Here is a 285079-nt window from a genome sequence, read left to right as displayed (position 1 = left end):
ACTGTTGAATACTTACCATGAATTACACAGTCCCTTAAACAACCAGCTCCTGTAAAACTGTGTACCAGTATCTGAAGTGGACTGCTAATCTGATCAAACCTCTGAATCCACTGTTAGAGATGACAGAATTGTTATTTAGATACTGTATTAGCAATAAATCTAATCATAATCATTGACATAATCACTGTGTCCTACTTCTCACACCTGGCTGAGAGCCTTCCCTTGACTACTCTGTCATGGTGTGTTACAGAATGTTCAGTAATTACATTCCTGTCAGAGAAACTGCCAGTGCAACTCTTCCTTTCCATCTACTGGTATCAATCATCCAGATTAACTTTAAATGCCATTAAAAGTAATTTCAAGTGATTGCAGCATATACTGAACTGGATTTCTTGGACTCAGGTAAACCTGCAATTTGCTCATTTCAACCTGAATCACTGTCCAGGATCTCCAAGACATGAACAATTTCAATACCCCCAGTTCAGACATTCCCAGTAAATGAGACTGATTCAGAGAGAACATCTTTTCTGGAAGTGGAACAATCATCTCCTAATGGCAGGGAAAGTTTAGCACATTAGAGGGCAAGATGATAAAAAAAGTAGTTTCCATTCATGCCACTCTAAGACTGGAAGATCTCCTTTTACCACAAGAGCAAATGAGTTTCGAAGAAGGAGGCCGTTCTAAAAAAGACCCAAGCCAGAGATCAATCACTTGTTTTAACTACACTCACTGTCTGGTTTAGGAAAATCCACACAAGACTATTTTTCTTTTGAAGGACAATTTAAACTAAACTGCTGCAGCCTTAGGGACATTGTCACACATCAGATGCTGCCACACCTGTGCTGGTCAGCTGAACAAATCCTAAACAGAGGTAACCACACCTACAAAGCCAGAAGGAATAAATGCATTCCAGAACAACTGTTCTTTGTTTTATTGAATGGTTGAAGCAGGACTATAATCCAGGTATACTTAGATCAAGTGTTGGTCCACTCTTATCATCAAAAAGAACTTTTAATAATAATAACATCAACACAAATGGAAGGAACATGAAGCATCATAACAGGAACTCTCAACTGTATGTGACATTAGACCATGACCAGACTGGTGCTACTTCAGGATTTGCAGACTGCACTGTACAGACCAGCCACACCAGTGTTAGTCACCTCCCAACCACTGAAGTCCTGGGGAAAGGATCCTTCTGTGTACAGCTCACCTCTGAGCCATCAACATGAGATCAAAATGCCATTTATGCTATTACAGTCCTAGGCTGATAGAAGTACTTCTATATTTAGTATTTTACTGAAGAATATTTACTATCCTCTCTGAAGTTACATATAATCATTATAAATATTTACATCAAACATTTACAGCTGGTTCATAATATACAACACAACAATTTAGCTATAATTTTTGATCTTCCAGTGCAAAAGTTTCAAACAATATGTTGCTATCATAATTTCAGTTTATCTGGTTTGCACAAGCAGAGGCAGTACAGGGCATTTCAAAAACTCATGTTACAAGATTAAAAAAATGGAATGATGTCACTTTAATGACTATTACTCCAGGGAGTGTTGTTTTGGTTTTTTTAACAAGCAGATTTCAATTTCTAAATTCCATCTGGTGCTACTACTAACATTTAAAATAGTCTTGAAAGAGGGAAAAAATACTTAGAAATAAATACACCTTTAAAAAACTCCCACAATTAACCATGTCAGAACATTTGTTTTCCACACAGGCTAAAGGACACCACGCTCTTCATCATCTTCCTGCGCTGAAATACGGTGCAGTTCAATCCATTCTTATCTTCTGATTTGTCATCCTATAAATAATGCTGTCATAGCCAGGATCCATGTTCCAGAGGTTGTAGGAGATAACTATCACAGCTAAAGCAAGACCTATCATCATCCACAGAACAATGTTGAAGATTACAGAGTAGTCGTAGTTATATGGATAGGCAAGGTTATATGGATTTTCATTTTTACTCTGCAATAAAGAAAATATTTATTAATTTAAAGTGAGCTTGCACACCAAGCATCTTGACTCCATCCAAAGTCTGAGCAAGCTAAATAAGAGAGATGCACTTTTGTCTAGACAAATCTGATGCAAGGGCACAGAATGCAAAAACGTGATTAGGTGAGTGGCATCAGTGGAATCCAAAAGAAGAATGTGACAGGAAAATGAAATCCAAAGTCCTGAACCTGGGGCAGAACAACCCAGGTGACAGCACAGGCTGGGCACTGAGCAGCTGGGCAGCTGCAGAGAGGGACTGGAGCTCCTGGAGGACAAGGGGAATAGGAGGCAGCAGTGCCTCTGGAATGACACAGGACCAAGGAAAAGATGTTTTCCTACAGCTGGGAGGACTTGCCTGCACTGGGGAGAGTGCAACACAGAAAGGCAAGTTCTTACAAGGCATAAGGGAAAGAGTTTTCACCATGAAAGTGGTTAATGCTTTGGAGCAAGAGAGGCTGTGGGACTTCCAGGGATGGACTTTCCAAGAACTTGGCCGGACAAGAACCTGAACAACTTGATCTAGCTTCTAAATTAGTCCTGCTTTGAGCAGTAGGTTGGACTGGATGACCTCCAGAGGCCTCCTCAGGTGAAGTTACTGAATGACAAAGTGAAGAGCAAGACAAGTAACTAAGCTGCACCCACACCTAAGCCATAGTATTTTAGTCCTTAAAAAGGAGTTAATCTCAGGTGAACTGATACACTTTGGATCACTTTTAATAAATGAGATGTAGAAAAATGTGGCTCTACTACCTGTGAAGCCTGGAGAATTGAGCGAGTCTTCCTTGAGAGGGGAGAGTTAAACTCCTTCACAGCCACCACTTCTACTACTGCATTCCCACCATACAGATTAAACATCTCATCTGCAAACTGGAAAAGAAAAGGTGGTTTAATTCAAAGCCTAGACTGTAGCCAGGAATTAAGCAGAGTTTTGTTAGCAAGACGTAGTAAAATAAAAGATGTCAGCTTCAGGAATAATTATGGAAATCTATAAAAGTTTATACTATTTTAGAATTTCACTAAGTGTCAGACTTCCCCTGGTTTCCAAGGCCCTTCCAAACCCCCAGTCACTGTTCAGCAGACTGTGGCTTATGCCTGCTTTCTGGCCTCAAACTTACTCTGTTATCTCTTTCACAAAAGGCCCATCCCCACATCATTCCTAATTGTGTGTCTGTCAGTTCCAACAAAATATTCAGGTTCTCAAACTCCCACTGGGAAACTATGAACCTGAATATTTTAATCAAATGCTAAAATGTCTAATATTTAAATATATTTGCTTAAGGTCAAAGAGGCCAAAGAGCAATGCTTAGAGAAGACAAGCACTTGGCTTAACAAATTGATGGTTTTGAATTTTTCATCACACTTTGGAAGCTCTCAAAAGTGACTGATCTTAATAAAAATTTAACTAATGATTATGTAATGAAGAATTACTTTCTTGAGCACACTGATGGATGAACAGCAGTTATTTTAAAGTCTTAGAAATTTACATTTACATAGCTTTGTGGGCAAGGGTAAACTAACCACTGAATCTTGGGATAATGATATTTCCTGATTTCCAAGAGCCTCTTTTTGTGAGACATTCTGGTGCTTTCAAATGCAAGGTGTTTGTTTAAGAAATACAAACATATCAAGTCCTATTGATACAAGGTTTCAATACACCCCTACTCCTTTATTCAAAATATCTAAACACATTGTAGAGAGGCAAATTGTAACATTCAATTTTATAACTAAACAACAGCATTTTAAAAACCAAACAAAATCAAGCATTAGGCAAACCAACACTAATGAAGTTACTTTCTTTGTAGTTAAAATAAAAATTATTTGCTTAGTATTACCATGAGTTTTGTTCATTAGGTAGACAATATACCTTTTGCAAAGAGTCTACAAGAATTTGAGAAGCATCCTTGAACTGCTGAGAGTCTTCCCCATATCGTTTCCCAATCTCTTCCAAACCAGAGAGTTCCAGGGAATAAAGGTCTGGAGAGTGATCTTTGGCTAAGTGCTTGTGTCGAGACAGCTTGGGCACAACATTGAGGGCAGAAAGAAATTAACTCATACACAGGTTACTTTAAAAACACATTGCACAAAGTCAATTTACTTGGACTAATCCTGTCTCACTTTTTACAGTCATATTCCATCATCAGGAAATGGAATTCTTGCCAACTTAACTAGAAGATGTCCATAATTGTTTCTTTTTTTAACTCTACAGCAGAAAGCAGATGATCATTATATAGCATCTGTTCCTAACATGAAGTTATATCAACATAATAGAGAGCTGTACTAAAAAGAAATAGAATACTTATTGACATCAGAATCTTTGTTCTGTAATTGCCATGAAAATAAAACTCAGAGAAAACAAAAATACATAACTACAAGACTTAGATGCTAGCAATTTCTTGTTCGAAGCTGGCCCTTGCAAAGTTCAGTAGGTTGCAACTTCTACCTTGTGTTGTCCATGCACAAAAGTAGTTTATTAAGAAGTATCATCCAATATTCAGAAAATCCAACTAATACAATCCAAATTATCTCAAAGGAGAGTAGTGACATTCTTGCATTTCTGCAGGTGAGAAGATGCAGCACTGATATTTGCCTGCACAAGACAACAGCCTCTGAAAACAAAGAATTTAATCCCATCTTCCCAACTACTTAAACTGCAGCATTTCTAGCCTGCAAAACAAAACCAAGTTGTTCTACCTCATTTTCTCAAGAGCACCATTGCTCTCCACTAGCCCTTTACCTAATATGAATTTTTGAGTTTCTTCACAATTTTTTCACTTCAGTAGTTAAGAGCTGCAGCTTAAAGGACACACATAAAAAACCAAACCAAAATGAAACAAAAAGACCCACACACCACTGACCCACTAAAACAAACCCTAAAACAGAGCAACAAGACAGCAGCTTCTTAGTAAAAAGATCCTCAGAATTAAAAGCTCACCCCTCCACTGGAGCATTTCTACCACCATCACTATTCATGGCAACAAAGTCACTCCAGTCATTTCAGACAAAGTGATATTCTGAAGTAAAATGGTGGACGGGGCAAAGAACATGTTCTTAACTACCACTATACTTCTCTTAGACACCAAAAAAAGCCCCAGCAAATTCTTCATTGAGTATTTCAGAATTGCCCCCCTTCTGACCAAACATAACATAGAAGAAAACCACAGGTGATTAAGGTTCTCATTCACAATTGCAGTGATGGGGCTGGTACAAATAGAATGCATTATTTCAGCTGATGGAACCAGCTGATGACACACTAGAATCATGTATCACTGGTTGCCATGTATCCGGCTATGGCTTCTATACTTTAAAGATCTCTGAAGTTTGTAACACAAGACAGGTGAAAATGTTTCAAAACACCTTACCAGGTTTGCAATATCATGTAGGACTTGAAGTTCTGACAGAAAAAGCAAGTCAACCTGAGGGAAGAGGCAGAGACAAGTATTTCCTTTGATGAAACCCAAGTTAGGGAAGCCTTGTTTTGTTGCAAATATTTTATAACAGTTGTCCGCTACAACATCAGAACATGCTAGAAGGAAATAACTCTTTCAATAAAGTTACTTAGAAAAAAATGTTTGAACTTAGTTAATTCAGTTAGGAAAAAATTAGGAGTGGGCTCCTAGGCAAAGAAAAGGGGAAGAAAAAGCAGGAAAGGAGAAAAGCACAAGCTAACTAAGAATATTAGAAAAAAAAGCCCATAGAAGTTCCCACTGATGAGTGTGCTTTACCTCGTTGTTCCTGCTGAGTGAGTTGAGAGGGAGGGAGCTGAGGATGGAGCTGTCCTGGAAGAGGCGGTTGCGCAGCTGGCGCAGGGTGACAGAGAGATCCTCAAACACGGCGTTGGCCTTGCCCACCATGTACACCCTCTGCAGGAACAGCCATGGTTACTGACAGCACAGCCTCCTGCTCAGTTCCTCCAGCCACACACTAACAACCAACCACCCTTGCAATCTCCAGTCCAGAATTTCATGTGATCAATTTGGTTTGCTCCAGCCACACAAATGGAAAGAGCATTCCCTATTTGGGACACGTGGAACCAGGAGTGAAGCAATACTCACCTCCTCACTGGGGGCCAGCTGCAGCACCACGGGCGTCTCCTCAGAAAACAGAGTATGGATGGCATTTGCAACACTGTCCAGACTGAAAGGAACAGCCTGGAAGACAAAGTCAGACTTCTGGGTTAAACAGGGGCCACTGATCCTAATTAAGAAAGAAAAATAAAGGGATGCACATTTCCAAAGTGATAATAAGTAATAAGAACCCATGTGCAAAACAAAACATCACCTGTGTATCTATGAACAGACATTTTATTTAAGTGGCAGATACAATATACACTGAAGAACTCCAAGGGACCATGACTGTGAACTAAGAGGATTATTTAGGCTTAGAGTATAGCCTTGTTTATCAGTAAAACAAGACCAACAAATATAGAACAATGCAAAAGGGAAACAATCTCACTGCAAATGGAAAGTTATGAACCACAAAAAACTGATGGGTGAAAATATACCAGCAGAAAGACCAACTGCTGAAACAGAAAAAGACACTTATAAAAAAACCTACTAAAATAGAAGAAATGCTAGCACAGTATAGTGCCATTACTGGCACACTAATAGAACTGTTAGTTTTCTAAACACTTAGTTGTGGGTTTTATTAAAAAAGACACAGAATGGCACAGTATAGTTCCATTACTGGCACACTAATAGAACTGTTAGTTTTTTAAACACTTAATTGTGGGTTTTATTAAAAAAAGACACAGAATGGCACATTTCCATTCACTACAAGTATCCTATGACAGAAGAGGCAACAGCATAGATTTAAACCCAGAAAATTTTAACACAAGAACAGAGTTTTTTACTCCAAGGGTGGTCAAATACTGGCAGAGGTAGCCCAGAGGTCATGGAGTCTCCATTTGTGGAGATGCTCATGTCCTGACTGAACTCAGTGCTGTCAGCCTGCTCTGGCTGATCCTGCTTGATCAGGCTGAGATGAGCTCCAGAGCTCCCTTCCAACCTAATGGATTCTCTGTTGCTGTAAGAAGCCTGAGAAGCCTTAGCAAAAATAGACAGTGATAGGTAAATGTAATGTGTGTTGTTTTCTTTTGATTCAATATAATGGGATGGAGTTTCTAAAGTGCTGTATTTCACAGTCAAGTACTTGAGGAAAACTCAAAAGACCACTTATAGAGCAATACAGTACATCAAAAAATCAACTCCATATAAAATGTTATCACACACTCAGCTGAAGCAAAAAGCTTAACAATTCTGATTTTAAAATATTAAGTTACCATGGGAAGAAGTGGATTGGTACAAACATTAAAATTAGCTGTCTTTCAAGCAGAGCATGTTGAACTGAACTCAACACAGGAAGCTCTGAGTGGTCTCAAGGGCCTTGTACCTTATACAGAATCCTGACCAGGTTATTGATCCAGGAGTTATGGGGATATGCAAACTTCAAGTGAAGCAGGAAATAAGTGAACATCAGGGACTACAGCAGAGAATCATGTACTTGTCATTAGACCACAGGAGTCCCAGGAATCAGGTGACAGTTCCAAACGTGGATACTCACATTCTCAATGGGGTAAGAAAACCCTTTCACAGGCAACTTGTCCACGCCCTTCACGGTCACCAGCACAGTGGCTTGGGGCCGGTGAAACAGATCACCCACGCCCAGCCCAGGCCAGGGGAGGTCCTAGCACAAAATAACAAAAAAAGTTGTATTTCACAGGCAAAGAGAAGAGTTCTTCCCAATTTTAAAGCAAAACAACTTATTATCCTGTTAATGCCTCTGTGCAGGACAGCCTATTGGAAATTTCATGGGGAAGTAAGTTAATACTACACTGCTTTCATTTTGAGTAACGCCTCCAGTCAACCATGAAGGAACTGTTAGTTTAAAAGCTGCCAGTAACTTCATAGCAAGGTCTACCCTAAGAAAACATTATATACAATGGATACATGAGGAATTATTTCCCATAATTAAATTATAAATACTTTAGTCTGTATTTAGTAAGTGAAGGCTGAACTTAATATTTCTTGTAGCTTACTACAATTACAAATCAGTCAGAGCATAATGGAGGCTACTGACTGGTTACTGGTTTATTCAGGCACAAAATGCAAATGCAGCTGTCTGGAATAAAGGCAAACAGATTTCCCAGATTTCCCCGTTTGTGTAAATGATGTAACTGCCTTTTTTTTTTTTTTTTTGAAAGTCAAGTTAATTGCATTTTAGAAAAATGTCATTGACATTATGATTTGTATCACCTCACAGAAACAATGGAAAAACCCTTTAAAGCATCATCAAGGACAAAAATGGGGTTTAGTTTTGTTTTCCTTTAACAAGGGAAGAATATTGAATGACTCTTTCTGAGAATTCCCAATGTAATGCACTAAGAATTACAAATTCTCTGGCCTTGCTGCACTGTCAGTTTATGTTCCTGGACTACAGCTTTGATGTGAGCAGCAAAAGAAGTGTCTGGGCTTTGCAGTATTCTCCTCACCAGGGCTGGAAGCTGCACACAGTGACCTCTGCCTTAGGGATAGCTTTCAGGAACTCTCAGTTCCAGGGCTGAACTGAATAATCATTCAAACACTTCCTTCCCTGCCTGCTTCTAGGATTTGAATTAATAGTAACAGAAATGTTTCTAAAGGATGCTACAGACCCATTGCAACAATTGAATCCCAAGCTGTGGCAAAGGCACTGAGTGAGTACTGGAACACTTTCTTACATGATACCCATGACTTATCCCTGGATGACCAGGATGCCAAATGGACAGAACAGGCCAAACTCCACTGTTTTTCTGGGTGTCTTTATATGCAACATACACAATGCCATTCAATATATTGGTTTTTCCAGATAAAATAATCAACATTTACTCCTTAGTCATACTACTAATACAAGTTTGTTACTAGTTTGTTGACAAAAAAAAGCAGAATTAATTGACAGCAATGTATTTTCAAATTCTAAAATACAGGCTAAGCAGCCTTGCATTCAAACCAGCCTTATCAAACCTCCTTCTTAGCTGATGTATGGAAGAAATGAGAGCTGGCTGCACTCTCCAGCACTGTAAGAATCCCTCAGGCTGCAGATTTCAGTATCTGGCTGCACACAGACACTGCCAAAGATATCTGGCTATTACACATTTATCTGCTGCTTCAACAGCCACTCATCATCTGCTGAAGCCCAGCAAAAAAATTCAGTAGGCAAGATGGAATCAATCCAAGTGCTCCTGTTCATGTGCCCCACTTTAAACATTGCTAAAGTTATATCTGAATACTTAATGTGGAGAAATACTACCACAAATCATGTTTCCAAGGCTTTGGATTATTTCCTAAGTAACCAACATGTTCTAAAGAGTTAGAACTCAGCAGACAACTTGCTGACCTGACAAAAAACCTGCCTTGCCAAGCCATTTCTCAGTCTTCAGATTACTCAGGAGCAGAGCCCTACAGAGAGCTTGTGTGCAAGAAGTGACAGTGGTCCCACAGATTATCAGTTTGTGACCATGGATGGGGGGATACAGCACACAGCTACATCTTAGAGGAACTGAGGAGCAGCCTCTGCAGGCTTCCTTTTACAGCTGGTGACTCAAATTAGCCAGCTAGCACAGCTTCTGGCCGCTCACATGACCCACACAGCTCTGTCCTGGAAGCCACCTCTGTCAAGTCATGCATCCTTCAAGACAAAGAGGGCAGTATTTTATGTATTCCAGCACATGACAGAAGTGTCATGAGTGAGCAGGTCTGTAGCTTAGAGGCATTTCCCAATCAAGACCTGGAACATACTTCTTCAACAGAAAAGCCCATGGTGAGTGCAGCAACGTCTGGGATCCGCTCGCCCGGGATCGGCCAACTCCCGTCTCGGAAAGCAACTGACTGGGGGGATCGTAAGATGCTGAACTCACCCCCACACACACCTAAAAACAGACAGAAAGAGCTGTCAGAGCTCCTGCAATAACAGGGAAAAGACCATATTTGAGCTTTTATTCCTTCTTCCTCCCTCCCATGCCTATCAGTTTATGGAAAGCCAGGAATGAGAATTCAACATTTTAATGCTCTGGAATACAAAAGAAGGTTTCTATACAGCAATGACTAAGAATGAAGAGATCCATATTAACAAAAGCAGGACAATTATTGCAACAACAGCACAGCTACAAGCAGTCTCACAGTTCAGACCTGGTAAAGTGAACTCTCAATGGAGCCAGGCAGACTCCAAAATCCTGTTAAGTTCACAAAGCACCAACACAGCTCTGTTTGCTTCCAGGACTGCTTGGCACAACACCTCTGTTCATGCAGGCAACAGCCAGAGCCACTGAGCCCACAGCCAGGAAGTCAGTGGAATTTGTCAGTGCTGGCTTAAACCAGGCAGAGCCAGGACAACCTGGCTCCTGCAGAATAGCTCTGGTGTCCCTGCTCTGCCTCCTCCACCTCATGACACTGTGAGATGTTTGTCTTCCCTGGATGCAGCTGAACCTGAGCTGATTGTGTGGAGCCACAATCTGCAACACTGGGTTTTTGCTCCTCTGGGATCCTCCTTCACTTTCTTCCCCATTACCTTGAAAAGCAAAGTTGACTAAAAGCATATTTCTAAACAGTTTTGTGATGACAGTAATTTACTGCATAATAAAGTCAGAAAGGACTCCACAGAAATAAAAGAAGGGCTTGTTTCAACCTGGCTTCCTATCTTAAAGTCACTTAGGCACAGCTGCAATACTGTGTACACCAAAATTTATCTAAATCAATTTTGAAACTTGTTTGGGGTATATAAGCAGTAACATGCACAATGCAAAATTTCAGGCATATGCTCCCCAATGAGCAATCTGAGTAGGCTGCCACCAGAAAACTGATTGATACAAGAAAATCAAGTAATAGAGTAATAACTATTTGCAGGCCTGTATGTTCAACTTCTAATTATACAATGAATTTGACTGCATACCTCAAAATTACATGAATAAGGTAACTGAAAAAAATAGAAGTATTTACTCATATGATCACTGAAAATTGGTTACCAATCCAAGCAGTGATATACAACAGTTTTCCAGGGCATCTGCAAATCTAAAGGCTATCTATTTACACAAACAGTGCAACAGTAAAGTGATGTGTTGAGCAGCTAAAAATTTCCCTAATATTAATTTAACTAATGTGACCTTGAAGATGCTGTTCCAAAGCCTGGCTCATGATCATGCATACAGATGTTGACAGTAAATCTGAGCTATGTTATGATAAACACACCAAAGGACAAAGTTCTGAGGTGCAGGCTGGGGAGGGGGGCAAAAGGAAGGAAAGAGGCCAAGCTCAGTGATATTCATGGAGCAGATTCAAGAATTTATTTAAATTGATGTGTTCCTTAGGCGGTCTGCTACCAATTTTAATGGTGGATCAACTCACATTTTGAAGGGCAGAAATGTTTCCAGACCAATTTCTTTAAGTAAGAATTTACAAAATGCTTACAAATCCATAGGATTTCACATGGTGCTCTCCACAGGGCTGTTACACAGTCACATTATTTAGGGCAAACTGGCTTACCTAGGGCAGGATTGCTCAGATGGATGGAATCAGAGCATTAACCCTTCACAACTGAATTTCCCTCACTGGACGTGTACAAGATTACAACGAGTAAAACTAAATTTGAAGTTGGGAACATCAGCACATTCCCTCCAATTGCCTATGGAATAGTAAACTTAATTCCTATCCTTCCAAAGCTGTACTTCAGGATCTCAAAAGCCTTTGTGAATGTTTAGGAACATTGAATGGGAAATATTTACAGGGCCTGGAAGTGCCATCATGAGCCTGACTCACAGCAGGTAACAGAGAGGCTACAGTGACCACAAAAACAGCTCAGTAAAATGTGAAAATTCATGCAAAATAACAAAATTATGTGTGTCTATCACAGAATCATCAGAGCTGGAAGAGACCTATAAGACTATCAAGTACCACCATCAACCCAGCAGTGCCACAGTGACCCCTAAACCACTAAACCAGACCACCCAGTGCCAGGTCCAGAAGCCTCTTAAACACCTCCGGGGTTGGTGAGCCCATCACCTCCCTGGGCAACCTATTCCAATGGCTCACCCTGGCAGTGAAAAAATGTCTCTAATCTCTGATCCGAATCCCTCTGTCTCAGCTTATAGAACATTTATTAGAATATTAATTTAAACTGTACACAGTATAAATTAATTTAATAAAGTAACATACTACACATAATAATACATAGGCTTGATAAAAATAAACAATATATTATTTAAATTTATCTTATAATTTTGTGATATAATTATAAAAATAATTTTCTATAACGAATTTACACAATAAAATTAGAGAAACTTATAATTTAATATAAACCAGCCCTGGGATTGAAAGGGACAGGATGAAAGGGTTCGAGCACCGTCTCTGGAGGTCGATGGGGGTGGGGGCAGGAGCTAGAGCACGGTGACAGCCCCCCGATGCCACCCCTCGGACCTGAACCTGGCACCCAGACACAGAGAGCCGCCCTCACCTTCCCCCCTCACCTTTCCCCTCCCCAGCACCGCGGCGCGGCCCCTTTCCCGCAATCTCCCCTGCAGCGGCCAGGCGGCCCTGCCCGCTCCCCGCGGCGCTCCCCCGCGCCGGGCCGTCCCCGCTCACCCACCGGCCACACAGGCCGCAGCCACCAGCGCTGCCAGCCCCAGGGCCCGGCTGGCTCCGCCGCGCCGCCCCATGTCCGCCATCAGCCGCCGACGGGCTGCGCCGCGGACAGACACCTGAACGCCCCGCCCACCACCTGACGGACAGCCCCCGCAGCCAATCGGCTAGAGGTATTCAAGATGGATGGGCGGGACTTGGCAGAGCTGTCCAATCGCCGGCGCAGCGCCGTCCTTGTCGCAGTTCTGAGCAGTCAGCTGTCCAGATGGGGCGGAGTCTTTGTTTGAGTGGCGTTCCCCCTTGACCAATCAAATGGCGAGAGATCCTGCACCATTTTCCTCCCCGCTCTGTAAACCCAGAGGGAGCGGTGAGGAGGCGGAGCCAACTGGCAGCCGATTCAGCCAATCGGAACGCGAGGGTAAGGGGGCTTGCTCCGCCCAAGCTCGTCAGGCTGACATCGGCGGGGCGGGACAAAGTTATGATTGACAGTCGAATGCACAATTCAGAGAGCAAAGCGCCGGCTCCACCCTCCCGGCCTCCGGGTAGAGAGGGCAGCCTTGGGTGTGGGGCCGTGAGGGGCTCCTTAGGGCCCTGTCGTCCTCGTCCTTCTCCTTATCTATGCCCCTATCTAATTTAGATAATATATTGTATATTTTTATAATGCATGTGTATAATTATGTGTAGTACGTTACTTTGTTAAACCGCTAGTGGTTTCTTCCTTAAATTTTGATGAGAACATCCTCAGTAACAAATTCAGTAACTGGCGCAGCCATGCTCATCTATCTCCCTTCAGCTGTCAGTGTCAGTGACAGGAACAGGCAGGTTGTGCACTTTGGTCGGTGTATGTTTAATATTCCTGTAATATGCCACGATCATCACAATCGGGAGGCGGTCCTGCTCCTCAGCCCTGGTGGGGATCACCTGGAGTGCTGTGTCCAGTCCTGGGCTCAGCAGGACAGGACAGACATGGAGCTCCTGGAGTGGGTCCAGTGGAGGGTGACAAAGGTGACTCACCTTTGTCACTCACGGAGGACAGGCTGAGGGAGCTGGGCCTGTCCAGCCTGGAGAAGAGAGGGCAGAGAGAGCCCTCATCCCTGTCAGTGTTTGCAGGGAGGGTCAGGGCATGGACCAGGCTCTGCTCCGTGGGGCCCAGCGATGGGGCAGGAACTGATGCCCAGAAGTTCCACCTGAGCATGAGGAAGAATTTCCTTCCTGTGCACTGGAACTGATTGTCCAGAGAAGGGTTGGAGTCTTCCCTCACTGGATCTATTCCAGAACCATCTGGACACAATCCTGTGCCATGTGCTGTGGGATGACCCTGCTTGAGCAGGGAAGTGGGACCAGATGACCCATGGTGGTCCTTTCCAGCCTGATCCATTCTGTGGTTCTGTGAAGTTGCGAGTATTTTGGGGGGTTTTTGTACATTTTTAGGCTCCAGGACCTTGCTGAAGCTCTCTGCAAGAAAAGGCAGACAAAACCAGGCTTTGAGGGTGAATTACCATGTAGGATGGGAGGTTAAGGCCTTCCAGTGCATTGGAAGTAAAACTGTGTTATGAGCACTTCAAATTAATACTCACTCATTCCTATCGTGCATCACAAAAAACCAGCACCACATAATAGCTTTTATAAAATAAATGCAAATAAATGCTTGAGATTATCTGATTCAAAATAGTTGTTTTCTGGTGTGCTTTTTTGTCCTGGATTCCTTGGGAAGCAATGTGTGTGAGTTCACAGGAAATCCAGCAGTGCCAGGGAAATTTTTATCTGCTTTGCTGGGAGACAGCATCTGTGTCACATCCACGTGGTAATAATGTATTTATGTGCAGAGCATGCCAGGGATCACTACCCATACAACTATTTGGCCAGAGCTGTTCTGCTGTGTATTTAGAAATTCCAGCCAACTATAGAAAGACTTTGAAAATGTGCCTGAGCAAAATTTCTGTACTGGGAAAAAAAAGGTTGTCTGGAAGAATGAGTGAGTGGGCACAGGAATGCAGGTAGTAAAATGAATGTGTGTTTACAGCAAACAGTATTTAAGAGAGTAAAGTTATATCCTTGCCACTGCCACATGATAGTATGTGACAATGGGCAAATCACTTAAACTCAGCTTTTCATAGGTGGCAATAACAATCCCCCCCTTGTCTGTGAGTTGTTTTGCATAAATTAGGAGGAGCTCCTGCTCCTCCTGCTACCAGGTGGAAACTACACTTTGAATATGAAAATCTGCCAGATGCATAGGGTACTCTAAAACTCAGCGGCCGAGCGAGTTTTGAGCACTTCAGATTAATACCCACGCATTTCTTACTCTGTATTGCGTGTCACAAAACCTGCACTACATAATAGCTTTTGTGAAATAAATGCAAAAAAAGGTTTGTGAGATTACCTGAATACTATGGCAAAGATATGATCAAAATAGTTGTTTCCTGATGGGCTTTTCTGCTTTCAGAACGGGATTAGAAAAACACATGGGAGAGAAGACCTGGATCAGTGAACAACAGAGAAATTGAATGATTGCTTTTCTGTGAGCCCAGCTGGTTTGTGTGGTGAGCAAGGCATGATGATTTTGAAAAGATAGTATTCTGTATTGTAAACTGATAATGCTACCACAACATGTAAGCCCATGGGTCCTGGATTAAGGTTATGTGGGTTACCTTATTTTTGGCATTTGCTGTCCCTTGAGCACTTGACTTTGCAAGTGTAGAGTGCCATTTACTGTGTATATTTTAGCATAATTTCACAAAGTTTTGCCTGTTTAGGAAAACATGGTTCCTGCACCTCGTAGTCTGAAGTACAGAGGAACTGCAGGTATGCTTTTCCTCCCCCTTACCCTGCCTTCCCTTCAGATTGTATCTACACCCAAAATGTGCATAGAAATAAGGCAAGAAGAGTGACTCAAAACAGTAAATTTCTGAAACTACTAGAGGACATTGGGTGGATGTGGTTGTATCTTAGATGGGAAGGTAGTGGGAACCACCAAACAGGAAAAGGATCATATGAGGGAGAAACTTTCTTCATCTAAATTACGGATTTCTTACAAATGTGATGTGGAAAAGAAGGTGCCAGAGTGAATAAGACTGTTTTAAAAAAGTTATTTCTCTTATAACTGTTACTCTCTCTGTGTTTCATATCTGTGCATGTTAGCAATCATTTCAACTTTTTAAATTAATCTCTTGACACTGTTTTCCATAAAGCATTCACTCTGAAAATCATACCATAACAAAAGAGTATCATGTTATTTTTTTCACATTTGCAGAAGGAATTGTATTTTTGAGATGTTAGTATTCACAGTCTCATTTTCTTGTTCTGAACTTGTGGTGCTAGGAATACTATAATGTAATTCTAGAAATAGACGAGAAATCAGAGTTCTGTATTTGAAGAGTCTTATATTCCTTCTCTGCTTCTCAAATTGCTGTTCTTCTTGAAATCACAATGCAAACATGGTTTCTGAAGAATTCTCTATCTTATGTTTTGCTGTTCTCATCTTGGTTTCTTCTTTGGGAAAATAATAAATAGAAGCAATAAATTTTATTATGAAACAGTCAAGTCTCACAAACTCTGTACTGGTTTCTAGTGCCCACTGGGTATATCTGTATGTCAGTGAAGCCCAATATAAGAGAATAATACCATCACTTTGTAGGCTGGCAGAGTTCTAGCTATTTTCTAGGCTTAATTTAGATCCCAGCTGTGCTTTGGAGAGAGTGAGTTTTGTAATCCTGTAAGCAATACTTGTGACAAAATCTTCATGCAGTAAAATTATTCTATTAAACTGATTTCATTTTGAGCTTCTGCTCAGGGCAAGTGAAAAATTGAGACAACATGCACATTAGGTCAGAAATCATTTTTATAAAGCCATTTAATGCTAGCAGCAGTCACAAAATCAACGTGCCAGCTGTAGGCAACATACCAGCATTCCCTGGCTGTTTTAGGAGTGTGCTGTGCAGAAATGTCTTCAGCAGGAATTGCTCACGAGGCACTTGGATGCTGCCTTTGCCTCCAGCCCTGTCTGTACCAACAGTGTTATGGGTGAAATGATGGTAGAAGAGGAAATATGAGGAGCAGGCTGAGTCAAAGAGCCCACCATTGGTCTAAACTGGACTGCTGTGTGATCACTGGATTTCATTGTGCTACTACTAAATCTAGGCTGGTTGCTAGCAAAGTAAATGTCTCAAGCATCATTTCCAAAATGATGCTTGAACTGGAAAATATTTTTCTGGCTGCTGTGATGACCAAGCCAGTTGTATCCTACTGGAAAGAATGAAATCCCAGTGCCAGGTGCCAGTTGGAGTTACCAGCTCCAGAAGCACACAGGGTGAGCAATGCCCCTTTTGATACTAGGATTTACAGTCTCAAAGGAAATTTATACACAGAGGTTAAGCAAAGGATTCTAAAATAAAATTGAGCAGACAAAACTCTTTTTTCTGTTATGTTTTCTGACCTTGACATATTGGTTGAATGTGAATAAACAGTACAGGTAGTTGGGCAACCCCTGTTCTGGTGTGGTGGGGAAATGGGACAAGGGGACTGTGTTGGGCAGTTAGTTTGGGGGCTGCTGATATTCTGGGAGGTGAGAGATGAGACAGTTGAGCCCAACTTGGTGATTTATACTGGGTGCAGTTTGTAAAGATCTCATGTGAAAAGTTGTTGGTCCTTGCTGCTGAATTGCTTTGTGATCTCCTCATTCCATCCCTGTTTGCACACTCCATCTATTTAAGCAGAAACAGTTGTTTTTGTAAATGTGGATACCAAGGCTAAGTAAGTCAAAGACAGCTCAAATAATTTCTAAAGGACTCAAAAACAATCCTCAAAAACCAATAAAAACCCACACTAAACCTGTTCTTACTGAGCCAAATCTTAGGCTGTGTCAGAGCGGCTTTCCTGAGGACTCAAAAAGTAAGCAAAATGTGAGTTCTGCCCTCTCTAAAAGACAGATATGTCTTCTATATTTTTTTGATTTTTGAAAGGAGAAGTGCCTTTCTCTTTTACTTCTGTCAGTCAGTAGCTGTCTTAAAGAGGATTGCCAGTTTTCTCTCTGTAGAGCCGAGCTACAGTTAAAGCCTCTAAACATGCACAAGAAGCCCATTTTAGGGTTCTTTTTGCTAGGTTCTATATGCACATCATATAAAGAAAACTGTGTCTCTTTTTGTGTATCAGTACAAATGTCATGAGGTCAAAATTGTGATCTTCTGGACAGCTCCAGTAGACTTTTGGCATTTTCTAGCAGTTCTCAGCATGACCTTGTTTGTGACTTTGCCTGCACCTATGGGGTCACGGGAGATGGGAGTCCCCCTGTACACATGTTTTGTCATAGGCAGCCCTAGTCCTGCAGAGTTTGCAGTGGCTGGACCAGAGTGTTGAGGAGGTGACTGATTCACCTGGGGTCCTACAGCAGGTCAGTGGGAAAACAAAGAGAACCTTTCCTCTGTGACCTATACTTCAGCCTGTACTGCCCTCTCAGCCACTCTCTGCCTTCAGTGATCACAGCCAATTTTTAGAAATTTATTTTACATTTTGTTCTAGAATACAACACTGCAGTGTGCTGAGAATGTAATGTTGATGTAACAGGACTGAGGAAGATGGTCATCTGTAATTCACTTAATTTTAGTGGTTTCAAAGTCACGTTAAACACTTTTTTTTTTTTTTGTTAAGTCTGCTTAATCAAAACACATTTTAATGTATTTTAATGTCATTAAAGATAGGGGATGAGTGTAGTTTTAGGGGTAATTGATCTAATTAAAGGTATGCAACTTCTCTGTGTTGACATTGTAGCGCTAATGAGGAACGATATGTGTGAGAAAAAGCTCCTGAAACTGCGGAGAGAAATCCTCATGTGTGTGATGTGTACGAACGGTAGTTGATTCGTGTGTTTCCTCTTCCTTCGCCTTTTCCCGGTGATTTTGGAGTGAGGGCTGGCTCGGCCGCCCGGGCAGGTGGGAACGCGCATCCCAAACCTGGGCGCTTTGGCACCATCGCGTGGTGTAAGCTGCGGCTGCAGCCTCGCTGCGTTTGTGTCGCGTCCGTGGATTTAAAGGAACTTTTGTGAGCACTTAATCTGCTGTCCCCTCCACAAGTGCCCGTCCTATCCCACTACCCACCCTGTTGGTTTCTCTGGGTTTGGATTGAAGGCACTTGAGACAGTAGTTCATGTTCAGGCTCAAGTGTTTATTATTTCTTATCAGTAAAACAGTCTCACAACCATGAGTTTAGCAGCTCTTCATTAGAAGGCACAAAATGGCCAGCAATCTTTTGTTCCAAGGTCTTTCAAGACTAAACTATCCAATGAAGAACTGACACCTGGATTATTTTCCTTTTAACCCAATAACTGATCCCAAAGAGCTGCAATGGGGACTTTTCTGCCCAATTACAAAATGCCACCCAAACCCATGACGAAGAAGAAAGAAGAAGCATGGAGAAAAAACCCAGGATACCCTGTGCTCTCCATCTTGCTTCCATCCACAACATACTAAAAACCCCAAAACCTCAATTTCTCACCAAGTGAAACACCTACACTACTCTCTATAATCTATTTCACACTTTTGTGGATTCTAGTCTATCTTGAAGTCCAGGAAACTTTCTCCATGGATGAGGGTCAAAGTCAGTGCTCCCCTGGGGGGTCAGGACACCCCAGAGCAGACAGAGAAATATTCCTGGTGCCCTGGCTTTCCACACCAATCTTTCTGGGAAACAGTGGCTAAGAGCATGCACGGAGTGGGTGATAAAAATTGAGCCAGAAGATAAAGGGCTAATGTGTATGTCTCAAACACTGATAGCCAGATGGCTGTGGAGCCAAGGGTTGTTGGTAATAGCAGACAAGAACTCGGTGAGAAAGAATAGGATGGGGCTGGAGAAGGGGCCCTGCAGAAGTAGGGCAGCACTTTTCTGGACAAATGCCCTTGTTCTGGCTCCTGGAGATAAGCCCAACACAGTGCAAGCACAGCAATGAGGTTGAGAAGTGGGTGTGGACTGTAGGGGGGATTGAGACCACTGAAGATCCCAAAACCTCTGACTCATTTCCAGGAAGGTCTGTAGGAATGGGCAGCAATAATTAATTTGCGCGGAAAGCTAGAAACTTCTCTTCAGGGCAGAGAAAGCTTACCTATAAGTAGGTATCCCCCCAAAGCCCAGTGCACTTGCTCTGCACCTGCACCCAGGACCCTGGATGTCACAGCTAGATCAACACTGGAGCAAGGACTGGTGATCTCTTGTCCTCTCTTTTCTTTCTCTCTCTCCCTCTCCCTCTTTAATTCATCTCTCTTTCTCTCTTCCCTTTCACCTTATCCCTTAATCAAAAACCCACTGCTTGTACTAGGAGGTCTGGGACTAACACAACAATTTCCATGCCAAGTGTGTAGTTTGCTAAAATGACTTTGTAACCTTTTGCAGGTACCCTATGACTTACATCATTCCATTCGACCACATGCATCTACAAATCTTGTGTGTTCCCTCCCCTTTAAGGGAGGAACATCATGACAAGGAACCTCTAATTTTTGGTGGCAGCTGGGAAAACTGGAATTTGCTGTTTCCTTCCACATCAACATAAAATTTAGATCATTCTATCGCACTTATTTGAGCTTACATGGTTTCATAAGAGGTAAGAAGGCAATTCCTACAATTTACTAGCTTATTATGTGGGAACTTGCCTTCAGTAGTGCCAGGCTACATCTTACAGACAATCTGCAAAACCTTATAAGCTGCACTGTGAGGAGATTAGCACACTTTAGCTGACAACACTTGAGGTATCTCTGTTCCTAATTCTTGTTAAAGACTGAAGCTGGTACCTTAGTCATCCAAAAATTAAAAGAAGAGCAGGAGCATTATCTCCTCTCTGGATGCAAGAGCAATACCAAGATTATCCCTTCTCTGGCACAACTGCTTAATATTAACATCAAAACCCAGCTTGAACCTGTAGGTGTAGGCCTGTCAGCCACTTGTCACACAGTAAGTGGGGGAGTGACTCTCCAGCAGGTCAGAAACTCAGCAATAACTACCTGTGTCTGTACTCAAACACAGCTGTGACAGCAGGGCAGGGCTTTGGCTTCATTTCAGTGAAGGGTAGAGCTAATTTACTCTTTCTCCATAGCTATTAGGTTTAAGAGTTGGCTTCTGAAATTTGCCTTCATCACTTCTCCAACTGAGAAGGACAAAGGTGGTCTTTTACACTTTTGGTTAATGAGCCCTCTCCACTGTGACCTTTTGTGTTTTGCAGCCCCACAAACCTAATATCCTGTTGTGACTACTCAGCCTTTCTGGAAATGCACTTCTTCTTCCAGTTTGAGAAGATTTAGGATGTGTTGAGAAAGAGAGAGAATTAAATTTTACATTCTTCCCCCTATGGTTGAAGAGATTTAATTGAAGTTCACCCAGGGGAGAAGTCACTGCCAGCAGATAAACACCTTAGCTTGCTGTTTCTTCTAAAATGGTTAACAATGGAGTAGTTAAGACTTAAAATATAATTTGTTGCCATTAAGCTTTTATGTTATCTTCATCCTGAGCTCAATAGAAGCTCCTGTTGAAGGGTCCAGGTGCTTTAGATATGTTCTGTATTCTGAAGGTAATCATTGCAACCATTAGTGTGAAGATTGCCGAGCTAAGCTGATAGCGTCTTGCTTTTGAGAGGGGTGGTGGTGTCTGTGTACTCCCACAACTTTGGTTATCCCCCAGACCTCTGTATTGCATGGGCTGTGGTCTCCTCTCAGCTTACTGAAAAAAAGCTGAGGCTGAGAGTCACTGCTTGGTGATGACAGCTCTGTGAGCCAGGTCGTGGTGTGGCTGTAGGAACTTTGATGTAGTGAGGCAGGAGCTGCTGGCTGGAGGTGAAACTGCTTCAGCACTGGTACAGATTCATACCTGAATTAAGTGATGATGTATCCATGGCTTTAAGCCAGATTTTCTTCTCTGTGCCCTTGAAATTAGACTTCCAAATGAGACTGCCAAATACAAACATACTGACCGTTCTCCTGTTAATCACACTTTCTGTAGTGGCAGTGCCAGTTCCTCTCAAACACAGTTGTGCTGTCTCCTGGGTCTCATTTGTTACTGATACTTGCTGTGGGAGGACTTTACATGCATGAGAGCTGAAGGGATGGCATTATAATAGTTACCATCTGTAAAGGCCAGTGAGGGAACTTCAGGGAGATAGGAGGATGTTTTTGGTAATATACCACATGAGAAAACGACTCTTTTCCCATTGCATTCTTCCTGATGGAATTTGAAACCAAACTGTAGCTGCATACATCTTTGGAAGGCTGCAGCATTTCAGTTGCAAGCTACAGAAAGGCTTTTTCTTTGTCTCATTTAAAAAAATTTTTAAGTATGTTTTTGGTGCTTGCTTTGGGTACTTTCCCTAGTGGTCTCTCAAACTGATTATAGACTTGCTCAGCTGATTTCCATCTCAGGGTTTTCTGTCTGTCATTGGGTTACTGGAGAGCTGTTGTCAGATTTAAAACAACCATTGTAAGGGTCCCCTGTGTTTAAAAAAAAAAAAATCTGTTCATAAAGTGAAAGAAAGAAGCTGCTCAAAGGGTCTCTGAGCTGTGGGTGAGGAAACAGCCTGAGCAATGGAAAATGCAGGGCTTTGTCTGAGCAGTTGTGTTAAAGGGCTCTCCAAACCAGCATGGACTTGGGATAAGACAGATGACCTCAGTGGGGTTGAATGGAGTTTACCTTTCAGTGGCTTGAAATGAAATACAAAGGTGATGCATGAAATGTATTGTTCTCATAAGCTCTATGAAATGTCAAACAAAAAAGTCTTTCATATAATGGCACGACTGAAGTTGAGAATCATGCAGGAAGGAATAGAGCATTGAAGTAAACAATTTGGTTTCTGAAACTATTGGAATGGAAAAGAAAATGTTGTAACCTGGTATACTGAGGGAAGGAATTAGAAAAGAAAACAACCAGAAAAACCATACAACCTACTTGGTGTGTGGGTAAAAGATACTTTAGATTGACCTGTCTGATTGAATTTTGCTTTTTCTATTTCTGAAAAAAAACAAACAAATACAAACAAAATTAAAAACTGCATTAAGACCTAGGAAAACAAGAACCTGGCTGATAGAAAGTTACTTTTTTGGGAATCCTGCTCCTATTTTTATGCATACTTATCCTGGATCTGAGACTCTGTTGTACATTTGCAGAATTCAGTGTCTTTTTTATTTCCTTGAATCTCTATACCATCCTTACTTGGAGCACATTAAAAATATCCACCTCTTTATAAACTATTTGAAGTACAAATGAAAACCAAAGAGCTGCTCCATCCAGTAGAGATAGGGTAGAAATGTCATCAGCAATGCTAAGTCATGAAAGACCCTTGCAGCATTTCCCTGAAGCTTCTTTCCTTCTCACTCCTCCTTGCCCCAGCCAGTCAGCTTTGACTAAGAATCAGAAAAAGCACTGTATCTTGACATTGAACAAGAAACTTTGTTCAATTAAAGGTTGCCTCCAAAACTACACTGTCTCTTTCTCTGAAAGGCTTCTGCCAAGAACATTCTCGTGTCAATAAACACAACATTCCAGCATAGTGATGCTGCAGTGACAATGCATGGCACTCTTCTGAATCTGGCTCTTAGAAAGGGACATTGTAGTGGGAATAAATCCTAGTACTTGTCCCAAACACAAGAGCTCATAAAATTCTTGCTCTGATGTCTTAGGTTAATGCTCTGGAACACTGCAGTGATTTTTAAAAGCTGTTGTGGTGTTAGTTAATCTGCAAATTACTTGTTCTGAGATGGCATTTTTGTAAAACTTGTGTAATAAAAATTAAATAATGATAATGTTTTTTAAAGGAGAGGTATTAAAAGTGGCTTATTCTGCAGACCAAAGTAATAATATGTTGGGCAGCATCAAAGCATTAAACAAGATGGTTTGCATCATTAACACTAAATGAAATGGCTTAACAAGTCAATAAATGATGAGAATAAACCCAAGTTATCACACAATACAGTGTTTTAAAGTGCCAGAAACAAATTTTCTGAAGCAAATAATTTTCCAATAAAACTAGGTGGAATTTAAAGGAACATGTTTTTCTGATTGTTGAATGCATGATCAGTTAAATACTATTTTGCATATTCAGTGTACTGTGTGTATGGTCTCCATAACATCCTAGTGAAGCAGAAAGGAAGAGGGATTTTGTAAATCAGGCAAATAAAGAAATTACATCAGGAAGACCAGAAAAAAATTTGCCTCTTTCTGAAATCCATATGGTGGTTAAGTCTTTAAGTGCTGTTTTTCCTTTATTTTCTGTGTCTGCAGAAAGGCTTTACATTCTGCATTTCATAAAGAAAGCTATGAGCAGAACAGTGCTTGTTAAAGTGGGGGGCATTTTGGAATCTTTAGTGTTCCACTATGGAAATTTTACAATTTGCAGTCTTGTCTGGGGCAAGGATGGGAGATATTTGCTGTTGGCTGGTTGTGACCTTTAGCTGAATTTTGTGCTGTGGGATTCTTTTGATTTTTAGGTAATGAAAATGGTAATGGGGCTAGAAGGTGTCTTTGACCCCCAGCAAGGAAAAGCCCATCCCTGGGCTGACAGGAGGCTGGTCAGATTAACATTCTTCTCATTTCTGCTTCTTATCTGCATGTGTAGCTACAGTCCTGGGAGCTAAATATTTTTCACATCCAAAATTTATTGGTCTGGAAGATAATTTTCCCTCTGCTGCTAAAGAGTACAGGATGGCACAGATGAACCTGAGAGATTTTATCAGTCATTACTGCAGAACCTGCACACAGTGTTCTCAGACACTGAGAATATATCTCACTGTACCAATTCTGTCCTTTTGACATTCTTGTGCTTTTAAAACAAACCCTTGACATATGTGAAGCTCAACCAAATTCAGCCATGGCCGTGCCAGGCCTTTTCCAATGACTTTAGTAGGTTATATTTAGGATTTGACTGCTATATACCATTTTCTTTCCAAACTCTGATCAAGAAAAACCCTTGTATAATTATGAGCATCTGTTAAAGTCCATGGTGTAACCACAACATCTTCTTCAGAAGCAGGAGAGTGGGGAATAATTCTTTTTTTTTTTACGAATGTAATTTTCTGAGGGGGGAAAAAAATATTTTGGCCCACTCCTAGAAGAGAAAAATGAGAATAGATTTGGTATGGTGATTTCTTGGATCAAGTTAGAAATAACTTCATGCAAAGAAGTACCTGAAAAGACTCTTGGGAATTTTGTGGATTATACTTGCCTGGGGTTCTTTTTTGTTTTGTTTTTAACTTTACATTAAGTACCTATGTAATGTTTTGCTGAACTGGTGCTCCCATCAGATGTTTCTCTCACAGCACATTACATTGAAAGGAATTTTGGGATAAACCCCTCATAATTCCCAAAACTCCCCCAAGCCCTGTTCTTACATGATTTGACTGTTTTTGATTGTTCATCGTTTCCTTTTCACAGCAAACCCCACCCTCCTTTACTGATGGCCAGACAATGCTCCAGAGTCCTTTCCCCTGACAGAAACAGGACTTGGAAAATAATGAGTGAAAATTCTGCTCTCCCTCTAGCTGCTATGGAGTGGGGAATGAGCTGCACCAGTTCTCTACTGGGAGGTGACTTTATCAGAAACCCAGTACCATTGGGGAGACTTTGGAGTTATTTCTCTTGCTGCTGAGGGAATCCCTGTGGTGGAGGTGACTTTCTTTTCAGAGAAGTTCCAGCAGAAATTGCCTGTTTCTTATGGACGAGTGCAGACCATAAATGTTTTTTCTTCCTAGTCCCTTTCTCTGAACTGTCATCATGATGCCAAGCACTTTTTCCCTCTTCACTTATAAGCTGAGGCTTCAGTCTTTCTCTGAGGGGCCAAAGAACAGCAGAGATGGATTTGGGCAAGGCTGGGGGCTTGTGCTAGATGCTACTTGCAGCAGAGTGAAATGATGATTCTCTAAGGTTACAGATGCAAGCAGCAAAGTTTCAAATTAATAGAGAGGGCTAAAAGCAAAATTAAAGCTAATATGAAAAATAAAGCTTCAGAAAAGAGTGTCACACATGAAATTTGGCCATTGATTGTGTTTTAGTATTTTATTTGATGTTTTCTCAAAGATATATCAGAGACTACCAACCCCTACAGCTATGGTATTTTTTTTTTTCTGATTGCATCTGATTACAGGGGGAGCTTTGAGTCAGGTCCTAAAGGTTTGAACCTGCTCTTGCTTGTCTTTTAAAAAATGATGGATCAGTTGTCAAGATGAAGAACAAAACAACTGGGACTTCTGGAGATCCCTTTGCATCCTGAGTTAATCTAGCAGAGGTGCTCAGCTCCTGCTGGTGCCTGCCCATTGTGGTCAATGCTTTCATTGCAGTGTCTGCACTCTCTTCATATTTTGGTGATTTGTTGAGTGCAGTTGAGCTTGATTTTGTAAATGCTTTTAGGATCTTGGAGCATTGTTGGACAGCCTTCAACAGCATGTATGTGACAGCATGAGCATCTGGAGGGTTTGTGTGCAGATAAAGCATCTGCGATGTTGGGAAATCACTGCAGTGTTTTTGCCAAGCTGAAGTTGAAATGTCCATGTCTAATTGAATGGCAGATTTTGAATCACAAACTCAAACTTTCTGTGCTACAAACACACACATGGATCTTATGGCAGAAAGAATAGTTTCCAAATCAACACAGGGAAATTATGCAGCTAACTCCCTAACACAATTAGAGAATACTAAAGGCAAGTGAAAACAAAAGTCATTTTTAAAGCTAACAAAATAATCACAGGTTGAGGTTTTCCATAGCTTTATAAAATGAAGCCAAGGATCATTTCAGTGCCAGGTAAAAGTTTCAGTCCATAAAGAGCAGCTGTGTTGTGCTACTTTGCACAAAACAAATAAGCCAGTAAAGTTTTACAGGACATGGTTACAGACTCAACATGCCTAACAGAGGAGCTCTACTAAAGAAAAAAAAATATCTATTTTCTTTCCTAAAAGAACTTGTGTGTTTCCATGCTTTCGGGAAGATGATTTAAGGTGGATGTCTTCTTGGTTATGCTGTGAGTTCAATGATCTGAGAGACAATCTAAGACTGGAGAGACTGCAACTGCCTGTCAGCTGATGGATGAAGGTGATGTAATTAAATTCAAGTCATCATAATGTGGAAAGAGTTTCATTGAGATAAATAGTGTCTGCATACCTCAGCCTTGTGGACTGTTGATTATACATCCCCTAAAGTTCTAATCCAAGCCCTTGTTCTAACTGAAGCTCTGTGGAGTGACTGAAAAGGCAATCATACTTTAAAATTAAACACCCTTGGTGAATTAGCAATGGTTTGCCCATAAATCATCCATATGAGCTTTCTGCAAAATTCCTGGCCCTTTCCAGCTTCTGTCCACAAAATATTGAAGTTTGAGCCTGCTTGGTAGAAACGGGGAAGAATTGCTGGAACTGCACTTACAATCTGAGTTTGCTCTAACTTCAGCATTTGCAGTACTCCTGCATTTAGGATGGAAAAATGGGGAAACTCCAAGGTCTGTCTGGCTCTTGTGAGTGCTGAACAACAGTCAGGGCTCATTCTCAAGCTCCTCATTGTTCTTGGGCTGGGCAGTCTGGCAGTGGGGAGTTCTCAACACGCCAAGGGAAATTAAGTTGAAGATGGAGAAACCCCACTCTCTTGGCACTTAACTGGCTCCAGACCCTCTCCAGTTCTCACAAGGTCAAGCACTCTGTGATGAGAGAGGCTGGGCAAGGGCCAGCATCATCCGAGAATCAGCACAGGCTTACTAACATCCCATCCTATCCCTTCTCCTGGGCCTAACATATCTTGGAACAGGGAGAAGCCTGGCCTCCTCCTCAGAAAGCTCATGTCACTTCTTCCATGTCCTGGGTTGGCTGAGTCCCTCCCAAGTGAGCAGGCAGGTCAGCTTTGCTCACTGTGAGCCATTTTCTCTGGGTTTCTCAGAGAGAGACTGTGTTTCAGCTGAATTCAAAGCAGCTGGATAGTCAGGAAAAAACATTTCTTCTTGTCCCTTGTGTCTGTCTAGATCTGGCAGTCAGTGTTTTAGCACATTATTATCTTTTAATTCCCATAGTTATTGGGCATTGTCCAATTCATAGAATGTAGACTTATTTGGATCTGGGGTAAATATGGTGAAAATGTGAAGAAAGACAGCTGAGGGGAAAGGTTCTCATTTTTCCTGAACTGTAGGTGGTTGTTTCAGGTTTGGAATAAGGGTTTCAGTTGATTCTTTTGTTATCCAAGTGTTGTGGGGGGAAAAAGGAGGTGTTTTGGGCACTTTCACTGAATTTATTTTATTGCAATTAATGTAAACTTTTAAAGTTATTGAGAAATAAACAAGGTATCGAGATATATCAATACTTTTAAAGGTATCGAGACATAAACAAGATTTAAACTGGGGGAAAATACCACTTCCCTGTGTAAAAGCTCTCCTTCCCTGCCCCATCTCCCTCACTGCATACCACACTTCAGCTCCTTGATGGGACAATGGACAGCACAGAAGAAGGTGGTCACTGTGTGGTTTTTCCTTTTCTTTCACTGCTCCTTGTTCCCTACTCAAATAGGGAAGAACCTTCCACTGAAGTTCCTAAATGGGCCACAGTCCCCACAGAGCTGTGCCTGCTCCTGAGACTCCTCACCCCTGCTCCAGCCTTTCCTTTTCCTCTGTCCCTGCTTTGCTGTGGATCAGTCTCCTCTTGTTTCTCCTTTTTCTCCAGCGTCTCCCCTGCTCTGGTGTCTCTCTTGCCCCTGCTTGTTCCATGCCAGCCCTGGCATCTGTCTTTCTTTGGCATCTCTTCTTGTTTAGTGGCTGCCACCTTTCTTAAATATGTTTTTGCAGAGGCACCATATGTTCCTCTCACTGGTTTGCTCTTGGGGCATCAGTGAGTCCGTGTTGGCTGTTGCAAATCCAGCTGGAAATGTCCCTGACCAGCACAGGGCAACCCCTCCTCCCCCACACAGGTCACCCTGCAGCCTCTTCTCCTGCCAAAACCTTACAGTTATGCCCAATATAGTGAATTATTCCAATTATATCTGTATTTAATGTGCATTACACAGGTCTCTGTGAGCTCATTAATTCTCTTGTCTTCATGTGCATCTGGCTATGGTGCTCAGCACCTCTCAGAGTTGAGCCGTGAGTGAAAATTACAATTGTAGCAATTCTAATAATTTATTTTGCATGTACACATACTAACATACTTTATTTTCTGGCAAAGAAAACTGGGAAGTATCCATAAATAAGAGCAAATAAATTAGGATATGTAAAGCAGTTTAACACAAATGTGAGTATTTTTGAGGTTTGGGGAAGCATGGCTAATTTTCAACATTAATTTTTTGCAATCCTCTAACTTCTGCATCTGTTCAGGAATTTCAGAGGCAAAGAGCATCACTGACATTTCTAATTTAAACAACAATAAGAAATGTATCAGATGAATATATGTTATTACACACATATGAAAGACCACTTTATGAGATGGAACTCTGGGTTATTTAATCAAATCAGACTTGAATCTCTATGTTGAACACAAGCCAAATTACTAGGTCCATATATAAACAAATACCTCAACTATTTCCGGGTGGTGAGGTACCTTGATGCCAGACATTCATTTAGCAAACCTTGTGACCTGCTCTTGTCTCCAGTGGCTGAAAGTCTGTTTGTAACTTCCAGTGATCCTCTCTGGTGTGCTCTTTTCTCCCAGCCACTTTATGTTTGCAGTCTGGGGCATGGCTGTACATGACAAGGAAAAACAAGTTCGTGAGACCTTAATGAAGGCAAAAAGTCATAAGCTATGTGTGTGCCCCACATGCTCTTTATTTTACAGCTCTATATTTCAAAGCTTTTATCTTTTATTGTTCCAAAGTGGGTATAAAAGTTAGACCTGCAGAAGGGCATAAGCCACCACAAGGCACTTTAGGTGATTAAGTCTGATATTTAGAGCCTCAGCCAGAAACTTACTGAAATGAGATCGTGTTACCACTGCACCACTCCTGCACATGGCACTGGTGGTCACCTCACTGTCCCTGTCTGTGTGGGCAGCCAGGGGACAGCAGGCACCCCAGGCAGTCACCAAACCACTGTTCTCTTCCCTGGACATCACCCTTGGAAGAACCAACTTGATAATGCTGTAACTCTTGAGTTACCTGGCACTAGCTCACAGCATTATCTATGCCACAGAAGAGTGGAGTTCAGTAGCTGCAGAATTCCTGAATATTATCACCTGAGCAGTCTAAATCCTCAAATCATTTACCTTATAAAGATAATATAATATACATGTATGAATACCTGGGAGGTTTAAACTCCTATAGATTAAAACTCCTGTGTCCCTGCTTGTTGAAGAGGGGTTGGTTTACCTTTAAAGGTACTTTCCAACCCAAACCATTCTTTGAGTATGTGATTTCATATCTGCTGTGGTGGAGACAGTTGCATGCAAAGCTAGCACAGCTCTATTGTCCCAAAATAGCCCTATCCATGCTGTTACTTATTTTAGGAACACATATGGCCTCTCTTTCTTTAGCATCTCATCATCTCACAGTCCCTGTGAGACTTCTTTGCTATTGTCTCCCATTTTGCACATGGGGGATTGAGACACTAAGATGGGGTGACTTAAAATAGTGTGAGGCACTTAGCATTCCCAAGGAGGAGTTCTGCAGATAATACAAGTACTGCTCTCATGCCTGTGGTAGGATAAGGAATGGATCCTGGCCTTCCCAAGTCTCAGCTCGCTGCTTAATTGCTTGACCACACTTTCCTGTGACAAGCCATTCTTTCATTTTAAACATACATTATGGCTAGCTAGAAGACACCTTCTGAGAGATCTTCATCTGTAGGAACAAAATCAGCTTTAACAGATGTATTGCAGGAAAAGCATCCTAGTTAATTCCAGTGTAGAGAGTAATAGACCCTTCCTGACTAAGAAGTAATAGGGAAATCTCTCCTCCCCACTCCACATACATTTGCAGATGAATCCATAGAAACATTTTAACTCCAGATGAAAATCCTTGATCCCATCTTGGGCCTCCCATCTTCAGCCTTGCAGTAGAGTGTCAGCTCCAAAAATGGTGTTCTGCCTCAGGCAATCTGACTTGGGGAGCTATTGACCTAATGAAGTACAGGACCAGCCAGAATTTCTGACCTCTGCTTCCCCTTCCTTCGAGGTCCAAGGGGCCCCTGAGCTCTTGCAGAGCTCTCTGCCCCCGTGTCCCGTTCATTTCCTAGCAGGACAGCTGCAGAGCACTCCGTGGAGCAGGACCCCTGTGCCTGCACTTTCCTGTTAGCTTTCTATGAGAAAAGTACAGCTTTGGTTGGCAAGTGCTGGCCAGGGGCCTGGTGCTCCCAATTCCCTCCCTCTGTGCACGAGGGATCTGACCTGCAGCCACATTCTCACATTCCCCAGGAAAGGGAGGGCTACTGGCCTGGGAGAAAACACTGGCCACAGACCTGGCTTTCATAGATGTCTTTTCTAGGAGAGAAAATCACTTGCAGCCAGGTCAGTCTTATTTTGAATTAAAAATAAGATCTAGAAAGCACAGACTTACGTATTTACAAAGAGTCTCAACTAGAATCCTCTGGATATGTGTAGCACTCCCATCTCTGTATCAGAAAGCACTTTGTAAAGCATTGAATTAATTAAGCCTAAGAAACACTCCAGGGATACAGAAGTATTATTACCCATATTTTAAAGATGAGGAAATGGAGACAGTAAGTGGATAAGGGACTGGTGTGTGAATGCAGGCTGAGTCACTTGTAAACTCAGAAATTAAACTTAAATTCAAGTTTTCATATCCTTTCCCTCTTGCAACTAGAATTGGCTAGAAAATGGCAGTTTTCACCAATGAAAACATACACCACTTTCTATTATAAATAAATTAAATTAGAACATTTTATGGACTGGAATATACCTAAAATTTCCTGTTACAGTCTCCACAAAGATCATTCAGTTCTTTGATGCCCATAAATCTGAAGTGCATGTTCTTGTCTAGGCTGTGACAAGAGAGTTAAGCTACAGCTTCCCCTGGTTCTAAATAATAGCACCATGTTTCTCATAATAAAAGCAAACCAGATAAAAGTTTATGTAGGTCTGGGAAATTCAATTAACACCTGTCAGGGGTGAATATAAGAACAATGGATGCTTATTTCCTCTTATACCTTCAATTTCTAACTTGCTTCCCAAGAGGTACCTTCTCCTAATGACTTTCCTTGCTCCTGTTTCAAGAATTACACTTAGCTCTTTTTGGCTTGCTCATCATTGCTCATAGTAAAAATCCCCAGGGGCATATTAATTAAAGATAGAAAATAGAAGTAAGTTTCCAGTTATCCCAGTTGGGAGGTTCTGGAAAAGTGTCCCAGGAAGAGTGGTGGTGGCAAATGATTTTGTTTAATATTAGACTATGCTTGGTAATTTTTATGGAAGAGATTTTGTGATGTAGTTTTTATGATAAAGAACCTCAAATTCAATGGCCCATGAGATCTTTTCTACTCCAATGATGTTAACAGAAAATGTTGTTGGTAAAGCAGGACTTGGGAGAGGAGTTAACCCCTTTTCTCAGATCAGGGTTTTTTCAGGTGTTTTGAGGTGTGGTGGTGAGCAGCTGCTCTCGTCTGTAGAGAAGACAGATGCATCTAAACCATGGGAACCAAGGTCAAGTCCTGAATTCTGGCTCTGAGTTTCCTGGCACTGCCTTGACTAAGTGTGGAGGGCAGATAGGTAAGCTCCCCTCCCTCCCTGAGCCCTGCCTGAGTCCTGGCTTCCATGAGCAGTGGGGCAGGGACTCATTCATGGTGGTCTCCAAGAGGTTCCTTGGGAGCAGCTGTGGAATCACAGCTGTGTGATGGTTTGGTGCATGAGGAATAAGAAAATACCATTTTTGCACAGTCTCTGTGCACAATTTTTTAGAGAACACCACTCAGATTAACACTCAGGGCATGAGGAATGTGTGTGTTGGTGAAGTTATGTTCAGTATTCAAAAGCAAAACTTAAACAGAACAGTGTAAGGACCATTGATGTTTGAATTTTCAAATCCCCCTTTTTTAGAATTTTTAGATCCCCCTTTTCATTTTGCTAATTAATTTATGTCCTTCTGCTAATGTGTACATAGAAATAAACCACATATCAAAATAAAGATTAGGAGATTATTACCTGTTTTAACATAAGTGCTGAAAGTACTAATTTCAGCTAAAACACTGCTACTCTTCTCACCTTCATTACCTTTGTTCGTTTGACTTAGCCTAATGTTAGAATAAAGTTGATCCATGCATGTGACATCATTCTATACTCAGATTTTTACTGCTCTAAAATTAATTTCAATTTAAGGTTGGAAAAAAGCTTTTTAGTGTCATCTTTAACTGTGGAAGTATTTCATTCGTGTTGAACTAGATATCTCAATTAGAAGAGAAAGCATTGCCAAATGAGTTGGATTGTGGGCTAGACCCAACCTGTAAAATATGGATTTGAATCCAGATTTTAAATGCTAGAAAGAGTCCCATTCCTGTCTTCATACAAAATCTATTAATTTGTGGCTTTTAGAGGAAAAAAAAAAAATGCTGCTTCTTGTGAAAGCTATCAGAGTCTGACCCAAGTGGTCAGGCTTCAGAATTTGATCCAACATGTTAGAAAAATAGATTCTGTGCAAAATGCAATACCAGGTTTAAATGTACCAAAGGTTTGAAAGTTTTTGTGTAATGTTTGGGGTTTGAATCTAACCCTATGGGTCCATTAGTAAATGGCTTAACTTTACAGTTTCAGGACCATCTGTGTTGTGGTGAAGGGTAGCTAAAGGCAAAAAATGACCTGTATTAATCTAAAGTTCAAAGCCTGAAATCCACAAGCAGGGGAGAGGAAAGATGTCATTTTCTCCATGGTAACATGGATGTGTACGCACCTTTTCATCTATGAAACAGAGAATGGCTTTAAATGCTTTGGAGAATCCTCCCTACTTTGGGAACATCAGGGCTTTCTTTCTGGAACAGTGGGCACAGATCTCTTGATTGAACCATCTTCCACCATTTTTCATTGTTAACCCTTCATAGCTTCCATTCATGTTGGGGGTGTAGAAGCATTTCCCTCTGAGTCACTGGACACTTTTTTCCCAGCTGGCTGCTTATGTAACTGAATGCTCCAAAAGTAAATATGATTTCTCTGGCTAGCTGACCTTTCCCTGAGCGAGATCACAGGAGGGGCCATGCTGTTACTCTGCATGCTGAAGCTCAGTGAAATATCCTTTTATCAAATGATGAGGACAGGATCATCAACAATTCATTTTATTTTGCAAATAATTCTGTCTCTTCTGTGTGACTTTCTCTGAAACTAAATCAATTGTTGATGTTCAACTTGGCAATTTGCACATGAAAAGCAATAAAGACTTATTCGTAAATTTGGATGCAAAGTTTATGTTATGTATATACTGTGTAGTGAAACAAACATCACAGTTCTTTATGTACTCTGTTTTCTTTTGTTCTGTAAGGTCCTGAGCCCCAGTACTGCGTGCTAAAGAAACCCAGTAGTTTGTAAGCACTGTGTTTATTTACACTGGGTAAGCCTGTTGGTGCTTTTGCAGTTACTTGGAGTTATGTTGTGTTTCTGAAAACCAGTGCATCTGTAGCTCACATACATACATAGCAGCTCACCTACATCAGGCAGACTGGCAAGAGCAAGGTCTTCCTTTCAGGCTATCTGATGTCTTTTTTGCTCAAATAACCCTGCAGTCTACTGGAATGCAAGCTTGGCTGGCATTTGTGCTCATTCCCAGGAGAGGAGATGCTATCACAACGTTGTTTCCAGCAGCATTAGTTGGCAATGCTGCCTTGTAATCTCCTCCCTGCAGCTCAGGCTCCCTTTCATTCAGCCCTACCACGTTCCTTCTTGAAAATCCCAGTTGTGCTGCTCTTGATTCCTTATTTTCAGTGAGCTGGAGTGAAGCTGCTGGCCAGGGGAAGCCTGTGCTGCTGGAGTCAGGGTCCAGAGACCAAACATCCCAGCAGTGCCATCGAGTAATGACAAGAGGCTTGGCATGGATGCTGCCTTGGATTATTCCTCATTTATGCCAAATCTGTTCCAAGAGATGGCTGGCTCCCCCAGCACTCTCTGGGAGCCAGCCACTTGGAGAGTGGCTCCAATAAAACCATATCATCCCTTTTGAAGGGAATATTCCAGTTCATTGGCTTTTTGGTTTGAGAATTCAGCTGTTACTTCTGGATCCTCTGCCTTCAAAGAGCTATGGGAGATAGGCTGGTACATCACATATAGAGGCAAAAAAGGGGGCATTCATATTCTTCAGCTGTAAGTCTTTTAATAAACCACCATCACGTGTTTTCATATTACTTTGACGGTTTTGTCCTATTTTCTGCTTCTTATGCATGTAGCTAGGTGCCAAAGACCCAGAAAAAACACTTCATTTATATCAAATCTGATCCTCCCATGTGCTGAGCTCTTATTAGTTCACAGGCATTTTTCCAATATCACCAAAAGAGATTAATGTAGGAATATTAATCCGAGCAACTATCAACATAATATCCAAGGTCGTAATAATGAAGACACTACAGGTGAAGCAGGTAGTAATTTTTTAAGTAATTGAACTCACCTGACACTTCCCACTATAGCTTTTTTTTTCAGACCTTTTACCAAACTTTAATTATAGGAGTTATGATTTTCCATTCCACATAACCTAAGTTGATTCTAAGTTTTTTGGGGGGTTTCTTTTGTTTTTTTTTTTTTGGTTTTTTTTGTTTTTTTGTTTTTTTTTGGTTTTTTTTTTTTGTGAGAGGGAGACAGGGGTGATGAGGTTTCAGATAAGACAGCCATTTCTCAAAATCAGGCTCGCTGATTTTGAGAAAAAAACTTCATTTTTTTCTATGTCAAATAAGAACTTCAGCAGGAACATGGTATTAAATTGAGAAGGTGCTTCCTGTGGCAAGTTGGACTTCTTTTATTTTGCTGTAACAAAGAGTCACATTTGGTCAACTTAAGAGCATATAAATATTTTGTATTTTGGATCTGAGGTGTTCTGGATTGTAAAAGGACATGCAAACTTGAATTTTTCATGTAAAATATTCAGTGAGATCGCTTTGCTTTTTCTATGGCTTGGGTAAATAAAATGCTTTTTCTGCTTCCTGGAAACATGGGCCTCCAGTGTCCAGAGGATAAAACAGATAAGAAAGACAGAAGAATTTAGAATATGGAGATGTAAAATTTTTAACTTATATAAACATTAATACTTTAAATCTGTGTTTCAATGTATGCCCCATCAAATTAGTGGTAGATCTGAAAAAATAATCCCAAAGATGGTATTGTGGTGAATTACAGTTTATCAAATACCTGGGAAGGAAATGTCCAGGAGATCCAGCACTGACTGATCAATTAGAAAGATGACTGCAGCTGAGTGTTTTAAGGGCTATCTGGAGAGAAAGGAAAAGGGAAGAGCAGGGGTCATTAAAAGTCTTTACACTTTAGTTGCTTCCTTTTCAAATAGAAATAAAACCCCAGGTTGCATCAGGCTTGCCTTTGTCCCATCTGTGCCACACTAAAGAGAATTTTGTGGCACTCCTCTCGGGGCACTGTAGCCAAAAAGAGATTTATTTCTGAATATATGCTGTTTCACTGCTTCTTCTACTGCTTTCTATCTGCTGGCAATAACATTTCTAAAATAGAGCTCTGTGTCTTCAGCTGCTACAGGTGGGACTGGTTCTTCACCATGAGAGAAGTTCCTGCAGAGGCCAGGAGCTGCTTCTTCAGCTGCTGCCCAGCATCTTCCACATGCAGCACACCAGAGTTCATGCACTGCCATCCAGCTGAAATCTGCCTAATGGCTCAATCTGTGCCTGCACATCTCTGGCAGAGCTGAAAAAGCCTCTTTGCAAATGTGCTGTGTGAGTTTGTTTACTTGGCACAGCACAGGGCCACACAGAGACGCCCACGGTGGTTTCCAGTGGGGCTGGTTGGACCAGGTGGAGCTTTGCAGGAGTGCAGCTCTGCTGCCCTTTCTCCCACAGGACATTGGTGCCTGGATTAGTAGGAAAAGGAGCTTTGAAAGACTCATGAGCTCCTGCAGAGCTGGGAAGTGCAAGGGGTACCTCTGCCTGTCAAAAAGTGTGGGTCTCTCCCAGCAGGCTTGATCCATGGGGGAAAAAGGAAAGTGCTTCCCACCAAAGTCCTGTGCAGAGAGAGGCACTTTTTGTTCCTGCTGAGCATTCCAGGAGTGCCCAAAGGATAGAAGCCATTGAGGCAGGGAGAGTTGGGTGTCCATGGGGAGCTGTGCAGGCTGTCAGTGCATCCCCTGGCCACCTTCAGCACGCCCTCCTCCTCCTCCTTGGCTGGCAGGTGGGTGTTCGCCAATCCCTCCTGGAATCTGGAAGGATGCTGGGCTGGGTTTCACACGGATGGAGAGCGGCCTAAGTGGGATTTCAGCACAAGGCCGCTCATCAGCACATCAGACATTGCAGTGGGGTGGGCTGGGTGATAATCTGCCTATTAGACTCCTGCAGCCTCTCACTGTGCTGTCTGAGGCAACTTGTAGACAAGATCCCCATTTCACATGGAGTTTACTCTCTTTTATTGTGGGAAAGAGTTGGTTTTCTGGCAGTCAAATGCAGTCTGACATTTTCACTTCCTCTTTTACTGATTTATTTGCAAGAAGAGATCATTCTGGCTTCCAGAGCTGAAGGATACAGCAACAGAGAAAGTTTGAGTTGCACTCTCCCTGCTTTTCAGCCTAAAAGTTAAAAGCGAGCTATAGGCCTTTTAAATGAAACAGAGACTGCTGTACGGTTGAAAACAGAAGCTGATTTAGAGGGTTGCTTCCTCAGATAATGAACTGCTCCCGTGTAGATGTCTGTCCCTGATACCTGAAGATGGGACTCAAAAATCGCACGTATTGGAAACTTGGAGAGGTAAAAATAATGCTTCTCCTGGATTCCATAATCACAAATGGTGTTTTCAGTGCATTGTGGATTTTTGTTTTCAGTGTTTTAAGAATTGATTTGTTCATAATATTTTGTATCTCTTAAGCTATTACCCCTCCTTTAATTGCCCACGCATTGCTCTCCGGAAAACAGGAGAATGTAAAAGTCAGCGTGTGCTGTGTAGAGAAGTGTTAACTGAGTGTTAATGAGCTGCCATGTCGGCTCCGAGCCATCTCTGGAAGCCAGCGCAGTAAAACAGAATTTAAAGGCTATCAAGTCCATTTCATGGCTGCGAGTTCTGAGCATGTTTTGCAGGGAAGGGGATGTCCTTGTTATCTGGATGCCAGTTAAACGCTGCTAGCTTAATGCGTGCCCGAGAGAAGCTGCTTTTCTGTGTCTGGAGCGATTCTGTTACCGAGCACACCTCAGCTAGGCACTGCTCCTCATCTGCACCACGTCTGCAAACTGGAGAATAGCAAAAGCTTTTGCTTCAAGAGGAGGCAGCGGGAAGTGCAGAGACCACTGGGTGCTTGATGTGGATCAGCTACAGAGCACAAGGAGAGGATGGCTGGCATGTGGTGCTGGCTAACAGCCTTCAAACACATCTAGAAAGCTCTTTTGTCTCAGTGTGGAAGACACATCTCTTCAACTAAAAGTGAACCGTGGAAATTCTGGAAACGATGATGGTGGAATTGCAAAGAAGCCCCATTTACAAGCAGGGTCCCCTGCCCATTATGCTGCTGACGGCCCGTTCACAACACGGCCATTCTGCAAAGCACCGTGGAAGGCAACCGTGTCTGTATTCTTGTGAATATCTTTTCTCTTCACTCCTTTATTAAAGTGGGAGAGGTGATGGTAGTAACTTCACCAGACAGTAGAAAAATAATGTAGTGAAAGGCAGTAACAGAAAGGAAGACAAACAAGTTGCTGTTCCTGGCAGCAGGAATTGGGTAGTCGTTTAGCAGGATGGCAGTAATTGCCCTTGAATCTCTTTTCAATACCTGCTCTTCCTCTTTTTTTACAGTGCTCACCTAAGATATTGACAAACATGCTTGAAGGACCTACACAGGGTGAAATTGTCCCTCTTACACTGCATGAGTTAAAAAATATTAAGTTCTTCCTCTCTCTGGGGAAGAACTCATCATCCTTGAGGAAGACTAAGCAAAATACAGACACTTGGTGAAACTGATGTAGAGCTCTCAAATCTCAGTTTTGTTGTGGGCATCACTCGTAACAGCATCATGGCATTCAGTGAGCTGTGGGTCACATATTCAGTCTGCTACAACCCATAATATCCGTTCAGGTAAGGAAAGGTCGTGTGAAGGTGTCTGAGTAAGCTGAGTAAGCATCTCTGCCAGCCTGTGTCCAGAAATGGTCCTGCCTGGCTGAGAGCTGAAGAGTGTTTGCTTGGACTCAGCTGCGTGGAAATACAACCGTGTTGGTTCTCTCTGTTACAATACATGTTACCTATCCATCATAACACCTCAGGTCTTTAGCATCCTGGGGTTTGGTGTCCAGTGCTGTTGAACAGGGCTCTTCAAGTGCCTGGGGAAGCTGGAGGAAATTGTGTTTGGAAGTTGGAAGGATCAAGAGCTGAGCTGTATCATGTGTGAGTTGACTTCTCCAAACCACTCTGAGTAAGCAGACGTGGGATGTCTGCCTAGGCTCCATGACTCTCTGAACAGCCTTCCTGGCTCAGTGCCTAATTTAGTTGGCAAATTTTATTTAAGAGGCAACTTGCCTCTTAGCATGCTTTTGCTGCTACACTGCTAGCAGGAATACTATCACAAATTTTTACCTCTCTTCTGTGAAGTAGTTAAGCACAAATGTATCTGACATTGAATATTTAAGCTTAACTTTGGTGCCTATTCAGACCTTGTTATTAAGATTTTTGCATTGTTTTTTTTTTTTTTTTTCCCACTTTCTTGCTGTATATCCATCAAGAAAATAATTTGGAGTCAAACACTTCCAAGTAAAGGGAGCTTTGGAAAAAGGGTTGCAAAATCTGAGATGTAAAATCCTACATAAATACAATTACTGAAATTCATCTTTTCCATAGGGAATGGATATGGTGCTTTACCAATCTGGGTCGAGAAAACAACACCCTTTATGAAATCTTTCCAGAAAATGAAGAATTAATCTTCCTTTCCCCTTTTAAGGAAAAAAAAGTAATTCCAGCCTGAAGAACCAGTCATTAATTCTGTGTCAATCAGAGATTTCCTACAGAAAACAATGATTGAAGATTGCTTGTACACACACTGAAGAAATTGGTATCATCTGGAGGACAGTAAATGAAAAATATTTATCTGCCTTTTGGCCCTTTGGGCTATGATTTTTCCTTACCATCAAACTATAATTCTCAAATGATTTAAGAACATAAGGCAGTTAAGAGTATGATTCAGGAATATATTTAAGTACCTGTATGCACTTTACTGAAAACAGCTGGATATGATTTCAAGGAGTGGTTTTATACCTGTCCATGGACACAGTACTGAATTAGGGCCTCAGGCTCATTTACATAGGACAGTCAACTTAATTAGTACAAATTCACTTAAATTAGAAATTGAAAAATGGATTAAGCTCTATACAAAGCTGAATTAAGACTGCTTTAATTTTGAAAAGTCTTTACAGGGTTAAATGCACTTTAACTAATCTGCTTTAAATTAAGCCCTTAGTTAATTTGGATTAATTTTCCTGAATATCTTTGGGAATACCAGCTTAGAGTTAGGATCCAGTCCTGCAAATACTCACAGAAATACCTCATATTTTAGGAATTATTGCAATAGTAGAAGTTAAGAATGTGCATAATGTTAGGTATGCAGCAAGGTCAACACAAGCCTAGAGGGCTTGTCTGGAATCAGCAAAGAATATATAGTCAGATTACTTGTTTCTTAACTGCTTGAACACATGTACAAATTCTTGAGCTCACAGCCTGTTTGGTATTATCTCCAATCTCACTGTAAATGGGCCTGGAAAGCTATACTGGAGTATTTGCTGCATGCCAATTTTGTATTTCCTTCTGATGCTCTGATGTTTGTGATAACAGAACAGTTCCTTTCCACATCCTTACTGGTGATGAGTTTAAGTAATTTTAGAAAGAAACAGCCAACCTTTTGACCATGTTCTTGATGTGATTGATGTATTCTTGGCCTGTTTGCTGTTTGATGGAAAGGATGATGTCTGCTTCCATTCAAGTCAAATACGAAGTATTCCTATTGAAAATGTTGCAACAGAAGGATTCCCATGAATAATTTTTGGTCCAGAACTCATCAGTAAGGAGCTGATGGCAAAGAATTTGTTGCTAGTTAGTTTTGCTTTGAACATTAACATCATGTTTTCATGTTTAGGCTTAAAAGGATTATAAATTCTACAGTCAGGTGTGCTAGGTAAAAAATTCTTTCCTCTTTCCAACAGGTGACAGAGGAGTCCAGTAAATTGATGTTTTTCTAGAGCAGCAGGAAGCTTCTCTTCCCTTTTCCTCCTGAAGGAACACTAGGGAGCATGAGGACTCATCCTCTGCACCCAGCTGAAGACCCCCTTGCCTTGAAAGGGAAGAATGTGTACCTGTTCTTGGAAGTCCATCTCCCTGACTTTCAGGTTTGGGCTTGCCAATGTTGTCCCTATGTTCCTCACATATGCTGGGAAAATGGGAAGCTCACAGTAATCTTTAGGAGTTAACTTTTCCTGCTCTTCAGGTGGCAGAGCTGCTGCAGTAACCTCAAGGCAAGAGAGTTTGCCATCCCGTGCTTTTGTGGCAAAGCACATTCAAGAATATGATATTCTGAATAGAAATAATTCCATACCTGTGCTTGGGCACAGTACTGAATTAGGGCCTCAGGCTCATTGACTTAGGACATTCAACTTAATTATTCCAAATTCACTTAAATTAAAAATTGAAAAATGGATTAGGCTTTGTACAAAGCTGGGAAAGATGGGAAAGCATGTCATGCTCCTGGCTGAGCTTGGGGGCACCCTCGAGGGTGACTCCTCCCAGGGAGGAGCGTGGAACACTCCAGGACTTGCAGCCTGGGGGTTTCCTGCAGGTCCTGGCAGGAAACTCTTGATGCTGTCTCAGTTTGCAGGCAGTGTTACAGGTTTTAGGTTGTCCTTGCAGTGAAAAGGATAGAAGCACCATTAAAAGCTACATGGAGATGCCAGAGCACAGTTGCATAGGAACGATTTTCACAGCTATGGGACTGCAGCATGGATATTTATAACACTCATTCCAGTGAAATTGTAGCTGGCTTTGTATCAGAAATTGTATCAGTGAAGCTGTCTGGAGTTTTAAAGTCCTGTTCTGGCTGACAAATGCAGTGCAACGCTGGCTCCCCAGCCCTTGATGCACTTGATGTGCATCTCCTGTGCAGGAGGGGCTGTCTCTGCATCCTGCCATCCCTTTTGGTTGTCTGGGCAGCTCTTTGCTTTTCTGCCTGCAGATTTGGTGAGTTTGGCACAGTATGGACAATCCAGAGGTCATGTGCAGAGAAACACACCCAGGGCAGCCAGGAGCAAAGGGAAGAGGAGAGAAGGAAAAGGCACCACCATCTGTTTGAGGGAAAAGAGAGGAGGATCAGTGGTACCTCGCTGCCTAGCAAGAGATGAGATTTGGCTCTGGTTGGTGGTTGTGTGACTGCCAATGCCTCACCAACTGTAACAGGAAGGATCTTTCCTCTGCTTTTGCAATGAAGAAACCTGCTCTCAATCCTGTGAAGTTCAGTAATTTCTCTCTGGGATGAGGAGGGAAGGAGGAGAGCAGAAAGAAGTTGCAGTGGCTGGTATGGTCTAACTCTTGAGTATCAGCATCACCAGCATCTCCTTCTGTAACTGCTCACAGCTGCAGAAGCAAGCAACCCTAATGATTACTTCTAATACCCGACAGATCACAGACCTACCCAAGTATGCACAAGGTCCATAATAATTTTATAGGAAGATATTGGCAGGAAAAGTACTATGGGATGTTTCAATTTATGCTATCCTGACAGAAAACATATATTTGTATATGTAGCTCTGCTGCAGACTGATAAACAGCACATGTTGTTTCCAAGTGAAGGTTTTCAGGGTAGGCAACAAGATCTGAAGTTCTTCTTTGAGAGTCTATATTGATAAGCCACTTAATGCTGAAAAAATATGGAGTGATATCCCACTTACAAGTGATAGTAAGGAGATTATAATGTTTCTGAATTTCTAAAGCCTACCAAATTCCCACCCCACAACCTTGTAGGCCATATGTATTTAACTTGGCTTACTTAAATGGATTCACAGAAGCCTACAATTTGCTACATAACTTCCTTTATAAAACCTGAAATGCTCACACACTTTTTTTTTCCTTTGCTCTCTAAGTGAGAAACAGTTTTACTCTTGTGGATTTGGAAGGCTTTTTATGAAATTGATGATATAGGAGAAAAGATTATTTTTATAAAGCCAGGGTCCCTTGTGTTGCTGTGGTTTTGATTAGTGTATGAGCTTTGAGACAGACTTCATGGTGAGTGACTTGTTTAAATGCTACTTAGTTTTTAATATTTCATTTGTTGCCTTTAGAGAAAGTGAGATGTCCATAGGAGCTACGATTAACATTCTTTACTGCGTTCCCAAAGGTTTACTTCTGTAAGAGAGATTATTGATTGTGACTCTTTGAAGGAGAATTGGCCAAAAATAATCCTTCTTGACAGGATTTCTTCTTGGGATAGGACATGAGAGGGGCCAGTTTAACAAAAATAACAAACACAGTCACAAATGAAACAGAATTTGTTTCAATCTCACGAAGGAATTCTGTGGTTTTGCTAGTTCTAATAATACATCACCTTGCTGTGCAAAGTCTGCCTCTCACCACAGGGTGGTAGGGGAAAAGCTGCTTTTTTCATACCAGGAGCCTTTTACATCAGCAAATACACAATATTATGTTCCTCAAGAATTAGTGCTTTGTTAGGTTGACAGAGGAAAGAGGGGAATTAAAGTTCTCTGTCTAGGAACAAGGTCTACTTTGATGAATCACAAATTGTGGTAGATTGGCAGAATTGGCCTGTGAGGCAGAGGCACAATGTTCAGAGCATTCAATTCATTTTCATATGTCATTATGTGCACTGGAGATTGTCTTGAGGGATCTGTTCAAGGCAGACAGAGTTCTTCCTTCAAAAGTACACAATAAAATGTGGCAGGTTGGAGAGGGTTGTGGTTTTTTCTTCAAAAGACTCAGAGAGGACTGGCAGAATGGTGAGCAAAGTCAAATCCCTTGAGACAAAAGGAGACACAGCTTCCTAATTTCTTAACATGATGCACATTTCTGAAACAGCAAAATCAGGAGAGGCTGTGGAATTAAAACTCCTACCTCTGGGTCCAAGAGGTCCTGCTGGTCCTGAGCTAGGTTAGCACCATTATAATGATTTCTTTAGACTTACAAATACTGCCTCAGATACTAATCTTTCTCCCCCTACCCTTTTCAGTTATCTGCAATAAATAGCACAGGAAAAGTGCTGCAGATCTTGGGCTATTTTAAGCTTTTTGTGACACCCACAGGGAGGAAGAGAGGAGGAAATCCAGGCAAATGTGGAGGTGTAGTTTCCTCAAGATGAGTTTCTGTTGCTTCTGTGAGAATCAAACACTGCTGTGAATAGAGGGACAACCCAAAATATCAGTTCTGTGCCCTGAAAAGGCTTGGGCTCTGCATTGGACTCCAGGATCCTACATAGAGGTCAACTTGGGCACCAGGGGAGCTGTGCTGCAGGAACCTCTGCTTTCTCAGAGCAGATCACAAGAGATGCCAATAACAGTGGCAAACCATTGGTTACAGGCTCTGAGCTTCACCATTTTCAAAGATTGCCCTCCCAGTGCAAAAGCCTCTGAGTGAAAAAGCTGTTCTGTGTGGGTTCCTCATGCTGTCCTTCCCATGCAAGGATGGGTTTCTAGGAATTTGCTGAACCTTATGAAGAAATCCCTAATTCAGAAAGCTTGAGAGATAAAATGTGGAGCATCTTCTTCATAAGCCCTTATTTATTAGGGGGACTGTACACTGTTAGTCTATTGCTGTCCTACCTATTGCAGGCTCTGCTAAAGCAGGTTTTGTGATTAAAAACAATTTTTCTGGGCACATTTGTTTTAGGTAAGAAACTGTCCAGTGAACATCACTGGGTAGTTGTGATAGAAATGAGTCACTCCCACATATTCAGTAAGTGCAGTGATTTCCAAACCCAGGCTTGCAGGGTTTTTTTAAAAGTAGCTATTTGCCTCCTGTTTGCACTGAGTTTGGTTAATGTTCACTCTCCTTTGACATAGGAGCACAACAGAGGGAAGCAGATGCTGTGCATGTATCTGAGGCCTTTTTATCCCAGGTACACCAAAGAGAAACAAATCATTACTGTTCAAAAGGACAGATCACTTCCAGCAAAGGCTTCAGCATGCCATCATGTCTCTGCTCTTGCCCAAAAGTACTTGCTTCACCTGCCCTCACATAACCCCTTTCTAAGTTGTTTCATGAAATCTTGGATCTTATTTCTTTCTGATTCTTCACTATTACCCTCACTCATTCCCTCAGTAACTCCCAGTGCTTTTCATCCAATCCCTGTTGTTTATTTTGGATAAATAACATCCAGTTATTCTGCTCACAGAGCTCTGTTCCATTTAACCTTTTCTTTCTCCATTATAGCTTCTCTCTTTTATGCTTTAAATTGCTCCCTGAATCCTGTGGAAAAGTCTGTTGCAGGGAGGAAAAGGAATACTTTGTTCACCAAATCTGGGCTGTGGTGGGCAGGATGTAAGGGTTTAAAACTAGCAGCAGAAACTTCCTCCTAGCCTCATGCTAAGAGGTCAGGACAGAAAGAATTAGAGAAAATTACTTAGGGAGGTAGATCTTAAAAAATAGAATAATAATTAAGAAAAAAAAAAAGACAGAAATTTTGAGTCCTGGTCCAAGTATAGATCTCTTATGGTCTTCTCTTCAGCCCTGTTTTCTGTAAATCCATAATTCATCCAGAAATCCTTTTCAACTTCTTCTCACCTGCTGTGAATTCTTTTTTTGCACTTTCCCCCAATACTCTGTGGCCTGTTCAGTGTATCTTTTGTGGCATTGACTGTATCTATATAGTCATATGGATTTATTATTATAAATCCTTGCATGAGACTAACGCTTGCAATACAAAGCTTTTATATCCGTGAGCAGCAGATCTTTGATTGATCAAGAAAATAGCAAGATATGTTACAGAAAGAAGAAAATCTGTCATTTGGTAGAGATATTTCTAGGTTTTTTTATAAAATATTTGAGTCTTCCCATCACTGGCAATAAAATTCTAATCTACTTGTCTGTTAAAAAAAACATTTTAAAAAGACCAAATTAGCAAGATCCTTTTTTAACTTCTACTGACAGAACCCTTTACATACATTTTCCTTGAAATTTATTGCTTCAACATTTCTCGTACTCTGAAGTCTTCACCTAAAGCTACTTAAGAGTATTTATGATTAAAATAATACTAGAATTACACTGAAGTATTGAAGAGGCAAGCAATGAGTATTTTATATGCATATATGCAATTTTGAAATTGTTATATGAACAGACTATATGACAATACAGCATAATGATGCATTGTATAGCAGTTATTAAATGTACTATATTTTGCTGTGTTATTTTATTACATTTACAGAACAGTTGTGTAAGAGTGATAATTCCTATTTAATCCTTGAATCTTGTTCCTGTCATGACTTATGCTTGGTATAAATATAATCCTTACTCCACTGAAAATAAGAATTTTTGGTCAGTTTTATTCAGGTATTTAAAATCTATTTCCACTTGAACTCAGGTTGAAAACTGAACTGAAATTAATTTTTCAGTGGGACAGAATGCCCTAAAAAATTCCAATTTGAGGTCTTTAATTTCAAAGTCCTCTTAAAAAGTTTGGATATTCCTGGTCTGAAATGCTTGTCTTGCCCTTGTTGAAGGAAGAGGACCTGTTGCCACTTAGTTCTCTGTGACATTAATCTCAGCCTGCCTGGCAAGCTGTGGGACCCCATGGGACATGTGTTGAGAAGCTGAAGTTCTCTGTTCACCCCTTGGCTCTGGGCAGGACAGCCTGGGCCTCTTGCAGTGCCTTGGATTGGGATGCAGTGAAAAACCAACAGCACATCTCACATTGCCATGGGGAAAGTGTAGCCTGGCCAGCTGTGACTCTGTGGTGTGTGCTGGCCTGGCTGGGTCAGGGAAGCATTCTTGGTTAAAAATTACTATTTTTGGTTTGCTTTGTTTTGTTGCATTGGTTATTTTTAACTCAAACCAGCTCTTCAGTCTGCTGCACATCACCCCATGAAGAGCTGTTCTGGCACAGACAAGGCACAGCCTGGTGTGGCACAGGGAACAGCAAAGGGAGGGAGCTGCCTGCACTGGCACCAGGATGGAGGGAATGGTCACCAGACTCTGGCAATGGTTCCCTTTCTCCCAGCAGGCTGTTTGCAGAATAGGTAGGGGGGATGAAGGGAGGCTAACTTGAACTTGTGTTTGAACAAAGGCTGGAGTGCTGAAAGTTGAGGATAAAGAAATAAATGACAACTTCTGGCTCATGCCTAATCCCATCCCACATCTTGAATGGACTTTGGAGCTAAGAGATGATGTGGTGGTGGTCTTTGATTGCATTTTTACATTCCTGACACCTTGCAGGACACATTCCCTGTCACCAAGTAAGAGGGTGGCACACCCACAGTGTCAGTGGGCTTCCCAGTCCCACGGTAGGTGTGGTGAGATCAGTGTTCCCTTGAAGTCAGTGGGCTGAACAAAGTGCATGAGAGCAGCACAAACCATTGCAGAGTGGTGTTTCTCTCATCTTGCTTTCCTTTGGCTTCTCAGTATTGGCCAGCTGCTGTGGAGTCGAGATGACGTTTGCAGCAGAGGGATCTGGAGAAGGAGGCTGTGCTCCTGGTCTTTGCCTGTGTTCTTCCCAAAGGGTGGGAAGCACAGAAGGAGAAAAGCTTCCCAGAGAAGCAGCAACAAGGAATTGCCTTAGAAAAGCCAAGTCTGAAGTCTGGAAGTTTAGTAAATATTTGCTTTTGTACCTTGAGGCCAGCGATGTTTAAAATGTGAAAATGTTTTTCTTACCCCGAGGCCAAAGGAGTTTGTGCTTTGATTTAAACATTCATTCTGGTTTGTATTTAAGCCACCACAAAGTAAACTATCACCCAAGCAGGGCTCTCAAAAACACTCATTGTGCATCCACCCTCTGGCTTCTATTTTATCACAAGTGATGAAGGATTGGAATTTAATAAGGGATAAGCTGTGGAGCTGGCCCAGAGGGTTAGCACAGCCAGCTGGGCTCCAGTGTCTGCAAAGGACTTTCACCCAGCAGGTTTCTCTGAGCTTTGGAAATTCTGCATCACTGTGCAGCAGTCAAGGAGCTGCACAGATGAGCTCCCTAGGGAGCCTCCCCCAGACCCTCTCAGCCAAGGCAGGTTGCTATTGAGAGAAAGCTCTGGGAAAAAGAAATCTTTTCCAGCCAAATGGATCCCATCAAATAGGAACATGTTTGGCCATTCTACTGGGTCCTCCTGCAAACCTGAATTGTGAGAAGATCCATTCCTCATGCACAGTCCATCTGCCTTTCTGAGGAGCTCCAGAGCAGTAAGCATGGGCTGCAGCCTTTGGTTTGCATTTATTGACCTTAAAGAAATCCCTTTGACTTCAGTTGTGATGTCAGATGAGTGCTGAGTGCTAATTTCAAACCCCTCTGTGAAAGTAGCTCTGCATTGCTGACAGCAGCCTTGTCTAATAGTTACAGTAGTCCCTGTGTGTCAAAACTGAAGTGTTTTATAGGTCACCTATCACCTGTAACTGTGGGACTGAGTCTCTTCCTCTGTTACAGCATGGCAATCTGGAAAATGGGTAATGTTTTGTTACCTCAGGAATGGTTTTGCAGGACTGATAAAATGTCTGCAAAATCTTTAAAAAGAAAGATTGCTCTTTAAAAAAAAAATTATTAAGCTGTTTATCTATTATTCCAGTTCTTTATACACTGAAAAAAAAAAAAGGAAAATGAAAAAACCTTTATCACTTTTCTACCATAGTCCTCAAAGCTTCAGTGTAAAAGCATGTCTCTTACATTAACAGGAGGAAGTAGAAAGCAAGGAAAATAATTGTACAGTGGTGAAGACTTTCACCATCACCAGACTGAGATTAAGCACTATCCTGGGTAGTGCTGGTGTTGTATCCCTTTTAAATCCATGCCACTGAGAAATTACAGCTGGTCTCATACCAATTCAAAATGGGTGCAGATGAACCCTTGACATTTTTGTTTTAAATCTGTAGTAATACATTTTTCAATCTAAATGATTGCTGGCTTCTTGAATTGGATTTGAGAGTGACTGTACTGGATAGAAAAGCCAGTACTGAGCTTGCTTAGACCACTGCTGAGGATTTGTTTGGGAACCACCATAAGACAAGGTGCTTTTACAAGGCAGGAGATGCAGGTGTGGGATCCAGCCACACAGAGCATTCAGGCTGAGCACTCAAAGCACCTGGGCAAATGAGGAGTTATTCCTGAGCACTGCACCAGCTGTAGGCATGTTGCTGTCTGCTGGATTTGGAGGCTGCCAAGGAAGCCAGGAGAGAACAAAATGCTGTTCTCTGGTGTCAGCTGACTAGGAACAGAAGAAAATGGAAAGGCACAGGTTACACTACCTTACTTCAGCAGTGACAGTTTTCAGTCTTTATGGAAATGCTTTATGCACTGTCATTTTGCAGATCTCTCTGGCTGCCTGTGCCCATGGCCATACTTTTCTTTTATGGTGTATTGTTCTGCTTCCCTTCTATTTTTTTTTCTTGCTGTCCTGCAGCAATTCTAATGTGTGCTGTCTCATGATTTGAAGGTTACATCTGCTGCCCATGAAATTTTGGGATCGCAGAATCTGTACTACACTAAAAGATGAATTTGGAAGGTAACTGACCAACAGATTGATTGTTTAACAGTGTTCAAAAGCTACACACACCATTTTAGGCCAATGTTAAAATAGCCAAGTACCACTGGCTGTGGCTTTCCTTAGGCTCAGTCACTTATTTTAGTGCAGTTCAGAGGTACACCCAGTCTTCTGCTGCTGATAACCCAGAGGTTCTGAATGTAAAGACGTCACTGCAATCTCAAATACCAGCACATATTTATAGCATCTGTCTCAGCAGAGTTTCCTTTCTTCCCTACAATTATTTGAAGGCTGTAAGCCAACTCCAACACCCACAGAGAACTAATTTAAATCAAGATTTAAATCACCAAGTAGGAAATCTTGGTTTTAATAATACATTTGATCTCTTTTTGCAGTAGTAAGTTATGCTAGATATTTTTTTGAAATAAAAGTTAGCTTTCATGGGTTGGTAGCCATTAGAACACCCAAAGGGGGCCTACAAAAAAGCTGGAGAGTGGCTTTTTACCTTTTTACCTATCCTTTACCAAGGATAAAGTGTAGGGATAGGACAAGGAGAAATGGCTTTAAACTGCAAGAGGGTAGATTTAGATCAGATAATAGGAAGAATGAGAAGTTATTTCACTGTGAAAGTGGAGAGGCACTGGAACAGGGAGAAGCTGAGGATGCTCCATCCCTGGAAGTGTTCAAGGCCAGATTGGATCAAAGGAGTGACCTGGTCTAGTGGAAGGTGTCCCTGTCCAGGGTGGGGATGTTGGAACTGGGTGGTCTGTCCCTTCCAACCCAAACCATTCTGAGATTCTGTGAATAGTAACAAAAGATAGCACAGTGAGGTCTTTTTTCTTGTTAACCAAAAGTATTTCTCTATGAATATTTATTATGTTGATAAATTAATGATCACTTTATCATATTCTTAATTTTGTCATATTTTTAATTGGAAAATGAAGCATGGTTCATTTTTTTCTAGATTTTTCCCCTTGTTTTTATGAATCTATAATTGAATGAAAACTAGAATTCAATAAAAAATCCCCAAATAGCTTAATATTCCCTTTGTTAACCAAATAAAATATATTAAGTGATATAAGAAAATAAAAACCTACATTCTTTTTTAGCTTAAAAGCAACTAACTGGTTTGTTACTATGAATAATTAAGTTATCAGTCACTGAAGTAAGTCAGAGCAAAGAAATTGCAGAGCTTATTGTACTCATTTTTATTCATAGATTGGAGAGGGGGAAAAAAAGTCTTTTTAAAAAAAATTCTCTATGGATTCACAACAAGAAATTAACTTGTTAAATAGAACTGGTGGAATAAAATTAAATTAGTAAATATTTTGTATGTTCAAGGAGGCTACTGCTTCCAAATCTGCTTCCAAATTTTCGATTTCAGCAAATTTTTGTCCTAGGGAATCCACCTAATTCACCTGACTAAAACCTACCCAGTACACCTGACAGGAACTTCAGCAGTAACAGTATGTTATTTTAAGAAATTATACCATTTTAGACCTTGCTATGAATTGTTTTAATTTCACATTTCATTTAAGTAAGATTTAAGTTTTTATTTCATGTAAAATTGTTTCATTTTTAAATGGCTGTGGTTTATTTTGTCCACTTTGTCAACTACGAGGGTGTGGAAACCCAGGGCACTGGGAATATTTCTCTGTCTGCTCTGGGGTGTCCTGACCCCCAGGAGAGCACTGACTTTGACCCTCATCCATGGAGAAACTTTCCTAAACTCCAGAATAGACTGGAATCCACTAAGGTGTGAAGTAGATTGTAGAGAGCAGTGTAGGTGTGTCACTTGGTGAGAAATTGAGGTTTTGGGAATTTTAGTATGTTGTGGATGGAAGCAAGATGGAGGGCACAGGGTGTTGTCCTGGGTTTCTTCTTCACCTTCTTCTTCCTCCTTCTCCATGGGTTTGGGTGGCATTTTGTAATTGGGCAGAAAAGTCCCCATGGCAGCTCTTTGGGATCAGTTATTGGGGTAAAAGGGAAAATAATCCAGGTGTCAGTTCTTCATTGGATAATTTAGTCTTGAAAGACCTTGGAACAAGAGATTGTTGGCCATTTTGTGCCAGCTAATGAAAAGCTGCCAAACTCACAGTAGTGAGACTGTTTTACTGATAAGAAATAATAAACACCTGAGCCTGAACATGAACTGCTGTCTCAAGTGCCTTCAATCCTGACCCAGAGAAACCCACAGCTGGGACCCCCACACCAGGGCATGTAGAAAAGGCAGTGGCTTGTGTTCTGCACAGCCCCACTAATTCAACTTGTGCAGGTTGTGAATTGGCACAAATTGTGTGCTCTGAAACCCAGCAGACTGCATGAAGATGACATGGAAACCTCATTCTCCAGATGGAGGAGGGTATTTTGGGCTCCTGCTCTGGCCAGGAATTCCCCAGGCTGAGAAACATCCATGTCTGGCAGGAGCAGCATGTGGCATCATCCCTGCTCAAGATCTGGTTTTTCCTCTGTGTAAGGTAGAAGGAAGGGGGTAGAGGTGAGAGCAGCAAATAACAGCTGAGGCATAGGGCATTTCTCAGGGAATTAATGGTCAGCTTGGCTTAGTGGTCTCCCAGTTTGCTTTGGGCCATCAAATCTTCCCAGCTCCTGGTTTATCCCCAGGAATGCCCTGTTCTCAGTTCTCATTGTGGGGAGTGTGAATCAACAACATTCTGCATCTGCTCAATGTACTGAAGACAAGAATGGAAGGTGGTAAATTTCACTTGATTGTGAAAATCTGCCATATTTTCATCCAGAAACCTTTTGTTCTTCCTCTTACCACTGATCAATTGTGCTGAAAAAGAATTCCTCATCCATAAAGTGATGCCAGAGGATACAGACAAAATGCCTCATCCCTTCACTCCAAGGTCTTTTCACTTTAATTTTTCCTCCCCCAGAAGCCCATTTGCAGGTTGTTTTACACCTGGGTGGATTTTAGAATATGGCCAGTGCTTCACCTTAACTAAAAGGAAGTCATTTGGCAGGTAGCTGAGTGTTGTGTTGTAGACAGGGGTTGCTGAGCAAGAGTCCCACTCACAACATCTGCTTTGCTGCTGGACAGGCACAGAAGTTTAAAAGTGAGAGCAGAAAACCCTTTTGACATAAAAGGAAGATGAGGAGTGATGGGCCCCTCTGAACAAGTGTCTTTGCTGCAGGAATATATGTAATCTGAATATATAATCAAGACTGAGTTTTTTGTAGAGCAACTCATATACAGGTAAAAGGACAATATCTCTTGGTTTGGGGTAACACTGGGGTATTTTGGCTCTTCACCTGTCATTTATTTAACACAATTTTGAGCTGTATATTGTGGGTGTTAGACCCAACACACCCTGAGCTCCACTGTAAAATGCAGTCCCTCTTGCCTGAGGTAAGTTGAATTCAAAATTTTATATGTGAGTATTCTAATTTTGGCATGCACAGATTCCACATATAGCTGATCATAGTATGAAATTCCATGATGTTGCTATGGAAGAGCTCTGATTTGTTCTAGCCATGCACACTGCGAAAATCAATTTTTTCCCTCATAGGTTCTAGATGGAGCTGTACCCATGTTTGTGTGGATGAGTCCCAGTCAGTTCTGTGCGTTTGCTCAGGGACTATTTTTTCTTGGGGATGGTGTGGGCAGGCATCCCCCTCACCCCTGAGCCAAATACCTCCAAAGAGCAGAGCAGCAGAGCTGACTCTCTCCCAGACTGACTGGTTTGGTCTGAATGCGTGTCAAAGAGCTCAGGGGAGGCTGGAAATGCACAGATGGGTGCTGGAAAACTGCTCTGAACCACCTCCAAAGTCCCATGCTGGGGTAGAAGACTGAGTGATACAAAGACCTGCTAAGTAAAAGCAAAAGGCAGACACCATGTCTGCCTCCTTTTGAAAAGGAGTTGAAATATTTGTTCTTCCTTGTTTCCAGCACACTGGGAATGCTTGCCTGGTGTTGTTCTCTCTCGGCCAGTTGCTCTCCTGTCTGAGCAGACAAGCCTCAGATCAATTTTCTTCTTTTTTTTTTTTTTACTCAGTTTGTGGGCTGATCCAGGAGAACAGCATGGCTCTGTGTCTTTTTTGGCAGAGGTTCCAAGCCAGGCTCTGACAGCCTGGGTCTGGCTCACTGTTGGGTGCTGTGTGCTGCAGACAGATCCTAAACCAAAGTGTTCCCTGTCCAGTGCTGCTTCTGCAGAGGGGCTGCAGGCCAGCAGGGAATGTGGCAATGCTGCTCCTCAGGAGCTGCCTGCACGTTATTACCAGCACCATGATTCAGTCTCCCTCCTCTAGCAGCCCTAAGCACTCTTGTGGGTTTCAAAAGCCTCATATGACTTCTCTGATACTTGAGAAGTTGGGGAAGGAGAAAAGTGAAGCCAGAGAAGTTACATGTGTGGGAGGGAAGTTGAATTCTCATGAAAGAGACTTGGACATACATCTTCAGAGAATTTTTCTCAGATAGCAGCAGCTTTGACAGAAGTCCAGGATCCCCTGAACTGAAGTAGACACACTACTGTGGAAGAGGCCATGCATGACACACATCTGTCACCATGTTTTTACACAGAGTGTTCATACAAAGCAGAGTCTAAGAAAACTGGAAGTTTAGTACTGGTCTGTGCTCAGAATTTTCTGCAAGCACAAGGATATGTTATTCATCACCCTGCTGAGAGTCCAGGAGTACCTTTCTACATTTTTTGATATCGCACTTCCTCAGTTGGCCCAGATACAGAGGAAATTATATTGTTGTGAAAGAAAACTTTTCACTTTAAAAACAAAGCCAGCACCAATGTCCTCAGCAGTTTCCACATGCTCAACATTAGCTTCACCTTGTGTTTTGTGAAACTTGCTGTTGTGCTGGCAACATGAACAATGATCATTTATGTTTGCCTTTGGATCTCATGTAGATTAAACAGCAAAGCCCAAATCAAGAGAGAAATGGTTTCTTCTTCTGTATTTCACTATGCTTTTTAGTGATTGTCTAAGAAATAACAAGTCCTCTTTACCTTTTTCTTTTGAGGTTTGAACTTCTCCCTCTGTTTCTGTCATCTTGTGGGGGTCCCAGCTGTTGGTTTCTCTGGGTTTGGATTGAAGGCACTTGAGACAGCAGTTCATGTTTGGACTCAGGTGTTTATTATTTCTTATCAGTAAAACAGTCTCACTACTGTGAGTTTGGCAGCTTTTCATTAGAAGGCACAAAATGGCCAACAATCTCTTGTTCCAAGGTCTTTCAAGACTGAACTATCCAATGAAGAACTGACACCTGGATTATTTCATCTTTTACCCCAATAACTGATCCCAAAGAGCTGCCATGGGGACTTTTCTGCCCAATTACAAAATGCCACCCAAACCTATGGAGAAGGAGGAAGAAGAAGGTGAAGAAGAAACCCAGGACCACACCCTGTGCCCTCCATTTTGCTTCTATCCACAACATACTAAAAACCCCAAAACCTCAATTTCTCACCAAGTGACACACCTACACTGCTCTCTATAACCTATTTCTCACTTTTGTGAAATCTAGCCTATCGTGAAGTCCAGGACACTTTCTCCATGAGTGAGGGTCAAAGTCAGTGCTCTCCTGGGGGTCAGGGCACCCCAGAGCAAACAGAGAAATATTCCCAGTGCCCTGGGTTTCCACATCATCTCTCACATGTAAATGCACCAGGCTCTGTTGTTCTGGAAAGGAAGAACATTCTGTGTGTGCTACCCTAATGAATCCATGTGAACTGCCTGCTCTGCATTTGCCACAGGAGAGTCCCTGGGGGCAAGTGTGGAGCTGTGGTGCTGGCCAGGGCTTGACCTGTAAGTAGGGAAGGAGCTGGAACACTCAATGGCCAACAAACACAGGTTTTCTTGTCCCTGTCTCTTGCAAGGCAGCACAGAGGGGAGTTGGGGGATCCAGGATGCAAAGGGAAAAGCTGGGATCTGCAGCTGGATTCCAGTGGGCATTTGGCAAGGTTCCCTCCCTGGCTCCCTGGACAGGCCATGGAAGTACAGGTGCATTCTCCCTTTTTCAAGGCCACCTTTTCTCTTAGGTGCAGGTGAAAGTAGGGCTGTGTGTTTTTCCAGTGCTGTTACTCTGGGTAGGAGCATTTTCCCTCTGTCCATGAGTGTCCTGTGCTGGCATTTGCTCCATGGAATAACTGTGAAATCCACAGCATTTCTGCAGGCTCATCCAGTCCACCTTTTCTGCAGTTTTTCTGCAATTATATGGCTTCAGTTGTTAAAAGTGTGTGATGTATGTGTTTTGAGGAGGCAATTCCAGGACAAATCACAGAAGAAAGGCCCTGACTGTTAGCAGTTCTTGGAGTTTACCACTTTTCACCTCTGCTCCCTTGTATAAAAACAAAGCTTTAGATTTTCTTTCATATCAGAACATAAGAGTACTTTCATTTTTAAACAATAAATTATTTAAAATTTCTCTGCAGACAGCATTTTGAATACTTTAATAAAATATAATTTTTCCTCTGCAAGTCTCAAATCAAAAGCTGTTCCTTCCCCCTGTATTCCAGAGCTCTACATTTAAAATAAGAATGAACATGTTGAATTTGAAGAATTGTGGAGCTGAATTTTACTACAAGGCTTAGACTAACATATACATGATTTTAATATCTGGAAATGTGTGGTTTTCTTTTATCAGTTATGTAATGGTCTGCTATTAGCTATTTTATTCCTGTGCTAGACTGGGATACATTTATGAAATTCCTTAAGGTGAACTGAAAAAAAGAAAATGCAATGGACTAAAATGTTATGGTTATGTGCCACAAACAGCAAATTAGTACACAGAATTGAGAGTTTTAAAACCCCCACACTATTTAGGGACACATTGAGGGGGTATTGCTGTTGGATTAAAAATGTGTGCTCATTGCCCCAACTTTGCTGTCAGGCTCACAACACCCTCTAAACACGTGCTCTCAGATCCTCAGATTTTCAGCAGAAACTCTTTCATGTGAAAGGGAAAAAAAAAAAAAAAGTCAAGGAGACAGATTTTGGTTTCTGTTTATTTTTTTTAAGCTACAAAAAGATGGTTCTATAGAAGCCATATGAGTTTTATTCCTACACAGTCCCCTCCCGAGCATCGTCTGGGCTAGAGACAAAGGGCTGTGTTGCTTAGCAACCCCCCTAAAGCTCATCAACACAGCCTTGGTATTAATATTTATCCCCCCCCTTGCTTAAAAAAAAAAAAGCCTTACTCTGGAATTTGAAATGGGATCTGTCCTCCCTCTCTTTTGTGCAATTAAAGCAATACTGCTCACTTTTCCCAATAATGTTACTAGCTAAACCAAACAATTTCTGCCAGGAGGGCCAAATTCAGCTCTTGGGTGACTGACTGGAATGAAAGTTACATCAGGGATGAATTTCTAGTCAGTGTTTTGTAGTTTCCTTTAGATCACTGAAATCTCTAATTTCCATCTTCCCACCTATTTTTTTCTGAGTCCTCTCTTTCCATGCCTGTACCGAGGGGCTCCCTCTTGGCTGCATCCTCCTCACTGCCTCCAGCAGCTCTGGTGTCCTCAGTGGGGCACTGGCAGGGCTGGAGGGGGTTTCCTGCAGCCTCTGGGGGCACCCAGGCACCAGGACAGGTGCTGAACAAATACCAGGGTGAAAAAAAATCCAGGGAACAGAACAGAAAGCTCAGCTACCCACACTGGGACTAACCAGGACCTGGCTGCTCCTTGGCAAAATGATTCTCTGCACCAGCAAGAGCCCTGTGCACAGCACCAGTCCCTTTACAGCCCATTTTTGAGAATTTCAGTGGAATGTAATTAGCACACAGACTAGAGAAAATGTCTCTGGAGGGAGCAAAGCAAATTATTCAATATTGCCCCCAAACAGGGAAATATTCAGAATAGGCTCTGGCTTTCTGTTTGTGTTAAATGGCCATGAGATCTGGGGATATTCACTTTTCTGCCCTTCAGCCTTTCCAGAGAAGCACCACCAGAAATACAGATCTGAGTCTACAGTCCAGGCAGTGCATTGTCATCATATAAACTTGTCATGGTATCAGAACACTGTGGTTACACTGGGATTTGGTGTGAAAGTAGAAGCAGGATGGAAAGAAGACATCTGGAGCTACAACTTATTATGCTGAGAGTGCTGAGAAAAGGGCACATAAGTGCCTAAAATAGGGCTTGGTGCTTAAAGTTTTGGTCACATTTTCTATCTCCAAAATCCTGGCCACAAAATGTGATGCTCTGCAAGGCACAGGTTCTTTCTGGAGTAAGCTGGGGTGTATGAGGCTGCTGGGAAAGACACTGAAGGATGAGGAAAGAACTGTAATTCTGGAAGCAATTTCTTTTCAAAATCATTTTCCTTTGGGGGCAGAAAGGAAATTATTTTAAGGTCAGGAGCAGATGTGTATGGAAAACTAATTGCAAATGTGATAAAGAAGGAGAAGTGCAGGGTCCTTCAAACAGAAGCAGCAACTCTGTAAACAGCAATATTGACTTCAGGCTCCAGCAGTGTCTTAATACTATATACATTCTTTTTTTTTCATAACTTCTACCTCTCCTGTCATGCCAAGCAATAATAAGAACTGTTTACTAATATCAGGGAGACAGGAGACCACAAAGACTTCTGCTTGTTAGGCTGCTCTGGAATGGAGAGAACATCTTACAGATGCTTCACTGCCAGTTCCAGTCTGCTCTTCCAGGCTGTGAGTATGGACCATACCTCAGGCCCACACTTGCCCTGGAAGGTCACACCAAGACTTGTCATGTGGACTTTTCTGGGCCTGTAAACTCAGTGCAGGGCTCTTTAGAACAACGTTAATTCCACTTGGCCAGATCCTCAGCTGGAGCCAGCCAATACACCCATTGCTTTCATCATCACTCTCTGTGACAGCCAGGAATCATCAGTTCTTTATATCTTAAAAAAAAAAAAAAAAATCTTTCATAGAAGTCCTGAAATCTGAAAACTTTTTACTTTTGATTGGATTAACCTTCATTCAAAAGAAAATCAGCTTTCAGCCTCTATAAACCAGATCTCCTTTTGATTCCACTCATTTTTCACTGGTTTTGCCCTTGTGAATCTCCTTTAGGATTAGGAGATTTACACTGATATAAGAACAAGAAGATACAGGGCCATTAAGTGGTCCTGGCATTTAGAGCCAAAAGGTGTGTGCGAGTCCAGGTGCAGGTAGATCTCAGCACAGGGGGTAGAAATACAGGAGAGGAGAGAAGGGGAGTGGGGCAGATGTGAGCAAACTGAGTGGGAGCTGTGCAAGAGGCTCAGCCACTTGGAGAGCAGTAGAAGCATCTCCTCTTTTTCCAGCTGTTGATGATTCAGGCTCACCTTTGCTCTCACATCACTCAGCTCTAAGCAGACACCATCTTTTGGATCCAGTGGTGGCAGTGAGCAAGTACTCTTTAGCACCTTGCTGGAAGACTTTAAACCCTTTCTTGACAGGTTGGACAGGAAAACAGCTTTTGTGAACTTCCCCTGTTTTACTTTGGGCAATGAAACTCAGCCCAGTTGTGCCTGACCTTTACTACACACAGAAGAGGCTGGCTGGTTGTTGCTGTAGATGCTCTGTTAGTGCTGCCTTTATGCCAAATCAGCTACAGCATCTTGAGAAGATCCAGAGCAGCACTTCCAAGGGTAACTGGTGTAATTGGCTTTGTCCTGCTGAGTTTAGCTCTTTAAATGACACTTTAGGAGAGCAGCTGTTTCTCATTTACTTCCTCCTCTCTCTCTCTCTCTCTTTTTTTTTTTTTTTTTTTTTTTTTTTTTTTTTTTTTTTTTTTTTTTTTTTTCTGACAGGAGTTAGTACTGCTGCTCATCCTGATTCCTGATCTCCTGAGAAGATTCTCATCTTCTCTGTGACAGGAGCTCCTTTTGTGCACTGGACATTTACTTCTGAACTATTTTAATTTAAAACAGTGCTGGTGAAAAGCAGGGGTAATAGCTCTGTGAGCCTGCCTTTAGTGCAAAAGACTGGATCAAGCCTGAGCTGGGAAAGAGCAAATTTCCTTACCTTTTGTTGGTCTCTCTCAAAACCACCTGAGGCAGCAAGAACTTGTTCATTCTTCTTTAAGTCCAACTGGAACACTGCATTTTCCACTGGGACCAGTAAGGTCCATGTTTCCATGTTGCCAGATTGGCTGGATTCAGTGACCACCAGTCAGGACATCTGGGCTCCCAGTAACCCGGGAAGAGATCCTATCTGACCACCACGTGCTGCTCATTTTCACCTCATCTGGCCACCCAAGGGCTGAAAGGTTTTGTGTTTGCAAACCTTTCCCTCTCATGGTGATCTCCCTTCCTCAGCACTTGCACATCCAGCAGGTTTTGAGTTAGGCAAAATCCTCAGCTTTGGTTTCCTTTGGTTTTGAGCTTCTAAAATCACTTGTGCCAAGTAGAAGAGGGTTTTTTTTTGTCCCAAAGAAACAATACTTACCATGTGTAAAATGCTTTTCACCTGTCTAACAAACCTTTCTAACAAACTCAGTTAACTAATTAATCCTTGCAATATCCCTGGAAGGAAAGCAAACATTATCTCACTTTTACACACAGGGAAACCAAGGCAGAAAGGTGAATTGCTCAAGGCTGGTGAAAGATTTAGTGCTGCAGTCAGTTTTATAAACACAGGGGGTTTCTGGCTCCTGGTCCTGCAAGCAGGCAATGAGACCAAGTCTCCAGAGGATAAACCAGGCTAGAAGGCACAACCTTCCCCTTGCAGCAGTGGTGCTGCTCTGGGGTCTGCAGAGGCTGAGGCTCACAGCTAGGGAGAGGTGAGGGAAGGGCAAGCACTGTTCTGGATTGAGCCCCATCCCTTTCTAACTGTGCCCCACCACTGTCCCAAAGACAAAACAAGCTGCATGACACGTAGAGCAAATGGAGCTGCAGAATGCTGCAAGAGCTCAAAGGAGTTTTGGGTCAGCTGTGGCAAACCAGAGTAATTTGGATGCAGTGTGGAAGACATCTCCTGCATCTCCTGCAAATGAGCCCCCGTGTGATGGAGATGTGATTTGCTGTGCCTGTCATCAGGGGGAATAAACAAGAATATTCATCTGCCTATCTTTTATGAGTATTCCATCTCAGGAAAGGCTGTGAGCAACTTTCCTGGTAAGTATTTTGTGCTCACTCTGCTTAAAACAGTTCCACTTGTTCCAGAATTACACTGGGTGAGGGAGCAGCCTTATCACAGCACTAGACAAGTTCTGGAATCACTGACAATGTTCTGAACAGAGAATCTGATCCAACTTCAGAACTGCTCAAGCTTTCTGCTGCTGTCTCGAGCACAGGGTCGGCCAAAAATATCTGTCTCTGGACCAGCTGAGAGAGGAAAATTAGAACATCTGGGCAGCAAGGAAACTTTGCTGTGTTGTTAGCCAGCACTGTCAAAGGCACTGCTCTAGGGAAGGTTGTACCTTTCCAGAGCTTCAGCCTTGCTATTAATATTGAGCATTCCTGCTCTTTCTGAGACAAAGAATTGGTGACTGAGGAATCAACACTACCCCTCCAAACTCACCAAAATGTTTTCATAACTACTGTGTCTATGCTTTAAAACAAAACAAAAACAGCTCCAAAAATATGGCAAGTGAGTGCCAATAATTTTTATTTCTGCACTGAAGCAAATTCTTCTGAGCATTTTGTGAGAGAAGGACAAGAGAGGACAATCCATCAGTGCAGAGTACATCAACATATTAAAAAAATGCAAGTAGTGGGGAAAGCTTTTAATTTGAATGATATCAGTGCCCACAAGCATGACAATAATTAAAGGTCTGCCAGCATGGCTATTATACATTCTGGTTTAGTGCATTTAATATCTCAGCTGCTTCAAATCACATCAGCCTGATGGCTGGCAAGCATGTTTCCACTCTGGATGCAAATCAAACTCTCACACACCATTCTGAAGCCTCACTTTAAAGGTAGGACTTTTTTTGCATCAGGACAGGCTGTCCTTGGTCCTTGCAGCTCTGTAATGCTGGTACTCTTCCACTGCCTGAGAAAAGGGAGAATAAATTATTCTCCTTACAGCTAGACTGAAGTGTTGTCATATATACCCTACTTCAGGGCAATTTTTCCAGCTCTCAGAACTCTCTTTCTCCCCTGGCAGGTGTGTGTGCTGTGATCTGTCAGGGGTGCTCCCTCCCTTTTGGATTGTAGGGAGGGTAAAGGAGGGGCTGTGGTCCCTTCCCTCCTCTGCAGCCCTGGGCTGGTGCCTGGCAGGGCAGATTGTGCTCCACAGCTTGCTGTGGGTGGGCTGACAGCCAGGCTGCAGCCAGCTCTGATGGGGCAGGAGAGCAACCCAGGGGTTTCATTGATCTCCTGGTGCTTCTGTGCTGAGTTATTCCTGCAGAGCCCCAGGAGCTCCTCAGGAAGCAGCACTGGCACAGCCCCAGGGTGGATGAGAGCAGATGATGGCTTTTGCAAACAGCCATTTCCAACACTCCCAAAAACAAGGCAACAACTTATTTTATTTTCATTTGGAGGGGAGATAAAAATTAAAACACAACAAAGAGAGAGCCTAGCAAGCAATGTAGCTTGCATCACCGTGAATACTCCACTTCCATGTGCCCCACTCCCTTTCCCTCTGCCTGCCTTCCCTTTCAGCCCATAACCTCAGGAGGGCAGGAGCTGTCTCTCACTGGGTGTTTATGCAGATCTGAGCACAACGGGGCCTTGATCCTCCCTGGCTCCCTCTGATGCTACTGCAGCACAGCCGAGGAGGAGGTTTTAGACAGAGATGGCTGCAAGCTTCAGCTTGTAAGAGATTGAAAGTGCCCCGGAGGTCAGGGGGGAGGTGACACATCCTGAGACCTTGGGAACATTAAGGAGTGGAACAATTAGCTGGCTGGAGGTTGGCAAGGAGAGTGCTGGATCTGAAGCCACCAAGCAAAAGTGTGACCTTGTTAGGATTAAAAAATGGAGAGCTCAAGGGGGTACAGAAGGGAGAGTGGGAGGTCAAATGAAGGATACAGACAGGCAGATACAAAGGTTAAAAAATCCAATGGCAGTTTTCTTTGCCAGTTTCACATCTGCTGTTGTACTGACTTGGTCTCTTGGAAATCACATTGGAGCAGTTTTTTCTCTTAACAGACATGGTAAATGGTGGTGCATGTACTTCTAGACCATTGTAAATGCAGGGTAAAGTACAAAAGCATTTCAGGGAAATGTGATTTGCAGTGGAGCAGGAGAGAATGCACTGCAGATTCGTATCACGGCAGTTGAGGTGCAAAACTCCTCTCTTTTAGGGGTCAAATATTTCATAAGCTATGCTGATTTGACCACTCAGGGCAGTTTTGTTTGGAGGATGCTGTCCTGTGTGGATTCACTCTGCTTGGAGGAGGTGTGAATTCATACTGCAGCCTCTCCCTTCAGCGGGGACTGCTCCTTTGCATACACATTTTGGAGGCTGATTAGTCCTAAAGCCTTCTATACCCTACCAAATTGTTCAAAAGCTATTGGGAATAGGTGTCCACCTTAGCAATTTAGTGTTCTGGGGGGTTCTTGGTATAAATTCTCCTTCTGTCCTTACTTTGAATCTTGCAGTTTCACTCAAGCATCCATCTGATCCCAGCTGTGACCAGCTCAGGCCATTTCCCACCTGCTGGAACCAAGGCTGGAGTCCTGAGGTGCCACCCAGGGTGCTGCACTCACAGAGCAGACAGAGCTGCCAGCTGCTGGTGCTCTGAATTTGTGTGAGGGGCTGCGCCACAGGCTGCCCAGGCTTCACGGCTGGGAGAGGTGTGCTGTGAGCCTGTGGGTTTGGAACTGTGATGGAAGCCAAGTGAAGCAGCCTTAATCCCAGCTGGTTATGCCAATATGTTCACAGGGCATTTGAAATCAGGTAAGCTTTGTCTCCAGAAGACACAAACCCACACCAGCCCTGATCAAGTGCTGTTGGCTGGATTTAGTCATCAGCTATAATGAGTAGCTTGAAACAGCATCAGTTTTAGGGACCTGGTTTTAATTTTAATAAGAGTTTTGTTTTATGCTATCCACGTAATCATTACTTTAAATATTGCTGCCTGCCATTAATTGGTGACTGAGCTGCCTGCCTGGCCACCTCCTGCCAGTGCAGAGTGTGACACAGCCCTGGCTCCCTGCAGGACACCCAGCCAAACACAGCCTGAGAGGAGGCACATTTTACTGAGATCTGTACTCTGGAAGGAAACCAGACCAAACCCTTTCATTTGTGTTGTGCCCCTCATCCACAGAATCCTGTCTCGGGTTCTGAGTTGTTGAAATGGCTCCCGAGGTGTTGGAAAGTCTTTTTCCCAGACCCGAGATGGAAGAAGGAGTCAGGATTCCTTGGCTCTGGTTTTCAAAGTTGTTTATTTTCTGTTATCTATCACATTCTCTCTCTGACCTGCTGAGGTCTGTCCAGCAGGTCAGTCCGTGGCACACTGACCGCCCCTGGGGTGGTGTTATCTTTTTATACTAAAAGCTACGTGTACTTTATTTACAATAATTTCCCAATACCATCACCTTTGTTAGACAGTGTGTTCCTACTCTAAACCAATCCAGAAGTGCCACCATCACACAGAAGATGGAGGACAAGAAGAAGAAGAAAGGACACACCCAGATTCCTCCATCTTGCCTCTTGAACCCTCATTCTAAAAACCCCAAAATTCTACATTTTCACCCTGTGATAAATTCACTGACATTCTATTCAAACTCTTGTGGCTTGTAACTCCTCACACAGAGTTGGTAACTTCTTCCATGGGTTAAAGTGGAAGGCACAGGTGGTTTTGACTCCATGCCAAGGTCTCCAAGCCCCCTGCCAGGGTCTCAAGTCCTCCAGGGCAGCCAGAGGAATGTCCTGGGTTCTGACAATCCTGCTAGCCCAGCCTGGGCACTATTTGCAGTTACCACTGCTCTCCAGTGTCCTGGCCCAGACTCAGGATTATTCCTGCTCCTTTCCATCCCTTACTTACATCCATTGTGCTGGGAGCTGCCAGCACTGGAGGTGCCCTGAGCCTGCTTTCCATGTGTTCCACTCCTTTCCCACATTGTCCAGCTCTGATGGGAGCTCCTTTCCCCCTGCACCACCCATGGCCTGTGGGATCACACCAGATTGCCAGTTAATATCTGCAGAGAGACAAGTGTGAAACCTTATTTGGGAAAATGCCTCCAGAACCAGCATCTGGATCAGAGCACCTGGAAGAAGCAGTCTAGGAAAAACCCTCAAGCACAGGGGATGCTGGGCACCAAGCTGGCCTGGCACCAGCAGGATGATGCTGACACTCTCCATCAGTGTCTCACAACCTCAGCCACATCACTTGGGTGCTCTGGGCCACCAGAGGAGTCAGTGACCTCCAAAATTCCCCTCCACCCAGAGTTAGTCCAGAAGACTTGGGAAGGGTGCTGAGGAGGCTGGCTCAGGCTGTGTGTGGGAGGCAGTGGGTAAGGGAGGGGCTGGGGAGGAGCTGGAGTGGGAAGACAGATGGCCTGGGAAGGGATTCATCCCAAAAGGAAGGATGTACCAGAGCAGCCTGGGAGGGGGCCACAGCAGCAAGAGCAGTAGTGCAGGTTTTTTGCCAGAGAATAAAAGAAGGAGTTAGATTGATGTGCAGATATCACTGCTGGCAGATATGGTTCCCAGGGAGTTCCCAGAAGCACTATTAATAAATGACAATTTTTATGATACACTTTGCACTTCTGAGCCATTCTGATTCTCACTGCTTGCTTCAGTTTTGAAGAAACACCACCCCTAGAGTGCCACTTGGGCACCCATCTTTCTAATACACAAATTCACCCTCGTCTCCTTGTGTCTGCAGGTCACCTGGTCATTTTGGGGATAACTTCCATATCTTTAACATTTGTTCCTTGCATTTGCTTACACCCAGAGACGGGCTGCTAGAGGCTTGGGACAGCTGAAATGGGCAGAATCTGCTGGTTCCTGGGTGGTATGGGGATTTTTATACTCCCTTTAGGCATTAAATAGGGAAAAAAAAAAAATACCAAAAAAAACCAGGCCAGGCTAAACCAGCTCCACCCTTGTCTGGTCTGTGTCTCCCCACTGAACATCAAAGCTCCCCAGTGGCTTCCCATTCTGCAGGATAAAAAGTGACAGATTCACATGGACATCTTTGGAATAGAACACTTTTCCTTCACAGTTCATTTTTACTTTTGGAGTTGGTGATACCCAAATTTGATGTTTAGGAGCAGCAGGATGTGAAAGGATCAGTGTAGCCAGAGGTTCTTCTCCTGGGAAATGTCTGAGGAGCTGCCAAAAAAATTAAATCTAAAGCTCAGTAACTCTTACCTGAATGCTGGCCTTGAAGTCACATTAGGACACCACATTTGTGAGCTATATGCTTGTGATCCCAGAGTAACTTCCATTATTTCAGATGTAATGGTGAAGCCAAAGGGCAGCACAGCAGGGGAACAGGAAATTGATCCACTCTTCTGGACATATCCCCCTGTATCCCAGAACCTATGGGCATGGTCCAGATACTGCAGTGATAAATGCTTTGGAGATGTTTATAAGTTAGATGAGATTTGTGCTGTTCAGGGCAGAGTGGTGAATTCTGGAGCTCTGTTCCTTTAGAGTTTATGATTTGCACTGAGTTTACTGACCAGGACTTTTCTTTTCTCTTTTCTTTTCTTTTCTTTTCTTTTCTTTTCTTTTCTTTTCTTTTCTTTTCTTTTCTTTTCTTTTCTTTTCTTTTCTTTTCTTTTCTTTTCTTTTCTTTTCTTTTCTTTTCTTTTCGTCTCTTTTTGTCTCTTTTCGTCTCTTTTCGTCTCTTTTCGTCTCTTTTCTTTTCGTCTCTTTCTTTTTCTTTTTTCTTCCCTTCCCTTCCCTTCCCTTCCCTTCCCTTCCCAAACCTTCCCAAACCTTCCCAAACCTTCCCAAACCTTCCCAAACCTTCCCAAACCTTCCCAAACCTTCCCTTCCCAAACCTTCCCAAACCTTCCCTTCCCAAACCTTCCCAAACCTTCCCTTCCCAAACCTTCCCTTCCCAAACCTTCCCTTCCCAAACCTTCCCAAACCTTCCCTTCCCAAACCTTCCCTTCCCTTCCCAGAATTTTGCTCCAACAATTTGCTCTGAAAGCAAGTAGCCTTAAGAGTTTAACAGATCAAAATTTGTTTCATTTCTTAAATCCTTTTATTTATTTCTCTAGGTCACTAAGTAAAAATTCAGATCATCTAGAGTCACTTCCCTATCAGACAGGCATATTCAAATATTTAATGCCCAAGTTAAAGTACTCAAGCACTGTCTTTACATCAGGCTCCTGAGGCCTAGTCCTGCATAATCTGCATCTCCTTTTCAGAGCAATGCTTGGAAAAATCACCCCAGCATTTCTGTTCCCTTTATTGTTTATCTTATGGGTTAGATTAATGGCACCCTGTCAGTTATTTTGCCAAACTGAACCATCAGTTCAGAACTCCAAAACAGGCATGTGAAAAATGTCCACTAGTGTTTTCTATCTAAGATTAGGTTCTACCCTATCATCCAGGGTTAATTTAGGACCATTAATTATGTGTGAGTTGGCCATAAGTTTTCAGGCATGTATTATTTTATTACCTGATCACATAATTAAAATGTCACTTATCAAGGGACAAATTCTAATGAAGTTAAAAGCACCCTGATGACATATTATTATTTGACCTGTTATATAAGAGGATTATTTCTTGCCTGTTACTGATTGAGTTTCTTTGACAGCATGAAAATCACTGGTTTTCAATCAGCTTTTTCCTCAGAGAGGGGCCTGTACTACATCCTTCTTATTCCTTCCAAGAGCCCCTTTCACTGAGGTACACTGGGCTCCACTGGTTTTATACTCTGAGCTCATCAGCTTGTCCAGCTGCCAAAGAAGGGTGAAAGCTGTTGATCTGTGATAAAATGTGTGCAAAGAGGGTCAGGAGAAGGAGGTTATAATTGCAATGGTATCTGCTGAAGGTCACTCAAATTGAGCTCAGTCCAGCTGGAAGTGGAGGAACTGACTTAGAATACAAGAGAAAAATGTAAATTTCAACAAAGCAATGGCTAGGAAGGTGACAAAATAACCCATAACATTATTCTAAAGTATGTAAATACCACTGGAAGGAGGTGAATCTTGGGTGGGGCAAGATGTTAGTGAAGATTAACAAAGAGGAACTAGAAAAACACTGGTTTACTAGAAGTTGCTTCCTGCTGCTGCCACTGAGGGGGCAGATGAGTGGGGCTGGCTGGGAAGGGCTTTGTTGCTGCTCAGGTGCTCACAGGCTGGATGGATCATTGCCATTCCAGGTTCTGAAGCCTGACAAGCAGTTTTATCCAGGTACATGCTCAAAGTGCTCATTGGGAGTTACTGAAACAAGAACCCAATAAGATTTGCCGGGGTTTCACCAATATTGGTGACACTGAAGGAGGGTAGGCTTGGAGGAGGCATTAGGAAGAAATTTTTGACTGTGAGGGTGGTGAGGCACTGGCACAGGCTGCCCAGAGAAGCTGTGGATGCCCCATCCCTGGAAGGGTTCAGGTTGGATGGGGCTCTGAGCAACCTGGGCTAGGGGAAGGTGTCCCTTCCCTTGGCAGGGGGCTGGAACTGGGCGATCTTTAATCTCCCTTCCAACCCAAACCATTCTGTGATTCTGTGACTAAAGAAGGAAGGAAGGAAGCTGCAGTGGACAGACAGTGGAGTAGATTATCTCATTCTTTCTCCATCCCAGGTGATCATGTGGAGAGCAGGCAGGCTGTGCTGTGTAGTCTCCAAACCATGAAGGTGTGCATTAAACCAATGTGGCCACTGTAGAATGGAACAATACAGCAGCCCTAAGAGAGAGAACACGTGAAATGCTGCTGCTGCTTCCTTCAGTCTCATGGAAGTGGTGGGCTGTTTCTCAGGCCACCCTCCTACCCAGACTGGAGACACAACCTCTCTGAGAGGTGCAGGGATAACCGTGGTACTTGCCCCAACACCAGTGGTTCCAGAGTTTTGTTTCTTTAGTAGATGGAGCCTGGCAGTGACAAAAGTCATTTGCAGTGCAATAAGTACCTCTGTGTCCATCTGGCTTACTGACACCAGCATAAATTCAGAAATTTTCTGTGTTTTCTCTGGATCAGAGCTCAGCTAGGGGTGAGCACTGCCTTGGTCTGAACTGTGCTGCATCTTGCAGGAAAAGCTCTGACCACAAGATACCCAGCCCCTGTATGATTCAACCCCCCAGCTCCCTGAGAGTGTCAGGCTGTTTGCCTCCCATTCTTTCCATCCTCTGCTCTGAGTCCTTCCAGCCTCAGTGGAGTGGCACCCATGAGGCAAGCCCTGCTGTGGTGTCTCACTGCCAGATTAAATGTTAAATGGATGGTATGGAGGAGCAGTGAGGAGCAGGAATGCACTGCTACAGGATGCTCTGGTAACTCCAGGGGTCCAGGCTGCATTCAGCTTGAATCAGAACTTTGTTCCATACCTGGAGTGCCAGGACACTCAGGGTAGCCCCTTGCCTGCTGCTGCCAGCAGCATCCCTGCAGCCTCCAAGATCTGCTGGCTCTCAGGCACAGGTATGAAATCCCTTTGTGTGTCTGCCTGCACACAAAGGTTTGGTGGGGCTGCATCTGGCCACCAGCCAGGCTTCCCCTCTGCTTACCAGCCCCACTCTGACCTCACCTAGCTTCTACATCTCCTCTGCTCGCACAATATGGCAAAATTTGGATGCTGTTATCCACAGTAATGCAAAGTTTGACAAAGGCCTCACCCTGTGTTCCAGTGCCTTTCAGAGCCCTGAGACCTATATTGCACAAAAAGGAGCAAGGGCAGGGAACCACCTACAGCCACTTATTAGACGTTATCGATTTCTTTCCATTGTGAAAAGCACTCCCTTTTTCAAAAAGCCACCTTCCACCCCCTCCCCTGCAGCTATTGATTCCATAGACCAAAACAATAATGTGCACCTTGCTGCAGTGAACTTATGAATGTCTAATTTTGAACATGAAAATGTCACAGTCCTGCACTCATGGGCAGGGCTTTGAACTGAGATGTGTATCCTGTCTCTTCATCTGTGGTTTCCTGCAGGGGAACATTTACTCCCTCCAAAATTCACTATTAATTTAAGCATTGTTAATGATTCCCAGCCTCTCACTGGCAGAGAGAGGAGGATGCAATTGTCCATTTTGGCTCCCAGGAGGTCCTTGAATGGCTGTGACAAGCACCAATAATAGGACTTAGATAAAAAGAGAAGTTGCTAACTTTGTCCCAATGTATCATAGTTATAATTTCCTTGAAAGATGAAAGGATTGTTAAACTGCCTGGGAATACAAAGCAACTCTCCTCAGATTGAACTGAATCATCTTTGCCCATTTCAGCTGTATTGTTCCTTTTCTTATCTGTGCATTGTGGAGCCCTAATGTTTCTTGCAAGTAGCTTACTCTGAAACCCTTCCCCACAGATGCAGGTTTGTAGGGGATGTAGGTGCACTGAGAACCTGATCCCTGGAAATATTTAGATGCAGAAGGATGTAGAGATGCCCAGGGACAGTTTTCTCAAATTCTTAAAGTTTTAAATCCTCCTGGACTATGCTTTTCCATATAAGAATATCAAACTGCCAGTAAGATTCTGACCACAGTTCTGCTCATAGCTCCCCATTTTATAAGTAATTTCTGTAATATTATGTTCTCAATGCACATTATTGGATAAGTCTGGACTTTGACCTATTTAAAATCCTAAGATTCCTATAAGAAAACCAACTCATCCAAATTACAGTACTTCACTGTATGACCACTATATTTCTTTAAGATTACCATAAAGATTGATTCTGCTGGATATAAAAACATCTGTTTATGGGTAGGGAGAAATATCCCCATAACAACTTCAACAATTCTTATTTTATAATGACTAGGAACTTTTATTAGGCAAATAAGAGACATTTTGGATTCACTGCTACTTTCTATTTTAAGCTTCAGACAAAGGCTTGGCAGCTTTCAACCACTCAGGATGTAGCACTAGAGGATGCTGACAAGGGAAATTGCCAGTGTAGGAAATTATTTGTCCCCCGGGAGGGGAAGCCAAGGGAAAAAAGTTTACATTTTGGGTCTTTGCAATTGTAGAGTGAGGAAAGACTTGCACTAGGGTAAAGAAATTGAATGAGTCCTTAAAAGAAACTGGCTAAAGGCTCTTCCTTGGGTAAAAATCTGTAGCCTGTGCACATCAGAATTAAGAACCTAAGAAACTGTCAGGCAAGAGCTTGGAAAAAGCAGGAGAAAATAGGATAAGAAAATGACAATGCAGGAGAATAGTTTGGTTTAACTGTTGAGGAAGTAAAATGTGGGAGGCATTTCTGGGATAAGAAGCAAATTAAGTCAGAGAAATTCACTATGATGTGAGTTTGAAGCCCGTAATAGTTTTTGTGTTCCCATGAAAGACACCTGATCAGAGCAAACTGCTGTAGCCTGTCTTACTTCATGGATAATTTCTTTGTATTTAATTGCTTGTTTCACTCCTTGAAGACACTTTCTTCCCCTGGTATTTGTATGGGGTTGTCACTGTGTTAAAAAGTTGTACAGATTTCCAAAAGGAGGCTGTGTGTGCACATGCACGCTGTGTTTATGGGTAAGGCACACTTATCTAAATTAATTGTGTTATTATGCAGACTTAATTCAAAATACATTAGAGGAAGACATTATTCAACAACTAATAGATGTTATACCATCACCATATTCTAATGGGCTGATTAGCAATTTTATTGTGTTCAATTTGCAGTGTGGCAATTCCATGTCAGGTGGAAGAGCTATCAAAATGAGAAACTGCATTAAAATTAAAAACCAATAGTCCAAGTTTCAGCCTGGTGGAATGAGGAAGTGTGGTTACCCATGAGTCTGCCCTGGATACCCAGTAAAAACAAGCTATGGAAATCCTTGGATAAAGGTGAAGAAATTAGGTGTTTCTACTATTTCATACACAAAACCAGTAAATATGTCACTGGGGTTTTAGAGTTTCTTCTTTTGATCCTCTCATGAGAATAACACCAAAGAGTCATGACCCTGCACACTTCTTTTAGGAGGAGCTTTTGTCCTGCATTTGAAAACTTTTTGATTTGTCTGCTGCCTTCTGAAACACAGGGATGGAAGCAATAGTTTATTGTCCTTTGCCTCTCATTTTTCACCTATAAAACAGACACCTCTTAACTCACTGTCAAAAAAATGTAAGCTGGGAAAAGTATGAGGATTTTTCATGCATCCTGCTCAGTCCTTCACAGAGCCTGGGAAAGGCTCCTGCCTGGAAGCCAGCAGTAATTCTGAAGGGAATGAGTAACACTACTTTTCCACACCCAGATGAGAGAGAGAATCCTCTTCCCTCCTGAACCACGTCAGGGCCCCTGGTGGTGCTGTGGCTCCTCTGTGAGGAGGAGGTTGCCCAAGGGGCCCCCTGTTCCCAGCTCCTCCCAGTTTGCTTCCACACTGTTTGCACTGAGGCAGCTGATTGTGAAGCTGCATTTTGGCAGCCCGTGCCACTGAGCTGATCCCATTAGAAATAGCCCCCCCACCTAAGAACGAGGCAAGATGGATTTGCAGCAGGTGCAGACACTGCTGCCATCCTCAGCCCTTCTCTCTCTCTGGTGGAGCACTGGTTCTTCGTTTCTCTTCTGCTTTTGTTAAGGTTGAGATTGAAGTGCTCGAGATGATATTTTGTGTTCAGTCTCAGGTGTTTATTTCTTGTCTATATCACAGTCTTATAAGGTGTGAGTCCTGCAGTATTTCACTAACAAGGTATAAAATGGTTCACTATTTTTCTCTACAAGATTTTTTAAGGCTGAACTATTTAATTAAGAAATGATACTTAAATTATTTTTACTTTTAACTTAATAACTAACCACTCGTGTCCTGCAATGCAGACTTTTCTGTTTAATTATAAAATACTACTTGAACTCTTGAAGAGGAAGGTGAAGAAGGACTAGCTCCTGCTTTAAAACTTCTATCTTGCTTTATATATACTGCTATATTCTAAAACTTTAAACTCTAAGTTTTCTATCATGTGATATTACACACTTCTAATTAACTACACACTTATAATCTCAGTTCTATTATTTAATTTTGGACGCCTTCTCTATGGCCTCAGATCAAACGTAGTGTTCTCCTGGGGGTCACAGTTTGTCAGCACAGAAAGTCTAGAATTCTCAGCATCTGGTACTCCAGAAGTGGAGCATCTTGTTCCCTTAGCACAGGCACTGGCAACTTGCTATGGCACTGCCAGCCCCAGGGTGCTAAGGCAACCCAAAAATTACCAGCAGTTTAAATTAGTGCTTGAGCTGTAAACTCAGGTGTGACTTTGCTGTCAGTTCAGCTGGACCAGTGACTGATGGACTAAAGAGAGTGCCCCTTCTCCCAGCCAGGAGCTCCTGCCACCCATGGGGTGGGACAGGGTGCCTTGCTGAGCTGGTGGAAGATCTTTTTCTCCTTTTGCTTCCAGCTCCATCATCATCCAGCTCCCATTCCCTGTGGGTTGCAGGGATTGCAGCAAATGTGGGGAGGCACTGGGAAATCACAGCTGGACTGGAGGAAGGCAGGGCCATCCCTTTGGGAGGGAATGTGAGCTTAGGTCAGTTTAATCCATTTTGTCTTGAGAAAGCTTTGGAGAGGACCACCAGCCCACTCATTGAGTTCTGAGTGATGGTGACTGCCAGCCAAAGGCCATGGCAGACAGATGGGACAAGGACTGCCTCAGTCCTGGCCATTAAACCCACCAGAAGGGATAAGACAACTCCCAGGAATACACATGAGCAGCCAAAAGGTTGGGGGGGTTGCTTGTGTCACTGAATTTTTTTTTTACTGTTTATTTTTACAAATGCATACACTTTGGGGATTTTATCTTGTAAAGGCAGTGGAGGAACATCCCACCTGAGATGGCTGTGACTTCTAGGGATGAAAAACTTTTGGAACCCTGCCTGGCTGAGTCCTGCTGAGCTGGGCTCCCTGCAGCAGGCTGAAGGCAGTGTGAAATGCTGCCCAGTGCAAGGGACACTGCTTTACAACCCCTCAGCAAACTGCAGTGGAGGGTGCAGTGCTGTGAAGCATTGGGTGTCCTGTTCTTGGGAAAGCCTCAGGTAGAGAGGGACGTGACACATCTGAGCACACTCACACACTTTTGTTACAGTCCTATTTCTGCAAAAATGATGAACAGACTAAAGCAAAAGCCTCAACAAACTGAGGACAAATTCTGTGAGCCAAAGTATGCTGAAGATCATGTGATATCTTTTTAAATCTTGTTTGGAACTAAAATATTCTGTTGAGTTGGGTTTTTTCTCCCCTCCCAACAGAAAACATGGTCTATTGTTACTTAAATAGCATATATTTCTGTAATAGCCTTTTAATGCAGAGCTGTTTTTCTTTAGGGCCTTGAATATATGCAAATGAAAATGAAGAAAAGAGCTGAAGTAGAAAGGAAGCACAGTAGTCTGGAAAAAACAGAGGGGCAAGTGACTGCAAAGATCAATGGGCAGAGCAAGCTTATTAGGCTTTTAGGGGAGGAAGGGGGGTTATTAAATACCTCATGTCTCCTCCTATGTGAATTAGCTGCCTTATTGCAGAGGCTCTGCAGAAGTCAGAATGTGTGAAGGAAGCAGCCTCCACTGAGATAAGTGATACAAATCAGAACGTTTCCATTCCCTCAGCTGTGATGCCATTCCAAAAGCACTGTTTAAATATGAATGGCATCCTGTTTATGTGTGTATTAGCAATATGTATGTCCATAAAGACCTGCAGAAATGCAAATATTTCTCTGCACACAAGTGTCTCCCACTGAGGCTGCCTGGAAAAGTAGCATCGGGACACAAATTGGTAACAATAAGTGCAGCTGAAGCCAATAATGGGGTAAAATACATATGCATGTGTGAGGAGTGTAAAACCTTGGCTCTGAACCATGTGCCTCTCAGAGCCTGGTGATACCAATTCCCCAGTGCCTCTGCCCCTGTGTCCTCAGTCGCAGGTGTGACCAGCGGATCCCTCCTTCTGCTTCCAACACCTTGGATGAGTGTCCATTTCACATGGCAGAGGCTGCCAGAGCAGATGGGCTAGAAACAGCTCCTGTTGCACAGGTTTAAGCAAATATAGCAATTATGCTGAAATTTGCTTGAAATGAAGATGCTGCTGAAACCCAGGAAAGGATGCACAAACAGAAAGGCTGCAGTGCAGTAATGAGTGGAGAGGTCCTGGCTGATCAATGAATACATCAGTGCAGCCCAGTTCACAGCAATATCCTGTTTAAAAGCCCAGGCTTTCAAGGAAGAGTTCAAGGAGAGAGAATTCCCAGTATGGAAGTCTACAGGTTTATGTGTTTGGTTATTTCTGCCACGTGGGAGGGTCATGGAAGGTCCCTGTAGTTAGGGTGGTTTTTTTCCAGCTCATCAGCTGTTTTAGTCTACTGTCCTTAGCTGTGCTGGAAATTCTGACTAGATAGATTTTGTTCCAGCCAAGAGCTTGCCAAAGCATTATTTGTGAACACTCATTCAGAGAAAACCTTAAGATTTGCCTCTAGTTGTTTTTCATCAGCATTTGCACCAGTGATACCACTGTGCAACCTGCCAGAGCGTTGGTGGAGAGCACAAGCCTTGCCAGGGTTCATGTGAAAGTGTCTGCTGGCAAGTTCACAGGGGAATTTTTTCCTGTCCCCCAATCTCTTTTTACTGGTTTTGCCATGGAAAGGGTAGAAACTGATCCTCAGAGAACATGCACGGTAGGGGATTTCTTCATATCGCATACCTCTGACTTCTCACCACCCCCTCCCAGGCTGCAGCAGATGACTCTTCCTGTGCCTTCATGCCAAGCTTCTACCAAAGTTCACACAGCCTTCAGAAAGCAGGCTGGAAACAGGTCATTAGACCACTTTGATAACAGTGAGAAGTGTCGTGCTTTTTTGGCTTAGCTGAGAACAGTTAACCAAGAGAATCTTCTGAGTGACATTTCTCTGGAGAACTCCCTGAAATCAATTATCTTCTAAGCATGGGTAATCTCAGCCAGGAGGCTGAGCCTCTGAGAAGCCAGGAGCTTTTCTTACAAAGAGAAAAATTAAACTATTTGCAGTAAAAATTCCGACACTTACAAGCCAAACTAGTTACAGAGGATACAGGTGCATCACTTTGTAATTAGTCTGTGTCTGTGTCAGTTTGCTTGGTCTATGTACAGCAGACCATCTTCTCACCCACAGTGAGGAATCTTTGGGGTTTTGCAGTGACAGGAATATTTTTGCTGCAACTTTTGTTGTTTACACCTGAAATTTTAATGAAATGGAAGCTTGGGGGAGGGGGGAAGGCTTGGGTTTTTTTCCCTTAAGCATTATCTTACTACCTTGATTCAGAAAACTTCCAAATTGTGCATATCTCCTGAAGACAGAATTAATAATCATCTGATCTGTCATGGGGAATTGACTGTCACTTTGACAAATGAGATATTAAACTCTGCCAGGCTGGAGAGCTGAGAGGGTTTGGGGTTTTAGCAGGTGCTGAGTGCTATTTTTGCTTCCTTCCCCAGTGTTTCTCAACCCAGCCTCCAAAATGTCCAACCCATGTAGCTGACTGGGAGTTTTGCTCAAGAACAGCAGGATCTGAAATGCTGCAGGCCAACACTAACTAAAATTCAGAGGCGTGACCAGCTCTAAAAGGGGCCAGATATTACAGCTAAGATGCTGCACTGTAAACAGAGAGACAGATAGGGCTACCTTTACCCTGGAAAATATTTTCTTTATTCCCATACCTGTATGTTTAATAACCCTGCTGTATCCTATATCTTATACATTATGCAGTAGTTTGTCTATATGGTGTTTCTCTTTGTGTGGAAAGAGTCAGCCCCTAGCAATTTACAGTAAACATGAATGTCCAGGGAAAAACTCCCTGAGAGGGGCTTGAAGGGTGCAATAATGCTGGGAGCACTTATCCTCTCTGTTACCTCAGACTGTGCTTAGGTGCTTTCCTCCTTGCCTAAGTACATTGATATATTTGTGGCAAAGCAGTAACAGGAATGTGCAGGATTGTGGGGTGCCTGATACCACAGAGGTACCTGGGATGGGGTCAGAGGGCAGGGTCCAACACATTTCACCAAGCACTGTGAGCCCCAAGCAGAGCAGAATGTGTCACTGCTCTGAGTCAGATCCTTTCCCAGTGTCTTGGTTTGTACAGACAGGTGCCTGCTAAGGAAGGCAGGAGCCTCCCCTGAAATGGAGAATGTAAACCCCCTCTCTCTGAATTGTTATAAATTTTAAATTAAGGGGCTCTCAGGCAAAAAAAATATGGGAGCCGGAAATAATAGTTCTTTAATAGGGAAGAAAAATAAAAGGATAAAATAAACATTGCAGTAAACTAAAACAACACTGACAGAGTCAGAACCCAACCTGACACCCTGTGGGTCAGGGTGCTGGTAGCAGTCCCATTGGAATTGTGGCTGCAGCCCTCCTGGAGTGTCAGGGATGGTTCTGTTGGAGCAGGGATCCTGTAGAAGGGTGTATTCTTCCTCTGAAGATCCAATGGAAGAGGCAGCTGCTCCTCTGGGAAGTCCAGTGGAGAAGCCATGCTGGTGTTCCAGAATCTCCAGATTCTATCCAGGTAGGAATGCTTGGCTCCTCCCTCTGGGCTCACATCTCCCAGTGGGATGCTGTAGTTCTTATCAGCCATGCAGGGACATTCAATAGCCTGTTATCAGCAGATGTCTCCCCAGAGGGAGGAGTGGTTGTGGAAGAGATGAGGCAAACTGCCCACTGAACAGAAGACAACTGCCATGCAGGTGGCAAATAGAACACATCTTGCCTTGCAACCCGGGACACCCAGGCTGACTCCTCTCATCCTTGCACTTGTCTTTGGCCCATGGAGCCAGTTTCAGTGCTGGCCAAACCCTGTATCCCTAAGGATGCTCCCCTGCTCTGAACACCTGCATCACCAGCTCTCTCTGCTCTCTCACATGCTGAGACATCGCCTTTGGTGGCAGCAACAACAGCATTTTCTGTCCCCAAGCTTTGAACATCCGCCAAGGACCAGAACTGCGGCACCCTGCCAGTGTGTGAAACTGGGAAGCTGGAGGTGTCCAAGGTTCACAGGCTGGGAAAGCAGCTGTACTCACACCCAAAGCTGAGCCCGCTGGTGAGGCAGAAGCTGAGCTACTGGCTCACTGCTGTGGGGCCAGGAGTCTGCACTTGTCTGTTCTGACATCCAGCCTCGAGCAGGTCACTGCCCTTTGGGATGCCCTGAGCCTGCTTGGCCAGGTGCTGCTGAATCAGGAGAGAGCCACCTCCCAAACTGCTGCTAAAGCCTCTCAAACTCACTGCTGTCCTGCCCAAAACCTCATTGCCCAGCAGCCTGGCTGCACTTTTGGCCAGGAGCACAGCAGGTTACAGCTGCTATGAGTCTGTCTCCAAACATGCACAGGAGTCAAGCAAAGCACCCACTAATAAAGCCCTGCTCTGAGGTTACCTTCACTTTTTTTTTTTTTTTTTTAATTTCCCTAACTACCTCACTGATTTTCTAGCATTTTTGGATGTCTTTTTCCAATTAAAACAAGCTTATATTCTTTGGGTCACTGAGCAAGATAGATTTCAGTGTCCCCTTGGAAAATTGGGCTTTTACACACTTTTCCTCAAGTTTTGGTCACAGATGGGATTTGGCTTCTTCTTTATTAACCAGCAGGTGTGTCTGGTGGGGCACCACAACCCTCTAGGTAGTGCTGCTGTGGGTGTAAGCTGTGGCTGGATTGTTGCTGCATTGGCCTGGAATTCTCTGAAAGAAAGTGAACTCTCTTGCTCCTCTCTTTCACTGCAAATTTTTATCCCAACTTGAGATAAGGCTCAAAGTCTGAAAGCTGAAATGATTTAATTACAGCTGTATAGGCAGCAAATGAGAGTGTGTTCTCAGTCACAACCCCTGCAGTTGAGATAATAGGAGAAATTCCATTATACCCTCCTTTTCTGTCTCAGGACAATCTGAATAAAATCTTTCACTCTATTAGAATGGCTGTAATTAAATCAGTGCAGTGCTCAGGATTTTAGGTACACCCCAAGTTGAGGGGCAGCCTCTGCAGAGAGCATTCCTGCCTCTGAAAGCTGCTATCATCAGACTAAAAAATCCTTCTGAAAACCAAAATTGTCAGTATACAATATACACTGGTATATTGCTCTTCATGAAGAACCCACATGAAATACTGAATCTTATTGGCCCCTGAAAAATGGCTATTATACATAGGCTGAAATCAAACCACAACTTCAGACAAAATGTGATGACTTTAAATAGTCAATCCAGCTGTCAAACATCTGCTAAATATGCAATGATTAAGGAAAAAAGTGTTTGTTTACATTTGTCTGAATACCTCTGCTTTCTCTGTTGCATGTGTCACGTTTTGAAGAAATTCCAACTCAGCTATTAATTTACCCCCTCAAATTTTAAGCTCACAGCTGTTTTCTGGTGGCTACAAGCTTCTGTGGAATGGTCTTTATTCAGCTTTCAGCTTTCCAGTGGGGTAAGAGTTAAGGAGGTAGGATCAGTCATGTTGGATGGGCTGTGAGGACCTGACAGAGTGAATGGCATCCCTCCCTGTAGGAGGAACTGATGGTCTTTAAGGTTCCTCCTAACCCAGACCATTCTGTGATTAATTCTGTGATTCCACAATTCCATAATTCTGTGGCTCTGTGATTCTGTGACTCTGTGATTCCACTACTATGATTCTCTGATTCTGTGACCTGTGGATGTGTTTTGAGGACCTGACAGAGTGAATGGCATCCCTCCCTGTAGGAGGAACTGATGGTCTTTAAGGTCCCTCCTAACCCAGGCCATTCTGTGATTAATTCTGTTATTCTGTGAATCTATGATTCCACAATTCTGTGATTCTGTGGCTCTGTGACTCTCTGATTCCACTGCTATGATTCTCTGATTCTATGACCTGTGCATGTGCTGGTCTCTCAGGTACCAGCCTGCACACCTGCCATGGTGATCCAGCACCCTCAGGGAGTTCCTCAGGACTGGGCTCTGCCTTGTTTGCATGTTGGTTTTACACTAAATGTGGAGAAAAGGGGAAGAGTCATGGGTTGGTGAGGGCTGCTGCTGTTGCTGGTTCTGCCCTGCCATGGACAATCTGCCTGCTCCTAACCTGATTAGTTTCTTATTCCAACACAGAATATTGGTACTGGGACTGGAACATGGCCATGATAACTTTATTTTTTTTCATTAAACTAAACAAATTAGTCTCAAAAGATGCATTGTGAGCCAAAAGGGGCATTACCATTTTTTTGCCAATTTTCTTATTGCTACTGTAAAAGTATGAGGAGATGCATAATGGGGATGTGGTTTAAAACCATGCCAGCAGAAGAATTGAGATGTTGTCCAAAATTAACAAATCCAAGTGTTATTTCTCCCAGAGGTTAGATGGTATAATTTTTAATTTTTTCCATCATATTTAGGTAGCTTTTTCCATAAACTCTGCAGGCAAGGAAACTTTTGAATAATTTTAGCCATTATTAAATTCAATTTTAAAGACACTTATCCAAGCATGGCTAGCACATACAGCAGGGTGAGGTTTATGCACTTTTATTGGACAGGTAGGAGGTGGTGTTTATTTTTCCTGGATTACAAGGAGTCTGGGTTTCAGGACATGTCCACAAACACCATTGTTCCTGGGGACAGTCAGCTGTGCATGTCCATGGATTTAGCATCCTCAGAGGCTGTTGCAGCCTGCAGAGAAAACACTGGAGGTTCCATCAAGATTAGGGACCAAGCCATGTGGCACCAAAACTATCTAAAGAAAGGAGCAAAGGAAAATGAGAATAAACACCTTGCTAAAGCTGTTCTCACATGTGAGGAAACAGATGATGATGCATGATGCACCTGTGCTGTTCACAGCTCTGTTTTCATTTAAAGTTTTCAGTCAGGTAGGTGGAGCAGTTTCTCCATCCTTCCAATAAAAAAAAAAAAAAAAAAAGGTTAATCTCAAACTTTATTGCATCTCCAGCCTCAAAATGCTGCCTTGTGTCAGCATGTGAATGACCAGAGCATTACTTCTTGTCACAGTGCCAGAAGGGCGGGAGGATGGTAAATTGAAGTTTGGTTTGTGATTGCCACGATGTTTTCCCCTCTGCTTACCCTGTGTTGACAATGGGTGTTTATGTCAGGTGAAAAGAGTCTGCAGATACGTCAGCATCTCACTTTTCTCTGTCCACCCAAATGCGTTGGCAAGTCAATTCATGAAAGCTAAATTATAAGCAGCACACCAGAGATGGGAAAGTCTTTATTGGATGAAACAGGCAGTGCAGGGCACGGCTCTGCCTGAGAACTTATCTGATGCCAGGCTGACAATATTCCTGCCCGCCGGAAATTACAAGTCTTTGAAAGGGGTATGTAGTGAAACAGGTGAAAAAGGCAGCACAAAAGACATCCTGTCTGCTCCAGAGTTATCACAGGTAGCTGCACCACACCATGTGACAACTGTGGAGGAAAGCCACCCGGAGCTGGAGGTATGCCAGCCTCCAGGACAGATCACAGAGGGAATCTGATCACAGTGCTGTGTCTGCTCTGGGGGGGTGTGACAAATCACAAAACAGGCGTGCAGGGTGACACCAGCACAATTAGTTTTCAAAACTCTCAGCGGTCACAGGGTGTACATACACAATTTTATCCAATTAACTAAAATTATTTTTGTGCATTGCGTGCCAGGGGTGTTTCTACAGCTCTGAGGGTGAAGACTGGAATGATCACTCTGGTTCAGCAGACTATTAGGGTTTGAAGCCCTGATTTAACAAGGCACTTCAACACAAGCATAAATTTAAACATTTGAGGAGTCCTGTTGTTGACAGTAGAACTACTTAGGTGCTTCAAGCTGAATAACTGCTCAAATGTTTTTCTGAACATGACAATGTTGAGCAAAGCAGCACAGATCTGGAGCTTTTACACCTCATGTCAGGCAGAGCAAACACCACTAATGAACACCAAGTCCCTGTCAAAAGGGTACCCTGCTCCTCCAGGGAAAAGGAAATTTTGAAGTGGTGCTGCTGTGTGGGAGCAAAGTCAGATCTGACTGTAATTCACTGCACATTTTTCCTTCCTGCAGAGACTGCCTCCCATCTCTTCTTTGGTAGCAGCTTTTTAGTAGAAACAAAACCCAAAAAAGTCACTCATAAACTAAGATCAAATTCTTTCAATTCTTGTGCAACTTCATTCAAATTACAGGCCACTGTGTGTTTGATCCCACTTAAGAGTTGGACTCATGATCCTATCCCTTCCACCTCAAAATATTCTGTGATTCTTGGGCTTCTGTGATTCTTAGGACATGTCCAAGATGGATTGATCCGCTGAGGAACCTTGGAGGCTGCAAAATCCAATGACAATTCATTTTTTGTTTCAACAGATTGAGTAGGAAGCCAGGGAGGGGCAGGGGTGGAACATTTCCATGGCTGATATTGCATCCATGAATCCAGCCCTTTGTTCAGCTGGGGGCTGCATGCTGACAAATGTGCTGCTTCCTGAAAGCCGTAACATCTTTGTCCTGTGTCCAGGTGCGGGAAGTAGGATCAGACTGGGGCAGCCTGTTTCAAAAAAGGGCTTGAGGGGTTTTTTTTTTAATCATTTTGAGATTAAGAAAGCAACCCAAAATCTCAAGACATGCATAAGATCAAAAGATCTCCAGCTCAAGAAAATGTTGGAGCCTCTTTTCATCCCCCAGCGAGCTATCTTTCTCCCCCACTGAAGCCTGCTTCAATCAGCTATTATCTATCCTTTTCCACAGACACTGCCTTGTTTATTCTTCCTGAAATCTTCATGAGCATCAGGTCTTCTGCAAGCCTCAGATGAGGTAGTTGTGTGTGTATTGAGATATGGTGTCAGCCTTCTCCTTGGCTGGACACGGGGCTGGTTCCGTGACACTCAGTTCGTCAGGAATGGTAATACCCTGAGTGCTGAGCTCTCACATATTGTCACTTTAGATCATTTCACCCTTGGATTGCCTCAAGACACAAGATAACACCCAGTCAGCCTCTCAGTTTCATGCAGCAGTTCCCAGTTTCAAAATCAATAGGAGGTAAGGGGAGGGTAGCTGTGTCCCATGGGATTTGACAGCTTGGTATTGAAGCACAGCACACACCTCTTAGCAAGAAATTGTGCTACTTGCCTTGAAATAAACTTTTTTTTTTTTTTTTTAATGTAGTGGTAGAGCTCAAAAATTTAAGGAAAAATACCTAGTGGGTGTTCTTTTAGAGAACAAAAGATTCTTTGAGGGTATTTTAAACAAGAATGGAGGAGCTTGGAAACAAAATACTGGATCACAAGTCTTAGACATGAGCTTAGACACTGCTCACAAAACTACTGAGGAAAGGCCGTTCTTGTCTCTCCACCTTGGTCTGATCATCCTCCCTGCAGAAAGCCACTTGTCTGACTTTCCTCCTGATTCAAACCTCATGAGCACTGCCCACAGCATTCTAGCAGGGTACCCAGCTGAGGTTTGAGATCTCCAGCACTTGGACCAACAAGTGTCTTCATTACTGCTTTTAAAGTCCTTTTTTAAATCTTTTCTCCTGTTATAATGGATGTTCAGGTGTTTTTTTCTGCTGAGTGCCATAGCTGTGCCAGGACATGAGAGCACAATTCTCTGGACCTCTTGGTGCCAGAGCTGCACCTGGCAGGGACTGACCAGATCCTGGTTATAATTTTTATTCCTAAATAAGCAGACAAAACTTGTAATATACCAAGTGTGTCATGCTCTGGAATTGTACTTTATCTGTTGAGCCATGATGGACCAAAGACTACTCCATGAAAAATAACAAGATGGTTTGGATATGTCAAAATTTCAACATTCCCTCTTTTTTTTTTTTTTTTTTTTTTTAATTAGGTCATAACTATTTCTCAAATTCAACTTGAAATGGAAAAAGATTTCCTTTGATCTGAAATTTCATTCCCCTTGAAATACACTTTTTTCTTTTCTTTTTTTTTTTTTTATCAGAAAGACAACAGGCCTCCAGAGAAGCAGCTAATAAGTTTTTACAGCTGTGGCTATTAAAGGACACAGCCACAGCCCAAGTAGGACCCAGCCCACAGTGAAGCCAGCACAAAGGCACTGAATTAAATGGGCCTTAGACAAGCATGGAGGTCTCTGCAGACAGCATATAACTGGATATCAGAAATAATATTTAACCAAGGTGAATCATTGCAAAAGATAAAAATCACACTCCTGCTTTGCCACCTAGCTGCTGGCCAGCCTTGGAGGATCAGACTCTGTTGTCAGAAAGCACTGGGCTGTAACTCCACTGCTCATCCAGGACACTGGTTATTCACCTGGGAAGGGACAGATGGGAATAGTTTCTTATCTTGCTGAGCAAGATTCTTCACAACAATGTCTGTGGTGAGTCTCAGCAGTCTTTGGGAGCACATGGGGTATCACTGTTCTGGTCTTAGGAGGATGAATGTTGGAGCAAAGGGGCCATTGTCTCCATCAGACCCAGCCTGTGCAGTGCCCTGTTCCACTCCTGTCCCAGCTCTGCTGTCAAGGGGCCATCTCCAGAGAAGAGCTGAACTTGCAGCATCCCTGGAAATCACAGAACCACAGAATGGATCAGTTGGGAGGGATCATCAGGGGTCATCTGGTCCCACCTCCCTTCTCAGGCAGGGCCATCCCTGAGCACACAGCACAGGATTGCGTCCAGATGTGCCTGGAGTATCTCCAGTGAGGGAGGTTCCACAGCCTCTCTGGACAATCAGTTCCAGTGCTTGATCACTGCACAGTGAAGGAATTCTTCCTCATGTTCAGGTGGAACTTCTGGCCATCAGTTCCTGCCCATTCCTCCTGCCCCATCGCTGGGCCCCATGGAGCAGAGCCTGGTCCATGCCCTGACCTCCGTGCACACACTGACAGACAGGGATGAGGGCCCCTCTCTGATATCTCCAGGCTGGACAGGCCCAGCTCCCTCAGCCTGTCCTCACTGAGATGCTTCAGTCCCCCCATCATCTTTGTCACCCTCCACTGGACCCAGTCCAGGAGCTCCATGTCTGTCCTGTCCTGCTGAGCCCAGAGCTGGACACAGCACTCCAGGTGATCCCCACCAGGGCTGAGCAGAGTGGCAGCATCCCCTCCCTGACCTGCTGGCAGTACTCTTCCTAATGCACCCCAGGATCCCATTGATCCTCTTGGCCCCAGGGACACGGTGCTGGCTCGGGGACAGCTCATTGTCCACCAGGACCCCCAGGTCCTTCTCCCCAGAGCTGCTTCCCAGCAGGTCAGTTCCAGCCTGTCCTGGTGCCTGGGATTGTTCTTCCCCAGTGCAGGACCCTGCATTTGCCCTTGCTGGATTTCAGGAGGTTCTCTGCCCATCTCTCCATCCTGTTGAGCTCCTTCCCAGGGCTGCAGGGCTCTCTGGGGTCCTGGCCCCTCCTCCCAGCCTTGTGTCACCAGAGAACTCACTGAGGAGGCATCTGCCCTCAGCCAAGTCCAGGGGCCCTCATCCCTGTCTGTCAGTGTTTGCAGGGAGGGTCAGGGCATGGACCAGGCTCTGCTCCGTGGGGCCCAGCAATGGGGCAGGAGGAATGGGCAGGAACTGATGCCCAGAAGTTCCACCTGAACATGAGGAAGAATTCCTTCACTGTGCAGTGACCAAGCACTGGAACTGATTGTCCAGAGAGGCTGTGGAGCCTCCCTCACTGGAGATATTCCAGACACATCTGGACACAATCCTGTGCTGTGTGCGCTGGGATGGCCCTGCCTGAGAAGGGAGGTGACACCAGTTTCTCTTCCCTCAGCCACCAACACCATCGCCCCATCACAGAAAGCCACCCAATTAGTCGGACATTATCATGCTCCCAGTGAAGCCCTGCTGGCTGTCCCAGTCCCCTCCTTACCTTCCACGTGTCTTAGCATTGTTTCCAGCAGGATCTGCTCCATGATCTTTCCAAGCACAGGGGTGACTCTGACTGCTCTGCATCACTTATTTTCCCTTCAGGAAGGTTGCCAAGACATCTTACTCCCACACAGCCATTGTCATTTCACTGGTCTTGAGCATGTCCGTTTCTGAGGTACAGTAAGAGTTAAATGTTGGAATTTCAGGACGGGACAGCTGCAGTGGGGGAGGATGCTCTGCTATGCAGGCACTTGCCATTAGATGTCTCCAGCCCCCTGGCCTTGGAAACAGAGGAGCCAAGCGTGACAATCGGTGGTAGCAGAAGGTGTAATTGGAAAGCTGGTCATTTATCCTCCTAGTTAGCAAGCAAGGGCTGGTGTGAGGTGTCCATTTGCTTGGGAAGGAGCTCTTGAACTGCAAACTAAACTTCTAAATCAAAGTTCTCTTTGACCTCTGGTGGACCTGGACTTTCTGAATGAAGCAGTCCAGTGCCCTGGTGGAAACAGAGAGTGGTGGAGCACATTCTGAGGTCAGAATGCTCTGCAAATTATGAACAGCAGCCTACAGAATTTGCTTCTCAATGGATGAGAAGGCTGCAGTTGTTTTTCTCCATTTAGTTTACTTATTTAAACAACACAATGGATTTTCCTTGTGTAATTAACAGGGATTTTTCAAAATAATAAATCTTCCACTTTCAAAAATACTTACCAAGCCAAGTAAAGCTAAGCAAAGCCAGCGTTATCTTAGTTTGGACTGGAACAGGATTTCAATATGGATCAGTTTGCTATTTCCATTTTCTATATGAGTAAAACAGCCCAGAGCAAAGTGAAATGACTTGCAATGGACACTGTGCAAGTTAATGGCAGAGTTGGATGCTCAGTCTGGTCAGTCTCTCTCTAATATTTCCAGGCAGCTGATCACAGAAGAGAATGACAAATGTCTTTGTGGTGGGCTCACTGAAAGTAATTAAGAATGGCAACACATGTTAAGATGAATTAAGATCTCAAAGGCAGCAACACAGATAGGAAAAACTGCAAAGCAGTGATTATATTTACTGTGATCACTTAGAGAAAACTCCTCTGAGCAGAAAGGTTTTGGTGAATTTGCCTCATGAACTTGCCTCAGGTGCTCAGCAAAACCTTGAGGGCCCAAAGCTGACTGGAAGAGTCAGAACAGCAGAACTAGACCAGCAGCAGACACTGGACGGGCTCCACCACCTCACACCACAAGTCTGTTTCCCCAAGAATGCCTGAAATGAGAGGTCTGGGAGTGGGAATAAGCCCATGGCAAAGGTCTGCTCTTTCCAGAAGGCTCTCCTGCTGCTCTGGCTGTGCCCAGGCAAAGGGAATTCTCACACCTGGACATTCATACTATGATGAGTCTGTACCATTTGCTTGGGCACCCCAGCCCAGCACAGAAGAGCCACAGGCACCAGCAACCCCCCTAAGGGCAGGTCCCTCATGGGCAGGCTCAGGCCAGTCCTGCTGTGTTTGGCTGCATCAGACTTTAATCACCAGCCATGAACAGCTGAAAGGCCACATAAATAAAGAAGATCTTCAAATTTTTCTGATAGTTACTGAACTTCTTTTAAAAAAAGTCAACAAAGACGAAGGAAGCAAATGCTAAATGTTTGAGATTTATGGTCTACATGATGACCTTCCTTTGAAAGAGTGTCAGTGTCATTCCCCTTGCTGGCTGAGTGCACACACACTGCCTCTGCAACAACCCCCAACCATTTCTTTCTAGTTTCACTTTTTCTCCACCCTGATTTATAAGAATGTGTCCTGTCCTCCTGTCTCAAGGAACACGTTGGACTTTTCAGTAAACATACACAATGCAGTTCCTTTTTTCCCAAGAGCCAAAAGGAAAAGGCTCCTCCAGACAAGATAAACAACCCACCCACCCATTCCCTCAAGCAAACACATCAGGGAAAAGATGACCAGCTTTGTGTTGTGCCCTGGAGGTTTCCAGCCTGATGTCTCCTGCAGTAGGGGGCTCTGTCAGGGCGGGCTGTCTCTTGAGAGTGCCCTGCCATGGGCCATCCCAGGCTGGGTCTGGGACTCTCAGACCCCCTCACCACGGAGACAGATGTTTTCCACCAGGGCAGTATAATGCCTGAAGAGCCAGGCATTACAGGCTGCTCTCCATGGCCTGCAGGAGCTGATCCTGTTCCTGTTGCACTGGTGTCAGGTGGTTTCTCTGGCTGATGGCTGAAACGTCTTTTAGACTAATAGCATGGCATGGTTTGGATTTAAAGAAAAAAAAATCCATTGACCTAGGGACCTTGAAACTTGTCAAATTTGTCTTACAACCTGACCCCAGGACCACTAAAGTCAGTTTAAAGTCCCCCTTTGATTCCACCAAACTTTAGATTGGCCCTTGGCAAATATTTCAATTAACCTTTGCCAGGTTCCATGTTTGTAATGAAATCTAAATTCATGTTAGTTTTGTGCAGCTCCCATTTCTATAACAAATGTTCTCCACTGCCTTGTTTCCAATAAAGAGATATCCTCAGGCCCTACAGCCTTAGATAAGAGATAAATCAGTGGCCACGTGGGACCTGTGTTTAGAAGGATGCCAGAGCAATGTCAGAAACCAGGTGGCTGTTTATCAGAAGATCCCAAAACCACTTTTCACCTCAGTCTGCTTATCCCTTTACCTCTGTAGAGGTACAGTCCTGTTATTGGAGTGCAGCACTGGCCTCACTGACCTGGTTACCTGAGGAGGGGGGAAAGAATTGCATGGAAGTAAGAAATGCCTCCAAGGCCAAAAACCAAGCAATGAGACACTCATCCAGGCTCAGACAGAGAAACAAGAGAACACAGGAGAACCGGGTGCCACCAGTCAAGGGGTAGAAGACAACTGTCTACATGGCAGCTCTTGAGCTGCAGAAAATGTGAGGTCATTCACACCAGCACAGACCTCTCTCATCTTCCACGAGGATGCAGAGATCTCAAATTATCCCACATTTGCCACCTCGCAAATCATCAGGGACAGTTGCCATGGATCAGCAGACACCTGATAACTTGTTACCCAGCAGTGAGTTCTTCATGTGTTCAAACTCGTGATCTCCATTGAGACTGAAAGGTGCTCTGCAATGTTTTGGAGTGTGCCAAGCTTTCTGTCTAGCACTCAAATGCTGTTTACCTCTCTTTGATGCCCCTTTATTGCTATTTATTTCTTAGAATACCTTCAAAATTGCAGCTCCTGCCATTTTTTTATTAACTGGAATTTCTTGTTATTCGCCTGCTGAGTGGAGTGATTATTTCAGAATACCCTTGGTGCTTGCCCCTCTCCTCACTGCAGCTTAAGGACTATCTTTTTGGAGGCTACTTTCTTTCTGGGATGGCTGTGTTTGGTGGTACCTCTGAGAGGGAATAAATTACTTCCAGATGGGCTGTGAAAACTGGTCCTTCAAAACACCAATATTAATCAGGCTCCAGCACTTGTCTTTTGTATTGCGGCTGCTTTCTCCCTCATCCCACCAGAACCAAGAGAGCTTAAATTAGCTTTCAAGGACACAAGTCCTACATCATTTTCACTTCCATTCAATTTTGTTTGCTTTCTGAACAGTGTTGGCTCAATAGCACCCTGGTATTCCCATCCAGTGCTTTCTCAAGATCAGTCTGCAGAGCACATCTTCTGATGACAACTTGGATTTTCGATTTGTCATCCACAAAGGGCTGTGATATGAAAGTAGTAACAAGCTTTGGTGCCTTCTAGAATAAAACCTTGCACAGGCAGAAGCCACAGGATGTGCCAGAGCAGAAAGGCAGGCTGGATAGTAGGGAGCATATGGGAGACCTGGAAAAATGGATTTGGAGCAAATGTAGCTTCCACGGCAACCAGAAGCAGTGTCAGGTCCTTGGGGTATGTTCTGCCAGGGAACCCTCTGATGATGATGAAGCTCAGATCTCACTGTCACAGAAGAGTTTCCTGAGGGCTGGAACAGTGTGGCACTTCAGTTGCCATCCTCACCCTTCTGCTTTGGAGTGCCATTTCAGTCCTGTGTGCCATGTTCAGCGTGGGTTTCCACAGAAGTAATTGTACATGCTAATAGTAAATGCCTCATGTTCTGCAGAGGGATGACTGAACACACTGAAATTCCTTGCTGAGGTGCAGTTTGGGTGCCTTTCTTTACCTGGCAGTCAACTGGTAAACTAGCACTGATATCAGCTGAACAAAAATTCTTTCCACTCAGAATTTAAAACCCCACCTCTTGAGGAGTGTGACAAATGTGGACTAAAAAGCCATCTTAGCTAGTAACACACTGCAAAAGATGGATTTAAGAAAAATATTATACTCTTTACCAACCCCAAGATAATTGTGTTGTGTTAGAGAATTCCTTTCAAGGAAAAAATTGGCTTGATGTAAGGCAAATCCTTATGTCTGACTCAGGGTGGTTAAAATAACAACAACAAAGCCCCTGTAAAGCAAGAACTGAAATAGAAGGACAAACAGGAGCAAAGGGCCAAAGCAAATGCAAAACATACAGAGCCTTGGAAAGTAGAAGAAAGCAGAAAAAGCCTATAAATACTTATGTCAATAAAACAAGCCACTGGTCCTCATTTAATTAGCAATTTTTATTAACAGTGGTTTGTTGACTTGTGCAGTGTTTACCTAGGGCCCACATAAAAAGCATTGCAGGAGACAGTGGCATTTTAATCCCCCTATTCCCAGTGTGGAAATGGAAGTGCTAAACTGGTCATTTGTGTCCATCAATAGATCAGGGGCAGAGAGATCACCAATCTTTGTATTTTCCTCGGGAGTCAGGACACAGGGGGGTACAGCCACGGGCCCAGCTGAGCTGCAGCTTGCAGAGAGGCAAGAGGTAAAACAACTTTGACAGATGTCATTTCATCTGTTGCACACGAATTCATAAGACCACAGCCAGCGAAACAACTGCTGGTTCCCAGATCCATCTCTTCCTGCCAGTGGTGCAGCAGGATACAAGCCCGAGGTCACATATTTTGTTTCCAATCTTTGAACTCAAAACCCGTTAATTATAAAGTCCTGTCTATATTTAAAATCTGGAATTCCATTCCAGCAAAGCAAATCTGCTGGAGATTTTAGGCTGGAGGTAAGGGGCCAGGACCCACCTCACCTGGTTTATTTACCAGTGTGCTGAGTAGTAGAGTGATATCTCTCTCTCTCTCTGTTGGCAAAACAGGAAACATGATCATTTATTTCAGCAGGTCCTTTCTAGAATTCAGAAAACATTGCTCTCTGCCCTATTTCTGCTCCCCTTAATCTAAGGTCAGGCAGGGGCTGAGCCACATCCAGAACTGTCTTTAAAGGTCAAAAAGAAGTGTTAGATGAGGCTGCTAAGAGTGACCCCGAGGGATCAGTGCACTGCTGGGGCTTGCTGGTCCCTCTCCACTCTTGCTAAGAGTGCTGTGCCTGCCCAAAAAAAGTCTGTGTTGCCAGGGACTCCCTGGTCACAGGGAGCTTGTGACACTGGCCATGGGTACAGGGCTTCCCCTCCATCCTCTCTGCCCCAGGTGAGCTGTGTAGGAGGTCAGCCAAAGCCACGTGTCCGGATGGTGTGGGAAGGGAGCAGGATGTTGTTTGCAGGGCTGGCCTGCACCCAGCAGTGGATCATCCCCGTTGCTGCTGCATCCTCAGCTGTGTGGACTGGAGGAATTAGTGCAGGGAAGGCTGGGGTGGCAGGAATGCAGCCTGGCTGGGCTACCTGCAACCCCTCATTAGTCAGACATTTCCAAGCCAGACGCCGGTGACTAAGTGGGTGTGGACTGAAATGCTCTTCCTGGTGAATGGGCTGGGCTCCAAGGGGCTGCCACGTGTCTGGGACAGCAGCCAGTCCCCTGCCTGGTGTGGGACAGCCCACTGGCAGGTCTGCTGGCACCTCACAGGGGGTTCTTGTGCCTGCCACATCCCAGCTCTCCTCCCATCACCCTCAGCATGCCGAGGTCTGTCTGTCCAGCCAAATCCAGCAAGGTTCCCTTGACACCTGCCTGCCCACCTGTGGCTCCTGGCTTTGCCCCAGGCTCACAGGTGGCACAGCCCTGGGATCCAAGGCTCTGGAGCCACCAGCACGGTTGTGCCTTCAGCCAGCCCAGAGCAGGCATCCATCCTTCACAGGGGCACCCCGTGCCTGATGCTGACATCTTTCCACTACCTCAAATAACACAGCTCTCACAGCTCAGCCCACTGCACTGGGCAATGAAAACAACTTTTTTTTCCATCTGACGGTTTCCTCAAGAATGAAGGAGACTGAGCTGTCCCTGGCTGCAGAAGCCAGAGTCAGAATTTCTGACTTGCTGCTGGGGCTGGGCTGGGTGTGAGGCATACCTGGTGGCTGATGGCATTAATGACCTTTACCTCCAGGAGCAGGGAGAGCAGGGATAACTCAGAAGAGGCTTTAATGGGTCGCCATAAATATAATGGGAGACTTGTAATCACATAATTATCTGTCTAATGCATCCATCCGTTGTACACACACTTCATTGATTACACACAAACACACACACACACGTAAGATAGATCTGCAATATGTATATATATATTTGTAAAATGCCTGACAGACAAATCATCCACGGATTGGAAGATTTATCCCACTTGTCACAGCTGTTCAGGCTGCTGTTTCCATTACAGCTATTCTTTTCCAGCTTGCCTAACTTTTTTCAATGTGGCACTTTTATGCTGGCATTTAAACGTTGTGTTTCAGCAGAGTCCAAAAGGAAAAATAGGAAGAGACCTCATTTGACCACTTTTACATTCACTGAAAATGAAAAATTACTTTTCTCACGTTATTGTGATAATAACAAACTCCTGTGCTCTGTCTGACTGATGATGAGACAATTTACCTGGCCGGCATTGTGATTCTCTCAGCAAAATAAAGCAAGAAACTTCTGTAACTCTCCCTGGTCCCAGCTGCCTCAGGGGAAAGGAAAGGGAAAAAAAGCAAATAAGACTATTTCCTTCCAAGGGAAGGAAAGAAAATGTATGCAAAAGAAAGAAACCTTTATGTCTGGTTTATTAGCACTATGTGTAAATATTCTCCAAGCTTGAAGCCTTTTCCTTCCTTCTTTTCAATAAGAAAGGTGGGTAGGGATTTTGTCTCCTTCCATGAGAAGACTTGAGCTGTTTCATTGTGGGTGGGGATGCCATTGCCCTGCTAACCCCCTGCTGCAATGCAGCATTGCCAGACAAACAGGAGAGCTGTGAGGGGTTGTGAGGACAGCGTGACACTAAGCTGAAAGTTTGAGACAGCACAGTTTCTAAAGGTTCATCTGTATATAAAAGGAAATAAACACTGATTTGGGTGATTACCAGTGTTACCAACACTGACAGAAAGATGTGGAAGTAGGGGTGCAAAGAGTTCCTCTCCCCCAGTGTGTGAGCTGGGCTGCTCTCTGTGCTGCCTTGAGCAGGAGCTGGAGCTCAGAGGGATGCTCAGCCTGCTCTGGAGAGCTTTAGGTCCAAAAGTTGTGCATGGGAAAAAACTGCAGGTGAGCCCATGGCCAAGATAACATTGTCTTAGAGCCTTAACTCTCACATTTCCCTCTCCTGTAGCCAAAAGCCAGAATTGCCAGGACAATAGCTGCAAGGCAGGAGATGTTGAGCCAAAGTTTGCTGAGGCTGAGCAAATATTTCTAACTTTGGGATCACTGTGTGTGTGTGTCCTGTGCTTTGCAATCCTCCCTGTGCAGCTGTGGCCAGTTGCTGATGAAGACAAGACAAGGGGTTAGAACAGAACAGAATAGAATATATAATTGAATATATTTCAATTGGAAGGGACCTGCAATGATGGTCTAGCCCAACTGCCTGACCAATTCAGATGGATCTCTGATATGACCTGTCACAGCAGGTCTTATTTTCTGACATGATATCTGTCAAATCTGGTTCCTCTCTGTTCAGGTATATTCCAGTATGCAAGGTGCCTGCCCAGTCCTTTTTAAACTACCTTGGAAAGGTGTGAAATTCCCCAAACTCCTCTGGGAAAAACAAGGTGATGTTACTGCTGCTGCCCCATGTACCAGGCAGTGCCTCCAGGACCAAGCTGGTGGCTGGCATCAGGAGGTTGGTCTTGCCATGAGGCTGCAGATGCTGAAAGCCAGGCTGAGGAAGAGGAGATCTGGGGGCTTTGAAGGCAGCATGGCATCAGTGCAGAAGGTTTGTGAGAGCTGAGGGTGGACAGATAGTGAGTTTGGGCTTTACTGTTGATTGCGAGCTGTTAGAGGATTGCCCTGATAAGAAAGAGGTTTCTGGTAAGCAGGAACAGATTGGATTTTTTATTTTTTTAAATAATTGGGCTTTCCTGACTTGAGCACATGTATCAATCTTTCCATGGTGTAAATTAGTCTTAGCTGGTGATTTAGACCTGCCAAAGGTCCCGTGCTGAAACAGTGCAGCCGAGGTGCAGCGATCACACAGCTCAGTGTGGCTGGATGGGATGGAACAGCTGCGTGGTCCTGGGGCTGGGATGGGCTGGAACAGCAGGGAGGAGGGCCAGCACTGGTCCCAGCAGGGCTTCTGCCCCTCCCGTGACACTGCTGTGTGTCTCTGGCATAAGAGCAGCATCATAAGGGAGGGTGCCACAGAGCTCCCAAACTGTGACCCTCTTCTGAAAGGGTGTCCCCTCCCCACCTGAGCTGTGGGCCATCAATCAGCCCTGCCAGCCCAGCCACACGCCCTGGCAGCTCCTGCGGGCTCCATCCGCTGGGGATGGGGCAGGGAGAGCCGGGGGTACCCCCGGGTGAGAGCCGGGACGTGCAGGAGCCTGATGCCAGCAGCCCCCCCTCCCTGGCTGTGGGATCTGGGAGTGCCCAGCAGCTTGCCTGGCATGCCCCGGTGCTGGCCACGTAGATAATCCCAGGGCAGGAGCCGTGCTTGAACTGCATGTGAACCGTAAATCCCCGCTCGGAAAGCCGAGGGCAGTTCCCGCTGGCGCGCCTGCTGCGGCCGCGCAGCCCGGCCCCGGCGCTGCCGCCCAGAGCAGCCGGCTCATTTAAATTGCTTTAGAAATGGGCCAAAGAACTCTGGCTCCAGCCTTCATCTGAGTAATAAATACACAATAAAGCAGCCTCGGTGGCGGAGGGAGGCCAAACAATCAACACTTCCAAAACGGGGAGGATGCTCTTGCTGAAAAGAGGTCGTCTTTTGTAATGTTTTAGCCCTTTTCTGCCCCTTTTAAGGATTTCTCCCGAAGGAGACGGAGTAGAGGCTATGTTTAGCCAGCTGTATGCCCAGATGGTCACAACACTTACGAACAACATCCCCTAGGAATAATTGTATTAAGTCTTCTTTGGATTTTATACTCTTGAGGGTTTTTTCGGTTTTTGGGTTTGGGTTAAAAAAAAAAAATTCTCTTGAATTAATGGTTTGGCACTTCTGCATTTGATTACTGTATTAAGAAACCAGCCAGTGCCTGACAGGCTTTTGTAACCAGCTCCAAATACAAGACATCACACAGAACTATGACTTCTTAATGAAAAGCTGGAAAGTGTATAATTGAGGCTGAGGTAGGGTGTGCTGACATGGCAGAAAGGATGTTTGAACCCTGCTATACCAGTATGCCCACATGGATTTAATTCCATACTCACCAGCCAGGTGAGGAGCTCCTCACACAGGGACAAGAAGAGCCATTGAAGAGTTTCCATCCTCCTGTTAAGCAGAGCACAAGGGAATGAATGTGTGCTCTATTTGGCTTGCAAATTTTACATCACCTATTGCATTTCCACTCACTTCTCTTTTTGGGGAGAGAGAAAGGAAAGCAACCAGAGAAGAGAAAGCAACCAAAGAAAAGAAAGCAACAAACAAGAGAGATCAATGAAGCATGGCAGAGCACTCTGCTGCACACACACTTTGCACCCACCTTGGGAGAAGGCAGGGAAGGGTACGGAGAGTGAGGGAATTAATGAAGGCAAAGCCACACTGTTCAGTTAAGGAATGTGCTGAGGGATGAGAGTGGTGGTGGGAACTAGCTAAAAACTTTCCAGGGAGACCATTTGGAAGGGTAGGTAAGTTTTAAAAGATGGCATGCACTTTCCTGGTGCATCCCAGTGGATCGTGAAGTGCTTGGCAGGAAAAAAAGCACTGCCCTCCTGTTAGCAAACTCCTGTCTGATAACACCCATTTTACAGACAGGGACACTGAGGCACAGAGAGGTTATTGCAAGGAGAAATTCACTTCTATTAGGGAAAGACAGATAACACCTGTAATTGCAGAGATCTGACCATAATAGCCAGGAGGCCCTTGCCCAAAAACTTACATTTCTATTTATTATTGCAGTGTTGGAAAAGCCATGAATAGAGACACAAAAAGGATCTGCAAAACATCCACCCCACACCAGGATCACCAAGAATTCTCTGCAACCCATCACAAACCATCATCAATGACCTGCAGCCATAAGTGTTATATTCAGTAAAAAGCAGCTGAAAAGGGCATGACTGGTGGTCTGGGTCCTTGTGATAGCAGGGAATGTATAAAATTGCTAAAACAGATGTGAACACTGCCTATTGCTCCAGTGAGATCTTGGACACCAAAGATGTCCTGCATGTAGTGCATGGGAAATTAGATCTGTGCTTCCCTGAAGCCATAGCAGCCTACAAAACATCACACCACAGGCAAAACCAGCTGTTCCTGGCCCAGGAGACCCCAGCAAAAGACAGCTGTCTGGTGTCAGAGGAACGGGAGCCTCGCTCTCTGCCTCATGTTTGGTAGCTGAACTCTGAGAAGCGGCTGCTGCAGGAGTGCCCAGGCTTGGCGTGAGCATGCCTCAGTCCCGAGAGGCTGCTCTGGCAGCTGGGAACAGCAAGACTGCAGCAGCAGCCTGTCAGTCCCTGCCATGGCCCTTGTTGGGATGCTGTGGGGGAGTTTGGCAGATGTGATTCCTGCACAGCCACTCCATTCCTCAAGACCCTGGTGGAATGGCTTTGCTGCCTCTCTCTGTTCCTGCACCCCTGCAGGCAGCTACAGCAAACCTCATAACTGAGGCTGCTGGCATTATCCTCCCACCACACACAGGATTCCTGTCTCTAAAACAGAGCAGGGATGAGATTAGCATCTTCTCCCTCTCTTGCTATGCCAGCTTTTGACAGACAGAGGGATGGGGGAGTAGAAAACGGGGTAAAGATAGAGCTGTGTGTTTTGATAGGAGTTGTCATTACCCTGATAGCAGTGAGGTTATGTGGGGACACAGTGGCTCTGACTTGCTGCATGCCACTGGCTGGAGGAAAGGGTGGCAGAGGAGCTCAGCATGGGGTGAAGGGGCTTTCCCTTAGCACAGACCATGGACTGCATGGGGACAACAAACCTCTGCCTCTGCTGGCACCATAAACATGAAATGCTCAAACCCCTGGAGACTCAGGTCACACGATTCATCCTACTGAATCCCACCGCCTGCAGGACCAGGCACAAACTTTAAGCCTGTTTAATGTATCATTCAGGAATGAAGCAGGTCACTTTTACTTGTCTTTTAGAAGACATGTTTTCATTGTATATGCTCCAAGTAGAGGCTGAAGATCCAGAAGCTATGGCCATGGAGTTTTGGCGTTCCCTCTCATCAGTTTGGTTAATTGCTCGTTTCATTTACTAGCTGGGTTTTTAACTTTCCTATGGATCACTTGGCTCTTGAAATTCCGTAAGCGCTGAAAGTCAGCAAATTTTGGGAAGTGTTCTCTGGAGGAAAGTCCTGGAACTTTTACAACAGGCATAATTTTCATTTGTGCAGGTTTAGTGCTCTCACAGAATAAATAAGCATTAACTATCCCACAACTGCGCCAAAATGCAGTCAGTTTGTGGCCTGCTGTGTGCTGCACTAGGAGCCTGAGCATTTTACTTTGCAGGCTAAATGCCTCTGTGAACAGAAATTGGGATCATTACTCAGGAGATACTTTCCAGATGAAACCTCACTCAAAAATAGCTATGCCTGAATTTAATACCTGTAATACCAAGACACTGGTATTTGCATTTAAACACTGACTTCAGTGTGAGGGAACTCATGTGGGAGAAAGGTGTATTTTTAACTAACCCTTCTAGCCACTGGGTGCCACTAGTGACTTGTTGGGTTGAGGGAAGGAAGAGCAGCTATCCTGAAACTTTAGGGGAGCAGCCCACACGTAAATCCTCACAATACATTAATACATAGGAAGTTGACCTTCAACTGATTCAATTTCCTTAAGAAGCATCCACCCTGTGTGTCTCTGATTTCCCTCTGTTCTAATTCCCCATGGCTGTATTTCAGTGCCAGGGTATCATTCAGGGTGCTGGGTCAGAGGCTGTGTGACCAGCTCTTGGAAAGCCTGATGAAGCAAGCTAAGCATTGAAGTTTATGCTTACATTTATGACAACTGAGCAGAGCCTTTGCAATCAGTGAAACTGCTCACGTCCTTACAGACAAGCACATATTTGACTGGATTAGTGCAAGAACTGACTGGAACTGAAGGCATGGCCAGCAAAGAAGCCCAGTGAGCTACTGCTCTTGCTGCTGGTTATCCTCTCCAAATTCATCCTTTGCAATGCAGATGCAATTCCAGACTCTCACATACGATACATATAATGACTGCTATTAGTTCTTAGCAGGGGGCAGGATCAGACCCCTGGGTTTAATGGTCTGCTTTCCATCTCTGTAATCCCCATCCCATCTCTCATTCTGCTTTTCACTTCAAAATTATTTTGCCTGCCTCGCCCTCCTCCATTCTTATTGTTTTGATGCTCCCTGCCACGATTTCTCCCAAGGCAGGATGGTGAGGCAGCTCATCTGCAACAGTCCATTTCCACAAATTGGCACATACAGGTGGAAATATGTACATGAGTTTATTCTACACCTGAAAACATACAGGGCAAAATAAACCCCTGGAATCTAGTTGAACACTGTACCTACAGAGAGAGCTCCGCTGTTTTATTATCTGATTTAAACCAGAGTGAATCAAGCTCTCTGTAGGGACAAGCCTTAACGAACCCGTAATTTGCACTTGTACACAAAACCCTACAAACCAGGCTGAAATAGAAACTGGGCCCTCAAATATAAAATCCAACAGAAGAACAGGTTTCTGGGGCCAATGAGCTTCTGTGTGTCAGCTGCCTCAGAGCAACAGCCTGGTGGCAAATGCCCTAAGCCAGTGGTACCTGCAGTGGGCATACCCTGTGTCTCCAGTGCGAGAGCAGGCACACCAGCACTGTATTGCCCTGGCTGATGTGCTGTAGATCACAATAAGAATGCCCACAGACCCCAGCTCACCTTCTTCTTTCTTTCCTCCAGTTCCAGGGCCATCCAAGTCCGGAGATGGCTCTGCTTGCCCTCCCTGTGGTCGCCCTGCCCTCGCTGCTGCTGCTCCCACGCTCCCCTCTGTATGTCACTCACACGTCTCTCCCCACTTAGAGCTGTCTTCTGCTTCCTGCTGCCAAGAACTGTCTCTATTTGAGACTCCATTTCCAACCCATGATTACCAGGAGCCTTCCTCTCATCTCATCTCGTGTCTCTTCAGCTCTTTCTCACTCTTCACTTCTTCATCTGCATTTTATTTTGGTCTGTGAGCGCGTGCTCTGGGGCAGGGAAGCCCCACACTCACTGCACTGCAGGGATGATGTGACAGCATGATCCTCACCGTGCAGAAGTGACCTGGAAAAAGAGGCACCTCATCATCTGAAGGCAGAACGGACAGTGTTGTGATGAATTTTTAACTGTTATCCCTGATTCCATGGTTGGGAATACTCCCATGCCTTCGAGATCAAGAGTGTGGGAGAAGAGGAGCAGAAGTGTCACACAGCTGCCTCGAGTCCCAGATGATCCACCCTGCTCTGGGCCACCTCCTAGCACGGGCTGGGGACCAGGCTTGGAGCAGCTGGGTGTGTCAGGCTGCAGAGGAGCACATTGATGGGAAGCTGTGAGTGCAGACAGGCTGCACAGCAGAGCGAAAAGGTTCCAGCCCAAGTTTCATTTTCCAGTAGCTGTACTGGGTAAAGAGGGCCAGGACACAGATGGGTAATGTGCACTGCTGAGGCCAAGTTCATGGACTGTGTTCAACTGCTCATACTCTCTGGGACTCTCTTTTTAATTAATAAAGATTTTTCTCCTTCAGACATTTTAAAAATTACTCAGATGGTTCCTTCGAGCTGCAGGTTTCACACGAGAGAAGGGTTGCAAGAAATCTCCATTTAATTAAATAAACATCTCTTTGAACAATGACCCTTCCCCAAAGCAGGAACCTCCTTGCCATCATTAGAGCCCCACATAAACTGTAGCAGTTAGCAGTCTGCTTCGGGATTACAGTGCTCCTAGCAAGAGAAATTGCTCCTGAGATCATTTAACCTCCCTGGGGAGATGACAGGAAGGAATTAATCTTCCGCTGCTAATCCGCCCTGTGCTGCTGGATCAAAAATTGGCATCGATGGGGGTGCCTGCACAGGGGAGCCTGCGGTGGCATTTACCATCCCTCCCACCTCCTCCTCCAACGCTGCTGAGGAAACAGGGGGCAGCTATTTCAGGAAGTCTGCGTAACGTACTATTAAACCATTTGTGCTGGCTGTGAAGGAGATTTGGTTTCTGGCACTCCCGTCCAGTCCTAACTGTGTCAGCAAGGTGAACGCTACAGAAGGGATTTCACTTTAGTCCCAGGAATCAGGCTGCTTGTGGGTTTTGTCACTACTTGACATCTATTTTATTTTATATCAATTTGGTTTATATTATCATTGTTATTATATTTGTTAGTGATTTATATGGATTATTCACCAGTGCCCAGGTACACCAGGTTTTATCCCCCAGAGCACTTGTAGGAAATAGAATGTGCTGGTGTGATCCTCTGCCCATGACAGCCTTTGTGTCAAAAGCAGTTCTGCCTAGAATGGAAACCTCCATTTTTATTTGTTTTTATTTGTTTTTTATTTTCCTGGTGAGTAAAACGGACCCAAGAAACAATTCAATATGTTTGTGAGCAGTCTGCGAGCAGAGAAGGGGTTCAGGTTTACAGAATTCAGGTGGGGCCAGTCCTGGAACAGGGACAATTCCTTGGGATACAGCACCCAGCCACACAGCGAGAATAGCAAGTAGTAAACGCCCTTAGCAACTGGCTTCTGGAAAAAAATTAATTTGCTAAAGAGCATCGGCACTAAGTCGCCTTGGAAGTTGTAAATCACAAGGCTGTACAAAGGGAAACCTGCTCCTGCACAGCCTGTGAGCAGAGACAGACTATTACCATGGATTCAACTATTCCTAACTAATAAGAACTTAATAGGAGTTCAGAAAATGCTAGGCTCATCCAAATCAAAGACCGAGCTCCTGCTGATGTTGGCAGAGGCAGGATGGGACCCAATGGGCAGATTTTTCACAGTAGAGGACAACAGCTTCCTTCTCCACAGCATTCAGGTTTTTAGCCCAGGACCAGCTGCCCCTTACAGACCTTGTGCTCCCACAGCTCCCACCTCAGCAGGCAGCAGGACCAAGGAGATCCAGCAGGATGCCCAGCTCAGGCCCTGGCACAGAAGGTGCTGTGGATAGAAAAGCCAAGCCCAGAGCAAGACAAAGCTGCAGGGAGGGCTCTCAGGAAGGCTCTCACCAGCTGGAGGAAGAGAGCAGCTCCTCAGGCTCTCAGGAAGGCTCTCACCAGCTGGGTGGTGTAGGAGCAAAGTCAGACCCTTCTATGGCTAAAACCAACCCTGACACAAGATCTTTTCTCCCCGACTGATCCAAACACTTGCAAAAGACAGGTTTTCTTTTCACTAGCAGCACACCACCAAATGGGATTTGCAACAAGGAGGTGTGAGGGATAACAGCCCATCCCTCATACCCAACAGAGCCTGCAGGCTTCTTTTGCTGCTTTCAAGTTTCCTGTGCATTAATCCCCACAATAACACACGATTACCAGAAAAACCTTAGGAAATAGGGGGCAGGGGGATATGGACACTTTTCAGAGAGAAAGGTATAAAAGGAAGCAAAAAACAATCACAGTGGAAAAACATAGGTTGTTTGCTCTTCCATTTTTCTGTCAAATGGTGATTAGAAGAGAAAATGTTCTTTCTGTACCAGTCAGAAAGGGAAGAAACATGTTCCATTTCTCTCAAAAAAAAAAAAAAAAAAAAAAAAAAAAAAAATTCCAGTGAAATAAGAGTGATGCTATTTCTCTAACTCAGAGAAGCAAAGCAGTCTCCAGGAGTCTGTGAAGGTGCCCTTGCAGTTATTGTGTTAAACACTGAAAAAAGCTTGTTTCCCAAACATGTAGGGTGGCACAGATGACTCCAGCAAGCTGCTTGTCAGTTCTTGGGTATCCCCAGCTACCCAAACCTGCCTCCTCCAGTGTCTCTAGCCTGCAATTTTGGAAAGTTTTCTGAAGGTTTGGAGAGTTTTTCTGAAACTTCTCCCCCATCTCTCTGACAATCACAAAATCACTAGGATAGAAAGGACCTTCAAGATCATCCAGTCCAACCCAGCCCAAACACCTCAACTAAACCCTGGCACTGAGTGCCACACACAATCTTTATTTAAACACATCCAGGGATGGTGACTCCACCACCTCCCCTGGCAGGCCATTCCAGAACTTTATCACCCTATCTGTAAGAAAACTTTTCCTGATGTCCAACCTATATTTCCCTTGGCACAGTTTAAGACTGTGTCTTCTGGTTCTGTCAGTGCTGCCTGGAGAAAGATCCCAACCCCACCTGAGCACAGCCACCTTTCAGGGAGTTGTAGAGAGGGATAAGGTCACCCCTGAGTCTCCTTTTCTCCAGGCTGAACACCCCCAGCTCCCTCAGGGGTTCCTCACAGAGTTTGTGTTCCCAGCCCCTCTCCAGCCTTGCTGCCTCCTCTGGATGTGCCCCAGCTTCCCAATGTCCTTCCCAAACTGAGGGGCCAGAACTGGACACAGCACTCCAGGTGTGCCCTCAGCAGTGCCCAGTGCAGGGGCAGAATGAGCTCCCTGCTCCTGCTGGCCACACTGTTCCTGATCCAGGCCAGGAGCCATTGGCCTTCTTGGCCACCAGGGCACTCTGCTGGCTCATGGCCAGTGGCTGTTGACCAGTACCCTCAGGTCCCTTTCTGCCTGGGCATTGTCCAGCCACACCATCCCCAGCCTGTAACATTGCAGGGGTTATTGTGGCCAAAATGCAGGACTTGGCACTTGGGCTTATTAAACTTCATCTTGTTAGACTCTGCTGATCCATCCAACCATTCCAAGTCCCTCTGCAGAGCCCTCCTACCTTCCAGAAGATGGACACATGCTCCCAGCTCAGTGCCATCTGCAAATTTACTAATGAAAGACCCAATGCCCTCATCCATGTCATCAATAAAAACATTGAACAGAACTGGCCCCAGCACAGACCACTGGGATGGCATTAAGCCTCAGCAGTGCTTGTCCTGGTGTGTCTTGCTCTGGCTGTACCCTCCAGATGTTGGTACTGGAGGAAACCAAGGTTCCCTCTGAATAAATCTTTTGACTTCTCTGCTCCACAATAGGAAGCTACAGGTAGGAAATGGGATATACAGAAATGCATTTGTGGATAACACAGATTTTTATGTTCTTTATTTCTGGTCTGGGATCATGGGCTATTGTATTCCTGAACAAATGATAGCTCAGATGACACAAACACAGGTTTCAGCTCACCTAACAAGTATGTTTCTAGTTCATCTCTTTCCCTCAGCATTTCTGCATTGTGATGCCTCTTTTTTTGTACAATGAACGTTTTCATTTAAACCAAAAATAATGTTTGGATGTGTTTAGGATAAACCTATTCTGCATTTTGTTTAGAGGAGAGCACATTTACCAATGCCAAGGCAAGTCCAAGCAGCCTCCTAATTCAGGAGCTGGGGGTAACAAGCTCTACAAAACTGGAGCATGTCACTGAATTTGTGGCATAGGCACAGACTGGAGCTGCCTGATCAATGTGCAGCCACGAACGGGGCAGAACTCACAAATGGCCATGTCACCCCTGTGGGCTCTGGCACCACAGGTCAGCAAGTCCCAGTGCCCAGCCATGGCCTGTATTGGTTTGTGGGTGCTGATGACATGCACCAAGCACAGTATGGTCTCATCTAATACCATGTCACACAAGGAGTCACTCAGGCTGGTGGCTGTAAAAGTCCTTTATCCCACCTGGCCCTTTGACAGACCATTCGTGTTCCCCATCTAACACAACATGGTTAAAAACAAGCAACCCAGTACAAAACATAAGCAGCTGCAGCAGAATATATATTTCATTTTTACATTAAAAACTACTTACAGTGATAGATGACAGCATGGAACAATCCAGAAACCAGCTGCCTAGATTATGCATTATATCAATATTTATTTTAATTCTAAAGAACAATAGTCTAGGGACTTTTACTAAAATAGACACTGCAAATAGTATCCTGATGGATTATTCTTCATTCCAAAGTAACTTTACTTGGACATCTCTGAATTCTGTTTGTCACTTGTTCTCTGTCAGTTTTTCAGCATGCTGAAAAAAGAAATGATAGAATAAAAATAGAGCTAACTGTGTAACTGAGGTGAGAATAATCTTCCCTGGCAATACAATGCAATTGGTCTCCGATTGTAATTACTGCCTTTCTCATGCTCTAACAATAGGTCTGAAATGGTGTTTTGGGGATACAGGGCTTCCCTTCACAGAGCCATTGCCGTGTGATTCCCTCTGTCGAGTGGCCGTGCTTCTTCCCTGCCCCCCTTAAACCTTTCCCAGGACCAAACAGCCTCAGCAAATACCACACACGTGCAGCAGGCTGTGATGTGCAGAAGGAATCAGCTCAGCACATAACCTGAGCTGAGGCTCTGCCAGCACTGCCAATGGCACAAACTCAGCTGGGAGCAGAGGGAGCCAGTGCTGGGCAGGGGGAGCAGCCAGAGCCCCCTGAGCACAGGAGCTTGGGCTGCCTCTGCAGTGACCTGGGGTAGCAGTTCCTTGAGGCCACTTCTTTCACAACAGACAGGGACTCAACATTCAGAAGCCTCAAAGACCATAAATAAGGACATTTTGCTGTATCACTAATCTACAAGATTTTTCTGCTGCTCTTCCCTTGCAGAGCCAGAGGTGAAGCAGCATAGGAAACACAATTCAGGGGTTATCAAAAAGGAACACGGACAATTTTCGCTCCTTGAAAATGTGTTTATGTTTTTGTGTCATCTTCAATGCATAATTGCTCTTTTTGGTGGGCAGCATGACTAAAATGCAGCATTCATGTCTATTAGAAATTGGAAACAGCAAGCTATTTCTTTGGTGCAGCCCTGTTTATTTGCAAGCAATTGGTACGTAGAATGCAGGAGGAATCAAACAAGAGGAAACAATTTCTATTCCTCCAGTTTCAACTTTGTTTCTGGAAGCACTTTAACCCCAGAACTCTCTCTGAGCATTTTCTCAGTCCTGCTAAAAGTGGTGCTATGATTACTGCTTGCATGCTGTCCATGTGATTTCTCTTATGTATCATACATAAATGCAACATCTTCTACTCATTTCCATAGCCACCTATTTCAGTTTAATCAATCTCTTAAATGAAAGGTGGTGGTCGCACACTTCATTTCCCATATAACTGTATTAGCCAGGTTAATGATGATATTTAAAACCCAGTACTTTGTTGAGGATATTCAAATAAATTATAATTCCTTTGTTATGGCTATTACTGCAATGATCCAGAATCACAGAATCATAAAGTCACAGAATCATAAAGTCACAGAATCATAAAGTCACAGAATCACGGAATGGGTCAGGTTGGAAGGGACCACCATGGGTCATCTGGTCCAACCTCCCTGCTCAAGCACTGGGAGCACACGGCACAGGATTGTGTCCAGATGGTTCTGGAATAGATCCAGTGAAGGAGACTCCAACCCTCCTCTGGACAATCAGTTCCAGTGCTCAGTCACTGAGCAGGAAAGAAATTCTTCCTCGTGTTCAGGTGGAACTTCCTGGCCATCAGTTTCTGTCCACTGCCTCTTGTTCCAGTGCTGGGCACAAGAGAGCAGAGCCTTCTCAGCCCTCCCTGCAGACACTGACAGGGATGAGGGCTCTCTCTGCCCTCTCTTCTCCAGGCTGGACAGGCCCAGCTCCCTCAGCCTGTCCTCAGTGAGATGCTCCAGTCCCTCCATCACCTTTGGCACCCTCCACTGGACCCACTCCAGTGTCTCCTCTGTCCTGAGGAGCCCAGAGCTGGACACAGCACTCCAGGTGATCCTCACAGGGCTGAGCAGAGGGGCACTGCTGGCAGTGCTCTTCGTAATGGACCCAAATCGTTCAGCCAAAATCCTTTTGGGACACAATTTCAGCGAGAAGCAGCCACTGCTGTTTGCTTTATGCAGTCTGTGCTCCCCTCTCGTCTGCAGGATGGCTCCTGTGCACAGAGCAGTGCCAACACCCTGCTCCTTGCTGAGGTCTGCACCCTGACACTGCCTCTCCACGGGGAGCTGGGCAGGACAAGGTTGTCATCTCCTTCCCCAGCACCAGAGGAGGCAGGACCCACAGAGACAGGGGCTGCATTTCCAGGAGATCCCGAGTGCCTCTCTTGTAGGGTCTGACTCTGAGGCAGATCCCTGTGGTAGGACACAATTTTGTCTTGGGCAGCTTGCAGCAGGCCCAGAGCAAGCTCAGCCCCAGTACAAAAGCTTTTATCATCTTCAGACTGCTGGCTCCAGGAATGAGCATTTCTAAAAGTCTTGAGTTGAAAAGTTGTCTAATCTCCTAGCAAATCTAAGAAAATCAATCCCACCTCAGAAACAAGTTTACTAAAATGTTATGATGCTTTTATTATTGACATTAAACCACAGCCAAATTTTACTGGGAGGTGCTCAGTGGTGACAAGGCTTTTTCTGCCCTTGCATTATTTAAAGGTTAAAAGTAGAAGGGTATATCACTTAAGTTATAGAACAATTTATATATGTATGTAAAGATAATGATCCTTCAAATAGTGAACCCTGAAAAGGGCTGCGTGGGTGTAGCCTAAGGAACGACATAAACATCAACCAATTATTTTTACATTTTCTCTTTCTTGGTGTAAGCTTCAGCAGCTGGGTCCCATATGAATATGTCATGACAGATGACAGTGATATGAGCAGATGAACCCCAAGGCAACCCACTACCCTGTCACGGAGAGGGCAGAGCTGGGTCCCCTCAATATGCATAGGCTGTGTCACTGACAGCAATTTACTGTTGTGGTCAGGCATCTGGGGTCTATCCTTCCCCAAGAAGCAGGTTTTGAAATATTTTTAGGCATGAATACCATTAAAGTTTGTCTTCAGTAAGAATCACTGACAAAGGAGAGCCCAATCTTCCACAACCTGCTGAAATTTTCCCTTTCTCATCTGGCATTTAAAACCATGCTTAACTAAGCCCTGCCAGCTGCTTTACCTGCCTTACCTAGCAACATTAAGCTGAAAAGATTGGAAAAGAGGTTACTGGGATATTTGTGATAAATGTTTACATTTTACAATTAGTTTAGACCTGTGTTTTTTTCTGGCTGTATCCATGTGGTTCAAAACACTGAAAATGGAGGCAAATGTGCAGTTTCTTCTTTTAGAGGTGAGGTTTCCAGCATCAGAAGGGTGCAAAAGGAGTGGGCAATCCATTACCTTCATTAGGAACTGTATAAACAAAGCAGCCACCCTGTGATGCTGACAACACAGAGCCTGTTCCTCAAAAGGTTGGATCAGTTCCTCTTCTGGCTTGCACCACAAAAAAAAGCACAGTGACTACCACAGACTGTGTTTGACAGTGCAGAGCAAGGGCTGAATCTTGGTCCTGGTGTTTCTGTATGTGAGGAATTCAAGAGCCTCATTTAAATATTAAATCTTTCCTTTTCCATACCCCGTTTTCAGTCACTTTCTCCATTTCAAATACCTTCTCTGCTCTCAAGCAGTGACCAAAAGCTTTCCATGGTATTTTGAAGGGATGCCAGTGATTTCTTATGGCAGGGATTCATACTAGGGGAAGCTGGTTTGCATCCCACTAAAATAAACTGTGCTCAATCGAGTAAAAGGGGGGATGTTAGTGCTAAGGTCACAGTTAAAGCCAGTCTGGAATTTGCAGCCAAAAGAGGAATCAAATCCCTCTGTATCAAACTTCCCTGGCTGAGTTTAATCTCCAGGTTTTAGAGACTAGATCTTGCATAAGGCACAGAGGGCTTAACATTCTTTTCTGGCATATCAACTAATTTCTAAATTATGTTCATTTTCTTTCTCATTTACTTCTAAATAATTGTAAATACCAGACTTTACAGATGGAAGATGTGATGGCACCTCAAGGTTTCTGTTGTTTTGTACCCAGGGAATTTCAGGCACCACAAATCATTCCTCCTGCCCTGGCTGGCAGGTCCAAATTATGCTGAGTTTAGCCAAAAGGAGTGCTTGGGTTTGCCAGTAAAGTGAGTTTAAAAGCCTTCCACCTCTTGCACTGCTCACCTGATAATAGAAACTACGGAGGTGGATTTTCAAGGTAGCAGGAGAGTGAGATGTGTGGGATACACGTGCTGTGCACATGATGTGACGAGCAAGTGACAGCACTGGGTGTAAGTGCTTAAGCCCCACTAAGCCCCAAGTGCTCCAGTGCCTCTGCAGGAGAGGAGGAATGGCCTAAGCCTGGCTCTGGGCCCTGAGCTTCTGCACCAGGTCAGCAGCACTTGCAGCTGTCCTTGCAGAAGTCTCACCCACGTCACCTTCTACTCTCCTGCTCTCAGCCCATGCCAAAGAAGCTGCACCTTTGTGCTGGTGTGTGCCAGCCCTGACTGCCCCACAGAGCTGAGGCAAGAGCAAGGGGCTGGGGTTAAGGGCTGCTGGGCTTTTACCCCTCCAGGAGCCCAGCCCTGGTCCTGCTCCCTCAGTCTCTCCCTGGAATACAGTTCATCTGCATGGGAATCTCAGCGGGCAGGCAGAGGGATGCAGGCAGCTGCAGCAATGGGATTGTGTGGGGCAGCATGGAAGGGGAGGGAGAGCTTACATGAAAGCTGTTCAGGGTAGAGGGGCTGCCCAGGCTTTGTCAGCTCACAGTTCCTCTGTTTCTCCCTGCTTGGGTCCAGATTAAATACAGAGCCAGTTTTCTCACCTCTCCCTCCCCCTTGGAGCTTGTCAGTCCTGCAAACCGACAGAGAACATTACAGACAAGCCCCCACCTACACTTCAATATCTTTACCACCTCTTCTCATGCTGCCCTCCTTACTGTCCCACACATATCCCCTTTCTCTTCTCCCTCACTGCCTTTATTTTTTTCTCTGTGCCCATAATATATCAACTCTCCAGTGATTCTGTATAAACAAGCAGTGAAAGAGCTGACCAAAGAGTCAGAAAACAGAAGAAAAGAGTTAATCTGGGCTCTAGCAGAATATAGAATTAATCCAGGACATAGTCTGGAAAAGGAGAGAGAGAAGGGGAGTCCAGTAAAGAGGTCATGCAGAAAGAAAGGTGGTATGTGAAGATTTAGGGCTTTGCAAGACACTAGGGGAGGAACAGAGATGAAAATACATGAGCTACCCATGCCATCTGTCAATGTTTGCACAGAAATCCCACCAAACCAAAAATATTGTTTAAAATCCAATAAAGTTGCTGGTGGCACATCCCACCAACAAAAACATTAGAAAGCCATGAAGTCTCTGGCCAAGGCTTCACTTGGGGTTTGAAGCCCTTAACCACAGTTTCACCTTCGGCGTGTCACCCCACCAACTTCTAGAACCCACAGGCTTCCTCTCTCCCTTCCCACTTGAAACCTTTAACCTGAACCCAGCACACAAACCTCTCCTGCCAAGAAAAGAAAATTCAGCAGCATATTTCCTCAGTGCACCACCTAACTCACACCAGCACAGGGAGTAGGGGAGAACTTCTCCAAACCCTCAACTCTCCTACAATGGATTTCCACTTACAAACAAACAAAAAACGTTTGTGCCATCTCACATAGCTCCCTCCCACCAGCTGCTGAGACCATACACCCTGAATTCCTGCTGCTTCTCAAGGCACCACACAATTTCTCCTCCTGCAAACCACTCTGCACAGTTTGAGTTTACAGTTATGCAGCTTGCGTGGGGACGGAGGGAGGAGGTGTGTGGGTTGTGGGTGGTGGATGTGGCTGATGTAACATGGAGAAGGTGAAATCATGCTCACAGATAGCTGAGGGCTACAATAATCAAATTCATTGATTATTCCTATGGATTTGGAAGTGCCTGGTATAGGTAAGACACTCTTTTTTTTTTCTCTTTTCAGTAAATTCTGAGATAGGATGAAAGTGGTGATGAGTAACCACTAAAACATAACAAAACAATAAGCTGTCCTTCTCCCAAAATTGTTGTTTTGTTGACACATTGAGATCACAACTGTTGGCTTCATTCTCCCACTGTGAATGAGAGTGCACTTCTGTGTTGGCCAGGACCTGGCCCTATAATCTCATGAAGGTCTGGACTGCTGCAGCATTGGGTAGGAGGAGCAGATGGCCTGAGAGTGCAGTCATTGGTTAAAAAACAGAGCTCAAGTGCATTTAGCAAATGTAGTCAAGTAAATTATTCTAAAATGAATAATCTCACAGTGCAGAAACAGTAGAAAATATCTTGAAGTGCACCCTCTGCTCACAGTTTTCACCATCTTCCAACATTACTGCACGTGCATGTTTTAGCATTTTTATCCATTCTTGGCTGACCAGAATTAAGCTGGAATTTTTCTAAATAGCTGCTGATTGCAAAAGCACCCACTTTTCTACACAAGCTGTAGCTGAGTGCCCAGAAATGAAGGCCTTTATAATCAGTGGCTTTTTCTGAAAGTGCCTCCCATGAGGTACCTATCCAGTGCACTGGGCTTTGTCTTTAGAGTTCTTACAACACAGGGGGGAGCAGGAGCACCATTTTGCTCCCGGTGTCAGTATCTGCAATGAGTGTTGTAGTTGGTTTTAAACTAAACAGGGGTAGGTTTGGAACGGAGCATTCTGCGACTGGGGAGATCTGGATCCTCTTTGCCCTGCTATAAAGAAGCAAATATGATATATCACCATTTAGTAGGGTACAGTCTTGAATGGTCGGCAACTGGAGTGGCAAAGAGCAGAGCTTTTTTCAGACAGAGAGAGCAAAAGCCCTGCTGAAGCCCAGCAGTCCTGTGCTTTGCAGGATGGGCTGGCCAGGTGCTCTCCTCTGGCAGCCAAATCGATGCTTCCAGCCAGACACCGCCCTCAGAGAATGATTCTCAGCAAATCACAAGGCTCTGGGAGAATCTCCTTGCTCATCAAATGCTTGGCTTTTTCTGCCAGGGATTCCCCAAAATATACCAGTTGTAATTATACTGGGTCCCCAGTTCAACTTATCTCATTTAACAGAAACCATAAGTTTAAAAAAACTTTAAATATAATCATGGACATGAACTTAGTAGAGCCCGGATTAGAAATTGCCCTGCAGGAGAGCTGGTTTGATGGCCTCTAGGAACCAAGGTAAATCTTTCCAGCAAGCCAGAGACTGGGACAGATTTCTGTGAGACTTTGGATCAAGACAAAAAATTCTATGTCTCCTCAATGCTACTCACAAGGTGCCAAATATTGTGTTGGTATTACAAGGGCTGGATCATTATGCACGGCACAGGAAGGCTCCACTGTTTTGAAGTTAGTGTTTTACCAGGCACTAGTGGCTAGACATGACAGCAACAGAGAAGTAGAACACAGAAGAGCAGTTGACTGATTAAAATAAAATAAAATAAAATAAAATAAAATAAAATAAAATAAAATAAAATAAAATAAAATAAAATAAAATAAAATAAAATAAAATAAAATAAAATAAAATAAAATAAAATAAAATAATGGCATAATATAGCATAAAGAAATGTTACTCAAAGTAATGAAATCCCTCGCGTGTTGTGAGGGTCTCCCATCCGGCAGAAAATCATTTCTCCAACAGGAGGAGCTCTTTGCTTTGGTGAGACGATGCCAAAGGAGTGGCCACAGTTTTACTCCAAACCCCCTCCTCCTCCTTCCCCTCCCGCCCCCGTTCTATACGAGAGCGGCAGCTTAATTGATTTGATAACAAAATAAACAGCAGCCGAGGGCTGCCCGCGGGAGACGGCACAGGAAGGTGATGGATGCCCGCCGCACGACTTTCCCCGGCCGCAGCTCTGCGGGCCCGACGGGGAGCGGGATGAGCGGTCCCTGCGCACCGCGGTGCCCGCGCCCGGCGCTCCGCGGAGCTCAGCGCGCTCCCGGCTCGGTTCGGAGCCCTCCCTGCGGCCACGGCTGCGCTCAGCCGGGAGCGGGGCTTTCCCCGCCGTTATCCCCGCGAAGGAGGAGCGGGGGAGTGCCGTGCAAAGGGGATGGCAGACGCGGCATCAAGTCCTGCCCTGGGGGCTTCTGAGCGGAGCGAAGGGTCAGCGCCTTGGCTTTCTCCCGGCGCCAGCGCGAGTGATGTTTTATTGTGCTTGGATCCCCTCGCTGCGCTGAACCTTCGAGGGGGGAAACGGCCCTCACTGATTAGTCTGGGGGGGATGTCCGACCTGACTTTGTAGGGTAACTCTTGCCTCCAGGGCGGACGCTGCCGGAGCCTTAAACGTCCCAAACTCGGCGCGGGGAGAAGCCGCCTCCTTCCCGCGGATCGCCCCGCTATGCCATCCCTCTAACTGCGAGCAGTGTAGGGGTTCGCCGCCGGCCTGCCATCTCCCACCTCATTTCCCACCCGTGCAAAAACCGCCCCCCCTCCCCTTACCGCAGCCGCCCCAAGCGATAGTGCCTGGCTTTGCAGAGCAGATTAATCTGCTTTCCGTAAAGCACTTCGCTCTATAATTCTGGGAACCAGCGGGCCGAGAGCCCGCGTAAAGGTTGCCACGGAGGGAAACCGCCGTGGGAGCTGAGCTTGCCCGCAGGGCATGTTTGTGACGGGGAAAAGTGGTTCCCGAGCAGCCGCAGCAGCCGGAAAAGCTGCCGAAATAGCTGCGCTGAGCGGCGCTCAGCCACGGCCGTGCCCTCCCGAGGGGACTGCCCGCCACACTCGTCTCCCGCCGGTACCGCGGGCTGCGCTCGCCCTCCCGGGAATATCCCCGCACTGACCCTCGGACCCCCGTCCCTGCCGCAGGGGAGTCACTGCGCCTGCCCCTCCACACCCTCCGGGGTCCCTTGGGCAGCCGCGGAGCCGCTCGGAGCCTAGCGAGATCCCCCGCAGCTGCCCACGCGTGTGCGGGGGGCCGGGCGCGGACGCAGAGGGCAGGGCACTGTGCAAGGGTTCCATCTGCTCCCGCCTTCAGGGATTAGCGCAGCCACGAGCAGCACCAGCGTGGAGTTTCCAGCCCCTTGTCCGCAGTTTCAGCTTGTTTTTCTTCCTAATTATTTTTTAAAGACACGATGACTTCTCTGTGTGGGTTGTGCCTTTTTTTTTTCTTTTTTTTTTGGTTGGCTGGTTGCTGGGGTTTTTTCCCCTCTGGTTTTGTCTGCTCTGCGCTGCGATGGGGATTTTTAGCTGTAGAACCCAAAACCGGGAACCGTGACTAATTTAGGGGTGTATTTCTTCAGTGCATTCATTTTAAGACAGTAAAACTTAAAAGATGGAGTGGAGGGGCTGTAAAAGGGAGACAGAGGCGGGAACGCGGTGCTGCGGTTCTGGCGAAGTTTGAGACACTGACGGTCGGTGTGCGGGGCTGGGGGCGCGGGGGGCGGGCCGGCAGCGGTAACGAGCAGATTGCCGTATGATTTAGAGCGATGATGAGGTTTATCATTTGAACACTGATGAATTCAGGGAACATGAGAGCTGCAATTGACATTCCTAAAAACAATTAAATCGGTGGGGAGTACTGCTGGAAAATCGATACGGCCCAAGGTAATACGGTTTGACTATAAACAGATTCCTCCCGTAGTAATAAACCACGAAGTGAGTGTGAAGTACCGCGATTCCCTGGCTGAAAGGAGGTCTTCTCCCTTCAAAACACATCCCCCCTCGCCCTCGGCAATGCTCCCCGGCTCCTGCCGTGCGTCCTGGTGAGCCGGGGCGACGGTACCAAATACCTTTGTGAAATTCTCCAGCAGCAAACGTTCATAACCCCGAGGGGAGGTCGGGGGAGGTATTTAAATAGCTTCCCGAATAAGTAGCGAGCGCCTTTGGTCTTGGACGAAAATAAACTAGGAGTTAAGCTTTAAATATCCAGGCTTGATTTAAGAGCGCGATGCACTTGGCTGAGTGCGCTCTCGGGATGGCCCCCTGGGAGGAGGCCAAGGAAAGGAAGGGGAAAGGGAACTGAGAGGGAAGGGAAAGGAAGAAAAAGAGGAAGAACGAGGAAAGGAAAGGAAAGGAGGCCTCCGGGCCCCGATCGGGCTGTGCCGCCCCCGCTGCTCGCTGCTGAGCGCGAAGGCGACGTTTCCTGCGTCCCCTCGGTCGGATTTAGGGGGGTGTGGGGGACCTGGCAGGCCCCACGGCCACGCACCGCGTGGAGGTTTCCAACAGAGGGCGAAGGAAGCTGGGCTGGGCCCTGAGTCCGCTCGGCGACCGGGATCGACAGGGGAGCCCAGGGACACCTCGGCTCCCCGAGACCCCCCCCCACGCCGCTGGCGGCTCCCACTGGAGAGAGGTTGCGGGGAAAAAAAAGGGGAAAGCGGCGCCAGGCAAATCCCGGGGGCGTTTGCGGAGCTGGCTTTCATTTCGGCTTTGGCTGGCGAGCGGAGCTCTCGGGGCCGCCGAGCCCCGCTGTGCCCGCGGCTTGGCACGGGCAGGCAGCGCCGGCTGCCAGCGCTGCGCCGCCCTCCTCGGGCTGCGATCGTGGGTTTGCAAAGCAGCGGCCGCACGCCGGGGGCCCCCGCCCGCGGGCCGGAGCCGGGCAGTGGCCAAGCCCCGCAGGGGACGCCTGGCAGGGCCCGGGGGCCGCGGCCGTGCGCCGGGCGGGGGCGGAAAGCGCCCGCTTCCCGCGGGACCGCCGCTCTCCGCCGGCTGCGAGGGAAACAGGATCCCGCTGCCGCGCGCTGCACGGGAGCCTGTTCCTGGCAGCCGCCGGCTTCCCGGTGCCTCCAAGGAAGAGGATACAAGTTGAATATTGTTTGTGCGGCCGGGACAAAATATCCAGGGCTGACGGGGATAGGGGGAGGGGGGAGGGATTGTGTTCGTCCGCCCATGATGAATAATCCGGGCCGGCCTCCCGGCTGTGGCGGCCAAATCGCTCTTGGATCTGCCAAGAGATCAGCCGCTACCTCTGCCCGAGCCTCGGGCGCCGTTGGCCTTTCCCCGGCTGGCTCTGGCAGCACTCACATCGCAGCCGCCGAGCGCACGGCGCTGCCTCCGCCGGGGCCGCCCCCCCGGGGGCCGGGCCGCAGCCTCAGCATCAGCCCGGGACGGAGAATGGGGGACGGGTGTATAAAGCGTGGCAGCGAAGTTTGGGGAGGAGTGGGGGTTTCCCCGGTCTGGGGATGCCCGGCAGCAGGTGGAGGCTACGCCGCGGCCCAGGGCGGGGGGCACTGCGGGGAGCGGAGCCCCGGGCTGCGCGGTGCGGGACCTGCTGACCCTTCCTCCCCCCGCCCGCCCGGCCGTCTGGTGGGAACAAACACAAGCTGTTCCGGACCGGGGCCGCGCAGCTGGCCCGGCGGTGGCGGCGGAGCGCTGCCAAAGAGGCCGCAGGGAAGGTCCTCGGGTTTCCCGCAAGCGCACACACGCGGCCGCCCGGGCGCGGCGCTGGGACCGCTCCCTGTGTGTGTGCCCCGGGGAGGCGGGGGGGGTCGGGCGTGTGCGGGTGGTGACGTGCCCCGAGAGCAGCCGGGGACGGCGGGCGGCTCCGTGTGTGTGGAATTCTGAGGCGGCGAGTGCCTGCGAGACGATGTGCGTGGGGAGCGGGAGGCGCTGCGGGGGAGGCGGCGCGCGTGTGCCTGCGTGGGAAACCCTGCGCTTGTGCGTGTGCGGGTCAGCGTGAGTGTGTGTGGCTGTGTGACAGCCCAGGTGTGAGAATGGGAACGTGAGAGGTCCTCAGCGTATGTCCCAGCTGAGAGATGCAGCGAATGTGGGAGAGCTGCCGTGCTTCCCCCGGAGGGCGCAGTGCCCGTGCGAGAGGGCCATCGAGTGTGCGTGGGAATAAATGCGCGTGTGACACGGAACGTGAGTGTGACACGGAACGTGTGCGTGACACGGCGCGATCGAGAAGCGGCACCGTGTGTGCCACACGGAGCGTATGCGTGACACGGTGTGCGAGAGGCGGCGTGCCCGTGTGACTCAGCGTGCGACCGTGTGAGTGCACGCGTGGGCGAGAGCTGCCGAGCCGCTCAGGGGGCGGACGCGCTGCGAGGCCGAGGAAGCCGGGCAGAAACTACTTCGCTGTCGTGCTGGCGCCCTGCCTGCGCCCTGCCCGGGCGGCCCCCACGGCCGGGAGCGCCCGCGGAGTCTATTTGCCACCGGCGGTCCCGTCCCTTCGCCGGACGGAGCCCCCGGGCCCATCCGCCTCCGCGCAGCGCAGCGCGGCCGGCGCCCGCCGGAGGAGGGAGCTCCCGGGGCAAGAGCCGTGGCTGGGCGGGCAGCGGGCCATGGAGGAGGGACCCCACGCCCCTCCCCTCCCGCTCAGCACCGAGGGCCGTTCTGCCCGTCTCCACCTTGTTTATGTGCGGCAGGAACTGGGATTTTCCATCTGCCTGTTCCGCTGGTCGTGACCTCCGCGCAGAGCTCGCAGGCACCGGCTTTCGTGAGCGGGCCCGGGCCACAGGGGCAGCGGGAGCTGCTGCCGCCTCCCCGGAGGAGGACGCTCATCCTCACACGGGCTGCCCGTGTGAAAAGGGAACGATGGCAACGGCGGGTGGAAGGGATGGAACTGGCGGTGGGAGGCCCTAGAGACCTGCCCTTCCCGGGGAGCCCTGCCAGTCGGGTCCTGCCTCTGCACGTCCAACCACTTCGGCACAAGTTTGCCTTTTCCCGCCCCGGCCCGATCCCTCCTGCCACGGACAGCATAGGCCCTTAGAGGGGTCTCGGAGGGAGGGAATTCCCAGCTTACTTACAGCACAGGGAGTAGGCAACCCCGCTGTGGCTGTTGAAGCGCTGACGAGAGCAAGGCCCTCAGTTGAGCGCGGAAATCTGCTCCGCTGGATCCCAGAAACACGGGCAACTGCCTGGGAAAGATGCTGCACCAGTACGGGCGCCTGTTCCCGCTTGCGGTGGTGTGACTCCCGCCCGAAAGGGTTGGAGGGAGGGTGGGACGCAGACACCGGTCCTGCTTGCTCTGACAGAGAGGGGAGAGAGAACGCCGAGTAGCCGCATAGCCCCGGCCGTGTCCGGGTCTCGGATCCGCTCGTCCTCGCCCGCTCCCGGACACGGGCTGGCCGGCGCTCCCCGCCGCTGGGCTCAGCCGGAGGGACGGGGGGGGCCGGCGGGCTCCGCATGGAGGCGGCACGGAAGCCGCGCTGCGAGGGAGCAATGACTCTTCTTCTCCTGCGCTATAGAGCAGAGGCTGGCTCTGTCTGAGCAGCCAACAGTGATAAGAGTTGATTTACAGGTAGGGGTGAAACGTGCTCTGAAAATCTCGTGACACTTTCCTCCGGTGGATTCAAATAATATATAAAGACCGTGAGGTGGCGATCTCCCGGGTAGCTCCTAGGATGCGTGGCGTTGTTGTTAACACATGTTTCAATTTTGGATTGAGACTGTCAATTACCCGCTGAGCTGTGAGTCTTAGCCTCAGGCGGGCTGGGAAGAGGGGACGGGTGTATTTATTAACCTCTCAAGCCTGGCGAAGATGCGCTTCCAGCCTCTCACTCGGCCTTTCTCGCACCTTCCCTCCGACCCTGCAGGTGACACCGGGGCTGCCCCAGCGGCTTCCACTGCCCGTGGCCGCCGTACTTTGCCTCCTCCGGCCCCTGTAGAGGCTCTCCATCCTCTCATGGACACAGCACCGCGATGAGCCCCACAGCTGCGGGGGGAGGAGGCTGTTCGCCCCGGCTGTCTTGGGCCAAAACGACCCCGGACGGAGCGGGGAAATGCACGGACAGCGTTTCCCCTTGCTTCCCAAATACATTTTCTTGCTCGGTCGGAAAAACAGACCGGCTCTCCTCAGCGTAGTCGATTGGGTTTAGGGTTTTTTCCCGGAGCGGAAGAGACCCCCATCTGCCCGGGAGCATAAGCAAACAGCTCCAAGAGCCCGCTCCAGAGGCTGAAGCGGAAGGGCTGACAATTAACATTTCCTCTGGTAGCAGAGATCTGCAGGCAGATCGCTCGGGAAGCGCATCGCCCCCTCCCGCGGCGTGCCCTCGCCGCATCGCACGGTGCCTGCTAAGCACTATGCGCTGTTTGCAGAGGAGATTTCCTTCTGGAATAGCTCTCCCACTGCCCCGGACCCTGCCCCGCACCGCCTCGGGCACGCTCCGCTAGAGCAGCCTGGGGAGCCCCCCAGCACCTCGGTTTGCCCTTTGGCGTCTCCACCTCTCCTCTGCAACCACCTGAAAACAAGCCACCCTAACTCGCTCAGCGCAGCGCCTCTGCCGCTTGCTTTTCCTTTTCCTTTCCCTTTCCCTTTCTCTTCTTCTTCCCCGCCCTGACCTCCCAAACTTCGCTGGTCGGGGCCGAGTCGAGCCCGGCGACCCCCGCACGGCCCGTACGCCTCTCTGTGCTGGGAGCCGCGAGTGCGTCTCTCCGCACCAAGCCTCCGTGACGAGAAAGGCATCGTAGGCAGCCTATAAATAATTTCCATTATGTTCAGCTGACAGCGCGAGGCGATTAATTTTAATAGCTGTATATTTGCCTGTTTCTCCTAATGCTCTGTAATGAGATGAGAAGCCATCCAACCCCAGATGGCTCCAGCCGCCTCGTTATTTATTTATTTTGTGTGTGCGTGTGTGCAAAAGAGGGGCGAAGGGGAGGGGGGGTGGCGATTCCTGCGGGACCGGCAGCCCCCTCCGGAGCTGCCCCTGTCCCCGCCGCTCCCGGTATCGCCCTCGGGACCGCCCGCGGGCCGTAGGAGCCATCATGACACTGCACATTCAGCCGCCGGGGCTCTGCCACTCGTGCGCGGGGCCGTGGCAGGCAGGACCGGGGCCAGCACCGGCTGGGTATTTCGGGAGTGTTTATTTATTCTCTCCGGTCGCTCAGAGAGTGACTGCGGGAGCGCCGGGGGCCGATCGGCGCGGGAGTAAATGCAGCGGATCGATGTCGTTCGGGGTGAGGGGCGGGCGAAGGGGACCACGGATCAAAGCCCATCCTATTAACCTAAATTTCGGCTCTGCGTGGCCTACGGTCCGGGGGCCGGCGGGAGGGTAGCGCTTTGTGGGAGCCGGGAAAGCGACCACGCCGCCCGCCGCCGGCACCAGCCAGCGACGTGGTGGTGGTGTGTGTGTGGCGGTGTGACAAAGCCTCGCCGCGCTGAGCAAGCTGTCCCTCAGCCCAGGCGGCGGGCGGGGGAAGGGAGGGCGAAGGGAGGTTTCGACATGTAGGAACGGCGGAGTGAGTCCCAGATTTGGGGACTCCAAAGCGGGGGGGGGGGGGGGAGAGGGGGGCATTCCCTGGTAGGACGAGGCTGCTTAACCAGGTGGAACACTACCGAGGCGAGCACCTGTGTCTTTTTCTAAAAGGCGTGTACTGATAATTACGAGAGTTAATTGCATTGCTTTGAAGGTCATTTGAAGTTACGGGGCTGTGTTGGTTTTTTTTTTTTTTTTTCAGGCTAGCAGACAATGCCCGTGCACTGTTTTAAATGTAAATCAGAGGGTATCCGCATAAACCTGTATTGTAGGATCGAGGCGTAATGGATTCACTCCGGCTGTGCCTGAGCTCGCCACAATACAGCTGAGCAGCCGAGCTGCGAGCGCGCCGGGGTTTCTCTGCGGAAACGCAGTTGCCGAAGAACATGAAAAGCATTAAATCGTGACGGGAAGGGGGCGACGGGAAGGGGGCGGCGGGGGCGGGGGGGATGCATTTACGGTGGATGGGGGGGAATCTCGGGACCGAAAGATGCGTAGCAGCGGCGCAGCCACCCGTCGCTAACAGCCAGGAAGTTTCTCACCCCGGAGAGACACGGGGCTGGCGTGTCACGCACCGTGGCACCGGCGGGGAGGGCCCTGGCATCGCTCCTCCCGCGGGCGTGGAGAGGCATCGTCTCTTGTTCCCTGGTATGCCCCACCTGGGGCACGGCCGTTCCCAAAGGCTGCTCGCTCATGCGGAGGGCCGGGAGGGAAGGGCTGGTCCCCACGCCCGGAGGACCTTATTTCCATTCCCCGTCCCCTGTATGGGGCAAGTTCCGGCTCGGCCCGATCCAGAGGAATGTAGCATAAGGAAGACTGGCCCTTAGCCCATCCCCACTGCCTCTGAGCCTTCATTAATCGCAGCGCCCGGGGCCGCGGCGTACTGCCGAGCTGGCCTGCCATGAGATTAGCCCCACGCTCCGGGGTACGGCTCTTCCCGGCGGCGCTGACAGCCAGCCCGGCCCCCCTTGCCCCCGCTCCGGCACCTGCGAGCAGTTCCACCGAAGCGAGGACGTGCGCAGGAGTCCGCAGAGAGCCTTTCTTCTCTCCCCCTTTCCCCACTAATAACAGGGCACCGCTCGCAAGACGGTCGCGCCGCACGGAACAAACGTTCATTGATTTCCACCGCGGGGCTGCGGGAGGGACGTGGGGCGCCATGCCGCGCTCCTGGCCACGCAACAGCGGCGGCGAGGGGGGCACGAACCAGGCAGGGACCCGACCGCATCCCAGATGGGGGGGATGTGCACATCCGCGGGGCCGCCTGTAAGGGAAGACGTTCCTCTCCCTAAGGATGTGCCGGTGGTTCGGGGCTGCCTCCCGGACGAGCGGAGGGGCCGCAAGGCGAGCAGCGGCCGCGGAAGATGCGGTCTGTCCCTTCCCGCGATGCCGGGCCACCCTCATGCAGATCGCTCCGTGTCACCTCCCTGATGGCAACCACCACCCGCCTCTCCAGAAAAGTCGTCAGCCCGGTACCGCCGCTTCCCCCGTTGTCCACGGCAACCGGCGTATCTGATTGAACCTCGTTGTAGGCAGTGACACCCGCGTAATGGATCATCCTGTCAGTGCTTTTTTATCACAGGCATTTATTTTGGTCACGGCTGGTGATAACTTTGGTGTTTATCCCTTGTGTCGTTACGGGCCCTGCCGCGATCTCCCTTCCGCCCTCCCTCCCCGGCGGGCGGGCTGGGCGGACAGGCTACTCCGGGACGGCGGCTGCCCCCGCCCGTCCGGGAACTGCTGCGAGGGGTGCCCCCATACCCCCTGGGCTACCGATACCCCCCACTACCGCCCTGGGCTTCCGTGGCCTCGGCTGGGGACGACGGATCGACCTGTTTGGTTTGGTTAAGCGCCCTCCCCCGATCGCCCTGGCCTCTCCGGGGCCGGGTTATCTTGGGTCATGCTGGCGCGGAGCGCCGGGTGCGGTAAGAGGCTCCGGCGGAGCCCTGGTGCAGGAGGGAGCCGGGGGAAGAAAGTGCCGTTCGCAGTTCTCCATCAATCCAGACACTTCAAAAGTAAATAAAGCAGGGCAGGGAAGGGCCTCCAGGGAGGGGAGAGAAGAGGCCTCTGACAGGCGATTGTCCAGGGCGGAGCCAGGGCTATTTCCAGCCCGGGAATAACAACACTTGGGCTGCGGTGGCTCCGACCCGCGTGTCCAGGAAAGACCGGATCGGGGTGTTTGTTTTGCTTTTAATTATTATTTTGACGGCGGGCTGACGCAGCGCAGGCAAACAATAACCCCAAGCTGTCCGAGAGGGGCACCGGGGAGCAGCGCCGCCCCAGCCGGGAGGCAAAGAGCCCAGCGAGGGGGCGGGCGCAGGGCCAGGTTTGCTGCCTCCCGCGGAGGTCGGGGCCGGAGCCACGGGGCCGGGAGGAGCCCGCTGGGGCTGAGGCGGCCGGCCGGGGACGGCCCCGCAGGGAGGCAGCGGGAGGCGGCGCGGGGGTCGGGGGGGCCGGTGAGAAGCAGGACCGGGGCCCCCGGCGAGCTTGCGGGCGGGGGTGTGGGGGGAGGCCGCCGCTCTTATCTGGGTCACTGGGGTTAGAGGGAGCAGCTGATAGAAACAGAGGAGCTGAGCTCCCGCTGCTGCAGAGATAGAGCCGCGATATGGGCCAAGCAGGCACCGAGCTGGAGGAAGGGCGGGAGGGAGGGAAAGAGGGAGGAGGAGGCGGCGGCTCGTTCCGGCTCCCGAGCCGAGCCCAGGTGCGCTGTGGTTTCCCTGCGCTCAGCGCTGTGCTCGGCGGCCCCCCTTCCCTCGCTCCCCATCCCCCGTCCTCCTCCCCGTCTCCCTCCAACGTTTAACCCTTTCCCACCTCCGCAGGGCTGGAGGCTGAGGCGTGCGTTGGCCCGGCCGCGTCCCCTGCGGTTCCCCACTCCCTCCGTGGCAGAGACTGATCACGGTGGGGGAGAAGCGGGGGGGCCCGGGGGGTTTGGCCTTGTGCTGCCGAGCACCGCCCTCGGGCAGCTCCCGGGACCCGGCTTTGTACACACACACACACTCACGCACGCACACACACACCCAGCTGCGCTGAGCCGAGCCAGCCCCGGGCCAGCCACCGCCTGCCGCCGCCGCTGCCCGTGCGGCCGATCTCGGTTACAGCCAGCCACCCAGCGGGGTTGGCTGCTGCAGCCGCCGCCTTCCTCCTCCTCCCCGGTCCCCGCCGCCCTTTTCCTTCCTGCTCGGGCTGAGCTGCCCCGGAGCTCCCCTGGCTCGCCGGCGGCGGCCAGTCCCCGCTCCCGGGCCGCTGCCGGCGGGGAGGCGGATGCGGAGCGCCCGGGTAGGGGAAGGGCTCTCCGAGCGCCCCCATCTCGCGCCCAGCCCTTTAATCAATTTCACCCTATTAATTATTAATTTTACGCCAGTCAAGCTTGCCCAGGAAGAGCGAGGAGGGGGAGGGGAGGCTGATGTCAGTCGGAGGCGGCGGCGGGGCCGTGTGCCAGGCTCCGCGCACAGCCCCGGCCCAGCAAGTTTCGGCTTCGCTGGCTCGGGCAGCTCCGTTCGCCGAGAACCGGGGGAGGCGGCGATTCCCATTCCGGTGAATGATGCGGTCCCCCCCTCGCACACACATCCACACACGCTCTCCCTCTCTCTTTTCCGCTCCCTCCCCTTCTCTCCCCGCCCGCCCCCCGTGTAGACACATCCATACAAGGGCCCATTGCATCGTAGCGATGATGGATCGTGCCTAGCGGGGGTGATTTGGTGTTGATCGCATATTATCACGGGCAGGTTGGACTGGTTGCTGATGGACGGCTTTCTAGCAAGCCGCTCCTTCCGACGCTCGGGGAAGCAGCTCGATCGAAAAAGCAGCTTGCTTTTAACTCCTTCTCTCACCAGCACGCGTAGGGCAAAGCTTAGCATCTGTCACAACAGCTCTCCGGATAGCACTTTTCCCTCCTCCCACTCCGTTTTCGCCGCGGCAGCCCCGCCGCCGGCTGGTTCTCCCCGGCACCGGACGAGCACCGGGCAGGTCGGGGGGGCTGGCGAAGAGGGCTACCCGGCTCCTCCGCGGGCGAGCTGCCTGCCGGGCGGCGCAGTTCCCTGGCGGAGAGAGCTGTACCTGGGGGTCCCCACATCCTCCCAGGGAGAGCCCCCAGCCCGCCGCCCGGGCTCGCTCCCTGCCTGGAGAGAGCTGCTCTGTCTCCCTCTCCTCCTTCTCGCCTGTTTTTTATGTAAGTTCCTGCAGATACAAAGGCAGTTTCGTAATGCCTCCCGTCTGCGAGGGCCAGGGACCTTGGCTAACCTTTCGAAAAACTGATTGCAAGTGCCTGGTAGCGGCCCGCACTGGCAGCACAAGGCACAAGGAGAGGGTCAGCATTTCGGTGACAAGCACCGAGGTAGCCATGGATCCCCTACGAAAGGCCTGCTCGCAGCCTGCCTCCTCAGAAACGCTTCGTGCGAACGCTTATTCTCTGGCGAGAGAGGAGGGCGGTGGAGGGGAGGCTTAACCCTTTCGCTTCGCGCCGCCAGCCGCGTCCCAGCTCCGAGCCGTGCCGTGTCGGTCAGGCCGGGGCTCGGGGCACCTCCGCCAGGACCAGGTCGAGTAATGCCCCGGGATAAACTGCCTCTTCTCCTCGTGATAGTGCAGGACAGGGAGCCACGAACTGTATTTTTATTTGTTTATTATTTATTTTAATTTTTTAAATTTAGTTTAATTTTTTCTTTTTTTTTCCCTTTTTTTTTCTTTTTTTCTTTTTTTTTAACACAGGACTCGAAAGCGATGGTGCAGCGAGCTGCCTCCTTATCTCGCCCTTCGCTGCTACTTTAACTCCTTCCGCCAGGCCCAGCACAGGTTCCTCGGGCCGGGGATTGTTTTCTGTTTGGAAACTGGAGAAGGGGGGAGGCTATCGGCAGGAAAGCAATAGCTCGCTCTCTCTGGAGAGCTGCTCTCCAACAGGCAGCGCCTTGAAATCTATTTAAAGAGAGGGAAAGGCGGGGGGGGGGGGGGGGGGGGGGGAAGAACAAAGGGGGAGGAGGAGGAGGCCGAACCAGAGCCAGCCAGAGAGGGAGAAAGCGATGGATCAGCCGGTTTGCAGCGTACATCAAGCTATCACATCTGTATATGCTCCGATCGATGAAAAGGATGGATAATATTTGTCAGCTGCAGACCTTTTTCTTCACACTTCCCAAAGAAAGGACGGGGGTTGGGGAAAGAGAAGTAATAGGGAGTTTCAAGGCCAGAGGCACTTCCTGGTACAGCCAAATAGGAAAAAAAAAAAGGCTAAGGATTATTATTAATTATTTTTATTATTCTTCAGCAGTCGAAAGGACGATCAGGGGATCGTGCAGCCCTCTCTGCCCGCTTCTTCACGGTCTTACTCCTTCCCCAACCCCCCCGCCTTTTTCTTTCTTTTTTTTATTCGTTTTTTTTTTTTTTTTTTAACTCTTGTTCCTTGCAGGGCTCCAAAGATTTAACCCTTTGCTTGAGGCTTGAGGTGGGTGAAGCAACAAAAGCAGACCGTGAAAGCCTTGGACTGAAAAAAAAACCACCAAAAACAACCAAAAAACGCACCTCAACACAAGCTCAGCGAGAAGTCAGTAAAACGCACCGTTACACACACACAGCGACGTGGTTTGGCTTTAGGGAAGACAAGGCGGGGGGGGGGAAGCGCGAGAGAGACGTAGCCTCGCTCTCCACCGCCCCCCGGTTCTGCCAGCCCCTCGCCTGGTGCCTGCAGTTGCACTCTGAGTAAATAGTTCCCACACATGGTCCACATTTTGCACAGCAGCAGCGTGTTTCCTCTCGGTCTCTCATTGCTGCTCTCCGAGCAAAGGAAATAAAAGAGAGGGAGAGAGCTTTAGAGGAAGTTAAAAATCAGACGAGCTGAGAAAAGACTCTGTGTTACACACATCCTGAACGAAAGCGAAAGCCCAGCATCTCGGCCCTGTGAACGCCAAGCTCTCACCTCCTTAGTAATGTCACTAGCATACGTGTTGGACACACCGCAGTTAATCGCTTACACCCGGCGAGACGAGCTCTGGGGCGCTCACAATAGCTGGGCTGGCTGCGGAGCCCTCCGGAGGAGGCCGGCTGCCCGCTCACCTCCCGCTCGCTTCCCGGCGCGGCCGTAGGGTCGCAGCTGCACGCAGGGAGAGCCCCGGGTGAGCCGGGCTCCTTCCTTGCCACCGGGGGATTCTTCTCCCCTGGAAATGGGGGTGCCCGGCAGCTAAGCCGTGTGTGCAGAAATGGCGATGTCCTGCACTCGCTCAGCGTTTACTTTCCCAGGGCATCAAGCATCCTTGGAGGGGCGGTGGGACGGGTGGACGGGTTTGGGATGGGGATGCTGGGTGTGCTGGGTGAGCTCCTAGGAAGGTCATCGCTGTGAGAGACAACCCCACCGTTCCCTGCACTGGGGTCGACACAGGCCTGCGAGGCGCTGCTCTCCCCTTGCTTGCTTGGGGAGCTGGTGCAGGGTGCGGAGCTGAGTGTGCTGCTGGGAAACCATTATCCGGCGTTCTCCTTTTCTTCTCCCTCCGGGCCCTGGCTCCGTCCCCGCCCGCCCCTGAGCCGGGATCAGCCAGATGATCCTCCGGCCGTCGGCTGAGTGGCAGCCGCTTCATGGGTAGCATTAGGGCTCGGCCACTCCGCGCTCCCGTGACCCCGCCGTGTCTCTCTCCCTCCATCGCAGCCTCTCCGAAGCCCAGTACCCCATCAGCTCTCGCTGTGTGATATTTAAAAGAAGGGTTGCATTCTCCCCAATAGAAGCCCACTCGTTTCCTTGTTGCCAGGAACAAAGCGTACATTCAGAGGGGTGGCTGTTGACGGCTCCCTCTGTATAGCACTGGAAAGCGGGTGGCCTTTGGTTACTGGCAAGGAAAATTCTAATCAGGGTGCTTGTAAGCGGGGCTTTATAGAAGCTTAGTTACAAAAGGCTTACACCAGAGTAATGCAATAACTATAATAACAGCCAGGGAGCCCTAAAGAGGGTGGAATGTGCTTGTGTCTGGATGATTTTCCCCGCTCGCACAGAGAGGGACTGTTTACCGCGAGTGCCATTAAGTATCGCTGGAAACTCACCAACCGCAGACTTATTTCAATATACTTTATTGTTGTATCTGCTCTAAAACCGACTTGCTTTGGACGACTTCTAGATCGTCCTAGAGGAGAAGAGAGGCCGTCCTCGGGTATTGGAGGAGGCTCTGAGCACAGGGGTAGTGCCAAGGGTGAGGGAGCTGCGAGCCGGGGCCCGGCCGGGTCGGGCAGTGCCGCCACCGAACAAAGTAGTGAGGAGAAAAGGCCCCTTGAGCCCAGCGGCACAAAGCTGTTGGGTCCTGCCCCCGGAGGTGGGTACGCAGCAACGACTCCTCCGCGGGCCTCCTCGGCTGTCTCGGCCGATAAGGGCGTGGGGACCCCGAGGGACACGGAGGGAAGGAGGGGAGGAACCCAGCATCGCCCTCCCGCCGCTCCGTTCGGCGCCCCGGGGCGCCCCTGGCAGCGGTGACCCCGCTGTTCTGGTCAGCCGCTCCGGCTTGACGAGGCTAATGGGATCAGCCGCTGCCCTCCGCCGCCGCGTGTTGATTTTTCCAACCTCTCCGCCCAGCCCCGATGCCCGCCGTCCCCTAGCCAGACCCAGCTACTGCTTGGCCGCCGGCGAGGGGCCGCGGCTCCGGAGGGCAGGAAATGGCTTGGCCGGGGAGTCGGGGCGGTCACCCCGCCCCGCCGCGATCCCGGCGTACGGCGGCGGCCGGCGTGGGCTGCTCAGGGAGGCGCCCCGGAGACCGCGGTGGCCCCGGGAGGGACGCGTGAAGCGGGCAGAGCTCCACCACCACCCCCACCCCCCCCATTACCAGCCTCCCCCGGCACCCCCGAGCAGACTTTGCACCGCTTTATTTTAACGAAAAAACAGAGCGCGGCGAGCAAACTGCTGCTCCGCGCAGGGCAAGAGAAATGGGTTTTTAATAGGCAAGGTCGGCGTGCTTGGCAGCCGGCCACCGCGGCCGGGGAAATAAACAAACAGAGGAGCTGCAACTTCAGGTCGGAGCAGAAGTTGCGCTCCCGGCGAGATGAGCCCGCGGCACGGCCCGCGGGGCGAGCGAGCAGCCCCGTACGGAGCGGTCGCGGAGAGCATCTCCGGGCCCCTGACCCCTCACCTCGCCCCCGCGGCGCGGCGGCTTCCCGCGGCCCCGGGACAGGAGCGGGGCCGGGGCAGGCACCCCCCGTGCGCTGCCAGGCGCAGTGCCGGCGGGCTGGCAGCGGGCGGAGGGCAGATGGCCACTCTTGTTTATCGCGTTCCGGCGGTGCTGCACGCCTAACCGCTGCTGCGCGGCACGGTCGGCCCCGGGGAGGCAGGAAGGGAGAGGTGGAGGGAGCGGGAGCGAAGCCTCCCGATCGTGAAACGGCAACACGGCGTCCGCCGGCGGGTTTGTAGGCATGCCCGGGGGGTTCCCGCTCCCTCCACCGTCGGGGCTCGGCCGTGTCGGCCCCGCTGGCCGCACCGCGGGGGCGCCGCGCTCCCGCTCTCGCGGCGCGTTCCGGGCTCGGTGCCGAGCACTCTCGGCTGCCGCGCATCAGCCTCCCCGCTGCCTCCCGCCGCCGCCTCGCTCACTGCCGGCTCTGCAGGCGGCAGGGCAGAGCTGATTCCGCAGCTTCTCCAGTGACACTGCCCCCCGAGTGGCCTTCACGTCTTCCCCGAGGAACGATCCCGGGCAGGGGGCGGGTGGGGGGGGGTCGGCTCCTCCGATCGCTCTTCCCAAGCCTTTCTGCAGCGTCGGCTTCTGCAGGCCCACACGGGGGGAGAGGCAGTCCCCGCCTGAGCAGGGCTTGTGCAGCCCCTCTGCTCGCGGAGGGCTCGGAGGGGACATCACTTTTGCATCCAGTTGCTAACAGGGCCAGAAAAGCCTCAACGCTCTCGGGGTGAGGAAGGTACTCTGCCTGCCCACAGCAGAGGAGGACGAAAGGAGCTGTGTCAGGAGAGCCGGGAGCGAAGTCCAAGCATGGGGAAGCTGGACGAGAGCTCCAGAAGAGGCCGGCAACACTAGCCCCGGCGGTCACAGACCTTTCTTTCCCGGCTTGGCTGTTGCAGGGGACGACCTCTTGCCGCTGCCATGGTTCCCAGCGTAGCACTGGCCCGAGCTGGGGCCTCGGTACGCCGGCAGGAAGAACGGGAGCGAACCGCGCCCCTCGAGTTCCCACGGAGCCGCGGCCTGGGCTCCCAGGGATGCTACAAGGCCACCATCATCTCTCAGCCACAACACGGCAGAGGGAGAATCCCCCCCGGTGCCGTCACCCCACGCCACTCCTCTCCTCTGGAGACAACGGGGGCTGCGACCGGGACGGGCGCCGGGCAGGGCGGCGGCCACTGTCAGCGGCGCTCCCGCTCCTCGCCGCCCGGGCAGCTGCCAGTTTTGGGCAGATCGCTCTGCAGACGGCTCCCAAGGACTCCTGCAAGGGCTGAGGCGGGTCACGGGGAATAGCTGAATAGTGCGATAGGCCGGGCTAAAGCACGGCAGGGAGAGCGGGGACCGGCCAGGGTGGAGGAAAGGGAGAGGTGCAACGGGCCGGGGCGGGGGGCGACAGGCAGAGCCACCAGCCTGCAAAATACTGAGCTGACAGCATGCCGAGGAGCTGGGGAGCACTGCAGTCCCGACAGCCAAGGGAAGGGGACATGAGGAAGCAGCGTGAATGGGGTAAAGACTGTTTCTTACAGACCCGGTGTGACCTATCGTTTAAAAAATCTGGCTTTCCCTTCTAGTGCCAGGGTGTACCTGCAGGGTAGTCTCTGCCTTTCTGTCTCTCGTCCCATTATTCCACCACAGTCGAATCCTTCTGTTGTGACCTACAGCAGCGCTCTGATTTATTTTTAATGCGTTCCGATTCCTGTTCCGTTGTCAAGAGATGCATTGAGATTCATTTTCCATCCCCTATTTTTCATACTTCTGTTCTGCTGGAGGGACCCGCCAATAGAGTTTAATTCGATTTGATATGATTTAATGAACACCTTTATCTTTTGTTTTTAGCAGAAGGATAAATAATACAACTGCATTCAGCTTTTGCTAAATCAGACATGTTTCCCACCAAAATCCTATCTGGTGACACACACTCACTGTAACATTTCATTAACAACCTCCCTGATTTATTGATTTTTAATATTTGTATTAAATGTTGTGTAAAATTGAACTCAGGCGTTAGAAGAGATTGTGCACGTCACAAGACATGACTCCTACTTAATTGTTATTTTTTTTTCGGCCCTGGAACAACAGTTGGAAAGAGGCCAGCAGGAGGGGAAAAATTAAAAATAAATTATAAAGGGCAGTGCCCGGGAGAGTGTGGGGGAGCTGGAGATAAAGTGCAGCCCTGAGGAAGGAGGGAGGGCACGAGGGCCTGGCCGACGCTCTGCCGAGTCCCCTAGCTCCCCCCCCCAGGCCCCTAGGGGGCCGCCCCCTCCCGCCCCAGTGCCCTGGGCTGGAGCGGCCACCCCGCTTCCCACTGCTTCCCCCGCTCTCCCAGCTCGCTCATTGCGTGTCGCCTCCCTCCCTCCTGCTCCATATGGTTTCTCCCCTCCTCCTCCTCTTCTCCCCCCTCCGTGCTGTCTCCGTGACGCTCCCCACTCCACGCTACTTCTCCGTTTCCCGGGGGAGCGTTTCCCCGCCGCGGCGTGGAGAGGCCCCGCAGAGCGGCCCGGCCCGGCCGCAGTGTCCGAGGGGCTCAGCCGGGCCAGCATGCAGCGTGGAGGGGCAAGTGGGATCAGCAGGGGAACCTGGGGGTCAGGAGAGGGCCTTGAGGAGGGGTGGCAGCCAAAACTCCCGGCCAAAATGTTTCCCGGGTGTGCGGTAGAGGAGCTTAAAGAAGTTCATCTCCCCCACATTCCCCTTCTTGTTTTCTTTTTCTCTCCTCCCCTTCTCCCTCACCCCCCCCCCCCCAGCAGCCACCAGGAATACGAGGCATTCAGAGATCAACATAATTCACCTGCATCAAAAAAAACCTCGCGAGCTATAAACTAGCGGCTGATCCTCCGCTTAGACTAGTGTTTAGCCGTTCATGCATCATGAGTGTCAAATAAATGCCTGATTGAGGCCCTCAGCGGAGGAATTAGCTTTCCTTGTGCTGGAAATGCATAATAGAGAAAGTGCTGAGGCATCCTCCCCGGAGTTAGCTCGGGCTCCGCTCCCTGCTCTCTTCGTTTTGGGAGTTTTCCCTCCCTCATTCCGGGTCCGTCCCCCTCCCCACCCTCCAGCCCCCCCCTTATCAGCATGCCCAGCTGGCCAGGGGCGAGGGAAGCCCTCCGGTGTGTCCCGGGCCGAGGGGGCCGGCTGAGGGCGAAAGGAGCAGCCGAGCATCGCTCCTGTCGCCTGGGGCCCCGGTTCTGCCCCGCGGGCGCTGCGGGGGCACCGCGGGGAGCGCTGCCTCGGCCGCCCGAGGGCGGAGACGTGGGCGGAGGGAGCGGGGAGCGGCGGGGGGACCCCTCCAGAGAGCTCCTTGTCGCTTGGCCGCTCTTCCGCGCCGGGGGCCTCATCCTGCCGGCGGGTACGACCCGGCCCCGACGTTTGGTGGCGAAGGGGGCGGGGGGAGAAGGCTGGCGAAGCGCTCTGCTCCGCCGGCCCGGCCGCCCTCCGCAGCTCCGCGCCGGGCTCGCTGCCCGAACGGGTCCGAAGTCCCTCCGGGCAGGGGACGCCGGCGAAGCTGGGCAGGCGGCCGAGGCACACAGGGGTTAACCGCGCCGCGGCCGGGAGGAGCAGTTAAAGAGCACGGGCTTGCAGATGCTTTTCAGGCCTGAATGTCTACCGTTTTAAATTAAAAAAATGCACCCGGCCCGACCATGCACCAGTGACCTGCAATTTCCCCTTCTTTTCAAACTGAAATATGGCCAAACTATCTTCAAGTTAACTTAGGGGCTGGGGACGGGGTTGAGGGAGGTGGGAATGGTGGGGGGGGGGGGGGAGGAGGAAATCGCTCTGGGTTGAGATCTCTGTGTCAAGTTTCATCCCCTCCTGACATGTCTGGCTCCGTGCCAAAGTCCTGAAAATGGAAAATTGGGGAAGGGCGGGCTGTGAGGGGTGGGTGGAGGAGCAGGGGGGGTGGGGGAGCGGGCCAGAGCTCTCGGCGGAGCGGCAGTAGCGAGAGGCTCTGGCCAAGAGGGATGCATGAACGAGCCCGTGTGAGCGGAGCGCGGCGGCATCTTCCGCCATCCATTCCGCCGCCCAGGCGCGTGGAAAGCCGCCGGCCGCTGCCATTGTTACCGGCGGGCGATGCGGGGACCGGAGCCGCCGCTCCGGCGAGAGATAAATAGCCCCTGACAGCGCCTCTTCGCACCCGCAGCTCGGCAGATTGGATTCGGTGGACGGTCGCAGGTCTGTGTCGCTCCCTTTCGCGGGAGTTCCTTTAAATCACGGCTCCACTCCCCCCTCACCTCTCCCGGGGGATGTTCCCGACCGTCCCCCACACAGCAGCCCTGCCGCCCTCCCCTGCTCGCTCCCCCTCCCGCAACTGGCGGCGGCCCCGGCTCGGCCCGGCGCGGAGCTCCGCCGGGGGAGGGGGAAAACTCCCTGGTGAAATACTTTCGGCATGCTGCGACTTTGCCAGAAGGGGTCTTGGCGTCGGATCTTTTGTCTTGGGGACTTCGGCTTCGTGCCCCGGAGTGGCTGGCGGCTCTCCCGGGAAAAGACTCTGGGCAAAGCGCCGGGGAGTCCCGGGCTGCCGCCGCGGGCGGCCGTGCCCCGGCCCCCCGCTGCCAGCGCCCGGCCGGCACTTCTGCAGGCTCGCCCGCCTCCCCGCTGCCCTTTCCCGCCGCAGGAGTCGAGGGGCTGGGACTGGGACCTGCCCTCCGGAGCCCCGGCCCCGCGACGCCCACGGGTGGTGACCGTGACCGTGTCCCCACGCGGGGGCCTGGGGGGGCGTGTGTCCTCGCCAGCCACGGTGCCCCCCTCCACCCGGAAAGAGGCGCAGGGGACAACTCCGGCAGCCAGGGCGCTACTTTACAGCTGCTACCCTCCCTGCGTCCGGCGGCCAGGAGCGTGGGCTCCGGAGCCCCTGGCACCACTGGGCTGCCTTCCCCGGGGACACCGGGCAGTGCCACATCATACGCGGGCGCCTGCGAGCGCCTCGGCGTGAGGCGAGCCCGCACTTTATTATTTTCCATCATCACTTTCCTCCCCCGCGCCCCAGCCGGAGACGAGCCGGTGTGCGTGTGTGCAAGACAAGGTTATCGCCAGCTCGAGTCATTATTTCCAGGCCGACTGCCGCGGGAGTCTCTCCCAGGTGGAGCCGGTGTGGGCGGACGGTACCCGGGGAGACAAAGGCCGGAGTTCCCGGTGCGACCGGAGCCCCGCTGCGCCGACAAGTGCGGGCCCGGCCGGTCCCGGTGCCGCCCCCCCGCCAGCGGCGGGGCTCTGCCGGGACCGCGGGGGACTGCTGCCGCCGCCCCGGGGAGCGCGGACCAGGTTTTCCGAGTTACATTTGTTACATTTCCGAGTTATATTTTCAGTTATACGGAATCTACTTTTAGGCGATTGTTTTCCCTTTCCACTTGTTTGTCTCCTGCTAGCCTCGTAAACTGCCTCATGATTTATTACCTAGGCTAAGTGCTTAATTTGTGAATATGAAACAGATTAAAAGGAGATCGGCGTATTTTAGCAGTCAGGCCAGAGCAAAGCCCGGCAGCTGTTTCGAGTTTGTAGGCATCTCCAGCCTCGTGTAAGCAGCCCGGTCTGCTAGTGATCAAGGGGGTATCCCCGGGCTCTCTCCGAGAGGCCCACCGCCGCTGGCTCCCCGTGCGTGCTGCCGGAGCGGAGACCGCCACGGGATGGCCGCTGTGGGCTTTTTCGGGGGGAGGACAAACATACGACTGATGCCGTCCGTCAGAGAGAAACCCGTGGCTCTGGGATTCGGGAGCGGCTGCGTCCCCGCCACAGGCGGGCTCTGCCGGCGGAGGGCCCAGCAGGCACGCAGGGGGTTAACGACGACTCTGCCCTCTCCTTCAAAGGACTCACTCGAGATAGAGTAAATACGGTCGGGGCGGGGGGGATGTGTGTGTGTGCCGCTCGGGCCACATGATGCAAAAGTAAGACAAGCACACTCCGGAGAACAAAGGCTTCCTACCCCCTTCCTCCCCCTCCCCCCCAAATCTGTCTTAATTCTGCAAGTAAACTTGAGCAGCTATAAAACAAAGGAGAACGATGAAAGTTATAGCCAAGGGACAATCAAAATAAATACCTTTGATGCAGTCCAAGCACGCACTTGGTATTTTCTGGAGTTCCCTGCTACCCCCAGGCAGCCAGGATATGGACCACTCTTCCCAGGACAGGGGTGAATCGCACGGCCAGGGTTTTGGCTCGGTCTGGTGCAGGCCACGTTCCTCAGCCCAGAAGACTGCCCGGGGCCAGCAGCACCTCGTAGCCCTGGGCGAGGCAGGCAGGGCAGGAAGGGGCAGTGCCGTCGGGGCTGGGGCGGGGGATGGCAGCAGCAGGACAGGGCTCCTTCGGGGGTCCCTCTGGGCTAAGCTAGCCGGGAGGACTGCGGGGCCGAGAGAGGTGCCGGTGAGACGTGCCCAGGTCCCTGAGGAGGATGTGCAGCACGGCGTGGGGCTGGGAGCGGTGTCAGAGCTGTGACCATGCCACCCGGGAGCCCGACAGGAGCCGGCCAGGGCGGTTTGTCCCCCGGCTCGGTGGTGGCCCCGGCCCCAGGTCATGCAAGTGACACCTCCCAGCCTGCACCCCCTGCTCCCGACTGCCTTGCGCTTGCAGAGCTGGCCAGCTGCCTTCATGCTCATCACCAGCACCCTGGAGCTATTCCCACCCCACGGACCTCTGCCTTCTCCCTCTGCTCCCCTCCACCCCCCGGGCTTTGGAGGAAGTTCTAACGCATCAGGGATGGCAGAGGAAGTGAAGGGGCACAGCAGCAAGCCACCTGCCTGTGCAGCCTCACAAGCAGAGGTGCTGCTGCTGAGCCCAAAAGTCAGAGAGAGACAGAAATCTATAACCTGCCCTGTACCTCTGAGCACCGCTTAAGGAGCAGGAGCAAGAGCACGGTGCCACTCCTGGTGGAGCACAGCACAGAGGACTGGCTAGGAAGTAAATGATTCACGTGCCCTTGCTGCACCTGAGCAGTTGCTCTGGTCCTCCAGAAGTGGCTGGTGTTGGCACAGTGGAAGGTGCAGGAAATGGGGACAGACTCTGGGCAGACCATGGGGAAGAGGTGTGGTGTGGCACATGCCTGAACAGGCTGAGCCCTGGTCTGCCTGGGAGCAGGAGAGCAAAAGATGATGCAAATGGCATTCAGAGAGATCCCTCTGTGCATGTGTGTGGAGATGTCAGAGTAACTCTTGTTCGGGGAAGACTGAATATAAACTATGCTTGGGAAGCAGTCCTGTAGGTACATGAGAATGAGGACTTGGAGATACCCTCTCCCACGGCAAGGAAGCACCTGAAAGAAGAGTGCAAGAATGAGACAACAGCAGATAGGTGTGTGTCAATACAACTCTTTCAGGCTGGCTTGAGACAAGGTCCTTCGGTATTTGGGACAAGGTTTGTGACAAACCAACACTAAAACTCATTTCCCCCGGGCCTGATGGGGTTTGGGTGTAGTTGATTGGTCCCTGCCTTGTGAGGGGAGAGATATTGCACAGGTGTTATACACCACCACACTTCTAGCCCTGAGCCTCACTGTTTACTGTCTGAAGGCAGGGCTGAAACTTGTGAGCAACCCGAAGAGCAGTAGGCAAAAATGGCCCCAGGGTCTCTACATCTCCCTGAGGGTTCTGCATGGAGCTGCTCTCTGACTAGGTACATCCAGCATTTCAGAAGGGAGAGAAAATACAGGCTTGTGTCGTGATGGTAGCATACACCCCTTTTCAAGCAGCATGCTTGAATCAAGAAGCTGGAAAACCAGACAGTAGCAATGAAAAAGGAAAACAATCCTTTCCAACTTGTTGGCTTGGCCTTTGCAGTCATCCCTACCTCAGGGAGGGCTGTGGTCACCGTGTTAAGCCTTGGTTATGCAGCTGAAATTCACCATGGTGAATGCAGCTTAAAGTCACCTGGTCCCTTGAGCGCTCTTGTAAAGCACTCCAAGGTCCCAAAGAAAATGGTTTGTGTGTACTTGAAACTATGTGGATTTTCTTCCAACAGCACAATATGCCACTTTCAGCCTGATCCTGTATGGCTTTCACTGAATTAATGCCTGGATGGATCTAAGTCCCAGCATCTCAGACCAAGGTGGTTCCAACAATCTTCCCACTGCTGTCCCCTTGCAGCTCCAAAGGCAATTTAAAATCTCCTTGGAAGTGCTGTTACATGGTGATGCCTAAGCCTCAAAAACAAAGCAGTGGAGAACATTACTAAAGCAGAATGGGCAAACCCCAGTGGCTTGGAGCAGTTGGCTGGGACACCAAAAGGTATGAAAGCTTCTTCAGTTTGGAACACAGGTGTACCCCAGGCCCCTCTTCCAACCTCAGCTCTTTGCTGCCTGTCATATTTCTGCAAGTAGCAGGCTGCAGGCACCCAGTCCCCACCAGCCTGCAGGCCTTCTTGCAGCCAGGCTTACACCTTTGATGTTCTCCCAGTTACAGTTTGTCAAGTCTTGTCTCTCTTTTTCACTGTTTTGACATCTCACCACCCTCAGAACACTTGTGAGAAGGGGAAAAACGATTTCAAAAGTCCTGTCATCGAAAGTTCTTAAAGACCACTACATGACCATCTAAATGATGCCTTCATATTCTTAGAAACTCTGTTTATGCTGCCTGTCTTGTTTCTTTGGGGTAGACTCTGCCTTGCATCATCTAATATACTGTTGCTATTATCAAAATATAACACAGTAAGGAGAGGTTTTGGACTAGGGTAAGGCTCAGGACACACAGAGATAAATAGGGCGATCAACATATGCTAAATTTGAGTAGTATTTTATCTTTCCAGGTTCACAAATCTTTTGTTATGTGCCAGGAACTTTAGGGTGCTGCACACTCTGTAGACACAGAAGACAGATTGCTCCTGCCTGCTCCTAAAATGGAAGAAAAAAACTGTAAAGTCTAGAGAGGCAGATGACCACAAGTGCTATGCTGGTGGTACAGGGAGGCAGGTGAGCTCCTGGACTTAGTCATGGGCTCCTTTGCCATGTCTCACCAAGGCCACCACTCCCAAAGTCTGTGTCCTGTGGTTAGAAGGGAACAGTGTGTGTCTGTGTGTGTGTGCTCATGTGAATGTAATTGTGTTTCCACATAATGTGGATTATCTTTCTTTTGGCAGCAAATCTGTTCAGGGGTTTAGATAAAAAGATAAATCCTGCAGCCGTTCCCTCCCTGGGAAAGGGCATGTCTTCCATCACTTTCTCTGCTCCTTCTTCTGAGCGATCCCCAAACACACTTTTTCCTAGCTCAGCATCTGACATCACCCTGACAGCCTGCTCACTCTCAGCATGACACTCCCACATCAGGAATGGGGGAAAATGCATGGAATAAGGCACAGCAGGTGAGGTGTTGCTTGGATGAACGGGAAGAGAGAGGAACTGGGATGCAGAGTGTAGAAGGATCCCCCAGCAGCATTGCCCCATATGGTGCTGATGTGAGGGTTACACTTCCACAGCTTCCCAGGAAACTCTCCTGGCAGGGAGATCAGGTGTGCCATGGGTGCAGGACACCTAATGGTCTCCCTTCTTTGGAACCCTGGTAGAGCTGCTTGGCTTCATGTGAAGACAACCTTGTCAGGAAAGAGAGCTCCATTGATTTAAATGCAAAATTACCCTCCTGCAGTTCTAATTTCCCAGGCGAGGGCCATACAGGCTCTGAAAACATGAAAGTTGTTGATATATTGGTTCAATTAATTTTTAAAATAAGTTTGAATGCCATTTGTTTCAAATTTGATAGGAAAGCGCTGTAGATTTTTGCAAGCAAATAGTGAGGTGAGCATGGATGGGGTGTGTATTTTGCATGGCCTTGAAAACAGGGCTTAAACGATGCATTCATTCAGTAGCAGACCTCTGCACAGGGATAAGTGAGGCCCGTGGTGAAAGAAAAAGACCTGAACATCTGTATTTGCTAAGTGGCACCAGCAGCAGTCAGCCAGCTCACAGAGAAGGGCAGACCAACGGGTGTGAGGCCCAGCTGAGACTGCTGGGTCCCTGGTGCTTTTAAAAGGAAAATAATAGCTTGTGGGGGAACCCTTTCTGGTGGCCTTGGCTCCCGTGACCCCCCTCTGATGTATGATATTTAAACAAGAAAATGTCAACATTGGTTTTTACACAGACAGCCTTGTTCTGCTCTCCATGAAAACCACTGACAAACCCCTAAGAGAGTTGGAGGGGAGCAGACCCCAAAAGAGTCACTCAGACCCAAATACTGTTGGCTGCAGCAGCCTGGCAAGAAGCAAGTGCAGGTTGTCATGAGTGGCTGGGTGATGAGTGCAGGTAAATTGGACAGAAGAGAAGCAATCCCATCCTGCAGTATGCAGTGCCTCAAAGCTGCAGGTCCAATGCTTTGAATGATTTTTTTGATTGCTTTTTAAAATTATAAATTGCATTTTTGTACTGCAAGTGAGGATAATGTGCTGCTTACTAGAATTGAGTGCAACTCAAGGGTGTTTTGTTATAACAAAGTGACTTCTCTGTGCTCCCTTTTTCACACTTGGGTCTAATGGAGAGGTTGATTTGAACCCGATGGTTATCTAGCAGTGGTTCTGGAAAGGAGTAATGCCCATTGTATGAGAGGATATCCATAAACTGGGCCATCAGTGTGTCTTCTGATATATCTGTCCTCTGAGGCAGGAAAGTGTAAGTCAGAGGAAGAGAGGGCAACTGTGTCTGACTCATAGTAAAACGAGGGCACATGGAAAGTACAAACGAAGGGAGGGCTGCTACTAGAAGGATTTGAAGGCTGTGCTATGTGTCATGGGGAAAATAATTTAAGCTCATGGATAATTTATGATTAAAGGGGCAGATGTGGTGCAACTGCTTGGTGCAAAGTGTGAGATGGGGCATAAGCATAAAAGAAACTTAACCCTTGATCCTGTGCTGTCCCTGTCTTGGTGTTGGTTTATGCAGGCTGGGCCTTGACAGGTGTTACAGTAGCAGCCTTTAGATTCTCTAATGAAATATGAACTTCATCACAGACCACCTTAGCAGAAAAAGTGTAGTTACACTGGCTTTATGCTCTGCCATCACATTCCCAGAGGTAGTGGCAAAATAGGTGGCATGCAAGTCCCTTGTGCAGCTCTGTGCAAATGGAGAATCATTCCTACATGGGGACCAGCTTCTCTGGGCAGGTCACAGCTGCTTTCCCACCGGGAGGTGACCATGTTGCAGACCCACTAAGCTCACCCATGTGAGCTTAGTGCCAGCATGTGCCATGAGCTCTGCTAGGGCACAGAGCTCAGTAAGGACGGCCTGGCAAACCAAGTGAGCTAGAAGATGCCAGTCTGATTGCCCTTGGTAGGAAAAGTACCTTTGGTCTGATGTGTGACCACGACCAACCTGAATCTCCAGCTGGAAAAAAGACCTATAATTTGGGAGGAGAATAAATGCAGGAGTGTTGCTCAGGTGTGACTCCTGCTAGGAAGCACAGAGATAGTGTATGAAGCTGAGGCTCAGCCATTTCCTAGAATGTGTCTATCCTACGTGATATTCTGGTTTTGAGGGTACAAATAATATGAAAAGAGATTGTTGGGTCAGAATATTTCATCCTTGCTGTACAAAGTCCAGCACAATGCAATCCCAGCTACTGTTGAGGCTTTTGGGAGTCTGTCTCACCCAAATAATCCAGGGCATTTTGGCTTCAACTCAGGCCACCTCTCATGCAGAACAGAGTCCAGCTTGCAGCACCCAATGCAATGTCACTCAGTCTTACCATGCTCAATGTCCATCTTCTGGAGCAGATGTTGGAGAGAAGGTGGATGGGCAATGGGCTGAGAAAGCAGACCCTTTGACATGGCTGAAAAAGCCTTCATGGAATGTCTCTGTGAGCTGCCTGGGGAGGAGTATCCCAAAACTGAGCCCCATCACTGGGGCACTGAAAGGACTGAACTACCCCAAGTCTTGGAGCAACTTAATGAGGGCTTTGGTACCATAAGAGAGGGACAGGGAAAAGAGGGAATGGTGTAGTGAAGCTCTGCCCATGCTTCTCTGTCACTGTACATCCAGGTGAGAATATGCAGCAGTTGGTCCTTATAGACAAAAGAAAAAAAAAGTGAAGCCCTACTGAAGGCTAGGGCTGATGGAGCACTGAAAAAGCCCCAGCCAGAAAAACTAAGCTAGCTCTGCACTTTGGTCAAGCGATGATCAGCACTGTGATTTTGATGAACAACACTAGTCTGCATGAAGACAGGTGACTTTTCAAATGGGGTTTTAATAAAGTCAGTATTGCTAAAGCTATCTATAAAAGTAATCTGCATAGGGTTTTAAACAAGTAAGCTTAATTATGCCATTAGTGCTTCCGACATGAATGGGGCTGTTGCTGCAATACTGTGTCCGGCTCTGTTGTGGTGTTTGCATGTTTAAAGTGCATTGGCAAATTAATATGGGATCAGAAGAGAGCTGGAAGAGTGATTCAAAGTCTGGGAATCGCATCTTATTGCAAAAGACGAAAGAAATCCCATCTATTAATTTATCCAAGAGGAGGCTATGACTTGGTTTGATCATAGTCTTCAAGTGCCCTAAGTGTCTCTATGGGGAGATTTCTGATAGTCAAGATCTCTTTAATGTGGCAGACAAAGGCATAATGAGATCCTATGTTGGAAAATGAAGCTCTATGAATTCTGAGCAGAAATAGGTAGTTTAAAAAAAACCCAAAAAAACAGTGAGGGGACATAACCACTGGAACAACTGAGGCAAGCAGTGGTTTTTCCTGTTACTTAAAAGTCTTCAGAGCAAGATTGGATGCCAAGTTAAAAGCTCAGGCAGAATTTATGGGTCTGATACAAGAACGTCTGGCTGAAATTCATTGGCCCATGATATGTGGCAGGTCAGACCAGCTGATCATAACAGTCCGTTCTTGGTTTAAAAAATCTATGAATTAGGTATTTCCAGTCCCCAGAGTCCTGATATTACTGGAGGTCTCAAAGGAATGCATTATAAGCTGTCATCATTTAATTGTAAGCAAGCAGGGGCATTGCCTTTTTCTTTTTTTTATTAATAAACTTATTTTCCAAGAGCTTGTTAGACGCTGGAGTTAAGCAGCTGTTAACAAACATGACAACATTTTAGAAGCAGTTCAAATAATTCTCCTTCTCCCATTTGCTCAGCTTTGTTTTGCAGCAGCACAATTTCATTCATGCCATATCTACCAGTGCTTCTCTAGATGAAACAGCAAATTCCGGCAAAATGAAAAATGCAACCTCCATACTTAGGGTAGGCTCCTAACACTGTGTACTCTTTCATGTGCATCCCTTAGTCTCACAGATACATTGCAGGTTTTCTCTCAGCACCGTGTATGAGCAGAGCAGGGAAGAAGTCCATTCGTTTTCTGGTGCAGGCCCCTCAGTTAGGAGGATTCAGGTAAGAATCCATTTTCTGTCAGGGGAGTGCTTGGCCTCCAGAGCTCCTGGTTTGTCTGAGTAAATGGCAGAGAATGAGAAGAAGGTATTAAGGAGAGACCTGGTATTCCTGAAATTATGCAAGCTATTAACCTCCATGAGGTTTCATAAAATGGCCTCCAGCAAATGGTCAGAATGTTTTTCTTACAGAGGAGGAGGAGTTTTCAAGACAGCATAAACTTTCTTAATATCCTTTCAAAGGAAAAAAAAAAAAAAAAGAGAAGAGAGAAAATAAGATAACAGAAAATCCCAGCCATGGCTCCTGGGAGTCTTGAAAATCATATCCACGGTTGCGTAGACATTCTAAACCTCTGATACATTCAGTGCCTCGTTAGCCTCAGTTATCAAAACTGAAACAAGAGGTGGTAAGGAGCGCAGCAGAAGATGGAGTTTAAAGTCGCTCGAGGACTGCACTCCCGTCGACGGGAGTCCTCAGCCGCCTCCCTCCGCCCGCGCCCCCAAGCCCCGCTGCGTTTGATAAGCAGGCAGTGAGTCAGAGGGACGAGGCTCCCTCCGCGGCTCGGCCGGGGCGGGGGCCGCCGCCGCTGCCTCCCGGGGCGCGGGCGGGGAGGTCGGCGGGGAGCCGAGCAGCGGGGGGAAAGGTGAACCCGGAGCCGAGCGGGGCACAAACCCATTAGTCGCACATAACTTGGGAATACGCTTGGCCTCGCCATGACAACCGGCGGCCCGGGCTGCTCCCACGTCCCGCCGCCTCCCCCGGGAGCCCCTTTCGGTCCTCTTTCCCGGCGCTTGGGGAATGCGGGGCTGGAGAGATGAGCCCGGTGCGGGTAACAAAAGGGAATGAAAGGAGCTCTGTAGCTCACTTTACACGTCCGAGAGGCATTTTCATGCCCCGTAATGAGAAGGGATCATTGCGAGGAAGTTCAGATCAAAGGGGAGAGCGTCCGGGGCATTTGCATAATTGCCGGATTTCGGAGCAGGGGCTGCAACCTGGGCACCTCACCGAGGGCTGCCCCTCGCTCGGCCAGGGGCTCCGGGCAGAGGGGAGGTTGCAGACCGTGCTCCCGCGGAGACAGAAGACAGGCCTGCCCCGAAAACGAGATACGGAGGCGGCCGGGCCCCGAGCGGGGTGCTGGGGCACGGCTGCGGTGCCCGACGGCAGGAAACCCTCGGGGGCTCCGGAGGGTGCGAACCCTCCGGTGCGCGGTCTGGCGGTGCCCGGGTCCCCGGGGGCTGCTGCCGTTGTGGAGGTGGTGCCGCTGGGGATCGGCTCCCTACTCCCACCCGGCGACATCTGCGGCGCCGAGCCAGCACGCTGCCTCCCCGGTGGCTGGCGGGTGGCTCCCGGCCCGGCGGCTCGCACCGCCACCAGCGAGCGGGGATAAAGGGATTAAACGGCACGCTCGTTCCGCTGGGCGGGGGAGGGAGGGGGAGGGGGGGCTTGGCCGGCTCCAGCCTCCCGTTCCCCCCGAATGCCTTCCCCGGCCCCGCGGCGCTGCCCCCGGCCGGCCCCGGCAGCGGGGAGGCACCGGGCGCGCCCGCGGTGGCTCATTGTTCCCGTAACCAACCGGGGCCGCCGCCGGCGCCCGCGGTGCTCGGGGCGACGGTGTTCGCCGCTGCTGCTACCGGGAAGGGGATGCCCGGGGACACCCTTTTCAGCCATTTTAAAACAGCAAAGCTGGCGTCTCGCCGCGGGTGCCCCGTTCCCCCCACCTCTCTTGGGAGCCCGTTCGACGCCCGGACATCCTGACGGAGATGCGGGGTTCCCCCCGCCCTGAAGGCAGCACCACCCGCATACGCCCCGCACCTGCGGGCCCCGGGCGAAACTCCACCCTGCGGGGACACCGCGCTCTTCCTGAGCCCTGTGCTGGGGATGTGGCCAGTCCTAGCTCTTGCTCCCGCCCCCGGGCAGCCAACTCCCGTTCCAGCCCCAAACCAGGATGCAGCCGGACGCTTCCCCAGCTCTAGCTTGGGCTGCTGCCAGCCCCAGGACGGGCTGCAATCTCCCCACGGGAGTCGCGGCTTCTCCCTGCACGGCCGGGCCGGGGCGGGCTGGCCAGGCGCCAGGGAGGTGAGGTTAGCCTCGGAGCTGGCTGGCGGATGGCATGTTATTGTGAGAAGCGAAAAGCGAGCGGGGAAGGCAAATAGGAGCATGGCACCGTATAGGCTCGCCACGTGACCGAAATGTGTTTATCTCGCCCCGGAGAAGCTGGGCTGCCTGCGGAGGCCAACCCTGCCTTCATGGCACAGGCACAACTCCCGTGGCCGCGGACGGTTCTGGGGCCTGAGAGAGAGACCACTTCTGTTTGCTTTTGCTGTCGCTTCGGCTCTTATCATTTGCCTTGTCATTCATCATCAACCTCTCCCGGGCTCCCTCCCCTTTGCTCCCCCCCACCGCCTCCCCCAGGGTCAGTCGGGAAAAAGCTGAGAATCCATCTGAGGAGTGAGACGCGGGAAGAAGGGTTGGATGGTGATGTGGCTGGGTGGAGGGCTGTGTGTGTGTGTGTGTGTGTGTGTGTGTGTGTGTAAAAGCAGCTGCATGCAGAACAAAGGTGCTGGAGGGTGGCTTTTGGTGCTGGAGCAAAACCTCGTAAATGGGAGATTTCCGTTCACAAGACTCCGCTTGCACAGTTTCTGTCCTGCCCTTGAACTGACAAGTGTGTATCTGCATTGCAACCAGAAAGTAAATCACACCGAGCCTGGCTCGGGGAGGGCGCGCACGACGCCTCAGTCTGTTGCTAAGTGCGAAAAAGTGGAAGATCTCAGCTCCCCAGCGCAGCCCAGCTTCTCCGATACAGTATTTACTTTGGGCGCCCAGCGAAACGCGCTCAGTGTTTATTACGGAGAGTGCCGGGGCAAGCTCGCATTTGCGTGATTAGGAGCAAGCGGAGGAGCGGCCGTGGCGCGGAATATCAAAGCGAGACCGCCTTGGCAGGGCTCCCAGGCAGGGCTTTACTGGCACCCGCGGGATTCCGCGGGGCAGGGCGAGCGCGGCCCGGGCGGCGGCGGCTGCCGCTCCTCGTTCTCCGCCGCCGGGGCACGGGGGGAGCCGCCGGCGCTTCGCGGGAGGCCGGGAGCAAACGTCGCTCCTGCCCCGGGCTCCGCACTAACGAGGCGCAGCGGCCGGGCCGGGCCGGGCTCTGCCCGCCGGCTCGGCGCTTCCCGGCCCCAGGCGCGGCCAGCCGGCCGGTAATCTCATTAGCGCCGTCGCGTTTGGGGAGTAAAGCGCCTCGCGTCCCCGCCCGGCCTCGGGAGAGCAGACAAAGGTCTGCGAAGCAAGGCCCTACGGCCGTGCCACGCCGGCCGGCCCTGTTAATGTTCAATCGGGAGCCGGAGAGCGGTGCCTCTCCGTGCCGGGGGGGCGCCGACCCCCGCCCGCCGCTGCCAGGCAGCCCGGGACGAGGCCGGTCCAACGTAGCACGCCTGGCCGCCTTGCCCCGCCGGGATATTTTCTCCCTGGAAGTTATGCTAAAATAACATTTGTGTGCACGTTAATGATTTATTTATGTGGCTAATAACGCTCACATTCTCGCTGATATTTGTCTAGGCGAAGGACCAGCTGCGAAATGCCCCGCAGCTGTAGCCAGAGCTAGAACAGAGTGCCTTGGAACCAGAAATCAATGCTCCTGAAATGAACAAGTGGACAACTTATTAGGCTCAGTCACTCCACACGCCGTCCCCTGATAACGAATAGATGAAGTAGACGCCGGAGAAGGGACATGCCGGGGAGGGCTGCACATGCCTGCTCCTTCCCGGAGTGGCTGGGTAACACCGCGGGGCACAGCCAGCCGCACGGACATCCCGGGGCAGGATAGAGGCCGTGATACGGCCCTCGCGGGCTGCCTAGGGTTAGATGGCGATAAGTACAGCGAACGCCCGGGAGAACGGCTTCGGGGGTCACTGATAAAGGTGTCCGGTTTCGCTGCTGCTCCAGAGAGCACAACCGACAGGTTCAGCGAGATCACGTAGTCGTGGCTTCTCTGCCTGGAAACAGTCACGCTAATTTTGCATTTTTACCATCCACAGGGAGGAAAAATACCTGTCGTCCCGCAATGCAAATCCTTATGCAAATAGATCTGCGGGTGCACAGGGAGTTGCTGGCAGCCTGACCTGCCAGCCGAGAGTCGCTGGCCCCGAGTTTAGAGGTGCCGGCCAGCAGCGGCACGCCCCGAAAGGACATGGGATCTTGAAGACTCCCTCTTAGTCCCTCGGAACTTGCTGCTGCCTCAGAAAAGTCCGAGAAAGAGTCTGCGGGTAATCTCCGAGGCCTTCATACATCCCTGGCGAGCAGCGCCCCAGCGCTAAGTGCAATTAACATAACAGACACTAAAATAGGAGAGCGGCGCTGAATTTAATTTGCAGGCTTAGGAAAAAAAAAAAAAAAAGAAAAAAACCCCCCAAAAACAAAAACAAAAACAACTTAGCACTTAGAGCGGTCTGGTGATGAACGCAAGAAGTGATGGGGAAGGCGGCCGAGTAGCCCTCCTGCCTCGGAGCGGGGCCGCGGCCAGTTCCGTGGACCCTCTCCGGGAGCCGGGACCACCTTGGTGCGCGGAGGTTTCTAGGCAGGTAAACTCCTCCGACGGAGCTGCCTCCCGCTGCATCGCCCCAGCGCGGCTCGCCCCCTCGGCCAGCGCTCCCGTGGCGACCAGGTCAACCGCAGCGCGACCAGGTCGCCGGCGCGGGCAGGCACCTCCCAGAGCCTCCCCGCTGCCCGCCCCGACACCCACGCACCTAGATCCGGCTCACTTTCCTGCCCCCGCTGCCCCCGGGGAGAGGGAGGACATGGATGGGGGGCAGAAGCGACGGGATAACCCCCTCCCCGCTTTTCCTTTCCCCCTTCCCCCCGCCTCCTGCAAACTGCCGCTGAAGTTCACAAAAGAGCGAGACATAAAGAGATCGAGGTTTCCGAGAAAAGGGAGAGGCGAAAATAGCGAGGTAAAGAAAAAAGGAAAAAAAAAAAAAATCGTCGCAACAGAGGGACCCACCGACCGGCTGGGAAGCTGGTGGTATCCGGCCGGGGGAGAGGGGGGGAAGGAAGGAGCAAAGAGGGCTTTAAAAAACTGGAAGGCAAAAGCTGTTGGGGAGGAAGTGTAAACCGAGAGGGAGGCTGGGGGAGGGGAGAGAGCGCCATCTTTTCATGTCACAGTCACAGAGACAGCGCTGGGCTCGGCCACAGTGTCTCGGTTTCTTTTTAACAGCGGAAAACGTGCGATTAGCAGGCAGACGGGCGGAGACTAGCAGCCCTGCGCGCACACACAGCCCGCAGCTCTGTCTCCGCGCCGTGTAATCCCAGCGCTCAGCCCTTCTGCACCCCCTCATTAAAAACCCGGAGATTTCCTCCTCCTCCTCCGCTCTCCGAGGAAAACAACGCCTGCCACCGCCTGAACCCTGGCAGCGCCGCCCGCCCCGCATCGTCCGCCCGGAGGCCGCCCAGGGGCCCCGCGCTCCCCGGCGCCCTACGCGGCGAGCTGCGCGGTCCCCGGCACTCGGCCTCTGCTTCCTCCCGGGAGGCTGATTCTCGCCCCCCCCATCGCAAAGGGCCGCCCCCGATGGGACGCACAGCAGGGGCTGGGGGGGGAGGGGGGGTGTGTTTGGGGAAAGCTGGCTTCAGTCCCCTCTATCCCCCGTTTCCCGTCCCCAGGGGCTGCCGCTTCCCAGGGCGGCTGCTCGTTTCCCCCCCACGCCCTCCCTTTATCCATCCCGAGGGCGAGGGTGGGGTGCGCCGAGCTGGAGCTCCCCGCACTGGGGCCGGCGGCGGGGAGCAGCACCGAGATCGCCCGGGAGCCGGCGATCCCGCGGTGGAGCCGGGCACCGCCGCCCACGGCCCCATGAACAGCGCTTTATTCCGCAGCGCTCAAACCCCTCATTGTGTTTGGCAGAATCACCTGCCTCCTCCGGAGCCGAGCGATTAATTTAATGCGATACAGAGTGCGCTCCCTCCCGGCCCCTCCTCAGCGGGGAGATCTCCGCTGGGCGCTCCGCGCCGCGGAGGAGGGGCACGGCACAGCACGGCGGGGCACGGCACGGCAAAGCGGGCTGGCATCCTCCGAGCACCGGCTCTCCCGGCGGCGCCCGGGGAAACATTACCCGCCCGGTAGCGGTGGAGCGTCAGCTCCAATCGGAGTCGCACACAAGCATCCGCCGCGCAGACCTGCTCGGTGCCCGGGGGGGCAGCGAGGCGGGCGGGGGCCGAGCCGTGCCTGGCCAGGGGATTTGATGGGTCGTTGGCTGCGCCTGGGGAAAGGCGGGCGGGCGGGGGGGGCGGTTGGCTGCGCCTAGCGATGGGGGATTTGAGAGGAAAGGGGAGGGGGGGCTGAGCTCGGTGGAGGGGGTGCTGACTGCCGCGACTGCTGGGGACGGCGGCTGTTATTATTGTTATTACTGTTATTGTTATTTTTAGGGGGCGGTGATGGTGGAGCGAGGGGGGTGTGGGGCGGTCCGCGCTCGGCGGGGGGCGACGTGGTAGGGGGGCCGCCGGCTGCGCCCGCGGAGGGGGCATGAGGTGAGGGCGGTGGGAGGGAGAAGCGTCTCCTCTGTTTCTAATAAAGGAAACGACTTTTATTGAACGATAAATGCAGGGGAACGAAAGTCGTGTGGGTGCGCCTGGTGGGGGCGATTGATTTGGCAGGGGAGGGGTGGCGGCTGCCCGTGCCGGCGCGGGCTGTTTGGGGCGGGAGGGGCCGGCTGGCCTCTCCTGCTCGGGAGAGATCACGGGGAGGGGGCGTTGGTCGCCCCGGTGGACGGGGACGAGGGCTGCCCCTGTTCGGCGGGGGGGGGGCGGGGGCTGAAGCGGGGGAGTGCGGGATGCTCGCGGTGGGGGGTCAGGCGGGAAAGGGGACGTGGGCCATGGGGTGGTGCCGCCTGCCCCTCTCGGGCAGGGGGGGCTGAGGGGGAGGTGTCGGCTGTGCCTTGCCAGTTGGGATTTGATAGGGGCGGTAGGAGACACGTCTCCTGTTTCTAATAAAGGAATCGGCTTTTATTGAAGGATAAATGCAGAGAACCAAAGTCGTGTGGGCTGCAGCCGCCGAGCTTCGTTAGCTGCCGATGTGACTGTGAAGATAAAACGCTCCACAATAACTCGAGCGCGAACATCACCGAGGATGGGGACGCGCATTCCCCGATGGCCTTGGCCTCCCGGGCCCCTCAGCCCCGGCCCCCTCGGCCCCGGCCCGGCGGCGGAAGGTGCCCGGGGAGCCTCAGACCGTGTTAACGGCTCGGCCTTGGGACTTCGCCAAGTTTCTCTGACTTAGGGGAACTCTAGGGATGAGTAATCGCGCCAGGCTAGGGTTTGGGAGGGAGTTTTTTTCGCTCGCTCGCTCTCTCGCTCTCTTCTTTTTTCCCCTTGTCATCAGCTGCTGACCCACTCACTTCGAGAGCACAGCACCGACGGGTTTCTGAGAACGGCGGCAGGAGCAGATCGGGGGTGTGGCGAGCCTGGGGAAGCCCCCCCCCACAGTCTTGGCTCTCCTCCGAGCCAGCCCTGCCCTGCTCCGGCCCTAAGCACGTTGGGGCAGCGCGGGGTCGCTGCTATCGCGTTTCCCGTGCGGTGCCCTCGATGCGTCTTGCCGGGGGACAAGGGGACATATACAGCCCCACGCCACACACACTCCGCTGCCTCGCGTGGAGGCCCGTGTGGAGGTCCGTGTGGAGGTTTCCCAGGGCAGCGAGGACGCGGCAGCGCCGCTTCTTGCCCTCGGGAAGGGGTCGGGAAGCCTTTTCTACTCGACATCTCGATTTATCGCAGGTGGCGACGGCTCAAGGACGGGAGGGGGAAACTCCGGGCCCAGGGGGAGGCCCCCGGGTACTGGGAAGCAGCACGTAACCCCGGCCGTGGCCGTGGCAGCCGCGCCGGGCCGGGACGGAACAGCGCCCGCATCCTGCCCGCGGGCCTCGGGGCGGGAGCGGCGGGGCCTTGCCCGGTGCCGCAGAGGGCAGGGCCACCGCCGTGTGCACCGGGCACCCTGCCCGCACACGCCCTCCGCCTGTGCCTGCCGGGCAGCGGGGCGCGGGGGCGGCCGAGAGGCTCCGAATCGGAACCGACTCGACGCCGAGCACGGCCCGCCCACAGCGGATCCTGCAGCTTGGCCGGGGACAGGCCGGGGTGGGGGAGTGTCGCCGTCGGGGGTGCTGCGGAGAAACGAACTAGGCAAGGCAGCCCGGCTCTCGCTTTGCCTCACCCGTGGGGCCGGCGCGAGGCTTTCCCGAGCACAGGTCTCTGCCCACTCTAGGGCAGCGAGGGGCCGGGTCCCCCGCCCGCGACGGGGACGGCAAGCGGGCACGGCCGGGGAGCGGCGGGGAGCCACTAATCTCGGCGCCTGACAGGTTTCGGTCCTCTGATTACCTGCGTGATTTGGCTTCCGAGAGGCGCTCTATGAAGCGGCTGCTGCCCTTGTTTGGGTACCGTGATGGCGCGGGGGGGGGGGGGGCTCGGGGGAACGACGATGTAGAGAGATGAAGTGAGGACGGGGTTTTAAATGGCACTTCTGAACGGAAAATACTTTTATTTTCCCTTGGATTTTTGAAGCTGTTTTCGAAATGAACATTTTACGAGATAAGAGGTGACCGATCAGAATCGCTGGGGGGAGGTTGTAAGCAGACGTTTTGCCCCAGCTTACTGTTATCTTATCTTTCACACTTGCAGGGCGAAAAAGTGGCTTATCTTTATACCCACCCCCCTCTCGCCTTAATTGCTAAAAACACTGTGAAGTGTTAAGTACAGGACTAAAGAATCCGCGTGTCTGCCATGCGAGTGAAGGGGCGGGAGGGGGGGCTGTCCGATTTTAAAAATTAAGGGCTTTTCTCTGGAAAGGTACACACATGTACGCACGGAGAGCCCCTCCCTGCCTTCGCTCTGCTGCTGCTTTGATGTTGCAGGCTCTCATTTCATATGTATGCACCCCAACGAGCTACCCGCCGCTGCCGGGCTTCCAGCCGGGGCGCAAATCCCGCTCGGCATGCTGGCGAGCCCGGGGGCCGCGCCGCGGGGCGCGGGCGCGGAGGGCGGCGGAGGCCTCCGCTGTCACCTCTGGGGCGGAGTGAATAACCCCAGTGTTTATGAACCCGGGCTCGGAATTGGTATTCAGCGCCGAGCCACCGTCTCCTCGCTTTCTCTCCCCACCCCCTTCGAAACAAAACACAACACAAAAACAAAACCAGAAGGAGGACGGAGGTGATTCATCGACTGTATCCAATTATTAACATACAAGCTGTAGTCTGCACAAACACACCTTCAAACCATGGCGGTTCCCCCGGCCGCCGTATTATGTTTAAACTCGGGAGCATGGTGGCTTCTGTTCCTCCGCCAAGTCACCGCTCGCTACCGCTCCTCCCCAGGCCGCCGAGAGACGGGGACGGGCCGCAGTCCGCGCCTCCCGGGGCTCAGGGACCCCCACCGGGAAAAGGGGTTGTAGCCTCCAGCTCCCGCGCGTCGCCTTCAAAGGCGAAGGCTCAACCTCGTCCGCATCCCTTTCCGCCGGGCCGGGATTTTGTCTGGCTCCCGTTCCCGTTCGCCCCTCGAGCCCTGCACGCCGCCCTCCCGCCGAGCCCCACCGCTGTCCCTCGCTGGGATGGGGGGAGGCGAGGAGACCGACAACCTCGCCGGCGCTATTTTTACTCCTCTCCAGACTTGTGCGGCGCACGCCCCCTCCCCTGCAGGGCCTTGCCTAGCGGCTGCATCTCTCCGCTCTCAGGAGCTGCCGGGGCCACCCGCCTTTCACCTCCGCCTGCCCCGCCGGCCTCACCGCCGGCAGGGCCCGGCCCCCGCGCCCGGGGCAGCGCCCGCAGCAGCCCGAGGGGACCGGGCGGGGGCGGGGGACACGCACACGGGCGCGCCGCAAGCAGACAAAATGGCCGTGGTATGCAAGTGGGAGAGGTGGAGGGGGCAGCTCGCAGCCAGCCTGCCCTCCTCTTGCAGCTGGGCTGCCGCCCCCCTTCCCCAGACCGGGGCCCGGGCCGCGCATCGAGCCCCGGTGGGCTCGGCGCTGCGAGCTTTGAGCTCTGCCCGGGCCCGGCGAGAGCTTCCCCCGGCCGCGGCGCGGCAGGCCGAGCTATCCGTCTGGGGGCAGGCCGATAGTGCGAGTGTTTGTCTGCCTGTCCCTCCGGACTGTCCCCTCCGGGCGCCGAGCGGGCACCGGAGGATCGCGGGCGTCTCCGCTGTTTGGTGGAGCGGGGAAGGGGTGCGGAGCGAAGCAAACGCAACCGGAGCGATTTGTCATTCGCCTTTGTAAGAAAGATAGCGGCGCTTAGTCCGTGAACCAGGCGCGTTTCGGGCTCTTCTGGGGAGATGGAAAGAAAATTATGGATATCCTGTCAACGGAGTAGCCTTGAACTACGAAGTAAAATTATAGTACTTCTGCTATGCAAAACCCTTTTGATTGCACGGGGAGTTTGCATGGCGGTGTTACAATATGCTGACGCCGTGTCAGGTCTGAAAGCGCTGCAGACCCTGTATAACGCCAATTGAGGCTTGTCTTGTTTTGTTATTCAGATTTCTACACTTCCATTAAAAACAGCCTTACAATAACCAATGATAAAGGTCTGATTTAAGACACACTCAGCCGGGGCAATTCAGAGCTTAGGACAGTGATCTGTTATTTATAGGCTTTTCCTAGCACTCATCACTAGGCTGTCTGAGCACCTCGCTCGCATTAATTCATTTTACCTTCGCAGCGCCCATCTCCCCTCTGTCTCATTTCCCGTGCCCGAAGGACTCGCGTGCTCGGCTGCCGTTTGGCGAGCAGGGGAGCGGGCCGTGGAAGGGCCAGGGCCCGGCTCTCCACTCCTGCGGTTTAACCCTCAACTTTCAGAGGTGCGCGGGCCAGGGGCGCGGGGAAGCTTCCAATTAGAGGCGGCGCTGGAGGTAAATGAGAGCCGGCATAAAGCCATCCCACTTGGAAGCCTCCTGCGAGAAGCCTATTCTGCCATTAACAATGGATTTGTCTTTACGAGGAGGTTAAGTACTTAGCATTATCGGAGCAGCCGTTTTTGCGAGCGCATCCTCGCCCCGCTTCTCGGCGGCCGCAACAGCAGCGGCAGAGCGGAGCCCCCCTGCCCTCCGGGAGAGAGAGCAGTGTGCAGCGGCCTGACCCAGGGGTCAGCTCCCTATAGGGCGTGTGGGAGGGGGGGAGGCCGCCCGGTAATCCGCAAGGCAAGAGCATGCTTTGAATTTTCCGGGGTTAGCTCGGCGGTGCCCGGCGGAGCCGCGCTGGGGAAGGCGGCGGGGCGCGCAGCCGGCCGGGGCAGGCCGCGGGAGGAGCGAACTGAAGCCCCAATGTCTTCGCCGGGAGCCGCCAGCCTCCCGCTGCAAAGCTCGGGGACCCAGGGAACAAAAAAGGCACAGAGGCGAACAAGCGCGGGTCTGTTCCTCCCCACCACGAAGGAAGCTGCGTTCACAAAGAAAGTTTACGGTTAAAAATAAAAGCGGAGTAAGTTTACTCCGAGATAACTTCTAAGTCATTAGCGAAAAACAAAACAAAAACCAAAAAAACCCAACTACCCCTGCCCCAAGCATCCAGCCCTAAGCTGTAGGCACACAGTTGTGATCCGGACTTCGCAGCCAGGGGGAAGGGAAGCGGGCGACTTTTGTGATGCAAGTGCGGGCTCCTGGCACCGCAGATCCAGACCTGTGGGGAGAGACAAAGCCCAGATCAATGAAGCCGGGAAGCTGCGGCCACCTCGCCAGGAAACGCGCTAGTTCTGCTTTCATATAGAAAGAAGCAATTTTAATGAGGTTTTCCTAGGAAAGGGGAAAAAAAAAATCCAACAGAGGCCTCCCCTCCAGCTGTGTGCCTGTAACTCACGTGTGTTCAATCTAATAACTTTTAATGTCTAGCCCTAAAACATCTTTATAAAAAATAGCTTTACAGCGTAATAGGCCAGGTGTCCTTCTGCTTGTTATTGGAGATTAAAAAAACGTGTGGGAGCCTTTTCAGATGCGTGGCCCGCCGCACCAGGATCAAACCCGGCTGCTATTCGGGGCAGTGCTCCCCGTCGGCCAGCACGGTGGGACCACTGCCCGTTCCCCATACTCGGCGGCTTCCAGGGCTCCCCTGCGAGGAAGCTGAGCGGTGCGGCTGCCGTTTCGGGTTTCATTCAGATGGTGGATATTTCACTTCTGCTTTGAGTCGGGCGAGTTTTTTTAAAGAGTCGCAGTGAAACTCCAAAGCCCGTGATGGCAGTTTCATGAATTGCCAACCCTCTGGCCATGACCCGGCTGCGTCTGTGTATGTGCGGGGCGTGTGTGCTTTTCTCTGGACTCTGTGTCCTTTTCCCGTGCATTGGGCGACCCCCACTTTTTTCTTTTTTTTTTTTTTTTTTTTTTTTTTCCCCAGATGTAGTGTCTCTATTAAACGCTTCTGGATTGGGAGGGGATGGGAGCTTTATTAGGGACAACTTCAGACAACTCTCATTTTTCCACCTTCAGAGATAAGCAGCGGCGCAGAGCAGGCAGGCAGCCCCGGCCGTCCTGGTCCGGCGTTGAATTCCCATCGCCCTGCTTGCTGCTCCGGCGCCCTCGGTGAGGGAAGCTTTTGCAGCTCCGAGCGTCTCTTCAGCCTTTTCGCGCAGGGTCCTGAACGAAGCGATTAAAAATCCCCCCTGGGGCAAACTGTCCGCGTTAATCGCCTTGCGTTTGGCTGGCAGTCGCTCCCACACGGAGCGGCGGCGAGAAGGGCTCGATGCGGCGCCGGCGGCGCTGAGGTGGCAGAACTCCCGCTTCCCCGGGAAGGCGCCGGGAGGTGCGGGGGAGCAGAGGGGCCGAGAGCCCGCCTGGCCCTGAGGCCGGGGCCGCCCCGGGAGCTTCCACGCCGCGGGCTCTGCGGGACCAAACCTGGGAATATCAGCGGGTATGGGCGTTATGAACGTGAAATTTACGAGTCGAGCTCGCTGAGCCAAAAGTTGCCTTGCCAAAGTAAATAGATGCAGCCGATAACTACCAACCGGGAGATTAAAGGGCTCCACGATCCGGGCAGAAATCTTAAAGCAGCCCTAGAAATGCCAGCGATGGAAACGGCGCTTCAGTCGTGACCCCACCCCGGGTTGCCACACTGCTCACACCGGGTAAAAAGCGCGTTAAGGGCTGCCAAAGCCGGCTCAGGCGAAAACGCGCTTTAATAAGGTCCCCCTCGGCCCCCCCGCCCCCCGCAATGCAGACGTTGACAAACGAGTGGCTTTTTTTCCCATCCCGATTCAGAGCTCGGAGAAGCGGACCGGGGGGGAAGCGCGGAAATCAGCGCGGCCGAGCCGCGGACCACGCGAAGTTGGGGGCGGCGGGTGGGACCCAGAGAGGGACCTCCGGGGGGGGGGCGACACACCCCCCCTCCGCGAGTGTGAGAGGCTGCGGCCGAAAGGGTCCGCTCGTGGTGTGACCCCTGCGGGGGGTTACGACGGCTGCGAGTCCTCGGCAAGTCCTGGGGGAGCGGGGATGCCTTTGCGCGACGGGGGAACCCCGGAGCCGGCGGGTGTGACTGTGGGCGAGGGTTGCATCGCCGGGGGGTATTCCAGGCGCCGCTGGGATCACGGGGGAAGCGGGCTGGGGGGGCCGGGGGCGAGCGGGGTGGCGGGGGGTGGCAGCGCGGCGCGACCCGCCGCGGAGGCTCGCAGCGATGTCTGGCAGCGCCGCCGCCGCCGGGGTTTTGACAGCTTGGCGGAGCGGAGTGAACGGAGCTTTATGGTAATTGCGGTTCTCCACTGGCCTTCTGGGTAGCGAGAGAGGGGAGTATCGGCGGGGCGGGGGGGGCGGCTTCCCCCTCCTGCCTGCGGGGGAGCGCGGAGTCCCCCCCCGGGGCGCCGCAGCTTGGCAGCGACCTGTGCCAGCCGGGGGGAGCGAGCGAGGCGAGGGGCTGGCGGCGCGGCGAGGGGGGCCAAATCAATTAGTCAGGGCAAGGAGGGGAGCGGGCGAGCGGCCGGGCGAGCCCTGCCTGAGCAGGGAAACGCAGCCAGGGGAGGGGGAAACTTGCTGAGGGAAAAAGCGGTGGCGGCGCTGCTGCCGCTGCTGCTGCTGGCGGCGGCTCCCTCGGTGCAGCGCCTGCCCGGGGGGAGGGGAAGGGAGGGGAGGCGACGGCTGGAGGAGGAGGAGGAGGAGGAGGAGGGAGAGAGGGAGGGGGGATGCGAGGGGAGCGCAGCGTGCAGCAGACGGAGCCCGGTCTCCCAGCGGCAAGGTGAGGAAGAGCGGCTTTCCCGGCGGACTAAAGAGGGGAGGGGGGGGGGGAGAGGAAGAAAAAGAGAGAGAGAGGAGGAGAAGAGGAGGAGGAGGAGAATTAAATCCCCAGCCACACACACACAAAGCCGCGGCGGCCAGGGCACGGGAGACGGCGGCGCGGGCGAGATGTGGGGAGCGCCGCGCTCGCCAGCGCAGGAACTTCGCCCGGAGCAAGCCAGCAACATGGCGCTGCCAAACCAGAGCCGGCAGCCGGAATGAGCATCGCGGGCTGCCGCTCCCACTCCCGCTGCTGAGCCCAGTCGAGCCGAGGAGCAAAGCCCTTCCCGCGGGCACCTGCCCCGTCGGCGCAGAGGGCGGCCACGCTCCCGCTCCCCGCGCTCCGCAGCTCCCTGGTCTTTCCGCGCCCCTTCCCCGACCCGCCCGCGCTGGGGCAAGCCGCGACACACGCACCCACGGAGAGGGGGAGTCGGATCGTGAAACTTTTCTCGTCTCTTCTTCCCACTCCCGACGGGACTGCCCTTCAGGGAGAGCAGCAGGGCCAGGCGACTGTGTGGGGACCCGCGTCTCGGACCGCGCACGCCACAGCCCCGCGGCGCGGCAGGAAGGTCAGTGTTCCGCTCCGCGAACAGCTCCCGTGCGGAAGCGTCGCCGCCGAGTCCCGCGGTGCCGGGGCGGCTGCGGGGAAGGCAGAGCGGTGGCGTGGCAGAAAGTTACGGCGCGGGGCAGCGGGGCTCGGGCGGGAGCGGCGGGCAGGCGGCGGCGGGGGCAGGAGGGTCTAGCGGAGCGCCTCTGGGACTGCGGTGTCGGAGGGGAAGTTTGGAGGCAGTTGCTTGTGAAGATGCCTGTTTGGGGCAGCGCAGGCGGGGGGAAGCACCCGATCGCGTTGTCGGCTCCGGTGCGCCCGTGTGGGGAGTGGTGGCGGTGTTCCCGTCGTCTCGCACTTTGTGACTGGGAAGGCGCCGAAGCAGCGGCGTTACGGGGGCTCCCGTGGGACGGGGCGAGCAAGGAGCGGCGCTGCCGGCTCGCGGAGCCGGGAGAGCTCCCGCGCTGGGCGGGCCGGGCTCCGCGCTCCCCGCCCAGAGCAACGCGCGGTCCGGCGGCGGCGGGCAGGTGAGCGGCGGGGAGAGCCCGCTGCCGGCTGCCTTCTTCCCGCCGGGAGAGCCCGCTGCCGGCTGCCTCCTCCCCGCCGGGAGAGCCTGAGGCGCTGCTCCCCCCGTCCCTCCGCCCCGGCGGGGCGGGCGCCGCGGCGCACGTGGAACAGGGCGGCCCGGGGCTTTCCCGTGCGCGGAGCTGTGCTGGCGTGAGGTCCGTAGTGACACGGAAGTTTAGTCAGCCCGAAAATGTAGTTTGGAGTTGGGAGAGCGAGCCAGAGGGAGGCTCGGGGCTTGCCATCAGTGGGGAGGCCGGAGGGGGACGGCCAGGCGGAGAGGCAGCGAAGGCTGCTTTGTGAAGGCAGGGCCAAGTGGGGCGGCTCTGCGCAGCATATGAGGCATGCATTTGATGTTCGCGGAGCGAGTCCGGGGGCGAGGGCTGCGGAGCGTTCACGTTCCTCTTTCTTTCTCGATGTGTGTATTTTGGGTGGTTTGTTTGTTGTTTTTTTTTTTTTTTTTCTTTCCCCTTCCTCCCTCCCTCCCTCCCTCCCTCTCATTTCCGCGATGTCTGACGGATCCCGGGTTTGGCGATCGCAGAGGGGGCGAGGGGAAGGCGAAGAGCACCTCCCCCGTTTACCCCGACGAGAAAAAAAAAAAAGCCCCGACCATAGCGAGCGGTGTAAAACTGACAAAGTGTGGGGACTGACTTTAATGGTATTGCCTCGGAGCTCTTCGCAGCATTAATTCCCACTAATGAATCTTTTCCAGAAACTCCGTTCATTGCTTTCATCTGCTCTTTGGAGCCCGCAGCTTTTGTATTCGTGTTTGCATTAAAAAGGGGGGGGGGGGGAGCCCAACCCGCACCACGTAGCCAAGCCCGGGTTTTCCAAAGGTTTCTATTAACTTTTTTTTTTTTTCCCGCCCCCTCCCCGTGGCCCTACCGCGGGGGGCGGCCGGGAAGAGCAATGCCCCGCCAGAGCCACTTGGGAACAAAGCTGGGGGCGAGAGCGGGCGGGCGGTGAGGGGTCTGGGTGCCCCGGGCAGCGCCCGCACCCCCCGCCGGTGACTCCGCCGCTCCCGGGTCACCGCCGCCCGCGCTCCTCCCGCAGCTCCGTGCGCGCCGCTGCCCGCCGAGACCGGCGTTCCGCTTCCTCCGGCCGTCGCTCTCGCCGACTTTCTTCCCCGAGGTGCTGAGGCTTGCCTGTCTGTCTGGAGCCCGGTGCTGTCGCCCTTGCGACACACCGATTCATTTCCTTTCGGTTCTGCTGTTGGAGCCGCTGGGTGGGTTTTTTTTTTCCTTTTTTTTTTTTTTTTTTTCCTCCTTCTCGAGAGGTAGCCAGCGCAGCGCTCACCCTAATTGCTTTTAGGAGGATTAGGAGCAAATTCCTCCTCCCCCCCCCCCCCCCCCCCCGCCTCTTCCCTCCCCGCCCCCCCCCGCCGGGTTGCCTTCGCGCGCCGGGGTTGCAGTTTATCCCTGGTGCAGTTCTTTGAATTGCTGTCACAAATAGGTGACTCAGAGTTAATTAGGAAGTATGCACCGGATCAATGGGCTGCACAGCTCATTAGTTATTCCCCAGCCTTTTGCAGCGTTGGACCTCCGGCTCCTCGCCCCGTATACCTCTTTAATACCCAACCTGGAAGGCTGGCAGGGCCCAGGGAGTACTTCGGGTGAGGGGGGCCGGGTGCGAAGGGGCGTGATGAATACGGATATTGAAGCTTCCAGGGTGGGAGGTTGCATATGGACGAGTGACCGGGACCCCTACTGCTCCCCCTAGTTCCTCCTGCCCCCGCTATCAAACCTGCCGTCACGCACGGGCGTGGTGGGCCCTCGCCCTCCCCGAGATCGGAGGGACGAGCCCGAAATGTTACCAAAAACAAACAGACAGACACACAAAAAAAAAAAAAGAAAAAGGGGAAAAAAAGTGTGTGTGTTTATTGGAGCGTACGTTGAGAGAGCAGACAAAATCTCATTTGTCAGGCATGAAGGTGGGCTGTGTGGAAGGCTATAAATATACCGGGGAGGATTGTATCGCGGTCACTTTTCTGTTCTTCGCCATTTCTAAGGTGAGTGGCAGAGGCTGAGGACCGGGCAGGGGCTTCTCCTGGTATTGTTTGTCCGTCTGTGATAGATCGGTCTAGACAGCCGCTCAGGCTCCCTGCGAGCTCAGGAACCGGAGCCTGAAAGGGAGAGTGGGGGAGACGGAAAAGGTCACCGCGATATTTTTTCTTTTTTTTCCTCCCTCTTTTCTTCCTTCCTTTTTTTTTTTTTTTTTTTTTTTTTTTTTGTGTTGGTGGTGATGGTTGTTAACCCTTCACGCCAGAGGGGATCGTGGCTAGCTATCCCGGCCTGGAAGGATGCGGCAGCGCAGCAGCGATCGCAGTGATGCTGTCGGAGCTGGGGGGGGGGGACCGGGTAGCGCGCCTCCGGGCCCCGGCGCTGCCCCGTCCATCTAATGGCTTTATACGAGATGTTTCCCACAACAGGAAAAGAGTTCACGAGGCGAGTGCCAGATGATGTCGTTCCCAGGAGTTTCCTCTCTGGAAACTCCGAGGAGCGCTTGGAGTCGGAGTCAGGCAGCCCCAGGGCCGGGGCAGCCGCCGCAGCCCCTCGGGCTCGGGGGTGTCGGGGCGTCCCCAGGGCTCTCCGCCCCTCGCCGCCCTGCCGTGCCCCTCCTCTTCCCGCGGGCCGCGCTGGAAATCCCGAGATGGAGGTTCCGGCCCGCGGGGGGAGCGAGTTTCCGTGGCCGCCTTCAGGTTCCGTCAGCTTCTCCCCCGGCAGCTCGGTGCCCTTCGCCCCATGGGCCACAGCTGTGCTCACAGCGTGGGGCAGCCCTCGGCTCGTGTCGGTGCAGGCAGGAGCCGGGCGTACCTGCCTCGGGCTGTTTGGAAGCCCACGGGAGCGAGCACACCTCGTGGAACGCAAGGGCAGGTGGAGAGCGGGGTCTGCCTTGCAGCTTGGGTGGGTCGGGGGTTGTTTGCAGCTCCTCCGTGCGTGTGTGCTTCCTTTTGTGCTTGAGACGTCCTCGGTGGATGAGATGCGATCCTGGCGTGCAAGCCTGGGCGGTACAGATTAAAAGCAGTTAAGGCTTTAGAGCGATAGATAAAAGCTGGTTTTGTTGGATTCGCCTGCAGCGCAGACCATTCCCATCCCTCTTTGTCTGAGCTCTGGTTCCGGGCGCTACAGCCTTATTGGAAATGCTCCCGAGCAGTCCACGCAGCCAGGGCAGCAGGCAGCTCAGCGCTTATTTACACGTCACATCTAAATACATCTCTAATTAGATAGAAGCAGCGCCGGAAATGGCAGATTTGTTGCATATCTAATAGAGACCAGTGCAAACAGACTCAGCAGGGTTTCCCTCTCTTTTCCCCCCACAAAAAACCCCCCCACCATCAAGACCAAGCCAGTAATCTGAGCGCGAACAGAAATGACTTCTACCATTTGAGTGCATTATGAACGACATTGGCGAATGTCTCTAATATTTAAAGCAATACTTGGGATGTGTGAGCTGAATGCCCAAATATGGACTGGGTCTTGAAACAATACTGGTGCCTTGGCTTTATTCCTGTGCTGGTGGACAATCCAGGCTCCGTGTCACACACTGTATTTGCCTTTACCAGAATGTGCCAAGAGCTGCAGCTTCTCAATCAGTTCAAAATTGTCATTCCCTCTTCCCTCCTCTTCCTTCACCCCATGATAATACACTTTTTTTGAAGAATGATGAGGAAGCCAAGGTCCCCTAACAGTGACTGAGCTGCAGAGGTGCCTGTACAGTCCATGCAAGCAAACTTTCTGGATCTGTGCAGCTGCGAGAGTGCACAAAGTTGTTGACATGTTTTCATGTCTCCGTTTGTGGAGAAAATGGACCCAGGTCACCACGGCCCAAAATAATGAGCGTGGCACATACCAAAGTAGTTTTGGCAATGTATGGCTGTCATTTACAAGGTCTCTCAACTTTGACCGATGAGTGGCCCCTGCAAAGACAGGCAGAGGGCCTGCTGCAGTTCAGGTCGTAGCTAAGCAGCCACGTTGCTCTCAGATTAAATATGGCTTGGAGTAATTCGGTGCTTAGTGTGGAGGACAAGTGATCTCCGATTTCTGCATGTCTCAACAGAGGTCTGTGCTCTTGCTGGGACCCTGCAGCACAGTTGGGTTGCACAGGTGATGTGCGACACGCTGTCTTTCCCCTGAACACTGCAATACATCACATTTTAGTGTGGACTTAAAGCAGCATGAAGCCAAGTTTAATACTTCCTCCTTAGGCTGGTGTTGCTTTAGAAATAATTGATGGCTAGAGCGGGCCTGCTCCCCTCTTTCTTGGTTTTGCAGTAACCGGAACAGTGGCATGGAGAGCCGGGCTTGCCCCTTTGGAATACGCCGAGCAGCGCTCGCTGGCTGCATCGCGTGTGCGTGCCGGAGGGAACGCGGAGGCCCGGGCTGCAGGCAGGGGGAGTTCCCCTGGCTGTGAGCAGATCCCGTTAATCCTCTGGCCTTTCAGGGAACCGGCTTACAGCAGTCGCTGCTCCGGAGCGACCTTTCCCTCCGACCTGACCTGCTCAGGTCCCCGGGCTGCGGCGGGCAGGGCGGTCTCTGCCAGGAGAGCATCCTTCCTCGGGTTTCTCCGGAGCAGTATGCCAGTGCTCCAGCAGAATGAGGTGGGGACGGAAAGGAGGAGGCCAAGAACTCCTTGCAAATGTGGCTTTAGGAAAGTTCTGCTGCTTTCCAGCAGGGAATTCATTTTTCCTTGTTTGCTGGACAGCAGTTCTTGGCTGAGGGGAGATTTTTTTCCCCTCCTCTCTTCCACTGCTGGAAAAGTTAGCGAGTGAGAGCATCACTCTGTACCTGCCTGCCTGTTTTCCAGAATTGTTGTCTGAATTATCTGGGACTCTTCCCTCACTCTTTGCACCCCAAAACTACCTCATGAGCTGATAGAATGGGTGCCATGTGATTAGACATGCAAGGAGGTCCGCTTGGAGAAGATCCTGACAGCATGAAATATAATTTGTGGTCTGAAAGACAGTTTCCAGTATAATCTCATTATGCACCACAGACTCCCGGTGTTATTTTGTAGAAGGCGGACAATGATCAATTTACATTGACCTAGGGCTGGGTGAGCTTTTAGATGGTAATTGCCATATTGATTTGCATGCAAAAAGAAGACCTGCTAAAATTAAAGACCGGAAGCTAAATTAAACTAAATTTATTGTCTAGGTGCAAACTAAAAGACTTGTTAAAATCTAGGATAGACTTGGAAAGCTATGAAGTTGAGAGAAACACGATTCTCACCCTGATAACTCTGTAAAATGAATCTACATGATGGGACAAGGGGCTGCAAAGCGCCCATTGTGAGTGGAGGCACACAAGCTGGGGCTGTTCCGTGTAAGCCCTGGCTCCCTAAACAATCTGAGAATAAAATATCTCCTCTGTCCAATGAAAATCTCGGTCTGAATGTTGGGATTGTCGTGCTAAGGAAAACAAAGCTTTATTTGGATAAGACAATTAAAGTGGAAAGCGCAGAATCCACCAGCCACACTGGGAACAGCTCGTATAAAGAGCTAAGTGTGTTCAGTAGAGCACGGGGGAAAGGGGAGGCTCGGGGCTGTTCTCCGTGGCCAAGCCTGCATCAGGAAAGCCTGTCATTGTGCTTCCTCTGCCTGCTTCTTGGAGAGTCCCCAGCCTTGGTGCTCTCCTTTCTGTGGCTCCTGCTGCCCTTGGAGTTATCTCCCACATCCAGGAGCTGCAGCAGCTTGGTGCTGTGGTGGACTCCTTCCCTGTGCACCTCTAGACGGCCCATGGTGGGTTGCAGTCTGCCAGCTCATTCTTTCTCAGAGCGTGGTTTGCTTTTCGTTTTCATCTGGAGGAGCTCTTGGTCTTACCCCAGTACCTCCCCTGGGGGCCTTGTATGCCTTTCAGTATTTGAATATTACAAAACATTTGGGCCTGTAGCGTCAGTTACAAAAGTGAGAATTCCACATGCACTGGAGTATTGGAGTAGCTGGCACTTGGCACAGCTGACAGCAGAGGGAAGTACACCTGTACTTGCACAGAGAACAAGAGACTCCATGCTTGGGGCAGCTTGATTGGTGTCCTTGTCAGGTGAACAGGTGCTGTGGGGCTGCCTGTCCCTCACCCACCGCTGTGTTTCCTCTGTGTTCTCCTGGGGTGGGGTGGCATTGCATCTGGGAGTGTCCTCGAGGGGCGAGAGAGATTTGTGGGGCTGGTTTAGTCATGGTTTGAGTATGGCATTTGTGTATGGTGACAGGTAGGGACAGAGAAGTGAAATCAAAGCTGGAGGGGCGTATTCTCAGCTCTCCTTGAAATTCACAGAGAACTTGTTAATGGCACAAGAAGGGATGGGCTGAGCTCCTCTTTCTAAGTGTAAATTCCCTCCCTGAGCCGAACTTTCTCCATGTGAAAGCTCCTGGCTATGGAGAGATCCTGCAGGGATCTCTGATCCTCGGGCAATCCCCTTTGCTCCCACGCCCTGGTGTGCTGGGTTGTGCTTTAAGCTTCTCCAACTTGCCCAGAGCAGTAGGAGGCTGAGCTGGATGTTGAGGAAAGCCCTTCCCACAGGCTGCAGTCCCCCAGGCTCACCTTGCTCTGGCCTGGTCGTACTCCCCCGTACAGTGTTTTCCTTTCCTCCTGTTTCAGTAGTCAAGCACAAAGTGGATTAGCAAAGCCCCGTGCAGAATTAAGCAGCCCGGTGTGAAGTTATGCAGAGCTCTGAGGACTGGCCTGCCTTCCCCTGCAGACCTCCTGTGCTGTGCCGTGCTGTGCCATGCCAGGGCAGCCCAGGAGCAGGGTGGATGCTTTGCAGGGTCTCCAGGCCTTGCTGGGCAAGGAGAGAAATACCTCTGGCTAAAGTTGGGAGCAGCAGGGGAAGCTGGAACAGTACTTGTGCAAGCAGGAAGTGATCTCCCGGGGTAAACGTTTTAATGGAAGTGTAACCTGGCATTGCACAAAACCCCAACCCGGGCTGCCAGCTGGGGAGGATGCAGGGCTGGAGGAGACACGTGGGAGGCTGTGCCGTGCTGTGCCAGGGCACCCACAGCCTAGCCCTGTGTGCCGTGCTGGAGGCGGCTGTGGCGAGGCCTGCCCTGAGCAGGTGGCTGAAGGTTGTCTTATTTTAGCTACAGAAGTATCTCTCTAGATCCATTACTGCGAGATCTCGTTTGCAATAAACTATACTGGCTCCCCTCTTTATACAAATTGCTGGTATGAAAGAAAACCCAGCCTATATGCATGGAGGCAGGCATGAGCTAGTGAGATCAGGTTTCCTACTGAGCTCCCAGAGGAGAAGTCAGCATTTGATTGAAGCTACACTTGGTTCTTGGTTCCCAGGGGACAGCAGCCCTGAAACACGAGAGCCCTCCCTCCTTTTTCCCCCTCTTCTCTCTCTTCTTCCTCTAAAAGCCTTTGTGCTGAAAGAGCCTCAGTAGGCACGAATCGCCTGTCTCTCACAAGACTGTGTTGCAGCCTTTGCTGACATTGTTCTGTTAGCAGTGGTTTTTACCAGGCCAGCAGATTTCTAGCTAGGTATAGGCAATGAATGGTCGATGATACTGACCTATGAATATGTACTGGTGTCTTTGGGTGGTGAATCTGATTCGGAAGTCGACTGGAGACTTACCACATTAGTGTGAAGCACCATACCTGCCAGGGTAGTACTGCCCTTTGGCAGGAGTTAGGCCGAGATGGAGACATGCTTCCAATAAAGTCAGCTATTTTTCCTTACTGGCGGTGTCTCCCAGGCTGCATGTAGGTACATAGAAAGTGTTATTTCAGCTCCTGGGGCCTCATAAAGAGTTTGTGTGGGACACAAATTTCAGAGAAAGTTGCCGTGTCTCTGTTTTCCCTTAAAAGATGTGCAATTTGGGTAATGCCAGCACTCAGAATGGGCAAGGAAAGGTTTCCTCGAACAGATTTATTTTCCCCATGCTTCTGTAAAGTAAATTCCATGTCTCCTCCAACTTTGCTGCTGATGTAAAAATAAGTAAGGGCAGGGAAGGAGCTATGAGGATTTACACTCAAATTCCAGCTGTGCCCAGCAAAAGGTCCTCTGAGAGTGTGTGCAGCGCACTCCTTTGCTTCCAGGTGGTTGTATCATGAACGAAGCTGGAGTCGTGCTTTAGGTTACTGGCATTTTGCTTTTCTTGTTTTTTTTTTTTTTTTTTTTTTCTCCTTACGGTGGATAGGAGAAGGTGGAAGTGCGTCTTTGCTGCCTGGCTGAGCGGAGCGGCCGGGGCCGCCGCGGGTTGCGGGGTCACCGCCCCGGGCAGGGGTGGCGGAGGGGCCCCTCGGCGGGAGGTTCGCTGCCCCAGCAGGTCGGACGCTGCCGGCGGCGGCCCAGTGCGAGGCAGCCGGGCAGGGATCGGGGGAAGCCCGGCTTTCCCGGGGAAGGGCTGCTCGGAGGCGCGCCGCGCCGCGGGGGCGAGCTCGCCGTGTGCCGCGGGGCGCTGCGCAGCTGCAGGCGCGGCTTTCCCCGCTACAGCGGGGTTCCCCCTCGCCTTTCCCAAAAGCCAGACCGAGAGCGGAGCTCAACTTGTGATTGTGCAGGCGTTTCGTCGGGCGTGAGTGCTGACTGGAAACCCCTGTATGCTGTGGGGGAGAGCCCCGCGGCGCTTGGCACCCACCGACATCGGGTTGGCGGAGCAGCACCCCGCAGCCGCGGCCCGGCCCGCAGCACCCCCCGGGCAGCGCGGCTCCGCCCGGCCAACCTCCGGGAACGAGCACGTTTCTGGCCCCGGGGCGGGGGAGGTGGGTAGAGGGTGTTCCTTGTTTCGAGTAAACCAGCTGCAGTAGTTGATGGTAAAGCAATGAAGGCAGACACAATGCTGCTGTTGTTGGTTTGATCTCTAACTGGGGATTGTTAGTCTGGATTTAACTCTGAGGCGGGGGGGCGGGGGTTTTGGTGGGGGGGAAGGCGAAGGCTGTTTACAGCCAGTGCAAATAATGTGACAGCTGTTGGAGCGCGAAAAGCCCGCGCCTCGCTGGCACTCGCACACAAAAGCTCTCGCTGCGGCCGGAGTGGCCCCGGGGCCGCCCCGCCGCTCCCGGAGGCACCGCCCGGCGCTGCGGGGCCGGTGGGGCGCGCCGGGGCCCGGCGGCATCCCGGGCGGCGGCGGCGGGGCGCCCAGCCGCGCTCCCCTGCCGCCCGCCGCGACGCTTAGGCAAACGCCGCTGGGCCGGGAGAAGCGTTCCGCCCCCTCCCCTCGGCCCCTCTTTCCGCCTCCGCTTGATTTACAAGCGCAAGGAGGCAGCTGGAGGAGCGGCCGGCTCCGTGCCCGGCCCCGGCGCTGGGAAATCCCTCCTGGCGGCAGGTTTGCGCCGGCCCTGGTGACTTTGCGGGAGCGGCGGGCGCGGTGTCCCGGCAGCCCCGTAGTCGGAGAGGGCAGCCCGGCTGAGAGCTCGACCGGGCCGGGGCACGGTGCGGTGGCTGGCAGCGCGTTTCCCTCACAAACACGTGTTGGCAGAGAAGTTGCCGCTTGGAGATGGCAGCGTACGACCCCTGATAACCTGGATGTGCAGGGATCCCTGGAGTAGGTCTTCAGTGAAAAAATCCTCGTGCGTAAATTTCCCGAGTGGCTATTTTCTGCTCAAAGCCTCTGCATCTAAGGCCCTCGGTGTGTCTTCTGAGCGTAGGATATGAAATGCTCTCTGTTCTTGAAGTTTGCTCCAGTACCCAGAGTGATCTCCTGGCCCTTTCAGAAGAGCCTCTGGAAAGTCGAGGAAACTTGGAGAACTGGGTTCCAGCCTATATTTGTAACTGACATAATTTCGCTACCTACGAGAACCGCTGTGTTTTATATAGTAAGTGACCTCCACTTACTATTGTCTTTTTGACGAGGCGTCTCTGGGGTGGAAAGCAGGTAAGAAGGGGAGATGCTTATTTCCCCCCTCACCCCCCTTTTAGTCGTTTTGGTCGATGGGTTGTCTTTATCTATTTCTCTCCAGTCAATCTATTATGGTTTTTTTTTCTCTTTTGGCCTTGACTGTCCCCTTGGTCCTTTATGGATTACACTGTGCTATTAGTGGCAAAAGTACACCAGTAGTCATTCAACAATTTTAGCATCAATTCCTATAAACTGGTGTTTTATATGACATGTGCCATTTTTCTGCAAGAATACTGCTTGCGAAACTAGTTTCGCCTTGGAGCAAAGGCGGAAAGATAAACAAGCCTGCATAGCCAAAACACTTGCATAGCCAAAACACTGGCAATTGCTGCCTCCTTCCAAATCTTTTAAAGTCACGGAGCAGTATTTTAAGGATTATGCTGCTGCCTCTGAGGAGGGAATGTCGGCGGCGTTAAAAAAAAAAAAAAGAAAAAAAGAAGCTAATGCAAATTAGAGAAAAATAATTTTCTTTCAGCGATATGCAATGTATTAGTCACTTGTTATCATGCTTAGAGGCAGACCTCATTTGCGCGTCTGCCAACTCGTTCACATCTGCTCAGAGCTGTTCAGGGCATTTTAACCTTGGCGGTGTCGTGTCGTAGTCCCACGGATCAAGAACGAGTAATTAAAGCTCTAAGCAGCAGCAAAAAATTCATAGCCGCCCATCTGCATCGCAGTTGATTCGCTGCTTTGTTTCGGTGCGGAGCGCGGGGATGCGAAGGCAGGGCCGGTGGCGGCCTGCACGCTGCCTCCTCCACCGGGGCACCGCCGCTACGGGCAACTTTTTGTCCTTTTTATTTCCTTTTTCTTTTTTTTTTAATTTGTAATTTTTGTATTTTTTTCACCTGGTTTTGTTTCCTTTTTTTTTTTCCCCGGTGCCTTCCGCACGCCGAGTAGGGCGGTGTTTGGCGTTGGCTGTGCCCACCCTGGACTGGCGTTTCCTCTGAAGGTGGAGAAGGTGGTGATGTGAGGTCGGGACACGTTGCAGAGACGTTTAGTCGAGGTGCTCGTAATGCAGCTTTCGTAACTGAGGGCTCGCCAGCGCTTTCCAGAAGTGCTCGGGAAAGCGGTTCCCATTAAAGAGAAACGTTAGCGCCATAAACCCGACATAAACTTTGGGGCGAGGCTAATTCTTATGCATTGTTTAGCAGAAACCAGGCTGTTTATTTGTTTGTTGTTGGGAGGAGGAGGAGGGAATTAAAAAAAAAAAAAAGGGGAAACCCCCCAACTTCCCAAGCACTTTTTCTTGCATGTAGTCGCCGAAGGTCCCCGTGCCCCGGCCCTGGCCCTGGCGTGGCTGTGCAGACAAAGCCCTGCGGGAAGCGAGAGGCTTCCATGCTGGCCGCGCTAGGTAAAACGAGAGACGAAGGCACCTAAGTTTAATATTTGCCTCTTGTGCGCGGCCATTTGCTGCATGAGGCGCGGAGCCGACGTCCCCCGGCGGGGCTGCGGGGCTGGGGAGCGGAGTGGGGGGTTGGGGGAGCGGAGGGAGCCGCTCCCCATCCATCAGCCCCGCGAAGCTGTTGCTCCGTAAATGAGGGAACCACAGGCCCTGTCAGCCGCAGTTATGCAAAATGAAGTCGTCCGTGATCAATATCTCCCAACGTCCCCGACGGATGTGTGGGGGGGGCCGCCCCCGCCCAGCGTGCCGCGGCGGCTCCGCGCTGGGGAGCGGTGTGCCGGGGTGGCCGGAGGGAAACCAAGGGCGTACGGCCCATTAATCACTCCACCCCCCGGGGGTGCGGCGGGGGCTGGGGGAAGGAAACGGGGGCCGTGCTCCGGTATTTCTGCGAGGATAACGTTGCGGAAGTGAGCGCAGGCCTTCGCCCAACTCTCTCAGGAGCGCTGGGACTTCTGTATTCAATGTGGGGGGGGGGGGGGGGGGTTTCCCCCTACCCTGCCTCCTAAGTTTCCCGAGCTATTGGGGGCAGGGGAGTGCTCGCCGGAGCCCGGCTAATAGCGAGCCCGTGGCGCTGCGCTCTCCCAGCCTCCCGCGGACAAACAATGGGGGACGAGCGGGGGGAAGGGGCTGGCTCGGTGGTATTTTTCCTTTTTTCCCCTTCCTCCCCCCCCCACTTTTTGCTTTTTCCGTTCTATCCCTCTCCTGGAAAGCAAAAGCCATAGGGAATAAAGGCAACAATGAAGGGTTCCCGGGATGCCGATTGCGCGGCGGGTTAATGGGCTGGTGGGGCGCAGGCCTGCGCTTTTCCTTCCCTGCGCCGGGAATGCGGCCTTAAATTACCTGAAATGCACATTTCTGCCTGGCTCGCGGTGCGTGGGTGTGTGTGCTTGCGTGTGTGTATGTGTCCCTCTCTCCCACTGCTGCCGCTGCTCCGCCTGCGCAGCCCGGGCTCGGCTGCTGCCTGTTGTCTCTGGCAGCGGCAGCGGAAACCTCGCTCCCGTGCGCGCGCGCGGTGTGTCTGTGTGTGAGTGTGCGTGTCTGTGTGTGTGTGTGTGTGTGTGTGTGTGTGTGTGTGTGTGTCTGTGTGTGTGTGTGTGACTAAAATGGCGCGGCCGGACTGGGTAGGGAGATGCCGCGGCGGGTGGGCGACGGAAGAGAGCGCGGGCTTTCTCCGTGGGCCCCCGCGCAGACGGGGGCCCGGGGGTTCCTGCGGCTGAGCCGGTTTGTGGCTCCCTCTTCCGCCACCGCCTCCTCTAGTAGTAGCCCGGTTTCCCGGCACTGCCGGAGCGGCAGCAGGAATCCCCCGGCCCCCCCCCCGGAGCGCACGTCCCGCCCGGCCACCGCGGCGAGAGCCTGGGGGACAGAGGCATCGCCCGCGCCGAGGGAGGGACGGGGGGCCCTGGGGTGGGCGCCGTAGCGGCGGTGTGGGGCTGCCAGTGCGGCGGACGGGGACGGTGTTTCCCGCGAATCTCTGGGAAATCCTTCATGCGGTGATGCCTCAAAGTTGGGTACCAGCCGCCTCGCCTCCCCACTCTGTGTATGTGTGTGAGCCTTTGCAGCCTCTATATCGCACCCCCACGATGTGGTTTAACCGGGGGGAGGGGGGGGGATGACGTGAGTGCCCCCGCCATACGAATGTCCCGTAGCCTTTAGGTATGGGCATCGCGGTGTGCGGAGGCAGCCTTGGTCGCCCGAGGCAGCTTTGGCCTAGAGGACCGTGTGCCTGGGCGTCCGGGTCTTCCCCCGGGGCTCCGCGGCAGGCAGCGCCGTGTGGGCTCGAGGGGAAGGCAGCCAGGGTTATTTGAAGGATCGCCAGCCATTTTAACTTTCCCTCATTGGCCTCCTCCCCCGCCCCCTTCCCCAGTTCCTAGGCTTATCATTAATTGAAAACTTTTTTTCCTCCCCGCTTTTGGCTGCCGCCGGCAGCTGAGAGCGATGCAATGATTCGCCTCGCAGCATATGGGAAAGGGGAACGCGCCGCTGCCGCTCCGGCGCAGCGCCTGTCTGTGCGGGGTCCAAGGCGTGACAGGCGGCGCGGGGGGGCGCGGGGCCGCCGCTCCCTCGGGCCGCCTGTGCCGGGGGGGGCTGACCCCGCCGGAGCCCCGCCGCACTGGGGGTGTCTCCGTGGGGCCGGACCGGAGCCGAGCGCAGAGCGGCGGGCGGCCCGGGGCGGCGGTGCCCGGGGAGGGGAGGATGCCCCGCCGGCGCTGGTGCGGGCGCTGGCGCTGGCGCTGGCTCGGCAGCCCCGGGTGCCCCCAGTCGGCTCCGCCGTGCCGTGTTTACACGGCAGAAAGTGTCGGTCGCTGTTCGACACGTGATGGTGTGGGAGCCGCGGGAGGGGGGGAACACGGGGGACACGGGAACGATGGGGGGTGGCTGCGCTAAGAGCCTTAAAATAGTGGCCGACCCCCTCGTGCTGCCTGCACGCTGCCTAAACCGAGATGCACTACTGTCGTGCATGACTGTATATGTATTTTAAATCGGTTTAGCGATCTTGCTGGCGCATTGTGCTTAGCTTTATGGTTAAATGAAATGCCACACGTCCCGGGTAAAGGTCAAACTTCTTCTCTAATCCGCGGATCCGTGCGGCGGCTACTTAGTCTGCAGCTTCCTCCTCTGGTTTACAAAAAGTGTCACTAGCGGTGATGTCGTGTAGAGATTGCATATAAAACCCCTACAGTATATTTTAGTTTTTTATACATATATATATAAAAAGCGCAGCCAAGCCTATTCTTTTAACACTTGTCTAATATTAGATCGCTGGCTGCTGCCAGAGCTTTATACGGCGCATTGTAAACGGTGCAGCAATACGGTGTCTCTGAAGTCTCCTTTCTAGCCGTGGCACAGGTCGTTGTTCCTATAAGTCGTAAATATATAAGTCGGAGGTACAAGATAAACGAGGTACCTAAACACATTCATAAGCATCAGCCCGTATTTAAGCTTATAAATACCGTGCGAGCGCTGCCCTTTAAATCAAGCTCCAGATGAACGGGGCTGAGGGCTAATCGAAGTAGATCACTACGAGTCCCCGATTGCTTTTCACTTCTTTCTCAGGGATTTTCACAAATCTAGAAATGATCCTTCCAGTGGCCTGGAACCGGGCGGCGACGGGGCGGGGGGTAAAAGGGGCCCCGGGGGGGGGGGGTGATGTGGGGGAGGGCTCAGAGGCCGGTAATTTATTGCATCGCTTTTAATATCCTAAAGGCTGGGTTGTTTGCCGAAGCTCCCCGCGCTCCGTCGATGCCATCGGCTCTCGCAGAGGTTTTTTTAAACCCCTCGCAGCCCTCCCCGCCGGCTGCCGCTGCTGCTGCCGGCTCCGTGGCTTGTGCAGTGGAAACTGGCAGGCTGCCAGGCGGAGCTCGGAGGTGGAAAAGAGTAAAGGCGCCAAAAGGGAACTCGTGCGCCGCTGCAATTCTCCTCCCGACCCGCTTCCTGGCTTGCTGCAGCCGCCGGCCCCGCCGGGCTTCCTCCGGGAGCCCCCCCGCCCCAATCCCCTCCGCCCCTCCACGCCCCTCGCTGAGACTTTCACCTCGCAAACTCGCCGGCAGGCACCCCGGGGTCATGGGGGTGGAGAGGGAGGGGGAAGAGCAGGCTGCCCTGTCCCGGGTGGCGCTGCCATCGCCTCCTCTTTCCCCCGGAGGCACGGAGAAGTGGAGTCTTCCTCTTCCTCCTTCTCCCCCTCCCCGCGGGCATCGGGTTTTTCTCGTTTCCACGCCAGCAGCGTGTTAACAAAACTTTGCTGCTGCTGGCGTCAATGGCTGCCAAAAGTCTGTTGACGTTGAGAGGGAGACCCAAACGTTTCCCTTTTTAATCAGCTGCCCGAGCAGTGCGGTGTGTGCCTGTGCCTGCCTCTGCGGCGCGGGGCCGGCGGGGCGCGGGCAGCGCGGGAGGTGGGTGGGTGTTCCCGGCGCGGCTCGGCACGGCACGGCTCGGCTCGGCACGCCGGGGCCCCGCTCGGCAGCACGCCGGGAGGCAGGTTAGTGCTTGCAGGCGCTTTTCACAACTGGTTTCACACGGCGGCATCGCTGCGGAACCGCGTGTGCGTTGCGCGTCTCACTCTCTTCCACCCCCCCCACCCCGCGCCTCCCTCCCTCTCTTCCTCCCTTCCTCCCTCCCTCCTCCGTGCATCACCGTCTATATTTAGCCGCAAATGGCTTTATCGGCCAGACACCTCCCGGAGGAAATGCCGTGCGCGCTCCGGCTGCCGAGCCCCGCTCCGCGCCCCGCAGCGCAGCGGGGGCGGCCGGGGGGGCTGCGGCGCCCTGGGGCGCGCTGACGGTGGCCCGGTGGGTGACAGGGGGAGGGAGGGAGGGAGAGACGTGTCCTCGGTTTCCTCCGTGCGCTAGGGCGCTCAGCCCGCCGTCGGGGTTGCATAACGGGACCGGCTGCGCCCACCCCCGCGGAAGCTGGGTATATAAATAGGTGCGGTGCCCCCCACTGTACCCCCCCGTCCCCGCGGCGCAGAGCGCTTGTGGCGCTGCCGGTGTTTGGCCGAACCTCCGTGAGCCGGTATCCCCCGACAGGCAGCTGCTTGTGGGGAGGGAGAGGAGGGGGGAGGGACAGGGTGTGCGAAGAGTTAAAAGTCTGCTGCTTGTTGCAATGAAATTATGGCTGGCAGTGGCGCCGCTGCTCGTTCAGCAGACCTCCACTTTTAAACAGTTCACAAGAAGTTCATCAGGGCGGCGATGATTATAACTGCACACACGCGCGCACCCGGGGCGCACAGCGAGAAGGGGTGGCTTTGGGGAAGGGACTGGCAGCCCTCGGGGTTGCGGGCTCTGACCTGCCTGGTGGCCCTGGGACATCCCACCACGTCCCTGCGACCGGGCGGGTTTTGTCCTTGCTCGGCTGGTGGTGGCTGTGGGACATGGGGCCTCCAGATTACCCGCTTTTGGCTGGGGAAGATCTCACTCCCCCCATGCAACTTCAGCATTTCACTATCTGCACGTGTCAGGGGATTGATGGGCTTTAGTTCAGGCACCTCGCCTTATCTTAATGATACATTTCCAGCGAGGAAAGCAGGCGGGCGCAGGCAGCCCCTCTGAGGAGCCTGGCCCCAAAGGGAAGTGGGGCACAGGGAGCGGGACTGTGCCGTCGAGGGCCTTCCCTGCGCCGGTGTCTGTCCCTTGCAGATGAGGCAGAGCACGGGGTGGCTACTAACCTTACGTAAAACCCTAAATCACTCTCTCCATGCTGCTGCTGCCTCTATTGAAAACATTACGAGCGGCGCATCTGGAAACCAGTAAATCTGTCCAGAAAACGTCTTTCCAGTGAAATAACTCCTTTTGAATGATAGCGCGGTAACTAACCTCCGTGGATTTTTGTTTCCTCGCGGCGATTTGTGCGGACTTCATTAGGAAAAGCTAACCATAGTGGAGAAAGGAGGGTCAACGCGCCGTTTCATTAATATACATTTGTTCCAGACGTGGAGTTTTGCACAAAAGGCCTCTCTGAGGGGAGAAAAAAGTGTTGGGGAACAAGGCTTTCCTGCCGTTTCAGTTCTTAAACCTCTCTGAACGTGTGTGAAGTATTGTGTTAAAGGCCCAATCTGGGCTTCTTCCCTATTAAATGCCAAAGTGATCATTTGCATATTTTGTAGCCTGACAAAGGAAATGAGTTTGCTGGGGAAGCATGGATGCTTTGGGAGACGTTAGGCATTAAACTCCCAGTGGTCAATCGCCCGTTACTGGCTTGTGTGTATGTAAAAGGAGTATCATGCCTCCTGCTTAAAGGCTTCTATTTTTGTGAGAGAGGAAGAGCTGAGGGATATCCTGTGCATTAAAGGCTCCCCCTACTTATTAACCCAGCATTTAGCAGCAGGATGCAGGCTGAAGCTCAGTCAAAAGAAACGACTCAACCTCCGAAGAGCAATTAAAATCTTGCACTGGAATAAATCATGCGCCGCGATAATCCTGTTAATAAAACGCAGCTTGTCCTGACACTTTGCTCATGCAGCAAACTAGAATTTAATGCGAGCGGAGGTGGCATTAGGCAAGGTAGAGGGGAGGAAAAGCCTTTCCCTCTCTGCCACTGGACGTGAAAATGTGGTTACCTTTCACCTGCCTCTGTGGCTGCACACAGCGCCGATCCTCTTGGACTGCTAACACTTCTCCAGTGAGCCCGCTAATGATTTCTTTCCCTGGAGTGAGCAGGCATCATTGAATTACTGAAAGCACTCGCAGCAGCAGCAGCAGCAGCAGCAGCAGCAGCAGCAGCAGCACAGCAGCTCCAATGCAGAAGCCGCCAGGGCTCCTCGCTTAATCAAATCAAGGGGTGGGGAGCTCGCCAACCCACTTACTATTTTTAACCCCTTTCTCCAAGTTAGTCATGTGCAGATGCTAAAAGGGAGGGTTTTATTTAGATGCCTTCTGTAGCAGCGTCTCTTCAGTTTTAAGTCCTCGTGTAAAAACCTTATCAGCAATCAGCGTAGCTAATACACGCGGTATGTGGTTGTTCTTGCCATGCTCTCCTGCTCCTGTGTGATCCTAATGCAGGGCTTTTGTGAGTTCCTGTGGGTTGTTTAAATGTCCCCCCAGGCTCACGGGTCTCCCTCCTTGGTTCAGTCTATGTGAGATGAAGATTTGGGTACTGGTGTGTACTTGGCCGGCTGAGTCATTTCTTGTGGAAATGAAATGCTGTGGAGAAACTTTTTATTTGTCGATAGTCTGGAATGATTCTTAATTTTCTGGATGTGCGCTGGGGAAAAGATCCATCTCCTCTGACCTATAAATGCCCTCAATTTGCTCCTTTATTGCCGGGTATCTCCCTTAGCGGTTAACGTAGGCAGCTCACTCCCCGCACCAATCCTGCATTCATTATTAATTACCCGGAGGGAGGCTGGCTGCTCCGCCGTGATGTTTGCACTTCCTCCTAGACAAATCTGCTCAACTTTTTTTTTCTTTTTTCTTCTTCTTTTCTTTTTCTTAATAGAATATAAAACCTCGAAGAAAAGCGTTGCTTTTTTAAGAAGACGTCATGCTTTCTGCAACTCCCCTGTATGGCAACGTTCATAGCTGGATGAGCAATGAGAGGGTCCGCATGTGTGGAATTAATGAAGACAGGTAAATATTTAAGCTTCTGGCAAGTTAAACCACACTGTAATTCTGCAGAGCGAGGTCTCAGAGTTTGCTCACTTCCCTAATACTGGAGCAGAAAGCTGCCACCTTGAATCGAGATCAGCCCAGCTTGGAGGGAGGGCAGAGGGAGAGCAAAGGGAGAGAGTCAAGACATGCCTGAGAGCAGTAGAGCAGATGCTGATTTACTACAGAACAGGCAACCTGGGTCAGTGAAGTGGGGACGCACCCAAAGCAACGTTTGAATGTGCTTTTACAATTAATTAATTGTTTTGCATTTGTGAAGGGGAGTTAAACCAAATAGTGCACGTTTGCTTGTGGTGATTCTCTGCAGCAGAGGGGCTTGTGCCTGCAATTTGGTGTTCCCTGCCTTTGGACCAATGGCTTGTCATGTGAAATAGGGTCAGTAGTGTCTGTCTCCCACAAGTGAATTTCTCCTCCTCCCCACCTTTTTTCCTGCTGAATATAATTCAATTGATGATCAAAATTACAGTGTTCGATGGGATGACACAGGCACTGGCAGGTGTCCCCTTCCCTTAAATCCCAGCTCTTTAAAAAGCAAAATGATGCTGGACAGAAGCTGCAGATGCGCCTCCAGTTCTCTGTGCCAGTTTTGTGTGGTTTTAGTGCTTTTCTCTCTTCTCATTCTCTGTTCTCACTGTTGTGTGAAAAGCCTCCAAAAGCTGGTGGAAGTTTTTGGTCTTTGCAGGGAATACTATTTGCAAACATAAGCTGAAGGAAAACAGCCAAGCATCTCACTTTGCTTTCTCACCCTCCCTCCCCACTTTCCTCCCAGTTGTTCAGGGATAATAACTGTATGTGCTACTTGCAGGGAAGGTGAATATTTTAAAAACAAATGGATTAAAATCACATTTCTGCTTTATGGTGATGATATGCCTTTAAGCACTTCGATTGAAAGGAGTTCTTTTGGGTAATGCTGAAACTTTCCTTCTGCTGCATGTCAGTGATTTTTATCCCTGGGATTTGAAATTTGGCACTAAGGTATATTCTTTACTGGTGATTTCTGTGATAACAAGTCCCAGAGCTGCAACACTGGTATGGCACAGATGTGCAGCTCCCTCTTAGCATGGAAGAGCTGATGTTCATATGATATTAGTGTGTGTGTTTTAATTTTATCCTCAGCAGTGTTTATGGATGGTATATGAGCAGAGTATGTTTAAAATGCAACATTCTCCCCCTGGAAAAAGGAAAGGGCAAGGAGCAAAAGAGAAGACCTTGACAAAAACTGCTTGCTTTGGGAGAGGCTGCTCTGAGATGTACTTGGTGTGTTCTTGTTGTCAGAGTCCTTTATGCTTATTTTCAAATGGTCCTTGCTTTTCAAAGTAGTCAGCATGTATGGGCACAGAGAAGAATAAATATGTTATCTCATGGGACTTCTCTAGGGGAATCAAAATATGGAGGTGATATGATATTGTACTGATCCGAGATGCACAGGATGTTTTCATACAGTAAGCTTCTGTTTTTCAATAGGAAAATTCCCGTTAATGATGCTGATGCACCGAAAAGCAGACTGGAGTTGAGGGAGGAAAATCACCTGAATCACAGTGTGGTAAGAAGTTACAAGCTTCATGCTGCTGATCAATTTGTGCCTGTCTTCCCCACCATGACTGACTCCTACCCCTGGCTGTTATTACGTGGTCCATTTGGAGAAATGATTAAAACACCTTCCTGTTGCAGCCCTAGTGGGCTTGGGCACATTCAGGTTGTTTCTGTGAAACAGTGAAGTTGGGGCTTTGTTTATTTATCTTGTTAATCTCTTGATGCTTTGTGATATATGTTCTTGTATGACTTCAGATTCTTAGTTTTGCTGTTACGAATAATGCCATGCAGAATACCAGCATGTGTGACAAAAATAGTTCATGTAAGCATTAAGAACATCAGTGTTCCAGCAGAGTTGGTGGGGTTTTCCTTTCTTTGAGTCTACATGGGGAGCAGCAGGTGGGAAAGAAATTTGATGGCAGACCTTTCTTCATGCTGCATCCTCAGATGCCTTGCCCCATGAATCATTTGGCAGTGGCGAGCCCCAGAGCAGAGCTGTGGTGGAGGGAGAGGTCCTGGAGGAGGATGAGGATGAGGATGAGAGGCACTCAATCCTTCTCTTTTTGGTCTCCATGCTGCAGCCCACGTCCTCTTGCTCTGGGAGGGCTGGGACTGAAGAGCCAGTTGCACAGGAGCAGGGCCTCTGAGCATTGTCTCTGGGCCACTCCTGGCTGCTTGAGTCCTCACACCTTTGTTTGAATTTTGGATTTGGAGAGATTGGTGTTGATGTTTGTGGTGTAATACATATTACTCTGTAGTTCCTGTTCTCCCATTTTCCAGTGTAATCAGCCTCTGTACGTTTTCACAACAAACAGCATGTTTGCATTGTTACTGTTTCTCGTCCAAAATGCTGATCTATCTGTAGCTTGAATGGTAGTCGTGTTAGTGAGATGTGAAAGTAACGTGCTTCTTGTTCTGTAAAGGTGGATGCAACTACAGCACATCGCATTGACAGCCTTGCAGCTCTGAGTATGGACAGGTCTGGGCTCATGCGAGAAGGACTCAGAGTGCCCAGTAGCATTGTCTATTCCAGCTTGTGTGGACTTGGCTCGGAAAAATCGCGGGATGCTACGGGTTCGATAGCCAGCCTGGGATTTACTCCTGAAAGAAATCCAGAGATACAGTTTAAGTCCAATCCCCCCGAAGCGGTGGAAAGCGCAGCTGTCTCTGGAAAAGCCCCGAACGGCTTCAGCGCTATATACAAAACACCACCTGGAATACAAAAAAACTCTGTCCCGACAGGGGAGACACTGGGTTTGGACCGAGCTGCGGGTGACAGGCAGAGTCCCCTCGGTGTCAATGGTGCTAGTTACCTAAGGCTCCCCTGGGTGAACCCCTACATGGAGGGTGCAACGCCCACCATATACCCTTTCCTTGACTCACCAAATAAGTATTCGTTGAACATGTACAAGGCATTGCTACCTCAGCAGTCCACCTACAGCTTACCGCAGCACCTGGCTTACTCGCCCGTATGTACGAACGGTGAACGTTTTTTATACCTGCCTCCCTCCCACTACGTTGCCCCTCACATCCCTTCGTCGCTGGCGTCGCCCATGAGGCTCTCGACTGCTTCAGCTTCACCAGCAATCCCACCTTTGGTGCACTGTCCGGATAAGAGCTTGTCGTGGAAAATGGGTGTGAGCCCAGGCACCCCTGTGGACACGCACGCCTACCCTCACATCCAGAGCAGTAAGCAACCCCGGGTCCCCACTGCCAAGCCGGCCCCTGCCAACTTGCCAGGGGATCCCGCGCTCCTGCTGCCGCACTCGCCTCGGCCATCTCCCCGCCTCCCCCTGCCTGCCCAGGTCGGGGATGCCTATGCCGATTTCCACAAACATTTCCCCAGGATCACCACCTCTCCCTCCTCTGCTGTTACGCTCCCAAAGCCCTACGTGAACATCGGCAGCGAATTTCCACCTGCTCGCCTCTCCAATGGGAAGCTTCCCAAAGGCAGTGATGCTGGGGAGGCACCCCTCCCATCTGCCCCCCATGCACGGAAAGCTGGCCACGATCGGAAGGACAGCAGGTCCCCCCCACTCCTGGAAAAGCAGACCCCGACCAAAGACGTCACCGACAAACCGCTGGACTTGTCGGCGAAAGTGGTTGATGCGGAAACCGCTAGCAAGTCAGACCACAGTAAGAAAATTATGCCAACAGTGCTGGTGCATGGAAGGGCAGGAGGGGGGACACACTTGCCAGGCGGTGACATCGTTCAGAAAGAAACCATTTCTCCTGGGAACAGCTGCCCCATCTACAGGCCCGAAATTATCAGCACGGCGCCATCCTCCTGGATTGTTCCTGGTCCCAGCCCCAGTGAAGAGGCTGGGAAGAATGTCCAACTGAAAAACAAGGCACTGGACTGGGTTATGCCACAGCCACGGAGCTCCTCCTGCCCCAGGATGGGTGGCACAGAAGCAGTGGTTGGCAGTGTTTCAGGGACGGTGTCAGCAGGGGGGCGGCCGGCGTCAGCGTCACCAGCTCCCAATGCCAACGTGGATTGCGCCAAGACGGCCCGGAGCTCTGCAGAGAGCACCGCCTCGGTTATCCAGCACGTCGGGCAGCCTGTCGCCACCCCTGCGAAGCACAGCAGTAAGGTGGCCAAGTCCTGTGCTCAGGAAGCCAACTTCAAGGCGACCGAGACTGCCCTGGCCTCCAGCCCCATCTTCCTGCCGCCCAACGAGGCGTTTCGCTCGCCGCCTCTGCCCTACCCCAGGAGCTATCTCCCATATCCAGTGCCGGAGGGGATCGCCATCAGCCCTCTCACCCTCCACGGGAAAGGACATGTCTACCCTCACCCTGTCTTGCTGCCCAACGGCAGCCTCTACCCCACCCACCTGGCTCCCAAACCCGGCCTCCCTTACAGCCTGCCAGCCGGGAGGGGGGAGTTCATGACCTACCAGGATGCTCTGGGAGTGGGGATGGTGCACCCCATGCTGTTGCAGCATTCAACTCTGGAAATCAATAAGGAGGAGAAGACAGAACGGAGGTCACGGTCTCACGAGAGGGTCCGCTATGAGGACCCAGCTCTGCGGGGCCGATTGCCAGAGCTCCTGGAGAGCGGTGGGAAGATGCATTTCGAAATGCCCAGTGACAAGAGTGTGAAATTGCACCAGAACTCTGGCCATAGTAAAAACTCTGCAAAAAGCGACAAACACCTTTTCCCGGATCTTCTGCGAGACGAGCAGGAAGCTAAGAGCGAAGCAAACGTAACGAAAGCCAGCTTTGCCACAGAAAGCAGTAATCAGACTAATGACCCTACAAAGCACAAGGTAGAGCAGGCGTCTCAGCACAGAGATTTTATTGTAATGAGAGAGGAGTATGGAAGAAATAATGATGTTCACGAAACCTATAATTTCAAGCAAGCCCAGAGTTCATCAGTGTTCGGCTTAAGGAAAGAAGATTTATCTGTGAGCCAGCCTAAAGAGAGAGTGGCGGTCCAGCCTTCTCCTGTTTTCTTGGAAAGCGCGCACGAGAGCGATGCTCCAGCTCTGGCTTTTGGCAAGGTGCAGGAGGATGCGAAGCCATTCTGCATGGGGACTGCGCCGCCGAGCATCGATGCCAGCCAGACCTATACCAAAGACGGAGCCGACGATGTGGAGTCTGCTGATGGCAAAATCCTGAAACCCAAGCCGTCTAAACTGGCCAAGAGGATCGCAAACTCTGCCGGTTATGTAGGTGACCGATTCAAGTGTGTGACGACGGAGCTCTACGCCGACTCCAGCCAGCTCAGCCGCGAGCAGCGGGCGTTGCAGGTGAGTCGGAGCGGCCCAACAACCGCCGCGCTCTTTGTCGGTATTGATTTCTCTGTTGCAAGTCACAGTTGAGTTTTTAAAGTTGAGAGAAGCGACACAGGTGGGGAGACCAGAACATTTTTTTGTCGGGGCTTACTGGCCATAAGTGGTTTTAAATAGCAAAGTAAGTTTATTAATGAGAGTGAGGCAATGTAAAGAATATGTGTGGCTTATAGGTATGTATGGGCTAGCCAGCTTTAAAGGGCTTTTACTAAGATCTGATACAAATGTTAATGCACGTTAATGCAATGTTTGTGCAGTTTCAAGGGGAGTCGGACAGGCATGCATGTTACCTTGGCGCTGGCTGTAATGTCTGAGCTGGCCTGTGGTGCCAGCCAGCACAGAAACCCAGAAGTTTTGATTAGTATGCCAAACGTGCCATTGGATGGTGAGGAGTTGCAGTCATGCATTAGTGGGTCTCAGGCATCGTTGGTTCCAAGTGAGCGCCTAGGGAAGAGTAGGAGTGGTATTGAGGTTGATGCTGAGGGATGATAGACAGATATTGTGTAGGAATATTCTTAGGGTGTTTTACTTTTAATGAAGGGATGAGTTAAGCCAAATTGTTTTGCATTGTTAAGAAAAGAATTGGTTTATGCTTATAAAAATGGATGAAATTATCTAAATGATCCATTGAGTGCCCATTTTAATTACATAGATGGAAGGATTACAAGAGGACAGTATTTTATGTCTACCTGCTGCTTACTGTGAGGTCAGTTCTTCAAATTTTTATTACTAGACTCTTACATAAACCTTTGAGTTAAATTTCATTTCCAAATACACAAAGGGAAGTTTGTGGGCCATGGTCGTCTTTTATTCATTGTATGGTTTTGTGTTGTTGTTTTCTTTTTCCCTTTAAAATTTTATTTTATTTCTTGTTGTTTTTGTCTCTTTTTACCTCCAAAACGGAATGTTTTTGTTTTAATATATAATATACATTTATATATAATCTTTTATAAATATATATATATATCCTTATATATGAAAGAATTGTGTGGCTATTTGCTTATAAGATGCTAGAACACTGTTTTACAAGTCAGGTGTGTTAAAATCCTACCCTTAGCTGTTTATCTGAAACCCTGGTTTTGAGTAAATTTTTCTTTGGAAATGCTTTCATATAAGGTAAGGTAAATGAAGTAGTTTTTATTGCAAGACTTTTTTTTTTATATCAATTCTCTTTCTAGCGTGCAATGATGCGCTTCTCAGAGTTGGAGATGAAAGAGAGAGAAGGCCAAACAGCTACCAAAGACTCAGAGGTCTGCAGATTCAGCCAGGCAGATTGGGAAAACTTGAAAGGAAACAGTGAAAAGAAGCCAAAGTCTGTTGCTCTGGAAGATGCCATTGCTGACCAAAATGACAATGACAGATGTAAGCGAATTTAGATGGCTTTCTGAAGCGTGTATGTGTCTCTTTGCCGTGGCAGCTTGCAGCAAAGCATGCAAATCTTCGTGTTCTCGCTGTGCTGCTGGTGAAAGTCACTGCCCTCATCCTCTGCAGGTGCTGAGTTGCCCCGGCTGGTACCCTCTGTGCTTGTTTTGGGGCTTGCAAGTTTCTGGTTGCCATTGCACCTGCTTTTCAGGAGATAGTAGACTGTCTATCTCTGCCTTAGAGAGATCCTCCTTTTAACTGATGGGTGCTACATCAGCCAGTGAAAGCAAAGGTCCAAGGTTCTGTTTTAAATGCAGAAAGGAGATGGGGGAAGACAGGAAAGCGAGAAGGAGTTCAGCTTCCTGAAGTTGCAGTAGCACTGAGATATGCCAATATTGCAGTCTTCAAAGCAAGGTTGGAGGACAGAAGAGTGGACGGAAGTGGGGAGGGATGGGATCTGCCAGGCTTGTCCATGAAAGCTGGCTGTAACAACTCCAGATGATAAGAAGTTACTTTTCCTGGTGACCTCTGCTGCAGTGGCTGGGAGGTTTGTGAGGTACAGGTTCTTGCAGGCAGAGTCTGTGAAACTCCCTGTGGGGCTGTCTGCTCCCCCTAGGCTGTTACAGGGTGTCAGAGGACTATGGAAAATGCAACGTCCTGAAAGTAAGATAAAAATTAAAAAATGGTATTAGGGGATTTTTTACTATATTCAAGAAAGATCACTTCTTTTTTGTTTGTACTCTCAGTAAGCATATGGCTTCTGTCAGTTTCCACCTTTTCTTTGTTTTTGTGTTTTACCTAGGTATTTAAAGAATGGATCAGTTCCTTCTGTTGCTACTTTGTTTTGAACAGAAAAAAAGATCGGTGCTGAAAGCATTGCAAAACAAGGGGAATTGTACTGCAGACTGCACTGTGTGTGTGTGGCTGTGTAACTCAGTGGTTAAGTGTGCTCTTTGGTAGGTGGAGATTCATGAGTAGGGCTAGTAGAAAATTTCATTCAGGCAATTTAATAACTTGAATTATTGTTCTGGTCTTTGGTTAATGCTTTTGGCAGAGAGCATGCTGGTCAATCGTACTTGCTTGGTTACTCACCTAAATTCAAGTAACTGTGGCATTCCTATCGCTGAAACGACAGCCTCCACAAAAACTGGCATGGCAAAATAGCAAGGGAAAGTTTTAATTGTGGAAGTGGAGAGGGTAGCAGGGTGGGGAGAGGCAGGCTGAGCCTCTGGAAGCTGGGCAGCCTTTTCCTTCTCGAAGCTCTATCGAGGGTAGCTGCAGGGAGGAAGGCACAGCTGCCTTTGCAGTCCCTGTGCTAAAGCTGAGAGCTGGGCAGGCTGCTGCCCTGGCTGTCCCCTTTGCAAGCTTCCTTGCTCCTCGGGGATGCCCTGGTGATGTCCTCTGTTAAATCCCACCCTGGATGTGCAGCAAATCTAGAAGAGCAGCGGCAGCACCAGTCCTGCTTCCTGGTTCTGGCTGCAGAGTGGGTTCAGCAGAGGGGGATGATGTGCTGTGGAGTTGAGAGGGGGCACAGGGGATTAACAGAGGAAGGGAAGGCAGGCTTGCTTAGGGATGTGGGGCTGCATGTGGGGGGCTGGGGAGAGGATGAGTGTTAGAGCCTAATTGTATGCTGAAACTGCTCCCCCCATCCTTGCAAAAGGCTGATGATATGGTTTGTCTGTAAATTCACCATTTAGTGAGATCTCTGGCACTTGAATCTGCTGGCTAAAATTTGTTTGAGACTGTTAAATAGTTGTTGGAAGCAGGGAAAGTATGTTCAGTCTTATGTTAGTTCATTCCTCTCCTCTGCTAATTAGCTCTGACTTAACAGGCTATTTCAGACTTTGGCCAAATGTCTCAACTCCTAAAAGCACGGATCTGTTCTGCTGAGGGAGCTCCTTTTTTTGTACGCCCGCCTGGGCAGCAGCAAATACTTACCAGTACAGATTCAGGTCTCAGTAAAAGTTTTTTATCGTGGTGGTTCACCTCCTGCCCCTCGGGATAGCAGCTGATAAATCAGGAAGCCGAGTTTCACACCTCTTGAATGCCTCTACTGTGGTGGCTTGGGCTCTCTGTTGGGGCTTGAGCCACCAGCAGCCTCAATGCATCTCTCACTGAGCAAAGGGGTGATGAGCTCTGCCTTCCCTTCCCCTTCGGTGGGAGCCACGGCTGCTGATCTTTTGCCTTCCCTTTGCTGTCAATTTCTGACCACGCAGTTGGTGTGTTTGGCTTTAAAGCTCCTGAATGGGAATGAGCTGATGGTTTGCAGCCTCTCGCGTTTCCTTTCTGCCTCCTGTGAGCGATCTTGCTGCTTGAAAAGTTGTTTCCCTGTGTTTCATGTTTGTCTGGCACTAGCTTGAAAGTGAAACAGCCGTGCCTTTACCGGTGTGAGGAGGGAGTTTAGGAGTGAAACTGGCGGGCTGTTCTGCCCGCTCTGCCAGCACTTCACCTGCCTGATGTCGGCGGGGAAGAAGGAAACTGCATCCAAAACCGTGATTGTGGCACGGAGCCAGCTCCCAGGGCTCCCCTGCTGCCGCCTGGGCCGTGCTTGGCGCGGAGCTCCAGAGCCGATCGGCCCTGGCAGCTGCCTGCCCCCTTGGCTCCTCTAAACCTACCAGTGCAACAAAAGCCTAAATAACACAGGCAGGTGATGCTTACAGAGGCATTTCATGGGATGGAAACTGCTTTTTTTTTAGCTTGTCCTAGGACTTGCTGTTTTTCCTAGCACATGTATAGACTTTTTTGGAAGCACACGAAGGCACAATATCCGGTTCCTTAAACTTTCCCTCTGACTTGGCAGTGTGTGATTTTCTGTACTGGGAATCTCCTTAAGTTTGAGCATCGAGCCTCCTGGAGAAGGGTAAAAGAGGTGGGCTTTTGTTTTGTTTAGCTTTTTGTTTTGTCTTTTTTTTTTTTTTTTAGGCCCAATTTAAGGCAGGTAACCATGTTAGCTAATTAATGAGCAATTAAATCTGATCAGTAAATTAGAAGTGCTTCAGTTCTCTCCCATCTCGTCTAGGTTTTGCTGGGCATCTGAGACCGGGCATCTGAGAGCAGCCGCAAAGCTGCTTTGTTGCCAAGGTGACTTGTAAATGTTGCTGAGGCAATGCTACTCCAGTGCATTTTCATAGCACAAACATGACAAATTATGGGATGCATATGTCATGAGTCATAGGATTGTTCAGAGATCAAGTGATTTAAGCTATTGGCACGGACACACGCATCAATACGGTCATGTGATGATCGCATGTCGGTTCATTACAAAGCTCTTCCAGAGGTTCTGAAAATCATACCTGAGTGTGAAAGAGTGAATGAATTCTACAAACTGTCAATTTCTTGATCGGAGAGCATGACTTCACCTGTTTATTCAATTTTTTAGGATGGGAGACGGTGCCTGTTTAAGCCTTAGCTGGGCAAAATTACCCCAGTATGTTAGAAGCCTCATCTTAAGGCAGGCGTGAGGTCATAAGGAAGAAGTTAAAACAGTTGGTATGTGTGAAGGTAAATGGTGCAATGTACCAAAACACATTGCACTGTTGATCTTAGCATTGTAGTGAGGTACCAGTGTCCCTTTGCATGGTGATGCCCTACTTTTCCTTTTTCTTGCTGGGCTGTGTGTACGCTGGAACAAATGAAAGATGGAGGCAGTAAACATGTCCTTTGCCCTGGTCAGTTATTACCTTCCTGCCACAGGACATAAGTGGGAGAAAAAAAAAGTCTGTGCACTGATGCACTGAGAGTGGTGGTTGCTTGTTTGTGCAGTGTGGTAGGCTCGGGCAGAACGCAACAAATGCAGAAAGCTCCCAAGCAGAGGTACTTGGAGGGAAAAGTGGAATCAGCTGGGTTCCGTCTGCCCCATGGGATACTCAGAGTTGAATTCTGAGGATATTTTAGAGAATTTCTTACTGTTGTTGTGATCTCCCTGCTGAATACTGGGTTTTAGCATTTATGTAGTCATTACTGTTCTTGGATGAATAAAGGGTGTCTTGCATATAAGTGAGCGCAATGAGAGGTTGCTCCAGAGAAGAGGAAAGGCTGTTTTTAGCTGCCATGTTATTTGAACAAAAGAATCTGCAGCTTGAACACTAAGATGTGTTTCCTTGTTTGCATCGAATGGGAGGGTCTGGTCTTGTTGACAGCAGTTGACAGCAACAGGAAGGTGGAAAAACGAAAAAGTTTTTTGGGTAGCGTGTTTGTGCGTGTCTGTAACTGCTCCTTGTGAGATTGTAACCCGTGCACTAAGAAGATATTGCTTCAGACAGAAACCAACTGTGAAGAAGCATCTTAATTCTTCCTTGTTTTTAGATTGGTAGGATAGTGAAAAATGGTTTGAATTGTTGTTGCTGGTTGTCACAACTGGTGTGACACTGGCAAATACTGGAGGCTTGAGGAAGGAACACATTTAAGAGTTTAATCTCCTTACTCATAGAGGTGTGTTGCTATGAGAACTCAGCATTTATCCTGTGTTTCTGGCTACCTCGCCACTGTTTGAATAATGATGATACGAGAACTCCCAAGTATTTTGTTGTTGTTTTCTTCCTCAGGCAGAGAAGAGGATGTTGTAGCTACATGGCACGGGAGGGGGGGTGGTGGGAACAAAAGCAGATAAATTCTCCTCATCCTTGTTGGGCACGCATGTTATGCTTATGTTGCTGTGCTTCTTGTTGACATTTGTATCTTAATTTGGGGAGACATCGCGTCTGATCCCGGTTGCTTGCAAAACAGTTTGAGGACGGAGCGGAATCCGGTGGTAAAATATTAATAGAGCCTGCTCTCGGTGAGGCAGCCACAGCTGTGCCGGGGGGAAAACCTCCAGGCTTGCGACGTGTAGGTGCAGGCTGCAAGGAGAGCCTGGCAGCCCGTGGGTGTCCCCAGCAGTGAGTGAGTGAGTGAGTGAGTGAGTGAGTGAGTGACCGACCTTTGTGCTTTGGCGCTGAAACCCCGGCTGCGGGAGCGCACAGGCAAGGGCACGTCCCGCAGCTCCCGGGCTGCTCCCGCCTCGGTGCAGGGTGATTACACAACCGGGATTAGTGTGCGGAGATGCCGCTTCCCCAATGGCCTTACTGCAGGAGCGGGACGGATTGCACAGTGTGTGCAGCGTGTGCAGCGGGCGGCCCCTGACAGCGATTTCTGCCTCGGCAGCTGCGGAGACGGAGCTCTGGTCCCCTGAGGGTCCCTCTGGGATGTCACCGGGCAGCGGAGGCCAAGTTGTCACGGAGCTGCTGGCAGCCAGGGCTTTTTGGATGAGCAGCAGTAGGTGTGTGCTGTTCTTCCCAGCACGTGGAGCCCCAGAGGAAGGCCGACAGTGACAAGCTGTTAGCGAGGGCTCTCCCCTCTTTATTTTTCAGCGCAGTCTGAGCGAGCGGCGCTCGACATCCCCGTGCCAAGTCCTCTTGCAGATAGAGAAGGAATTAATCTGTGGCAGGTTGCTTTCGGTGGTGGCAGGCTGGAATTAGCTTGCTGTTTCCTGCAAGCCGTAAAGATTAAGACCATCACCCCCCCTGCCCCCCCCCCCCCCCCCCCCAGCCTGCTACTTCCTTTGACCCTGCAAGAGCTTCTCTGGGAATTGGTCAGGATGTGCCTGCCTTTTCTCAGGCCAGACAGTGTTCGGAGCAGGAAAGCTGTCCCAGTGTAGCGACTCTCAGCATGAGCCATGGCGTGTAGCTGTTGGTGCTGCTGGAGATGAGAAGGCTCTAATACAGCAGGGATGTTCCTGAGAGTGCCCTTACCTGATCTCTTCAGGGAAACTGACCACAGAAGTATAATGTTTCCTCATGAAAGGAAAAAAATAGCAGATTGCATTAAAAATGTAAAATGAAATCCGATAGACACATTTATTTCTATTGTGATACTTAAAACGTGGCTGGGCCAGCTGCTTTTATGCTGTGTGAAACAGGACTGCTGGTGCTTTTGGTGTGGTTATAGGGTACAGCTGTGGGGCGTCGTCCTCGTGCCAGATGTGCGAGCGCAGGGTGCTGCCAGATTCATTCTGATCTGGGGGACTCTGCTATTCAGAGGCACGGCTGCAGTAAGCTGAGATACCTGTTCTCTGGAACATCTCAGCGCTGTTGGCTGGAAGAAGTGTGACAAAGTGCATTTTAAAGTCTTGGAAGGAGCATGTGTTGGCCAGACGGCCTTGTGGAGAGGAGCATCGCTGAGCAGCGGAACAGCTCGAGCCTCCCGCTCGCCTGCAGAAAATCAGCTTTTGTTTTGATTTTTCTTGGCCGATATCTTGTGCTGTTTTACAAGCAGCCCTGCAGGCAGCTTCCCAAGCAGTGTTAAAATTATGCTGGGGTGTCTTCTGGTGCCGACAAACATTTCCAGAGCCCTTGGTGCTACTTGGAGCCATTTCCAGATTGTGGTGAGGAGAAAACTCATCAGGGAGGTTTCCCCTCTCCACCCTCCCAGCCTTCCATTGCTGACAACAAATATTTTGAGGACGGTCGTGAAACCAGGAGGGGTTGGCAGAGCTGTAGGAAGGTGCTGTCAAGATAAAGTGGGACAGAGTTTGGCTGCCTCCAGACTCTGCCAGTGGTGGGTCTTGGAGGGCACAGGAGGGGAGAAGGGGCTGTAGGGGAGCAATGTCAGCCCTGATAAGGGGAAAGAGAAGTTGAGGGCCAGGCTGGACAGGGCAACCTGTAAAAAAACTGAGTAAAAGGGAGAGAGGATCTCTGGGAGGGAAGGGTAGCAGAGCTGTTGGGAGTCCAGGTAGGAAACTAGCAAACTTCTTCCAGGGAAGTGGGAGAAGGAGGAAGGGCAGGAAGGAGGAAGAGGAAAAGGGACCATGAGCCGTGGGGAAGTTGGATGGAACATACAGTTTGCCAAACACTGGCAGAGGTGTGGAGTGTTGGTCAGCCAGGAGGGCTAAAACACGTGGGATCCCCAGCTTGTTTGTGGGAATTGTAAATAGGAGCTGATTGTCTGTGTTGAAGTCTGTACTGCATCTCTGCCTAACCTTGCCGTTGCTAGTTTGGTTAAACCCAAGAAAATAACGTTACTCAAGATGGTGATTAAGTGTAATTTTAAATCAAGCATCCATTTAAAATTGCATAGGCTGTCTCTGAGTTTGAGCAAACAGTAATGGAGGGAAGCTGAAGTTGGTGAGGGCGAGGCAGCATGGGTGTTTTTGTGGCTAATTTGTCAGACTAGTTTCTAGTAAGCTTTTCAGAGCTCACCCTCTTGCTATTGCTGGAAATACTTCTTGAAAAAAGTGAGGTCTGTTTTAAAAGGAGGTGACAGAGATCATGTGAGGTACAGCGACTGGTTGGTTACTTGAATTGAGGAAGCCTTTTTATAACCTTGGATTCAAGTAGTGCTTTTTTGCAAAATATCACAGCTATTCTTAGTGGTATTTCTATGTCCGTGTGTGCGTGTTCTGTATCCCATTTATATCTCCAGAAAAAGGGATGAATGCTTTTAAGTCAGACTCTGCAATTTGATGGGAGAAGTTAGTGAAAGATTAGGAATTAAGGGAGGACTAATACTTGGTTGTCATCAGAAAGTATTTTTGAACTGGATTGCTACTTGCCACAGTTTAGGGGGGGGTGAGGTTGCTTTCTGAAAAGGGTTTGTGCTTTCAGTATCTAAAGATGTTTCTTTATTTAAAAAAGCATATTGTGATGTTTCTATGGATACAAGTATAGTGAATATCGTGCTTCTTAAATTAATGTAAAAACAACGCAAAGTAGTGTGCATTTGGGAGTTTTGTGCTTAACTATTGAGAAAACTGCTGCCTTAGGGTGGGCAGAGGAGACTTGTTCCCAAGTACAATTTTGTGTTTATTTGCATGCCTCATGAGCCGTAATTCATGATGGAGATGACATTGAAGAGATAAGAGAGCAAAGCCTTCTCACAATGAATTGTGTTGTATTTATTAGGTCTTGTGGTGTTTGTTTGTTTTTTATTTTTAGGTAACTTTACTAGTACAGAAAACAACCGAGGTCACTTTCTTGAAACTCCAGAGGAAAAAGATCTCTCAAATGAGAAATGTTATTTAGAGAGACATTCTGTGTATGAAAAGGCAGAAGACCAGCCAACAGAAGATTTTGGCCAACATTCATGTCCACGTCTGGACAGGAAACGTAAACACTCTGGTGAGAGAGTGCAAAATGATGGCAGCCAAAATGAAAGCTTTGTGGATGAACTGCAGGATGAAGTTATATCAAAAGCAAAAAAGAAGAAGAACTCCAAAGGTAAGACAGCATTTTGCTTTGGTTTCTCTCAAGGAATGTCTTGTGAAAGGAACGTCCCTTTGGCTTAATGTGTTTCCATTTTTGAACTTGCTAGTTACTAATGTGAGCACTGTCATTTCACTTTAAATTATATATATGTATATGTATGTGTATATATATATGTATATATAAAAAAACTTGGTATGTAAGGATAAAGCACTAGTCATTGGCCACTGTAGCCACAGCAGTGCAAGTTACTGTAGTGCATGTAACCCGTAATGAGCGAAGCTTTGAAATGCATAGTGTGGTGGTAAAGCTGAGACTATATGCCCCGAAAGTGAAATGTAGCTTTTGTTTTAAGTTGAGGGGGCTTTTTGATTAATTTTTAGTTATTTTTCCATTAGATGACTGGCCTGAGAGGGAAATGACAAACAATTCCTCTAACCACTTAGAAGAGCCCAATTGTAATGAGGTGACCAACCTGAAGGTGTGCATTGAATTAACAGGGCTCCATCCCAAAAAGCAGCGTCACCTGCAGCATCTTAGGGAACTATGGGAGCAGCAGGTGTCACCAGAGAGATCCCCGTCCGGCAAGTTGGGCCGGCAAAGCAGGAAAGATTTAGCTGAGGCTGTTCAGCCAGAGGCCACTGCAAAGGTCAAAGACTTCACAGAAGAAAGGCACACCAAGAAAAGGTCAGAGGCCAAAAGCAATAGAAGTTGGTCTGAAGAGTCCCTCAAAACAAGTGACAATGAACAAGGTATGCAGAGACTACTAGGGAAACCAGCTGGCTTTAGCATTTACAGTGACGCATGCTGCCACCGATGCGAAGGAATTGTCGAGAGTTCTTTTTCTTCTTTCTTTTTTTTTATTTTTTAACTATATATATATATATATATTTCTGTAGATGTCCATTTTTATAAGGACTGATGCCTCCTTTTTAAGAATTGCACTGTAGCTGATATTTGTCAGACAAGAAAACATGTTTGTGTATGTGTGTGTAACTCTGTGTTTGTGTGTGTGTGCGTGTGTGTTTTGGCTTTAAATATTTTCGTAGATGATGTGAAGATGAAGTTTGTCTCTAGAGGAGAGCTGGGGAGGGCATAAACTGCGGGCATGCTTTTGGGTGAGAGAGGGAGCAAATGGGCTGCTAGTTGATGTAAGGATATTTAACCACACATAGGGTTTGAGCTTCTAAAACAGCGTCAGCACAGCTGTAGCAGCTCTTGATCTTGGGAACCCAACGCCTCCAGCACCCTCAGCACTGCTGGCTTCCCCTGCCTTTCCCAGGCCACATGCTCAAGAGCAAAGCTCATCTTCCTCCTGACAAGGATGCTTTGCTGGTTTGTCCCGAGCACATCCTGTAAACCCCTTGCACCTCACTTCCTGGCCCCTTGGCCGAGGTCTTCCAGCAGCTCTCTCCTAAGGAGTTGCTTCCTCAAAGTGTATCAGCTTCCCTTGACTTGTTTTTGGCTTCTTCTTTCCCTCTCACTCCCCTTCCTCCTTTCCCCATTCTCCCTCCTATTTCTGTTGATTCCCTATCCCGGGGCAAAGCCTGTGGATACAATCTGCTGAATTTTCACTGGGATGGACAGGTCACTCTCCTGTCCTCACTGTCCTCAGCCCCTGGGCACATTTTCTTTTCTGATGCTTTTCTCCTTCCCTGCAACATTTTGCTGCTGAAGCTTTACTGGAGAACTGATGGGGAGTGAAATCACACAGTGCACAGTGCAAATCCCCTTTTCTCTTCTTTCTCTTTTCCTGCTCTTACCTCTCCAAGTGCTCTGCTTGTTTTTGAGGAAAGACTGTTTCTGGGAGCAGGAGCTGCTTGTATGGCATTTGGGCTCCTTGCTCCTTCACAAACCTGGGAGCTTCATCGCCTGGAACACATTCACATTCCAGCTGGCCTAACCTGTAGTTCAGCTGAGATCCCCTTGAAAGAGGGAAGCATGAGGAGAGTGGATCCTCTTGTCCCATTCCATGGAAAGGACCGAGTCGAGATCATCCTGTGCCAGTGAAGATTTTCCTTGGTAGTGTCTCTGAAAGTCACAGACAAAAACATCAGCTTCCCTTCGGTCCTAAAGCTCCTCATCTGTCCTTCTCCTTGGTAGGATTATGTGAGGGCAGAAACCCCCAAACTTTGGTGCTTACTGATGGGGAAGGATCCATCCAAAAGGATTTGTGCAGTAGGAGAACAAAACTTAGTTTAACAAACCAAGGACAAAAAGGAGCTTTGACTCGTACTTCCTCTCTTTATGTGCTGCCTTGGTGAGCATGCTATCGGCTCAAACACCCCTGCCCCTCACCTTAGTACCTTCAGAGAGATACCTTGTAGAGATCAAACCAGGGTCACTAACAAGAAGCTGTATTGTGTAAGGTTGCTCTCACTTTCCCCTGGAATCCCTCCTGTGGCAGTGACAGGCTCATGGCTTTGGGAAAGAAAAAGAGGTGGTTCCCAATTTATGCACCGTTCCCAAAGGCATTCAGGTTCGGTTGCCCTGTGGCTATGAAAAAACTCTTGGGTTTGGAAGCTGCTATAAAAACATAAACTTGACTAAATTGTGCCTTGCTGTTCCTTGTACAAAGACACTGGATATCATTCAGTTAATTTTGCTGGTGCTTCTCCAGCCCTGTTGAAGTGTAAACTTTTGAGTCTCCTCGTTCTCAGTTGACTGGGATGAGGACATTTTTCCCCACTGTGTGTCAGAGCATCCTCTGCATGACAGTCTCATGGAGATGGAGACTTCCAGCTTTGTCTGTCTTGCTCAGCACTAGTCCTCAAACTTTTCTTAAAAGCAGAGACTGTCAGTATGAAAATGTACACTGTCACTTGCAGCTTTTTTTATAATTTGGGGCTGGGAGCAGCTGTTGTCTGTGCTCAAGCAGTGCCTGCAGTTGTGGCAGTCTCTGCTGCTGGGCAGCTGGTTGTATGCAAGGAGCAGGCTGTAACAGGACATGAAGGTTGCCTCTGTGCCTCTGAAGCCTCAGTCTAACATCAGCAGAATGATTTGCCACTCCTGCCTGCAAATCTCTGGGATTGTGGAGGTTTCTGACTTCTGGGTTTGTTACTCCAGTTGTGTTTATGCAGAGCAGTGTAGGCAGCAGGTCGAGGGAGGTGATTCTGTCTCTGCTCTGCTCCTGTGAGACCCCACCTGCGGCGCTGTGTCCAGTTGTTGGGCCCCCAGCATGGGAAACGTGGAGGCCACAAAGATAATCAGGGGGCTGGATCACCTCTGCTGCGCAGACAGGCTGAAGGGGTTGGGGTTGTTCAGCCCAGAGAAGAGAAGGCTCTGGGGAGACCTTATAGCACTTTCCAGTACCTAAAAGAGGGTTCTAAGAGAGCTGGAGGGAGGCTTTTGACAAGGACATATAGTGAGTGATAGGACAAGTGGTAATGGATTTAAGAGGGGGTAGGCTTAGATTAGGTTATTAGGAAGAAATTCTCGTCTGTGAGAGTGGTGAGGTACTGGAACAGGCTGCACCGAGAAATTGTGGCTGCCACATCCATGGAGGTGTTTAGGGCCAGGTTGGATGGGGCTCTGAGCCACCTGATCTAGTGGAATGTGTCCCTGCCAGTGGCAGAAGGGTTGGAGCTGGATGATCTCCCTTCCAACCCTAAACCATTCTACGATTCTGTGATCCTGTTGCAAAGTGATGCTGGGTCTCCGGCATGCAGCAGGTCCATGAACATGGGGATGCTGCTGCCTCAGGGCACCACACTGCTTGCCCAGCCCCATGACCAAGGCAGAACCCACAGCCTCTGCTGGGGTCCCAGCTGAGCAATAACCCTGTGCTGCTGGAGCATCTCCCAATGCTCCCCCGGGCAGCCGCAGCCGCTTATGCTGTGCGAGGAGAAAGCTGGAACAGCGCCGAAACAAAAGCCCTGAGGAGAGGAGACAGGAGGATCTCGCCCACCGGGAAGCATGTGCCAGCCCCTGGGAGCTGCCTCGGGCTGCAGGCAGTGTGGCAGCCACGGGCTTGGCAGACAGGAGGAGGCAGCTGCAGGGGGGAGCTGAACAAGCGAGCATTCAGGTGACGCGGCAGCAGCTGCTTTTCCGCGCGGACCTCTCAGCAGCCGCTCCTGCAGGAAGGGAGACAGGTCCTGCTCTGAGTCAGACTTGCCACAACCCACATCAGTCAGAGGCCTGAGTTTTTTTGGGGTTTTTGGTTTGGGTTTTCTTTTTTCCATGGATATTTAGGTATATTCCTGCTCACTCTTGTTTTTCTTCTCTCTTCACGTGGTCAGAAAGATGTGGTGGGATTCCAGGATCAGTCACTTGCTGCTCTTCTGCCCCTGCTGTCTTGCATTTCCCAGGCTCATGCTTGGCTTTTCCTGTGTAGTGCTGGCATCTTGCAATGTTATTGATCCCAAAGCTCCTGGGTGCACAGCATAGCTCTCTCCATCTCTCAGCTCTGGTGCACATTTAGCCTGGTGCCTGCTGTCACCACTGTGGAGGGTCAAAGTGAAGCACAGAGCTGATGTGGAGTTTGCAGGCAGGAGTACACATTTTTTGTGGTGATTAAACTTCTGCTTTCAATGCCTCAGCATCTCTGCATGGGAAAGCCTGCAGTTCTTTGAGATAAGCTTCCTGTGTTTTTTTTTTCCTCCATCCTTTCAGTATTTCTGTCCTTTTCCAGACCTGTGAGTTTTTCATTCTATTGTATTTTTTCTGCATGCAACTGTTTGTTCCATTTGCACTCACCAGAGCTCCTCGCTGTTGCTTTCTATCTCTTCCATCTTTTTTTTTCTTTAGTAAGTGATTAAGTAGGCAATGATGGTACTTCTGTATTGGAATTGGGCTTTTCACACGCTACTCAATTAGGTTAGTTGGGAACATGAGAATTAAACACTCCTTACTTTGTGCTATCTACAGAGTTGGAAAGACAGCCTTGTATCCATAGGCTCAGCCTACGTCTAGGTGCCTTCCTTCAGTATTGCAAAGCCTGAAAAACTTACATGATTTTTGCTGAACAATCTGCACATCATGTGTCCCATAAATTCCCTGACATCTGCTTGGCAAGCCGTGGTATGTGTCTTTTTCTAGAAAGTGGCTCAAAAGAACTGAGGGATTTCTGTTTTCATCCTTAATCTAGAAAGCCTTCTGTGAGTTGCTTTCACAGATCTATTTAAAGGAAGACTAAAGTGTGAAACTGCCCACCAAGAGGATTCTAGATTTTATTTTCTTTTTTACCAACGCGTTCCGGACTGAATCTCTTTAAGTAAGGCTGCCTCTCCTCTGAGCACCTGCTTATTTGCTCCTGCCATCTCTTCTGTTCTGAAAGTAGCGTCACTTCAGAGACTTCTCAGAGCAAGGGAGCCTCTTTCAAGTTCTCAGTTTTTTCCACACCTCCCTTGGTGGTGTGGTATTGTTTGGCTGAAGTGTCCCTTCCTTTCTAGCAACCTTTAATTTTTCTGCAGAGCAGTTGGTTCTGAGGTCACCTCAATTCTCTTCCCAAGGGAAATTCAGACTATAAAAAGCCAGCTTTCCTGTCCTTGTTTTGTTGTAAGCCTGCTTGCACTCTGAAAAAAACCCCAAAACTAACCATGCTTTTTGCATGTGGCCCAGATTGTGGGATCCAGCTTGTTGGAGCTGACCCCCAGAGAAAACCCAGCCCTGCCAGTATCCTGCCACAGGCAGCAGAGCACTGGCCTTACTGTCCCAGTGTCCCAGAAAGACTCACTTCTGAATGCAGCTCTTGGGGGAAAAAACCCTCTGCTTTTCCTGCAAAATCCCTTTGCTTTCTGATAGAGAGCTTGCACAGAGCTTCTGTAGGGACAGTTCCTTGAGTAGTCTTCTCTTGGCTTGTTTTTTAAGTCAAAATGATACTGAGAAGGTGTTCCCTGTCTTGGGATTAATCTCAACATTCCCACCTCTCCCAAAACATCACTTCCATGATGCACAACCAGCACATTGTCCCATTAAAATCTGATCCACGCTCCCCCCTTTCTTCCTGTCACCTCTTCCCTCTCCATCCCGGTGTCTGCACTTACACCCCACTGAGACAAGCCAGGCTGGGCCCAGGCTGCTGGAGGAGTTGGTTCCCCTTCAGATCAGGCAGTCCTAGGTAGGGAGGCGAGTTTTTCCCTGCAGCTGTTCCGCTCTGCCCACGGTGGCCGGGCTGTGGCACTGCCAAGCTGGCCTGGCACGCATCCCCACGGCCCTGGCGCTGCCCTGCACCTGCGTGGGGCATTTCATTGAGGGGTTTTTATTAGAGCCCGATAACCGCTAGCACAGCGTCAACGGGCGAGATGCTATTTACAGTTTGGATGTGGAACGCTTAAAATATTAACGATTTGAAAATGTAATTGTAGATCTCTTAAGCAGTGGAGGAGCTTGTGTTAAGTGCTAGCAATGCATTTTCCTTTTAACGCACCATGCGATGTGTAATGCCTTTCCTTCCCATTTAGGCTTGCCCGTATTCCCGGTGTCTCCGCACATGAAGAGCCTTTCATCCACCAATGCAAACAGCAAAAGGCAGGCTCAGCCAAGCTGTACTCCAGCCTCGAGGTTGGCTGCCAAACAGCAGAAAATTAAAGAAAGCCGGAAGACAGATGGGCTGTACACAGACGAAGAGGAGGATTTCCAACATGCATCTCTGATGCCGAAATACAGCGAGTGTGAGAAGCCATCAGGGAAACGTCAGTGTAAAACAAAACACTTGGCACTGCAGGAGAGGAGAAGGAGGTCATCTCTGACAGGGGATGACACCACAGATATCGAAAATGCTGAAGATAAGGTATCTTTATTTAGACTTAATTGTCCACCGGCCTCTAAGAAGGCAGAGCCAGCTTGCTTAAAACTAACGCAGTGTTGTGCATGCAGGGTAGTGGGGATTGCGTCCGGATTTGTCTGTGGATGCTTTGCACATTTTGTGTTTGCTTTTCTTAACCTTAGTTGAAGGCAGTGTTACAAGGGTGAAGCATTTTGTGTTTAAAAGCTGTAGCGGGTCTTCCTTTAAAAATTAAATACGAGTAGAAGAGTCTAATTCCTTGCTGACAAAATACAGTTCCATCACAGTACTGTGCAAACAAAGATAAAAACCCCCCTCTGTCACGGTTTTGACAGGTAACGGTAACGAGGAAAGTCAGGAAGCGACCGGAGCCGAGTTCAGACTGCGACTCCTCGCCGGCCAAGCCGTACGAGCAGAAGCCGTACGAGCGGCTGCCGCAGGCGCCCTCGCTGCTCCCGGTGCCGCAGCCCCCGCAGCTGCCCCTGGCCAGCCCCACCCCGGAGAGCACCCCGAGCCGGCCCATGCCGCCCGAGGCGCGGCGCCTGATCGTCAACAAGAACGCGGGGGAGACGCTGCTGCAGCGGGCGGCACGCCTGGGCTATGAGGTAAGGCTCCCCCGGCGCCCCGTGGGATGGGGTTTTCTTACTGATTCCAGCAGTTAAAATCTTCTTCCCAGTTCTATAGGTGGAGATTCTGCGAGATAGCAGCTTTCGCTTGGGTCACTGAAAGTTGTAGCCCCTGTTCCCCTGCTGCTTTCCCCTCCCTGGTGTGGGGTTTGGAGGCAGGTTGCTGTGGGAATGACTCCCCACCACTGCTGGGTCAGCTGTCAGGGATGCAGGGTGAGCAGCATCCCGCGGGAATGAGCGAAGGGTAAAGTTTTATTGGTAACCCTCACTTCCCTTTAGATACAAACCATCTGCAAACAGAACGAATGTCTTTTTTTTTTTTTTCTTTTTTCCTCCCAAGTAATCTTTATGGTGATCTTTAATGAGCTGTATGTTTTCTGCTTTTGTTGTTTGTGAAAAGCGTGTAGTTTAGGAAAAGGGTTTTATTTTTGTTCTTCTCTCCAAGGAGTATCTGGTATGTGACACAGGATGTAGCGCTTAGAGTGTCCTCTTGCATGATCAGACACATCATAGGAGCACTCTGCATGCTTTATACTCGGCGTCTGGAGCTGCTTGGTGTAGCTGGAACAATGTTGTCTAATGAAAGGGGCCCCCTGTTGCTACAAAAATCAGAAACCGATGAATCCCTTAGCTCGGCCGTTTTGAAGCGCGCTTTTATTGGGGAAATATGGGCATGTAGGTATGAGCGTCGTTGCTGCTCGGTTTCAGATCTGGTGCAGAGGTGTTTCATTGCAGAGACTGACTGCTGCCCTTGGCATGGCTGCCGGGTTTGCTGTGCTGCTGAGGGGGCTGCCTGGACCTTGGAGCTGGGCTTGAGCCCCACATGGCAAGGTGGCATCAGCCCAGGTCCAGGTAGGGCCTACCCAGCCTTGGGGATTTGCTGAAACCTTGAAATGCCCTTTGTTTGTGTAGCTGGAGAGAGCTTTGTGTGGAGCAAGGCCTTGTCCAGCTCAGGAAGGCAGGGTTTGTTGGAAAGGTTTTGTTTACCTTAGACAAAGAGTTCTTCTAACCCAGGGCACTTCAGCTCTAACTGGGAGAGGTGGCTGTTGCAACACGGCTGTGGAATTCTCCGTAATTTAAATGGTTTAATTTTCTATGGGTCCAAAATCAAAATGTGCTGTAGCATGTGCTCCAAGCTATCAGTGTGTATTTTCTTCCTGCATGGGGTCTGTCAGGGTGAGCATGCTTGAGCACTTGTCTTTCTGTGGCCAACACCTCTGCTGAGCACAGCTCAATGGGAGCAGCTCCCAAATGTAGTGATGGGCTGGCATCCTGCTCAAGCAGGGGCCCAGGCTCTCCATTTGCTTTGATAGCAGGAGCTCTTTGCTGTCAGATTGGCTGGTTGCAGAAAGCTGGGGATACCCAGGCTCACCAAGGTATCATTGTGAGTAACGTACGCCACCATGCCTTCCCATTATCAGCTGGTTGGGGATTTTCATTTTCTGACTTGAATTCACCCAAAAGTTCAAGTGAACACCATGTATTTAATAGGCTTAAATACTCAGCTTGTTTAATTTGATTAGTCAGGTGTTGTTGACCATGCAGCAATTGGTTCTGTTGCTGGTAGAATGCAGGGCAGGGGAAGAGCCCAGTCCGTGCACCCAAACTGCTGCCAGAATCTGATTGTGTTTTTTGAGGCTCACTGGTGGGTGGCTGTGCCACCCTGTTGGAGCTGTTTGACCCATGGTGAGCTGTGATAGTTGGATCATCCATGGAAGCTCCATAGCTGAGGGCTTTTTCTTAATAGTGATGGGACTACTGCAATTAGTAGAAAGTCAAATTGAATTTCCTCTGTCTGCACAAAGAATGAGAATGGTCAAGAAGTAAGACATTCCTCTATGTTAAAAAAAAAAAAGAAGAAGAAAAATCTGGATGAGTCAAGGTAACATGCTGGTCTGTGACCTGTGGCAAGTACACAGATCACTTTTCTGCCACCCCTGTTAGCAGGGCAGCAACCTCTGGTGGGCACATGGGGCTTCCCTGGCGGCTGTGATGGCAGCCCTTGGCCAGCTCCGTGGCAGGGGAGGCAGATGAGTTTGCATCATCAGAGCACAGCTTGCAGAGGGAGCGAGTGCTGATTCAGGAGTGGGAGCTGGAAGCGGCTGGCACCGCAGGGCACCACGGAGCCCTGGCAGGAATGCTGTACTGCCCTGAGACCGGATGAGCTCGTGCCTGCCCTTGGCAGCCTGCCTGCCTTTGCAGCAGGGATGCCCTGAGGCTGTGCAGAGATCCCACTCCAAAGCCTTCAGCAGGCAGAGGTGCTGGCAGGCTGTGTGTATCACTGCCGGACCCGTGGGGAGCCCGAGTGCTGCGAGGCCATGAGCTGTGTCCTGCTGTCAGTGCCAGTGCTGTGTCCTGCTGTCAGTGCTGTGTCCTGCTGTCAGTGCCAGGGTGCAGATGTGCCCCAGGTCACCGCAGGAAGCCGGACACGAGCAGATACGATTTTGTGTGTAAAGCTGACCTGAGTGTGAAATGTCGAAGGAGAAGTGTGGCTCGTGTCTAGTCAGATAAATTGCAGGGCTGCAGCCAGCAAGGCTGCTTAAAGACAGAGCAGCAAATGGTCTTCAGCCCTGGAAATCCCTGATAAAGCTGGTGGGAAGCTTTGCCTTTTCCTTCCTAGGCTTCTGCAACAGGCCATGCCTCAGCAGGATGTTACCAACTCATCCCAATGTATAGCCACTCTCGAATCCCTTCTGTTTTCCCTATTTGAAACAAATGACTTGAGATAATGGTAGTCTTAAAACTGTAATTTACTTTTGTGAAGAGGGAATTACAGGGAGTGTAGAGTCTTTTTGGGGAAAAAAATGACAAAAGGCTTGTGTAATGAATTTGATGTGAGAGGAAACGCTGGCTGTCGTTCTGCCTCATGTTGCTTTTTGGCATGTGTCTGGATTTGCTGGTTTTGGCTGGGGTAGGGTTAATTTTCTTCTCAGTGGCTGGTATGGGGCAGTGTTTTGGATTTGTGCTGAACACAGTGATGATAATATAGGGATGTTTTTGTTACTGCTGAGCAGGGTTTACACAGAACCAAGGCCTTTTCTGCTTTTCCTGCTGCCACACTGGTGAGGAGACTGGTGTGCATGGGAGGCTGGGAGGAGACACAGCCAGGACAGGTGGCCCAAACTGACCAAAGGGATATCCCAGACCATGTGACTTCATGGATCAGAGTATAAAGTTGGAGGAGAAGGGGGGGAACATTTGGAGCGATGTTGTTTGTCTCCCCAGATCAGTGGTAAGTGGGATGGGGATATCTCTTGGAGATGGCTGAAGACCTGCCCCACCATGGGAAGCAGTGAATGAATTCCTTGTTTGGCTTTGCTTGTGTGAATGGCTTTTGCTTTCCCTACTAAACTGTCTTTATCCCAATCCATGAGTCTTCCACCTTTGACCCTTGGGCTTCTCTGATTCTCACCCTGGTCCTGCTGGTGGGGGAGGGAGGGAGTGGCTGCCTGGGGCTTGGCTGCTGGCTGGGCTGAAACCATGACAGTGGACTTGGAAAGTTCCCTGCCAGTTTGTTATTAAATCCTTCCTAGGAAGGCAGTGAAATCAGCAGTGTGTGGTGTGTGATGGGGCATTTAAACACACATGAAGGCAGGGCTTATCCAGGCACGGGGAGTTCCCAGTGTCACTGCCACAGGAGCAGGAGCTCCAGAGCCCCATCCTGCCCCTGCACAGCTCCTGCAGGGCTCCTGCATCCTGCTCAGGAATGGACACCACTTCAGGAGTTTGGTATGATGCTGGGGGCAAGTGTTAAGGCTCAGCATATAATGACTGACCCAAGGGCTGTGTTTTGAGGCTGGGTGTGGGGGATCAGTGCTTCTTGGGGCCTGGGGGATGCTGAGCTCCTCCTCTGGAGAAGGAGTACATAGGAAGTGTGCAGCTCCTTGCATATGAGGATGGGCCATGCATATGTGCATACTTTGACCTGGCTGTTTGCAGTTTGGCTAAGAAACTGCAAGAAGCAGAGGTGGAGGTGTCTGGTTATGTTGTTCTAGTTTGACTCTTTGGATTAACTGTGAGTGATTTTCAGAATGCTGATTTAAGTAGAGCACCTGAACAGACATTAAGTTCCCCTGTGGCCCTTTCACAGCCTTCCCCAAACCTTAGCTTGAGAAATGCTTGTGAAACCAAAAGTGTGTTTGTGGCACCACATGTTCCTGTATTTGGCAATGGTGGCTAATTTTTTTGTAAATTGAATAAATCATGTTAAAAAAAGTTAATGAGGCATTTAATTAATTAACAATGTAGAGTTTTATGGTCTTTATGGTTACATTTTGTGGTTAATGACATTCTTCTTATAGCCTCTTAACACAGAATTGCCCGACAAAATTAGCTTTTTTGTCCAGTAGTAGGTATTCCACCCTAGGACGAGTCTCTCCTTTTTACAAAAATAGATGAAACATCTTTTATTTTGAGTTGCAAAGTCTATTTTAAATGGTAACTGCATACTAAAAGTGGCACTGAATAAAGCAGCTGCTTCTGCTACCTATATCCATCTGCTAATTTGCCTGGCAGGGTGGTCTGCTTTGAAGGAAAATTCATACCTCCAGAGTATAATTTTGCACAGCCCTTTCTTGTGGGCTTGAGAATGTGCAGGGTAAAGAGCATCCATTGTGGACTGATTTTTGGCCTTTGGGCTGATTAGTAGGAGTGTTCAGAGGCCCTTTTTGGTGAGAGGTGGGACTTTGGGTGCATTGGGGTGGGTGGGTGCATCCCCCGTGGCATTGGAGGGGATGCTCTGGAGCCTGGGACAGGCAGCTCATTAGCTCTCAGCTCTAGCCTGGCTGGTGAGGGCCTGCTAAAAGAGCAGCTTCATGCTGTATCCTGGATACCAGCTCTTGAGTCAGGTGTACCCAGAGCACAGATTATTGCGGGCTTTCCGGTTTATTTTGAAACGGGAAGAATAAATGCGCTGCGCCCGACGTCGTTTAATTCTCCTGCTTTGGCAAAACAAGCACTCGCCCCCTCTGTGCCATTTCTGGCTTTGCAAGGATGTCACTCAAATGCAAAATTAATGGTTTACCACTAATCTGGGAACGTGGGGGCTATTTTATGCATTGAACATCTCTTAGAAATGTGTTTTGTTTTGTTTTGCCTTCTTTTGCATCCGGCACAAGTCGAGGCAGACTTGCACCATCCCAAATTTTCGGTTGAGTGATGGAGCAGTCATTGTTCCAAGGCTGCAGGGCAGCGCAGAGCTGAGCCTGGCCCAGGCTCTGGAGCGTGGTGGATTTGACTGCAAGATGAATTGTGTTAAATTCCCGTGGCTTCCTGCAGCGCCGGGCTCCTTATTGGAACCCAGCACCTGGCTTTACTTCTGCATGCAGAGAACTAGGATGGGTGAAAATGGGATTTCCCCAATCTCGATAGAGCCAGGCTGCTTTTTGTTTGCTGATAGCAAACCATCCTTTGTGTGTCTTAAATGTGTTTTGTTTTGGGTCATGCACTTTTTCTTTTAAAATCAAACTGACGTTGGCGGTGCTGCTGTTGCACTTGTAGAATTTTCTGTTAAAAAAATGCAGATGTAAGAGTAGCAACCCTCCCACTAGCTTTACGTGTAGAAGTTCTCAGAGGTGGAATACTGGGAGTTTTGTCTGTGAAATTTTTGTCTTCTCCCTCTGTGACAGTTCCCGATGTTGGGGGTTACAGGGTCCTGCAAGGCATGGAGCTCTCTGTGTCACTTTGCTCAAATTAGTCTGCTCAAGGAAGTCTCTGCTGTGTCGCCTGAACAGACAGGACTGTCAACAGCTCCCCCTTTTATTTTCCTTTTGACTGACCCATCTCCTAGAGGGTAACTTAGCATATCACAGGGATTTTGTCTTTACCCCCTCTCCCCCCTCTTTTCCTTCAAGCAGAGAAATCTGTGCATTTACCCAACAAGAAGTAACTCTGTTTTCTTCCTTTTTCCAGGAGGTGGTTCTGTACTGTTTGGAAAACAAGGCTTGTGACGTGAACCACCGTGACAACGCGGGTTACTGTGCCCTGCACGAGGCCTGTGCCAGGGGCTGGCTGAGCATCGTGCGGCATCTCCTCGAGTACGGCGCCGACGTCAACTGCAGCGCTCAGGATGGAACCAGGTGAGGCCCAGCACCAGCTCCTCTCTGCCTCCCTTCCCTCTGTGCCTCTCCTTTATGCTCCCCTTGTGCTGCCTCCCCACTCTGGAACGCTCAAAGGAGGTCACAGAGCCTTGCTGCTGGTCCTTGGGCAGGGGCGTGCAGGGCTCCGTGACCTCCTCTGCTCTCTGGTTAATAAAGCGCTGGGGACACGCTTCTGTTGTGACTCGAGTTCAGGGTGATTTCTTTTTGATTCTGGGAATTTTAATAAGTTGTGCTTTGGTCGGTTTTTGTTAGTCGGTGGAATTGCCAGCTGCAGGGCAGGAAGGAGTGATACTTGAGCTGCAGCCCTGCTCATGTGCCCTCCAGGTCCTTTGAGCTGTGCCAAAAGAGTGGAGTTAGCCTTGTTAGCAGGGTTACTTTGGAGAGCACTTCAGGCTTTTGTGGCCATCGGGTGTGCGAGTCCTGTATGTGCTGTATAAAAATGTTGTTTGCTGAACTGTTAAACTATCTGCTCGTTTGATATTTTGGATTTACGTTTTCTTTTTTTCTTTTTTTTTTTTTTTTTAAATCCCGAATTAGCCTTTTTTTAGTTTCCTTCACATAATAGTAGGGGTGCTTAGTTCCTGTGCTGGCAGAATAGATAGTGAGCTTTTCTCTTTAGCTTTGTGGAGAAAAAAATGCTGCTCTGGACCTGTTTTTAAGCTTCTTGTGTATCTCCTAAAGCGCCTCTTTGACCACCTCTGCGAGGCTGACCTTGGGGTAACTTGTCCTGAGCATATGCAGAGCCGTTATTCAGTCTGTGCATTTTGGGGACAGGTCTTTGTATTCTGCGAATCTCCTGCAGCTTGTTATCTTAAATGGTTTATCGCCTTCCCTATCACCATCCAAATAGCCAGGGAGGTAAAATTAGCGTAACTAAGAGCCTGCTTCTTTTGTTTTTAAGCTCTTTATTTATTAACTTGGAAGGGAGGAGTCAGGAAAACAAAAAGAGGTCTGGTTGGGATGGTCCATTAAAAGTTCATGATGGTCCATTGTTCCCGGCCCATCACCAGCCCATCACAGCCCAAAGGAAAGCTTTTTGGAGAAACATTAAAACCCCGACTGGATTGTCAGATTCCTCCTCTGTCGCCCACGTCTTTGTAAAGAGTTCTGAGCTCTCCAGGCTGACAAACAGCCTCGCATTTTCTGCTGCCTTCAGCTTTAATATGTGACCTGTGCAACAGCGGTGAGTTACCGTGAAAAGAATCCTAAATTATTTTTGTCTCACTCGCTGGAATAACCTATATAGAAAATTATCCCTGGGAAGCGTCTGAGCAGTCTTAATCACCCGCCAGTTCAGAGTCCACCTTTGATTTCTAGTCACAGACAGAGCTGATTTTCAAGAAAGAAACTTGGCCAGTGTACCCTGAAAAGTTGTTCTTGGGAAAATGGATTTTAGAAGCGAACATAATGATGATCTGATCATAGATGGCAATGTCAGAACTCAGCGTGCTGTTGCCTCTCTTTTCTGAGGGCAGACTTACTTTTCATTTGGAAAGCTGCCCAAGAGACAGCAAGAATCCAAAACACAACTGATACACAGAGGAAAGATGGTCTGAGTTGGGCAGGACAGAGAGCAGAAGTTTCTGTGAGGAACTTTGGATCTGTGTAGTGCGCTGCCTTTCGGCAGGGTCAGACTTCTCTGTCTCTGTCGAGTAAGGACATTCATAAGAGAAGTCCCATTTCTCTCTTCAAGATTTTTCTTCTTTAACTTTTAGGATGAAAGATGTGTCAGTCTTCCTCAGGTGTGTTGCTTTTAAAATTAAAATCCAGAACATGTTCAACCCTTAGAAATACAGTAAAGTCTTAAAAATAACAACAAAACCCCCCCAAACAAACCGGGAAAAGTGCACCATCAGAGACTTGTCCTTTTCCCCTGCCTTTTTAATGACTGTGAATTGGCTTTTTATTTTCCCCTCTGCCACCTCACTTATCCAGAGGTACTTTTGGTGGTGCTGCAGAAGCTCTGAAGCCTGCAGCCAGTGGCAGTGGATGTGTGTGGTTCTGTTCAGCCTGTTTTAATGTAGAGCAGCACGGAGGAGTGATGTAACTGCGATGCAGCTGCGTGTGCTGTGCGAGCACAGCTGTGCTGCCGAGGCAGCCTGGGGGGTCACCTGGAGCTCTGGGCTCTGCTCCTTGCTGCCTCTGCCGTCGGCTTTCTGGAGGACACTCTGAAAAGTTGTGGCTGGTGAGGGTATGGCTTAGGTCTGTACAGGATGCCGGTGTGAACGTGGAGGATTCAGGAAAGTTCTGTGAAGTCTGTGCCTCTCTCAAATGCTGCGGGTGCTCTGATCATCGTGCTTGCTCTGCGGGTGTGTGTTGGGATGAGGCAGGCGTTCAGCCTCTGCTCCCCGATGGTATCAGACATCTCGGTGAAGCCAGAAACAAACAGAGCGCCAGTCAGGTGCAGGGGCAGGGAGGAGACAATGTTTGGGAATGGTGCAGTCCTTCCCTTCACCCCAGCTCGGCACAGGATGTCCCTCTCTGCCCTATTCACAGCACATCTGGCTAAATGTGGTAGGTCTTGGATGTTTTTCCCCTTAAACTCCATGCTGATAGACCACATGCAGGGCCTGCAGACCCTGAATACACAAGCACTCTGCTGCTCAATTAGTGCCTAATCAAAGATTATTGTAGAACCCGGAGATCTTTAAGACCTGTCTCCGAGGTGCTGCAGTCACTAAGGGCTCTTAATCGTCTTACCTATAAATAATAATAGACCGTGCTTAAGAGGTGAGAGCTTCCCTTCCCCGACAGGACTCCAGAAGTGCGGTAGCTCTGCTAGGGGTGTTGGAACTGACATTAGCAAGGCTGTTTGCCCCCTGTATTTGGCCTTATCTCGCTGTTCTTCTCCTCCTCTTAACTCTGCAGCATGCCCTAGCTGAACCCTTGCCATTATGGAAGCAAAGCCACATGCCCATAATACAGACATCCCCTGCCTGTTAGCCAGGGCTCCACGTTGCTTCAGAGTGCGCTCGCTAGATTCTCTCTCTGCAGCCAGTTTTGCTGTATCCTTCCCGCTGGCAGCTGATGAGCTCAGCCTTTTTTATTTTTTTCCCTGCGAGGACCATGCCAAGATGGCTCTCTTCCTGTGTCCTTTCAGCTGGTCTTGGCAGAGCCATACCTTCCAGCAGCTAATTGCGTTCAAGGAGAGGCAGCCCAGCATGCGTAGCTGCCCTCCTGCAACTCCTGCCCGGCCTCTTCCGTGGGGCAGCCTTGCGTAACAGAGCGGGTGGGAATACAAACAGAACGCCAAAATATGGCATTGCTCGGCGAGTTACAAGACCTCTTACTGCAGTGGGGAGAGTTCTGGTGGTGCCTGAAAGGCTGAGAGCAAACCCTGACTGGTCTAAATAGTTTATAATTTTGGTGGTGGAATGATAAACCCCCAGTGAAATGTTTTCCTGACTCTAGTGGAAGTAAAAATAGTAGGAAGAATTCGGCAGTACACAAGAGAGGGTTGAGATGTGCGTCTTTTGTAGGATATTGCAGCTCTCGAATGTCCCCAGCTCCTTCTGGGGCCTTTTGAAGGGTTTGTTTTAGAAACGAGCTGTGCTACGTTAACTGTACCATTAGGGATAGAGAGTGTTTATTTCCATGATGCTCAGGGTGGAAGAGATTGTATGGCAAAGCAGCCCAGGAGAGGACTCCCAGGAATCCTTTTTTTTTTTCACATCTGAAAAAGTTGCCTATTCCAGTAGTTCTTGCATCCCACAAAGAGGATGGTTAAGCTCTGCCAAGACTGAAGAATACTCCCTCCTCTGCTGGCTCTGCTGGGAGAAGCAAACAAATAGCTGTGCCTTTGCATGGTCTCGCTCGTCAGCTTGCCAAGAAGCTGTTCTAGCCAGTAAAAGAGTCTGTCGGTGCTCTGTTTTGGCCTTTTCTCCCTTAACTTATCTATGGGGAATCTCCTTCCCCGCCCTCCCCCCCATCCCTGCCAGGATTTTCTTTGCTTCCTTCTATTTATTGTTCTTCCTTCTTCCGCACTGCCTTACTACGCCTTTCCTTCCCCATGCCTCTATAAATTCCCTCTCATGCCCAGGCAGCCTCCCTGTGTACTCTTAGATGACAAATCTGGTTCTGCCTGCCCGCCACCTGCCCTGCTGCCTCTGTCTGCAGCCCCACGTTGGGCTTGGTGACCTGTGAAAAGGCAGAAGGAGGTTCCATCACAGGGTTATAGCCCATGTGCTGCAGTTTTTCCTTCCTGGGGAATGCCCAGGCACCCTTTAATAAACTCGTCTGAGTGTCGTTAAATCAATTGGAGCACTGGGCGGTGATTTAGATGCTGTTTTTAATAAGTTAAGGGATCATCTTGAATTCATTACTGCTTCAAAAGCCACTTAGGTAAGTCAGTTTAAAAAAAAACAAAAAACAAACGCAAACAAGAAAACCCACAAACCAATAATCCCACAACACTCCTCAACTGCTTCCCCAAACCAGAAAACCGTAATTCTGAGATAAAATTTAAAAGGAGTTCAAAATTAAAGACTCCAGCAGAGCGAGGGAGTGGGGGATAAAGAGCATTGCCAGCACTTGGCAACAGCCATAGCTCTGATCTGCTCCTGGTGCCTGTTGCCAGACTTTCAGCCAGGGATGCTTCATGCCCAGTGGGGGACAGGAGGGTTTGCAGCAAGGCTGACCTTTCCTGCTGTAGGTGCTCAGAGTGCCATGACCCAGCAGCTCAGGCCTCAGATGCTTGCTGACAGCAAGAAACATTTGATACTTCTGCAGCCTCCGTGTTGGCACCTCTGTTATTTGTTGCCTCCTGCTAGGTGTCACCTGGGATGTGACACTGTGATGTAGCACTGACCAGATCCTGGATGTGATGCTTCCCTGTGGGGAAGCACTGAGTCAGTAGGTGGAGGTGGGAGGGTGAGACTTGCAGGGGAATCCTGGGAATGTTGGCTCCTCCAACACTGTCTGTCTCAAAAGCATCAGTTTCAGTGTTATTTTAGAGGCATTCCCTCAGAAAGTGATAAGGGATATCCTGATGCTTTGCTAGTGACTCTCATGGACCTCTCTGGTCTTAAAATGTGAAGGTGGCTTTCCAAAGAGTGGTGTGTTGGGCTTTGAAGGTATCCACGTGTTCTGCTCTCTGCTGCCAAGGATCTGAGGATTGGCACAAGCTGGGCTGAGGACTGTGCTCAGCAGCTCTAGGGCCACCTGCTTCTTCACTCTGTTGGTGGCATGGGGTGTATGAGAGGCAGCATGGGATAAACCCTCTTTCCATAGGGAACAAACCACCAAGTCCCCAAGTGCACCTCCTCAAGTCAGTATATTGTGCACATGTCAAAACCAATATGACATGCAGCTTTCCAGCAAGATGGATGCAAGCAAGAACCCTTCACATGTAGCAGATGTTAGTCACCCTAAATCACAGCCTACTGGAAAGTGCTTGGGGTAAATACATCTGGAACATCTTTTTGAGACTTGCCAGAGTCACCCTCCTCCCCTTCCTACCAGCAGTGCTGTGTGATAAATGGGAAAACGGTGGTGTGCCATCCTCTTCTGACTGATTTGATCCTCCCCTCCTCTGTCCTGAGCTTTCGTGTGTGCCAAGTCATGCCAAAGCAGTGGTGACTTTGAGGGGACATTGCCCTGAGAGGCAGGAGTGGTGGGATGTGACCTCCTGGCAGGAGGGAGTTGAAGCCCTGGTTGTCAGCCGAGTGCTGCTTGGCAGAGCCGGAGAGGTTCACTTGGCTGTGCTTCCGAATGACTTCCCCTGGTAACATCACTGTGAAAGCTTTCCAGGAAGGCAGTGTGTTTCTGGTGAAAGTCCTTCCTTGCCTTTTCATACAAGCTCCCTTGACAGCCTTGCTGGGGGCAGCAGTGTTGAACAGTGTTGCCCAAAGGAGGAGCATTGCGCTGAGCTGGACTGCCGTGATCACTGCCCATGCATTGGACTCTGCTTTTAGTTCCCTGCTCTTGCTGTCTGAGGAAAAGATGGGATTTTAGCACATCTTCATTAGTCTGAAGGGTAATATGTTCTACTTCCAGACAACTCCCCGTTACGTATAATCAATTTTAAAGGCAGAAGTTAATGCGATTTATAATTAGCGATAAGGAATTCTAAACCTGGAATTGCAGGCCTGTGTATTAATGAATAACCCTTCTGAAGGCTCACAAAATCTATGTCGGGCTTGTATAGATTGCTCATGCCGCATGAAATGCTTTAATTTCTGGGTGGACTACACTTAAAAGAACATGTTTTTCTATTCTCTGATTAGAAGGGTTGAATTGTGCCGCAAATATATTTACAAGTACTGTTTAAAGAGGATGTTCTGCACGGAAGTTTAATTCCTAGCAAATTTTCATAACTTATTTCTGTGTACATAATTTAGGAGCTTCGAGTAACTGATTTCCCTGCTTGCCCAGAGGCAGGCTGAATGAGCCTTGCTCCACAACACGCTGTTATATGGCAGAGATTTGGAACGGTAGAGTGACTTGCAGCAAAATGATGTTTGTGAGGCTTCACACAAACTCCTGCTTTCTGTTACAGCAGTGTAATTATTTTACTGTCCCTCGAAAATGTGTACTGCAAGGAGCAGACGTAACAGAAATATGTGCCCTGAGCAGTCTGACTGAAGACAAGAGGGGAGGGGGATGATGTGCAAGTAGAACCGACAGTAAGATGATTGGCAGCTGTATTAATAGTGTTACTTTCTATAAATAGCTTTGATCTACAGTCAGAAGTTTCTTGTCAAAAATATTTGCATAAAACTTTTGAGTCAAAATGTAACTCTGTGGTTTTTATTTGATTTCACACCAGACCAATCCACGACGCGGTGGAAAACGACCACTTGGAAATTGTCCGCCTGTTACTGTCCTATGGTGCTGATCCAACACTGGCAACCTACTCTGGGAGGACCATTGTGAAGATGACCCACAGTGAGCTCATGGAGACCTTCCTCACAGGTCTGTGCCCACCCTGCTTGGGGCTTTCTGGTCCTGGCACATGGGGGCTTGTTCCCTGTCCCCCAGAGTCCCTCCTGCCTGGCAGGGGTGGCTTCATGCCAAGGAGCTGTGGGGTGGGCTGGGCTGCAGTAGCTCCCTCTTTGCCTGCAAAAACCCAGAGGTTGCAGGTGGGAAGCACAGCCATGCTTGGGGGCTCCTTCTAATTGAAACTCTTAATTAGTCATAGGGATTATTCCACTGTCAGATTTGATAGGTGGGTAGGAGGTCAGCGGGCTGTTTCGGTGCCTTCAGCTTTCTGCTTGAAATGAAAATAAGAAACTTGCCAATTCAAATAGCTGTTTGTTAAACATACTCGTGTTTTCCCATGGTCTTGCTTTTTATCTTAGACTATTTTTGGTCTTGCCAGTTCTGCCTTGTTTTATATCTGAAATACTGTAAAAATACATTAAAGGCTTTAAACATATCCATGTTATAACATGGTTTTAGGGTTCTTTTTCCTCTTAGTTTTGGATGAAGACACTTGCATTCCCTAATAACTTACCTCTGAGCATGTTTACGGTGTTCATAGTCCATGAGTTTAAATACTCATCTGTTTACCTGTTTAAATGGTGTAGTATAGAAGGCACACAGGTGTTTCAGGACTCCAGTAAAGTCCAGTATCTTTGACTTCCTAGCATCCTGGATCCCAGTATCTTTTCACCAATTCAGCCTGTAAATCTCCCACATTATATCTGTGGAAAAGAACTACATCTTCTGAACATACCTGTGTAGAAAAACCTTTTTCATCTGTTCATTTGGGGCCACAATTTCACCCTCAAATTGCTGCCCAGAATAATTGTGAAGGCCAAAAACTGTGGTACACCCTATCTTCACAAAAATAAGATACTGCCCTCAGTATCTGAAGCTTAATGTTGGGTCTGTCACCTTAGGTGATTATTTGATGTGGTGGGTCATTATTTGTTGTGGGGGGATGGTGTATATATGCTGTTGTTTGCAGCATGTGTGCCAGGAGTGTGGTGTGGGATTTTTTGATGGAAGGTGCTGAGGCTCTGTGACTTGCGGTCTCCTGACTTGCCAGCTTTTTGTTCTCATCAGTATGTTTTTGTTGTTGTTTTTTCCTCTCCAGAGTATTTAACTGACCTGCAAGGTCGAAGTGTTGATGACCCTGGTTTGTACTGGGATTTCTATGGCAGCTCTGTGTGCGGTGAGCAAATGTTGCCCTTTATTTCTTTGTATGCAGAGACTTTAAAAACATGGGGCACGTGGGGGTGGGGGCTGTTTTGTTCTGTGGTGGAGGAAGCTGGGAAGGAAGCAAACTGATTTTGTTTACAGATCACGTTATTGGGGAAAAAAAGCAAGACCTGCAACAGTCTTTTCATTGCTGACTTAGCACCTTTATTCAATTTTATTTAGATCCAAAAGATGAATCTGGATTTGATGTCTTGGCAAATCCTCCTGGCCCAGGTGATGAAGATGAAGATGGCTTCAGCGATGTGTTTGAATTTGAATTTTTGGATGAGCCTCCCTTACCGTGTTACAACATTCAAGTGTGTCTCTCTCAGGGGTAAGAACAAATACAGATTTTGGGGTAAAAACAGCTGGGATGATCTGCTTGGGCTGGTGGCAGTTTGTGTCGGCGGGGAAGAGTGTTTGTATTTATGTAACATAAATGAGAGATCAATACTGTAACTGCTGGTGGTTTTTTGGAAATAAACTAAGAGGAGGTGAGAGAGGAAAAGGCTGATTGGTCAGGGCTGAGTTTTTACTGCCATATTCCAGAGCAGGACAAGCGACGTTTGAACACAGAAAGTCCTTTCCTCATCCCAGACAGGCATCTTGTTTATAACTTCCCAAAATAGAAGTGCTTCTAGCACTTAAATTTGGGTATGATGTTTGTATGGTGTTTGACAGTGTTAATTTTATTCCATGGGTTTTTCTGTTCTGCTGCTGAGTGGACACGCTTTTGTGGATGACAAAATGACACCATTAGTGCTTTTCTAGACTTTGTAGCAAAACTAGTTTAGAGCTCTGAATTGGAACAAACAAATAAGTGTCTTAGGGAAGATCCTATGATACGTACTAATAAGCAAAGACCTGGAAAGTTGTATTATCTATTATATTCAAGATATAAATTAGATTTGTTAGTGGCTGTTGTTCACCATTTGCACCAATTTTGATGACAGCTAGTTTTAAATATTGATCATGCAGGAGTGTGGGGTTTAGTATGTTTTTGTTACATGGGTGATGGATCTGACTTAATTCCCTGAAGTGGACAAGCACAAAGATTGAATTTTAAAACTGTGTTGTTTATCTGACAAAGAACCAACTTACTGTTGACTTCTATTTAATATTGTTCTCTCTGGAGGTCAGGGGTGCTGAATTTTGTGGTTGTAACTATAAGCCATCTCCTTATTTGTGAAATGAAAGTTGGGTTCAGGCGGGCTAACCTTTAGGTGCTTGAGTTGGGGTGGCTGCTGGCCCACAGGGGCACTGAGGAGCCCAGGTTTTATAGGTCCCAGTGCCCCTGCATCCTGGATCTTCCCTTCCCAAAGCTGCAGGTAGCAGTACTCTGAATAAATATCTACACCTGCTCATCTGGTATTTTTGGCCCCTGTGCACCAGGCTTGATTTCAGAGGGATTGTTTGTGGGCATGGGATCGGGGAGGGTTTGTCACACAGCAGTGTGGGGAAGAGTCAGGAGTCCTGTGAGCTAATGTCAGTTATTGGAGCCTTTCTCCTGTGCTTCCACAGACCACGGAACTGGCTTCTGCTCTCGGACGTGGTGAAGAGGCTAAAGATGTCATCTCGCATCTTCCGCTGCAACTTCCCCAACCTGGAGGTCGTCACCATCACGGAGGCAGAGTTTTACAAACAGACTTCCCTCAGCCAGTTGTTCTCTTGTGCTACGGACCTTGAAGCTTTTAACCCAGAGAGCAAAGAGCTCTTGGACTTGGTGGAGTTCACAAGTGAGCTCAAGACTCTGCTGGGCTCCGAGCTCCACTGGTTGCACCCGCACGAGGAGCCTCCCTTCGACATCCTCTGGTGAACCATCAGGCCATTTAATGTACAGTGCTCTATACAGCTACTCCTTTGTGTATATGTGTTCAAATGAAATTGTTTCTGTAAAGAAAGGACACTATTAAATATGAAAATATCTTTCCTTTATATAAGAGATCTGAATTCCAGTTGGATGGATTTTGGAAGAATTTTTTTTTAACTTCAATCAGTTTTTACAAAAATTGTTATATAATGTTTCTTTAAATGCACACAGGCTTTGGGATAAGTTTGTTATTACTCTGAACACATTTTTTTTTTTAAAGAACACCCACACACATTGACTTTGTTTCATGCAAAGCACTGATTACACAGAACATACTTTTTCTAGGTGATGTGATCAAAGTCGTGTGGCTTGTTTGGGAGGTAGAATTCAGTAAGGCACTTGGTGATATTATTTTCGGTTTTTTTGTTTACAGAATTACCTGCTTTGGCCAGGTAAGCACTATTGAATATAATTCAATAGTTTGTAATATAAATTAAACCATATCCATACGCATCAACTAATTGTAAGAACTTTTATATCCTAATTTAAAAGCTGTGAAATTTAGTTTTCACACATCAAACCGGATTGTTTATATATGTTTAAACATTTTATGCTCTTTATTTAAAGAAGACTTTGAACTATTTTTTCTGTACCTTGTAAAATATTGAAAAACTAACATATGTTGAAGTTGCTTGAAACTGTACATAAACTAAATTTTCTGAATTGTGTGTTTATGTTTGAGATCTGTGTTTTAACTTTGTAAGTAAATCTTCTGCCTTTGTATTTATATTTTACAAAAATTTTCTTAAAGGCAATAAAACTGTTGAGAAATGAAGAGGCTAAAGTGACTCCCATTAACTCTGTGCCTGGTTGTGACACGAGCTTCATCTCATTAATGCCCATTAAAGGAGGGTGGAGTTTCCAAAGTGGGGCAGGGCTGGTAGAGGTACAGGCAAGCAGCTGATGAAATCTGGGGTACACTCTGTATTGGCTTTCTAAATTCCATGTTGCAAGAAAACATCAGGTTTGTGCTTTTGGTGGGACAGGGGTTTAAAAGTGGCATTCACAATACTTTCTGCACCATCTCAAAGAACTGTGAAGAGGTTCCATCATTTTCCCTCCTTTGCCATCCTTTTAATTTCAATTGGCTGAATTCTCTTTTCGCTGGAGTCTGCAGAGTGGAAGTTAATAGTACCAGGGGAAATGCTTTCGTTTTAGTGTGGAGCATGAAACCTATGAGCACATTTTGGGAGGATTTAAAGGGACAAGGACCAGAATGTCACTTCTGTGCTGCTCTGGAACTTCTGTCTAAGAGGCTGGGCTCCCTGGGCTTGGACAGATCTTCTCTGCCTTCCCCTTGTGGAAGGAAATTTAGCTGTGAACTCAAACTCCTGAGTTTTAATTAGGGGCTGTTATTAAGAGTAGTATGTCTTAAGACAGCCAATTGCCTCTGAGGTGTTTAAACTGCACTGCTCTTCTGATGGGGGCCAGCACCCCACCCAGAGAGTCTTGAGCAGAGCACTGGTCACTCCGGGAAAAGCATCTGGGAAGAAGTTTCTGCCTTGTCCTGAAGGCTGGAGGTAAGGGAGAGCATTTCTGAAGGTGCCCTGGAGGGGAAGACTCAGAGCTGCTGCCTCTGGTGGTGTGCTGACTGTGAGTCTTTAGCCAAACATTTGTACTGTGTGGCTTTACAGTGGGGCTGTTCCTGTGGGTTAGGTGGTTTTGTAGCTGAGCCAAGAGGTGAGAGAAGGGTCCAAAAGTTGTCTGCTGCTGGATGCTGAAGTCTTATTTCTGCTCAGGACAGGGAATTTTTAGTCCTAACACGTCTGCCAACCTCCTTTTTCCAGACTTGGGGTAAGGAGAATGATGGTCTCTCCTGCACAGCTTTTATGCGCATGCTGGATTTCCTTTTCAAAGTCTCCAGCTTTGCAAGGAACTGAAACACAGGCACCCCTACTCTCCAGTGCAATCTGCTTGCACCCCCTGATTTTCCCAGATAAAAGGGGGCCAGAAAATAAAAGGCACAACACTAAAAGCAGCTGTTACAGACACCTTTTTCTGATCAGCTGTGTGATCCAAATGCTTGGATGGGTTGAGCCGGGTATAAATCAGCTTCGTGCCCCTTCCCGAGGTGTGTGGCACACACCTCATTTCTCCCCGAGCCCCTTGGGCAAACAAAAGATTGTCACAGCTTCCTCTTTTGGCCAGCTCCTCCAAGGAATCCCGAGCACGAGCATCTCTGCTTAGTCAGCTTTCCCTGCCTCCAGCGGGTACAGTTGGGACTTCTCCATGCTGGCTCCTGCCTGGTGCTCAAATACAGTAACAGCCTCATGCTGCTGTAATGTGTGTGTGTGCCTGCCCCAGGCGCCTGTGCTCTAAAAATAGGGCGGTGGCCAGGGACACCTGATCCCAGCGCTGTCCCTTGACATAACAACCCTTTTATACTCTGGCGTGTACTTTTTTAAAGGGACATCGCTGTGTGAGGGTGCTTGAGGGAGCACAGAGGGCTCAGCGAAGCAGGAGCCTGGCTTGGCTGCCCCTGTGCTGGGTGCTTTGGGAGAGATTGTCCCAGGAGAGGCTGGATGCAGGTGTAATTTTGCAGGAGGCAAGGCCAGGGAGAGTTATCTTGGGAGAGGAGAGATGGCAGTGTGCCAGCAGGGCATGAAACACTGGCCAGCACTGGGACTGTGGGTCCTGCAGGGCACAGAGCTGGGGCTGAGCTCCAGCCAGCGTGGGGGCTATGTTCAGCAGTTCAGTTTCTGATCTCACACTGTTCTCCTTTAAAGCGCTTTCCTGTGCATCCTGCTTGGGCCAAACATGCTTGCTTCACGCTGCTGGCTTTGCTCCAGGTTAATAAAAAAATAAGGAAATGGAAACGCAGCCTTTGGGGATGGTAAAACCCTGCTGATCCTGTTACTTGCCTTCTGCAAGGCGAAAGCGCAGTGTTGATGCTGTTGGGGACAAAGCCAAGGTGTTTCCTTGAATTTCTCCTGCTTACCACTTGGATTTGCCCAGCTGGGAGTCTGTGCTGCCCTGTGGAGGTGTTGGACAACCAGTGGTGCAATAGGGAAAACCCTATTTCCAGCCAGAGCAGGCAGATGAGCCTGGCTTCAAAGAGGTTCCTTTGTCAAACTTTCACTTGTTGCTGGCTGGGAAATCCCAGGGAATACCCAGTTCCAGGCTGGCTTCCTGGCAGGGAGGCTAAGGGGGAGCCACAGCACAGGCAGTGCTGGGAGAGCTCCCCTGGGATAAGTGATGCTGCTGAGGACCAAAATATTGAACCCCTCCTTCGCCTTCCTGCCTTACCCCAGAGCTCTGCAGAGTGGGGTCAGCCCCGGGGCTTTCCTGTTTGGGTCATTTCTGCCTCCAGCCACTCTTCTCATTTCTTCTGCCTTGCTGTTGTGGCTGAGCTGGAGCCTTGTGCAGAGACACCGAGGCAGTGAGTGGCAAGCAAGGGTCAGAGGAAGGGGAGATGTGGTGCTCAGGCACATGGCTCAGTGGTGGACTCGTCAGTGCTGGGTAAACATTTGGTCCTGATGATCTTGGAGGTCTTTCCCAACCTTAATGAATCTATGGTTTTAGTTAGCTGGAGCAGAATGGAAATTATTTTAAAAACTACTCCCAGGAGCCAAGCTCACTCCATGAATCAAAAGAGTTTGAAGCTGACTCCTCCCTTCATTTCTGTGCTAAATAATGGAACTACAGAGGAGACCCATCATTTGAGCATTAGTGTATCAGGGAGTGGTAAGTGCAGGCAGCTGCCATTCCCAGGCTCTGTGAGGATGCTGGTAAACCTTCAGCATCATCAGTTTGCACAGGGAAAAGGCACACGTTATTGCTTTAAACTTGCACAGATCCAAGGTAACTGGAAAAATAGCATTTTATCTGTTAACATTTTTTTGCAGAACATATTTTGATTTCAGTATGAGGCCAGTGGTGGCAGGAGAGGGCTTGGCACCACCGCACAAGGGAGAAGAGGTGAATGCCATAATTGTAAAGACACAGATCTTTTCTCAGTGTGCTCATTCACCATTGCATTTCTGCTAGAAGGAGAAGCAGAAGGAGATGACAAGAACCCAAGTTTCACTTGGAGTGGTGGTCAGGAGCAAAAATCTCCAGAGAGATCTGAAGAAGAAAAAGTTTTAAGTATCCCACCATGATGTCTACCTGCATCAGCCTTGCTAGTTCTGCATTTCACCCGTTAGTGGGGTTTGCATGGGTTCCCCTGATGGATCCTTAGGAGCAGCACTGCCTCCTGCCCTCGGGGTGAGGAGATCCATTGCTTGTTTCTGGTTTGCCAGTCCTGAAGAAAACCCCATCCATGCCATGTGCACATTTTCCTCCAGCAGACTGACGTGACTGTAGATGGTTGCTCTCTTGAGCCAGGTAGGAACCACAAATCTGTCACTAAATAGATTTTCCTTTTGTTGTCACATTAATTTGCAACTCATTAATAGTGACAGCAGTGAGGTACTGCATGGATGCAGATTTGCATATTCATGGTTAACTTATTATTAAACAAATAAGATTTCCCTAGCTTAGGGAAAGTACCAGAGTAATGCCACATTGTGCATTATAACAGCCTGAATGTTTTATTTTCTTTTTAATATGTTAATAGATGCAAGGGGCGCTCTTTTTTCAAGTAAATATGCATCTACAAAATAACGTGTAATTTAAAATATCACAATTGTTTAAGTAGTAATCTACTAACAAACCTGCCAATAATTGAGCACAAATACCTATTTAATGTACAAATCAATTAGTCAATTCTAAATGCTGGCTTTGTTGCCTGATGACCGTAACACAGGCAGCACCAGCAAGGCACAGCCAAGCACTCTGCTGGCGAGGTGACCCAGAGGTGGAGAGCTGATCCCATGTTTTATGGTTCATTACAGCCACATTGGTTGGTTTTCAGTCGTTTTTGTTTCTGATCCCCAGAGGAGTGGTGGGAGAGAAAGAAGACTGAGCTGGCTGCGGTGCCCACTGCCACCCTCCCGTCCTACTGGGCATGGCTGAGGAAAACATGACCATGTCAGCTCTGCAGGGACCTCCCTGCTCCCCCTTTTCCCTGCCAGCAGGCAGCCACCACCTGGATGTACCACCTAGGCACCAGCTTTGGCCCAGCCCTGGTGAGGAGGAGGAGGGCAGAGCTCTGCCCCCAGCATGGCAGGGGGCAGTGGGCAGCAGACTCCCCTGGCACCGTGGGTTTCTTCCCCTGTGCTGAAATAACTGTGGTGAAAAGCCCTTGGAATTCAACAGGCACTCAAAACCTGCGTATGAGAGGGAAGGGAGATGTGGAATGTGGGGCTGTCCTGCAGGCAGGTGTTTTAATTCATTTGCTGGTAACTGAGAAGATCCTGTGCCCTCAGGGTGGCACAACTTTTTTTCTACTGGGCTATTCAAGACTATCCAGTATGCACAGCAACCCCCTCTTCAGACCCCTAGTGCCACATCCATTTTTTCATTCCTTTCTATCTCTTTTCAAAATTTGTAGGGTGGTGGGCATAATTACATGTGAGGAAACCAGCTGGTTATTGCAGCTCCCCTCAGTCCTGAAGTGAGGTTTATTCCCGACCTGACTTTCCAGAGTCCTTTGACGGTGTTGCCTAACCACAAATTGTGGTTCTTATCCCATCCTGCTGTTTCCTTGTGAGTCACAAGCCAGCCCCTTTGAACCACTGGCCCGTGCTCCCAGCCTGCCCAGGCTCTGGAGCTCCGGTTCCTGGCTAATTGCAAAGGGTGCACGGCCCCGAAGAGACACAGATAAAACCAAGGATGCTGAAATGCAGCCATCAGTCACCCCAAAGACTCCATCCCTGCAGGTGCAGAGCAGGGTGAGGCTGTTTTTAAAACCTGTGAACAACAAGCTCAGAGTGCCCTTCTCCAACAGGGGATAATTTCATTTTCTGATGTGGGATCTGCTTTTATCTTCATCTGCTGGCTCTGGTCTTTCCTTGGCACAATGAGGAGTGCCAGTGGGACAGCAGCCCCATTTCCACTGCTCTGTGGCTGCAGGCTTTTCCACACACTGAGCATGTAGAGGGTTAGGCAACACATGTGGCAGATGCTCATGATGTCAGAGACAGTGTTTAGTATTTGTAGCTGTCGAATTTTCAAGGAAAAGGCTACCTAATGAAAACCCTTTTCAAATATGCCATGAAACTCCTGTTTAAGCAAAGCCTATGTGAAGGCAAGTCCTGACAGGCCTCCTGAAATGAAAAGGGCAGATTATTTAACAGCTGATCAACACTAATAACCCTTGGCAAATACAGTATGCAAATTCAGAGCTGGAGCCAACATGTGCCAGAGGGACTCTCCTGTGACAGCCTGGCCTGGCTGCTCTCAAACTGCTGCTGCTAACCACAGAGCCCAGCCCTGGGAGTGGGGAGACCTGGGCTGCCACTGCCACGTGTCCTGTCCGTGGTCTGTGGGCGCTTGTTGAGGAGAAGTTCCTCCAGCACCACAGGAATTTAGTGGGCATTTGGTGTCTGACCCCTCAGCGGGGCTGGGCTTGGGCTCCCTCGCTGAGCTGCTGGAACTGATGGCATGAAGCACTGAAGGAAAAAAGTAGTTTGAAGCTGAGTACTTATCTCCCAACTTCATGACATTTTTGGGTAAATATCACTTTAAGTGTCTTTGTGACCTGCCAGTCTACACAAATGTAGTTCTTCTTTCTGAACTGGGCCAGCCCCTGGGCAGTTAAACAAGGGATGGAGTTGGATTTCCAGAGTGAGTTCATCCCTCTGTTCCCTAGCTCCATGTCATGAGGGTGGCTTTGTGTCTGCCCGGCTGCCCTGCCCAACTCAGCTTCCCCAGCCCAGGGACCCTCTCTGGGCTACCCCCTGGCTGCTGTGAGCATCTGGGGATCTGAGCCACCTCCCTACAGGGCCAGCTCAGCACTGGCAGTGCTTGGGAATGTCCCAAGGGGCTGGATGCACTCATTAAACCAGCAGATAGACCCAGCAGCCACTCAGGGTGGGATGGTACAGGGTGGGACACAACTCACCCCCCTGCAAGGGGAGGAGGCAGCGCTGCCTGGGTCTGGGAGCAGGGCATGGGGTCAGGGAGAGCCAGGGAAGTGTTGCCCTTTTGGTGGCAGTGTGGCATTACCTTGGCTCAGAAAGTTGGGTAAGCCTGTGCCTCCAAAGCCTGGATGCTGTGCCCAACCTCCAGCTGGTGCTCCCAACACAGCCTGGTGACCAAACCTGCCTGGTCCCCAAGGGGTTACCTCTCCTGAAATGGCTGCCATGCCCAAAGAGATGGAGTGCCTTTGAGTACTGCTGTTTTCAAAGGCTCAGGAGTGAGCTTGATTAGCAAAATCAACAAAGAGATGCAAATAGGCTGCGGCAGAAAGGTGCTTTGTGAGGCTGGGAGCCGGGGCCTGGGTGGTGGGAAGCAGCAGCTCTGTGTGCTGGGAAGCTCTGGAGAAGGGAGGGTGTGTTACTGCCCAGAAAGCAGCGGCTCAGACCAGCACAGGGCTCTGTGGACACAAAGCAGCGTCTCTGCCTTCAAGGTTATTTAGGAGTAAACAAGAGCTGCCAGGAGGGAAGGAACCCACGGCCCAGGCACTCCCAGGCTGTCCCGTGAGCACAGCAGATGGGGCACAGGCAGTGCAGGCTGGGGGAATCCAGAGATACCTTGCCCAGGCTTATTTCTGCAGCTGCAGATCACCCCAAAAGCAGCCTCACACTCAGCCCACGCTGGGCTTGCCAGGGCTTCAAACAGCCCACCAAGTTTCCGACAAGGTTAAAGCCTTTCCTGCTCAGTGTTTGCTTTCACGTCACCTGTGGTAACTCTTGGTGCTCCTCAGCTTTGCTGTGGAGGCAGAACAAGGTGAGTCAGCCCCATCCCTCACCCAGCCAGCGCTGCAGGATGAGGATGTGGAGGATTAGCAGAGCAGGTCTGCTCAGCAGCTGGGGCTGAATCACTGCAAGACAGCCCCAAGGACAGTCCCTTTTCTGCTGCCAGTGGCTCCCAAGTGCACAGGAATGCAGTGTCCCAGGCAGTCTGTTTGTGAAGGCGTGAGGCAGATTTTAAAACACACAACAGAGACTTCTGAGGGGCTTGGCCCTTTATAAAGTAAATTTATTTGACAGGTTTATTTCTTTATCAGGTATTTGTCTAACCCCGTGACACTGAGAGACCTGATTTCCTGGTACCAATGTTAAAATGTAAACTCCCAGAGATGTGGCCTGTCACAACCAGTGTCCAGAACACCCTCACCCTGGTTTCTTGTCAAGTGTCCTGGTGTGACAGCAGCAGACCCCAGAGATGGTGGATAATCCCCAGAAGTGCTGGATATTCTAGGCTATGATCACACCAGGAGAGGAGCCCCAGTAAGAGGACAGGAGACAGGTTTCTGGCCCATCCTGGCTGAATGGCTGGTGGATTCAGGGGTTAAAAAAAGGTCTTTTGCAAGTGGTGCCTCCATCCAACAGGATGGAGAGATTAGAAACACCTAAAGCGCCTGAAGGTTTGCAGCACCACTGACTGATCAAATAAAAATATGTGAATCATAAATCAATGTGATTTAAAGCAGACTTATTTAGAAATTGAGATTGGGCACTAAGGGACTTATTCAAATCACTCTGGCTTGCCATGAGCCACCCCCTGCAACTCCGTGTGCTCTCTTGGGGTGGCTGAGGTGGGGGTGCAGATGTGCTGCCTCCCGTTTCAACCCAGCCTGGGCAGGGAGCTGGGCCAGGGCGGCTGGGGTGGTGCCCAGGGGGGAGGAGGGACTCAGCTGCCTGCTCAGCCCGGCTGCTGCCCGGCCCTGCTGGCCACCGACAGACGAGGGACAGACGGCAGCAGCAGCCTGTGCTGCAGGGTGACAGGAGGTCCCAGCACAGCCCAGCGTGTCAGGGACCACAGCCAGGCCCCGCAGAGACAGGCCCTGGTGAGTGCCTTCCCTCGCCCTCTTGGCTTAGCAGACAGCTTTGGCTCTGCTGCTGCCAGCATCTGCCACCTCCCACCTCAGCGTGCAGCAGGGCTGAGCATCTCCAGGGGCACCCTGTGTGTGTGAGTGTGTGTGAGTGTGTGTGTGTGTGTGTGCAGGGGGTGCTGGCTGCTCCTTCCCAGCCCCAGCTGTGCAGGAGATCCTATTACCTGAGCCAGAGCAGGATCCAGGAGGGAGAAGGTTGGCTCTTGGCTCCCTCTTCCCATCAGGCTTGCTCTCACCCCACAAACACATTCGTTTTCCTAAAAAGGCACCGGAGAGCTTGAGCAGCAATACCACTGTGGCATTTATTAATTTTTTAGCATAGCTCTCCCCCCACCTCCACTGTGATTTGCATACCTGTTAATCCTCTCCCTGCTGCAATAATTCTCTGAAGGATAGGGAAATGATATCTGAGCAATAACTCCTTGACTCTGAAGCTGTGGAACCCTGTGTGCCATGCTGATCAGAGCAGAGACTTCCAGTGAGTGCAAGCAGGAGGTTTCACCTTCTAAGAGATGCATCTCACCTACAAGACCCAAGGAAAGCCATCCATCCTGATTCTGTGGATCCCAGCTCTGCCATTCCCAGATGCCTCTGCCTCCAGGAAAGCCCCTGCCCTTGGCAATATTTTACCTTCACAAAATCACTCTTCCCTCCTGGCAGTGTCCCTCCTTCAGCAAAGTGGGTTCCTGTAAGACAGGGGAGGAAAGCTCTGCACTCTGGAGGTTTCATCACTTCTTGCAGCCCTGCCTGGTTAGCTGGGAACACCACCAGCTCCTGCACGTGCTGGGATTGACCATCCCATGGCAGGACTGTGCTGCAAGGCAAGCTCTGGCCCCAGCACTCGAGATGGCTTCTGGTGAGGTCTCTGACAGTTTTAACCAGAAAGAAGCTGCAGACCCTAGAAGCTGCATTAATCACTTTTCTTACAGCTGACTTTATCCTCTTCCCCCCAGGTTTTTATTTCACTTGGATTTGTGGGTGCTTAAATCCTTTTGCAGTAAAAGTCCTAAAGATGAGCCAGTCAGGTCCAGGTCCAGGTCCAGGTCCAGGTCCAGGTCCAGGTCCAGGTCCAGGTCCTGGTCCAGGGAACAAATTCCTCCAGAAATCCCTGGAAAAGTTGAGCCAGCTTTTCTTTTCATCCCACTTCCTCTGTGACCAGGAGGGGACAGGGCAAGTAGGCAGGGGAGGAAGGAAAACAGGGTGATGAGTAGGTGGTGGAGAGCTCTAGGGAGCTCACTGCCCTTATTTGGAGCCAGCAGTGTGGGTGGACAACAGAGGGAAGCACAGGAGAAGAGCAGGAAACGAAGTTTGAGGAGGACACTTCTATCACATGATGACAAGCCCCCAAACAGCAAGCATCTCTTGGTGAGACAGTGACTAAACCCCCAGTTTGCTGCAGCTTTGTTAAAACTGTGCTTCGCTCTGGCTCTGCTGGAAAAATAAATCATTCTTAGGGTCTGCAGGATGGATCTTTGAGGGCTCTGGCATCCTTGTGTGCTGTATGTGCCCCCATGACTGCAGCTGCACAGACTCAGTGTGCAGAGTGAGGGAGGTGAGGGGACAGGTGATGCTCACCACCACCTCTGTCCTGAGACCACGAGGAACTGCCCCTGCTGCTTTTTGGCAAGCACAGGCAGGGAGGGTCAGGGGCACCAGGACAGCAAAGCCACTGTCCTGTAGGGCCAACAGGGAGTATCCCGTGGCTCTCTAGGGACAGAGGCTGGTGCCACAGGCAGGGCAGGGCACACCTGGAGCAGCAGATTAACACAAGCAGGCTGGGAGTCCATGCTCACACCATGCACAGCCTGGAAGTGACTGAGGCAGGGGCTCTCCAGGCACCCCAGCCCTGCTGGCAACGTTTGCTCCATCAGGCACTGACAGTGAGGTCTGGGAGGTTCCTCTTTCTGGGCTATATTAAGGCACACACAACGGCTGGAGTGTGGGGTGAGAGGACAGTGAGGAGTTGTGAAAGAGCAGCAGGCAGGAGCCTGTGAGGAACTGAGGCCTTTTGGCAGCGTTTCAGAAAATGGGGTGGTCCAGTTAGGGAGTTCAGGAAATTGTCTGAGTTAGATTAAACATTTTCTAAAACCTTCTGGGTTGCTTGAGAGCTGACTTGAAAGTTGGCAAAGCTAAATAAAACAAAAGTTAACACATTCCCCTCGAATTATACTGTTACAGGTCTGGTATAAAATCAGACTATTTTTCATTAGTTTCAACATCTCCTTCCATCTGAAGGCAGGAGTATCTGCATAGTAAAATACTGAGAATCTTGAACAGCCACGCAGGGGGCCACATGTGACACATAAGAGCTTTAGAACACATTCCAAAAGCCATAAACCACATAACTTTCAGGCAGAAAACTGGATTTCTTTCTAGTTGAAGCCTGGGTGTAAAAGAGTCTCCGTGGGTCTGAGGCTCACTGGAGTCTTCCTTCAGCACCAAACCCCTGGAGTGCCCAGCAGCAGAGAGCTTGCTCTGGACATGCTGCTTGTTCTCCAGTAGCTGCACTTTGTCCCTCAGGAGACAAGAATGCCACAGTTTGGGCAGGAGAAGCATCACCTCTCACATCATCCCTGCACAACAGCAACAATGGAGGCACCAGAGGGGCTTCCCTCTGGAGAGGATGGGAAATGCACGATGCCTGGACAAAACAAGAGCTCCTCTGCCCTCGTGCCCTCTGAGAAGCCTGACTTCAGGCTGGGTGTCTTGGAGAGCAAGTGGAGCTAGAGCTGCCTGAAGCAAAGGATTCCCACAGCTCATGCAGGCTGTGTGCAGCCAGGAGATGAGAGCACACCCACAGCCTGCACCCATCCCTCTCCCTGAGATGGAGACACAGCCCCTGATCCAAAATCCCCACCAGCTTGGGAAACTATTTGCTCCTTGCCTCTTGGGAAAAGTTTCTGCTTCTGGGATCGGAAGTGGTATCAGGCACAGAGCAGATGCTGGGGCTTCCTCACTCCATGGAAATAAGGAAGTAGGAAGCCCATTTAGACAAACAGTTCCACATAAATCTTAGCCTGATGTTTCTTGCCTGTGTGATCTCTGCAAAGGTAAATGGAACTCTGCTTCATTGATGAAGCCCAGTGCTATTAGTTATACCTGTCTCCACTGCAGAGCTGCTTTGGGTGAGAAAAGAAAAGCAGTATGGCCCCAGGAGAGAGAAGGAAATCAGAACATAAATGCAGGTATCAAAGCAGAAAAATGCAGAGAGTGGTATTAGCCCAGGGTATGCTGGAGAAGAAAACAAACTCTTATCACAGCGAGAGCAGAGGAAGCCATCCCACTGGAGGGAGGAGACAAGGAGGACAGTCGGCATCCTGTGGAGAGCAAATCTAAGGTCTGGGGGAGGGAGGGCTCAACCCCAAAGGCATGGCACTGGGAGGGGATGCTGCTCTTAAAGACACAGCTTCCCTGCACGCCTCCGCTGAGGGCAGCTGGAGCCAGGCAGCCAAAGGAGCAGCCCCCAGGGAGGCTCAGGGCAGGGCTGTGAGTGCCCCTGCTCCCAAACTATGGGATGGCTCCTTGCCATCCACAAAGCCCAGGAGAAAGTGAGAGCCTAAACACCCACCTGGAACCTGGTCAGATGAAAATGAATTATTAAAAGAAGTGAAGATTTATTGCCTTTAAAAATTTATTAACAGGGCAAGGAGAACAACTTTCTGCAGGAGCAATGTTGGGAGGCAGCAGCAAGAAATGGAGTTTTGCCTTTGAAGGTGGCCATCTCCAGGGGGGAGCTGGTGGCTGGTGTCTGAGCAGGGGGTCAGAAAGGGAGTCAAAAGCACCCCAGGTCCCACCAGTGCCCAGTCCTTTTTGGCAGAGGTTGAACATGCCAAGGACAATGCAGGGGGACCAAAGAGAAACAGGAAGGACACCTTCCCTTTCAGTGTACACTCCTCTGAGTGATGGCACCTTGGCTAAACTCTGCAAGAGCCACAGGAGCCTGTTTGCTCTGCCTGCGAAAGGAGCAGTCACCAATCTGCCCTCAGGCACTGGATTTCCAAGATATCACTTTTTTTATAGCTGGGAATGGAGAAGAGATTCCTGCTCTGACCTCTAGCAGAGGGGGAGTAATGCTGTGGGGATGGGAAAAGGAGGAATGATCCAGGGGAGGATTCCCAGCAGTGAGTCAGAGGGGAGAGAGACCGAGGTGGAACTCGTAAAAATAGCTCAGGGAACAGGGACAAGTCCTGAAAGAAAAGAGTCTTTGTGCAGAGAGGATAAAATAAAATCAGAAAGGGTTGGAGCAGCACCACAGAAATGGAGATGAAACTGAAGACCCGGAAGAAAAGACAGGAGGGGAACACAAGAGAGGTTCCTGTCAATCCTTGTGGTCAAATTTTAACACCATTGTAACATTTTGTAACGTTGTAACACAAAATTTAAGATTTTGAAACAGGGTTTGTTGGAGGCCTTGCTATTTCCAGCCATCTGCCAGTGCTGTCTGCGCTGAAGACACATTCCCTGGTGACTTCAGCTTCCAATTGTGTTCTTCATGTCCAAAGGGTGGTACTTGAGGCAGAACAGCCAAAGGAAGACCTTGTTTGTCCACTTCTGACTTTAGTCACACCCTGGTAACTATTTTCTGGTGAGTCCACCTCATGCTGGAGTTGGTAAGGAATAAAAGTTCCTCCTGGCACTCCTACCCACTGAAATACTGCTTGACAGCAACTGCTCTGCCAATTTGGATTCCATCCCTCAGTGCCCAAACCTATGAAAATAATGTAGCTGTTTGTCTTGTCACTTCCCTTCTTCTCCAGGGGTTCTGTCACACAAGCAAATCACAATTACAATGAAAGGGACTAAACCCAGCACGCTCTTGGACTTCCCACAGGCCCATCCCTGCTCTTCCCCTCCTGTCCATCTCTGGCCATCCACTCCTGTGGGCCTTGCTCTGCCTTCCTGATGGATTTCCTTTTGAACTTTTATTTTTCCTGCCTGTCGTTGAACACACTTTCATGCACATAACATTTCATTTGTTATGTAGCAGTGACGTTGGCCACACCAGTGTTCTCCATGCAACAGAAGCAATTTGCTCACTTGATTTACTTTTCAGAGCTCCTTACATTTGCTGACTGAGATGTGATCTCTTGCTCATTTCTATTGAAACACACAGAGAGTGCTACAGCTCAGAGCTGTGGCCCAGTCCTGAGGAAAGCATCTTGGAGCTCTGACAAAAGTGCAAGGGAAGTCCCCCTCTGATCCCTGGGCTGTGGTTTACAAACCAGATGGTAGCTTTAATGCATGTATGGCCTTTTCTAATCACACTGAGACACTTATTTGCAGAAGACCTGGCCTGATGATAGAGGCTCCTTATTTGTGAACAAACAAACCTGTCAAGATAAAAACAAAGTCCTGCTTTAAAGTGTGTTTCACTGGAAACAATACCAAACAATACCAAACCCAACTCCAGCCATTATATTCAAAAGAGAAGCAAACTCTCCCCCCAAGCCCCATATCTTGGAAATCCCATTATCTCAGCACAAAGACTATCAGGGCCCCAGCTCTGTGTCAGAGCTGTCCTCTTGGAGCTGAGTCACACAGTGTCTGCATCAGGGTGCTTTGTAGGTGGGGGAATACCACTGCTCTGCACTGGCAAAAGCTTCTACCTGGAATACAGACGTAGCAGCAAAGCTGGCTGGATAAAACTGCAGAAACAGCCCTGCCAAGGAGAGCAGCAAGTAGCTCCAGCAGCCCCCAAGCTGACTGTGCCTGGTTAGCTTGGTGTGAGCTGCCTGCAGGAGGCAGGAGCACAGTGACACTCACACTGGCATGGCTGTGGTGGCAGACACACCTGTGCACAGCCACCTCCATAGCAGAGCTCTCTCTTGCATTGTTCCCTGCCATGGTGTGTACAAATGCTTATTTATAAAGTAAGATAAAATAACAAACTCCGTGGTGACTCCTACGTGTGTGATGTGAGAAGAGAAAATGGGATTTTGCTGCATTAAAGAAAAATAGGGCATGATGCTAACTCATCAATATTTTTATTATGCTAGTTAACCTACCTCAAACAGGTACACAACAAGGCCAAGCAATTGTGGAGTGTGTTTGAGCTGAGAAAGAAAAAGGGGGGGGGGAAAAAGAAAAAAGTTCTCTAAAGGAAAGTTCAGATACATTTCAAAGTGCTACAGCTCTAAAAACACCAAAGGAGTTTTATCAAACTTCCCAGCAAAACTTTTCTCTGAGAGGAAATAGGGCAAGTGAGATTTCAAAGGGAGACATCTGAAATGATGACTGAAAAAACTTCCAGCCCTGAGCCTCCTGAATGTGCATTTGTCCTGAGCTGTATGAAGCATGGCTACTGTCAGCCTGTAATTAAGATGAGAATATGCACTGAGCTCATTGACTAAAGTTCTGGAATAATCTTGGCTGTAGCTGAGACCTTAGATTCACCCAAAGCAGCTAAGTTATCACAAAGCACTGATTCACCACCCCTTAAAAAAATTATTATTTAATTTCTCTGCTAATTAACAGCAGGTAGTGAATAGGAAAGTGTTTATCCTCCCCCCACCTCAGCTCACTACCCTGCTGTGTTATGACAGATGGAATGTTAATTAACGTGACCTGGCACAGAATATTTAATTCAAGACAGAGTATCATGGAAACATCTGACTGCCTCAGGGCTGGTCACCTCCCAGGTACACCCTGGAGAGCTCTCCTGTGCACTGTCCCACGGGCACCCAGGCTTTCAGCTGAGCTGATCCAAAAAAGGGTGAAAGGCTGTGCTGACACCAGGCTCCTGAGGGCTCTGGGGCTGAAGCCACCCGCTGAGGGGAAGAGGTTCCTCAGGAAGGAGAGGTTTGTGAGACAGCCTCAAGACAATCCATCCCTGGGTGACCTTTCCATTCAGCAGCCAGGCACCTCAGCAGTGGGAGCACTGTGCTCCATGAGCTGTGTCCCTGGCCTCCTCTCCCTCTGTGCAAGGGCAGCTCTCCTCCTCCTCCTTCACCAGGTGTTTCACTAACCCGGATCACCCCCTGGTGTGCTCACCCAGTACACCCAGCATGCCCAGCACACCCAGTGTGCCCACCCAGTACACCCAGTGTGCCCAGCACACCCAGTGTGCCCACCCAGTATACCCAGTGTGCCCAGTACACCCAGAGTGCACAGTACATCCAGAGTGCCCACCTGGTACACCCAGCCTGCCCAGTACACCCAGTGTGCCTAGTACACCCAGAGTGTCCAGTACATCCAGAGTGCCCCGCACACCCACTGTGCACACCCGGTAGACCCAGCCTGCCAAGTACACCCAGTGTGCCCACCCAGTACACCCAGAGTGCCCAGTACATCCAGAGTGCCCAGCACAACCAGTGTGCCCACCCAGTACACCCAGTGTGCCCAACCAGTACACCCAGCGTGCCCACCCAGTACACCCAGCATGCCCAGCACACCCAGTGTGCCCACCCACTACACCCAGTGTGCCCAGTACACCCAGTGTGCTCACCCAGTACACCCAGCCTGCCCAGCACACCCAGTGTCCCCCCCAGTACACCCAGCCTGCCCAGTACATCCAGAGTGTCCACCCAGTACACCCAGCATGCCCAGTACACCCAGTGTGCTCAGTACATCCAGTGTGCCCACCCAGTACACCCAGTGTGCTCATCCAGCACCCCCAGTGTGCCCTTCTAGCACACCCAGTGTGCTCATCCAGCACCCTCAGTGTGCCCAGCACCCCCTGTGTGCCCAGCACACCCAGAGTGCCCAGCACACCCAGCACACCCAGTGTGCCCAGTACACCCAGAGTGCCCATCACACCCAGTGTGCCCACCCAGCACCCCCAGTGTGCCCAGCAGACCCAGTCTGGAGGCAGAGGTCAGGCCTCCAGCTGGCCTCAGCAGCTGCCAGGGGACGTGACCCCGAGCCCTGCCCTGCCCGTGCAGATCTCCCTCCCAGACAGGCTGTCCCCAGCACATGCCTGAGCTCTGCTCCGACACAAACTGCAGGGAGTATTTAAAGAGAAACCACACGGAGCATGACTTTACAAATCCTCAGACTAAAGCTAATGCATCCACGTGGTTGCAGAGTAAAGCAACAAACAAACAAACAAACAGTCAGTGGAGGCTTTTTAAAGGTCTGTGTTGCTATAGAAGGACTTGAGAGGGGACATGACAGAAAACTTGACGTAAAGAGAAGCACCTGACTCCACTATTCTCAGTCAGTCAGCTCCGGCCCAGTGAAGGCAAGGAACATGAAAGTGCTGAATTACAGGTAATCCTGTTATTTTTGTAGTACTTGATGTGAGGTTATAAACATGAGTAAAAGAAGAAACTTGTTGCCTAGGCCTGATTTGGGCACCAGGACAGCAGCTGCTTGGAGACTGAGGGGTGCTGAGCCACTGTGTCCTCAATGTGCTGAGCACAGTGGGAGCTGTGCACATAACACCCAGGAAGTCACACAGTTTTTACACCAGAGTCAGAATGTGAGCACCTCAAAGTGAGATGTTGAGTCTGAGCAACTCAGCTGTGATTTTTAATTTGAGGGTATTCCTTTAAAGCAGTGCTGCTTCTTTGCAAATACAGGAAGATCCTGACATGGTGAAGAATCCTTGCCAAGCTGCCCCCAGCCCTGTAAGTGAGAGATTGAACTTTCTGTTATCTTTGAAAATACTAATTTAGCAGATGAGTTACCAGATGCTATCTCTTAAGAGATTTGGGACAGTGATTTCTAATAACTTTAACAAATATAAGCAGTATCATGCACGCACGCACACACAAACACGTCTTGAAATGTAGGAATCAAAAAGCTTCTCTAGCTGCAAAAACTACATGCTGTTATTGCTAGGAGCAGCCTTCCTGACCATGGATATCTAAAAGACAGAGTGGTCTTTGGGTACTATTTAGTTCCAAAGGGGCTATAAAAGGCAGATGGTCTCATTAGAAACAATTTATGCATATATATTTCTAGGAGTTGTACACTGCCAGAATAGGTTTAGCTCTTTCACCATACCGAGGAAAATATCACCACTTGCAAATGTTTCCAGTTTGCAAAATAATGACCTATCCAAAGTAGCTAAGCAACTAATTACTCAAATACTAGAAGGTTATATGCCAATATTATCACATTGTTGGTCTCCTGGGCAAACAACTTCACATTCCTCAAACTGCCATACAGTGTCATTAGATTGTGCAGGAAAGTCCTTTCTGAACAGTACAGCAAGCGCAGCCCCAATGCCCCTGTGCTTATGCCATCATTTCAACTATTATTTCCAATCTCCAAGTCAAATCACTTATTAATTAGAGAGGCAACTCTAGCAAACCCAATTACCCGCAGGCAGTTTCTTCCCAGATGTGAAGCCCTTCTTGGAGATGGACCATGATGACAGTTGCTGGGGAATGTTTGTGATTTTTCTCTCCAACATATCAACTTTTACACTTAACTCTGGCAATACTTCTCGTGGCCCCTGCCTGTGACGTGTCTGCTGGATGCATTCCTCCCCCAAGCTCCAAATCCTGGAGAATTCAGCCCGTACAGCCTCAGGAGGTGTAGAGACAGCCATGTGCAGGCATGTGTGCTTTCAAGGCTGTACTCAATGTCTTTGAATGTTTCTTGGGGGTAGAGCAGGCAGAGCACAAAGAAAGCAGTGATGAATTGTGCAGAGAAGTGGGGCTGGCTCAGGAAATTGCAAAAGACAGCAGTTCGAAGACTTGGTTTCTGGATTCACTTAAAACAAATAAATACTTTTGAGGATGGATTTTTCATCAAAAAGGCAGAGAAGATCTGTTTTGGAAGGGGAGGGGAGACAGTGCATGTAAACAAATGTTGGAAGATTGGATGTGGTGTCAACCTATGGTGTGTCTCATGCTGCGTGCAGGGTGGCAAATATTGGGTCTGTCCTTCGGAATAGCTGAGGAAATAATAAATACTTGGGACTGTGTAAAAGAGGTTGCTTATGGGAAATGAGGAAGGAGGATGGGGATTAGGAGGATTACGTGTTTTCTTAGATACCCTTCTACTGATATTGTATCTTCAGGATGGCTGAATTCCAGTTCAGACGCTCCCTTGGGAGACAGTCACTGGCACTAATTATGCCCATACAAAACAGAAGTGTGCTTGAGACGTGAAACTATAGAAAAATCTGTGTCAGCAGGAGCAGTTGCAAATTATGGTCTAGTTTCCTGAAAATAGCCTTGCCTTTGCCAGGCACTTGTGTGGAACCCATCCCTGCAAACAGCCTCAGTTTGTAGCGTATGTCTGCACCACCCCAAAACTGTACCAAAATATTTTGCCATCACTTTCTCTTCCACACTCATTCCCAGCCACCTTCTGCTCACCCTGCTGCTGTGGGCCAGCAGATGCCCTTGTAAAGAAGCTGGGATTACCCAGCTGAGACCATGTGCCTTCTTTCTTCTCACCTTGCCCTGAGAGTCAGGGTGATGCTGTTTTGCAGTCTGTGAGCTCGAGCACAGAGGCTAGTGGCCATATTCGAGGATATTCACGCATCAGTGTCACATGGAAAATCTGCAGCAAGCAGATACTCAAATCCATATCTCTTAAATCCAAGGTTAGTAGATTAATCATTTCCTTTCAGCCATCTGTCCAACAGCAAAGTGTTGCTGAATTTGTATTGGATTTCTCCAGGAGGAATTAACCACTGGCATGCTTTTACCTTACAGGTGATACAAAACCACAAAAAACAAGGGGGAAAAAAAGAGAAGAGAGTAATTACATCATAAATATGTATAGCTTAAACCCTTGGCTCAACCTGAGCTCTTCAGGACTGATCCTCTGTTTGCTCCAAGTCATATTTGCTAATAGAAAACAAAACCTATGGCACCATTGAAAATAAGTAACTAACTTAGAAAAAAGTTACTTTTGCCAAACAATACGGGAAAATAAAAGGATGTAAGTTGGCTCTCGATCTCTTATGTGTTTTTGAATCAGACTGCTGTGAGCAGTTCCCAGTGGTACAGTGGCAGCATGGAGCACCCAGAGTGTCTGTAGGTACAGGTTCCTGCTCCCACCCTTGTGAGGTGATCCCCATAGCAACCTGCTGCCACGGCGATGCGGAGCCTCCAAAGGTCAGCCGGGAAAACAACAACAGTGTTTCACAAAATCTCCAAAACAAACACTACTTCATTTCAGTGACCTGGAAATTAAACACCCTCTAAATGCTGCCAGACTGAGGACGTTCTCCTTTCAAAGTGTGGCAGGGAAAGCTCCCCAGCCTTTCTATACTATGGAGGATCCACTTGACAGACACAACCTGCAAGTGAAATTCCTGATAAAAACAGATCTGGGCAGAGCATAACTGAGTCCTTCTTGCTGCAGGTCTGTCTTATACTTAGTGAAATAAAAGAATCATGCAGAAGACCTTCACCTGTAGTTCTGCAAAGCAGATATTGCTTATTCACAGAAAGGCCAGCAAAAATGCAGCTTGCAATCATACCAATCCTCCCTCACACTGAGCACATGAAGGAAGACACAAAATTATTATTTAAAATTGGGAAACCATCTAAGTAGCATTTATTCCAACAACTATAAACCAGTGCCATTTACAGAAAGTTCATGCCTCTTTTAGCAACTGTGCCAAGGGGGCTTTTTCACTATTAATGGACCATCAGTCACTGCAGCTCAGATATCGGAGCAACTGGGAGGGGCAGATGGGGGCACACACAGGTGGGGAACACAAACTTTCAACCTTTCACTCACACAAACCTCTCCTGGCATCTTTGACCTATGATCAACCATTCATATTCTCACAGAACTGCTCACCTCTTCAAAACTGTCCTCTGGTGCTGTGGCTGGTTGGGGTGGGGAAAGCCAGGAATGAAGAGCTTTGGGAAGACCAGCACAGCATCTCTTGGTGTTTCCTACCCAGGTAGCAAACCAGATGTAAGCACCTAAAAGGAGAGTTTCTGAAAGCCAGAGTGTTTAGCTCTGGGAAAGTGAATGCTCTGGAGGGAGAGATCATGGCTCCTGATGCCCTGGAGATGGGGAGATTCACACACCTATCTTAACCTGGTGGGTTATCTCCGGAAAGGTGTCCTGTCCTTATTCTTTCTGCTCCTGTCAGATCTGTCTCTGTTAAATCAACATTGCTGACTCTGGACATGAGATAAACCCAGAGGCAGGGGCAGCAAAATCAGGTTAGGACGATGCAAAATTAGGACTCATCAAAAAAAAAAAAAAAAAAAAAAGAAAAAAAAAAAAAAGAAAAAAAAAGAAAAAAAAAAGAAAAAAAAAGGGAAACTCACATTCTTTTGAGCCTGAGCAAAAACTATTCCAGGGAAAGATTCTTTACCTTTTCTTCAGCCTTTGTATTTTATCTGGGTGTGCAGGGGCTGTGAAAGCTCCAAAGCCAGAATTTGAGCACTCCCCTGGTTATAACATTATAGCAGGATGCTGTAGCCCAATCTGCTCTTTTCTTCTCCTCCACCCCCAGGCCCATGAGTACTCTGGGACTGAGGAATTTCTGCACGGTGCCTGGGGATGAAAACCCCATTTATATTGGAGGAACTGACTTTTATCAGAGGGCTGCACAGTTCCTTATTGTGGCCTGGTATCACAAGACACATATCCTTCTTTGTCCCCCCCTTCACTTCAACTCTGTGCCCTTTACTGCCATTCCCAAAGTCAGAGAAGAGAATTTTGGCCCAAGCCTTTACAGAAGATAAAGTCTAAATGTCAGGTGTCTCCCTAGGCAAGCAGCAAACATTCCTTTCACCACAGAGCACTAGAGGATGAAAAATTAAATCCAAAAGAAAGCATGAGCCATCCATATATCACTCCCTAGGCTTCGCAGTACTAACCTCTTACCAGTGCAACAAACATCCTGTGCTCAACCTGAGAAACAGTCAAAACACTAAAACATTTAAAAGGCAATAAACCAGGTCAAGGAAAACAACCTTGACCATAGCAGGTTACTTTTAAGGAAGTGACCCGACCTTGTGACAATGGAAAGGGCATAACATGGAGCAAAATCTCACCAAAGGCACTACCTATGGCCAGAAACTGGTGATGGAGGCCAGGCAAAACCAAGGCAGAGCTGATTATGCCGCCAGTATGACAGAGAGAAAAAACCTGTTGTTTGGGGTTTTTTTTCCCTAGTGTCTGAAGTGCAGGAAGGCAAAAAGCAGCCCACTGCAGTGTTAAACATGAGAAGAGATTCTGAAAGTAAAATCATGGGGTATATACAGCAGGAGGAGGAAACAGAACAACTCTGCATATTGTCATCATCTCTATTATTTACAGGTTGTTGTGACTTCTTACTCAGGATACATTCTGTTTGGTACAAGGGCCAGCCTGTGATAGATCTATTTAAAACAGATCTATTTTCATACAGCATCAGACGCAATGCTGCAAAAATAGAAATAAATATTACATTTAAAAAAATAATTTGTTAAATACAAGTAGACAGATGAATAAGCTGAATAAAGCCCTAAGCAATCCCAGGCTCTATTCCCAGCAGACTTCATCTACCTCTAATGATGAACTGAGGGATCTGTTTCTTGGTTTGGCAACCACAGTGTAACTTGCCCTGCCAGCAGACCACTGTTGACTTGGATAACATGAAAATTCCATATGGAATGTGTAGATGCATTTGTGTTGCTCGGGTTGCATGGGGAGTTTGGGAAGCTGCTCCTGTGGAAGTGTAGGGGTTCTATTTGGGATGCTTGCAGAAGAATGCTCTGTCTGTAAACTGCACAGGTATTGAATGAAGTGGGGAGTGCTCAGAAGAGATGCAGCAGAGCCCTGGAGCCAGGACTCGTGTGTGTGCACATGCAGAGCCAGGCTGGTGGAGAGATATTTGTGATTCTGAGCATTTGCTTCTGCCATAGGGTTTGTCCATTATAGCAGTGTTGGAGTAGTGCCTGGAAGATAAATGTCAGTGGGGCACAGGCAAGTGGTGAGTACAGATGAAGACCTTGGGACGTTGCTGGTGTCTGACTGAGGTGGATGCAGTTGCAAATGTGGTAACAGCATTTCCTAAAAGGCAGCACACTGGCTTGTGACAGGCCCTTAAGGTCTCCCTCCACTCATGGTCTGATCACACCTCCTCGCTGCCTTTCCACCCAGTCTCCTGCCTGTACAAGAGCAATGATTTGTGCCTCTGCAGCTCTGGATCTACAGGTGTGAGCACGCTCCAGGTGTCTGTGGCTGCATTTGGGAGTGAAGGGGTCTGTCTGTGAAGGGTGTGGAGAAAGTCTGGTATGCACAGGAGGCCAGAAGAGAGGGAGCAGAGGGAGCCCTGTGCGTGGTGTGAGGGGCTGTCTCTGGCAGTGTAGCTGAAGGGTATGTCTCGTCTGTATTCTGGTGAGGCTTGCAGAGGCTGGCCCTTGTGCAAAGGGTTGTCTGAGCCCTGTGTGAAAGCAAAGAGGGCAGATGGGAGACTGCAGAGGGGCTGTGGATGAGGGGAAAATTGTGTTTGGCTGCTGGTCCATATGGCCAGGTGGGTTGTGCCAGGCTCTGTGTGTGGGTGTCAGCAGCAGGGCAGGCACTGGGGAAGTGCTGATTCTGGAGGTGATGGAGGGGCTGGCTGGAGAGGGGCTGTGCAGAACTAGGGGAACAGAAGGCTGTGGGGGACTCTGTGTGCCTCAGGGGAGCAGCACTGCTGGGGTTAGCAGTGCCACAGGCAGGGCACTGTGGGCAGGGTGGCGTGGGCTGGGAGTGGGCAGGGTGGGCAGGGAGACAGGGTGGGCAGGGTGGGCAGTGGGGCAGAGTGGGCAGGGTGGGCAGTGGGGCAGAGTGGGCAGTGGGGCACAGGCAGGCCAGGCAGGGTGTGGGCAGCAGAGGCAGGGTGCAGGCAGGGTGCAGGCAGGGTGCAGGCAGTCCCCCCCACCATGCTCAGGCAGCAGAGGTGGCAGCAGGACATCGGGCACCAAGCCTGCCCTGGCCCTGCAGCCACCCGGGGCTGTGTGGGCTGGCTCGGGCTGCCTGCAGGGACACTGCCCTGCCCAGGAGCTGTCCTGTGGCTCAGCCCTGTTTGGAGAGGCGCCCTGCCAAGGAGGGGTGGCCGTGCCGTGTGCCACGCATCACTGTAATACTTGGCAGGGCTCTAATTGCCACCTCTGGAGGCTGTGCCCCATCTCTGGCAGGAGTGCAGGAGACTTGGCAAGGCAAGGAGAGCACTCGCTGTCATGCAGCTTAGCAATACAGCCCTCACCTCTCTGGTGTTGTGTGCATTAATCCTGGTAGGCATTCCCATCAAGAGCTGCTCCTCTCTCATAAAGGGGAACTGGGAACTCTAAAGGATTGAATTATCTATTCGAACTTTTGGGCAGAACTGAGAATGGAACCTAAATCTTTGAGGATCTCCTGCTGTGCTTTAACCACAAAAGGAATCCATCCTTTCCTGGTATGCTTGTGCAATGCATTGTTTTAAAATTATGTCCTTACGAGGTTGTGCAGATGTTGCTGGGGGTTGCATTTGGCCTCCAGAGCAATCTTTGATGGGGAAGATGTGGGGAAAGGACAAGAATGCAACTTGGGTCTCCAAGTCTCAATGTGTTTGCAGGAGCATGGAATAGAATCCTGTAAATGCTCCAAATGCTAGACTCATTTCCTCTAGGAGTAAAGTAAGACATAGGGAAGCCCAGTTTGGCTTTAAATCATATCTGTAAATCTGTGCCAATAATTGAAGCAAAAAAAAGAATTGAGGCTGATGTTCAGTTGATGTCACAAGCCCACCTCCCTCCCCAGACAGTTTAATCTCAGGAAAGAGCCAGAATCCTTTTATTTGGCACACAAGAACATCCCCTGCTGCTACACTGTCCCTCACCATGCACAAGCTCTCTGGAAGGTTCCACATGGAAGGTGGTGTCAGTAGAAAGACACTTTGACTGGTTGTTACCTCTTTCTCTGCTGACCTTTCCTCTTTAGGTGGATACCAACTCACCATGAACAAAATTGTATGTTCTTGTCCACCAAAAAGAAGAGAAAGGGATGAAGAAAACTAGAGAAAAATGAATGCCTATATAATAAAACAAATAGAAAAAGGGAATTGGGGTTGAAGACATCCGTCCTACAATAATAAGAATTTAGCTCCATGGGGGTCATGGAACTCTGCTCCAGGCAGATGACTTGGGTCAGCACTGCCATTCTCTAAAATAGCTGAAGGGTCTGTAAGGTGCCCAGTGGGGCAATCATTGTGAGCTGCTGGAGACAGGAGTAACATGAGAATAGATGGGGACTTTCACAAAGATTTCTTCTTCTGGTGTTGTGGATGGCCCCCATTTGGCTTAGTGAAGGACAGGGCAAAGATCTTGCAGTTGTTTACACTTGAGGTATGAATATTCCTCTTCTCTCCTTAGGTTTGTGGCTTTTTTTGAACAGTAGTGTAGCAAAGCATTCCCCTGAGGAGCACTGACTTCCCCTAGAAGCTTGTTCAACTCTGGTAGAAAGGAATGATCTTCTCCTTTGCATAAGGTGCCTTTCCAGCCATCTGTGAACCTCATTCCAGTTTCCATCAGGGCATGCAGGGCCTTGTGCTGCTGGAGTTTCGCTCTCTCAAAGCAGCAGCTCCTGCAGAGCACTGGCCCTGTGGCCATGATAAACTGCAGCCCAGCCAGGAAGAACAAACTTAGCTCAAAGCCTTGCCTTGCTGCTCTGCTCTCCTTGACCCCACATAATGAGTCACTTTTCCCACTGCCCCTGCCTGCATGGGGAATGTGAGACCAGGGGCTGGCTTGGAAGGGCCCTTGGTCTGACCTGCTCCTAGAGCCATTTATGTTCTTACAGGCAAGGCTAAAGCACTGGGACCAGGTTTGTAAAGGCTCCTTCTACGCTTGACATTTTTGACTTGTCACTCCCAAGGCAGGGAAAGTGATTATAGCCTTTGTCTTGCCATTTCCATCCATTCTGGTAGAATTATTTCAAGTGTCATGGTACTGGAGCCCTATGGAGACCCTCCTGCTCAGATGGCGTTTGTGATTTCTTTCAGACAAATGCCAGACAAGAGAATGGAAAGACAAGAGGTCAAAACATGATTTGGTGTGTTAAGTTTTGTGGAAAAGTGGGAAGACCAGCTCCGAACCCTATCCTGTTGTTCGCATCTGTTTTAGTTTTGACTTCAAGGCCTGTTTGAAATCCTCCTGAAGAAAGACCCATCTTTCAAGGAACTCTAGTATCTTGAACAAGCTGAAAAAAGATGGTATTCCCCATTCCATATTCCACACTTTGTGAGTAAAACCTGTGGGTACAGAACAGTAATCAGAGAGGCTTTTCTTTGGTGTAGAGCATGCACAAAGCATGCAAGATCAGAAAGCTTTCTTAATGTTGAATTTGAAGTCTGCCTCTCTGGTAAATTAAAAGAGAACTGCCACCCAAAGGAAAGCGGATAAAGAAGCCCACATTTGTCTAGTGTGTTGGTCTTTACAACTCAAGAGTTCAACACTAATGAGTTATGGGTTGGCCCATGAAAACATAATGTGTAAATTAGGAATTTAATGATGTGTAAGATTAAAAGCTGTGCGGGGTTGCATTTATTTAAGGCTGCCATCTTGTGTTCAAAGAGGAATTACTTTATCAGACAATGTCCCTTTCACTGGGTTTAAATTGATTCCGTTACGCGTGTTATGGAGGGTACTCGAGCGCCCGAGACTGCCAGCTGACAATATTTCCCACTAAATGCCCTTTCTCTAGCTCAGTTTGCAACTTCATAATAGCAAACATACTGTGCAGGCCATAACGACTCCATCCTAATTTCCAGAAATAAATAAGTGTAGATTTCCCTCCCTACGTCCCTACCCATAGATTAAGCTGCAGGAAACCTGGGATTAAAGACAAGAGAGGTAAAAATGGAAATCCTGCTTGTCTATTTGGCTGGCTGTCCTGGTGCTTCACTGCCGAGTCTTCTACACCCACCCAAAACCTCTTTCCTTTCAAAAAAAAAAAAAAAAATCCTCAAATCCCAAACCCAAACCATACTAAACAATGAGGGGGACGTCTACATGTCCATTTGCATTGCAATGTGTGTAGTTAATTTCTAGCTATTTGCATGGCAGTATTTTGCAAACCAGGATTCCTAGTTGTCAAGTCATGCCCTGCCAATGCTGGTAACCAGCAAGGGGCTCTTTTAGGAGCTTGACACTGAGCCAATCATGCATGTTAGAGCTCCCTGGGATGGCAAAAGGAGTCTTGGTGGGAAAGGCTCAGTCTGTTTTGTACACTCCGATCTGCACAGTTCTGAATCGCTTAACTCCTTCCTGATGCAGTAAAGAAAAAGAAAGGTGATTGAGTGCTTTGCAGAGCCTTGATGGAGAACAAGTCTGGTCTGATTCAGCTCATGTATGTACCCAATTTTTATGGTAAGGCCCAAATCAGCTGAGGCAATTCAGGCTTCTCGTTAGGTAAGCTGAGAGGCCCATGTTCCCCACTTAGCTACTTCCTGAGCTTGTGGGCAAGTTCCACCCACCATCCATTGGTTAGAGCAATCTTTCAACAGATGGAAAACCTGTTTTCAGAGCCTCACCCTGCCTAATTTGGGCAGATCTCTGTGTTTCTCCTAGCAAAGTGACCTGACCATCAAGCTCAGGACTATATAACTGACACTAGAGCTGGGATGATTGCTAATTCTGTGGCATCTCCCTGAGCTATGGCTGAGCTAGGTGTCAGTCACTGCTCCAGGGAAAAAAGAAGTGAAACAGCAGCATCAGGAGATGTTGCATCCACAGAGATTCAAGCCTGGGCCAAGTGGATTTTTAAGACAAGCAACCCCTCTACAATGAGTCCTGAACTCATGGATATTGAGGAAAATATGACAGATATTATAGATAGATATTAGACAGATATAATATGACAGATATATAATGGCAAGCCAGTGGAGTAGTGAATCTCCAGAGAGGATAAGCTTCTGCTGCAAGTCTGAAGTTGGGAAGTTGATGCCCTACGTGATATGTGGTTGAAGTCTTACCCCTTTCATTAGCATTTCTTCTTGAGATAAATGAGGCTTTATATTTAACATTTGAGCTACTGTGAATGCACAATACTGTGTTTTTAAAGTTGGGTTCAGACAGGACAAGTTTGTATCTATCTTTGTTTTCAGCTGATCACATAACGGATGATCCCAGCCTGAAACCATCCCTGTGTTTGTGTGTCATGTTTGTGTGCAATTTATTCCTCACTGCTTATTTACAAGAGCAACTTTACAATTTTTTTAGTAGCTAAATGGTACAGATTTTCATACTTTGTCTTCTTTAACTGGAGTAGAGACCATCCCTATCTGTTTGCGCAGTGTTTATCGTAGAGCTGCTCGGAGTCCCATGGGCAAGTTCAACAGAAATATTAGCAAGGAAGATATCTGTAAACATGGACATAGTTCATATTTCTGTTTTCAGCCTTGTTTCCTAGGGACACAAAAGTTACACAAGCACACTGTTTATCTGCTAGTCCCCAACTATGAGCTTTTGAGCTCCACTGGTCAGCATGGAATCAAATCTGGCAGAGGGCCGGGGCAATGGCAGCACTTGGGGAAGAAAGACACCAGTGAGTGCTTCCACCAAAGAAAAGCTGGAGAGAAGATGCTGCCCATGTTCACTGGCATCTGACAACTCCCCCAGCCAAATCTACATATTTTTGGTTGAGTCACAGCATGCGCTGTCTCATGCCAAGCTGAAAGGCTGGAAAAGTGATGTGAGGGCACGTGGAAGGATGGTAGAAACAGGGCAGGGGGAGGGCACTGCACAGATGAAAAGAAGACTGGGTTTGGGTTTAAGGAGGAGCGTTTAAGACTGGGTTTGGTTGTTTAAAGTATCTTTAAATGGAAGAGACTTGAAGCTAGAATAGCCTGGAGTCTATGGCTAGGAAAGGATTTGGGACATTACTGTGGAAATTTCTTGGTGAGAGAAAGTTTCAAGTGTCACAGACAGGATGTTTTGAGGTCTACAACTGAAATTTGCAAGGTTTTATTGGTTCTGCATAAGAGCAAACCACATGTGACTGACGTACTTAGCTCGTAGTTTTAAGTGTTGAGAGAATTTTTTTGAAAGGTTTACTTTCCCGTCTGTAATCTAGCAACTGTTTTATAGAAGTTCTTATGAGGGAGGGAGAGCTGCTCCAGAAAGCTCACAGTAATATTTGTTTATTACCTGCACTATGGGAGTCTGAGCCTCCAATGCAGCAGGCGCCATGCAAATACGCTACTGTTACAGTAAATGCAGGAACTCTGCTGGAGGAGGCAACTTTTTCCCTTGAGTACTTTATACAAAACAAGGATTTGGTGGTAAAGCAAACACATTTAAATGATGCCCACAGGGAAAAACTAGATTTTGGCCAAAAGAAGCTGGCGGCAGTACCTGCTATATACAAAAACCAGAGTCAACCAAAACATTCTTCTGAGCTTTCTTCTGCCAGCTCTTGAGGCACCCAGAGGAAATTCGATGTGTACTGAAAACCAGGTTACTACAGAGGTTGTTCACTTGCAAGAATAGCCTGAAAGCCTGTTCTGAAGCTGAATGCCAAAATGCCTTGGCAGTTCAGTCATTGACTGGCAATCCTCCTGAGCCAATGCATGTGCCTGCTGCTCTGCTGCCTATTTTTAACAGGATGCAACTATTTATCATGTTTCTGGCTGAGATTTTTATAGTTGAGGCTCCTGCCATCCATCAACTCCAGACAATTTATGTGGGATAAGGGTTTCTCCCAGGATGGCTTCGAGCTCTCCAGACTAACAAACTGGCACATGGCTCTGCCATTGGATCTGGGGACAACTTGAACCTTGCAGTGCAGCCCAAAGCCTCCATCTGGTCCAGCCACCGGTGTGTGTCACACAGCCCCTCTGCTGCTCCTGATGGCACCGACAGGAATGTCTTACCTGCTGCCTGGGCTCATCAGCATCACAGCTTTGCAGTGGGTAGGGCTAGGAGCAGGCCCATTTTCCTTTGTGCCTCCAGCCCTTTGATGCCGCATCTCTACCGTTTTATTTTAATTTTTAAAAAGGTTTGGGTCAGAGGTGAGAGAAACAGAAACATCCTGGTTGGTGTTTTAATGTAAGACAGTGTCAGGGGACATGGTGAAATCCAGCTCCTGCTTCCTGTCCCTCACTGAGAGCTTTCCATTGACTTCAGTGGGGCTATGATTTTCATCCCCTCTGCTTTTAAAACTTTGCTGTGAATTTAACAGGCTTTGAAATCCATGGGATGTGCAGGGGTTGGGGTATTCTGTTTCTTATTTTGCTCCAGTTTCTTTTCAACACATATAATATTGCTACTGTTGGAAACATAGGGAAGAAGCAAAATCAAATAAAGTTGTCTCTGCCACGGCAGACTAAAATAAAGCTTTTAACAAGCATGAGCAAGAGAACCTTATCTCTTATGATTCCAATACCTTTACATATGTTCTTTAGGCCACAAAATAACCCACCCTGCTCATGGCATAAAACATACAGAGCACATGAAAATAGGAAATTCTGGTTTATATCCACCAGCAAAAATAAAAATGTATATTTATTTTCAGTAGGACTCCCCCCCCACATGGTATGATGATGGAAAATGCCATGAATTTCTCAGCTGCTTTAACAAGTCAAGTACAAACCCCTTTTATTTTACTTCATTACTCTTGCTGACCCTCACCACGACATTCCAAATACAACAGAAACTTCTGCTGACAAGCCCTCCCTTCAGTGTTCTTCACTGTAGCAAACTCATCCCTGCCCCTGTTGTGCTGTCTACACATCGTTTTCATGTATGGATATTAATTTATATGTTCAGTAGAATACAAACACTCCCCTGTCTCTATAAGTTATAGAAGTAATCATCCAAGGAAGCATCAGAAACTCTAAAGTCAATTCTGGTGTCATAATTTCATACTTTAACCTGAGATGCCAAATCACGGGGCTTTATAGATGAGAAGCGGGTGTGTGAAAGCACTCCCTTTTCAGAACTGCAGACTTTATTTCTCTATAAAACATATTTATGCTGGGAAATAATAAGTAGCTAACATGGCAGCGAAGAGGGGGATCTGTGTCCCTGGGATAGCTTTGGGAGCTTGCCCTGGTTCTGGGGACAGGGAGCACTTGGAGTTCTCTCGGGCAGGGGCTGCTCCTTCTTGCTCTGCATCCTGTGCACGTAGCACAGCGAGACTCCCAGGATCAGCCACGGTCTCTGATACAGATGCATTAATAAATAAACAACAGCAACAGCAGTAATAACATTGAGTAACCCTCTTAGCCTACCCTATAATGTTATGAGCAAGCTCAGGAGGGAGGGTTCATCTGAGCCTTCTCAGGCACATAAATCAGCCAGCCTGGCAGAAGGTTTCTGATGCATGCAAAACCCCCATCCATTAAGTCCTTTGGGTTCCTGATTTTGCAGCAGCTGTCCCTTGGCTAAACCTGACCATTTCTTGGGCTGCTTCATCCTCTCTTCTCAGCTAATTTTACACTGCACATTTTTGCACCTTGACTTATGATACCTTTCAGCATTTTCCTCCCTAAGGTAACACAAAAATCCTCTAGAAAGGAAGTCATAGAGCAGTAAATACTATCTGGGATAACATTTCGGTAAGAAGAACTCTTTTATGGATCACCTAAAACTATGCCTAATGTGACCATGGTCAACCCCTTCCCATATTTGATTTGTGCATCTGGGAATGCAATTTTTTGTAGTGGTGAGAAGGAAATATCTTCTGGGATTTTTGTGTTTAATTTCTTTCCTCTTTCCTCCACACTGAGCTCCTGAAGATGATCAGCTCATCATGCTTTGTCTCCAGGTATTTCTGGAGTTGCTCCAGCCACTGGCCACAGCTGGGGGCTCCTGAGATTTGCCAGCATCTCATCTTGCTCCTGGTATAGATTACACCCTACCCAAGGCACATCTGAGTCCTGCCAGCTGAGGGTGCTTGGGGCTGACTCAGATTTCCAATCTCAGACCCTGATCCTTTTAAAACTGTGCTCTGTCTGGAAACCACACACCCACAGCTCCCAGCACCCACAGCTTTTGCCTTATACAGGATTTGCTACAGTGCTCCTGAGTACCAAGTCATTTTGGATGACAACACATTACTCCCCTTTCAGAACCTGGTTTAATTACCCAGTGTGTGTGTGGAGAAAGCACGGGAAGGGGCAGAAGCAGAATCTTTCATGTAAGGCAAATTCCCAAGCAACCAGCTAATAGGAGAACATTGAGGATGTTAAGTAGATTAGACACATCAATAGAATCTACATAAGCGATGCCAAATTTAGTAACAGCAAAGGGGAAAACATTTTAAGTCAGACTCTGCTAGAGCAGTGGCACCAGGTCTATTCAGGGTTATGTACTGTGTTTCTTTGTAGCACACAAAATATTAAGTGCTGAGGAAGAGTTAACTAAAGTAAATGGGGTTGAAATTCCTGCAAAAAGAATGATGTACTGTACCTATGCATTTTATAGCACAAGGTAAGTAGTTTAATGTCTCAGCCAATATCAAACACTTCATTTGCAAATCTTACTGTGCTGGGCTCCCTGGTGATTTGTGTAATAAAATGGGATGGTTAAAGGGCATGTCCTTGCATTGACTATTCCTTCTAAGTTTGAAGGGCCCAGCTGTTATGTAAATATTTACTATAATTAACTGCTGGAGTTCACTAGTTCCTAGTTTGCAAGAGTTGTCTGGAGTTACTGTTACCCATAGGCAGGGAGATGCTGTCTGTAAATAGTCACTTTTACCTTACCATGTCAGAGCGTGGCAGAAGGGGAGATTTGACTTGTCCTGCTTGTCACACTTGACCACAGTCATAACCACCCTCCTTTAGCATCCACTTGCTGTCAGTACCTCACTGTAGACAGTCTAATTGGTTTGTGGATTATCCATAAGAAGTAGGAACTGCCTTTGTGCATAACAACCTGAGCTGGACTCTGTCCCTGTGCTGTGAGGACACAGCTGTCTGCTTCCAGACCAAAAGGGACATAGGCCCCTTGTGTCCCCAGAGTGCTCAGTCTGTACTACTGATCCCTGCCAACCCAAGATGGTTTTGTAGGCAGGGCTACTGGAGTGTCTGCACTGTGTTCCTAAACCCACAAATTGGGGCTGGAGGACTGTATAAAGCCAGCTCAAACCCAGACAGGCTAAATAGCTTCATCTCAGTGTGGGCACAGCTGCACCCAGGTTGTTTTCTGGAGAGTCACTTGGATACCTCTGCATGGTGCTCTGCAGAGCTCTGCAGCACTTCCCCTCGCTGAGGGACTGTGCTGTATCGAGCCACAGTGCCAGCAAAGGCCAGGGCTGGGCTGATGTGGTGGCCTGGAGCCCAGAGTGCAGCTCGCAGACACCTGGGAGCTCCTGCTAACCCAGGTCTGGAGAAGTAGCCCCAAGCCAGAGCTAATGAGCTCTGCTGAATCTGACCAATTCTTTGAGGGCCGTCTGAGCTGTCTTCATGTCATGCAGACTAACACATTTGGAGGATTCTCATTACTTATATTTCTTCATTGCCTGGGGTGCTCCAGCCCCTCTGACTACACTGCTCCGTGAAGAAAAGAAAGAAATCAATCTTGAGCTTACAGGTGGAAACAGGAGAGGCAGGGAAGGCCAAAGGGTAGCAGATGTTGCATGTGGTGCCATGCTTTTCTTTGCGCTGCATGCCAAAACATTCTGGCTGTGCTTTTTATTCCCCCATTCTCCCTTAAAATCTCGTTTGACGCATTTGGCTGCTCGGCGGCGCTGGTATATATGTGTGGGCTTCTGGAGCTGTCTCGGAATCTATGCCCGGGAGGAGGAAGGAGTCTTTAAAAATTAATACTGCGAGGCAGCTTTAGTGGCAACGTTGGCAGCACAGGCGGAATCGCTAGCAGGGAGAGTCCAGGATCTGCAGCAGGGAGCAGGACCCGTGGCTCTGTGCCAGCAGAGGTGACACCCGCTGAGGGGAAAACTGCCTGCAAGCCATGCTGGGGTTTGACCCTTCTGTGAAGCTGTGAGGGTGAAGGCTCTGAAAATAACCACTGAAATGTCCCTTGCCTGCCCACCATGATAGAGGCCCTCTCTCTGTCTCGTCTGCTGTGAGATCAAACACTCAACAGCAGTTCCTGGTGTGCTTTTCCTGGCGCTGCTCGGTGTGTGTCACAGCGCCTGGGAACACGGGCTGGGGTGGACTACATGGCCTTTTTCCTACTGCAGTATCAGCTGGCTTTGTTAGTCTGAAGGATTTAAACCTTGTCCCTCTCTCTACCTCATGTTCAAACCTTCCCTCTGTGTCTGGACACCAAGCCCAGAGCAGCGCCGGGTTGGCCCTGCTGCAGGGGTGGGTGATGTCTGTGCTGTGCTAATGCTGGTGGGTGATGTCCGTGCTGTGCTAATGCTTTGGCCAGCCCTGTTTATTTTTTTCCAGCAGCAAGGGCTCTTTGGCTTCATGGATGGGGTCAATGCTGTGAGCAGGGCTGGCTGGGAAGGCAGGAGGAACGTGACCACTGTTTTTTCCATTTCCTATTTTTTTCTTTTCTTTAAAGAAAATTCAGGCTTTATTAAAGCTTCTAGCATTTCATCTCAAATACATCTAGAACACCTTTAGCAGTCCTGGCATGCAGCTAAAGCACAGGGACATTGAATTGTCTGTCTAAAGGATTTTGGCTGCTGTGACCCCTGCATGTCTGATGACTAGGCTGCGGAGGGAGACGCGGTTTTATGACATTAAATATTAACAGCTGGATATTAATAATGAAGGCTGACAGCTCCTTTCCCAGCTCCTGAGGTTGTTTCTCCCCCAGCTGCAAGTCCAGCAGGATTTGTGTTTTTTCACTGCTTGAGCATTATGGTCAGGGCCCCCTGATCTCGAGGGGTCAGGAGAGGTAGGGAAAAAGCAGGGAGGTGTCAGAGCTGTGACCAGGAATGGTCACTGCCTGGCTGGGCCAGCCCTGCGGGGCTCTGGCTGCCTCTGGTGAGCCCTGCCACACCATGCTGATTGGAAAGCAATTTACTGGTAAAGGCAGAGAAAATGTAGGAGGTTAATAATAAAACAGGGGAGGGGGAAAGTGGCACTGGGAGACCTAACAGCAGATCCTTCCTGCGTTGCTTGAAGCCAGAGGAGAGCAAGCTATTCCAACAAGTTTGTGCTTTATTGCTGTCTGGCCTGTGCAAATAATGCAGTCAAAATTTTCATACTGAACCCTCCAAAATTTCATTTTTCTCTCTTCCTTCCTCCTTTCCATTTCTTGTTGTCGGCTGTAGCTTCTCCCCAGCCTAGGACAGCTGAAAGGCTGCTTCAGTCTGCAGCTATATCAGTCTCATTCCTAAGATAATTTACAGGAGACTTTAATGCACAGGGCAGACAAGTCCTTCCCACCAGCAGCATCACCACAGCTGAGGAAAGTCATGTCTGTAGCTCAGATCAGGTGGCTGGAGGATAGAGGAACACAAGTCCTTTCTTGAACTCGTGACCCTCAGGCCCTGCCCTGCAATGTGCTAAATGTTGCTGAAAAGTCACCTCAGAGGAATCTGAACAGGGCTTTATTTGAATAAAGAAATATGGCACAGAGCACACAATGGTTGCTAATAAATCACAGGTCGGTTTTATTTTGCTACTGCAACTCTGCCTTATTTTTTTCCATATAGGACTTTTCTCCAAATTACATTTTCCCAGTTGTGCACTTTTGTTCTTTTTACTATGTGACAAATGGAGGTTCTGTTTATTATTTATTCTTTGGCTTTAATGTTGTGCGAGCTAGATCAATTCAGTTTTTGATAAATAAGTCTGCTTTTTGCAGAAATTACCTAGTTGGATCAGTACTCTTTTGTTCTTTCTCTGCAAAGGCTGACCTCTAACCCTGTCTACTCTACAGTGAAAGTCCATTTATCCAGACCACTTTTAAATTCTGTCTTGGTCAAATCTGGACCACGTCCTCTACTCTGACCCCTCTATCAAATACCAGCCTAGCACCCTTTTATGGAAATAATTCCTAATGTTCCCCATGCCATAGTTAAAGAGAGTGAGCTGATTCTTTGGATTGACTCAGTTTTATTCTGAGTAAAAGTAACTTATAGAATATTACTAAAAATTCATTCAGGGAGAGCAGGACAGAAGGTTTGGGCTGCATGAGGTACACCTGGGCCATGGTGTGAGGTGCTGGGAATGAAGACAGACCTTGGAAAAAGGTGAGGATGCTTTCAGCTTCTTTACTCTTCTGTGTGCTAAGGTCTGCCTTCAGTTTGGTTCTTTCTAACATCTGAACACAACTGTGTTTGCTGTGTTTTTTAGACAGAACATCAGACACAGATTTTGGGTCAGTCAGAAAGCAAAAGACATTTTGATTGTTTACCTGTTGTCTGTATTTGAATTACTGTGCTTATAGTACTGCTGAGTCCAACCAGTATAAAATCAGAAGTCCAGCTGCTCCCTGGGTCATGAGATAAAAAATCTTGGTGAGGAAAAGGGTGTCCCTCTATTTTCTGGAACATTAAGGTTCACAAAATCAGGAATCTATGAGAGAGACAAGAAGACACAAAGAAGTGTAACTGGAAAAGAGCTCAAGGTGTCATTCTTGTATACCCAAATCTTGGAACATAGGCTTAAAAGAGTATTGGGTATCACAAGGTCCTCAGTAAAATGATGAGATTTAACAACACAGTGGTGAATATTGAACCTAATTTGCTCTTGCCTGCACCTAAAGCCAAGATTATTCAGTTGTAGTGATGTCTTGGTGGTGATCATGTTTAAACACAGTTACATGCTGGAGTGAGACTCATCCTGTGCACTTCCTTTTTCTGCATTTTCCACCCATGTACCTGCACCCTGCTTGGAAGAGGTACAGGCTGTCATGAATAAGCACTGGCCTCACCAGCTCTCTCTAAAGGAAGGCCCTGGCTGTGGCCTGACAGGGATGAAAATCCTGGGGAGGAAGAGCTTTTGGAGTTCTGACTGCAGATTGTGCCTCCCCACTTAGCTCGAGGGATTCTCTCCCCACCCACCTCTTTCCTTAAACAGCAAGAGGCTGTGTTCCTTGCTGGCAGGAGCAGTCTAGAGCCTGTTCCCTGGAGGCAGGAGTGGCAGAAGAAGCAGGATGGGGAGCGTGGGTGAGGATGATACCCAGCCCTGGTGAGACTTCTGTTGGAGATCTCAGCCACAATAGCAGAAACCCTGTGAGAGAAGGGATGATAGGGTCCTAGGGAGGTCATGGCAGTCCCTGGGGGAGGACAGGAAGAAGGGGACAAACAGTCTGATCCTTCTCTACCTAGGACAGCAGTGATTTTCTGTGCTGCTCTTGGTCAAGAAGAATGGCAGGGAGAGCAGGTGCTGGAGCAAAAGCAGTTTTAAAATTAAATGGAGACAGAATGTTTCTGTAAGGGAAGCACCCTGGGTCAAACCTGTGTGAAGCCAGGGAAACCCAAGGGCTGCAAGACCAGAGGGTGACAGAAGTTTCTTGCAATCCAGTATGCCTGAAGCTGCCTCTGCTCTGGTTCAAGATGAGCAATGGCAGCCTCAGGAACTGTGTTAGAAGGTGTTGCCCTATGATCCCCTGCAGGGAAGGGGTGGTCTCCTTCCTGACAGCCTGAGCCATTTCACTTGCCTGTGTGCAAACGTTTTGATGCCCAGGGGCTGCAAGAGTGCAGGCACCATGTTATAAAGGCAAAGGGATGCAGGGATCAGGCATCAGGAGATGGCTGTTCTGGATTTCTGTTCCAGTAGCTGGAGGTTAGGGATGAGAGGCAAGGGGAAGCTAGACGTGTTTAATTGCCTGTAACTAATCAGGCATGTACACTCATCCTTCCCCTCCTTGTTCCTGTGTGGAAAAAGTGCCCCCTCAGACTCTCCTGATTCCTGAGGAGCCAGCAATGAGGCAGCTTATACTGACATGGACAGTGAAGTGCAGAGCATCCCTGGCCTTGTGCTCAGTCCCTGCACTCAGGCTGGATCATTAGGACTGGCAGCATCAGGATAGTCATTCTTTCTGTGCCCTCCCAGCAAAATGAATAGCAGCTCTGACAAACCCCAGAATTCGTTAGGAGAAGGACCCAGGTCTATTTATCACGAAATCATGTAGTACTGCTGTGGCATAGTGCTTTACTGAGACCCTGAGGTGGGAAAAGGATGTAGGATGAAGGGATGTTTGTTCATAGCAGGGGCTTAAAATGATGTGCAGTGAGTTCCTTCGTACATGGTATTGGTTTTGAGCATCTTGGCACCTGGATTTTCAGTGGAAAGAATTAACTGTGACAAACTAGAAATTTTAAATCAAGTTGGACAGAGGTAATTTTGGATAAAATGGGAGCTGTTCTTCACAGGGAAAACGTTGACGGCACAATTCCCAGTCCTTGTAGTGACAGTGAGCAAAAGGCAATTAAGAAAAGTTCTGGGGAAAAGCTCGTGGCTCCCATTCACTTACTTTAAAAAATTATTTTTATTTTAGTCACTTGGTTGAAAAAAAAAAAAGAAATCAGTTTCTCAGTGGAAGGGGTGCCCCTCCTCAGCTTGCACACCTTCCTCAGGAACCTTCCACCACCGCTGCTGCCTGGCAGCTCCCAGCAGGAGAGGGAAACTGCTTGGGATGAGGCAGCAGGCAAATCTCTGTGCATGCTCTCCAGCTTGGAGCTGGCTGTTTGTCTGAGTCACCGTGCTGGGGAGGCTGAACCCCTGGGCTCAGCCCAGCCATCACCATCCCTGATTTAGGGTGAGACCAGGCTTAGAGAGAGACACGAAAAGCAAACACGCAGCACTGCCCTGGGGAGGCCGGCTGGCTGGCAGCATTAGCTGTGAGGTGGCTGTATTAGCATTTTAATCAAATAACTAGATATCCTAGAATTATATGTTTGAATCTCTGTAGGCTAAACATAGCTTCAGAGGCAAATAATTTCCATGTAATTTTAGGGTGGAGAATGTCCTTTGGGTAACAGCTGCCTGCTCTGCATGGGCATTAAAAATCCTGTGGCACTTTATTGAAAGCAGAGGTTTGTCTCAGAGGCCTGGCTTCAAACATCCCTCAGCGTGCTGGCTGTCTGCCCAGCTGCAGTCCTGACACCCAGGAGGGTGTGCAGCTCAGGGGGAGCTACTGCAGCTCCTGTGCCCTGCACTGATTGTAGGGCGCCACGGGAGCCTCCACAGAAACACGGAACAGCTTGCCCAGGTCACAGCAGGAATGACCTCACTGGCATGTTTGCTTCTGTGGTACAGTGGGTGCCCAAGCCCTGGGAAAGGGAGATCTTTGAGGACAGGGAAACAGATTGCCCAGTCACGGGCTGGCCCAACCCCTGCCCTGTCAGCAATATCCAGTGGCTGGTTCCACTGACCTGGGACAGTCCACTGGTCCCTGCAGTGGACACACATCCACAGCCCCAGGCTCAGTGTGAAAGATTTTCAGGCTGTGCTAGAACTGACCACACAGAGTTATTTTCTTTTCTTCCCTGTTTTTTCATAACGTCAGAGATTAAAAAAAGTTCTAATGATAAACCATCTGGAATAGGTTTCTTTTCAAAAGAAAAGAATGAAATAGATGTGAGTTGGCAGGAGCTTTCAGAGAGATTTCCCCCACCCCCCTCTGTTTATATATTATGCAAAGAACTCTACAGGAAAATGGGATAGATGAAGTTGAGCATTTCATGACAAGTCGTCACATTCTGTGCATAAATTTCTCTAAAGTGTTAGGCACCAGTGGTGGGAGGAGATATTAGGTCACTCAGCGCTAATCCTGGGAAGTTTAGAGGGCTTTGCATGTCCTTTGAGAGTGTCCCTTTTATGGAAAAAACATCACCTGTCCAGAATTATTCCTTCATGGTGCATATAATCCATCCATTTATTTGATAGAAGTACCCATGAAAACCCAGAAGTGACCCAACAACACTCCCAATACTAATAACCAGTCCAATCTTGCTGTTCATTTTTTATATCTTCTTGCTTTCTACTGCAAAAAGTAATGAAGAATTAAAAGTAGTGCTCAGTCTGTTTTCTTCTGAAAAGCACGTTACAAATACTAACCTTAATTCCTCTTCTGCCTGTGTTCAGAAGGTTAAACATAATGTTTTTTTGGAGGATTTAAGAACCCGTGGTGTATTTGAGGGGTTTTGAGTGACATATGTTAAGAACTTCTGAACATCTGAGTCCTATTAACTACTACCCAGGTTTATGTGAGGGACATATCAGAACCAGCATCAGAATTTGGATTGTCCCAGCTCCAAACCCTGGTCTAATCACCCCTCTCTCTTTCAGATACTGTTCTTAGATAATGGTGGAAGGGCATCACATTTCTGATGACTCAGCATCTGCAGGGGAGGCTTGCTTTAGGTCACAGCTCTTCTGCAGTTATAAGCTCCTGTATTACTCCAGCATTACTCCTGCATGGCATCATCATCTTTGATCCCTGGCAGGAGGGTAATACTGGATCAAGTACTGCTATAGGGGGTTAGTGAGAAAAAAATTGATTTTTTTTCCCTCTTAGCAGTGTTAGGACACAATTTCAGCCTCTAATTTCTCATACCCCCTTCCCTCACCCCTGTATTTCATGGAAACCTTTCATGAAAGCAATAGTCTTTCTGAAGGTGTGTTTGGAGTGTTATTGCTGAAGCCCGCAGGGAGAGCACATCCCTCACATAAATTGTGCTTGATGGTGAATCTGGACAGTGCTTATACTGAAGCACAGACACTGTCTGGGTGCAGGTGTGAATTGCTAAGGTCTCCAAATCTGCACTTTGCCCAGACATTTTTAGTGGTACCCTCAGAAAACAGTAAGTACGGATAAAACTCGGAGCGCTGCTCTGTAGAGCCCGGGACATATTTCCCTCTGACTCAATAAAACCCCTGTCAGGTAGAACTGCTCTGATCAAACCTCACTGCTGTGAGTGTCCTCTCCACAGCCTGCCCAGCTGTGGAAACGCCCCTGGAGTTGGGGGACTGCCAGGACCATGTAGAGCACGGTGCACTCAGCCTTTCCTTGGTGAGAACAAGCTCTCCAACTACCCCAGAACCAAAGCCAAATCCCTTTGGTCAACTGGTTGGCTCCCATTCCAGCCACAATCACAATATTAAATTATGCCCTGTTCCCTGCCCTGATGTATTTTTTAGGTGAGGGCGAAAGGAGAAATTTTGGCTTGTCCTTGAGTAATTACAGATTGGTGTGGGGGGAAGGCTCATCCAGACAGTAACAGGGGTTATTGTGTTTCATAACTGCATCTGACCAAGGATGTGTTGTGCAGAATTCAGAGTCAACAAGAGTCTCTGGTATCAGGGTCAAGTCAGAACATCCTCTGTAAGCAGAGTAATGCACCTCAGAACCATACCTGTGGGGGAGAGAAGATGGGTGGCCCCTCAGATTTCATCTCTGAGAAGCCTGGTGAGGTATTACTCACCAGCACACACAGCAGTCCTTTCCAAATTTGAACTCTTGCTGCTGCATTTTCTCTTTGCTTATGTCTTATCAAGAATGCAAGTGGTTAAGATTTCCTCCTCCTTTTTAAAGATCACGTTTAATTTTTCTTTTTTGCTCTAATGATTTAGATGAAATATTTAAGCTCACTGCTGCAAATCCCCCTGGGGGCACCTGCCAGAAGGTTGTGCAATCTGGGTGAGGGATGGTGGAGGGGTGGATGCTGTTAATTACTGGAGGTTGGCAACCCCCTAACACTTCAGCTCGTGCTCTTGTCGGTGGCTGCGAGGTCTGGCTTTTCAGGAGCCGACTCATGCAGGCATTTGGAAATAACTGGACTCTGGCAGCAGCTCCCACTCTGACAGAAGAGACCATGACAGCCAGCAACCAGTTTAATAGGTTGCTGCAGCCAGCGAAGTCCTCTGGTGAGGAGCAGTGAAGTGAAGAAAAACAAAGCTCATTCCAGCCGCTGCCACGGCAGACAACAATTGAGAGCAAAGAATCTTTTTATTGCATATGGAGGGGGGAAGAGGAAAATAAAAGAGAAAGAGATGGCTTTTTTTTTACAGATAAGGATTTAATGCTTTCTTTCCTTTCCCCCCTTCCTATTAAATGGGATAAAACTACACGGAAAGAGAATTCCACAGATTTTTATTCCTTTTGTAAGAAAAGACGGCGCAGCCGAAGCTCCTTCCTCACATTAAGTTTTCAGAAGGAAAGTCGGTTCCCCTTTCTCTGACTCCTCATAGCAGCATTTTTCTGGCTCCAGCAACCTAATAGGTTGATTGCTGAGCCTCTTCTGTTTCAATTACTTTTGATTGATTCTCAGGTCTGTGTCAGCCACTCGGTGCAGCCACCATCCCAGGAACAAATCTGCAGCAGCTGAAGATGAAAATAGCTTCCATGACCACTTAAAAGGGGAGTTCAAGCATCTTTTCTAAGCTTGAGGTTACTGCAGCCTTCCCTCAAAATCATCTCTCTGGCCACCTCTCTGCACATGATGAGGTTCCTGTTCCTGATGGCTCGCTGAGCTGTGCTTAGCCTCAGCTAGGAAGGAGGCTGGAAGGAGCTTTAATATCATTAGGCTGCTCAACTTGCAGTTGCTGGAGGGCTCTGATGTTACCCCCCCAGGAGACCTGGCAGAAGTCCCTCTAAGTTTAGGGAGTGGAGGGGACAGAGAGATGTGGGACACAGAGCTTCTAAGATGAGTCCTGGGGGCTTGTTTTCATGTTTGGGTATTCACTGTAGGAGCAATGAGAGAGGGAGAGGAGAGAAAGAGAGCTGGGAAAGGAGTGGAGGTGATGGTGGCTGGTTCCCCACAGAAACAGCCAGCCTTTGCACTTGCTTTGTGCACATCTGACTCTTTTCTCAGTAGTAGCAGCCCCAAGCCTTCAGACTGGCAAAAGAGTATTTGGGATAGATCTGAGCTAGTCTGGATTCCTGCATAAGTCAGAACAGACAGAGGATGATAGCAGTCGGGAGATTTGGGGTTATTTGTGTCAACAGTAGGATTATATTTCTGTATTTTTAATTTCCTACCATTGCTATCCAATTCAACTCAGCATGGGAACATAGCATAATTCAGGCTGGGCATGACCCTGAGAGGCTCAGAGCAGGGTCACCCTCAGACCAAACCAGACCAGGGTGCTCGGGGCTGTGTCTGGTTGGGGCTTGAAACCTCCCAGGATGGAGCCTGCAGAGCCTCCTGGGCTGCCTGCTCACTGCTGGACTGTCCTCATGGCAATTTTCCCCACCTTGCATCTATCTGATCTCTCTTGTTTCAGTTCATGCATGGTGTGCCAAGTTTTCCTGCCACACAGACCAGTGAAGTTCCCAGCTCCCTTTCTGTAGGTATGGGGGGGCCCCTCACGTTTTCTTTTAGTTGTCAGTGAAATCCCTGGACCTCCCTTTTGGAAAATGTTAGAGTGATGGTGCTGGACATGGGCCAACTCTTGTGGAACTCTTGGATGCAATGTTGAGTCTCATGGACTTGAAGAGATGTCTCAGGCAATCCCTGAGTCAACACCACTCCTCTTGCTGGTAGTTCTCCTCTGTGCCCAGAGCCCTGAAAGACCTTGCTGAGGAAGACTGAGATAGAGAAGTCATTGAGTCCCTCAGCCTTCGCTGTGCCCATGCCATTAAATCATTTTCCAGTTCAGCAATGGGCCTACATTTCTCTGTTTAGCCTTTTTTTCTGCTGTAGTGGCAGAAGCTCTTCTTCTCATCCTTGATGTTCCCTCCAAGTGACAACTCTAGATGAGCTTTGGGTCACAGGTAGCTGTGGGGAACCCCCATCACCTTTCAAGGGCTGGGCCAGCCCTAGTCCCAGCCTGAGGACCTGGGCAGAAGCAACAGGATGCTGCTCCAAGGGACCCCTGGGGACAATCTGTACCATTGTCTAAAGCAGGAGGTGTGCAGCCATGAAAGCTCTCCTGCAGGAAAGCCTGGCGCACCCAAAGCTTGGAGCAGCTCTGCCACCATCACATTTTCTGAAAAATCCCCTTGCCCAGGATTCTTCTCCTGGGAAGCTGAGAAGCCTCGGTGAAAAAGGAAAACAATATTATCTCATTGCTTCTCCTGTGTTTTTCTGCTTTGAATGTGGTTTGGAGATTGTTTAGCCAACAGGTCGTTGTTTGAGTGGTTTAATGTGAATTGTTTTTACTTAATGACCAATCACGGTCAGGCTGTGTCAGACTCTGAGGAGAGAGTCACAAGTTTTTCTTTATTATCTTTTAGCCTTCTGTCTGCATCCTTTCTCTATTCTTTAGTATAGTTTAGCATAGCATAATATAATTCATATCATATCATATCATATCATTAATATAATAATAATAATAAATTAGCCTTCGAAGAACATGGAGTCAGATTCGTCTTTCCTCCCCACGACAGGGGACCCTGAAAATACCACACAGCTCTGCCAAGGACCTTCCTGTCTCCTGTGTGTGGGTTGTCCTCAGAAGCCAGGCAGGAGAGGCCTATTCCTGTCCCTCCTGACTGCTGGGTGGGCAGGTTCTGTCTGGGAGGTTTGGGGTCTCTCACAGTTAATGTGTCTCCTAGAAATACCCCATTGTCTCTGCTGGGAGCATCTGGTGCAAGGCAGCAGAGGGGCATTTGGGGTGTGGGCTGACAGATTTTGTTGGGGTCTCTTTCCTCCCCTCCTGAATAACTGTGGGGCCATAAGGTGACCCAGCCCCACATTCCTGCCCATGCCCCACGAGCGCTGTGCTCCTGGGAACCCTGGGGTGCCACCACAGGTGACCAGCCGGAGACAGGGCAATCCCTCCCCTCTGTCCTTCCACTGCCCAGGGGTGGCAGGGAGGGAAACAGACTGCAAGGGCAGGTTAATAGGAGTGGACATGCTGTGAAAAATGGATACTAACTTATCCCCCTATCCAATAAACCTCTCAACTCCCATGTTCAGAAAAGCCTCGGTGAGTAGACAGGCCTCACGAGTTGCTCAGCTGCTCAATAAAATCTGTCTCTGCCCCTGTCAGATTGAAAAGGGAAACAAATGGCAGAATTTGGGGCCCTCCCCTGAGGAGGCCTCTCTCCTGCATGAGCAGCTCTGCCTGTGACTCCAGCTCTGTGTGACACCAGCTCTGTGTGACACCAGCTCTGCCTGTGACACCGGCTCCATGTGACACCAGCTCCCTGCCTGCAGCAGGACCCTGAGCTTGAGAGAATTCCCCTCCTTCCTCCTTGGCTTCCAGGTGCTGTCACAGAGAGGGATTTCATCCACACCCCAGAATTGCTTTGAGGCTCAGGAGCCCCCAGAGCCCCTGCAGCCAAGCCCAGCCAAGGGGCTGCAGCAGCAGGCAGCAGATGCAGGGTCAGCCCCCTGCCCCACACCATCCCTGCCATGCCCCCCAGCTTGCTCAGCTGTCTGGAAGAGGTGGGAACACCTTTCCAGGGCTGTGTTTGCCCTCACAAGGAACTGCAGTCGATGCCCTGTATGGAGAAAGGGCTGGATCCTGCTCTGCCAGCAGCAGTCTGTTCTGCTGCCTTTGGTGGGGGCCCTGCACCTCTGCACATGGCTGTAGGATGATTCATGAGCATGCAGGTGTGCTCTATCTGCTCTCAGGCCGTGCTAATCCTGTTTAGTCATTTTTCAGAGGATTTCATTTAGATACTGGGCTGGGGCTCTGCATGCCCTTGACAATACTGAGCAACACCATTGCTCATATTTAAACTCTCTGACATAGCTAGTGATGGAGAAATTAAAAGAGACAATGACATAAAGCTCTCACCCAGCAGCGGTTTTCCTCCTGCCAATCACCACTCTTGCATTTCCCCTCCCTTGCCGAAAGCCAAGGATAAGGGGCAGACTTTGCAGCTTACCTGGAAGGGCAGCAGGTCTGAGCTCTTCTGGACTGACCTGCACGCCCAGCCTGTCCAAGCTAAACCTACAGAGCACACAGGGCACCACGGCAGTGAAAACCCTCAGCAAACCCCTCACAGAATGCAGCACGGGTGATTTGTGCCAGCAGAGACTTTGGGCCCCACTGTTGCTGTGAACAGCTCACTCGTACTCCCCCAGCCTGTAGCAGAGCCAGAAACAGCCTGGGCTGCTTGGGCACCATCTCCTGATGCAGCCCAGCTCTGACTGTGCACACCACTCAGAGCCCCAGACTGTGCACAGCCCAGCTCTGACTGTGCACACCACTCAGAGCCCCAAACTGTGCACAGCCCAGCTCTGACTGTACACACCAGCCAGAGCCCCAGACTGTGCACAGCCCAGCTCTGACTGTACACACCAGCCAGAGCCCCAAACTGCACAACCCAGCTCTGACTGTGCACACCAGTCAGAGCCCCAAACTGCACAACCCAGCTCTGACTGTACACACCAGCCAGAGCCCCAGACTGTGCACAGCCCAGCTCTGACTGTACACACCACTCAGAGCCCCAAACTGTGCACAGCCCAGCTCTGACTGTACACACCACTCAGAGCCCCAAGCTGTGCACAGCCCAGCTCTGACTGTGCACACCAGCCAGAGCCCCAAACTGCACAACCCAGTTCTGACTGTGCACATCACTCAGAGTCCCAGACTGTGCACAGCCCAGCTCTGACTGTGCACACCACTCAGAGTCCCAGACTGTGCACAGCCCAGCTCTGACTGTGCACACCATGTTGCTGTCGTGGCCTCTCTTGCTGGCTGGCAGAAGGAGAGGGTTGCTCCCTGAAATGACAGCTGAAGATACAGATGTTCTGTGGTTTATTCCACAACTTTTGATATCTAGCAAGTAAGTCACAGCTGGTTTGCCACACTTCTTTTTTTTCTTCTTTTTCCCTTCTTTTTTTTCTTCCTACTCTTATCAGAGCTGAAAATGCGCCTTTGATTAACACTGCAGCAATGGGAAGAGAAGGCCTGTCCTGAAATTCTGGTTTAAAAATAAAAACAGCTAGAGAGAAATATTTTATGCCCTCCTTGATGGAGGCTTTAATTTCATCTCAGGTTTCTACATTATACCACTCAACAGCAAGTGGTGTAGTCATGAGGATCTAGATTAGGAAGGGCATGAATAGTGTCTACTTTTCACTGGTTTTAGTGGGCAGCAGGTCCCTAGAAACCCCTACCATCTGGTCTAGGACTTCTGTGACTTTACCCTCAGAAACTACTTCTTTCTATTGGAAACATCATTTCCTTTACTGTTTTTAAAGACTGTATGAAGAGGGCTTTGTGAAACTTAGCAATTAATAGTCACTGGCCATAATGTCTAAGTAATTATTAGCTACCCACAGAATAAATGAAAGATTAAAAGGTAGTAATCTTCTTTCCTCTTTGTTGCTTGCTATTAATGGCTTCCTAGTCTACATACTAAATGGTTATCAAGGCAGTGCTCCATTGCAGAAAATCTGTACCATTAAAATTTGAATTTATTGAGAGCTGGGAATAGGTCCACTTGAAAAGAGAAGAAAAAATGATAAAGAGTTTTGGTTTACAGGGACTTTGCCCCAGTCTAAATCCAAACATTGCTTTTCACATACTAGCTGTCATTAGTGTCACTTGAAACTGGGAGCAGACAGAGCCTTGCAGGAGCTAGGGGCAGTGCTTGACAGTCCAAGGACCTGTAAGGTAGCCCCATGGCTACTGAATTTCCAGAGTGGATTACTTCTACTTTAGAAGATACACAGGGTCAACAAATAAAAGAAGTTAAAAACCAGGACACTAGGAACCAAAGAAAGCACTTGGCATCCATCAGACATGGGAAATATTGAATGCAAGATGAGGAGCCATAGCTAGGCTAGTCATTGCCAGATAATGAGGACAGAGAAAAAAAAATCAAGTCTTTCCAGCTCCATGCCTCATAAAATCCAACTGAAATCAATCCACCGTTTTGCCAGTCATGAGTTATTCAGCAAACCCAAGGTCAGACCAGTGGAGTCTCCATCACACATCATTGGCTGTTCTCTTTATCCCTGTACTGCAGACAGGAAATCAAGAGACACAGTTTGATCACTGCAATATAGGCAAACATTTGGGGCCAGACTGCAAGGTGATTAAGTGTGCATTAAGGCCCACTCCCATTTAGCAAAGCCCTTATGTACATGCTTTGAGTGCCACTGGAGCTAGAGAGACACAAAGAGACACTTAAATTCCTTCCTGGATCACTGCTAACAACAGCACAAACATTTAAGAATAAATTTAAAGAGTCTCTGGGTTGAACACAGCTCTTATTGCATAAATGGGGCTGGAAGAATTGGGAGTTGCAAGCTGCCATTGCAAGCTGAGGTGCATGGCAGGAGCAGCCATTGTGTAAAAGGGGATTTCTGGGGCAGCAGGAGAGCAAAGGTGAGCCAAGAGAGGTAGCCAGGGTCTGCAGAATTCCAAGTACATTTTATGTGTGTTTAAGGTTGAAAGTTTATATGGGGCTGATCCTGGGAAATGAAAAAAATAGAATCCAAAACAATGGCCTCTTTCCTCCCATGGTGTATTCTTTTCTCCCCTGATACAGCCTCCTAATTTCAATAGAGGTGAAGGAGGACAGGGATCCAAAGCAGGGATTTGAGCTTGTGAGGTGGCAGTACAGAGAGCAAATCAACCGCAGATCTATCAGGGGTATATCACCTCTTGCATGGTGATATAGCACATGTGCACCTTTGTCCAGTTAATATTCTCGGTACAAATGGAAATGATTTCTTGAACTCCAGACAGGGAGGAGGACCAGGTCCCTGCCCTGAAGAGTTTGCAGATGAAATGTGAAGAGTACGGTGCTGCAGGCAGAGAGGGAACACAACATGAGCTGAGGCACAGTTGTTATTCCTGGCACACTCTGAAGCCTCCTTCCCAGTCTGTTGCCTGCCTTTGATGTGAATCATTTCTCCTTTATTGAAAAGCTCTCTTCCTGAGGTGCTCCGGAGCCTTTCGTGCTCCTGGTTTTCATCCTACCTCTCTAGGTGTCCTTGCATTGTCTTCTTTCCATGCTTTTCTCCTCCCTACTACCAGACTTCCTTAGACATTGCCTTAATTCCTCTCCTCACTCCTCTCTCTGTCCCCAGGACAGCTCTATCCTGCCGCCCACTTCAGTGATTGTTTTTGTGCTGACAACTCACAGATCTATTTCCTCAGCATTACTCAGTCCATTCTACACCAGCTCCTGCAGCACCTTCTCCTTTATGTCTCTTTCCCCCCTTCCCCCAAGAATTGTCTCTTTCCAGGCTGGCCATCCTCTCCTTTCTTGCATGTCATCGTGGGAGTGGTACCAACCCTCCTACATGTCCCAGGGGGTGACTGGCTCACAAGAATGTGTCTTCTCTGTCCCCTTCATTCCACTCAGAGCCATGGACAGCATTAGGAGCAGCCACCATCCTCAGGGTCACCGGGGCTTGTGGTCCTACACAACTGGGTAAATCCACCCCCTTGGAGAGCCTGCCTTTGTTCTTGCTGGTTTGAGCTGGCTACTTTGCCCAGCAGAACACTCACAAACCCTGCTTTTCAGCTAAATTTCATGCCCTCCTGAAAGAAAGGCCTCTATTTGATCATTCCAGCAGTGTCTAAAACTCCTAATTCCTTCAACATAGTGACAAACAGTTCTGATTATTTGCAGAAAAGCTTGAAAAGCATTGAGCATATTTTATTACCCACAAAAGGTGCCAGACTGGCAGCCATGGAGAATTGTCCTCTATTTATCTCTAGAGCTGGACAGCACAAGCAGCACACATTCCTCCAGAATGTCTCCCTGCTCACATTTTGAAAGGAACGTGGTGGCCTGTCACCGTGAGAGGGTGGTACTTTCTGTTCAACCCACTGAGTGTTTTTTCAGGTTGCTCATGGGAGCAGCTGGGGAAGCCCTGGAGGGACTCACCACAAAAACTCTGCCCTCCCAGAGGCTGTGGGTGATTTGGTGGGTGTGAAGCTGTGTCTGCTCCTGTCTTTTCAGGCAAGCCAGGTCTCATCCAAAGTCAATTATGATCTTTGGAAGTGCTGCTTGAGGGGTTGTGAATTGTCATCTGGGGATGAATGAAGGGAGCAGACCCCATGCTTCCTCATTAAAGCAATAAATGCAGTAGATTTGCTGGAAAAAAACCCCTGGAGCTTCTCTTTTGCCACCAAAAGAAGATTAGAAGATTAATTCTGAGAACACTTTCCTGCAAAGCTTCGCTCTCACTGTTGTAAACCCGCAGAAAGGCAAGATCCCTCAGATTTTATCTGCAGCAGAAGCAGAAGGGTTATGGGCAGCTTCACCAGCTCCTGGTGGCAGTGCTTCCTCAGGGGCCAAGTGCTGCAGCAGGGCCTGGAGCCTTCCTCCAGAGCAGTGCCACTCTCCTGCCCGTGCAGGAGTTCAGTGTTTGTCCCTGCTTTGCAGCAAGTCCCAGGGAAATTATTCAGCAGAGAGGTAAATATCTTACAGGATCTCTACTCTTCACCTTCCCCCTTCTCCTGCCCCACTTTGCAGCGCCACACACCAGACACAGATGTGCAGTGGCATTTTTAAATTATGCACTGATTTGTTAGGGTTGTGCAAAAAGAATATTAAGCACTCATTGCTACCATTCAGGCTGGGCCTTACATTTTCTTCATGTGAGCTGATGTTAAAATAAAGAGAAGAAAAACTTTCAAACACAGCCAGTCTGGATAGAGTTGTTTTTCCTTCCTAAAATGAAGCAGAGCTTGGTTACAGGACTTTTTACTTTGTCAATAATTAAACAGTTCTGCACTTGTTGAGGCAGCTCTGAACATAGGTACCAGGATCAGCCAGCCTTGACCACAAAAGCCTAAAACGTTCAACCCCGTCTACAATAGGATTTTTTTCCAAAAAAGAGAAAGTTCTTGCAATATTAACCCTGACAACTTCACTGGCAGGAGCACACCTTCGCAGCAGATGGGCTACCAAGGAGATGTGCATTGAAGGAGATGTCTGGGTTGTGCCTACCCTGAGCAGAATTTCATGTGGAGGCTCTTCCTAGAAACAAACCAGGCACAGCTGGTTCCTGCTCAGCCTTTCAGTGGAATTCAGCTGCTGCTGGGGCTGAGCTGCAAAACACCTTCAGTGCAAACAAAGGGGAGGGATTTCTGTCAGCAAGTCAGATTTATATTTCCCCCAGAGTGCGTTTCTTGAAATGAAAGATCAAACAGTATTGCTCTTTTTGCAAGTTCATCATATCCTTGAAGATGTGAACTCAGCTGAAGATGGGCATGTGAGAGTGTTGGTACACAAACAGGAGAATATTTCAGCTGTGGTTAAGGCCCTTGCTTCAAGGAATAATAATAAAAAAGGGGAGTTCTTTATTTTTGGTCCAGAGCAGTCAGGACAGAGTTTCAGCAGAAGGAACCCTGTGCTGTCCTCTGCAAAGGACATGATTTACTTATTTCAGAAAGCTGATGGACATCATTGTGTATAGGGCAGGGGAGCAGGACGTTCCTGCCCATGTGAAGGGTCAGTCCTGCAGGGCTGAGGGGCAGAGGAAGGGGGAGCTTTCTGATTGCCTTCAGGCAAAGCTTTCCTTCTCCTGCATCACCATTCTTGTCCATCTGTTCTTTTACCCATCATCTGGCAACTCTGAAACACTCTTGTTGTGGGAAGGGCTCTCATGGTGTGTCCCAGTCAGGGGGAAGGAGGAATGGGTGAAGGAGAGCTGAGACAGAGATGTGTCCTCTCTTCCTTGCCCAGGGGTAGCAAAAAAGGTGGAGGGTTAATTTACCAGAGGGAAACTACTGTGTAAGGGCAGGGCTCTGAAGGGCAGTGGGTGTAGGAAGGTGTTGAGCTGGGGCTGCACTGGCGTCAGTGTGGGAGGGCTGGGATCAGGGAGAGAGCCCTGCTTTCCCCTCAGAGAGTCTGTGGCAGGTACTTACAGTCAGAAGAAAGCTCTGATGGCCTGAAGGCTGCGTCCCCCAGTGTAATGCTTGGGGGGACAGAGGGTTTCCTGCGGCTCACTTTTCTCCTTTCCAAGGCTCGTGGCTCTGCAGATGGCTTCATAAAATTCCCCAGCAACCAATCTCTTCTTCTGCTGCTCTTCAACATACTATGTCTCTTTGTCATACTGGTTTGTGGTTATCTGACCATGGTTCCATGTCTAATAATCCCTAAGCAAGACCCACGGGGCTGAGGAGGCTGATCCCACCTGCTGGGAGCAGATGGGCAGGCTGTAATGTCCAAGCACAGCTCCGTGTACTCCCTAGAATGGTGAGCAGTCAGGGCTGCTACCAGTGGAGACAGGTGAAAAACAGACCTTTCCCCTCCCTCCTCCCCTGCTTTCTATTTCTCCTCTTTATTTATGTAAATGTGTTCAGCACTGGAGTCATAATTAAATACATATTCATATAGAAATGTACAAAGCTTCTGCCTGTACTGTGAAGCTCTCTGGAGCTTAACTGCTTGAGACTTGTCACAGGAAAATATTTCTCCCCATGAAAACAGGCTTCCTACAGCTGGGCTATGTTATTGCCTTTTAATATTGCTGGCTCTGCCTACCCTGGGAAGGATTTTCTGACAAACTCCTACTGGAGATACAGCTTTTGCCGGTATAACTTACACCAGTTTCCTAAAGAAACTGGGGCTTTCATTGCCAGAGGTATCTCACTGATGTTGTAATTTGTTCCCACACTCTTTGCTATGCTGGCAAAACTTGAAAGTGCGGTTCACTGTTTTTCTTTCTCGGTGCCTTTTCTCCTAACTTAGCTTTTCTATCCCTGTGCTTACCCCAGCTGTTTCCCTGGGCACATCTGATCATCTGTTGTCTTCAGAACAGCTCCAAGAAATGAGAGTAGTGGGAAGCTAATTCTGTTTGGAGGGTCTGATCAGATGCTGGTTCCTTATCACAAAGCTGTATCAAAATCTGGAGCCTGGTTACACTTGAGAAGGGACTTCAGTGATGGAAGGGCCAGGACAGCAGGAATGGGGTCTGGCAGCTGGGTTGAAGCAGGAATTTGGGTTAGAATGGCACAGAGGAGCCAGAGACAGCCTGAGTGGATGAAAGTTCCATCAGAAGGCTGTGGACAGTGAAGGCAGCTAGCAGAGACAGAAGCATTATCGAGACAAGGCAGACCATGCTCACCATCAGGTGTTAAGGCCATTTCTGTTTTCAGTATCTCAGCCTGCTGTTGATATCAGTTTTGATGGGATCTGGCAAGATGACTGAAATCATGCATAAATGGGCTGCATCTCAGGCATTTCACACCCCTAGTCAAACACTGCAGATTATGGGATGGGAAATGGAGTCCTGAATGTGTCAGTGATATGCCAACCCCCTAGCCAGCATCCCTGCTACAAAAAAGAGAATCCAGGATCCAGACCCTTAGCTGAGTTTGTACTCTGTTAAATAAACCATTCTGGCCTTTCTCTTTGTACTGATGAGGCTGAGGAGGGAGGCCTGAAAGTCTGAAGTTCCTGAAGACTCCTACAGTTGAATTGTTTAAAAAAGATCCTCAGTGCAGTGAATATTTTCCTTGTACTGCCTGGAGAATGGAAGATATGCTGGGATTATGAATCAAATATCTGCTTGTCCTAGAGCTGCTGGATATTAGACCTGAGCCCTTCCTTTGCAGCAACCATCCTAAGAGGGTCAAACCCCTCCTCTTGCACATGCACATGCATCTCCTCACTTCCTGTGGTCTGACTCATCCTCATAGATGGGGTGCAAGCTTTGGCAGACTGAAACAGTTGTGTGATGAGGTGACCTACCAACCCCCCAGCCCTGCAACAACACTGCCACAACAAGTGGCAGTGTTGTGTGGGAGGGAAAGGAGCAGCCTCCTCCATCCTGAAGGGAGACTTCCTGTGCTGTGCAGCGTGACAGGTCAGAAGCAGTGGCTTCTTGCAGTGGCTCTCTGCACTACTTCCCTGATCTCTGCAAAGCCATTACAACTCCTGGATGCTCAGTCTGCTGGAATGTCCTTGCTAGTTGGCAGCTGGTTTGGCACAGTGCTGCCTCCAGGCTTCTGGCGCAGCAATGGAGGGATCAGAAGATGATGTTGAAAGAAACAGATAATTTTTGGTGCCTCATGATCTTGTTAATGAGAAGAAAGGGATGTACTTTCAGGTAACTCCTTGGTGTGATGTGTTTATTTTAGAAACTGCACAAACACCTGTTCCCTGAGCAAGATAGTGATTCATCAGGCCTGAGCTTCACACTCATTTAAAGCATATATAGCTACTGCTACTGAAAGCAGTAGTTGCACACACAAAAATATCAACCAGACTGAGTCAGAACAAAGCCAAGTCTCCTATTGCTCTTTGCTTTGCCAGTCACCAGCAAAGCAGCTGCACACAAAATGCTTCAATGCCTTCAGTAGGCTGTCCTACAATACAAGTGCAAGAAGTTTAGGCTGTCTTGGATCTCTGACAGTGGGAGAGATTAGCTTTGCACCTAGAAATTTGTCAAGCCACCAGAGTCAACATGAGGTGTGTTCCCAGCAAGACTGTGGAACTCAAACAATATGCTCGAAAAGTTTTAAGTTGTCCACAGCACAGAAACATGTGATTGGCCCATGTCTGTGACAAAGGTTCACTTGAGATTTTCTTACTTAGGAAGACAAGATCACTGTGCATGTGTTGGGGCCATAAGCAGAGAGACAGAGCTTGAATGTTGTGTCCTGCAATTGAGAGATCCCCTTTGAAAACCCAAACAGCCCCCCAAAGTCTCAGTGGCAATAAGCAGTTGCTGTAGGAAGCAGAAGAAAACATTCCTGCTGGTCTTGCTTCCCAGTGCTCTCATACTGGATGTGAAAGCATGTGAGTGACACAATGACCTGAGTGAAGGCATTAATCTGCATTAAAATTCAAGAAAGTGTTTGTGAGGGATCTGTTCTCCTGAAGCCAGAGAGGAAGATAACCTCATGGTGAGAACTAGTGGCAGGAGGAGGGTGGCCAGAACAGCTTCCTTGGGCAGGGGTGGCAAAGTCTGTGATCTCCAAGCCTTAGTGTCAGTTGTCATTCCCTACCAGGGCCAGGCTGCAAATCTGTCCCTCCCTGGCCTCACACAGGACTACAGCACAAGACTACAGCCCCAACCATCCCCTGCAGCTGAGTGAATGCAGAGAAGTGTTTCTAGAGGAACCATTTGCTGCTGGTCACACTCAGGAGTGAGAACAGCCTCTGCTTCTGCCCCGGCTGTGGGGTACCTGTGGTCTGGAAAGGCTCCACCTGGGCCCTGCCTTTCCCTCTGGGTACCTGCTGGCAGTACAGAATCTACATCTTCCCTGCCTGACTGGCAGAGTGGGTTGCTTTAGCCTTTTAAAGATGTCTCTAGCTGTCGTGGTTACATCAAGGGCCAAACAGGACTTGCCTGGTGCCTTGACAGCATTTTCCTCTGAGGCTGTGCCATTGCAAAGCACAGCTCACTTGGCTGGGAGAATCTGTTCCAAAAGCTCAATGCTGATGCAGGGAAGTAACACAAGGCAAGACTGAAGTACTGTCTCATAGTTACCATCTTTCTAGCAATAGTTCCTTATTTATTAGGCATTTCAGACTTGTAGAGGACACAAGCAAGCTAGAGCTTATTGCAATGCCTGCATGTAATCAGACTTCACCTTCCTCTTGGGCTTCCTGTCCTAATGTGTGCATGTGGACACAATTCCTTCATGTAGTCAGAGCTCTGAGGGTGTGCAAACTTTTACTGTATTTCATGTCAGATGGTTAAGGACTGGTCTTAGAGAGCAAAAGCAATTGGACTTGTGTGTCTCTTACCTATTTACTGACCAGGAGAAGATAATCAATACTTCAAACTTAAAGCACGCCCAGTAAGACACAGAACTTCACTTGCTCCTCCTTTTAACTTAGAACATCTGACTCTGTAATTTGTTTTTCTGCTCCACACTGTGCTACCTGCCAGGCTTATGTCTTTACCAGGTCTTGCTTCTGAGGCATGAGAAATCACATAATGATCAGGGTGCTGTGCTTTAGGTGTGCTTCAAAACCAAAAATCTAATGCTTGGGATTTTGCTCTGGGTTGGAGACTTCCTTTAAAGGCTCTGGAGCTACTCCTAGGAGCCTGAATTTTCCCTAGTGGTGGGTATTTCTAGGGCAAAAGCATTTGTCTAGAGACCATATCTGTCTCCATGTTTGGTCCCTTAGCATGCTGAGCCATTGCTGGCTCTTAAACTATATTAAAAATAAGTAAGCATTATTATTAATTTCTAGGTTTATTGAACAAGGTAGATAACAATTGGTGAGTCTTAGAGAATTCTGTTTAGAATGAATTTTCTAGGCAAGAAAAGAAGGATAATCGATGATGCACATCAATGGGTGGGGATGGAGGGTCCCAAGTAAAAAAATGATCATGTGCCTCAAGAAGCTTCAAACATAATTAAAATTAGAGGTGAGGTGGGCTAACCCTTCCCTCTGCTCCCTTCACTTCAGAGGAGAGTCAGAGGAGGAATCAAACATTGTCAAAATGTTTGATTGTCAAAATCATTGTCAAATCTCATTGTCAAAATCACCCCGGAGAAAAAAAAGCTCAGGATGTACAATGGACTTAAAGACAACCAGACACACAAAGAGCACACAGCTGGCAAATCTTCAGATAAATAAATAAACAAGCAAGCAGATAGCCTTCTGAGGATGTCTGCCTGAAACATGCACTTAGGGAAGTTTCCAAATCCTAGAAAGTCCACATTTCTCCCACCTCACACATCTCTCCCGGCTCTTCATCCCCTCACAGACAGCGACAGAACCCCCCTGCCTTTGATTTACAATTAAATTAAGAATTACTTTGGTAAAAAGCAGTGCTTTTCCCTGCCTGCTTTGTTTTGTGCCTCCAGGCTGTGCAGACCCCCATTGCTTGCTGTGCAAGAGACAGCGTCACACGGCGTGTGAGGAGCTGCAGGAACTGAAACCAGTCCTATGATTTATAGCACTAATAAGGCTCAACTGCCATTTCTTGTGGTTTCCTCCCAAGTTGGCTTTGATAATTTCTACTTGTACCACGGTTATTGCTGCTGCTGCTAGGGTTAGGTTGGCAGGTAGCTTGTGCTGTTTCTCGGGGTCTGCTCCTTTTTGGCTCTCTTTATTGTGATATCAATAAATATTTATGTTTGGGGAGTGCCAGAAGGGGTCAGGTAGGCACTGTCCCTGTGCTTTCTCCCTGTGTCATGCTCGGGTTTGTCAGAGGGATGAAAGATGTGCAGTGCCATGAGGAGTTTAGAATCACATGGTGACAACCTCTCTTTTCCCAGAACCCTTCCATGGCAGGAAGGCTGTGGCAGCTCTGCTGGTGGCCATCTCACAGCTAGCCAGCCTGTGTAGGGCTGTTCAGGCTCACTCCAAGGGCTCTAGCTGCTAAAGCCTGGTCACACTGGGATGATGTCTGAGAGCTCACACCTGGATGTGTTGGGGGGGGGTGGTATCTCCTCTGCAGTGAGCACCTGTGAGGCAGTGGTAGCTGACTTTTTCTCCCCAGCACAGATTAGCACCTTGGTTGTGAGCTGCTGCAGCAAAGACCAGGCACATCTGCCACTCCTGCCATCAGTGTGGCAGCCAGTGACCATCAGACCAGAGGTCCCATGGAAAATGTGCAGCTGTCTGCTTTAATACAGCCCCTCAAACTGCCCCAGCATGAACCTGCAGGGTTGGCATGTGGATACCTCACCCTGGCTGCAGCAGGTCTCAGTGGTGGGGTTATGTCCCAGCCTTTTTGTCACAGGTCATAGTTGGCATCAAGAGACTGTGACAGAGGAGAAGGAGGATCCTGCTGCTGCCAGGGAGGAAAAATGCGTTGGGAGGATTGTAAGTGGGGAGACTTCTTGGGGAATGGCAGTAGTGAAGGGGCACTGTGTTCACTACAGTCTGTTGGCTGCAGCAGAGCTGGGCAAGAGAGAATCTGTATGCACCCTCTGATTTATGTGCTTCTCTTGTGCTCACTTTTGGACTGCTTTCTGCCTGCTTTTGTTGACTTGGCTGGAGTAGAGACTGTGAAAACAACAGAACATTATCACCCAAGGATGCTGGAGTCTGCTGACACTCATGGCTCTGCTTTGATAATTTGCCTGGTGGAACATGTGTGGAGGATTACAGGCTACACCACAAAGATGCTGATGAAGAGTGGCTGTGCCATTTTCCCTTGCTCCTGAGCAGCAGCAGCAGTCTGTGGTTGGCTGCAGCTGCACAGATTGTGGCAGAGCTGGGTCTGGGTTTCCCCAGCTCCATCCCAGGCTGCACACAGCAGGAGAGGGCACTGGCAGAGGTGGAATTACTACTGACCCAACAGGACACTCTGGCTGAAAATTTCAGTGCTGCCAAAGAAATATAGCTGCCTGCTCTGCTCTGCCTGGATCCACATTCCTGTGAGAGGCAGGCAAGGCAAGATGAGGGTTGAGTGAGGAAGGAGATGGTCACAGAGATGGACTCAAAACTCTGTGCTATTTCCCACCTGCTCAGATCTTCAAAGCTAATGAGGTCACCAAACTGCCCTGGACAGTCTGTCTGTTATCTTAGCCAGGGCCACAGATCCTTTCTTTTCAGATTCCCATTTCAGTTTCCAGCTATGCAGCAAACAGAGGTCTGCTACATGTTTGTCTGAAGGGCACAGGAGGGCCCTCAGTGTCTGGTTTATCAGAGCAAGGGTGGTGCCATCAAAATGATGCAACCCTAATGGCAGAGCACCTGAGACTTGGCAGCACCTTGTGGCCAGGAGAAGATAAAACCACAGAGGAAAAGAGAAATTAAAGGTGTTGTAACATGAAGTCAACAACAGGAGTTTCATAATGCAAATTTCTGTACCTGAGTGAACTGCATTTATCTACTTTCTGGAGCCTGTCATGATTCAGGATTTGTCTGGTTTTAAAAGGCTTGTGGGAATCCAGATCCTTTTTTTTTTTTTTTTTTTTTTTTATGGTCTGACTTCTTAAGGCAGTTTGGTAGCTTCTCTTTGAGCCTTCCTAGGAAGAGGCACAGAAGCCTTGGCTAGTGGAGTGCCCCAGATCCTCAGTCACTGAGCCCCACTTCTTCTCCAGACCCAGGGGGAGTTCTGGCTGTGGCCATAGCGTCTCACTGAGTCCTGAAAGGAGACAGCTGAGTCAAATCAACAGCTCCAGGACCAAACGCTTCCAATATCAAGGGAGTTAGATCCATCTGCTGCTTTTTGGAAAGCAGCAAATTATTGCTTCTTCCCCTGCTGCACACATACACACACAAACACCCACAGACTTCACAGTCTGAAGATCTGCTGTCTTTCCTGCTAGAAGGGCAATTTCTACACTCATTTTCTATGCTCATTTGCCAGCAAAACCAGCTCTTCTCTCAGATAAAGTTTTGAAATAATTCTTGCAGGCAGCTAAGAGGATGTGCAGTTATAATACTTGACATGAATCTTCATGACACTCACTGGGGTTCATTTCTCTTTCCTTCTATCCCAGTGAAGATGCAGTGGGACAACTGAGGCCATTCTGAAGGTCAGGAACAGCATCACCATTCATGGCTCTCTAATTTGCCTTCCAGACCATGTAGGAGGCTCTAACCTAGGTTGACGTGAGAAGCTTCACTGAACTGTTTCCATCATCTGATTGCTTGTGGCACAGCAAAGCTTTTGAGTCAATCTGCACTGGCTTATACTTGGGGAAAGAGCATTCATAGATCAGCTGGGGAGTTTTCCAGGCATTAGCAGGTAAAATGGATCAGACAAAAACTGCAAGTCACTTCAAACCAAGGAAAATGTTTTGTTGTAAATATTTCTATAGTTCTGATTCTTTTTTTGTTTGGGTTTTTAAAAATTAAAACATGTTCCAACTTTTTTTTTTTTCTTTCTTTTGTTCTTCTTTATGTTTCTTCCTGCTAGACTTTTTCCACTTTATGGAATCATAGCATCACAGAATAATGGCTTGTGTTGGAAGGGGACTTGAAGATCCTCTAGTTCCAACCTCTTTGCCATGAGCAGGGACACCTCTCATGAGACCAGGTTACTCAGACTGGTCTGGAACACTTGTGGGGAGTCCACAGCATTTTTGGGCCATCTGTTGCAGTGCCTCACCACCCTCACAGTTCAGATTTTCTTCATAATATATAATCTAAACCTACCCTCCTTCAGATTAAGCCATTCCCTGTTGTTCTATCACTTCATGTCCTTTTGAAAAGCTCTTCAGCCTTCTTGTAAGCCTCCTTCAGGTACTGGAAGGCTGTTAATAAGGAGTTAAGAGTTATATAAGTAAATTAGTAATTTGTTTAGCTTTGTTGCTAAGGAAGTAAGAGACAGAAGGAGGGGAAAAAGGGTCAGAGGAGATTAGAAAATTCAAGTGGCACATGAAAATAAAAAATGACTGAGATTCATCTACCTAACCTTAGGCAACAAGAGATGTATGAGATACTTCAGGACTCCCTTCAGCCACAGTTTTCCAGAGGTGTGGTCTCTGCTGGGTCTCTGTCATGTCTGCAGCTGTGTGCAGATGTCTCCAGTGCTCTACCACATCCCAAGGGCAACACACAGCCCGGCCTGGGCAGCAAAATCACCTTGGCTTCTTCTGTCCTTGCTGAATAGAACAGAAATTTTCTGACAGATGCATGGAAGTTTTAGGATTCAAAGAAACACCTACATATTTTGAGGGACTGAAAAATAACATTCCCCCTTGTTCGAGTTTATTAAAGTCTCCTTAGAATCAGTGTCAAGGCAATAACTTGTGGTATGCCAGCCCAGCTGCATTTGCTGCCATCTTCTATAAATGTGCCATTAGCTGGCAGGCATGCACAGAACAGAGGTTTCCATAAGCTGTTCTTTTTAATGTAAAATTACCTCTTAGTGTGTTAAACTCATTTTTGCCTTTAGCTTGTAAGGTGTTAAATGCAGGAATACAGCTTTTCTCTGGCAGGCTGAGCCTCTTGCAAATATACATGCCTCAAGGTATTGCATATATAATGATTATAACTATAATTTTAAAAGGGTTTTTTTGTGTTCAAAATGTGATTGGTGTTGCCCATGACAGGATATTCACTATTTGCCTGAAAACCTCATCACCTAAATAAGCATTTACCATCAACCTAATCTAATCAAATCATAATCAATACTGATACTGTGGGATCTTGTAAAACATGACCCACGTGGCAAGTTCTGCCACTTGTTAATTACGTCCTTGGAGGCAGCAGTCAATAACTCCCAAGGGTTAGATGGTTCCTACTTAGTCAGGTGTTTTCAGGGAGTTCCACTGACATTTAATAAGGACTTCTGCAACCATGGAAAACTTTATACTATGACAAATTAAAAGGCTTGGGAAAGATAGCAATTAGAGAACTGTTAAAAAAAAAAAAAAGCTGTCCATTGAGCCCTGAAGAGCAAGACTACAGGGAACTGACAAGACAATTTTTCTTTTTTCAGAAAAAAATGTTTAAAAGAGGCTTGTGACTCATCCAAAGCCAACACGCAGCCTGGACTAGTGTATAAGTCACCTCAAGTACTTAAAAAAAAAAGTCTAAACTTTTGGCTTGGGTATTTCAACGTAGTTTCACAGAAAGAAGCTCTTCCAGCATCTGGCAGATGAGAATGTGTCCAAATTAGTATGTCTGCTGATATTCAAAGCAGATAATCTTGCTCTTTTCTCTACACTTAATATGACAACATTTGTGGTGAGAGTAATTTATGAAAGAGAAAAACTTTGAAGAGGAAAGGATAAAAGCAAACATAAACTCATTGCCTTTTCTTCTTCTGGAGAAACTTGTTTTTAATTTTGTTTTAAGCTGCTGATTGAAGTGAGTGAGTCTTGTGAACAAACGCATATGGTTGGGTTTCTGTGCCACAGTTTGACCACCTATGTTAGTTTAGAGGAGTGTGAGGAGAGAGCTGGGTGGCTGCATATCCAGGATATCCATCCCAACATTCAGCTGTAGGTGCTGTTGTTCTTTTCTATTTTCATTGATTTATCTGCTTTCAGGAACAGATTGAATTGCTCATCTATGCAGAATGGAGGAAATGGCCCCTGGAAACAAAGACCAGGGCTGCACTACTGATGAGAAAGCAATGGAAAATGCACAGGAGAGACAAAGTGAGGGGCATTGGTGCCTTGGTCTGTGATTCATAAAGACCTGCTCCAAAGGCAGTGGGGAATTCCCAGGGCATCCAAGGGGTGTCTACCCACCCACATCCTGCTGGAGGGGCAGGTCCCAGCTCTGGGTTTCGTTGTGAGGTAAGAAAACTCACACCTGCCTCTGCCCACAGGCAGAAGTGAAGCAACACCTCAGCCATGAGGGTGCTCCCGTGCTAATTGTCTTGCACCTCATTCAAACGCAGCCTACATTCTGTGGTGCTGTGTGTCATAGCACAGTAACTTCAGAGATGTGTGCCACTGTGGCTGGAGAGGGCTGGCTCCCTGCAAAGATGTGGGAACTGTGTGCACTCCTGATCTATTGCAAAGGCAAAGTGAAACAGGTTCGTTTTTTCCATGTCAGAAACTCATCTTACTTTGCAGCACAGCAAACTGAGAACTTGCACATGGCCAGTGACTCTGCATCAGCTACGAGGCATTTCTCTACCAGGTGTGGTAGCATTTTTAGCCCTTTGTTACACGGTCACAGGGATAAGTCTGGTCACGTCCTCATAAGTCTTTCCTTGCCTTACCTGGTAGGCAGTGGCCCTTTCAGACCAGAGACAAGCAATGTGACATTTCAGGTACTGCTGCAATCTGAATCACAAGTCATGCTAGCAGCTGAGGTGACTAACATAGTACAGACACACACGGGCACAGACAGTGCACTGTGCAAAAATGACTTTGCCAGGCGTTTCTCTTAGCTAACTAAAAAATACTATGATGTGTATTCTGCTGCTGAAGACTCTGAATAGCACAAAGCCGGTCCCCACACTCAAAAATAGCAGCAAGATATGAATAAATGCAGGTCAGCTCAACAGGAAAGAAGAAAACAACACCCCTCAGTAAGAACAGAAGAGTTTAGATAGGTTTGGTTTCTGTCCCCGACAAACTGCTAAAAAATAGCATTGTTTCAAAATGAAAATTGCCTTTAGTTCAAAGTGAAACATGCAAGCACCCAGAGAAGTGGGAGGAAAGGGCTGGATTCAGAGGGGAGTGTGGAGGTGAGATGGCTGTCCCTCTCCTGTCTGGAGGCCTGGCTGGCAGGGCAAGTCGTGTTCACTTCAGGGGAAGAAGCAGCCTCAGTGAGTCAAAGATGCTGACATGACCCTGACACCCTGCAACATTAAACACTTAAAAAGGTTTTGGGTTTTGAATCCAGAGACCTCAGCCTACTTGGTTACCATGGCAAGCAATCACCAGTAGAAGTCTTTTAACCTTTAATTAAAGATACACAAAAAGGAGGAAAAACAGTTTAAGCACTTGAAAAATAAAGTATTAAGTAAGACTTTCCTTTTTTAAAAATGTCCATTATTCCTCTTCCATTAGCTGTTGGCAGTTCTTATAGCAATCCTCCTTCCCTTTATTTGAGTTCTTAGCAGCAGAAACTGTTCTTGGGGAAAGAGAGACACTCACGGAGATAGACTGGATCTGTTGTTGCTACCCATTTTGGACTCTGCTCACTTGAAGACACACATATGCACAGGGAGAGAGAAAAGGACAGCAGAGAAAAAAAGTTACTTCCTTTTCTGGTGTTGACTTTTACTTGCAGCCTCACTGCTAGAAAAGGACAAGTCAAAACCTGGCCTTAGCCCCTCTGAGATTGAAGAGGCTTGTACCAGCATCTGCCTCTTCTGGGCACTGTTTTTAGGAGTCTCCCTGACTGTTGTTCACAGCTGGGTTGCACAACCCCAACCCTTCCTGTCTAGGCAAGTTTGTTTAAACAGAAGGTGAAGGAGAGAGAACAAGGAAAGAAGCATGTGAGGAAATGACAGAACAACTAAGAAAGGGTCATGTCAGGACCTCATCTTCCAAGTGGGTTTCCAGTGAGCTGAAGTTGGTGGAGCTAGCAATGAGACCTGTGTGTCTACTGGCCAAAATGTGCCCAGAAGGTCTGATCAGATCAGGAAACTAGCTACCAACAGTGTCACTGTGTTAAGTTGGGTCTCAAAGCTGGCAATGACAACTGTCAGATTTCTATTTTCTGTCCAACTATTCTATCATCAGTATCAAAATAGATGTTTCCAGAAGATGATGAACATGCCAATAGTCACCAGTTAGGTTTAGATCCTGACACCCCTGTTTTGGTCCATTGGTTTTGGCATTCAGAGCTGTGGTTTTTGCCTTATGAGCTTTCTTATATGGCTTTGGCTGACAGAGTGCTTGTGCAGGATGTGCAATGCCTTCTGCTGCTGCTGTTTCTGCCCTTCTGATTTCTGAGGAGACTGTCACAGTCTTGAACTCCAGGTGGGGGTAATCTGTTGGCTTCTGTGTTCTTTAATAGTTCAGTACTCATAAGCACAACTTGGGGAAGCCAGGAGAGCCATTTCCATATGAGGGCCTCAGCTGAGGGTCTAGAAAGATCTTCTTGCAGACCAAGACACACCAGTTGCAGAGAGTGAGAACAAACACACCTTAGTATGCAGCACAGCACAGCCTTATGGTATTCTCCTGAGAGATAAGTGATGCTGGTTCAAGTTCCCCCAGGCAGATGAGGAAATTAAACCCAGGACTCCCACATCCTTTATGAATGAATAAAAAGTGGCTGTCTTCCTCTCAGCTTTGTGAATATAATCCTGACTTTTTTTTTTCCAGGAAAGCAATTTGGTAAGTCCACACTGAATCTGACAATCATTTCAGGACAATGGAGAAAACATTTTTCAAGGAGAAGGATAGTGACTAAAAAAAAAAAAATCCTCATGAACATAGTGACAATAAAACAACTGGACAGACCCCACCGCCCTGCTGCATTATATGCAATAGCTGTGGGACACAAAATCTCTGTGGCTTACAGGCAATGAGGGAACTTATCTGGCAATGTGAAATCTTGGCAGGCAAAAAACATTTTGAGGGAGTAATGAAATGCTCTAGGAATGGCAGATGAAACCTGAACACTGGTGGGACTGCTCTGAGTCCTGACACAACTGCAATGGTGTATAGAAAACTCTGAGGATCACACCACTCTGTTTGCTAAGGTGTGACCAAAGCCCCCTGCTCCAATTAGGTGCTGGAGGCCTGAGAATGTTCAGGCTCTGTGTTAAGAGTTCAAACACATGCCTGTATGAGGTCTTGTCAGCACCTCTAAGACTGAGAAAGGAAGCAGAGGAAAAAGGGTTCTTTACTTCTCTGACCTTCTTTACTGAACCTAGAACTGTGTCTACAAGCAACCATGCCCACAGCATGGCAGACCTTGGGGGAGAGTGATGGTTGTCTAGAAATGGGACTTGTTTTAATAAGAAATGTTAGGGTTTTTTTTCAGCCAGATGAGTTCCCTGTTCTAGCTTCCTGCTAGGCCACCCACATGTTACCAGCAGCATGAAGGAACAAAGAAAATGTATGGTTGGAAGTGGAGGAAAAGATGGAACAGTTTCTGTTGGTCTCAGTCTACATCACAAGCCTGTCTAATATGACCGTGCAAACATAAGCTCCTCTGCTCCTTTACCTAGAACTGCTTTAAATGCCACACTGCTTCATAGCTCCTTTATTTGAGGGAAGGGAGAGACTTCATCTGGTGAAATGCAGAGTAAATTGGATTGCAGATGGCCAGGCCACTGTGCAAGAGCACACATCTGCCCCTGGGAAAGCCAGGTGGTCCTTAGCAAAGGGCAGTGGACATGAGGCTGGCCTGGAGGCTGCAGGTTTGTTCTGATGGGCACCTTCCTCACCCCTGCAGCCAACATGAGCTCAGTTCTACACCTGTGCACACACACATGCTGTGGTACAGCCAGATGTGATGGGGAGTCAGCAGGGACAGAAAAGAGAGGCTTGTGTGGCCCCAGTGGCCATCAAATAGAATTGCTACTGTGCTGGCCAAGATGGACAGTGGCAGCAAAGCTTTCTTTATGGTGCCTGCTCTTAGAGCTCTGCACTGGGTGCACTGAATGTTCTGGGTAGAGAAGGAGCAGAAATGTGCTGAAACTCTGCTTGGAACAAAATCTGTGCAGGCACAGCAGTAACAACTCCTGGTGTGCTCACTGCTCTGTTCTGGGGACAATGCTGTCCCTGCTTTCCTCTCTGCCAGGCTGGGATGCAGGACAGAAAACAAAGACTTCTGTGATCAGCTGTACATCAACACCTTGGACCACTCCGAGTGAAGGTCAATGAGGACAGCAAGGCTGCTCCCTGGTGCCCTTGGATACCAAACTACAGCTCTGACAGGGGCAATACACAGGGCAATGGCAAAGCCTTACAGACTACAAACCCAGTCCTGCAGCTTTCACATAAGACCTTTGATCAGCAAGGCTGGAGTTACTGTAGGGTCAGGGCTGACATAAATCAAACCAACAAAGCAAGAGCACCTACATATTTAAATTGACTTGTATTCTTCAGGGCAGGATTATTTTCTTTAAGGATTTTATTCTTTTCTGCATGCCCCTCTCTTTGGCACTGTTTGCCCCTGCACATCGTTGCTGTGATAGGTGCAGCATTGTCATTCAGGTACTTAGGCCCTTCTTACTGTAGAGGAGCAATAGCAAGATTACCTGACATTTTGTTTTAAAATAATTCTTGGAACTCAAGGAACTTTCCAATAATTGCTATGTACTTTTGCTAAAAGCAAAAAATAATAGTAAAAAAAATTTGAAGAAACCAACCCCCAAATGTTTTAAAATTTTACATGTAATTTAAAAAATGCACAAATATTCTTTCATTCTTTTTTTTTTTTTTTTTTTTTTTTGCAGAGAGGGAACAGAATCAATTTGCCATGGTTATGCCTCCTGCCAATTGTTTAGAATTTCCAGGATTTAATCTTTCATCCATGTGTGTATCCACTATTTACCTTTGAATGAGATAATGCATAATGCATTGGGCTTTATGGAAATGAACCAAGAAAACCTGCTTTTTTTTTTGGGGGGGGGGGTGGGGGGGGTGGGGAGAAAGTTTTACTCTCCCTTTATAGCCTAGAAAAATTAGTATCAATGTTACAACAACAAGGAAGGCATGAGGAAATAGAGGTTACCTTAGCATGAGCTCAGGAGATGCCACATGTGCGGGGAATCAGTGCCAGTGGTCCTGCGTCCTTCTTCTACCTGAGGTTTAGAGCAGGTGAAGTAGCATCACTGCTGTAACAAAAAGCAAAAACAAAACAAAAAGCAGCTGTGGGATGTCTTCTAGAGGCACTAGGTCTTTGTTAGGGCTTAAGAATCTCAGAGAGGTTTAGGAGTTGTGAAGTAATGTGACTGAAATGCAGAAGGAAGGTGTGGAAGTCTGTGAATGCTCTGCTACCAGTAATAGAACAGAGGACCTTGTGGGTAACAGGAGGCCACAAGAAGGTAATTTTGAGCACTAAGTACCACCAGAGTGTTGTCAGGACACAAATACCCTTGATTTGAATGTTGCTTTTTGCTGTACATGCAGCTGAGAGCTAGGTAACTGAAATGGATGATTTTTTTCCTTTGTGAAGGAGAGGTAGCAGCAGCTTTGATGCAAATCAAGCCTGATGCTATCTCATGCCCTAAGTGTTGGCTCTGTCTGCAACCATCAGCAGAGAGAAAGCCACACTTAGACATTCCTCTTCTCTCTGCTTCTCACATGAGCATATACATCTACAGGGCCTCAAAGAACCAGAACTGGCAGCAGAGGTCTTTTAAGAGGCTTCCAGTCTAGGACCAGTGGATATGAGCAGGATATGGCCTGTTATGGGGGATTTTGTCTTTGCTTTCTTCTAATGCTAAGATTTGGTGCTTTTTCTCTGCTGTCAGATGATTTTTTCAAAAAGCTTTTACTGGCTAGAGTAGGGATTAGACAGTTCCTGAAGTACATGCACAGGGGAATTGCTCATTTCTGGCTTGTTTATACCCTGCTAACTGTGACAGAAGCAGAAAGAAAAAGCAAAGAAGTCATCATAGTCATCATCATAGAATGGACTGGATGAAGCTCTGACACATTGCACTACACCAGAAGTTGGAAGAATTGGTTGTGGCTTGTTAAAGTCACTCTCCTCCTTTTACTGGGTCATCAACATGCTGTTCTTCCTCTGTACAGAGGCCACAGGGGCCAGAGGGGCAGAGATGGAAATGGAGTATTTTTGGAGTTTGGAAATGGAGTTTCAACAAAATTTCTTTGCAGTCCTAGGTGAAGAAGTAAGCGGTAGTGTGAAGAGCACCACAAACACATAAGGAGGGCTCTCTTAAAGTTGTCCCTGTGGAATCAAGATGGTGTTGTGCTACATTTTGCTAGAAATACTATTCCTTCCTTTGTGAAATTTTAAGCCTCTGTGTGCCTTTCTTCTGGAAGGAGAGAGTGAACTTTAGACACTGAGGGAACACTTCTGGAAACCAGCATAAGAGTGAAGATATTCAGGACAGCAGACTGAGTTAATTGCACTGTGCCATGGGGCTGGTGGGCCTGATGAAGCTGTATCTGCCTCTGAGAAATCATTCTGCAGTACATGGATGTGCTGCTTGGTGCCACCTTATCATTCCAGATCAAGAAGCTGTCCTTCAAAATAGCTTTTATGCAGACAAAAGCATGGAGATCTGAATTTTATCCAAGACAAGAAAGCAACTCTGACCTTCCCCTCATTTGAGCTGTAACAGGAGGCTCATGGTCCTGGCTTCAGCCATCTGACCAGGGCAGAGGTGGAAATGCTGAGCCTGGGCTGTGCTGCACACAGGGGAACTCCTGCATCTGCATGTCACCCTTCTGATTCCACAGCGGATGTACTCAGGGCCCATAAACTTGGTTGTCTTGGACTTGAGAAAACTGGGCATGGTAACCTCATAGAGAAATAACCACTCAGAAAAAGGTAATTTTAGGGAGAGCAGTCAGTGAGGGGCTAGCTGCTATGGAAAACATGGAGCTGTGGTTCTGGCAGGAGATGAGTAACTTGCTAGCAAGGTCTCCCTCCAGCAGCCAATTTAAAAAATGACCTTGGAGAAGAATACAGGAAATTAATTCATCTCTGATGAGAGTTTTTGGAGAGTCTCTTGCAATTTTATGCATGTTGGCTAGACAGCCTTGCCCTGGCAAGCACTCTTCCCTGTGCCAGGGATGCAGATAGCTGCAGACTTTTCCATCAGCCTTGAGAGAGGGTTTTTCTTGAAAAATAATAAACTGTGAAAGGTTCTGGCAAGGTATGCCTGTTATGCTTGTAGCTGGCAGTTGCAGATGGAAGGAAAGGAGAGAAATTGGTGGATGGTCAGGCTGGGATATGTGTCTTTACTGTGAGGAAGGTTGTGGTGTGTGGAAGGCCTTCAGTGCGCTGGTAGTGAATTAGCAGCTGAATTATTTTCATGTCCAGCACAGGTCTAGGGCTGGGGAGTAGAGTGAGGCTCTAAAGAACAAAGGTCAGCCAGTTGCAAGAATGTCAAAATGATTTAGTCAGCCTTCTTATACCTGGCTCCTTCCTAAACATCACATTTGAGAGCACTCTCTTCAATATCAGTTGTTTTTCCTTCTTTGCATGAAAACAAGTAAATCAGCCCTCAAAGAGAGTGCTTGGGAGTATCTGCTTTTTCCCAAGGAGAACAAAAAGTGCCACAAGTTATTTTCCAAAACAGAGGAGAAACTGAATTGGAAGGTCTTCAGAGCTCACAAATGGGAGAGATGCAGTCGTACCTAGAAGAGGCTCCTTGAAGGCAGCCTGAAGAATGAGCTCCAGCACTTCTGCTGTCCTCTTCTTCCCTTCCTGTGAGCCTTGACTCCCTTCCTGGTAGCCAAGCACCTACTCTGTGAAGGGTCAGCAATGTCTCAGTGAAGCTTTCCCATGCACCACTCAGTCAGTCAGTCAGTCAGTCAGTCAGTCAGTCAGTCAGTCAGTCACTCACTCACTCACTCACTCACTCACTCACTCACTCACTCAGTTTTTGCTGGCAGAGAGTAGGCACAGTCCTACATCCCTCCAGCACCATGCCCTAGTCAATGCCTGCAGTGGCTGGTCTCAGCCAAGAGTGGCTGATTAACTACCCATGTTTGCCCCCAGAAGATGCTTGTGGGAAGTGTGTTGGCTAAGGTTTGGAATAAAATAAAATAGAGCATTTAACAGACAGACACACTTGCAGTGAAAAAGAGACACATTCTAACTTTTTTTGTTTTTTTGGTGGGGGTAGGCAGGATTTAGCCCTCACTGAGTGAAGGAGTTGCTGGTTTAGTCAAGTCAAGAGGAGGATGAGACACATTGGTCTCGTGCATTGACATTTGCATCCCTGAGTGAGAGTGCTTGTTTTCACTGAGAGAGCAGCAAGACTGCCTTTTGAAACATTTAAAAGTAGTTAAGCTTGTGGAGGAAAAGAAGTGAATCTATTCTGATGGGAAGCTTTGAATCTCCCGGGGCCCACCAGAATGGCTGCAGAAAGACTTCAGCATTTCTGAGTGCATCTTCTTAAACTGTGTGGTCTGGTTTGGGGTTGTAAATAAACACATTTCACTTTTGCCTGACGTAAGAGTGTTTTAATGGTAACTGTCTAGGAGGAAAACATCACTGATCTAAAATTAAACAAACTTGTCTTTCTGAAGCAGGGAAGCTCAGGCTGAGAGCAAGTATCAGAGGCCTGGGAGAGAATGATATTTTTTCCACTGACTAGCACTGGCTAGGGGACCTCTCTTGCATACTGCAAAGGAAGCAAAGGCATGCTTGAATGCTTAAGTTCTGAATGAATTTTGCATAAAGAAAAAACAAAAGCCAACTTTTGCCCTGAAAGTACACCCCTTCCCTCCCTGCTCTGAAGTCCCTTGACCCTCCAGTTCTAATTGCTGTTGGCTAGTACCTTGCAGTGGGGCTGCACTGTGTCAGGAAAAGGAGAAAGAAACCTGCCAGGCTTGTGTGGAAGAATTCCTGGGCACGTGCAGTCTCCAGGCACAAGCACAACCTATATCTGTTCCTAGATTTAAAGCACTTTAGAAAAGTGCTACACAGGCACAGTCCAAATGCACTGAGAGCTAATTGGGACATGAAGGAGGATTTAATTCTTTTGAAATTTCAAGGCAAATATGTACCTTTCCTCCAAGGAAAATAAAACAAATGTTGTCTCCTTCCATAAGGGATGGAATCAAAAGCGACCAAAAAGTAACCCTTATAGCACATGACAGCAGCACAGTTGGATCCTGGCTCAGTCTTTTAGCTCTCTGTGCTCCATGCCGTGCTCAGCCTGGTGACTCCAGGCCCTCAGCACAGAGTGTAAAATTATCAGCACAGAGTCCTCATGAATTTTGCACAGCAGCACCTCTGAACCTCAAATTACACGTGTGCATTTGTGCAGGAGACAGGGAGTAAAATGAAACAGGGTATGTAATGAGGTATTTCATACCACATCACATTGTGCTAGGGTTTAAAAGGCATATCCAGCACTGGCTAATGACCACAGACCATGAGCTTCCATGTGTCTGTCTCTCAAATTCCATATGATACAGAAGCCTACTGACATATATTATGAATTTGGTCTGTGCCCCTGCCTGGACAACTTTGTTGTTGTGCCCCAGTTGTGGAGAGCAACTTCTGGGAACCAGTGGCACAGCTTTTAAAAGCAGTGATAGCAAGGAATCTGTGAGTAGAGATGCAAAAATGGCTCACATAAGAGTGACCAGTGAGTCTCTTCATTGCTAATGTAGGCAGGTCAGATCTTATTGGGACTATGGTTACTCTGCAGAACCTCAGAAATTTTGCTTTTATTCTATTCCCTGTCTTCCAACAGCATTCATGTTGGCAAGTGCAAGAATCCTAAAGTGGAGAAGCAGGAGCTACAGGGGCTCTTCAAAATGTTGGAACCCCCTGCCCTGCCTGTGCCTCATCCGGCTGGCAAAGAGCTTAAAACAGCACCAGGTGCTCCCAGGTGTGGCTGACAGGAGTCACTCACCCTGTCTGGGGTTCATAAGTGGTCCTGGGTGCAGCCAGTTCCCACCCAGAGAGTGGCTGAGGATCTTGGGTGTTGCAGCAGGGCTCACAGTGTTTCTGGGGCTGTGGCTGTGCCAGACCTAGTCAGGAACATCAGGAACTGCAAAATATTCTGAGTGCAGACAGAGCCTTTGGAGAAAAGGCAACAGCTGCCTGAAACAGTGCAGGGTATGCTTTCATCTGGAAGCCTTTGCCAGCCAAACTGGCTTTCCCTGCCCATTGCAATGCCAGCCTCTTCTTGCAGACAAGCCCCTGATGTGGCTGAGAAAGTTGTTTTCAGGCTCAAAGTTTTCCAGTATTGGCTTTTCAACCAAAGCCTGGGGTACAAATCTCAGGCCTGGCCTGAGCTGGCAAGAGGAAAAATGTCTTACCATCTCTCTAATGCTCTGGAGCAAATCACAATCCCTGTAACAAAGGTGATAATGCAAACAGGGTTAGCTTATTTTTAACATTTTGAGAAACTGCTTTATGCAAAAAGTTTCACAGTTTTAAAGAATAGTTGAGTCCCACCTCTGATAGCCAAGTGAAACTGCTATTATTTCTCAGGCAAGAAAAGTGCTTTTAGCAATGTTTTTGAAAAGTATTAGTGTGATTTTGCAGGCCAATGTAGACTGTCCTCTAGGGCTGAAATCCTCCCTGTGTTTTTTAAAAAACAGCAGAAATAGAATGGATGTCACAGCTGACTAAAGTTTTTGGAAGATTTTAATTAAAATGAAGACTGAGAAATGCAAAGCATCATTCTGGACTGGCTCAGTTTGAGGAGGTGATGCAGCTGTGTCAGTGCAGTGCCTTGTGTCTGCAGCCATTCCTGTCTTTGAGGACACCACAACAGCCCTTGCAGCCCAGGTACTGGGACAGCCTCCCACCACAGTCCTGGGCCAGCACAGCTGACCCTGCCACAAGGTCCTTCACCCTCACTCTGCCCCAGGACTTGGGGCAGCAGCTGCTGGATGCCAATCCTGGGTTGCTGATCTTCATGTGCACTGTAAAACCAGAGGAGCTGTACTCAGTGACACCTGGCTTGATAACATCTTCGATCTTATCTTCCCCCAGTCCCCCTCCCTACCACTCTTCCCCCATCCTTTTTAAGGGAGAAAAAAAAAAAAAAAAAAGAAAGGAAGGAAGCCTGCATTCTGATGCTGGGTCAGTGGATATGGAATAATTCAAATTCAGCACCTTCCTCTGAGCTATGTGGTACCCAAGGGACAGTATCTTACTCTGCTCCTTCCTATCACTCTGTGCACTTGTAGGGGCTTATGGTATTACTGCAAAACACTCTAGACATGCACAGCATGAAGAAACAAGTTGAAAGGTACATTTGGATGCTCCAGACTCAAATCAGATAAACTCACAGGATTCACGTGGCCTCTGACACCAGGTGATTGCAAATGGTAATAAATAGAATCCAAATTCAGGTTGGCACATGCTTTCCTAGCAAGGGGACTAAAAATAACTGCATTTTAACAGACTGAGTGGTTAGAGAACTTTGTTAATTCAGACATAAACCTGTTAGCATAAAATATTGCCGGAGGTCTGAAATGGCCTCAGACAGTTTGCATTTTTCATCAGGATTGGTGCTAGAGACAACTAACCCTTTCTCTCCCTAAGAATAATGCTGCTTTTCCACAAGGCAACCCAAAAGCCAATCTCTTTGTACACAAGAGAAATACCTCTAATCTAGACTTTATTAGACTGATCATTATATAATGGCTTTAGAAACTCTGGACAAAATAGAGCAGAGGGTTTAGCTGACGGTAATGTCAGATTGCTGTCAATAATCCCCAGCAGATGCAAACGTGTGACCCTTTTCCCCCTTAATTGTTGAATATTTATTTTTATCTTATAATGTTAATAAGGTTTATTGTGCTACAGAGAGAGCTGATATCACATGACCTTCATCTTCCTGACTCACAACAAAACCAGAAACATTATACTGCCTGTCACGTCCTGTTGCTTAATGATAATGTGTAGGTTAGTTGCTTTTCTTCCCCACACAATATTATTTATTCCTTTTGGACTGCCTTCCCCTATTTGGAGTTGCCATCGTGCTGAGAAAAAGGCATGATTGAA

General features: G+C 48.7%; 2 protein-coding genes and 2 long non-coding RNA genes across 10 annotated transcripts; 2 read left to right on the top strand and 2 right to left on the bottom strand.

Annotated features, from left to right (window-relative positions):
• Positions 1–903: 903 nt before the first annotated feature.
• On the bottom strand, positions 904–12773 carry ATP6AP2 (ATPase H+ transporting accessory protein 2). Its single transcript, XM_059839987.1, has 9 exons — positions 12622–12773; positions 9783–9913; positions 7570–7692; positions 6063–6158; positions 5733–5870; positions 5370–5423; positions 3875–4024; positions 2761–2877; positions 904–1983 (listed from the first exon to the last, which is right to left on the bottom strand). The coding sequence occupies exons 1-9, from the start codon at positions 12698–12700 to the stop codon at positions 1789–1791; spliced, it is 1083 nt and encodes a 360-aa protein (XP_059695970.1). The 5' UTR covers positions 12701–12773; the 3' UTR covers positions 904–1788.
• Positions 12774–83063: 70290 nt separating this feature from the next.
• Positions 83064–132804, bottom strand: LOC132324031 (uncharacterized). The gene is made up of 5 exons (XR_009485497.1): positions 132437–132804; positions 98217–98597; positions 94579–94639; positions 85014–85182; positions 83064–83706 (listed from the first exon to the last, which is right to left on the bottom strand). It is a non-coding gene; the product is annotated as an uncharacterized LOC132324031 (long non-coding RNA).
• On the top strand, positions 120770–124107 carry LOC132324029 (uncharacterized). Its single transcript, XR_009485496.1, has 3 exons — positions 120770–121825; positions 122996–123079; positions 123687–124107. It is a non-coding gene; the product is annotated as an uncharacterized LOC132324029 (long non-coding RNA).
• BCOR (BCL6 corepressor) lies at positions 130335–212444 on the top strand. 7 transcript variants are annotated; one of them, XM_059839979.1, is made up of 16 exons: positions 153787–153857; positions 154384–154464; positions 173174–173304; positions 174808–174886; positions 175800–178628; positions 179323–179376; positions 179849–180032; positions 187943–188224; positions 188608–188961; positions 194611–194939; positions 195269–195538; positions 201470–201636; positions 208424–208569; positions 209696–209773; positions 209983–210133; positions 211321–212444. In XM_059839979.1, the coding sequence occupies exons 3-16, from the start codon at positions 173219–173221 to the stop codon at positions 211613–211615; spliced, it is 5304 nt and encodes a 1767-aa protein (XP_059695962.1). In that variant the 5' UTR covers positions 153787–153857; positions 154384–154464; positions 173174–173218; the 3' UTR covers positions 211616–212444. The 7 variants fall into 7 exon arrangements, with proteins under 7 accessions (XP_059695963.1, XP_059695965.1, XP_059695964.1 ...); XM_059839980.1 differs by lacking the exons at positions 153787–153857; positions 154384–154464 and adding an exon at positions 130335–130575; XM_059839982.1 differs by lacking the exons at positions 153787–153857; positions 154384–154464 and adding an exon at positions 144395–144636.
• The last annotated feature ends 72635 nt before the right edge of the window (positions 212445–285079 follow it).

This window comes from Haemorhous mexicanus, chromosome 2 (genome assembly GCF_027477595.1).
Source record: "Haemorhous mexicanus isolate bHaeMex1 chromosome 2, bHaeMex1.pri, whole genome shotgun sequence".
In the NCBI taxonomy this organism is placed as follows: Eukaryota; Metazoa; Chordata; class Aves; order Passeriformes; family Fringillidae; genus Haemorhous; species Haemorhous mexicanus.
The sequence above is the reverse complement of the archived record's forward strand: the minus strand, read 5'-3'. Positions and strand labels throughout refer to the sequence as shown.

What these genes read in the sequence shown, in the direction of transcription:
- BCOR (XM_059839980.1), top strand. Translation starts at nt 173,219, where the DNA reads ATGCTTTCTGCAACTCCCCTGTATGGCAACGTTCATAGCTGGATGAGC. An exon ending in TGTGGAATTAATGAAGACAG is followed by an intron (nt 173,305 to 174,807) that starts GTAAATATTTAA and finishes GTTTTTCAATAG; the next exon opens with GAAAATTCCCGTTAATGATG. An exon ending in CCAAAATGACAATGACAGAT is followed by an intron (nt 180,033 to 187,942) that starts GTAAGCGAATTT and finishes TTTTATTTTTAG; the next exon opens with GTAACTTTACTAGTACAGAA.
- ATP6AP2 (XM_059839987.1), bottom strand. Translation starts at nt 12,700, where the DNA reads ATGGCGGACATGGGGCGGCGCGGCGGAGCCAGCCGGGCCCTGGGGCTG. An exon ending in CACTCAGCAGGAACAACGAG is followed by an intron (nt 5,424 to 5,732) that starts GTAAAGCACACT and finishes CTCTTCCCTCAG; the next exon opens with GTTGACTTGCTTTTTCTGTC. An exon ending in CAATTCTCCAGGCTTCACAG is followed by an intron (nt 1,984 to 2,760) that starts GTAGTAGAGCCA and finishes TCTTTATTGCAG; the next exon opens with AGTAAAAATGAAAATCCATA.